At 40.9% G+C, this 282,710-nt stretch overlaps 7 protein-coding genes across 21 annotated transcripts; 4 read left to right on the top strand and 3 right to left on the bottom strand.

The window, feature by feature from the left end:
- Positions 1 to 3,643: 3,643 nt before the first annotated feature.
- On the top strand, positions 3,644 to 23,049 carry LOC146497739 (uncharacterized). The gene is made up of 2 exons (XM_085139498.1): positions 3,644 to 20,709; positions 20,946 to 23,049. Exons 1-2 carry the CDS (start codon positions 20,305 to 20,307, stop codon positions 21,711 to 21,713), a joined length of 1,173 nt encoding a protein of 390 aa, XP_084995624.1. The 5' UTR covers positions 3,644 to 20,304; the 3' UTR covers positions 21,714 to 23,049.
- On the bottom strand, positions 21,898 to 38,049 carry LOC146497738 (uncharacterized). Its single transcript, XM_085140427.1, has 3 exons — positions 22,762 to 38,049; positions 22,465 to 22,605; positions 21,898 to 22,316 (listed from the first exon to the last, which is right to left on the bottom strand). The coding sequence occupies exons 1-3, from the start codon at positions 23,159 to 23,161 to the stop codon at positions 21,898 to 21,900; spliced, it is 960 nt and encodes a 319-aa protein (XP_084996553.1). The 5' UTR covers positions 23,162 to 38,049.
- Positions 38,050 to 38,174: 125 nt separating this feature from the next.
- Positions 38,175 to 41,858, bottom strand: glula (glutamate-ammonia ligase (glutamine synthase) a). Its single transcript, XM_085139499.1, has 7 exons — positions 41,714 to 41,858; positions 40,907 to 41,094; positions 40,665 to 40,826; positions 39,836 to 39,982; positions 39,610 to 39,737; positions 39,301 to 39,500; positions 38,175 to 39,187 (listed from the first exon to the last, which is right to left on the bottom strand). The coding sequence occupies exons 2-7, from the start codon at positions 41,070 to 41,072 to the stop codon at positions 38,875 to 38,877; spliced, it is 1,116 nt and encodes a 371-aa protein (XP_084995625.1). The 5' UTR covers positions 41,073 to 41,094; positions 41,714 to 41,858; the 3' UTR covers positions 38,175 to 38,874.
- A 39,613-nt stretch (positions 41,859 to 81,471) lies between these two features.
- On the top strand, positions 81,472 to 132,095 carry pbx1a (pre-B-cell leukemia homeobox 1a). Of its 6 annotated transcripts, none has more exons than XM_085142042.1 (10): positions 81,472 to 81,601; positions 81,744 to 82,217; positions 83,041 to 83,114; positions 121,990 to 122,234; positions 123,803 to 123,993; positions 124,165 to 124,300; positions 125,526 to 125,685; positions 126,588 to 126,700; positions 127,833 to 127,922; positions 131,272 to 132,095. In XM_085142042.1, exons 2-10 carry the CDS (start codon positions 82,033 to 82,035, stop codon positions 131,362 to 131,364), a joined length of 1,287 nt encoding a protein of 428 aa, XP_084998168.1. In that variant the 5' UTR covers positions 81,472 to 81,601; positions 81,744 to 82,032; the 3' UTR covers positions 131,365 to 132,095. The 6 variants fall into 6 exon arrangements, 5 of the variants coding, with proteins under 5 accessions (XP_084998168.1, XP_084998166.1, XP_084998170.1 ...); XM_085142040.1 differs by having other exon boundaries at positions 127,833 to 127,931; XR_014870962.1 differs by lacking the exon at positions 126,588 to 126,700 and having other exon boundaries at positions 127,833 to 127,931.
- Positions 132,096 to 136,107: 4,012 nt separating this feature from the next.
- On the top strand, positions 136,108 to 145,489 carry prtfdc1b (phosphoribosyl transferase domain containing 1b). 4 transcript variants are annotated; one of them, XR_014870963.1, is made up of 9 exons: positions 136,109 to 136,403; positions 136,625 to 136,731; positions 137,997 to 138,180; positions 139,153 to 139,218; positions 142,004 to 142,021; positions 144,160 to 144,242; positions 144,454 to 144,531; positions 144,619 to 144,695; positions 144,795 to 145,489. XR_014870963.1 is itself a non-coding variant. In XM_085142046.1 (9 exons), the coding sequence occupies exons 1-9, from the start codon at positions 136,356 to 136,358 to the stop codon at positions 144,840 to 144,842; spliced, it is 678 nt and encodes a 225-aa protein (XP_084998172.1). In that variant the 5' UTR covers positions 136,111 to 136,355; the 3' UTR covers positions 144,843 to 145,489. The 4 variants fall into 4 exon arrangements, 2 of the variants coding, with proteins under 2 accessions (XP_084998173.1, XP_084998172.1); XM_085142046.1 differs by having other exon boundaries at positions 136,111 to 136,403; positions 144,454 to 144,500; XM_085142047.1 differs by lacking the exon at positions 142,004 to 142,021 and having other exon boundaries at positions 136,108 to 136,403; positions 144,454 to 144,500.
- Positions 145,490 to 147,365: 1,876 nt separating this feature from the next.
- arhgap21b (Rho GTPase activating protein 21b) lies at positions 147,366 to 184,886 on the top strand. 4 transcript variants are annotated; one of them, XM_085142032.1, is made up of 25 exons: positions 147,366 to 147,612; positions 148,545 to 148,740; positions 158,624 to 158,806; positions 158,965 to 158,986; positions 166,069 to 166,161; positions 166,665 to 166,743; positions 166,824 to 166,878; positions 169,599 to 169,625; positions 170,969 to 172,541; positions 174,444 to 174,584; positions 174,779 to 174,881; positions 175,024 to 175,069; positions 175,386 to 175,511; positions 175,610 to 175,909; positions 176,606 to 176,661; positions 176,802 to 176,890; positions 177,037 to 177,179; positions 177,405 to 177,563; positions 177,688 to 177,766; positions 177,874 to 177,947; positions 178,050 to 178,139; positions 178,270 to 178,437; positions 178,682 to 178,787; positions 182,441 to 182,472; positions 182,585 to 184,886. In XM_085142032.1, the coding sequence occupies exons 2-25, from the start codon at positions 148,669 to 148,671 to the stop codon at positions 184,133 to 184,135; spliced, it is 5,367 nt and encodes a 1,788-aa protein (XP_084998158.1). In that variant the 5' UTR covers positions 147,366 to 147,612; positions 148,545 to 148,668; the 3' UTR covers positions 184,136 to 184,886. The 4 variants fall into 4 exon arrangements, with proteins under 4 accessions (XP_084998158.1, XP_084998157.1, XP_084998160.1 ...); XM_085142031.1 differs by having other exon boundaries at positions 147,367 to 147,612; positions 166,066 to 166,161; XM_085142034.1 differs by lacking the exon at positions 169,599 to 169,625 and having other exon boundaries at positions 147,367 to 147,612.
- LOC146497733 (A-type potassium channel modulatory protein DPP6-like) lies at positions 184,827 to 282,359 on the bottom strand. Of its 4 annotated transcripts, XM_085142037.1 has the most exons (27): positions 237,039 to 237,641; positions 236,749 to 236,867; positions 222,831 to 222,945; positions 218,112 to 218,210; positions 209,666 to 209,760; positions 209,490 to 209,564; positions 209,361 to 209,413; positions 208,886 to 208,967; positions 203,788 to 203,908; positions 197,542 to 197,696; positions 196,873 to 196,970; positions 196,622 to 196,748; positions 194,522 to 194,560; positions 194,273 to 194,380; positions 194,099 to 194,190; positions 193,968 to 194,015; positions 193,770 to 193,882; positions 192,950 to 192,997; positions 192,748 to 192,846; positions 192,458 to 192,527; positions 190,348 to 190,542; positions 190,191 to 190,245; positions 189,967 to 190,069; positions 189,817 to 189,872; positions 189,621 to 189,693; positions 189,458 to 189,531; positions 184,827 to 188,210 (listed from the first exon to the last, which is right to left on the bottom strand). In XM_085142037.1, the coding sequence occupies exons 2-27, from the start codon at positions 236,812 to 236,814 to the stop codon at positions 188,064 to 188,066; spliced, it is 2,406 nt and encodes an 801-aa protein (XP_084998163.1). In that variant the 5' UTR covers positions 236,815 to 236,867; positions 237,039 to 237,641; the 3' UTR covers positions 184,827 to 188,063. The 4 variants fall into 4 exon arrangements, with proteins under 4 accessions (XP_084998163.1, XP_084998164.1, XP_084998165.1 ...); XM_085142038.1 differs by lacking the exons at positions 236,749 to 236,867; positions 237,039 to 237,641 and adding an exon at positions 281,839 to 282,359; XM_085142039.1 differs by lacking the exons at positions 236,749 to 236,867; positions 237,039 to 237,641 and adding an exon at positions 272,941 to 273,064.
- Between the last annotated feature and the right edge of the window lie 351 nt (positions 282,360 to 282,710).

The following is a 282,710-nucleotide window of genomic DNA, read 5'->3' as shown; positions in this document are numbered from 1 at the left end:
CGCTGTGTGTTGGTATGTCAGATATTACAGTTTTTTCTGAATGCTTAAACCCTAACTGTGATTCTTATAGCACATTTTCTAAAACTATTAATACTTATAGCAAAACCACTCACTGAGTTTGCAAAACTAAAAGCACAAACACTGCTTTGCGCTCAGTTTGCCATTTTGTAACACACACTTTGAAAACCTGTAGCTACAATCCACTGCACAGCACTCTTTTTGCAGAACTGTAAACACAACTCACTGCTTTACACTCAATTTCCAAATGATCAACACACTCCTAGCAAAACTATACACATTTATGGCTATTATTTACACTATTTTGCCAACTGTCTGGCACACTGTCACATGTAAAAACTTTTTTAGATAATTAGTTCACTTTGCAATCAGCCCAAGCACTATAATACAGGTAAGCTCTGTGTGTGGAGTACAATGGAGGGAGCAGGAAGAGTGAGAAGTAGAGGAGGCCGAGGAAGAGGACGTGGAGGTGAAGAAGTAGGATGAAGAGGACGACAAGGACAAGGAGGAACAAGAGGAGGACGAGGAGGGGGGAGAGGAGGACGAGGAGGGGGGAAGAGGACGAGGAGGGGGCAGAGGAAGGGTAAGAAGAGTAAGAAATAGAATTGCTGATGACATCAGAGCTACAATAGTGGACCATGTAATCAACCGTGGAATGACCCTGAGGGAAGCTGGTCGACGGGTTCAGCCTAACTCGAGCCGCTACACTGTAGCAAGCATCATAAGGACATTTTGAAATGAGAATCGGTTAGTACAGTCACTTTGCACTAAGATTTGTAGCACTGCCATATGCTAATGAGAAACACAACAATACCATAGATGTAAAAATACTGAAATTGTTACTTTACAGAATTGCTAGATGACCAGATGCTGGGGGCAGAGGAAGCCTGTTCACTGCAGACCAAGAAACCCATATAGTCAATATGGCGATTGCAAATAATCCTATACTTGGAAATAAACACTTGTGTTTGTTTTGATGTGTGTAAATAAACACCAGTACTTGAAGTTTGGATCCCTCCATGTTTACAGACCTATGACAAAAGTATGAGCTCAAACTGACATGGCCTAGCTTGTGCACAGAGAAAGCAAAAGCCAGATGTGTTTTGTATTCATACCATCAGTGTGCAGTTGGCGCATTGTGTGCTTAGTAGATGATGGCTTGTGTGTACTGTTTGATACGAAAACACCATTTTTACGAAGGTGTGAAGAGTTAATCTAGCTGTGTTCGCTTTTGCAAGAGAACTACAATGTTTTGATAATTGGGTGACAGGTTTTCTTATTTGTGTGTAGAGTTTTGCAAAAATAGCCAATAGTTACAAAAAATGTGCTTAAGCAATCAGAAAAAACTGTAAGAGTGCACAGTAAAAATGTAACTGTTTCCCCTCACAAACATCAACCAGACCAATATTGATTGTTAGTGATGCTAAAACGAAGCAGGACTGCTGAGCATACACAGCTGACCTCAGACGAAGCCTTCGTCTTCTTCCTCATCATGACAAGATGTGGCACAGCGACAAAACAGCTTTTGCACACACTCATGCTCACACCTGCAAAACACAAGCGTCCCATCCGCTCCAAACCGGAGCGTGGCGGATCCTGATGCACTGCTCATGCGCTCCCGCGTGGACGTGCTTGTGCATGGGAAGGCTCTCAGTTGAATGAATCGGCAGAGGAGAGGGAAAGGAGGGTGTAATCAAGCTGAAAAGATTAGGGGAAGACGAGCTGCTGAGGATCTATGAGAACAGACATCGGTTATATAACCCTAACCCAGTTCGCTCCGCTTCCAAAAGACAGACAGGGAGGGAGGAGAGGGAAGATGGAGGAGCTGGGTGAACCCTTGTGTTTAGACTAAAATGAACCAGGAGGGTGGTTATTTTCATAAGGATGAAAATGCATGTTGAATTCTTATTATTCTTCATGTCAATAATGATATCACAGACTGCTCTTTCAGAATATAAATCAGGTTTAATGCAGGAGAAAATGATGACTTTTGCTGCTGTGTAGCCACCTTCAAAGGTTCAGTTAGTCCTTTGCTGCACGTGTGAAAATACTTCAGGCCTTGTGCAACCTTGCAAGTCAAGTGTTTACTGAAGATTGTGCACAGAGTACCTTTCAACATGTGATTTAACGTGAAAACATATCAGTTGACTTTATTTGCAGTGCTGATAGGATAAGGTTGTTTTGGTTCTCCAAGTGCATTGTATGGGCGGGCCTCGTGACTGCCTGGCTGTTTCAGTTGGTCTCCAACAGGAATAGTCCGAGGGCGACACGGAGAAGAAAGCGCCTCACAGATCAGGGGGCAAAGATACAGCAGATTTTCATCAAAACTGACGAGGGTCCTAATAGTAATGCCGCAGTGTTCTGCATACCAATGACCCTGACAATGGCTCCCTTGCTGTTCTTAACTCCTCCATTCACCCCCAGTAAATGGCAGCATATTCAAGTGGCCGGGGCTGGCCAACCTGGCTTTTCACAAATCTACGTGGGCCCTGGCAAAAAGGAAACGTACACAGTAGTAGGAGCACGGCGCAGTACTGGGAAGAAGAACAAAACAAAGCACAGCAACTCTAGTGACGGGCAGAACGCGCGTGAAAAGCATCAGCGCAGAAGCAGTCAAATCAATCATTCTCTCCTATATCCAGCCATTAACAAAGCCAATCAATGCTGCTTTCACACACAAATTTGAATTTGAAATTTGATTTGCTTCAGTAATGCTGGGCTGCTATGCACACAGCGTGGACAGTGTCTCTTTACCTCCGGTATGGGTCTTTGAACTGTTCTGTGAATGTTATCCTTTAGCCTGCGATCGACTGTTTAACCAAGCAGATCAATAGACAAACTGAAAATAGAACAGTGCTGTGTGTGTATGCTGATATTTAAGGCTGATTACTCTGCAAATATTCAACTCATGGGTCATGCAAGTCAAAATAACACACTGTGGTGATATTCACGTGCTTTCTAGAGCTCTGCGAGCACTGCACCCCCGGTGTCTCGTGAGAATACAGTCTGTATTTAAGGATTATGTTTAATGAGACAGCTAACATGCTCTGGTTACAGAACAGAATGGGCCAAGTGAATACTGTATTGGGATGTCCTGGGGTGCAAAAAAAAATGGCTGGTAAACAACATGTGGTACCGCTTGATTCCAGCAGAGGCCCCTCTTTTTAAAAGAAATGCAGACGATGAAAAACACCACTCTCCCCAGCAGACTGCTTCAGACCGGTTTCTCTGCTCTACATTTGAGTGTCACTGTCAAACTCCGGAAATCAACATTAGACTGATGTCAGCTTATTTTTTCAGTGTTTGCCGCATCTAATTGTTTTATACGCAGCAGTTAAGGTTGCATAAAAGGGAACTGCCCTCATGGGTTTCTGCAGTACAGGCAATCTTCTGGCCTTAGAGTCAGTGCAAATTGCTACTTGTACATTGATCGCAGCATGTTGTTAGGTCTGTTTTGTGGCTTTGTAATGCTTTGTTAATGAGGGTCATTTCACCGGAGAAAGGATGAGAGGTATTTTTCTGATTACCTGTGCAATGTCTACTGTGCCACTTAATTATATATTGCATGAAATAATGATGACATGATTAGTGAGAGGACACTTTTTTTTTTTGGGGGGGGGGGGGGGGGGGAGACTCATGTTTTGGGTATCAGATATTCTCTTGATCATCTTTAAATAAATACTGACAAGCTGATCTTTGGAGCACATGGCACAGTACTGACCAACAACCACCACCTCAGCGAGTCAAAGGCACTTTCCTAGAGGAACAAAAGGCCTGATTTAGTAGCTTGCTGGTATATGTAGACACTGGCCACCTGTGGAGGAGTTGAAGCCATTTTCAGTGAGCGTCCGGCAGGCTGGTTTTTCTTGCAGAGAATCCGTTTGCCATGGCAGCGGCTATCGGCACACACGGCACTGTGGGGGTGGCCGATCTGTGTCAGCACTCATTACCATCCACCGCCTTAGTGGAAGCCTCTTCCAGGACTCCTTTAGAAAGAAATAAAAGAGAGATGCTTTACACTTTAATGACTTTCCCACAGTGGCTCTCCAAAACAACAGCTTCCCTTAAATTGCTGGGCACTGGCTGGAGGAGAGTCCACACTGCTCAACAGAGGGGAAAAAATATACAGAGTCCACTGTCTGTCCACTCTGCAAAGCCAGCCAAAAGGAGGGAATAATCAGATCTTTATGTGGTATGAGGGCTACAGGGGACAGCCTCAGTATTGTCCCTACTGCCCTCCCTCCATTCGGTTGTTCCTCTGGATCTATCACAAGATCTTGTTGAGATACCCTCACAACCCAGACTAAGGTTTGTTCATCTACTTGTTCCAACCAAGCAGCTGGTGGCCGGCAACTTTAAAGCAAATATTTGAGGCATCAGTGTGTTCTCAGTTTTAATTTAATTACAGTCTTTTACCAGGTACTTGGCCTCATTTGGATCTTTACTTGGCAAGTTTGTAAAAGTAAATATGATTTACGTGGCTTCCTTTGCTCATGCGACCACTCTGTCCTTCCAAAAAACGCTGTTCTGTTTTATTGGAACTGACTGTTCACAAAGCAACTGATTACCAAGAGCGTGATACTGATAGTATAACACTGCGAACAGACTATAAATATTGACTCTAAGTGGGAATGATAAACTAATGTCAACCATAGCTGCTTCAAAGTATTCACATGTCAGCTTCACAAGATCACAGTTGATTTCAAAGCCAGTTACGTAGCCACTGAGATGTGTGAAGTTATGCAGCCTTGGTTCATTTCTCCAGGGACTTAATGAAAATAGCATAAACAGGTATTTTTAAACTATTAAAACATGAGTCTGTCGACAGCGATTATGCTGATCTCGTCACATATTTCCCATAATTATGCAAAACCCTCCTGACACTCTGAAACACTGATATATTAGTATGAATACTGCATGCCCAGTTCCTACACTGTTGAGAAAAGATGTGGTTCACATGGTAACTAAGTGGCTGATAGAAATGTATATTACATTTTTTTCATCCATAAATGAGATGTTTTTGCTCTGAAATTAAAACTATAGGAGTTATAAGGTGTTGTAGATGCATAAAGGTTAAAAAACAGGCCATGTTACCCCATTGTTAGGTGGTTGCTAAGCAACGTGAAGCGATCAGTATGTGTCGTGCATAATTCAGCACTTGCTAATATAAATAAAATGCTACTGTCATGAAATCAAACACAATATGATGCTTTTATAAGGTGATACAAGTGGATAAATCCAAAGAATGTGTCCTTTTAGCTCACTGCTAGTTAGTTGTATAACATCTCAACATCTGATATAGACAAGAACCCTGCAGAGGCCTAAGATGTACCTAAGATTCCATCTTTGGGAGTTCAACTCCTTATCATTATTATCATTGTAATAAAAAGTCAGTAAGATCAGTCACTGGCTGATTAAAAGAACAGAGAGTAAGTGGTTGGAGAAAGAGAAGCTTTTCTGCTTCTGTTAAACTGTTTTACTTCTCGTTTGTTCATTCCCATAGTTACACTGTTGATGATTCAGCTTCAAAATCCACACGGTCATTTTTGTGTGGTCATAACTGACGCATGGGCTAAAGTTTAACAAGTTAACAATGTTCATTTTAGGCATGAGTTTGAGTGGATAGTTTCTGTCTTTCAGTTGCGTGCCCTATCTAAAGCATGTCAGCAAGCAAAGCCCTGTTAAAGTGGATTACAGCTAGTGATGGTATGTATAATAAAACATAATCTCCTCCCCTCCCCCCATAGCTGTAACTCCTTGGTCAGCTTGTGGTGTGTATCTGTGTGCACTACAATCTATTACATATGTGCTCTCTGGGCACTGTTCAGTGAAACAACCTACAGCTACAAAGCAACCTTACATCTGCCACATCATTAAGTAAGCTGCTGGTGAGTCACCTTTAAATCTGTCATCCAAAACAACCTATGATGGACAGCTGACGTGTCCAGGACATTGCAGGACAAGACATCTAACGCATACTGAAAAGAAGTCCAGCTCCGGCCTTGAACTTAGAGACGAAAAAGAAATAAGACAAAATGACGAACTACTTATTCTTTTTTTAAGTTCTTGATTTTTCTCTTGGATTTATTTACATTAGTTTAGCTTTTTTTCAGTGTTTTTTTTAAAATTGTGGAAAAGAATGAATATACTCAACTAAATTATCAATTAATACATTTCACTGTTTTAAATGACCATATTGTTAGGGTGGCCTACATTTTAGCCCAGGTTTAACAGCCAAATGCAGACCGCCCAGGAAGGCAGGATGAGATCAGTTAATTTTAAAATGGAAAAAGATGCTCTTGCCCACAAAAACAAAGGCTTAGAGAACGGATCAAGTTCAAGTTCAAACGTGGGTAAGAGGAAAGCAGCTGGTCCATTAATGGACTGATGCGATAATGAGAAGCAGGTGTGGATTATTAGAAAACTGGAACAGGTGATAAGATAAATGTGTCAGGTGACCATGCACCTGGTGGACAGGTGCTCAATGGCAGTGACTATGAAAGACCTTACAGCAGATATTTTGAGGCATTTATAGAGGGAAGCACAGGTGTCACTAATCACGTTAACAACGACTGTTCAATGCAGGTAATTCAGTGAAGCCTTGTCATTGAGCCACAATGAAAACACAGAAACACAAATGCTGCACACCCTAATTAAATAGCCATTATTTACACCTGTTTGTCCTGATTAAACAATTCATAAGATCTGCTCTAAAAGGCTGTTACACACTGAACACTTTGTGAATAAAATAACATTAAATTAAGAATTTTCTGGATGCAAACATAACGTGAAAAATATATTTACACCAAATGTGTTGCATTTATGCAGCAAATTCATCCTGAAAAAACGGACTGTGGGGAAAAAATGAAGTCAACATTAAGCCATGAGGTGCTGGTCACCATGTTTCTAAACAAGAAAAGGGAGATATGGATATTCTGGGTTCGGCGAGTTGTAGTTGTATCACGACCACACATACATATTTTAGGTCAGTGGGACAGTTTGAGCTGTTTTTGCCATTTTAGAGAGCCAACTGACGTGGAGCAGCGTGTCTGAGGTTAAATAAGATTGTTTTTATTATTATATGTACAATTCCAGTTAAGCGTTTTGAGTTATTAGTGTGCTTGTTGCCTAATGCAGTGATCTGATTGGTCAGCTCAATTTATTTGAATGCGAAAAATCGAGTTTGGTTGAAAAAAAAAAAAGTCCAGTGAAATGATGTGGCCATTGTGAAGAGCTGCATTAAAAATTGGCAAATCTGAAAAATATTTTTAACGCACGAAATATGATTAAGCACATCCTATAAAAGCCTTGAGACAGAAATCATAATCACCAGTATCTTAGCAAATACAACATAATGTTTATTTCGTAGATTATCATCCTTTTTTGAGTTAAAATAGATGATAAAGAAGAATATGAATTACTGTGAGACTTACAAGTTGCTAGTCAACGAGATTACAGGGGTCATGAATTGTAACCTGAAATTGTTAGTCCAGTCTGGTGCAACTTGCCTGTTTCATTAAGCCGCACATGCTAGGATTTGGTGTCCTCCTTCATCATCAAGGTTTTCCTCACTAATGGGCTAAAGAACTTACAAAAACTCCTCTACACACATGCTGGCTAAGTTGACTAGTAAATGGAAAATTATATTTTAGATGAAAATTAACACACATTGTTTACTTGCTAAAACTGCAAAGTTGCTGGCTTTTCAGCTTACCCAGATCCAGACCTCGTCAACAGGACGCAGGCACACGTTAAAAATGATACAAACTACAGATTTCAGAGGAAGTGGAGTCAAGCTTGCTTTCAGAGACAAAAGGCAACTGTGACAAAAAGATGGCAGCAATTTAAAGAATGAGCGCAAAACCATGAGAAGCTTAATGACAATTCTGTTGGACATACAAGGACAACTAGAGTTCTTTTAATTGATAACTATTTTTAGTTTTCTTTGGACAAGCACTGCCTGCACTGATTGCCCTCATAGAATGCTACTGGTTTATGAGTACAATATATGCCCAAGATAATAACATAGTCACCTTAAGCATATTAGTAGTTAATATTAGACTCTAGCTAAAATCATTGGCTGCCAAAATTCTCAGTTACCAAATGTTCTTTACCCGAATATTTTAAGTTTTGTATCCAGACACAATTAGAGCGACTGCTTTGCTAATGTTTTGCTCACACTAGTTGTTTTGTTAGTGCAGAGTTATGAATCTTAAAAGGAAGCACAAATTGGAACGATACTTTTTTTTGCATAGATTTTAATATCACAATCACAATGGAGCACAAATAACATGGAGTAGAAGGAGAAATGACCTTGATAGTTAATATGTTCAAAACTGAACAGCAGGCAATGAAATCAATGCTGTCCCTGTTCAAATATGCTTTCAGTGCAAGATAGTGGTAGATAGTCACGTAAAACAAACAAACAAAGCAACTTCCCTCTCTCTTCCGATTACCTGTGATTCACAAGCACGTGTATAAGATGCGGGAATGAAGGGATGAAGAAATCCCATGAAATTAGAAACCAGTCACTATAGGGTGTCCAAACAATGAACCAAAAAAAAAAATACTGTCATCAGAGTTCAAACCCAGCACTTTTTTTTCTGTCTTCATGAATTTATCTTCCTTGATGCCTCATATTTAATTTTGTGTCTGTATCTCATATCCTCATAGCACTTTATTTTATTGTTGGTTTATTCTGGTTGCACATTGTGTAAGGAAACAACATTTTGATCTTGCATTTGTCCAGCACATATTTCAGAACTGAAAAAAACAGTTGTCTTCTAAATAGTGCAGCTTGTGGTTTTCCATGTGTGAATGAAGTCAGTGCAGACGTCGAGTGCTTACAGCTTCACAAGACCAATAGATGGTGGTCAAATTTTCTGCTGCACAGTGGGGAAAAAAAAAGAACAGTCGGGTGACACAGGGAAGCAGCTGTTTCCTTCATTTGCCCTGACTCATGGCATCATCACAGCTGACTCATGAATTCAGGCTGCTTTCAACATGTGCACATAGTGCTTACTTAGAAGTCTGATGCTGTTAGGACAATGGAGGTGGCGGACTTTTGCCTCCCAAGTTTGTACTGTTAAAAATATATCAGCACGAGAAAGCCAGCTTCAAATGAGAGGATGACCTGGTAGACTATACCTTATGTCTTACAGGATAGGCATTCAAATGTTATTGTTAGCTAGGACTGACTCAGAGCAGTGGGTTTAGAATAGGGTTTAGTGTTATATTTACATTTAATTACAGAATGAGCAGCTTTTTCATGCTGCATATGCTCAATTTCTGCCATGGTCCACCTTTCTGCCCCTTTAGCGCTCATACTTGCTAATTTGTTAGCAAACAACAGCACACTCTTAATCTTTGCTGGTTTGGTTCCAACCAACAAACATCAAAAAAATTTTCTGTAGCAAGTGCTTGACATTCTAGGTTTGAAATCATTCTCTTTTTTCTGTTTACTATCAAAATGGGATCCTTGACTTGTTAGACGAATCTGTAAACCACTACACTATAGTTAGCTATCTTTTGATTACTTCCTGTTTTACATTAAAAGTTATTTTCTCTCATTTCAAGTTCTTTTTACTATTGGCCTTTGTATTCATTGATTATCTTAACCTGCTATTCATTGCTTTCACCTGTGTGTGCTTCCCACCTGTCTCTTATCACCAATCATTCTTGTGTGTGATCATGTTTCCCCGTCTAAGCGAATGCTTTCTTTTTGGATTTGTCTTTACTTATGAATTAATATTTGCAATGTAGCATGAAGGCAACATACCTCACTGACTGCTCAGGAAAAAAGTTTTAAAAATAAAAGATGCTCAATTCCACCTTAAAAAAGCACATTTCTTAAAGTTTACATTCTTAAACCTTCAGTCCACTGAAGGTTTAAGAACTTCTCTCACTGATTCAAGTGGAAAATTTAATGCAACGACTAGTGTCCCATACAATACCAAGATGTTTCCATGTAAAATTGATAGAAAAACAATTAAAAAAATCAATATTCATGCCAATATTTCACATAAAAATATATGTAAACAAGATGTTTCTCAAATAATAACAGCTGTACAGAAAAATCAGCTCCACAGTGCTAACAATACCATCCAGAAAATGATTGGATATCCCCTCCCTATCATGGAGACTTTTGGATTTTTTTATGACTGTTGTGAGTGATCTTGAGAGATGTTGAGATTGCACCTACTTTCGCTGTTTTGTTTTGCCTCAAGGTGCTTTATATTGTAAGGTAAAGACCCTACAATAATAAATATAAAACACAGGAAAACCCCAACAATCATTCCACTTTTAAATATTCTAGTAACCACAAGTAAGCCCACAGTCTGAAAGGGAGGAGCTCTAATGGGGTGATACGGTACTATAAAGTCATTAAGATAAGATGGGGCCTGATTATACAAGACGTGTGAGGAGCAGGATTTTGAATTTGATTCTGGATTTAACAGAGAGCCGATGAAGAGAAGCCAAAAGAGGTGAAATATCCTCTCTCTTTCTAGTCCCTGTCAGTATTCTTGCTGCAGTAGTTTGGATCAACTGAAGGCTTTTCAGGGAGTTAAAGGACATAATATAACAACGATAATAATGAATTACATTGTTGACAGTGTTGGGGAGTAACGGAATATAGCATCCACCTCCAACCTAAAGAAACATCTGAAAGTGAGTTCTTTTTAAAAAAACAAAAAACATCTGGGTTATGTGCCACTTCAGTATTTTAAATTTACTATTGCTGTGTGATTTATTACTATTACTGAAGGCTGCGTTACAACCTGCTAGCTGCAAATGATCATGTTCTTTCTGAAAGGAGACAGAAAGAAAACATATTACTGATACAGAAATAGTTTTCTGTACAAGATCACTGCAAAAAGTGCAGCATTACCTAATGTCCACCCTACTGTTACTCATATTATATTAAGATTTAAAAATCTAGTTGGTAAATCTTTCAGAACTGCACATGATTATTTGCAGCGAGCAGGTTGTTAATGCTATCCATCAAGTCTGCGGTCTATGAACTGACCTCAGCTAACGCCAGCTAACAATGCTAGCTCAGTAGGGAGTAACCTTCAGTAATAGTAATAAATCATGCAGCAATAGTACATTCATGTTGTAAAAAGCATGACAATATATCAAGTAACCCAGAGTATTTAGAATACGTTACTCTCATTGAGTAACTTAACAGAATATGTTACAAACTACATTTTGGTCCATGTATTCTGTAATCTGTGGTGGAATATATTTTAAAAGTAACCTACCCAACACTGATTATTAAATATATAATTTGAAATGAAGTGTTCAATATGATATAAAGCACAAATGCTGCGATAAAGACGTTTACATAAAAGCTTCGGTAAATAAGAATTGCAGTTTTACCTGCTTCTGATTACACAACAAAGTAAAGTGGCAACATTCTTATTTTTTTTAATGGAAGCTGCTCACTTATCCCCTAAAATTTCAAGCATCCTCCACGTCGATATTTCAAACCCATGTGACATTTCATTGATAAGAGGATGGATGATTTTTCCATTGCATCATCTCAGTTTAGATGGTAGGGCTCAGTAAAGGCTGAACCTTCACTGGCCTCCTGACGTATCTGTTCGCATGTGTAGAGAGCCACACAAATGAAAGCAGGGCAACATGAATGGAAACAACTGCTCTCTCCAATGCTCCAAAAAATGTTGAATACATCATAAACAACTGATGTGATGCTTTGTCATGCAGCAGGCAGGTTAGGACCTAAAAACAGGACTAATTCGAAAAAATCCCTCAGCTTCATTTGCTGACAGCTCATGGATTAAACAAAATGGACTGAAACCTAAGAAAAACACACTGACTGGGAGTACACTAACAGAGATGCAGACACATATGGGATAACAAGTATGGGAAGCAGGTTGAGAAACAGCTGGCAAGAATCAAGGAAGACAAGACAAGACAAGGGAAGCAAAACTAAACAAAACGCACATAAGACAAAGACTAAAAAAATAAAACAGGAATTGACAAAATACAAGACACAATGAAAAGGAGTTGACAAGACACAGGAGGGGCAGGATGAACAAAGCACTGAATGTAAACTGGAACCCTGTGCAGAGCTGCAGAGCCTAGATAGCTAAACTAAAACACCTGAAAATAGAAATACTAATCAAGAGAAAATCCAACCAGTGCAATCAATGTAATCATTGTGTTATAATTAAAAAAAATCAAAGTTAAGTTATGGATGAGATTTAAACTGTGACTTTGAAACAGAGTGTATAGGCGATTTACCGAATGTGTAGATAAATCCCCCTCAACATTTTCTTAACCTTGTGTGTGCCTCTCACATAACTTGGGGCTGAGCACTTTCCCTCTCAGCTGAGCTCAAAGGGCTTTGAGGGCTGCCAGGATTACTGTGCCCGGTGTCCGTGTCACTTACCCGGTGATTGGCATATGGCAAGCCATGTGACACAGCCAGCATGATGGTGAGATCAGCTTAATCAAGAAGCCGTAAAGAGACACTGCATTCACAGAAGCATGCAATGAATGGCCTCTGTCATTTCTCCCCTACGTCCGTGGCTCCTGTCATAGACCATAAGCTAAAACATTACAGTGTGACTTGATATACCAGCACATTTCAGCTTTGCCAGAGCTTCATTGTCGTTGTTGGTGCAAAGAAACCCTAATAATAAGAACAAAGTGATTGCAGAGCAGCTCATTGCATGAGGATTATGTTCTTTTCTGGCATGGCTGACTCTACTGGGAACCAGTATGATCTGCAGAGTAAAACAGGATGGAATTGGCCTTTTGGGAGAGCAGTGTGCTCAGGGAGTCAGGCCAGGGGAAGAGCACCTGTCCAATTTCCTCACCAAGATAATCCCCATCACCTTTCACGTCATCATTGGGGATGTGCATTAGCTTCTCATGCACAGCTTAACAATAAAACTTAAAATAAAATAGTATATTGAGCCTGTGCTGGAATGTGTACTGAACCTTTTCTGCAGGGTTTAAACCTGCAGTTTATTTACAGTGATGCTTGTACTCCACCTGGTTCACAGTCTGCCAGTGCAGAGAGTACAGTCAAAGAGGCTTATGGCCATACGCTCCCAAAGAGGCTTTGCACACTCTGGGCCCCCTCCATTCAGAACAATGACCCAGCTGTGTGTGTGGCCCTTTTCTCTTTGGAGTCATACAACACATGGAAGCTCTGCTAACAGGTCAGTGGAAATGAAACAAGTCCTCAGCCAGTTGTTTGTACATTTCTGTGGTGCTATGGCTGCAGATGAAACTATTTTTTGCCCTCACTGCACTAGGAACACAATGTGCTCATGTGTTCCCCAGGCTGATGATCAAATGTAAAGGAGAATAGAGCTTGCATAACACTGTGGGTTACAGTAATAGACAGCAGGGCTCATGTTATTCAAATTTCCTCACTGTTCCGCTTTAGCCTTTGCAGAATGATTACATTTCAGTTTCTGCAGATCATCGGGCCGGTTTGCCTGAGCGGGAGGCTCCTTATGTTTGAAGTTTGAAAGAGGTTTTAGCCACTCACACCATAATGAAGCCATTGAGATCTGATGGGGCTTTTGTACAAGCTGAACTCATGATGAATAAACAAGCCCCTCTTACATAAATAGCAAACAAGGCCAACCCCAATTATCATACAGTCTCAAACAATCGGCTTCCGAGCTGAATTTCATGGTGTCAGAACTGGTTGGGTCTTTGTCTTATGATGGCTTTGGACATTTATTGACAACATTTACTGGCTGCTTTGTGTAACAGTCATGAAATCAAAGATACATCTGAGAGGGAAACAAAGTGTGTATGGATTTGCATCCAGTGTTTCCGAGCAATAATATGATTACCAGGTATCGACTGATTTCAAAGCATTTTTGATAGAAGAACGTGTACCTCTCTGCACCACAAGCTCATTATAAATTCTGCAGGACATCTGTGTTCAGTGCTCCTGCAGGTAAAGCTTAGTCCGAAGCTCAAAGAGCAAAGTCGCTTATTTAATTTCCTGCGTGGCTGTTGGCACCTTTTCATGCTGTTTAATTAACCTCCCGTTGACCCTAGTAGAGTAGGGTGCACACCAGCAGTTAAGGTCCAAGTTAACTCAGGAGTCAAACTGCAGTGAAAGTTTGTGGGGGGTTTTATCTGAAATTTTAAAACAAGTTTAAAACAAAACTCCTCATATGCGCTCAGGCCTGAAATTATATTATATAGACTTAAATGATTAGATTTTAACTGGAAAAGTGTGATTGTTAAAAGAAAGAAAGAAAAAGTACATTTAACAGCAAAATTAAAACATCTCAGTTTTTAGTTTTTAAATGTGAGGATTTTGTGCTCTTTCCGTCTCTACTGTGACAAAGCAGATGCCTTCAGTTTTTAGGGTTGTCCCAAATTGTTTCACATCACATAGAAAAACAAATAAAAAAGATGGATTGTCACATTAAAAGCAGCATAGTAATTTTAAATTACTGTGTCATTTGTAATAATGTTGCAAAGGAACATTTTACTAACTTTTTTACAATTTTTTGATCTTTTGATTTTTTGAATTATTAATTCTCAAAGTGTCAAGTGCCTGTTGTATTGTGAGCCTTTTTCCTTTTCTTATACTTATATATACTGAAAAAGCAAAAAGCTGTATATAACAGCAAGCTACCTTTTCACTGACACACCTTTTCCTCTTCTTTTTTGTTACAACGTCTAAAAATTAATTACAATCACAACCTGCTAATAATGACAAGCAGTTCCAATAAAAGGAAAAGTTAAATTGAGCTTGACCCCATATATACATTATATAACATCCTGCTAAATGCATTCACAGAAAACAGGTGCCATTGTCAACGATTCAAGAGATTTCCACCCAATCTTGGAAACATAAAGAGGCTATTTGTTGTCTTTTGTGTCAGGCTTTAATTGAGATGACTCAGCTAAATGTCAGCATAGCAGAGAGGTTTGAATAATAGTGCCTTCAGTCTGTAGTTGCGGTTGCACCCCAGAGAGGAACAATCAGATGCTTCCATTCCAGCCCAGTTCAGGTCGAGACGGGTGATGTTACACGAACAGGACACTGTGTGTCAGCTAAATGAATTGGGTCCACGCCGAAGAACAGCTCCTGTTTTATCCCACTGTCCCTCTTGACAATTTCTTTGCCACAATGTAGTGCTCTCCACAGGGACAGTTCCCACGGTACGACAGGGAACCTGGGACACATTGTTCGGCTGGAGGGCAGCAGTGTGTGCTTACCTGAGTGTCTTTTAAGCAGCATTGCGTGGATGGAAAGTGATTAAATGACAAGTTTTAAGATAGAAAAGAATAAAAAGCAGACAATAAAACCTTTACAAAAATGCCACTATTAGAGTTCAAAAGGACTGGTGGAGCTTTAGTAATGACCTCTTTTTGGTATGCTATTGTGAAAACTGTCTTTAGGGATCCAGAAGAAGATGTGAAAACGCTGAAGAGGAAGAAAAGTGAATCTAAGTCAAGGTATTTGCTTTTCAGACGTACTGTATGATACCGGGGAAGAATGTGTCTTTTATTTTGTGTGGAGCTTTAAAGTCTTTGGTGACTTCTGGGTGACTTCTTTAATGTTTTCCCCCAATTCAGCCAGAGGAAATCCAGATGTGTGCAATGAGCCATACCACATTATTTATGTTTTCAATTACAGCAAACAAAAACCCAGAACTTCACTAACTTTTGTTGCCGTTGGGACACCAAACAAAACTGCACTGTTAAATATCTGATTAACAAAACTAATTTTTTAAAAATCTGTAAAGATAGTTTTATCATGCTCTTTGCTAAAACGGTGCAATTATATAATTATATTCTCTCTTGATGTATGAATACTTGCAGTAAGGTATGGATAATTGCTCTGCCCTATTTACTGAGAAACTCCCTCTCCTTTCACCACTGGAGGGCAATCCCTAGCTTCAGAGTTCAGAGTGGGTGTACTGGTCTTTATCCTTGACACTTCAAGTTGTGCTGCTCACGGTAAGAACTCAAATAGTGAACCATGTACACTAAACCTGAACATGTTTTTTCAGCCTGCTTTTGAGTAACTTTTTTATCTTGAGTGTTTTTTTTTCTTTTCTACTCATCTAATGGCACATAAAAATGTAATGGAAATTTAAAAATATATATATATAAAAAACTTGGTAAATTAAATGTAGTATGATGCAGCTGTTTGTATCAGTTTAATGAGCTTCACTGAATGCTATTATAATATTTAGCTTTTTCTATTCTATTTTCGCGTGTACAGAGATGCCACATGCTTGTTCAGCCGGTTGGCTTCCTGTACAAACTCAATACAAAGTTTTGTTCTCTACACTTTTTTTTTCTTACATATTTACTCACACAGCATTTATTGTTTGACTCTATAATTGATTTCTTTTCTGGACCTGTACTTGCCCTTGACTCAGGGAGTTTCTGTTTGCCTAAATTCAGCCAGAGCTGCTCCTCTGTGAGTCGGATGTCAGGTGTACTGTGACTTTTGGGCCACATCTGGTCTACAAAAACATTTGCTGTAACCCATGTCTCACTCTCCTCATGATTTTGGCCCAGTGTTCAGTCTTGTAACAGAGCTGTACCAAAAGTTGTCTGTAATCGGAGCAGGTGGGTTTGTAGTTTACTATAATGGACCCACCACACTGAGACCAATCACTTATAGTCTTGTCGACTTAAACAGTTTTTAGTTTTCTTCTCTAGCTGGAAGGAGAGATTGTGTAAAATGTGTGACCATTAGTTTGGATTCCAGTGGCAACAAGTGGCATTACACATACAAAAGTACCAATAACCCTGAGCAAACGTTACATCCTGTGCTGCATAACGCCTCCTCTAATATGCATGCAGTGAGCATGCATGGTGCTTCTCTTTGTGTCCTCTTGTGTAACCTCGTTTAGCGTGTGAGTGAAGCAATGTTCAGTCCAGCTTTACAAAACCCTTTCATTCATTTCTTTGAAATCAATCTGGTGGTGCGACCAGTCTCTAGTTCACAGTCCTCTGGGGAAAACATGCAGGGTCATTGAACAAAAAGGTTTAACTGGATTAAATTTTTCCACAATGCCATATGACGCCAACCGGCAACACGCTGCACTGGCCAATTAGGCCTGGTAGATTTCTTTGTAATGTGTAATGCCATCTGCTTCTGCTGTTTACCCTAGAACTGCTGTGTTTAGATTTGCTAATCTTTCATAATTAAAAAATCACATGTCCCCATTAATCCCATTAATTTAGTATCTGAGAAGCCTTGAAAGTTGAATTGGATTACCTGCATTGGCTGATTTTATCTAAGTGCATTGATTAGAAGTCATGCAACATGTAAAAGAGTTTTAATATCCATGAATGTTTTCTAAGTTTGACAATAGTGCTTCCAAAAAGTTGAGATGGCGTGTAAAATATAAATAAAACACAATGCAATGATCTGCAAACCTTAATCTAAGTGTTATTCACAATAGAGCATAGAAACTTATCAAATGTTACTACTTTCTTATTCTGTCTCTGAATTGAATTTCAAAATATCAAAGTTGAATTTCAGAACAATCTAAATCTAATCTAAATAATAAAATTGAATATCTCATAATCTAAAGTACATAGTATAGTACACGATAGATTTGGAAAATCTGGAGAAATCTCTGTGCGCAATGGATGAAGCCAAAAATCAATCCTGAATGCCCATGATCTTCAGGCATTAAAACAGACACATTTCTCTCTTGGAAATCACTGTTTCATCCAGAAATCTCTGTCTGTGACCACACTTCACTGTGCCATCCACCAATGGCATAGCAAACAGTAACAGACCTTTAAATGTGACATGGAAATTCTGCTGTTTTCTCTGGGCCAAAGCTTATTTTAAATGGACTGAGGTAAAGAAGAAAAACTGTCCCATGGTCAAATTGAAATTTAAAATTCAGTTTTGGAAACCATGGACACTGCGTCCTCTCTGGACTTAAAGGGAGAGGGAGGATTCATCCTATTATGAGCAATCGGGTCATAGGCCTGCCTCTCTGATGGTACGGTGGTGCATAAGTGCCTATGAAATTAACAGTTTGCATATCTGAAAAGGTGCATCAATACTGAAAACTGCTGTTCAGAGTTTGTGACATCAGTTGTTCTCAGATTTGTCCTTGTAAACTAACTTATAAATGTTTGAAGAAAGCCCCTCTGCAAGAACGTGCTGCAGTTTTTTTTTTGGTTTTTTTGGGGGTTTTTTTTGGAGGAAAACGTGGCTTGGAATGGTGAAATACCCATGTACTCATCCATCAGCTATTCAGCCATTCATCTCTCCTTATTGCCTCTCTAGCAGTTGTAGTCCAGCATACCCACATCATAACAGATTACCTCGCCTTGAGGGTTTCAGTGAGTGTTCTCGTGTTTTCTGTTTTGTTTGCCACCCAAATGCATATGCACGGTTTAACCTTTTTGATTTACGTTTCACACAGTATCCCAACTTTTTTGAAATTTCGGTTGTATGTGCAATCTCAGCATGTTTCTTTCCAATACTCTTCCAAAATACGAGCCTTTGTTTCTTAGTACAAAGAGAGTCTGTTTAGCAAAAGCTACGAAAATTTTCTGAAACTTCCTGATGAGAAAAGCAGAAACTAACAGGTGCAAAAAAAGAAAACAAAACCCCTGTACAGTATGTGAGGAAATGAACGATTCAACCTTCAGCCTTCTTTTTTAAGTCTGGAGCCTCTTGGTGGTTCTCACACTGAAAACCATTTTTGTTTGATGAAATGAATTTGGGAGTGGAGGCTGCTCTGGACTATTGAACTGCTTTGCTCTCATAGCTATTATGAATATTGTGTAAGCCATTTGACAGGTACTAACTACAAACAGTATTAAAGCAGAAAACATACATATTAAGGAACAGTTTGCATTAAAGAACTGATTAGATTTCTTTATCTTAAAGGTAGAGCAGTTCGTCCCCGTCTCTTGAGAGCACTGTTTGAAAAGCCAAATATTTCTGACACAGATTGTGGTCCGTCTACTGACCTTGTAATCTTAGTTGTTTCAATTCACTGTTGACGCAAGTTGTCTTGCAGAAAAACCTGCTCTACATGGCTGTTCACATTAGTGATTATCAATGTGATATGTACTTTCTTTATTTACTGTTTAAATACCAGCCCTGGATCGGTCCAGCACTCCCATCAAGGTTAGTGCTAAACTTTGAATTCAATCCCTTTAACTGGAATATAATGTAAATCCCCATTCACTCAGGCTGGCAGGTATCTGGCAACCAGAAAAACCTGCCAAATTTAATATGTTGCCAGGAGGTATTAGTTGCAAAGAACTGCACAAAAACCCTCCTTGTTAATTACTCGCTATCTGATTGCATCAATCACCACTAGCTCTCGTTGAAGGTACAACTTGTCTGCAACCGCTCCCTGACTAACCACTGAGCAGTAGTAAAACTTGAAGTTTTGCAATAACTCTGTGAGACCAACTTAGCATTTTTCCCACTGGCTGCCACTGGTTACTAGGGGTTCACTGCCTAGGCGGTTGCGGTTTTAGCAATTGATTACACAAAGACTTCCAGCAACCACTTGCCAGCTCGTTGGTAAATGCTCACTTGGCAGTTTACAGCTAATATAGAGTCATATTTGATTGGAGCCTAAATATATTTTTCAAATACTAATTTATGTACTGTTTTTATGGTGGTTAATGATGGTGACCCAATTCATCTACCAAAAACTTCCAATGCATCTAGAGCAGAAAAACGAGAAGCATGTCAAAACCTGCTGAGTGATATGTGGCCTGTATGCTGATCCATAGAAGCCTAAAGTGATTTTGCCACGAAAGAAATGAAACACAAGACATACAAACAGGTTTAGGATTCTTAAAACAATAAATGGCGAGGACTATCCACATCACATCAGGCCCATCCCAGTGACAATACTAAGGCTGTCGCAGATAGTATGCTTATATTGTTGAAGTTGTAGTCTGTCATGCTTTGTGGCTAAGGCACTGCAAACCTGTATGACACAGTTGTTGGCTAATATGACACAGTAACAACATCATCAGACAAAAATACCCAGATGATCAGATTAGCATAAAGGCAGATCAAACATATCACACCACCACTGACACACACTGGCTTTGTGTCCTCACTGAGAACGTGGGAGAACCCTGACTTGTGGCTTCTGGAAGTCGGTTGACTGAGCTGCTGTTCAGGACATAATTCCCTCCACCACATGATTTATAACTTTGTTAGCATAGCAAGATTGCCAGGTTAGCTTTTTCCCTACTCAAGTCTTTGTTCTGATTAACCTATAGGGCTTTGGAGTTGACGTCACGCCGCAATGCATTATGGGAGCGCAGCGCCATTTTCGGGGTCTACGAATCCAAAGCCCTATTCACTTTGCTGGAACGACGACGACAAGAATCATGCTTAAAAGCAGCTCAAAAGAAAACGGACGGTATAGAGACCGATTGCGTCCAGAGGCGAAGCAGCGTTACTTGAAAAAAATAGAGTGCATCGCAAATCTGGACCCGTACGAAATACGGCAGTGGAGTAAAGACCCAGACGACCTACCGCCACTGTCCTACCCCGATGTCTTCGCCTATCTTGTTTGTGGAGTAAGCGCCTACACATCGAACCAGTTCCGAAATTACAAGTCACTGGAGGCGCACATCCAATTTACCAACGGCTGGGTGCAAGATTTGGGTATTTTCAAGCCGCCAAACTCTGAGTACGTCGTCATTCATACCAAGGTAAGTCACCTGAAGCGCATCAAGTGTAATAGCCATTTTCCACCCCCCACCATAATTAATGTTATACATTTATCATCGAACTGCTAAAATATCGTTACCATATTATGTGCCCATAATTGTAAAGTAGATGCAAATTAACACATTGATAATCGGGCAAATTATTAACGCCAATTCGTGTCCTCCCTGTCTCATTTCATTTATTGTCTTTACATCAACCTTGTCCTTGTATGTTACAGGTACTGCACTCCCAAAGATTGAATGAACCTGCATTACGACCATGGGTAATTGTAAGCACCACGGGGAAGGTCGAAGCTGCACACTGCACCTGTATGGCCGGAGTTGCTGAGACCTGCACCCATGTCGCTGCACTTCTATTTAAAGTGGAGGCAACAGTGAGGATCCGTGGCACAAAGACTGTCACAGATGAACCAGCCTACTGGGTTTTGCCGGGGAACACAACCAAGATACAGCCAGAGGTTGGCCATAACATTGACTTTTCATCTTCAGCAGCACAAAAAAAGACTCTTGATGAAAATATAAACGGACCGTCTGTGGTGAAAGGCAGAAGAAGCCGTCCTTCAAAACGAAAGATTCCTTCTGCTACGTTTGAGGAGTTGTCACCAGTGTTAGACACACTTCATAAACACAATAAAGCAGCGTGTTTGTCTGGATTGGATAAATACTACACATCACACACTGTACAATCTTCCACATTACCAATGTCTCTGGCGTGTTTGCACAACACAGGTGCACAGTCCCTTGGTCTTACCGAGCTGCAACTGCACTGTGTAAAGTACATAATTGCAGCAAAAGTTACTGAAGAACAGGCAGAAGCTATCGAGGTACGCACAAGACTGCAACACAAGAGCCCAGAATGGTATGTGTGGCGTGCTGGGAGAATCACAGCTTCGATGATGCACGCTGTTTGCCACCACTGTAGACACTGTAGACACCACTGGTGTCTAGTTTTCTGTCAGAAGTGCATTGAAATATGTATAACTTGATTTCAAACCTGCAGCACTTACCATGTAACAATTGTCAAACTGTAAAATAAAGAGTGAAATACAGTTATTTGTTATCTTGCTTTTATTATAACGTCATTTTAGTGAAACAGGTACAGAAATGGTTACATAATGTAATGTCAGTGTGTTCATACAATAACACATAAAAAAAAAGGTTTTACTAGTACTATGTCTTCAGAGACATACTGAGAGACATAAAAATAGCAAAACAAGTAAAACCAGTGTAATATTTCACTTTTTCCGTATCACCCTTTAAAAAGTTTTCATTCAGCTCTGTCTTGTCCAACTTTGATTTAAGCTTTCTGTTCTCCTCCAGCAGCCGGTTTATTTCTGCTCTGCTCTGTACACAGCGCACACAATCATTTGTCAGTCTTTGATCTTCTGTCTGTTTCTCTCTGATATCACTGTTTTCTGCATCTGCACCCGTTACCTCTGCTTCTACTTGTCCAAGACAAATTTGGCCCTCAGCCAAATTAACAAGGTTGTTATGGAGTTGCTCTTCTGTGTTGTCCATCTCTGGCTGCTCTCCTGTGGTAACTTCTGCTGGGGCTTCACCTTCACATTCTGCAGCTCCATTGTGAAAGCCTGTCCAATAAAAAGAGTGCAAATACACAAGGGAATTTTAAAGTGGTTTATACATTAAGGCAGTATGAATACTCAAATGTTTGTGTTAATTGACTAAGATCAACTTTTAAAATAAGAGATTGTGGTTGGGGGTGCGGTTGTTGTTTACCTCCTACTAGTGCTTTTTTTTGTTGGCGTTGTGTTCGCCTCCTGTGACGGTCTGAATGTGATGTTCGGATTTCGGAGTGCCCCATGTGTAGCGTTGGTACCCAGTCTGGATTTGTTTGATCCATTTCATAGGCAGGCTTCCCTACAGTTGTGCAAAAGAATTAGCGAATCTTTACATAGCACATATGTCTGCAAAGTCACTCCATTCATGTTTGATCGCAATTTCTATAACTTCCGAGACCACCAACGATAATATTATTCAGCTATAAAGTGTGATATGAACATATCTAGCACTTACCGGAATGAAAATGTCTGGAGCACACCAAGTGATATGGGGAGATGGAACAGAACTTGATATCAGCTCGTCTCACGGCTGCTATCCAGGCTCGACGCCTTCGTTTGGTAACATCCGATACATGAGCTCCTTGATATTGCTTCCAGGTTGGGAAAGCATAAAAAGACAACCCAAGTTTATTCCCGTGCCGATCGTAAGATCGAACATTGCAGCCGACCACACAGCAAGTACGAACCATGGCTGTGCTTTCGCTCCTTCGTCGCTTGCTCTTAGACCCCGAAAATGGCGGATCAGGCCAAAATCCTTTCCACGCCCACCCCCGTGACATCACGCTCCAAAGCCCTATTAATAAAAAAAAAAACACTTCAAGGAAGGACACTGGAACATCTGCACCTTTAAACATTTGTCTGGTTGGAATATATAATTACAGGAACACCAAATTACAACACAGCAACACAGTAGTTTGCACAGTAAATTTGTTAGCTCACTATCCGGTTGGCAAATGCTTATTTTCCCCTGACAACTAGTAGTCACTAACTGGTCTATAGAGCTAAAGAGACACTTAGATGGGAAAAAAAGAGTCAGATGTTCAATGACAATTAACAGTTAAACTTTAAAAATATTTAATAAATACAATTAAGCAAAAAAAAAAAAAAAAAACCATCAGTGATGTTGGTATCAGACATTCACCAATTCATGTTGTTGTAAATAAATGCTTTAAGTCTAGAAGGTTTGTAGGTAGAAGTTTAACTCTTATCAAAACCACCCCCACATGTAAAAACGAACAACACTACAAACTAAACTTTATACAGCCTATCTGTATTCACACAGCTATAGATATGCATGCCTAACAATAATAATGGATAAAACTAATAACCAGATGATTAGAACAGAAACGGCAAACAACTTATTTACTAAGAGAGGTCCAATAAACAAACAGTGGTGACTGAGGGTCATGGGCATTCAAGGCTCCTTGAGTGAAGGTTGTGGGTAGTGAGGTTGGCCCTGTGGCTCGATCCAACAGACAAATAACTGTAGATCAGGCTGCCAAATACACAGTGTATTGTTGTTTGTTAGGTATGGGTCTGCATAGCTGTAGATCCATTAGGGTGTCCATGCTGACGACTGTCCACCACTGAAAGCGCCAACAACGGGCACATGAAGATCAGAAATGGATCAGGGAGTATATAACGTGGATGGCTGGGTGTGTTTGTGTCGTTTACCTGGGGAACACTAGGTACCTGGCACCAGGATACACTAGGGGAAGAAGGCAAGCTAGTGGAGGCAGTGTGATGCTTTGGGCAATGTATTGCTGGGACACATGTACTTTAACACATACCACCCACTTAGGCATTGTTGCAGACCATGTATACCCTTTCATGGGAAAAGTATTCCCTGATGACTATGGCTTCTTTCGTCGGAATAATTGGTCCTGGCACAAAGCAAAAATGATTCAGGAATTGTTTGAGATGCACAACAAGTTTGACATGATGACATGGCCTCCAGATTCCTCAGATATGTGGGATGTGTTGGACAAGCAAGTCACAAACAGATGTAGGTTTTTCGAACAATAAATGGCGGGGTAATCCACGTCACTTTGTACATTCTTGTTTCCAGTATTTCCAGTGACATCACCTAAGGCACTGCAAAACTGTATGTGATGTGTTGTTGGTTAATATAACACAGTCACTGCATCATCAGCCAGAAATAACTAGCTTATCAGATTAACATAAATACTGCAGATCAAACATATCACACCACCACTTATGACACATACTGGAGTTTTGCCCTCACTGTGAACTTAGGTCAACCCTGACTTGTGGCTTCAGGAAGTCAGTTGACTCAGCAGCTGCTCAGCACATAATTCCCTCCACCATATGGTTTATGACGTTGTTAGCATAGCAAAGATTGTCAGGTTAGCTGTTCCCAGGTTGATAGCTGATTAACAGACATTTTCGGAGGATTTCCATCAATAAAGGACACTAGAACCTCTGGGCCTTTAAACATTTGTCAGCTTGGAATACATTATCACCAAAACACCAAATTACAACACAGCGAAAATGCTGCTGGAATACAATTAAAGCTAGGTAAACCGCTGACATCAAATCATGCTGTCAGAATATTAAAACCAAGGAAAAAAATATCATATTTAGTTTGATTTTTAGCTTACTATTTTTTTTCTCAATTGCATTTTTTTTAAAGACTCCGCATAAAATAGGATGATGGGGCTTTCAAAGGTATTAAAAACTGTGATACGTCACTGAGGACATCTCGCCCCTTTCCCACCAACCGTGACCTGGAAAGTTTCATCATACTACGTTGCTGCTAACCTGCAGCAAAATACCTTCACAGTGAGATAGTCGGGTGCAAAACTGGCTTATTTGTAGTTTACCATGTGACTCACTTAAAAGAGTGGGCGCTTTACAAAATAATTCAATTCAATTCAGTTTTATTTATATAGCGCCAAATCACAACAACAGTTGCCTCAAGGCACTTTATATTGTAAGGTAGACCCTACAATAATACATACAGAGGAAAAACCCAACAATCATATGACCGCCTATGAGCAAGCACTTTGGCGACAGTGGGAAGGAAAAACTCCCTTTTAACAGGAAGAAACCTCCGACAGAACCAGGCTCAGGGAGGGGCGGCCATCTGCTGCGACCGGTTGGGGTGAGAGAAGGAAGACAGGATAGAAGATGTGCTGTGGAAGAGAGCCAGAGATTAATAACAAGTGTGATTCAATGCAGAGAAGTCTATTAACACATAGTGAGTGAGAAAGGTGACTGAAAAAGAAAAACTCAATGCATCAATGGAGTCCCCCAGCAGCCTATGCCTATTGCAGCATAACTAAAGGAGGATTCAGGGTCACCTGATTCAGCCCTAACTATATGCTTTAGCAAAAAGAAAAGTTTTTAACCTAATCTTAAAAGTAGAGATAGTGTCTGTCTCCCGAGTCCAAACTGGAAGCTGGTTCCACAGAAGAGGGGCCTGAAAACTGAAGGCTCTCCCTCCCATTCTACTTTTAAATACTCTAGGAACAACAAGTAAGCCTGCAGTGCGAGAGCGAAGTGCTCTAATAGGGTGATATGGTACTACAAGGCCATTAAATAAGACATATGAAAAAGGAGTTCAAGAGCTTTTGAACAGCCCAAATATGATAATAAGGAAGAATGTGAATTTCAAGTGAAGTTAAAAACATCCTTACGCAGTGCTGTAAAAGCAGAGATGATGTAACAGAGTTATAAACAGACTACTGCCCTAATTTTCAAATTCAGAATTTGTTCTGTTTTTTGTTTGTTTCTAAAGCACAAATATCTTGTTCTGGAAACAAGGTCATAAGCTGGGGAGAGGAAGTCTGTTAAAACCCACATCCCAACTTGATTATTTGCTATGAATAAATATTGATGCGAATTATGTTTAAGGTTAAAAAATGTTTTTGTGTCTCTGAAAATCTTCTTTTTTTGAAGTGTTTTAAGTTCTATAAGAAAGGTTATAAGTTTTATAGCTATAAAGTTTTTACTCATCATTTGACTTTAGTACCTAAAACCTGTTTAAATGAACTCAAACTGCACACATGATCCACATTCAGTCTTCTGTATCAGTTGTACACACTTGTTTCTGTTCTTGGCTTCACCGTTGAGAGACATGCATCTGTCTAAACAATGTTGTCTCAGCAGCCTGTTACACCCCCACTGTTGTGACCTCCCTAAAACCCCTGCCCTCCACTGCAGTGATCCTATTACTCTGAACAGGTTGCAGACGGACACCAAGAACACAGCCTCGTGGGCAAATGCGTCATTGTCGTCTGCTTTGATTACTGGCCGTGGATTAGAAGAAAATTGTTTCTCCGTGATGACAATCCTTTGAGCAGCGACACAGCAGTTTTCATTCCTTGGTCCTACTTCACTTATTTATCCTACTTGTTGTTGTGCCTCATTTAAGGCTGGCATTGTGCGTGTGTGTTGGATGTACTGGGGAAAATAAAGGATTTGCTGGGATTAGGCGTTTGCAGCAGACTAATGGCAGTAAGAAACTTGCTGTGGCACCATCAGATACATGATCAGCCTTTAATCTTACAGAAGCTAAATGGGGTACGGGGGGTTGGAGAGGGCACTACTTTTGTGCAATCATTTTTAAATCTCTGGGTTAGACACAAGCCTCAAGTGCTTAGTGAGCAATTTATCTACAGTTTCTGTCCTCATCTTTACATTTTCAAAGAGAATTGATACAGTTCTGTGAAGTAAACAGTGACGTAAAAGCAGCACGCAGAATGAAAGACATAGAAACAGCACGCCCCTGTGCTTGTGACATGTGTGTATTTATGCTGCCTATGTTATATCTTTTATTTACATAATCAAAATGCCTCTACGCTTGATGGAAAAAGCAGGTCATCGTTCTGTAAACCATTTCATTTTAAGATAAATGCTTAGTTTAAGGTTGGTTGGTTTTGGGTAAGTCTCCAGGAAATTACTGGAAAGCAATGTGAGGTCCTCTGAAGTGTGTGTGTGTGTGTGTGTGTGTGTGTGTGTGTGTGTGTGTGTGTGTGTGTGTGTGTGTGTGTGTGTGTGTGTGTGTGTGCGTGCTTGGATGAGATGACTTGCAGGCCCTGACACACTGCAGACAATTATGCAACACCACCAACTAATCTGTGTATGAGGACTTGATGGGGGACTGAGACAAGAGAATTATACTGAGACAGGTTTTCTTTCATGCCAACATCAATACATTTTATATCACTGACTGTATATATAGGTTTTTGGTATTACTGTTTTTAATCTTTGCTGCAGTTTTTAAAAAGTACAACATTGTAAGTCCAGCACTTTTTTTTTTATATGAAATTACATAACATCACATTGAATACTGTTTTATGCGACTATTTTTGGGTAATGAAGTCAGAGTTGTTAGATATTCCTTTTAAAGTATCTATATACTCATCTTTATTAGGAACACCTGTTCAACTGCTTGTTGATGCAAATATTTAACAAACCAATTGCATGGCAGCAACTCAAAGCATTTAAATAATGGAGACATGGTCAAGATGACCTGCTGAAGTTCAAACTAAACATCAGAATGACCAAAAATATATAAACGGTGGCCCTGAAAAGTCAAATACACTGCACCTTAAGAAAACACTTGCAAATAGAAAAATCATGTAAATGCACAGAAAACAAAAGTTGAATAAAGCATAAAGTCCATAAAGGTCCACAGGTTGAACTTTGGTTGTGTAATGTGTGCTTTTACAGCGTTTTTCTGTTTGCTGGTATTTCTTAAGTTACTGTGCATCTGACCTCTTAAGTGACTTTGAACATGGCAATGTTGGTGTGATTTGGGCTGGGCTGAGTAACTGAGAAACTGGTGATCGACTGGGATTTTCCCACAAAACCGTCTTTAGGGTTTACAAAAATGGTCCAAAAAAGAGAACATGAGCCACAGTGCTAATGTGTTTTGAGCTGATAGGACAGGAACATGAACTCAAATAACCACTTGTTCTAACTAAGGTACTGTCATACAGACGGACATCTCTGAAGGTACAACATGTCCAAACTTGACGCAGATAGGCTACAGCTGCAGAATACCACACCAGGTGCCACTCCTGTCAAAAACAGGAAACTGATGCTACGGTTCACACAGGCTTACCAAAATTGGACAATAGGGCATTAGAGAAACGATGTATGACCTGATGAGTCTGAATTTCTGCTGCAAAATTTGGATGGAAACTGGAAACTAAGTGAAACTAAATGGATTTAAAAACAAAATGTCAAAGTGAAATAAAAATAAAAATAAATAAGAGCACACAAGGCTCTAATAACTCTGTTATCACACATGTAATTTTATCATCAATGTTTAGACCTGTGCTGGTCTTGTTTCTTTGGTTAGGATGACTCAGAGTCAATACTCTGCCATAAATTATCCACCCCAGCATGACTAACTAGGGCGGTTCCCATAAGGTGTGATGCATTGGTTTTATTAATAATACCAACGCTGTGACCCATCACAATCAAAGAAAGAATGACTAACCAATGATGGGTTGTGCTACATGGAAGTTACTTGCAATAGGGCTCGTCTTTTCTCCTACTCAACATTGTTTTCAGCTTCTTTTAAATAGTGACTCAAGACGTTTTTTGGAAGTTTTGTCAGTTTTAGAGATTTCAAAGAATTTGGAGAAAAACTTGCATCAGATGGTTATAAAGAAAACTGGCTTGCCAACTGTTGCTACATTTAATCACAGATTTCGTGTGAATTCATGTTCAATCAGCCATGAAAGGAAGTTCAAAATTGAAGAACATTTAATCCTTTTAACACAACTCAGTCATTTATAAGTCATCTGTCACCACGTCATCTTATGTAACACAAACTGTGGTATCTGCCTTTTAAAAGCCAAGACAAACACAGTCAAGATTAAATAAATTAATATTTAATATTGTGTTTTCCATCTAACTGTGCACGTAATCAAAGCCTCAGGTCAGACATTTTGTACCGCGTTACTTAGCTATGAAGAAACAGTCTGACTCTGTGGTTTGATCTCCGCAGCCTGGAGCACCGTCACTGAGCTTACTTAATAAACACACCCCGGCTTTATGACGCCAGAGACATGCGTGCGCGTTGTGGTTGCATTGTGTATGTATGCTTAAAGGGAGGTGGAAAAAGATCAACTGAAATCCTTGAAGAATAAGCATAGACTTTGTAACACTTATGAACAAAGATGAGGATTCAATAGAGAAACGGACTTAGCTGCTCAGGTGAACACACAAAAAACATAGAGTAAAGCAGCTGGGTTTTACCTCTGTGTTCTTCCTTCAGGTCCTGCTCTGGGCCTCATTATAACCAACAACGGACTTTAACCAGGTTGTTTGTTTTATGCAAAATTCTGCCCAGTCTTAATATCCTTTATCATGTCCTGGGTGTGTGATGCAGGGGGAGAGGATGGAAAGGCAAAGGGCAGGACTAGAGTTAGAATCCCAATAACTTTGAATCTGAGAAAATATTTATTTCTTCTTAAAAACCTTTAACATTGGGTCTGTTGATATTCACCCAGTTTTGAGTATAGATTGTATATAAAAGATGGATGTAGCTTTGTGGTCTGAATTCTGGTTTCTGCATTCTGGTTTCAAAGAGAACTCTGATTATGTAGAAGTGTACGGGAAAATGGACCCTCAGCTTCCAGTAAACACAGTAATACCTTTCCTGATTACTTTATGGTCTTAATCGCTAGTTTCATGAGTTGCTGCATGCAACGTGTCATTCGGTTTCTAAGTCATGGTTCCCACAAGAGTCAAAAAGGACAGGTTTTAATGATTTGCTACTGTATGAGTGTCACAGTCATGTGTAAACCTAACGTCCATATTTAAGATGCTCACCTCAAGATTTCACAGTGGGCAATGCCACAGTATGTACATTCACCTTTTATAGACACCTCCTGAGGAATTGCCCTGCCGTGTTTTGTTTGTTTCAGCTCTGGAGTTTGCTGTTCAGAAAAATATTAAAACTTTGTAGAAGTTGAAGTCATATTTTATGACACAGCCCTGATCCAAAAAGTTCAAGGTAGTGCACTGTAAATATTCTTAAATATAGTCAACATTTTATTCCACCATAGAAGTTCTTTTGAACTCTTGTGCTTTAATTCACTGGACACATCTCTTCTCAAACTCCTGTAGTCCTACACTGCCCTTTACTTCCTGCAAAGTATTTACTGTAAAGTAAACTCGAATGATAAGTGTGAAGTTTTTAATTCTGTGTTGTTACCTTTGGAAAGAAAAATTAGTGATATTTGTTGTTAATGTTTTGCTCACTTTTTAAACCTTAAATATTCAAGTTCATAATGCAAACGCCCTTTTTACATGTTATTTGCTAAATGTCTGAATGCTCGAACTGCCGTTGTAGTCAGTTCATCTCATCAATCTTACTCCTTTGAGAAACCACATGTAAGTATCTCGATGCATGCTCAATCATCCAGGTAAGTAAATCCCCTAAAGTTGATTCTGTTCATCTGGATGTAGCGTTTTCAGTGGGAGAAACGTTTCGTCACTCATCCAAGTGACTTCTTCAGTCTCAGCTGACTGCAGGTTTCCCAACCTTATAAACAATCTTGGGAAAACGTTTCTCCCACTGAAAACGATACGTCCAGATGAGCAGAATCAACTTTTGGGGGGCACATGTAAATAGTTAAGACATCATGTCCCCTTTATTTAATTATTAAGCTTTTGGATAGTATTTTAATATTTGCTGAAGGGTTTTTTTTAAAAAAAAAAATAGTGTCCTGAAACTGTGACCTAAATTCTCTTAAGGCTTTGGTTTTGATGATTAAGAACTTGAATGAAACAAATCAGCTTTAAATAAATACAAGAAGTAAAGTAGTTAAACGATACTACAGATTTTCTTCTAGGTACTTTAGTTACTCCTATTGTTATCCATCTGATAAGCTGATAGCAATACTAGTGATGTTGCATAAACTCTGACTCTGTATCCAAGCTCCTGCTGTGTTGATTGAGGTTGTCGTCCTCTTAAAGTGTTCTAATACTTTGTCTTGTTTAATTTAAGCGTGTCTTTCAAAAAAACAGCCAAATCTGAACGAGACAATCTTAATCGTAAAAAGTGGAAACAGAAAATGAATGTACTCCCTTTGCTGGTATATAGCTTTATAGAGAACCGATTTTGCCAAGTATTTCTAGTTGCTTTCTTATTTCCTATATAAGAAAAAAAAAATAGTCCTTGAACAACACTCTCTCTTATGAGGGTGTATAATTTTTGCATTAGTCGTGACCTGATTATTGTTTGCACAAGAGCACATAGAGTTTGTCAGGCAGGATCAGCCAGCTTAGTGCAAACAAGTAAGCGCTATGGGAAAGGCCAGCATCACATAGAAGACATGTAGATGATTATGATAAGCTTATTTAAAGATTTTTCATAGGTTCGAGTTTCACATGCTTTTCAGGAAGTCTTATGAGTGTGCTCGGCTGTACAGGTCAACGCAGGACGCAGGCTGGTTTAAGTTTAACATCATGTGATGCGTCTAAAGGTCCGGGGCTGCTTACTATGGTGGAAATCTGTCTTCTCAAGACGTTTATGGTTTTATTGTTTGCTCTTACTACCTGAAAACATCTATACGCGTACAGTTTCACAAAGCTTTACATGTTAAGTGATGTCATCTGCCTCTCCGTCTCACCCAACCTTTAAAGCTCAAACCTGCTGACTCTAAGTGTCACTCTACAAATAGTAATTTGATCTTGCCCAGAAGGGACAAGTGAGTCTGTAAATTTACTTAAGTTGTTTACTTTTTTACAGTTTTGTACTTTGTATTTCAGGCTGCTTTGTGTTTCTGTTCCACCACATTTCACTGGGAGCATTTTTAAACTAATGTTAAACATTGAACCTCAGGCTCTGAACATTTTTGACTTTTGACCTCTTGCAAAAGAGCTGCACATTGTTTGGATTCTTCACCATTTCATGTGTATGTAATGTGTTAGGAGTTATATCATACATAAGTTTCCCCTGATGGTTTTATTTAACTATATGACCCATAAATGGGTTAAAAGTGCAATTCTGTTTTTAAGAAAAGAATAAAAACTGCAACCTTTGGAAGCACTGTTTTTATTTTGTCATCTATCCTTCCACAATAAGCCTTTCATGACCGTCAGAGTGATCTTACTAATCCCTGGACTTCCAGTGTGTAAGCAACTTTTCCCATGAACATGGTAAAAAGCTCAGCATGTGCTTCGGTGGACTGTAGGTGACAAGCAAAGCTTTGCAGACCCACGTCCTCCTGTTTTAGTTGTATACTGTCACCTGGGGGCAACATCAAAAATAAGTGGAACAACTGGTACTGTGGGCTATGCTCATTTATATTTGTGCTTGTGTTTTTTTCCCTTCCTGAGAAGACAAAGAATGTCTTTGTGTTGTGGTGGAGTAAACCGAGAGTTTAAAACTTCAGAACTGTCCATAGTCCTCTGATGTGCTGGTGTTCTTTCCAGATACTTGCTCATTATGAAAAACTCCTCTGGGAGAAACTTTCTCGATCAATTTTTTTAAATGGCCTGTATTTGCATTGTACTGTCAACACTGGGTGACATGCTTTTGGCTTTGGAGCACACATAAAGGAGTCTCTGTGGTTGAATCCGGCCCAACTCCAACAGCTACAGCAAATCATATGCTAGAATTAGAGAGTATTTTTTCTCAGCACACTGTGGTCAGTGCAGTTTGCATGTTCTCTCAGGATACTTTAGCTTCCTCCCACAGCCCAGTGACATGCACGATAGGTTAACTGGTGACCGAGTGTGAATGGTTGTCAGTCTCTCAGCATTAGCCCTGTGATGCAATACACCGCCTTTCATCCTGTGACAATCAGGATAAACTCCGACATCTATTCTTTAAGTTTTCTGTTCTTTTCCTGAGTTGAATCCTGTATACAGTTTTAAAGGACTATTTTTTTGCATTAACATTAATAATACTTTTACTCATCAGTAATAGTAAATGAATACGTCAAGAAATCTTTTATCTTTGATTCAGCTTGGTTTTAATACACACAATAGCTACAAATGTGTACAAGGAGAAAGGGTGTGAAGGAGGGTGTTTTTGGCTGAGCCATCCTGAAGTGTTGCTTTTCAATAAGCTTGTGTTTGGCTGATGTGAACGCAAGCACTTTTTTTTTTGTTAGTCAAATTTTTGAGCAAACAAGTTTGAGGTAGTGACTGCCACGCGACTGTCAGCTTGAAGATTACTTCCTTACACTCCTGGAAACCACAAAATGTGATGTACACATTGAAAGTTTTCTTTTAAATGAATTATTAAGTTGACTTTTAAAAAAGTAAACATGAGGGTTAGATCCCAGATCTGATGAGTGTCTTCTGTTAGTTTGCCAGCAAAATTCCTTAAAGGATGTCCAGGATCCCTTCAAATGTCTTTGAATCTTGTATAATATGCAGTGCAGGCTGTGGTGTGTGCTTTTTTGTTTTGAGCATTGTCATTTTAAAAAAACCTGTCCCTGTCCCCAAATTTAAGTAGCACATGGAAGCTTTTTTTCCTTGCGTGCCTTATTACTACATGGAAAATTACCAAGAAAAAGGATTTGTAGGGGTCTGCCGGCCATCCTTTGTTTTATATGTTAAAGAAGGGACAACCCCCTGTTGATAAATCAGCAGGGAGTCTTTGGGGGAGGGGAGCAACCCTTGTGAATTTTGAGGTGGAAGAGTACTGGCATTTGGCCATTCCTCAGCCCCCTTTTCAAGCCATGGAAGTGTGGACAGTTTGAACTCTGGTGAAACTGCACAGAACTGTTTGTGACAGGATGTTTAATTATGAATTCAACACGTTCCTGACACTTGAATGGATGAACAGTAATTTTTAGCAACAGCGAAGAAGAAAAGTTAAACAGATGCTGGATGACTGAGCAGAAGTACTCAAGTGCAGAATTAAAGTGCAGATATTTTACCCTGAAGTCCAACTAAATCTTACAAGTAGATTAATAAGCAAGAGTAGCAATAAACTGATGGACGTGCAAGCACTGTATATATATTTTTTTCTCTTTACTTTAAATGTGGACATTTATATGTTTGCCTTTGACACTTTTACCTACGAAAAGACTGCAAACACACCTCCCCATTCCTCTCTTATCATGCTTCCATCTATTCCATGTTTTTACCATCAACGAGAGACAAAAGCATACTGTGTTTCCTGCAGCAGAGCACAGCCAAAACTGTGTCACTGTGTCATATGTAATGGCGTGACCAATCACAGCACAGGTAAGTTTGAGTGGCTGGTGGGGATCTAACATAAGTCCAATCACACCAGAGTGCTCAGCCAATCAGGATCCTCGTAGCCAGTGCACAGAGCCCGTCTGTGGGAACATACGAAATTATGTGAGTATAAGTGCAGCTGGACAAAATATGCAGTTGCATGTTATCTATGCTCATGCAGACAGGGATGAGTTTGCATCTTTATTTCTGATAGTGCTTGTAAGCACAGCTTGTAAATGTATGTTAGTGAATGTGTGGGAGAAAGAGAAAGAAAAGATGGAGTTATTCCCTGCAAAGATATAAATTCTGATGATTTCTCACACTCAAAAGAATTTTCCTTGTTCTATATGTTTCTCTCTAAAATAGGATTATTCATGCTTCCTGCCAAGAAATGAGCCAGGAGGCACATGTGTCCTCCACTGACATCTCCTCTCTTGCACCTTTCTTAAGATGCATTTTGCATAAAACAAAAAGCTGCATTGGTTTCTTTCGGAGCTGTTTTGCAAATTTCATCACTCTCTCGTCCTTCTAGAGCCATGACTTTATGATGCAGGGAGCTCTCCATCCATTTCGCACTGACTACAAGAAGCGCCAGCGCTGGTTTGAACCAGTGTGATTTGTTACACAACACCACAGCAGAAATGAGTAGGATTGCACTGTGCATGCACTGACAACAGAGCAGTAACCTCTAACAATGACCGATTTTCCTGCAGATCCTCGTGCGTTGTTACATTAGACCTCAGAAACTGTCACTGTGAATATGGAATAAGAGTTATTTGCATTGATTGATGCCATACTGTGAGTGCTTGCTAGCTGACCAGCATCATAAAGCTGTGTTTGGCCAGGGGGCTATTGCGCAGCTCCATTTATGAGACCCCATTTGATGCTTTTCCCCCCCTACTTACATAACATGGATGTGTGGGGGTTTTTCTGGCACTCCACACAAGAACCGCCACGATCCAGCCTGTACATTCCGGTGGTTGCCATAGCAACAGGGCAGCATCCCTCTCCATCCTTTGTCCAGTGTCTCCCCATCGTTTGAGCTTCCCAGGCAGAAGGAGGTTTGGATTCTGCATGCAAATGGAAACACCCCTTATTGAGCTTCAAAGCCAGGAAGTAGAAGGGATTTACTCATTTAGATGGTGACTGAATGCCATTAGGTGGCTTTCACAGATTGTAGCGGTGCACTGAACTTCCCGCATCCTCTTACGACACGGCAACACTCACGTGTCGAGTAAGAGGAAAGGAACTGAACACAGTGTACTGATCAAGTTTTCTTTTTTGTCACATATGCAAATGGAAACACAGCTAAGGGAGGGACTGGTGCTAAATGACGTGCTTTAATTATATGGGATTTAAGTCTGGGTAGGAGAACATGGTGTCACTGTGTGGTTCTGGGAAAGCATGAAGTTTTACTGGGAGAACTGGACTGTTGCAGTGTGTGTGCCAGTCAGGGAATGTTTGTTTGCTTTTGTCAACAAGTCCCTCAGCTTTGGAACAAGCTGCCTGAGGAGATAAGGTTTGCTGAGTCAGTGATTGCCTTTTAATTCTGAGATCACATTTTTTATAGGCAAGCTTTTATATAGCAAAGCTTTTGTCATATTTTTATTGACTGTCTTGCTTGTGTTTTTTTTTTTTATATTGATATGCAGTGTTTTTCATTTTTGCACCCTTCTTTCTGTGTTTTACTGGGCGTTTGTTCATATCTGCCTTCTTTTGCTTGTCTATTAAAACTGTAAACTGAATGCTCTTTGTTTTGGTGTTTTGGTTCTCCTTTTGCTTAAATGGCAAGAATAAATTCGTGACCCCCCCACCCCCCCCCCCCCCCCCCACACACACACACTTTTAGCTGTAGTGCACAACAGTCTCTAAATAAACTCACAATAAAAGATACAGTTCAATGCCCAATTAGCAACTTAGTGATTGCTGATGGAAGGTTTTATCTTCTAAAGTTTTAAAGCACAGTTTATACTTGTTTTTCCCTTCAAACTTTACATCCTGCACATGTTTTCCTTATTGGTTTTCTGTTACGAACTCAGTGAACTCAGAAAAGTCTTCTACAAAACAAAGTTTAAAAGGGTGGAGAGGTTTCGTGTTTTCCCAGAAAAGACAAAAACAAAACAAAGCACATGTCTTGGCTTCAAGCCATTCACCGTCTTCTGAAATATGAGTAAACCTGCTTTCGGCATTATGATTGGCTAACCTGCACCATGCAAAGCCAATCAGGGATCTGACTAGCATTGTGTTGTAAGGGCAGCTGGGATGTAGGGGAAAGGTCTCAAAGCCCTGCCCCCAAGAAAGGAGAGGACAGCAGAAGTAAATGTTCTGTCACGTGAAATGAACATGTGTGCTTTTTTAGGAAATTGGGTCACTCTTTTGTCTCATTATATTAACGCAAAAAAAAAAGGATTTATTTTCCATCCTGTTATTTTCTCTGTATAGTGCAGATTCCCAACTCTTTCCTGACATCATGTTGGATTTGAACACAGCTGAATTTATACGTGTTCTCTACAGATCGCAATGCTTAAGGGTAAACAATATATGTAAACACCAGAAATATGCTGAATTTACTACTTTGCATCAACTGGCAGCACCTAGAAATTTGCTGCTAGTGGAAATTTACCCCAAACCTGCCACCCTCTAAACTCAACAAGGGAAAGACTTGTTTTTCTAGTTTGTTTCTTAAGTTAATAACATTGTGCAGACAAAGTACATTCAAGCCACAACAATCTGCGGTGCTGTGTGACTGTTAAATGACACAGCACTTCTGGGAAGACTGGCCTCTGGCTGTTCCACTGAAGGAGTTTAATAACTGTCTCATGAGTGCACCAGTTTTCAGTTACTTCTCATTCCATCCTAAAACGAGCCCAAACAAAGCTGCTGTTGAGCTCCTGCCAAGACTGCCAGACTGAAACATCAGAAGTTTTGGTGAAAGAAAGCACACCCAAAGAGCCTTTACTAGTGTTTCCTCTAGGTGTATTTCCTTTTAACACTCACAGTAACAACACAGCAGTGCCAGCTGTTTTAACAGCTTGCACAAATGTGTGAAGAGCAGCCCGAGCTCCTCCTGCAGCTAGAAACCTTTGGATCAATCATGATTTTCACACTGTAACGATAGCTTGATGAATGCTCCAGTCTAAACTAAGTTTATCCATGAAAACTTGATGCTTTGCTGTCCATAGCTGGACAACTTTGATTATTCAATATTTTGGCAAGCACACTATTCTTAAAAGTTAGATGAGAAGATAGAAGCTGCCACTGGGCCTGCCATGCAAGCTTAAGCTGTATAAACAATGTTTGCATCTGCATATAGAACCTGTAGGCAAAAAGCAATATATTTTTTGGCACTTGAGTCCTCCGGTCTCCATTTATACTCCTAACACTTTGGAATTTCCCATCAGTCTCACAACACTTGGCAAGCTCATAGCTTTTTATACAATTTTCTGGGTTAATAGTTGGGCTGTGAACAACGACTAGCACCCATATTATTTAGATTGTTACACCTTGGTCTAGATATGTACCTGTTAAACCGGAAGTCCTAAAATGTTAGTCCCCCCCCTTAAAGTCTAAGGTAGACAATAACAGATGAGGTTAACCAGCTATAATACATCACTACCTGTCTGAGCTTTTACAAGGAAGCAAGTCGGTTGGAAGTGTGGGAAGTCAAAGAGTCACACAGCAGTGTTGTGATAAAAATAAAAGTTTTAAATGTTTCAATAAAAATCACCACGTTCAGTAAATGTAATGTTTTACCAAATCAGGTGCATTATAATATCGCAGTTAACAAAAGGATAAAACTCCTTGAGGAAATCTACAAATGGCATTATGGACAGATCCACCACATTTGCACAACTTACATCTGGGTACAGACCTCTACAAAGTGTACGATACAAAGATGACCCAGTGTGTCAAAACTCTGAAGACAAATGTTGCCATTTAAAAGTAGACACTTGATAAAACGACAGAATTAGTAACAATGAAGACTGGATAGTTGAAAGGCAGTTCAACATATTAACAGTACACTAACTAGTCAGATTTATTCAATTACAAATGCTGTCCAGTCTTAGCAGCGCTACTCTGCAGTGTCCATGTGCTTTAGTTTGTTTTAGTCACTGACAAAACAGGGAATGATATGACATGGGTTACAAAACAGTGTTACAAAAGCCAATCCCTGCTAAAGATGAGGGGAAAGGCATACCCTGCCATGACCAGCTCACAACTACCAAGGATCTAACACCTTGTCATGTTTTCAGTTGACCAGTCAACTTTAAGCCATTAAAAATGTGGGTTAAAAATCATCTCAGAGGGAGAAAGGGAGGAAAAAAAAATACAGTACTAGTTTAAAAGAAATTAGGGGGGAGAACAGTCGGAGTCAGTTGTGGATTTAGTAATCCACGGGTTCATCTCCTTCCTCGTTCAGCAGACAGGTGCGGATCAGGGCCTCGGTCACACTGTACGGGTCACAGTTGGCTGATGGGCGGCGGTCTTCGAAGTAGCCCTTCTTCTCCTGACCAACATTACGAGGAATGCGAATGCTGGCACCACGGTTGGCCACACCTGCAGAGAATTCATGGATGTTTGATGTTTCGTGGCGGCCAGTGAGACGGCGGGCGTTGTCGAGCCCCCCTTTGGGGTCGTAGGCACGAATGTGGTAGCTGTGCCTCTTTGCGAGCCTCTCAATGGAATCCTCAATAGCTCTGAAAGCAGGAATGACAAGTGTCGCATCAGAAATGCAAAAAATGACTTTTTAAAAAAATAAAATAAAACTAGACGTGAACTTAAACAAGTTCATGAAGCTTTTGCCACTCACTTCAATCCACCGTCTTCCCTCATCTCTTTCGTGCTGAAGTTCGTATGGCAGCCAGCACCGTTCCAGTTTCCAGGGATTGGCTTGGGATCAAATGAGGCGACAACGCCAAAATCCTCACAGACACGGTGCAGGATGAAGCGCGCTACCCACAAATGATCGCCCATGTCAATGCCTTCGCAAGGTCCGACCTGGAACTCCCACTGCACACGGAGAGACAGCTCAGCATTACAAGTGATACTTTTAACTGTCTCTTAAGAACCAGAAAAACCAGGTTTCAAATCCAAATTCATGTTTGGCTTCTTTAATTACCTGAGCAGGCATCACTTCAGCATTTGTGCCACAAATCTGGACTCCAGCGTACAAACAAGCTCTGTAATGGGCCTCGACTATGTCTCTGCCATAAGCTTTGTCAGCTCCAACACCACAGTAGTACGGCCCTGCAAACATTGAAAGTGTTACATCATCCAGGCAAGGATCCGTGTATCCGTGCACGCTAATTCATCAAGGGAAAAAAAAAAAAAAAAAGGTTTCTCACCCTGTGGTCCGGGGAAACCATTAGATGGCCAGCCAAATGGATGCCCGTCCGTTCCAAGGATGGTGTACTCCTGTTCCATGCCAAACCAAGGATGCTGATCCGCCACCATATCCATCACTTTATTACAGGTGACCCGAAGGTTGGTTTCTGCAGAGACCAACATGGCAAATTACACACAATGTTCTAAAACACTTTGGCCACCAACAGTGCACATTTTTAGGGTCTCTGATTTGTAATTGTGAGCTTCACTCATCTCAAATAAAATGAGTGTAAATCTACAGAACAATTCTTCAGTTATGTTTTAATTCCACATTTATTCCCATTCATTTGCCATAATCACCAATGCTGTATCTCCGGTATGTACACACCTCAAATTTTGGCTCATGAGACGTAATGAGTGGGTGTTATATTCCAACCATGACTGCAATAATCATTAAATTGATAAGAACTACTAATTGTGCTTTCATACCAAGAACCATTAGGTCAAAGCATATCTAATTTTATGTCATGTCACAACTTTATCAAAATAGTTGCTTAGCGACGCTGACAAACAGTTTGCTGGGCTCCTTTCCCCTCTTCTCTTTAAAGGTATGCCCCGCCCATTTTACACCTTTAGACCAATCAAATCACCGACCGTCTGGCGTTAGCTTATCAGTTTTAATATTCAGCTATCAGATTTTCAAATAATTTTATAGCCATCATCTCGTTGAAGTGGTCACATTTATGATGCACTCTTACATGCACATCACCATCCATCACCCAAAATTGTTTTTTTTTTTTAATTAAAGAAATTAATAAATAAAAACAAAAACAGAGGAGTTCCGTTTACCTGTAGGTTTACGGTTGTACTTCAGGACTTCACACAGCACCAGCTTGTTGGGGTCTTTGCGGAATGGATCGCGGAACATGGCTCCGGGGATCAGATACATGTCGCTGTTGGACCCTTCGGACTGGTAGGTACTGGATCCGTCAAAGTTCCATTCAGGAAGATCTACAAGAGGAGCAGAGCAGTGTGATAGCCTGCAGAACATCTCTGGCTTTCTGAGACTGCGTCAGGAAGATGCTGCTTACCTTCGATGCTTTTGGGCTCAGAATCAAGCGTCCGGGTTTTGCATCGGAGCCCCTCTCCGGTTCCGTCGATCCAGATGTACATGGCCTGGACTTTGTCCCCCTGAGGGAGCTTCATGTACTGCTGCTTGACAGCTTTACTCAAACTGGCGCTGGCGGACGTAGCCATCTTATTTGCTACTATAATACACCTGAGGATGAAGAGAGGGAGATGAGAGCAGGTATGAGACTGCGCTGCGCTCTGGATCACATGTTGCATAACCAGGTTCGGGGGCGCAAAAAAAACAAACCCCACACACACAAAAGCAGCCCCATTGTTTTGTTTTTTCTTCCAGAAAGGGGGGGGGGGGGGGAGCGAAAAAAAAAACACACCGAGGATGTGTTTTCTAAAAAAAAAAAAAACATTTCCAGCGTTTTCCTAGAAAAGGCGACTTTACACCATCCGAGTTTACTGATATGATTACATTTAACGCCACCTCACACCGTGGAAAACACAAGGAAACAAACGGCTTCCGCTAAACACACCGCATCCATCCACGCAGTAGCTGATCGCCGAAAACAGGTGAGGCAATGTTACATCATTTGCTTCCTGTTTCATACACATTACCTTCTGATCTACACCTAAATCCGACAAACACACCTAGGAAAAATAAACTGAAGCATCCATACAAAGCAATCAAAGAAAGGCAGAAACTCGGGTTAAGAAAGAAGTTACTGCACAAAGTCTGGAACAATGGCAAGTCTCACGCAAAGAGCTGCCTGACCTGCAGGTAAACTAATACAAAGGTAGGAAAAATAAAGACAAATTACCTGGAGAAACGAGAAAATTGAAATAAAAACTAAAGGACTGGCAGGTCCAATGTGTTGTTGAATGATGTCTCACTAGTGGCTCTCTCATTCTCCGGTACTGAGATCCCGGATCCAGGAGAATTTATAAGAGCGGGATCTGGCCTTTGATTGGTCGGAGGGGGAGGGCTGAAAGAAGAGCCGCAACGCCCTCTACCCGGAGCTGAGCCGCGTGTTACTATGCGTGAGTCTCCCCCTCGTGAGGGCATCCTCATCTACGCGCTTAATCTGAAGCTGAAGCGAGACAAAAAGAAAGAAGGAGCCTGACATGGAGGCTGGCAAACTCTTTGAAAACACGCTGCAGTGACGGTCAGAATGTGCAGTTCAGCTCCGCTCACACCGCCAGGTGCGTCTCCGGTCCAAGACGCCACCGAGTGGTGGAAATCAGTGCCATGAACGAACTGGTTTTAGTGGGAGGTTATGCAATCCCGCAACCAGACATCTGATGGTGCAGCGAGGTTTTCAGCTGGATTTTCAAGTTTCTTCATGATACACTCATGTGCAGATGTATATCATGCGCCTCTTTACCAGTTGTTTTTATTAGTTTAGTTTTCATTCTACAGTTGGATAAAACAGCCACAGCTGGCAAAGCATCAGATAGAAGCTGTATATTAAAAGCCCCTCTGGGCAGATTATTTTAAAAGATCTTAATGCCACAGTTACTGCAAATACTCTCTGACCTCCTGGCAGCCATGTCCTGAGGCTGTAGTTGCATACATTTTCATAGTCATCACACCATTCAGTGGTCCCTCGGCTCCTTTGAAAAGGAGGTATTGTCCAGACGGAGACTGCTCCCAACAGGATAGAAATGTTTCATCACAAGATAAAGGTGATCGCTCAGAGCAACCTTGTATTGATTTGCAGTGACCTTTCCCTCCAAGGGGGACGATCAGGACTGAACCAATGCATGCAAACTGCTTCCTGCAGCATAACAAAGTCACCTCACTGTAGGTGTTAACAGCCGGTGTTTCATTTTAATTTCTCACCCATCTGAATTTGCAGTGCCTTTGTCAGCAGTATTATGCAGAAACTACCAAAGAGGTAACCTGTTTACCTTTACATTCTCTTGAATTAGAAGATGAACGACTGGCCTTGGCATGCCTTTCTAACTGAATGCATGTTTTGGCTCAGGAGGGAAGCTGCTAAAAACAAGCTCTTTGACGTGTAAATTCTACTTCAAAGCACTTTTCACAAAAGATTTTTGCACATTTGGTGATTTCTGTGGTGGTCTACGTGATCAGTGGTGAGAAATCTAGTTAATTTTTTGACATTTTAAGTCATTTTGATAGTGAAAATAATGGAAAAGTTGGGACATTTGCATCATGTCCAAATATCTAATAATATATCATATCAGTAAATGATTATATCAGCAAATCATCACATTCAAAGAAGCTGCAGACTTTTCTTTATCAAAATACTTTATTTTCTCTTGGCCACTATTTAAACAGCGAATAATTTCATCTTTAATTATTTTTTGAGGTGAATAATGTATCATTCAACGCTCTAATAAGATGCCAATCCTGTGATAGCAAAAGAGTCACCAACAATCAAAAAAAATAACCATTCTCCCTTAAGGGGAAAAAACACGAAGATGTAACCTTAGAACTAAATCCTTGAGAGACCCTTCCGCCTCGCGGCATTAAGCTCACTTTGAACTTTTAAGTAAAGGTGGCGCTGTATGAATAGGTCAGCTGTTGTGGTTAATGTGGGTGAGCACAAGGATACTGTGTACAGCCAAAGAGCGCAAAAATTGTTATCAGGAAATTGATGTTTTTTCATCTGTTGTCCATCATTGTCCATCCCTTCTGCCTCTGTGCCCAGACCAGACTTTGTCCTGGCAGATGATGAAAGTTCTTATGAGAACTTCCTGAGAACCTGGGGCTGAAATACCAACCTGCACCACCTGGGACTGTGGACTGAGAGGAGGAAATGCCCCGCAGCTATTTCTGACACCAGAAATCCTGCTAACCTCTTGGGAACGTTGTGTCCCTTATCCAAAGTGTTGAATTGACCACATTAACCACCAGACATCTTTACCCTTTCGTACACCCTTCAGACTTTTGTTCTGGTTCAAAAGCGTCTAGCTCCTTAAACAAGAACAACAGTTTTCTTACATAACTACAATTTAAAATCTTCATCAGAAGCAGATTCTCTTGTTCTGCTCCATTTAGTTGGTGTACAGCACCACCTGCTGGAGCTTCAGAGGAGTGAAGATGATGAGTGAGACTGATGGAGGCTTCCTGAAGCCTGACTTACTCTGACTCTCCTGAGACCTGCAATGTTGAAGATTGCTGAACCTGACAAGAAGAAGTTCTCCTTACCTTTGCTCGACCAGAAGGTTGCTGGAAAACTTCGGTTTTCCTTTGGAGTCTCTAAAGTTTCTGAAGCATCTTTGTGATTTTTATGAATACACCTGATGCACAAGTTGAAAATCATTAACGTTAGACTGATGAGAATATTTTACACAATCCCGTCTGCAATGATAAACAAAGTCATAGCAAAAACACCTGTGAATACTGTGAGATGGAAGCGAAAGCTCAGGAATATAATATTTTTGGTCAAGTGTACTGTGTCAAAGGAAAAAAGCTTCATTCTGTATTTTTTTAAAAGTCTCAGTTATTATTTTGGTTAAAAGACTTCTGCAAAACATTGGCACAGTGTGTTTGAAATACAAAGTCACAGCGTGAGTCCTCAGTTCTGAATCGAATTTTTCTTAATAGTATCAGCTCATTTTGGAAACTAGGTCAGAAGTACTCCAACAGTGCTGTAAAGCTTGCAGCCCATGTTCAGCAGATCTCAGCACCCAAACAGACAGAACACTTTGAGTTTTCACAGATTCATCGTTGTCACATTTGCCCGGAGGCACAATGCAAGCTGCTCCACCAGTCTGTTGTGAGTTTTCTGTGAACTCAGCTCTAATATTTAAAGAGGATAACCCTCATGAACAGAGACACATTATTCCCCATGTAGAATAAATTCAGTTTTACTTAACGAGAAAAGATTGATTAAAAATGGACCTTTGCTGTCACTAAAGCCTTTTTAGGGGATCAATTAACTGTAGACTGCTCAAAAAATGAAGAAACAGTTAATCATTACAGGATAACACAATTGAGACTGAGGCATATTAGTCTGTCCGGTTAGGAAGGATAACCCAGTGAATCCATCATCTCTCCTCTTCATCCCTCCTGATGGATTTTTCTCTAGTTCTCCTTTTTGCTACTGCCCTTGTTACTAGTGGTACAGGTAAACCAGCTCCTCCAGCATGGCACATTCATATGTGCAGACACAAGGTCTGCAGACTTCAAGCACACCTCAGGAGTGCAGAGGAGGTAGCAGGAGATGGCCCAGGCATCAGGAGAAGGGCATCGGACCAGCAGCAGGAACGTTATGTGGACAGGAGGAGCAATGCCAGTGCATTACATAATAACATCCAGTGCCCTGAGGGTGGCAGGGGAGTATAACATCATTTAGAGGAATCTCTGGTCACAGTACAGCAAAATGCAGCTCATTTGGCGGTCACCGGACAACACCATAATTAGCAGGTCCACCACCTTCACCCTGTTTTCCTCACAGATGAGAGCAGGTTCGTGTGATTAAAAGGAGTCTGGAGCATGAATCCCACATGAGTGATTCAGCAGAGGGTCAGCGATGGTCCGGGGTGGCATATCTTTGGAACGTCGCACAGAACTCCATGTGTTAGCCAACAGTATCCTGACTGCTTTTGGTGCAAAACAATGCCTGGCCCTGTGTGTGCAGAGAGTTCCTGGATGATGGAGATACTGATGTCGCTGACTGGCCCTCAGGTCCCCCAGACCTGACTCCAACTCTGAGAACCTCTGGGTAGTATTTTAGTATCAGCAGAACCACAGACTATCCAGCAGGTCATCTCTGCCTTGAACCAGGTCTGTGAGATCTCCTGGGAACATGCCCACCCGGACATGTCAGGAGTACATTACCGATACATGGGGGCCACATTATAATGCATGTTGGATCATCTTGTGATCTAAAAACTTTACTTTGAGTTTTGAATCCAGCCCTCAAAGGGTTCATGATTTTACTCCAGTGGCTGCTGTTACATCATGTTGTTTTCAACACATTACACGATGTATATCAGTAAACAATATCCAGCTTTAATATTTCATTCTTCGAGCCTCAGTGTGTGATGTAAGAGCTTCCTTAATCCCTTGGAGAATGTATTTGGTGGTGTATATGACTTTTTAAAATAAATATTGAAAAAACAAGCCAGCTGCACTAAAATGGTGAGGGAGTGAGGATGATTAGATAAGAGGAGAGAAGAAGAACGTAGCAGTAGTACTATCCCTATGACACAGTTCTTTTCCTCATTTTCCCAACTGGTTTTCTCATGCTAACTTATAGGATGTGATACAACACAACACAAGAAAATATTACTTTATTACCTCCCAAAGGAGGAAAATCATTCTGCAACAGGCAATCCCAAAAAACAGACAACAAAAACCATAAATGGGCTACATTTAGTAAATAGAAACCTCAGAATAAATAATCAGTAGATAATAATTTAATAGAAAAGAGCATTTTTTTTAAGTTAATAGATGTATTATTGGTGACCATTTTTCTCTTTTTGTCTGTTTTGGGGAAGGAGGTGGGGCTAAAACTTTAACTGTCTCTGCGTCATAACAGAAAGCAGATCTATAGAAAATCAAATATGGCATATGGTATAAATTATAAATTGAATAACAAAATTAGGCAGCTAATGCAATTTTTAGAAAACAGAACACAGATAGAAGCTCTCCCCAAAATCCCCCTTGATCCTCAGAGCAAAGTGTGGATTTAAATAGAGCGCTATATGCTTAGTGGTATTATTTCTTGTGCCAAAGTTTTTGTTTTTAATGGTGAGATCATTTGTTTTTTTAGAGTTTTAGTTATTTATTGGGAGGGGGGGCACAGAAGTCTCTCTTCTAATTTGTTTTAAGGGAAAAAAATATGATGTATTCTATTATTTGAAAGTGTCTGTTTAACACGTTTCATAAAAGTGCCTAAATACCAAATTTCACATAATAAAAATGAATTCTTTGCAATAAATACTTTCAGTCACTTAGCTACACCTGTTCAAATGTGTGTTAACAGAAATATCTAATCATCCAATCACATGGCAGCAAATTAATACATTTATGGATAGACACGTGGTTAAGTGAATGTGGACAAAAGGTGATATTAGTGACTTATTAGGGACTTTTAACATGGTGTGTTTGTTGGTGACAAGCAGGCTCGACTGAGAATTTCAGAAACTGCTAATGTACTGGGATTTTCCCACGCAGCCATCTCTAGAGTTTACAAAGAAAATATCCAGTTCTCTAAGTGAAAAAGTCTTGTTGTTCTCAGAGTAGAATGGCCAGACCGCTTTGGGCTGATAGGAATGCAACTGTAACCCAAATAACCTCTCGTTACAACCACAGTATCCAAAACATCTTGAATCTTGAGCAGCAGGAGCAGAAGGCCAGACTGGGTGCCATTACTGTCAGCTAAGAACCATCCATGTCAATTATGATTCATATGGTTATGGTTCAGGCTGCAGTTGGTGTATAATGGTGCTGGAAATATTTTTTTTCACACACACTGGGCCCCTTAGCTTTGTTTAAACATCAGAGCCTACCTGAATATTGTTGTTAACGTTCAATTTTTGACCTCCAATGGAGCACTTTTGGGATATGATGAGATGGGAGATTCACATCATGGGTGTATGATGCTAAAATATAATTATGGACCTCAAATTCTGAGCTTTCCAGCACCTTACTGAATCTGAGTCATGAAGAATTAAGCAGCTTTGAATTCAAAGGGGAAGGGGGGTCCATATTAGCAAGGTGTACCTAATGAAGTGCCCAGTTAGTGTAACTGGCATTTCATAATGTTGGTACTAGTAATGTTTTTAATCTTTTTTTGTGTGTTGTGTTTATAAGATATCTCATGGTGTACAGCCACTTTTTTTCTCAGTAACAGTTTCCTGAATAATAATAATGCACTTGAACGCACCGCCCTTTGGTTGGTCCGTTCAAGTGCAAAGAATTACTCAGTTCCCGCCAGCATCAAAATAGATTTCAAATTATAAAAAGTAATCCTTAAAAAGGTTGATGGTTAAAAGTTTTACCAAAAAGTTTTACCTCATTTACCTTAACTGGATTAGTAGCAGTACAATAAGACCGGCCCTGATTATTCAAGACCTTGTATGTGTGGAGAAGGGTTTTAAATTTGATGTGTCAATGCACACCTCTCATACTACAGTCTTTTCTAAACCAAGACTTTACCTTCAAAGTATTTAAATTCTCCTTTATATTTAACAAACAAATGGCAGTGACTGAAATGTGCATAGAAAGAATTAATGCTTGTTCACAAAATTCACCCGATATTCCAGCAGAGGGCAGTAGCTACCAGTCTAAAACGTCCTTTAGCAACTCTTGAGTCCAGAGCTGCTTATTTAAATCAGTCAGTAACTAAGATTGCACTTGATGCTAAATGTATTTAACAAGAAAACATACAAACCAAAGCACTTGCAATATCTTTTTACACAGTGCAATTCGCAATTCATTTGATGGACTGTATGTCAGATCTCGCATGATGAAATTCAGACTGGCCTGTTGCAATATAACCGAAGGACACCGAAGACTGAACTTACATTAGGTTCATTATAGCTAATAGAGTTTCTATACTGATAGTAAATGCAAGAAGATTTATGGACTAAAACAAGGTGTGTTCACCTTCTTGTTTGCAGCTCCGTCATTCAGCACTGAGGTTGATGAATAACTCCCCTCCACCCTCCTTGCACCTTCACCCCACTCAACCTTTTAACAATTAGGCCTAGCCCTCGCGCTCCCTCTATCGCCATATATCACCATGTCCTCCGCTAACCACAGGACAACACTCTACTTTAAAAATTAATAAGGCTCACAACATACTTGTCACTATTTCAATGCCCAGCGTGTCCTCTGTGACTCATCAGTTCAGCTGTAAATCAGGCCAGGAGTAGCCTCGAGGGATTGCGTTTCTCTAAAGCTTCTTCAAAACACTTTATATGGAACATCAATAACCAAACACTTTGCAATCGCAGTTATTGGCACGGCAGCACGGAGATCTTCTGACTGCTCAGGAGCACGGCTGCTGTTGGGATTTTTGCCTCCGCCAGATCTTTGTCCACGCTCTCTCTCCTCTGGTGAGGATGAAGGCAGAAATGTGAGCGGTATCATGGGTTATATTTAATCCACCCTTGCTGTTCTTTGGGATAATAACTTTTTTGCTCCATTCCAGCACTTGTCTGTCATTTTGACACGGCAATATCTCCCAACTCCACTGTTTCATAGTCAGTTTCATTTATTTCCAAATACCATTTCACACCCTGCTGGCTTTAACTAGGTATTATACAGCGTGTGGGGAGTGTGCTGCAGATTGAATCGTGACAGAGACAACAACATTTCTGGTGAAAAATAAGTGAATACTGTTCATGGCAGACTATATAAAATGATTTCTTTTGCTCCATTTTCATGCCTTTTTGTCATCTTCATTCCTCAAAATGACACGGCATGTTTGCTTTGTTCTGTTTTTTTAAATATTTTATAAAATATGCGACAGAGACTTGTAATGTTACTTGCTTTATTTCTAAGATGTCCACAGCACTTGGCTTTCATGTCAAATTCAGTTTTCTAACTTTGTACCGAATCAAGGCTAAAAGTTTAAATGCTTTATCTGATTAATTATTTTAGAAAAACTATATTTCTGTAAAGAGATACTTTAGATTCACTAGCTGTGATGATCATTTTTACTTGTAAGAACAAAACACAAAGTTAAATGTTGCCTTCAGTGGCAACAAAAAGTATTATTATTTGTGTAATACTGTAGAAAAAAACACGAAGGCATTATGTGTAAGCTCACCATGTAACATGTACTACATCTTTAATCTAATGTTAGAGAATTTCTTTGAATAAAAAGATGTTTGGTGGGTTCTGTGATCTGTAACCAGCTGCTACTTTATATTTCTATTTACAAAAGACATGTAATTGGTATAATATGTGGCATAATTTACATTTCAAAATGTACATTCTGTCACATGTAGATTTTTAAATTTCCAGAACGGTATATACAAAAGATTTCATTTACCTACATTGGTTTATTTTCTATAAATTCTTATATTGAATAAGTCAAACTCTGCGTAATCTTTGAATTACTGCCATTTAGTAATGATGCAGAAAACTAAAGGTTTAACTAAAGGTTCCCAGAAACCATTGGTTTCAAGCAGTGTTATGCACAGCCGGGATTCTCTGCCTTTTTCTTTCTTCAGCTTTTTCCCCATGCTGAGTCACATATATGTTAATCTTAATTGTTTAGTACTTAAGTCCTAGAAATCCCAGGGTAAAAACAAGCAGCACCAAATAGCTAGCATTCTTTATTCTGAGCTAAGCTAAACATTTCCATTGTCCGGTGATATTTTCTGATCTAATGATAGGAACAAAGTGTAAAGCACTTTGTGTTATCCCCTATTCGAATTAAATTCTTTGATACTCTGTAGTTCTTTAGCGTGAACATTTCAACATTGCATACATATATTAACTGGGATTAACGTAGATTTCAACTGCTTACGGATCATTTCAAGGTGCCTAGCAGCGCAAGAGCATCAGGAAGTTGCTGCATCGAGCTAATGCCCAGTTTCTTCTTGCCAGGAGTGAAGCAGTTGGCCTCTTACTTGTACCTGCTCTAAACAGAGAAAAACCTGTTGCTGTTTCCTATGCACGAAGCTTAAAACCGTCAACAAATACCACTCGTTCCAGTCTCCATGACACAACAATGATATTAATGTTTTGTCATTTATTTATTCTTCTCAACAAATTGCTCTGCTAATTCCCTCAGAGGCCTCCCATCTGGAGGTACCGCTACCGTCTCTCACCAGATCTGGAGTGAGAGTGCTGTGATGCCAGTGGGTGGTCCTGCCTCGTGGCTTGGTGGGTGAGCTTGGTATAGTCCCTGCTGCCACTGCCGCTGACATATCAGAGCTGTTTATTAAGAGGATGACAACTCTATCAAGCCCCATAAGCGGGCCCTCGTGCACAGGAGTTCTTTTGTTACTTTCGGGGAGGGTGTCATCAATCTTGCTGCCATGCTACTCTCTTGAGCTGTTGATGGCAAACACGATTCCTCCCTTTCTGCCTGGCCTCTCCCGCCTCGCAGTCTGGAATCAGGCGTGGCGAGGGGGATCGGGGAGATAGGAGGACTTTCCCCGAGAGTGCCTTTCCTTGACAGGCGACAGAGAGGACTGTTTGGACACCAGGGGTGGATATATGGGGCCGTGTAATGAAAAGACGTTGACAGGACCTGCTTGTTCTGTAATGAAGGTCTTCTGGAGCTGTGAATGGATGCGCACATCTTTCAAGCTTTTGTCTCCCCGCCTTTCCCACAGAATCTCTCTCATCCATTTTAACCAAAGAGGAAGGTGTAAGAGAAGCAACTGAGACAACAGCTCACAGTGTTTAACATTTACATGCAACAACGTGGTGTGAATTTGTAATGAAACAGCAACACGATTGATTTACACCCACGATTTGTAGCTAAACCTACCCCCCTGCTCCTTGCATTAGCCCATGAAGGTGCAGTTGAGTTTTCACCCTCTTTCTTCTTTCTGTCAGTGCTACTTGAGAGTCGGTGTAGCTCACAGAGATGGACTATGATGTATGTACTCCACTTTAGCATTGGCTGAGGTCATAGACTCTATAAATGTCTTAGACAAGTCTGATATTTTAATCTCTTTTTAGTGAGAGGATGTTGGGCCTTTGCCCAATCAATACACAGGGCAATAGCCTTGCCAAGATTTCTCATGGTAACTTTTCATTGTTCTGTCTGGAAGCTGAAATGTCAACCAGGATAGGACTGCTCAAAGTGAAGCTGAAATATGTCTGTCTGTAGTCAAAAACACTGTTGTTATGACCTGGAAGCTTCTGGCAATAATGAAAACACTGATCGCAGTCTAAAAAGCACTCTAATGTGAGGACGAGCAGGAGGGTTGACACCTGAAATTTCCTTTATTGCTCTCAAATCAAATCCACCCTGTTTAATTCATCAGTCAACAATAGCCCAGAATTGGTAGCACGCAGGGTGGGTGGGTGGGGGTGTCCTCTGCTTCTGCTTTTGTGCATGCACGCAGTCAAAAATATCAAGTCTCTCTCTCACATTAACATTGCTAATTTGTTTGCCGATGGTTTCCAGGGCGCTGAATAATTGGGTGTGAGATATTGTTTGTTCAGGTGTTCCACATAATTGAATTCTACATTGAAAATACTGCTGGATGAATGTTTAAAGATTGCGGAGAAGAAATTATGTACTCTGCCATACATTTTCTTTGAAATGGAGCGATTGCCGTCCATTAATTCTCGTCCCAATGGCGACTTGTGACGACCGCGTCACATTAATTATCTGGCTAATGTATAAAGCACACACGTTTTGAATTTTAAAACAACTCGTGTTCATCCGTTTTCAATTAATGTCCCGTTGTTGAGGCTCTTTTTGTGCAGATGATAGGGCTTCCTTTGCACATGATGACCTTTTGAAACTCGCAGATTGATTTCACGCATCCATTATTCCGCCAAAATGCTGCTTTTGTCAGCGCTCCGCTGTGAGCTGTGTGCTGATAAGCCTGTTACTGTGTGTTGCTGCGTAGCCGGGTCCATATGCACATGTGGAAGCAATATCGCGTCCAGCTGGACACATGTGTTGACAAAGCTGCATGATGTATTTGATCATAGTTAGTTGCGAGGAGGGTCTTGGTTGGGTTTCATTCAGCTGCCTGATGGTGACCTAACGCCTCGACTCAATCAGTCACCTTGTCCTCCCCTTGACTCCTCACCCTGTGATCCTCATCTCGCACCCCAAAAGCCTCAAGAAAAACAGTCCAAACGCTTAGGGTCCCCCCTTTGCTTGAACCATGTCTGGATAGAGAAATAAATTAGATATGAAGTCGGTGTTGGGGTCGGGTTACTAAAACACTTTCCAGATTTCAGTTACCGGCAGCTACTTAGCCTAATATGCCTGAATTAGCAGGAATTAGGGCTGGCGTTTTGACAAAAAAGAATAAAAATAAAAAGATTATATCTCTACTTCTGCTGCATTAGAGCTTTCTAAATCCGTCCATTCTTCACAGCCACTTAAGCCATCAAAATGCTCAAATTTACAACAGAAATAAAAAAGTTTAAAAACTAGTGCAAAAAAAAGCTTTTTAACTATTTCCCCCCATTCATAAGTAATTCACTTGTTTAAGGCCTCAGTCACACCAGTCAGAAACCCGCTGGCAACCTCTGGTTGCTGGGGGGAAAAAGCATATTTTCAGATCAGCTGGGGAGAGGTTGCTGGCTTTTAGTATGTGAAATCATTTGCAAAGAGGTTGCTGCACCAAAAACCTCCCTGTGGGGTGGGGTTGCCTCTAGTTTGCACAGAAGATACTGGCCTGTCTGCAAATAGCCGTCATTTACTCTCAGAGCAGTAGCAAAACTTGAAGAAGTTTGATGCAAATCAGAATGAGAATGTTTCTTTCATGCCGAAATTTGTGCTTTATTGCTGCAACTGCTTTGAAAGTGACTGGCCCGATTAGTTGACGAGCATTTGCAGAGAAGTCTGCATTTTCCGTTCAAACTACTGGTGACCATGGTAACCTGCTAGCTACCAAAGCAATAACAAGGATGTTTTCGAGGTGCAACACAGTATACCTCTTTTCAACCAATATTATCCTAGTGCCGTCAAGTAACCTCCAGCGACCATTCGTCAACCAGTTGTAGAATACACTTTTTTCTCTAGCAACCAGTAGTAACCAGGGCGTCACTGGCCTGTCACTGGTCATCTGTGTGAATTGGCCTTTAGCAATAAGTTTCACAAAAACTGCCAGCAACCACTCAGAGAGTACACTTTTTTTCTCATGATTGATGGTTGCCAGATTGTTGCCAACTGGTCTCTAGGCCCCTGGTGATGGGTTAGTTACCGTTACCAGGGGCGTGGTCACTTTGACTAACAGATGAATGCCTAAATGAGAAGCTGTAGCTGTTAGCTCCATGTTAGCATTCAGCTCAGCTAATTCCAATCACTGAGCTGAACTCTTGATCTGCATGTGAAGCATTTTTATTACAATTATCTAGCAAATAATTCAGGACCTCTGTGCTCTAGTTGTGTGAGTGAAATTATGGTCATTTTTTTTCTTTTTTCCATATGTTAGACTATAAATGCACAACACGTATAATAATTAGCAATTATCTGTAGCTGCACCCATACAGTCTATGGATGCATCTGCTAAGCAGTCTTGCTACAACTATTTACTCTGAGTTTTGGAGAGTGGGGCTTTGGCTGCTTATACTTCCTCTCCTCTTCCTCCTGTAATGCTGTGCGTTCCTTCCCTTTTTTTAGAGCTCATCATACGCTTCTGTTTACGAGGCCGGCATTTTGTGTGTGGGAGAGAGTGTGAGTTTGAATCTCCGGTCTGATAATCAGTGACAGAGATGTTACAGGAGTGTGACAGAGTTCTATTTGCCATAACTGACATCTTTATCCCATCACTTTCCTTGTTTTTTTTTTCTATGAAACTTACCAAATGCTGGCATCTGTGGTGTTTCCAGCCGGATACGCTGCAGTGGACTGGGAATTCAGAGGATTCAGACAAGGCCACAGCAGCTCAGGCAGGTGGAGAGAAGGAAGAGCTATTTACACAAGCAGCACAGGAGGAAAGGAGAGGAAAAGGCGCTGTTAGAAAGAAAGAGAGAAATGAGCTCCTTCTCCGAGCCTTATAGTAAAAGTGTTTAGTAGACATGCTGTCAGATTCGGAGGTTAGAGGGGATGATTGTATCGACAGGTTTTATTCGCTGGTTGTAAGTGAAAAAGAGTCAGAAAGCAGGCTTGAGCAGCTAGAGCTCGTGATGCAGAAATACACTATAAATCACCACATACGGTCTGCCCTGAATGAAAACTGAAAGCAAGAAACGTCGGCGGAATATGAGGCAAATTTCAAGCATGTTTGACTTCTCAGTGTAGCTTAATTAATTTGGCCTACACAGTTTTGAATATTCTAAACACAAAACCTCAACTCTTCATGCATGTTTGTAACAAACCAGCGAGAAAATATAATCACTCAAGGTACAAAGGACCTAAAATTCAGCAATTAGAAAAAATACATTGTCATGATCAATTATCCATTGATAGACTTTAATTATGTGTACTTTCGTTTGTTAAAACGTGAATGTGTAGTGCTCAAATCAACCTCCTCATTACAACTTTGTAAGTTAATACATACAGACTTTTTAATAGCACAAGTTTGAGCTACACTGTCTTCACCACACTCATTTGCAGTTTCACAGTTTATGCACACAAATAGAAACATTGTAGCAGTCTACGCTGAAATGAATGTGTGGTTTAACAAAGTCGGAGGAGTTGGAAACTTGAAGGATAGATGCTGCATCCAGGTCTGAAAAGCAAAGCCAATGCAAAAGTGCCCCAAACCTGCATTTTGCCCAACGACCAACAGGAGGCGACTCTTGTGGTGGTGAAAAAAACTCTGTAGAAATCCCACCCTCAGATCTCTTCCTCTGTGACCTCAGTAAACACCTCCCTGACGACGCTAGTTTTAAGTCATACTCAATACAACATCATGTTCGTGTAGTGAGTTATGTTCCTGTTAGTGTCTGAAAGGATGACAATGATTTCTGTACTTATTTTGACGCAGCTAAATAAGTTTACACACCGACCTCCACTGCTTATACTTAGCTTAATGTCTGAATAGTTCAGCAGAGAACTGGGGATCCGGTCACCTACGCTTTGCACCTCCAGGAGCTGGTCAGCCATGAAAACTCATAATACGAAGCTCCCAGTACACAGGTTTTGTGCTGATGTTAATACCAGAGGAGTTTTGCAGCTCTGCAGTTGACTGAGTCAGCAGACCATTAGGTATGCTCATGCACCATGCACCTTTACATAATCCGACACTTTGTGGCTGAGTTGCCAAGCTTTGCAATAATATCATTCACAGCTGATCACGGAATTTCACAAAGTGACAGTGTCATCCAGTTACTGCCCCGCTGTTCTTGTCAGTCCTCATCAGAGCGACTCAATGTTTTACCAATGTGTGTGAAGGTAGACTGCAGGTCAGTGGTATATATGGTTTTATATACCTGTGGCACCTGAGTTCAGAGGTTTAAAGGCGTGGTCCAACATTGTGTATAGTGACCCAATGTACATATAGTGTATCATTATATTCTAGTGGTCTATGTGACCAAAAGCTCAGACATTTTAAGCCCTTTTGTTGAAGAGAATAAAAAAAAAAACTTAGCAGGCTCTGGAAACGGCTGGCCGTGGCCCATTCTCCACACTCTGCCGCGCTGCCAACACGCACCACCTTCTGCAGCCACACTGAATTACTACCCTCACAACCTTTCACACATATAAAAGCACTCTTTCATGAGAATACTTTTCAACTTACTAGCTAACCTTTCAGTTTATGTGAAAATATAAAATATGGGCATTTTTAAAAAAATAAAATTTCCAGTGCGTTGTTCAGGTGTTTGAATGATACTCTGAGAGTCAAAATATGCACATATGTTTGGTTTTTACAAATAACTGCTAAAGTGTCTAAATCCCTTTGTCTGTCAGGTTCACAGCAGATCTGCAGTGCATTATGTGTTTTAACCTCCTGAGCATTGTCCCATGTTGATCTGAGGATTCACTGGCATTTTTGTGATATGGTGTAAAGACTGAAATGTGCACAATATCTACCTGCTCATGAAAACCAAGAGATCCCACTCTCATTACCAAACACCCTTCATTATAGCAGATAATTCTGCAGCTGACTTGTTGGCACAGTGATTCCTCAGAGTGTCGGTGAATGGAGCTTTCACAATGTTTGCGACCCAAAGTAAAAAAAAAAAAAAAAGGGTGTTGTGTTTCACTTTGCAGAGGCTTTTCAGCTGGCAGCGGCCCATCACGCCTGACCCCTCCTTCTCTTTGTCACCACTTGCACTGCACTCTGTTTTCTCGCATCTCCCTGGTAACCAGCGCTGTATGCTTTTGTGTTGATGTTTGTCCACAGCTAAGGTGTCGCCTCTGTGCTTAATGGACCTCACAGTCCGCTTCAGTGTCCGCTTCAGACTGAGTGCCCCGGCAAAGCTGGGCGGCTGGGCCCTGCTGCTGTTTGTCCCCGGGTGTCATTGAGTTGAGGCAGGGTGGAGATGAGATACAGCTGATAATGGCCTCTTTGTTCTTTTGCTAGATGTGTTGAAGCTGTGCTCCTGTGGACCAGGAGACGCCTGGTCAAACAGAGAGACACAAAGGCTCTGGAAACGGCTGGCCGTGGCCCATTCTCCACACTCTGCCGCGCTGCCAACACGCACCACCTTCTGCAGCCACACTGAATTACTACCCTCACAACCTTTCACACATATAAAAGCACTCTTTCACACAGTGGGAACACTGACATTTGCCTTTTGTTGGTTACAATGGATTTTTTTAATGCTAAGTTTTTTTCAGGTGATTACTCAGAGGTCACATACGCCATTAGGATCAGTATGGGGCCTTCTCTTTTGAGGGGCATTCGATTTATTCACTCGTAAAACGCTGCACAGGCATTACTTGATTCAGCCGAGCTTAAGTCAAGAGCGACGCTTTTGAGCGGTGTATTTTGCTTGCGAGTTATCTTTTTTACTTTTTTTTTTTTTTTGCTTGATTGATTGGCGAAGGAGGCGCAGAGCAGCCCTCAAATCCTATCTGGTGTTAGAAACCAGGGAGGAATCACTCTCAATTATTGCACTTTTTAACATTTACAGATAGGATACACGGCTGCACAGAGAATAGTCACGCTGTGCAATTCTGTGGAGATAATGGTGTATTTAACAATCAATAACTGTGTAAACCTTTGAAATGCCAGGAAATAATCTCTCGAGCAAATGCGCCACACATTCTCATCTACCGGCTCGTTGTTTTAACCTCTTTAGCATAGCCCCTCGAGGACACGGGGGATATGATTAGGAATTCGTTAGCGGGCTTCTATTTTTATGCTGATGACATACTTTCTTCTCCGGGGCTCTCGATGTTGCTGGCTCTTGACTTTCTCACTGTCTTTTTCGAAACTAGATCAGCTGTTTACCACCATGTAGGAGCGTGACATGAAGTTCACTGACTAAAGCAGCTGCGAGCGGAGAGGACCGATATCAGTCAGAGAGAAAACTCCCCTGTCATCTGAAATCCTGTCACATGCCCTGACACCATTCGCAAGCCCCTTTACATCCCTTCTTCTGTTTCAAAAAGAGGATCCTGCAGCTAAAAAAGATGCTTTAAAAAAAAATAGCTGCTTCAGTTATGTTCAACCAGTCGGACCTGAAGCTGCGCCAAAAGCCTCAACTATTGACTGTGAGATACAAAAAGGATGTAGACAACCAGTGAAGGATGCCACAGTTTTGTTGAAATCCACTGTTTTTGTTCATCCCATCATGTTTGGAGCAGATTACAGTGTGTCCGCACATCCGTGCTCCCCTGGGTGCCTCCTCTTGTGGTTCAGGTATTGTGACCAGGCGGGCGGGCTTGTGGCCCTGGGCCCTGGGCGCTTTTGCAGAAGAGAGGACAGTAGCTGCATTTGTTTCCCATTGAAAAGGATTACAGGTCCTGACGGCCATGATTAATCACCAGGAGGCAGACATCTGAATACAGCCAGGGAAAGGTTCAACTTTTTAATTCATCCCACACACAATCTATTCAAACCAGCTGTTTGGCGCTCCTCTCCCTCATCTCCTTGCTCTTTCTTCACAGTGACCATTGCCTTCTACTGTCTTTCTCTACCCCTCCATTTACAGCGCACATAATTATCTGGGGACGCAGTTGTTGTAATTGTGGGGGTGCCCGGACGACGCTGCACGCTCTATTTTTATTGGAGATGGGCTTCTTTCTTCTTTGTGGGAGAATAGTTAATTGACTTTGTTAATGCATTTGGGGATCAGTGATTTCTCCACAACAAATGACCTTTATGGAGCTCGGCGTCACATATTGTTTACTGTGTGTGCTCGTGCGTGCTCCGTTGGTGCGCGCGCGCATGCGTGTGAGCGTGCACTGATCCGTTGTGACCTTTTCTTGTGTCAGGTGTGTTTGTGCAGAAGCAGAGAAATATTTCCCTCAAAGCTTCTTTTTTTCCAAAACACTTCAGCTTCATAAACATTTCCGCGCCGCCTCTGCGCTGACAGACAGCTGAAATCCTGCGTTTTGAATAAATTTCACATCTCGCCATGTTCATATCCACTCATATGAGCAGGCCTTCTCATTAAGACTCAGCAGGTTATATGATGGTATTGCTGGAATCCCTGGAGCAAAATGAACAGGGACAGCTACACTGCTTAATGCAAGGTAGCCTAGCAACAGATAGTGGGATGGCAGTGGAAACATACCCTCATATTTATGTTTACATGAGAGAATGATTTGTCTGTCAGGCTGATGGATCCTAATGTTCTCCTCTCCCCGGGGCTTTTCTTGTGCCGCACACAGGCCTGACACTTACCCTGAAGGACAGGCACCACCTTCCCCAACACGCATGAATACTTAATACTGTTAGACTGCATTTATGCAAAGAATGGAAATGGCACCAGACTAGAGGAGAGGGGGGCTAAAATGCATCAAAACATGACACAGAATGCATGACGAACATAGAGGGGGGGCAGAGAGAGTGACAGCAGACATAAGGTAAGACAGTTTTAACACTGTTAGAGGAAGCGTGGGTTGATATATGTAAGAACAGTGGCAGAGCCAGGCAGTTTTTATCAGCGTGGTCAGGGTAGGGTTGTTATTTAACAGTGAGATGGCTCGCAAACACATGTCTCCCCTTTATTTTATGTTATTATTGTTGCTTTTTTATTTTATTTTTGCATGGCAAGCCTCCGCGGGCCAAACAGTTCATTTTTTTTGCTCACTCCCTTTTACAATCTACTCATAAAGCCACTCAAAAATATGACTCTCATGACCTCACGTGGATAAATCTAATAAGACAATTGCAATTTAAAAGTGCTGGTCCGCTGATAAATTGAATCCTTGTCGGAACAACAGCTGCAGAGAAAAAAAAAAAGAGTAGTTTCTGAATGTAAATACACTTCTGTGAGTGTGTTTGTAACTCTCTAGCAATGTTTACTATGCTTATGTGCGGTGGGTGGGTTTGCAGACTCTCTGGTGGTCTCTAGGCCTCCCCAGGACCACCTCTTCACTTGTGCCCTTGGCAAACAACCATCCCGAACCGAAGTGGAGAAAATCCTGCTGGAAAAGTTTTTCCTGTTGCACCAGCTCGGAAAAACAGCTAGTGTAATCATATAAATGCCTTTTGATATTATATTTTTGTGACAGCTATGTCATTAGTTACTTTTAACAGGACACATAAAAGGTTATAGAGAGTATTTCTTGTTACAGTTACAGTCCGTGTTGATGTGCTGCATCTTAGTCGGTTGCCTGTAAGGCCTGATTTAGACTTCTGCAGGGAACCTTTGGAGAGCCTATGATGTAACCTAAGGGGCTGATGCTGTTGCCCACATTTATGCTTGCGTGTGGTATATTACGAGTTAATTACTGTGTGGTGGTGTCCCAATGTTTCATATGCGACGCCAACCAGTTTAAAAAAATAAAATGCTTCAATTGTTTTCCTTCCTGGGCCCCAGCTCTTTGTTGTGGTCAGTTTTTTTTTTTCTCGTTTTTTTCTGGAGGCATGTATTCGTCCCTTGGGTTTTTCCACTTGTTTATAGATTCCCTCACATCCATTCAGATAGTTTCAGCAATCTCCCTCCAGGAATCTCCTGACATATGTGTCCTTATTTAGAAAATAAAAAATTTTGATACTTCTTACCCCTCTATACCCACCCAGCAAGTTGCCACTGCTATTAAGCTCTCAATAGGTTGCTAATGGAGGCATCTATAAAACATGGAGACTTTGTAAAACCTAAATGCAGCAACATGAACATAACACAAACAAAGCAGAAGGATTATGTGACAGCCATGGCAGATGAACTGTAAATCAGGATTATTTTAGGCTGTTTAGCGTTTCTCTTTCTCTCTTGTCCTCAGTGTCTTGTCTCCATTTGGGTCCACATTCAGTTCCACACAATCTGCAGCTTAGAGATCTTGACATAAACAGAGGATATCATGATTGCGATTAACTGTAGAGACATTAGCAGCCAAGCTTTGTGGTAAAAGACAGTTTTATTCTTATTTTTATTAAAAGAAGCTGCCTACATCTAGCATGAATTATAGTGGTGCAGAAATTGCTCATGCTAGTTAGGCCCAAGTCACACAGGTTTCAAGATTCAAGATTCTTTATTCGTCACAAGCATAGTTATACAAGTATAACACACAGTGAAATGTAGCCTGACACGCTCCTCAACTTGTGCAAAAGGGGGGAGAGTGGAAAGAACCTTATTGTGTATGTTAATATATGTATATTATATACATTAGGTGAATGTGCAGTAGTAGCATGTATGCAGCAAGCAGGTGAATTCTGTACATTAAGTGAATTAAATAAGAATAGACAATCTGAACATTTTACAAAATAGACAATATGAACATATTTAAAATTAAAAGAATTTAAAATGTACATTGTGCCTGTGAGTTTAGAGTGTCTAGAAGAGAGTCCTGTCCCAGTCACTTATGAATGATGTGAGAGGGCGGGTGTGTACAGATCACTCTCTGAAGAGCTTTTTGGTCCTTAACACAGCTTTTCCCAAACCAGGATGTGATGTTCTGTGTGAGGATGCTCTCCACGGCACCTGCATAAACCATAGGTCCTGAGGATCCCTGGCAAGAACCTGAACTTCCTCAGTTGTCAGAGGTAATACAGGCGTTGCCTAGCCTTTTTGGTCTGGACCTGAATTTGGGCAGACCATATCAGGTCTGAGGAGATGTGGACACCGAAATACTTGAAGGACTGCACCCTCTCCACTGGAGCTCCATTGATGGTAATGGGCTTGTAGTCTCTGTGCAGACTCCTTCTGAAGTCCAGCTACAGCTCCTTGGTCTTGCCAACGTTCAGCTGGAGATGGTTATCCTGGCACCATGATGCCAGATTCTTCACTTCATCCATGTAGGCCACCTCATCATTGTTGGAGATGGCGCCCAACACCACTGTGTCATCAGCAAACTTCACAATGGTGTTGGAACCGTGGGTGGCCACACAGTCTGAAGTGTAGAGGGAGTAGAGCAGTGGCGAGAGGACACATCCCTGTGGTGCTCCTGTGTTGATGGTGATGCTGTTAGAGACGCATCTACTCACCACCTGAGTTCTGCCAGCGAGGAAGTCCAACACCCATGCACACAGACAGCTGTTGAGTCCTAGATCCCTCAGCTTTGTGAACAGTCTGCTGGGCACTATTGTGTTAAACGTTGAACTGTAATCAACAGGTTTAGAGACTGCTCGGTGACTCTCCGGCAACCACTGGTTGTTAGGGAAAAATGAGCTCTCCTCCACTGGTTGCGAGTGTTTGCTTGAAGTTGCTGTCTTCAAACCAGCAAATTTTGATTTTGTTTTAGTCATAGTCAAATCAATTGCTTATCCTCAGTCACAAAGACCTAAAGGCACTCATGGTTCCACTGCTAGACCATAAACATTGCTAGAGAACAATGTATATACCAGACCTGTTGGCAAGTGGCTGTGGGAAGTTGCTTGCTGTTGCTAGGTAAAACTGGTCGGAAGTGCTATATTAATAATCTGCTTTCAGTGGCTTTGGTTACTCGCAGACAGCGCCTGTAGTTTATATAAAAGATAACAACTTGTTTGGAAGCACTTTCTGATTATTAGTCAAGCTGTTGTGAAACGAAAATTGTTCACTATGAAAGTAAAAGTTGTGCCTTTTGTGCACCACTGTTTCTCTGTCTCTGTAGCACTTTTTCAAGTTTCATTTTTCCCTGGTTAGTGGAGGTTGTCAGTGAATTGCCAAGTGGTCTCTAGGCCTGTGTGAGTGAGCCATGTGGAGATGCTTTATGTAACAATGAAATGAAAATACATGATAAAAAATATATTTTTTCCCCCTAAACAATGTCTAAAACCTCAAGGTGTGAACCAAACTGTTTGGATTTGGAGACTCGTGACACTCCTAGTGACAATATAAAAGCAAGACATGTCTAATAAGTACAATACGTGAACTATATGACTTGATAGAGTCTGTCTTTACAGTATGACCAGCTCCTAGAAGGACAGACTACATCAACTCAATTAGCCTGGCACAGCCTGAGTATCAGCACCATAGATTAGATTTCACGCAGCCTTGTTTACCAGAGAGCGGCCGCAGAATAATATCTAAACAATTTGTGCTTTCAGAAAAATGATGACAGTATCATAGTGAGGGAGCACCAGATATAAGCTTCTCTTGTGCTGTGGCATGGGGTAACTGGCTGGGAGAGACATAAAGAAGCCTTTTGTCAGTAGATAGACATATCCCTGTTCATCCTGAGAACTTGTTTCCATAGTTACATCAATGTTGTTGAAGTGAGAAGATCAGGTATTCCAGTGAGTGATCTTTTACATGAGCTCTGCTCCTTTACTATTGATTTTCATCCCACGTTGAAAAAAACCCAGCACACTGTCTCGGAGATATTGTGGAAGTAATGAAAGGGTGAAATGTGTCGGAAATGCACTGGACAAGAAAAGAAAGGAAAATGAAAGCCTCTCAAAAAGCATTGAGAGATTTTTGAGATGTCACGTCCAGCTCCTCCAGAGGGGGGGTCGATCAAGTAATGCTGTCAGAAACACAAACCACAGAACATAACAGGGGCTGAGACTAAAAACTAATTGCTGTCTCCAACAGGCGATGATCGCTGTGCTGTTAGCCGTGCGCCTATGTGTTCATGTGAAATCTCCCCAACAGTGTGCTGCTTGCTGTAATGGTAATGGCTCTGAAAAGAGAGTTAATCACTACTGCGCGGTTAGCCACATGCTTGCCTCTTGCAGTGTGCTTGGTGTGTTCCAGGGGTTAGCAAAACACTGGCGTAACACATGATTGCTCTTTATGAGGCTGGGGCCTGCAAGAGAGAGAGGGGGCCCACAGACGATGCTAAAAAGACGGTAATGACAGCCATTCACCGCAATCCAATTATGCAAAAGGGAGTCTAAACAATTCCATCATCCCCTAAATTAGATTGTCCTAACGAGATAAAGGCACCAATTAATCCTGAATTAATTTCTACAGCTCATTTTCCCCAGAAAACACTCTAATATGCAAATGCCAGTGAGAGACAGAGAGGCATCCTTCTGCAGGAGTTTACACCAGCCCTGCTTGTTGGCTTTTCTTTCTGAGTGAACTTATGAACCTGGACACATATTGTGAGGATTAAATGAAGGATTATAACATATGTTACAGCTCAGGTGTTGTGCTGAAGATAAACAGTTTAAGAGCAAATGCAAATTTCTCTGGATTTCATGTTTAGAGTTCAATGAATGCAATTGTTTTATTGACACGAGGCAGCACAGTTCAATAAGCTCCTTATACTGCTGCTACAAGTGTAGCAGAAAACGAACTGAGGCCTAAACGAAATCAATATATCTAAATTTGACAGCTAGCTCTGGGTTATTAGGTGTTAAGGAGCTCAAGAAATTCAACTATTTAAGATATGACCTTATGGTATGTACGGTTTCTGGACAGAGTAATAAAAACATGAGTATTTTTGGTCTCTTTTGTTTTTTCCTACAGCCCCGCTTTACAGTGTGTGATGATTGTGGCTGGTTTATAAGACAATGGGTCCGTAGCTGCAGGAGGCCAGCAATGCCTCCTACATACTAGGTGCAAGACACCCACACTGAAAGAGGCACAGAGCAGCCCTGTCTTTTGTAATCATTTTTGTTTCTGTTCATGGTTGTTTTGTCTCCCTGTGTAGGCATTTTGCGTCTCTTGGTGATCATTTTTGCATCATGTTGCAGTCTGTGCACAGCAAGCCTACTTGTGAATCCACCTTTAAATTTTTAAAGTTGACCTATTATTTCCAGTGCTATTTTTTATTCTTTTTGCTGAAGTTTGAGAGTAAAAATTCAAATATATCTTCTTTTTTTTTGTTTTGTACAGCCAATCAGTCCACTCTGCCTGAAAAATGCCATTTCAGCTCCTCTCCCTTTAACTCCTCAACCATCTGCAACCAGTCTGCAACCTCCTGGCAACCTCTGCTAGGGAAAAATATGTTTTCTCTGACTGGTTGCAAGTAGTTGCTGTGAAACTGATTGCTAAAGGCCCATACACAGAGGTCTAGAAACAGACCAGCAACCCTCAGCTAACAACCACCACTAGAGCAAATTGTGTACTCCAAAAATGTTGTGCAAATGGTTGCTGTTTGTCCCTAGATGAAATTAGTCTTAAAGAGGGGGGTACACCAACCTGCTTGTGAGTGTTTTGGTTGCTGGCTCGTGCTTTGCGTGTAAATGCCAACCTGTTTGCTTTACTGCCATTACCAACACATTTCAAAAGGTGCAGCTTGTAATTTGAAAGTGAGTAGTTGGGAAGTGTGTGCAGACAAGTCAGAATATTCCATGCAAACTAAACAAACTGTGGTATTCTGTCACTGACTTAAGCAACTGAAAAGAAGTTTCTGGTGCAGCACCTTATACCTCTTTGCAACCCATTTTATGCTAGCAACTACCACTCGCAATGGGTCAAGAAATACATACATTTTCCGCATGACTGGTGGTTACCAGATGGACCTTCACAGTCCTGTGTAACAAAAGGCCTACACACTCACTTTTTAAGGCAGCTTTCTTCTGATTGGCCGCCCCTCATAAATTTCTCGACTAGTAGATCTCTCCAAGACCTCTCCAAGCAGATCCAAGGGTTGAAAAAAAATGCCAGAAATGAAGAGTTTGAACTGAAGCCTCAGCTGACCTCATCAGTTGAAACTTTAAAGATGTTTAATGTTGACCACTTTAACGGTATATACACTTAGCACAAAAAGTGAGGAAAATTGAGTTTGAGTAACTATTTCTTGTATTTTTGTTGCAACAATGCTTCTTGGTAATAAATCTTAAACCACTGGAAAGCCTATTTATTTCCTCTTGGTGCCACATATGTGAGGAAAATGGATTTGTGGGTTGACCAGCAGAGTCGAGTAGTTGAGAGTTGGAATTTAATTTAATAATTTATTCATTTGACAAGCCGGAGGCCTCAGTAGCATGTGGAAGGATCACACACAGCCACAACAGCCTGGCATCTCCTCCTCATGCTGGTCACCAGCTTGGTCACATACTGCTGTGGGATGGCATCCCATTCTTCAAGTCAATGTGGTTGTGTTGGCTGACTTGCGACAAATGCTTGTTGGTTCCATGACAAATTATTTGGTTGGTAAATGTAACCTAATATGTTTCCCTCAGCCTTTAAAGGAACATGCTCTGTGATTATTTAGTAGAATAAAAGATTTAGAGATGTATAGTTTTTGGTGGAGAATAATAGGAGGGTAATTATTAGATTTACTTTAAGCCAACAGTTGAAGCAATGCTGAAATTCATATCAGTTGTAGCTACAAACTCAGGGTTGCACATAATGCCCGTAAAGCTCTTCCTGCTTTGAAAACAAAGCAATTTAAAAAAAAATCTCCATCATAATCATCATTATCATTTTCACACTCTTAATTGTCTTGCTGCCAGCTGTCTTGAGCAGTTATAATTGAGTGATCTGACACATTTTCTCAATAGTGCCTTGGATACAGAAATGTACGTTTGCAGAAACATTAATTTAAACCTGTAATTTTCATTGGTGTTATTTGTGTCTCATAACTAAATGTCTTTGACTCTTTGGCCATAAATCTGGACCCTCCTTTATATCGAAATGAAAATTTGGAACCGCCTCTAAACACCATATTTTATCACAGTAGATGTCTTTATGAAGCTGGTTTGGGCCTTGAAGCACAGTATTTTATTGATTGACTGTGAGCTGCCACCACCTGTGCACCCCCCAAGTGATGACAGAAACAACCAGGCTGTCAGTTGCCAGGCAATATTCACAACCACTGGCCCACATCGGCTAATTACCAGCAGAAATCACGTATTGACAGATGGGCCCATGCATATTGATCGGCCAGCGCTGCCACGTTCTAAATCACCAAACGCTAATGAATCATTTCCTGTTTGTGAGAAAGAAGGAAAAAAGCATTAGTCTCTAGCCTGACATCATACCTGTGCGGCACATAGCACATAACGCGTGTTATACGTGGGTGATCGTGGCTCAAGAGTTGGGAGTTTGCCTTGTAACTGGAAGGTTGCCGGTTCGAGCCCCGGCTTGGACAGTCTCGGTCGTTGTGTCCTTGGGCAAGACACTTCACCCGTTGCCTACTGGTGGTGGTCAGAGGGCCCGGTGGCGCCAGTGTCCGGCAGCCTCGCCTCTGTCAGTGCGCCCCAGGGTGGCTGTGGCTACAATGTAGCTTGCCATCACCAGTGTGTGAATGTGTGTGTGAATGGGTGGATGACTGGATATGTAAAGCGCTTTGGGGTCCTTAGGGACTAGTAAAGCGCTATATAAATACAGGCCATTTACCATTTATACATTTATTGCAGCTACCAACATTTAAGCTGCTTATACAAACACCACCAGGCTCCCTGCCTGTCTGTCTCCCTCTCTCACCTCAGCCATCCCTCTCTGTGCTGAGTGGCAGTTATTTTTCATAGCGGCGAGCTGGCCGAGGCAGTAAATACCTCTCTCCTCAGACTGCGGACCAAGAGTGACCCTGCAACCTTTGTGTCTCTGATGTCTCTCCCAAGGTCTCTCATTCCAAGGTCCCTGTGATGCAGCGCTGTGGTTGCAGCATAGACCCTGTAATTCACCAGCCTGCTAGATCGCCTGCCAGGAGCTATTGATTTTTGTTTCCCCAATCTCCAGGAGAGAGGGAAAGAAAAGATTAAAAACACTTTGTCAGTTTGGTAGGGAATAAGAATTCTGCGCAGAGGGATGCCTAGGAGGGCATGGGGTCAGGGCTGAGGTACTGTACGTCTTTATGGCTTTAACTATTTCCACACTGCGGACATCTTTTTCTGGCTCTCACCCTCTCTTTGTCTTTTCTTTCTGTGCCAGGAGAATTCAAGGGTAGAAGGGGAAGCAGAGATTCTGCAGGTGTTGTTACTCAGCGATGACCTCCACTGCTCCTCTCGGTATACACCGTGCACGCTCTGACATTTGTGTCAGCGACTGCGTCTAAATGCAAACACGCACTAAAAAATGATTGAAGGCAGGATGTTGGGCAAAGCGTCTGCATGCTCTTGTCGCTCTAAAACTCTGCTGCTCCTGTACCACACACTCCAACCTTCTATGTTAAGACGATGGTGACTACATGTCTTATTGTAGTTGGGGTTATCTCACATGTATGACTCATATGAATGTCTCATTTAGTGTGACACTGTCAGTCATTGTTGTTATTACATCAGTTTTTATTCTACTTTGCTGTCTATTAAATGTAACCAAAATGATGGATAGTGAATATATAACTGGTTATGATAATGAATCTAATTAGCATAGTAATTATTGTCTATTGTTTACTGTTTATTTAAGTCATATGTACATTATATTGCCAAAAGTATTCATCATTGGTCTTTACATGCATATAAACTTGAGTTCTTAATCCATAGGGTTTAATATGATGTCAGCCCACCTTTTGCAGCTATAATAGCTTCAGCTCTTCTGGGAAGTCTTTCCACAGGTTTAGGAGTGTTTATGGAAATTTTTGACTGTTCTTCCATAAGGACATTTGTGATGTCAGACCTTACTTTGTGCACTGGTGCACAGTCATGTTGCAACAGGAAGGAGTCATCTTCAAACTGTCCCCACAAAGTAGGAAGCATGAAATAATCCAAAGTATCTTCATATGTTAAAGAAGACCTTCCGAAAGTGTGGGGCCCGCCCCTTGGGGGGGGGGGGGGGGGGTATGAATGAAAAAAAAACAAAACAACAACAACGCTTGGACACTGCTAGCACGGGCACCCACACAAATGCAAAGCAGGAGATGAAGCATCGCTGAATATGTTTCCAAACCAACTTCATTCTAAGCCAAAGACTAGAAAATATGGTGAAGCATATCTTCCCTTTGGTTTCACCTGCACAAGTGCCAAAGTAGGTCTCCCCTGCATAATTGCTCTCCACGGCATCCCACATTCTTGATTTTTAGTTCACACACACACTTGTGGTAATGACTAACTACTCCTGACATTTTGGAGATGTTAGCTCTTTATACAGTAAAGTTACAGCGGGATACAAATAATATCAGGCTGATCCTGCCACAATTTGTTCCCCCTGTCTAAATCACGGACAAACGGTATCCCACAGTTTTCAAAGGAGCTTGAAAAGAAAAGCATCTGGACTTCTTTAAGTTGCTTGAAGACGTTTCACCTCTCATCCGAGAAGCTTCTTCAGTTCTAAGATCAAATGGTGGAGAGTCCCAGATTTAAACCCAGTGGGAGTATCCCCCCAAAGAGGGACAAAAGGACCCCCTGATGATCCTCTAATCACCTGGTCCCAATCAGCCAGGGTTTCAGGTGAGCTCATTGTGAAACCTGGCCCCACCTTATCATGCGATTTCCTGAGTGGACGTTATGGCATCTGGGGAGGGAACTCAAAACTGGATTATAGATGGCAGACAGTTTGTGTCGTAAACTACCACCTCTGTTCAAAGATGGTCGCTCACAGTGGACATAGATGGCTTCTTTCACTCCTCTTTCAAACCATCTGTCCTCTCTGTCCAAAATGTGAACATTGGCATCCTCTAAAGAGTGTCCTTTATCCTTAAGATGCAGATGGACTGCTGAGTCTTGTCCTGTTGAGGTGGCTCTTCTATGTTGTGCCATACGTATGTTGTGCCATACGTATGGCATTTTTGTTTACTAAATGTTTGAGGTGTGAAATAAACTGCAATGGAGAAAAATATGGGTGTGTGTGGTTGGAGGATGTGTGCGTGTGTGTGCGCGTGTGCGCGTGTGCGCATGTGCGCGCGCAAGGGGACAACATTTTCTTGTAAAACAAAGGGGGGCCTAGCGAAAAAAGTTTGGGAACCGCTGTGTTAAAGCATTAAGAGTTCTTTCCCTGTAACTAAGGGGCTGAGCCCAACTCCTGAGAAACATCCCCACACCATAATTCCCCTCCACCAAACTTTACACCAGGCTCAAAGCAGTCAGACAAGTACCATTCTCCTGGCTACTGCTAAATGCAGATTCATCATTACCAGACAGAGAAGAGGGACTTGTCCTTCCACAGATTATGGCTCCAATGCTTTAGAGTCCAGTGGCGGCATACTTTACACCACTGCATCCAACGCTTTGCATTCTACTTGGTGATGTAAGGCTTGGATCCAGCCGATCGGCCATGGAAGCCCATTCCATGAAGCTCTCTGCGAACTGTTCTTGAGCTAATCTGAAGGCCACATGACGTCTGGGGTTGTCTGCACACTCTGCTGACCCCTCTCTGTGATTTTGTGGCTGTGTTGCTGTTATTCCCAATCACTTCTACTTTTTTAGAACGCCACTAACAGCTGGCTTTGGAATATTGCACAGGTGACATCCTATCACAGTACCATGCTGAAAGTCACTAAGAGGAACACATACTTGCACAAATGTTTGTAATAGCAGTCTGCATGCCTAGGTGCTTAATTTTATACACCTGTGGCCATTGAAGTGCTTGGAACATCTTAATTCAATTATTTGGATGGGTGACTGAATATTTTTGGCAATGCAGTGTAGCTTGCTGTACACATGAAATATGTTTGTGATGAGTTGCTGTGTGACTTCCTAAAGGTTCTCTTTTTCCTCCAGTTTCCCTTCACTTAAATGTAGTCATAAAAGGGCAAAACAGTGTCCAGTTTTCCCTCACAATTGAATCCTACTGTATGCAGCTGCACCACCACTTAATTTCGATTCCGTCTGAGCACTGAACACTGGTTTGCTTAGGTAGTGTATTCCATTATAATGCATAATTTATAAGGTGATTGTTTGTTTTCTATGTAAACTTTAAACAACCCTCAGCCAAGGAGTTAGTAAATAATGCTGTTAAATAAATGTAATGGAAGAGAGTTAAGTGGTACGGGTAGCATCCAGTGGAAAGGAAATTCAAGCTCCTTCAGCAGGAGTGTGCAAACCTCTTTCCAAAATAAAGTATATGTAAAATATGTGTTAGAACAAAATGCAATTATTTGCTAATGATTTAAACCAAAGTGAAAGTGTCAAATACTGAAATTGAGAAATGATAGTTTAATAGCCCCACGTGATTTTATTGCAACCCACGTACACACGTTTATTCTTCTTTTTTTCTTTTCTTTTTTTTAGTTCAGATGGCGTACACAAAAGACGGGAAGACTTGTGAAGTTCTTAAAAACAGCACAGCTATACATGCTAACTGGGAACAGCTGGGTAACATGCTTGGTGGCATAGTGGTTAAAATGGTCACCTCACAGCAAGTTGCTTCCCGGTTTGAACCCCAGCTGAATCGCACAGGATCAGCTTCCTTCCCATAAACACGCATGTTAGACTAATTGGTGTTTGGTTGTGTGTGGTCACGGAAGGGATGCAAACAAAAGAATAATGTGCTGTATCTGTATGTTTAAAAATGTGACTCTGACGTTGTGAAAAGAATTACATAAATACAGTGCTATACATGAGGTGGTATAAATAGGTGGAAGTGGAAGGTGCATGGTCAAATACTTCAACAATTTCAGCACAACATTGCTTAAAAGAATGCTGCAGGACTTGTTATTAGTAAAAGATAGTGAATGTGGAGAATTGAACTGTGTACAATTAAAGAAGACCGACACAAACAAGCTGCAGGAATGCCACCGCTTTCTCCACACTTAAACTCAGCGAAGATGAATTGAAAGCAGAAAACATTCCTGTGGTCTCACCACTCAGGATTTAAAATTGTTTTTTAACTTCATGTCCTCGGAGAGAGGGCAGAGTGGACCTACAATCCAGCAAAAAGAAAAAAGATAAGATAAGATAAGATAAGACTTTATTGATCCCATAACGGGGAAATTTTTGCGTCAAAAAAGATCAGCATCCATTTGCATTTGCATAAGTGCACATAGAAAGCACAGCTATGAAGATAAATCAGTGCTGAATGATATGTACAGGGCTTAACAAATTTATTAGATAACCTGTCATAAAAACAAGGAAAACAAATAGTTTAGAAATCTGTCAAAAACAAGTTTATAACCAAATAGTTTAAAATGATATTTAACCAAATTCATGTTTTTATAACCAAATTTGAGCACACTGGACTTGTCTGAGAAGACATAAATTACTAAAGCTTAATATTTAACCAATAAAATTATTTTTTCGGTTCAGGAATGCAAGTAAAAAAAATTAATTTGGCATCTTAATCAAAAATAATTTTCTACAGTTAGTTTCTCCTTCTTTGTAAAACTGTGAATTAGAAAATTGATGGATAGTAATAATTATATTTTAGTATTAAAACTATCATCTTGATTAAATAGCTTGCACAGACTGTAACATAAAAAAATTATTTTGAAAATCAGCAAATTGCCAGTACTGTTAATTTAGGACATAAACCTCACACTGGGTGGTGGTTTATTAAATTTGTTAAGCACTGTCATCCTTACACCATCTTCTTCAGGTAGGATATTGCTTAATCCAACATGGCTTTGCTGAACCATACTCTGCACATATTACTCTAGGGGCAGTAGAGCCTGGAGCAGACACAGGGTGAAAGGCAGGGTACACCCTGGACAGGTCATCACAAGGCCAATCTTAAACCCGCTAACCTCTCCACAACTGTGCTGCCCATAGTTCAAACATATTGCATGCTTTTTTTCTTCAAAATTAGATTACTGCCCCAAAGTGTCAAACGACAGCTCTAACTGCATGTGAGGTGAGTTTTAAACATCTTTGACTTTTGTTTCTTCTTACTAAATGAGGAAGATGATAAATTGAAAAGCCATGTGATTTGAGTTCTCCAGTTTCTCATTTTAGTCATTTGGGAAAACCTACACACACACACACACACACGCACAAACACACACACACGCACACACACACACAGAGTCATTCAGTCAAATACAGTCATGCTAATGTGATGCCAATGCATTACCCCATCAGATTGTGTTATGCATGGACGGCTCTTATCATTTCACCCTAACTTTCAGCTAAACGTGGAGAATGTTTTCCCCTGACATTAGAGTTTGGTAATGGTGCCTCTCAGGGCCACTTTATTTTCTGAAATGAAATATTCATTCATTGGCAGGGACAGTCTTAGAGGAAGTCTGTCTGAAGTCTGTTCCAGCAGACATTTCTTCAATATTTGATGGGTCATCAGAGCTCTGTGTCTAATACTGTGCACTTCTTCCAAATATTCATTTTCTCTGTTTTGCTTCTCTGTCTGCAGCTGGTTGAATCTACTTACAGTTAACTGAATCAGACATAAAAAACTATGGCCAAAAAACATATGGGCAAAAGTATTTTTTTAACCACTTTTGGTGACATTTTAAGCACAAATCAACCTTTTTCTTGACATTTTTTTTTTCTTTCTCAACAGGTTATGTACTTTATAAGGCCAATCTGTTGTGTAAAGCCATCAGCAAGTGCACACTAAATCAGCTTGATTGCATGCCAACAAGAAGATAAAAGGCTTGGAGGTGGGTACAGTAATCCAAAGAGAGCGGGTGGTCTGCTTCAAGGCATATCATTTCATTCTCTCATGCATATTCACTTCTAAGCCTCTGAGTATGCAGATTAGTCTTGCCTGAACAGTGGACTCTCCAATCACATCCTACTTTTTTTCTTTCGCTCTAACTGCACCCTGCTGTGCATGAGTGCTGGCACAATGAAGGTGTATGGGTGTGTATGTGTGTGTGTGTGTCTGTGTGTGGGGGGGATTTTTTATTATTTTTTTGCTTGTTTGCAAGTTCGGGGGCAGGCAGATTTGAGTGTGCATGCATGAATGAATGTTTGGGTCTGTGTGCATGTGTGTTTGTGTTCCCTGTGTGTGTGTAGGTATATGATTGCCAGACACATGGCTTTGTCTTGTCCTGGCACCGTGCTCTGCTCACCAGATGTTCTCCTTTTTTATCATCCTCCACTTGCACCGTGTTCTTTGAGGGTTTTTGAGAATCTGTGCTGCTCACATTCAACTTGCTCTGTTGTTTTCGGCTGTTTTGTGGGTAAAAACAAAATGCTCTTCAAAGCCTTTTTATTTTCTGTCGTTGAAGGAGGAAGGTTATTACAAACAACAACTCGGCAAATTACATTTAGACAGTAAATTATGTGCTAATAATTGAGACCTTTAAATCACAATTACAGCAAATTCTATTTAGTTTTATATTTAGAAAAAACCTAAACAGTAAAAATATTAATAAAAAATGTACAATTAAGCACTTGTGGTATTGTGGCTTCGGAAAAACTGACTAATATAAACTGCTGGTCTTTGATCACTGAGGTCCAAACACATGACATCAGCAGGGCTGTCTGTAGTCTTCAGGTTTACTGGCTGATCATGTCCTTTTGTCCAACTCATACTTTCACAAGCAGAAGAGATTTACAGTATTAATCTTCCAAGATTAATGCATACGTTTTGGCAGGGAAACAACAAACCACACTTCTTAATCCATGTTTTAAGAACTTTGAACTGGCCTAACATAACATAGACCCATAGCTCCAGCTCATGTTGACTGAATATTCACTTTGAGTTGGATCCAAACTAACTTACGACACGTTGAACAGTATAATTAAGGGTAATCCTTGCAGGAGTTTGCAGCTGAACAAGCTATGTGGCATATAATCTAAAAGCAGCAAGCTAGCTCGCCCGTATTCAAACTGTAAAGCAGGTCCTCTTCATTACCTATGCAAACAGCACATATTTACACACATGTGTATAAAAGAATACACTCAAACAAAGAGCTTTGTGATGTTTTAAAGGCTGGTGTTTTCTTTAGGTGTTGCCTTGGTGATACTGGTGAAAGTCTGTCCTTTGGTTAGGCCAACAGAAAATAAGACTGTGTAGGAAAACAAGTTCATATCCTAATAAGTGTTTTCTCCCCAAGGGTGTTCAGGCCAAAAGAGCCCCCCCCCCCCAGGCATCTTGAGTGCCCTTTAGAGGCCCCTGGTAGCACTGAGTGCAATTGAGGAAGAGTCAGATTATGGGTAATAGGCCAAGTGGACCACCTGCCACCTGTGGGCAACATCATTTTATTTTGTTTTCCTATGTTTTCTGTACTCCTAAATGTTGGTCTGGTTGGTCTGCACCTTATCGCTGTCTCAATGGGCGGATCGATCCAAATATTGATAGTATCGATACCAACGTTGGCACTGCTATTGTGTCAACACTAGCATGATATGATCGATGCTTCTACCCTCGAAGTTCAGAATGTAGCTCACTGAATTGTGTGTAAATTAATTATGTTTTTGGAAATGAAAAAATACACCACAGACATGCACTATGAAAAATGTCTGACCCTTTTTGTGGTTATATCTTTATATCCTATAACACATTTAAACAACAGAGGTTGACCCAAAGTGCTTAAGAAACAGGCACATTTATATCCCAGGTATCCATAAAACCCAGATTCACCAAACATAAAAAGCCAAAAGGTGTGTTAACTCATTATTGTGCATAGTAAAAATCACAGTAATTCAGTGGTCAATAAAATGTGTTGACCACATTTTATTGACCACATCGTCAACTTACAGAATTTGTAAGTTGACGATGATTTATCTCATAAGTCATGACACACTGCTCTTCCCTTCCCTACATAAGCTGCCTTAATAAGTTGAAACTGTCAGAAATACTGGCCCTGTATTTATTTGGTATTTGATCGATATAACAATTTGCATATTTCAAAAAATATGCACCAATCAGCTACAATCAGCAGGTGAAGCCATCTGGTAACAGTACACCTCGAGTCCTTGTGTTCATGTGGAAGATGTAGATGTCGACCACCCATCTAAATGCTGTAGCAGATTAAGACCTCAAAGAACTCCTTGATGGCAGCCTCCCCTATTCTTTTTTGTCTGCCTCAACATGGCGTGAAAAGAAACATGGCAAGGCCTACTCACTAATTAGATGATCATGCACCTCATTCTGATTGTGACTTTTCTCTTTGATTGACCCCAACTTAAGTGCTCGATGCTGGTGATGTCAATGGTGGTGATGGCTTTATGAAACAGCTGGAAACACACAAAAGGTCCACCAGGATTCATTTATCAAAGAACGGGGAAACCAGGCCTGAGAATTCCTTATGAGGATCCTGCCCTTTGTCCACAAGAGGTCAGAGTGCAGGGTTGCATACAGAACAACTTTTCAAACGGTGCAACATTTTGCTCACGGCAGAGCAGGTGAGGGGAGGGAAATGCTGCGATGACTAGCATGTTTACACCCAGCTGCAGTTCTAGGTGACTGGTGCTAAACACAGGAAAGCAAGAGTCACACTACACAATGCAATGCAGTCGTGTCCATGTAAAAATGAGATCAAGCTGTCACCTGGTCGGTGCCACCACCCACCAAACGCACAAACAAGCACACTCCCATCAGCAAACGCATAGAGCTGTCAAATAAAGCAACGCTTGTAATTACGGGAGGGGCCGAAATTCAGATTTATTCATTATAAAATGAAGCCTGCCAATCGACGGAAGGACAGCTCTCCTCCATCTGTCATCGTCGAAGCCGCACGCGTCTGACAGAGGGATTCATTCGTCTTGTCGTCTTTGACAGTCGGATTTTCCCGGTGCACTCCCACCAAGAGTCGCACGGGATTTTTTGGAGGCATTCTAAAAAAGAAAACACTCTGTGACAAGGAGTAGGCTCTTTATGAATGCAAATGAGTCTGGGAAAATTCACAGAGTAGCTAGCGGGCTCCGAGGCTCCGGCATCCGTCACATCTCCCCCCACCAGGCACAACCCACGCTTTGCCAAGAGGTCTAAGGGCTTACAGGGGCCCTACAGCAAGAACAGACACACTCAGGGAAAAAAAAAGGGCATGGAAATCCTGTGGCTGACATGTACTGCGAGCGCCACCGGTGACTATTATTTTCATGAAAATGATAATCTTACTGTTTTTACATGTCATCCACAGAATCACTGATGGGTTTTGGGGCTTTTTTATTATAAACCATTCATCTCCAAATCCCTCTCTGTGTGCAGATATGTGCGTTTGAGGATGCGTCACTTGTATCACTTGACATTTGGCTCCCCTTTTATCTTGTTCCAAGGATAGTAAGTCAAATGCTATGTGACAGGTCAACCCCTTCATATCAGTCATTCTTCACCCTGACCCAGCCTCAGCTGCACAAAAACACATCCGGCTTTTTCCACAGTAAAAATGATCACTGACTCAAAGATGCAAGAGATTGCTGCAGGGTTCAAAAGCATCTCCATCCTTACGCATCTAGTTTTTTTTTTTTCTTCTTCTTCGTCTGCAGTGGAAATCCAAGAAACAGAAGCTGTTTATTCAGAGGATTTATGTATAATATTACATTAACCATGCGCAGCTTTTGTTGTCGACTCCTGGTTTAAGTATTTAATTTCCTTAATCGTTAATCTGAGGTGCAAAGAAACTGGAACGGGTGGGTATTTAATTTAGTAGGAGTTCAGAGGAGGATGGTCAACTGAAGCAGAGCAGGGGCTTGGAAATGCTGACTCGGCTCCTGTCGCTTAATCTATTTGAGGCGTGATTAAAGTTTAATTCGTGCCCATCTCCTAATGCTAGCCGAGTGTGTGTGTGTGCTCCTCAGCAGTGGGTCGGTGAGTAGTTTCAAGCTGAGCCCAGGTCTTTTCTCTCTGTCTGGGCCTCACTTTATTCATGCCTGAGGGACGCCAGGAGCAGCAAACAACTGAATTTTTCATCAAGGTTACTTCCTGTGCCATGCAGTTGCTGCTTTCCCGCGCTGTGTTCCTACCTCATACATAACTTACCCTGCCCTGACCCGCAGCTCTCTCTCCAGGAGGAGCTGTTTGACCCTCGTCCAGATAAGAGAATATGTGCTGTGGAGTCAGCATTGGTTTGTTATGAAGCTCAAAATATTGTGATTTGGTTCACCTGGTTTGGTAAACCAGGCGAATATATCTGGAAGCGTGTAATCCACTAAATTACCCATGTTATACATGGTTTATTACACATTATCAGGCTTTTAAAGTACATAAAGTTTTGTGGGGGGGTTTGGACGCTTCAAGAGGTAACGGGAGTTTCTAAAATGTTACGCCACTGTTTATTTTTATTTATAGTTCATGCCGTAGTTAAGTTCCAGTCCCGGATGCATTATAATCTTTGGTACAATCTGTCTTCTTCCATTCATCAGAGCAGCTTCGCCAACAAATTCAACTAGTTTACATTTCTGTTGGGAATATCGAACTCCTTAGCATTTTTAGTCTCCGAAAAACAACTCTGCAACTTCTGCAGAAAAACATCGACTGTTTATAAGAACATTTTTACATCAAAATTCATCTGCAATTATAATCAAACTCTACTTTTTATGAGAATATTAATGCTGCAACAACACATTTGGTTTTAATGGAGGGAAAATATGCAGTGTCAGATGATTTTTTTCCCCCTTCTTCTTCTCTTTCATTAAGGCTGAAAATGCTGCTTTATCTCAATACAGCAATCAGAGCCACAAATGAGGTCTTATTTATTCTATTCAGAGTTTACTTTCCTAACGGCATCCGAGCAGTAAGGTCATTTTTGTCTATTGGCTTACAGTGGAATAAATTTGAATTTAGAGTGAACAGAATGAGCTCTTTCGATCATATTTCACGCTAATCAATGCTGCCTTGATTTGTAAATCAGAACTTAGGAGACTGATGAGTGGGGGGTTGACACAGATTGGGATTTGAAGAACCAACCTGACACTGTGGTTTTATATTAGCTGAATGATGGAGTAAAAAATATAAGGAAAAGAAAATTAATTGTCTTGACTCCTAAATGTTTTTTTTCTCTCACTTTAAAGCATGCAGCTTTAAAGTGAGCGCAGTGAGTGCAGCTGAACCACCATCTCCCTTCAGAAGATTTACAAGATAAATATGAGGCCCTCTCCAACGTTATGACACAGTTAAATAGGGAATAAAATAAAGCCGAATGGCTGCTGGACTGGAGACTTCCATTTCAAGGCTGTGCTGTGCAGTCTTTGCAGCTCCTGAGTGTCAGACATTATCACCACCACTACCCTCAACCTCACCCTGCCCCTTGTGACAATTACTACTCTACCTCCCTATTCAGCACGTAATGAGAAAACTGACTGATCGATTTCTGTCCGGCCAGTAAAAAAAAGAAGAAGAACAGACCACACTCCGAGGCACAGAACTGCAGTTTATCCACGTTACAATTTCAATTTTTCAGCCGTTAATGGGAGAAATACTATTGCAAGGCAGCAACTAAATTATTTTGATGATGTATTAATCATCTGATTCATTTTTTGATGAATCATTTGGTCTATGACATGTCAGAAAATAGCTGTCACAGTCAAAAAGTAAATACGACAAAGTAGATACAGTGCCCTTTTTTAATTGCATCTGCTCTTCTTCATTCTTACTGTACCGGCTCCCAATGTTGAGCTTGTTACTCAAGAAAAGTATGTATTACACATTAAATTACTCACCAGAGTAATTTGTTACACTACTCATTACATTACTTTCTCGTCACTCCGTAAAATTACTTGAAATAATGTCTCATTTAGGTATGGACACAAAGCTGACAACACAAAACAAAGATGAAAAAGCCAAGTTGATTCTACTTTAGAAGCATGCTCGGATAGAAATGGAGGCTTACAAACATGACTGCTCTTTACTGCTTTTGTTACCTGTTGAAGTTCAGGCTCTGGCTGCGGGGCTGGAGTCGGCATACACTCAGCTTTAAAATCCCTCTCGGTTCTTGACTACTTTAGTGTTAGCATGCTATCTATGCAGTAGCCTTGCAAAGAGCCAAAGTTCTCTCAGCAGCAGATATTCGTCTTAAATTTTGCGAGGTTTCGTGTGTGATGCCGCTAAAAACAAAATGAAGCCAATGCGTTGGTGCCAAAAAAAAGTGCAGTTCACCAAATGGCCACTTGAGGCTCACTTCAAAGGTGAATCTATCCACACAGGCTTCAAATGGCAAAGCTGAACTGGAAGAGGTACAAAAAAAATTATATTGATAGTTTCCTTTGCTGTGTCAACTTCATAGTGATTTTTTAAACCCTCTTCTTTAATTGCTAAATAAAAAAATAATAAATAACAAACTATCAGTAATTTTCCACCTGAGACCAGGAATGTCAGTTAAGTTTAGTAACAAATACAGATGGCAGGCAAAATAATAGTAATAGTTTTGCAACACATTTACCACAAGAAGTGCTGCAAAAGTCAAAGTGTGCAAATTTGTGAATTTGTGACTTGAGGGGGCACGTTTGAGTAGCTGAGTTGTGGTTGTAAACAGTAAATAAATAAATAGGAGTAAAATGATAGGTTTTCAGCTCTCAGTGCATTTGTGTAAGTATTAGTCTACATATTTGTATTTTTTCCCACGTGTAAAACATTTTATTCTACATTTTGACATTTTATTCAACAAGCCCTCGCATTTTTCAAAACACAAAGTTACAAAGTGTTTGGATGAAGACACATCCAAACACCCAACCTACAAACATGGTCAGACATAAGGGCATTTGTTGATACACGACCGACATGCACACATTTTGTGTGAACTTTTGAGGTTTTGAGAAAGCTAAGGTATTAAACTAAGTTTTTGGCAGCTGTTTAAAACAAACTACAGATTCAGTGTCCTGATGGGCTGTTTGGATGCTACATCCTCTGGACTGTGTGTGCAACACAGATGGACCCTGATCAGATGATAAGAGACTTCAACTGCTGGAATAACGACTCAGCAGGGAGCTCCCCATGCAGGGCTTTATTTTTAATTAATACGATTTTTAATTGGATTTAAAATGGAAATCTAATGACAGAAAGCTGGGCTAGTTTATTTGGTAGCAGCCTACGTTCTGGACTAACAAAATAACCTTTAGCAATATGAAGTGTGCAGGTACCAAGTTAAACTAGTCATAACAGCAGGTGGGTGAAGCAGCTACCAGTAGGAATGAAGGATACCACTGACCAACACAGGAAAGGGTGGGAAATACTGAACTGCCTACATAGCAAAAGCCCAAAAGTCCATCTCAATAAACTGAGGCGGTTTTAGATTATTAAAAAAAATAATTTTGGCCAGCAGTATTACTCCCCAACAGCTGTAAACTGATGTGAAAAATGATCACATTTCTTTTTAATCAATTATCCAGATATTTTATGAGATTTATTTTCTGTTACTGGGTAACTGATGGTTGGAGTAATCTTTATTATATATTATATTATTAAATAGCATTAGCTCTTATTGCTCTCACAAGTAGGCTGCTGTGTTGGATTCCAAAGAAGGAAGGCTGCTAGTTAGACCGCTTTCTGTTACGACTCTTGTGGTCCAATATTCCAACTCAAGACTTGTAAAACGCTTTCCACAAACTGCTCTATGCTCTAATAAATTCATCTTGATTTATTGTTCCTTTGACTGATTACACGGGTGTAAATATTCAGCAGGAAAATATATAGTCCGGATGACAGAGTGTCTTTTCCGAGCACCACCATGCTGTCCTGTTGGGTCAGAGCTCCACTGCCACTCACAATTATTTATTAGGCTACATATGCACCCTCGATCCATCACTGTATTGCCACCCGGTCCGGTCACATCTCTTTATGTTTATTACAGTGTCCCACCTTCCCGAGGAAGATGATTGACGTTTTCGGAGAGGACCGAGGTGGGACTTGCGCGCTTCTTCTTCTCCAATCGTGGCTCGAGGGGCGGAGGCTTTTCATCCACACTCTGATTATGAGTCAGTTACCAGACATAAGCGAAACAATAACAGTTGGTGGTACTTTGTATCCAAAACCTTCAAAGGCAAGTTGAGTCTTTAGCGCGTTTTGGCGCATCAAGCTCCTGACTATATCGGAGGTTTCATAAGAGGAGCACAACGCTCTCCACTTTTAATCACATTAGGAGCCTTTAATGTTCAATCCTGTTTTTTTTTCCTTCCCTACAGTAGCGGTGCAGGAGTGGCCAAAGCCTAAAGCAGCGATTCAGATCAGATTTCACCTAAACCAGCTGGGAGAGAGACCGAGAGAAAGCGAGAGAGAGGGTTTGTCAGTCTCCCTCCTCCCAAATCCAGAAAAGCTTACCAAGGAAAAAGGAGGAGTGGGCTGGGAGAGAGACACCGAGGAATCCAGAGGAATTTCCGAGGATATTTTCTCTTCTTTATTTTCCCCCCCTTCCCCCCCTTGATATTAAAATTTTAAAAGTTGGAGTGGAGGCAGCAGGGACCGTGGTCAAGGATGGACGAGCAGCCTCGGCTGATGCACTCCCACGGGGTAGGCATGGCCGGACACCCTGGCCTGGCGCAGCATATGCAGGATGGCACGGCAGGGACGGACGGAGAGGGAAGAAAGCAGGACATCGGAGACATATTACAGCAAATAATGACCATCACAGACCAAAGCTTAGACGAAGCACAGGCGAGGTGAGGCTTCACAAAACACTTTATTTATTCACGTGAAAATGGAAATATTTGGGATGGAGAGGGGGGGGGGAGGGGGGGGGGGAGAGAGAGAGATCATAACATTGTGGTTCGGATCAAGACTGCCTGTAAATGAAAGCAATTACGCCCACCGAAGTGCCGTGACTGCGTGAAAGCGAAAGAAAGACCCTAAAAACTTGTCACGATTCCTGGTAAATTCTTTGCAAAAACTTTTCTGTCATTTTTTAAAGGTAATATATCGAAACTATAAATGATTGCGTGGCTATATGAGATTGACACAGGGGTGTGTTTTAGCTGTGGAGCACTGAGGCACCTCAGTCAAAGTGAGAGTCTTCTGCCTTGTTACAAAGGAGCTTACATTGTAATCCTATGCTGTAATAACATGTTGCAGATCCCCTTCTATAGTCTGCACTAGCAATAAAATATACATATAGCAAACATTTGAGGCAAGTTGTAGTACCTGAGTGAATTTTATTGGATGCTGCATAGGATAAATCTGTGTTTTCCAAAGATTTGAAGTCATGCATTGTGCATTTAAATTATTTTCAAAATAATTATACCCACAAAGTATGGATTGATTTTTTTTTAACAAATATATATTTTTCCATGCTTTGGCTCCTGTAAGTTTTATATTTTTGCATGCTTGGAAGTACAATCAGCTGAGATATGTTGGGAAAATGTAACCTTTCGGGGATTTCAGCAAGTTCAGTTGTGTTGCCACTTGTTTGAATACTGATTTGGAAAGTGGTGTCCTGTCCCCCCATACCTCCTTTGTTTTTTGTTTTTTTGTTTGTTTGTTTTTTAGAAAACATGCACTCAACTGCCACAGAATGAAACCGGCTCTCTTCAACGTCTTATGTGAAATAAAGGAGAAAACAGGTAAGGTCACTTTTATGGCCAGTTCCTTGTGTGTCAGCATCACTTGTTTTCTTTTCTCTCTTTTTTTGGTGTCTTCTTTTGATCGTTGAAGCATTTTTAAAGAAAAGCAGAGGTCACGGTTATCTAGACTTGACTCTCCCAAACCAGTAATTATGTATTTACATCATGTTTTCTTTCACAAACCTCACTGACACTGGATAGCTCGCTCTCATTGGACATTTGGGCCTCTTTGGGACCGTCTTTCTTTCTTTCTTTCTTTCTTTCTTTCTTTCTTTCTTTCTTTCTTTCTCGCTCCTCTCTTCTCTGTTTTCCTTGGCCGAGTTTGATGGTGTTTGCTGAAGTGAGCTGTTTTGCATGCAGAGACAGGTCAAGGGGATTTTCTGTTTATGTTTGCAGCCTGGGTCAAAGTCATGAAAAGGAATGTGTGAATTATTACTCTCTTAACAGCAGATTAAAAGGAGAGCTCCTCACATGATGAAAGCCTGTGACTATTCTCTGAGGGATGTGGCAGAGCGCTGCTTTTGAAGAGGAGGAAATAAAACAAAAGATCCAATATAACCTTATCTGTGAACACAACTTTGAAGCTGTCTGAGATTATTGAGAGAGCCTTGTCACTTTGGCTGCTCGGTTGTCGCGTCGCAGCCATGCAGACAGCTGAGAATAAACACGGGGCTTGTGCTGTATGGAGGCAATGTCGTTTTCATTAATTTAACATGAACTGTTGTTCACTGAAGCTTCACTCTTATGAGTCAGAGTTTGGCACAGTCCCCCCCCCCCCCCCCCCCCCTCCAAAAAAAACAAAAAAAAAAGAAAATGAAGAGAGAACATGCAGACACTTGATTTTCGTCACATTTAAAACGTGAAGCCCATGAGGAAGAAGCTATAGCAGGCTGGGGCCCTGTTTCTAAATTGCAAGGCTTGGAAAAGTCAGAGAGTAATGCCTGGCTCTTTGTAAACTGTCTGGCGTCTCCCCGGGTTCAACCAGAGTTCGTTTCCAAAAAGAAGAACAAAGTGACTTGGACCTTTTCCTGGCTTTTCCCCCCTGCCTCTCCTCTCTTCCCACCGTTCTTGGCAACCAGGATTTCACAGGGCTTCTGACGAGAGAGGCTCCCCCCAGACTGCAAATTGCCCTCCCCTCCGCTTAGCACCAAGTTTGGAAAAGGAACATAATTCAATTCAATGTGGATTACATTTTCTCTCTCTCGCTCTCTCTTTTTTTTTAATGCATCGGATCAGTTATTTTTACTTAAAATGTGGCTGAGGAACATTTCTCCCAAACCACAAATCAGCGAGCTCTAAATAGCTACATTGTTTTGATGGCGACAGAACGACGTATAAAAAGTTAAGAATAACCCAAGCAATTTGTGAGAGAATCAAGAGTGAATGGCTGCCTCTCTGTGTCCTCCCTGTCTGCGTTTGAAGAGCTGAGCCGCGGCTCATCTTCGCCCATAGGAGGTTTGTGCAGACGAAACTGAAAATCCTTTCACTGCAGTGACAGAGAAAATGACTCAAACCTTCACCATGGCATTTACAGCCAAATGTGCTGAGTGCAGTGTATGCGAGCGGAGTACAGCCTGTAATTTGTCAGCCTTTTTTATATTCTTTATAAAGAGTCAGCTTCTCCCTGCTTTTTACACTGTTGCAGTGAGAGTGTCTGCGAGAAGAAGAGCGAGCAGGGGGCGATGAGTACAGCAGGGCAGATTTGAAGCAACGCGTTCTCCTCGACCTTTAACTGAAGAGAGGAAGTGTTTTTTTTCCTTCTTCTTTACGTCATCTATAGGTGCTGCATGTTCACGTGTCTGTGTGTGTGTGTGTCTTGTACGCGCCTCTTCTTTGTGGTGCGAGTGTTGACAGCAGCAATATGGGACATTAGAGCAGTGAGGTGTCCATTGGCAAGCAGCTGACAAACAAGGCGGGAGCACATGCCAATAGCAGGCCTTAACTGATGACCTCACACACCCCCACTCCCTGTTTATTTGCGCAGGGGTCGTTCCTGTGTCACAGATTTAGAGTATTTAGCAAGCTTAAACAAGCTCAGGTTCACACGCTGGCCGATGGAAAAGCAGCGACAGAGACTCGTGTTACAACTTACAGTCGTACCTTTCGACGCCGGGGTTGTTTGACCCGTCTTCTGGCCCCTCTCGACTTTTTTCTTTTTTTAAACTATCATCATTGTTTCTGCAGTTCCTGAGAGCACTTAGAATTTGTTTTCCTGTGCTTGCTTCACATCCTGTGAAGAGAACTGGAGAGCGTCTTTGTTTGTGTGTAACCATTACGGCGAGACAAGCTGGCACGTACAGGTTGACTAAGTAAGAGAAGCCAGACACCAAGTCAGTGTTTCTGGGTGTCAGATTTCAGGCCTACGCTCTCCCTCTCTGTCTATCTGTGGGCCTGCGACCGTTTCGTCAGGCCACTCTTGTCAGCAGCCTCACATTACTCCAATGCAGGCTCGGGTCAGATGGCGAGCTCCTGCATGACTAATGTGATCAGACGGATAATGCATTACACCGCTTGAACTTATCAAAGCTGGAGACCTGCTGAATCAGTCCATCCCGCTAAGTGCCACGCTCCGCTCCCACCCACCCCCCCCCACCCCCCCCAATGTGCGCGCCGCTAATTGGACGTGTACACACAATTTAGATATTCACAGTGGTGTTGTTCTGGTCACTTTGGAGGTGTCATGAACTCTTGGGCAAATGTTGTTCTTTCAGTGTCAAGAAGACGGCTTTTGTTTTGATGGCTCAAGAGTACTCTTTGATAGTAGAGATGCACAGATCAAGCAGCCAGGCACAGATTTTCAGTGTTCTCAGCCCAGACCTGATTCGTTGCATGTAAAACTTGGGCACAGTGGCACAGGCAAAAAGTGGCGTGTACACTTTGGGGGGACAATCAGAAAAAACTTTAGTGAGAACAAACTTTAATCAGACACTTAAATCCCCCCTTCACCCAGCTGAACATGGTTATTTTAAAGAAGCTAACAAAGGTAAAGTGGTTAAAGCTAATGAGCCTCGGTATGGGCAAAGGATAGTTACACTGGAGATGAGTAATAAATAAAAAAGGGTTCAAGTCCTGTTATCTGCTGAATTTATAAACTTATTACAAAATGATGTAAGGACTTGATTTTTGTCTTGCTATATAAATGTGTTGCACCTGCTTTTGTAAAATATGTCAGGTAAAGGTGGGTGCACAGCGACTTACTGTCAGGTTATTATTTGCACCTCATTTTTGTAGCATAACACTTTGTTTTCAGAGTAGTTTATTAAGCGAGAGAAAATCTGTAACTTACTGCAGTTTGAGGTAAACTTTGGCAGTTTACTAATTTGTTTTATTATGAAAATAATGTTTTACATTGTAGAAAAGCTGATTTTTTGGTTGTACATGTTGTCAGTTATAGTTCTTGGAAACTATATGATAGTTTAACCAATAATACCGTCTGGACCAAATGGTCTCTAACAACCCAACAACTGGTGACTGCCAATGTGTAATTCAGATTATATGGGATTGTTTTTGTTTTAACCTTAAAAAAAAGACAAGGACAGTCTAATGGATTGAAACAAAACAGCAAAACGAGGACACACTGCAGCCTGTAAATGACCAGGTGAGATGAGTAGCAACTGGTAGCATACTTAGCATTAGCTTGGTAATCATATCAATGAGAATCTCCATCAGCATCTCTTTGCAGGAAAGGGGAGGCACCAACTTGTGTTTACCAAACTTTTAATTAAGGAAGCAGAGCACTGAAAAAAAAAGTGTAATATTGAGCAGTAGACTTAGTCAGTCCATAAATGGATGACATATTTGTCCAATGCCATCACTGCAAAATCCAGATAGGATAAAGCAGCATATCCAGATGTTTTGTTTTGTTTGATCAGCAGTTGAAAATATGTATTATTTACCATGAAAAACAGCAAAGCTTCTTAATGCAGTAGGTGAAGCCAACAAGAGTTGGCATTTTGCTTAAATAAATGAGTGAAACGAATAAGTGATCATATTCAGTAACATCAGTATAGCAGTAAATAGCAGTATTGAGCATCATGGATCATGACTTTGACTGTTCACTAATTACTAATCAAATAAGTGGTGTCAGAGCTGCTTTGCTTGACTGAAATAAACCCAAAGGTGCACGGCAATAATGTCAAATTACCGTTTTCTGTAACATTAGCGTTAAACACTTGCAGAGGTACTGGTTGGGCTCAATTCAGCTGTGGATAAACTGGTCACTATGGCTCCCAGTCCTGCAGTTTTTCAGTATTTAATTGACATGGCTGTCCATGATGAGTTCAGGGGTTAGTGTTGCCTCTCTTTGTTACCCTCCTCTCATCTCCAGTGACAGATGGAGGCATTAGTCTCCAATGTGGCGCTGTCCTGAAACTAATGGCTATGTCCTTGGTTTCCCCGCGCTAGCTGGGAGACTGTATATCTGTCCCCGGCTTGGAAGTGCCGAAGCAGCAGTTTATCCCCCTATGTTTTAGTTTCCACGGAAATAAGGCTGAACAGGACTCTGCCTGTTCTCTCATAAATAACTTCAAATAAATAACTTCAAAATGTGTGCGAAGTTTTCCCGAGAAAAATATTGCCTGGCTTTGATTTATGCATTTATCGGAAAACTCTTCCTCTACTTACCAGAAATGTTCGTCTAAGTGAATAATAATAAACATGTAGTATATTTTTATAAGTATAGTCGGAGAGGGGATGTGCTGACTGTCAGTTTATCTTTGCTTTTGAAGTGAGTTATGACATACGTAAATAGACCGGACTCCCTTTTATTCACTGGCATTTCCTCTATATTCATATTTATGCTCACTACATATTCACTTCAGGGGCAACAGCAAGTATTTTTGCTGTTTTCCAGTCCTCTGATATAAACTCACTTGCAATTAGGACAGCTAATATATTATGCAAATGTTGACTGGCTTAATTGAGACATGTTAATCATGTTTTAAGAGGCTAATTACAGCCCTGTATATGTGAGGTGGGAGTTGTAATTAGCCGTGATAACAGATCTGGCTGTAGAATGGTCATATTCTGTGTGTCGATGTATGGGAAGGGTGTGTGTCTGTGTGTGAGATATAGGTATGTTGCTGGGCTTGTTCTATGTTTGCTTTCACTCCTTATTTTTATAGACCTCTCGCCCTCTTTAGCACACAAAAACAATGATAATGTGTGTTTACCTTTCCACTGCTTTTGTCCTCTTTACGTAGTCACAAGTTAAACTGCCGTCCACGTCTGTTTGCTTCACCTTCGCTGAAAGGACAAGAGGGACAGAAAGACGGAGCTATCGGCTCACCTATCCAAGAGAAATATGAATTCATTGCGTCTCTTTCTATAGTTTGTTTCCTGCACTTTTCAGTCTGGTTATCTGATGCAGCAGCGCTGACCATTCTGCACGCCGGGCTTTTATTCGAGACTGTGTTCTTAGTTTTCTGACAGAGATCATATTCAGATCCATTACGCTAAGAATGCCTTCCCACTTATCGAATATAAAATTGCTTTAGAGAGGAAATTTGCTCTATGGCAGAGTGGAGTTTCTTTTTTATCAGATGTTTGTCTCTAGAGCAGCTTTTAGTGTCTACAAAACAGCTCTGGTGACATTATTGCAACTGCAATTGCCTCACCCATTGTTTTTCTTATTGGTGCTGTTTGGATTTGATTGGATTTTCCACAGTCTCATGGAATTGCTTCACGCAGCGTGACTGGCAAACGCATATATCCTCATACTGTTGGCGTTGAAACACCTGCAGATCTTATTATTGATATGTTCATGGGGCTCTAACCATACACTCCTACCTTTGAATTATACTGGGTGTTTTTTTGGGCCTTTTTTAAATAACTTTCACATATTTTATTGCCAAAAAATGTAAGTTATAACATATTCAGATTTTCTTGATGGAGGTGTGTTTTCCTGGCACCCTGCCACTAAAATGTAAGTGGCGTGTTGGCAGCATGCTGGGGTCGTACAAAGGACCCCCTGACTTCGATGAACAGTCAAACATAAAATGGCAAGCACTCTTCCCTGGCTGACTTAGTAAAAATGACACAAATTAATACATGCTGCTTAAACAGGACCAAGATTAATGGTTGCCTTTCGCAGCGGCTTAGATCCACTGTCAGTTGCTGCTCGCTGCCCAGATGGAATCAACACCAATCAATGAGGCTGCCTGGCTCTCACTAGATATCTGCTTAGGATGCTGAGTGGTTCACACACACACACACACACACACACACACACACACATTTAAATATGTACTGTACATCCACACACAGCTATTCGATGCGGTACTCTTGTGTCTCTCCTCAACATTTCTTCGGATAAACTCGTGGGCATATATTGTGTTACTTCCCATACAGTGTGACGTTCAATCAGGTGCCACAAAGTCAGATGGGGGAGAGCAGTGAGGCTGATGGCTCAGTAGTGATTGGATGTTTCAATTACTGATAGTAATGCCATGGTGTAGTGAGTCATGCAGTGCAGATAGCACCATTTATTTTAATCAGGACAGGGGAGAGATGGGTGTGGATGTGTCTCCCTCATTTCAGAGTTTCACATTTAGATGCAGGGGAGTGTGTGCTCTCTTTCTCTCGCTCTATCTTTCTCTCTCTTTATGTCACACACAAACACTCACACACAACCATGCACACACGCACATGCTCAGGTGGATTGAGAGTGGAGGAGAGGTTGCCGTGGGTAACGCATAGCGACAAGGTACTCTCTCGGTGAGCTATTCTAATTTATGTTAATAAACCTCGCCTGTGCCGTGAGAGACAAAAGGGGCCACAGATGAGCCTTGGTAACCTCGGCACCTTCGCTGGAAGGAAAGGCACAGACAAAGAACAATACAGACACACACACGCACACACACAGAAAAGCAGAGAAGAGATATTGAACTGTAGAGAAAGACACAAATACTGTGGCGGAGAGCGATGATAAATTTAGCCACACAAAGAGTTGTTTTTGTGGCTGCAAAATCAAACAGTCTCTTGCTGGCAATCTTCAGTGTGGTGTGCAGTATGTACTATTTCTGCGCGCGTGTCACAGTGTGTGTTGCAGGGGCAGAAACAGGCAGGCAGGCTGTCTCTGGGGATTGTTGCTGCTAATTCCGTGGGGCCTATAGAGACGCGGGGTTCCTGCAGTTTTTGGATCACTTCCCTTGGCAAATGTGACACCACAGGTAGCATTTAGCACAGTGGGGCGAGAGCACGGATGTTAGCACAGGTCAGCACTTGCCCTAGCCACCTGGCAGTGTAAATACCATCTCTGAGAGTAAGATAAGGGCCCTTAAGCCTGCTTCTGATGGAGGCAGGCAAAAAAGGGAAACCTCAACATGCAGGAATATTTTCAAAAAAGGGTGTTAGAGTGAAAGATTTTTTTTTTTTGTTAGAAAGGAATACATTAATGCCACTCGTGTCATATAAATTCTCGTTAAACTCAAATTACATTAGAAGCAGCGCCGATTTTCTCAATCGTCAGCAGGTTTGACTCAAAGTTTTATGTTAATCTGTTTTGTGTAGATATCCGTTGCCTCGTTACTATTATATGTTTTCAATGTGAAAACTAACCAAACCAATTTCTGTTTGGTTAAATACGTACCCAATTTTCGCAGTAACAGCCATGAGGATTGATAATGCCGTGATGCCTCCTTGCTGCTTCCCTGTACAGTAAAAAATCTGTATCCCCTACCCAAAGAGTGAAAGCTGTGGATTTCCACTGTGCCTTCTGTCTGCCAGCTTGCCTTTGGCGATGTTAGTTCTGGACAGTTAACTCCTACTGAAATTATGTTAATTGCTGTCATTTTCTTTTTTCTACTTGAGCATAATCAGCAAATTATATACTTCTGTTCATTTATTACCAAGCCGCTCCTAACGGAGTTTTTACCCTTCAAAAGATTAAAAGTTAGGATGTAGTTTGCTCTTATGATTTGTGTATATTCATGCGGGTTTATGGGTATTTTTATGCTATTAGCAATTTGTTATTTTCTGTATCAGTTTGTAATTGCATCAGCTGTTCTGGGCCATAAAAGTCGTCTTAATGCTCCGAATGTCAGGCTATCTAACGCTGCATAAGGTGTGAACGCTGTGCTAGTGACACCTGAGAAGTGCTTGTGCTGGAGCCTATCGAAACATAACTTGTGTAAGGTTTATATAGTTTTAATCTTTGTTTGACAGTTTGCCAGTGTGATGCTTTTGTGTTGTTTTGGCAATACTGCCACCCTGGATGCCATCATGCCGCAAGGTTGTTTTTGGCATTGTTACAAAAGTTTCAGGTGTTCACGCACTTAGTATGGAGGAACAAACATAAACATCTTATTCCTGCAGCTGGTGCAGGACTCCTAACTGGTACCAGAAAAAGAGAAAAGAATCACACCTGCACTGTCTTCTCTGCACCGTCTACCTGTTAAATACAGAACTGATTTGAAGATCCTTTTATTTGAATAGGTTGACACCTGGGTACATTTCAAATCTTCCCTGTCTCTACTCTCCTTCTGGGTCTCTCATATCCTCAGAAGAACTGTCTTTTAACTGTTCCACCATCATGGTTCGTGGGTAAGGCTGAGTTTAAGTTGGAGCAGCAGTCTAAAATTGCTGGACAAGCTTTCCAATTACAATCAAAGGGTGCTCTTTGTTGGTGCTTTTAAGATGAAGACTTGCTGGCTTTCAATGGTCTTTTGTAGTTTTTATCGGCCTTTAGTGGTTTTAGTATTTTAGCACTGATGATCACAGTGTATGTATGTTCCCTAACTCTTCCTAGATGCAATTATTCTGGATAAAACGAAGGATATAAACTATATACTTATAGTTTACGACATACAATATATATATATATGTATATATATATATATATATATATATATATATATATATATATATATATATATATATATATATATATATATATTATTTAGGAAATATTTAAAATCATAAACATTCAAATCCTTACAAATATATTAGGTGTAATAGCTAATCTCAAAATGAAAGGTGACATAACGTGTACTTTAAATTTATGAAACTTAGTATATAAACTACCTTGGTTACTAGGATTATTGACATTTGTATAACTTCTGGGAGACATTTAAAATGCTTTTTTAAACATTCAAATCCTTACAAATTATATATGCAGTAGCTGATCTCAAAATGAAAGGTGACATGGGATGTACACCCCCATTTAACTGGTACAATTGTACATTGTACCTGCCTGAAACAGGCATCTCTTGTAACGAGTCTCAACGGGAATACCTGTTTAAATAAAAGCTAAATAAAAATTTTGAAAGAAATTACAGGAACATTACATATACGTGTACTTTATTGATATTGCATGTACATTACGTGTACATATTTAATATTGTGGGTACTTTACATGTGCACGCTGTTGACATTACATGAGCTTGTTGACTTTGTGTGTATGCGTATGTGTATTATGTTGACGTTACACTACGTTGTTGGCGTTACGTGTACGTTACATGTATGCTCTTTGTATTTTGCTCAACATTTTTCAGTGCAGGGGCACTTTGGGGTCACCGGAATATGTTGTTATGAATATGTGTAAATAAGTGTTCATCAAACACTGAAACTGTGCATCTCATACAATAAAAAGTGTAGCTTGCAAAAAGAAAAATACCTGTATGTATTTATTATTCATTTGTTTGGTGTTCGTGAACAGCCGTTTGTTGCTGTCTCTCTATGAAGATAAAAAGAATGACATGATAAATTAACTTGCACATCTGTGTTTTCACATATCTGTGTGAATAAACGTCACAGGCCGTAAAGCTAGCAAAAGCCTCCAGTATAAGTCTAATTACCACTTAAGTTACCTTATAGGTACGGGTAGGCCTGAAGGTTAGGGGTAGATGCTCTGATGTCACTCTCTGGGCGTAGTCAGCTTGACTTCATTTGAAGAATTACAGGAATCTTCCCATTGCGTGCATTATTAATTACTCTTATTTTCATGTCTAGGTTTATGGACTACCTTTTCGAAATCCCTCACTTTCTAAGTGCACACATACACACAGGCATGGCCTGCTGTTACAGGAAGGCAAACTGTGTTAGTTTAACCTAACAAGACCTCTCGTTTTTACATTAAACTAGGTCACGTGACACAAAGACAAGTAATATTAGACATGCATTTATTACCACTTCATTGAATAAGTTTCAGCGAGTGAGCATACATAGATAATTTATTTTCAGACTTCCCCGAGGCAGACCGCATGACAGTATGTGCAGGTTCCCCCACGCCATGTTGTAAAAGGAGGATTTTAGTGCTTTCTCGCCGATGCTTTCACGAGTCGTTCACAAGATATGAAGCGACGACCCTGTGACTCCACGCATGCCTCTCACGCCTTGAGGGGAGCAGCTCTTCTTCTATTATTTTTTATTTGGCTTTGCCGCCACCACCTTGCAGCCTGTTTTATTGGATTTTATTGATGTCCTTCAGCACCATGTTTAGCAGTCTCCTCCCCTAAACACATAAAATTCCTTTATGTTCCTATTACTTGAGTTTATGAAGAGCGTCTTCTCCCACCTCCCTCCCGATAAGATCATATTGATAGATTGATATTGGGAGAGCTGTAGTGTGATAAAGGCGTGGGGGTTAAGAGCTTCTTGGATAGTTTAACCTTGATAAAACAGTTGTTTCAGTGAGGCTGATTTTGCCCCATCCGTCTTCATCCGTCAGGGCCCCGCTGAAGTATGCAAATGAAGGCAGTAGAGGGAAGCGCCGTGTGCGGTTAAATGGGGCGTTGCGAATGTGCGGTGTACCGCGCAGACGGGGTGATACTACTTACTGTCCAAATTTAGTGTGTCTCTTCTGAAACACCCCACCCCCTTCCTTTTTTTTGGTCTGCCTTTCGAGAATATATACACCCTGAGAGCTACTGTGGCCTCTCGTAAAATGATTGCAGCTGTGACAGAAGCAAATCACTTGGCCCTTTTTTTAAACGTTTTTTAAAATATATGTTATTATAGAGTTTAGTGTTTTTGAGCAGCGCGTTAGCCCTTTATTTGTGACTCGTACCTGCATTTACATGTTGCAGCGGGTTTTACTGCATGCTCCAGCCATACATTTTTAGAGTATGGCTGTTTACCGTGGTAATTAGTGAGTCTGGAGGTGTAAGGGTAATGATCTTTGTGATAATAACTGTTTATGCCTTAACACTGCTCTCCATTCACAGTTTATGTTGCTCAGGCAGCTTCATTTGCCTGATTAGTTTTGTACCTACTCAGCAGCATTAGGGATGGGGTTTTTTTCTGTGTGTGTGCGTGTGTTTGATTCTCTCATTTATCTCGCGTGTCGGCATATTGATCGATTCCCCTGCTCACTCATTATTTTGTTCTGTTCTTCACAACTCATTTTCAGAAAGGGGGGCCAGCGCCGAGGCCACAAACAGATACCGTGTCTCCTCGTTGCTGTCTGACTAGCCACCACACGCATAAAGCTGTCAATCAGGAGCTCTCCTGCCTGCCCTTTGTTATGGAACGCCAGCTCTGTGGGTGGGTCCTCTGGGTGATAGATGGCTTTGAGAGCCTATCGGACTGCAAGAAGCATCCATCTCTGTCTGGAGCCTGTTAAACAAGCTTGGGAAAGCAGCCATGTAGTCCTAACCACCACTGGCCTCCACTAAAAACCCCCATTAACATTAATGAAGGATAGCTTTAAAAGTTCTCTAGTAATAGGCTTGAATTGGATTTATGAGTCAGATAGTTTGCCAGAGAGTACGTCATGAAAAATGTCGCTGCTAGATAAATGGAAATGAGTGTTTGAAAGGTCTCGGGACACTGTTTCAGCGAGGATTTCAGCTCAGCTTTGAAACTTTTTTTATCCCTCTCACCCCTCAATCATTTCCCCCTCCAGCTCTAAAATCAAGCTGCAGTTTCGGTGGCTGTGAGGGAAAGCGAGGTGTTTGATGTTTTAAGTCACTGCAGAGATAAAGCTGCTCGTCTTACACTCAGTGCCTCTGCTTCTAGTGGGGGGAAAAAATAAGTTCTTAATACTTTTTTTAAAGGCCTTTCATCCCAGGTGGCACTGGCCATTTCAATATCTTGCAACTACCACTTTACCTGTCTGCAAGGTCCCTATAGATGGCTGATGTGAAACTGCCATTAGCCAGCCAATTCCTCAGCCACAGATTACTGTGCCAGTACGTGGTAATCACAATGTTGAAAAGGTCTGATTGCACTCCATCCAACCTACAAAGTGTGGCGTAAATGGGTTTTTCGAAGGTCTGCAGTCGGTTGTTGGTATGTCATCATAGTGCATTAGGACTGTCAGAGGCAAAATAACAGTTTTTGAAACCTCTTTCATTTCATGTGAATGTTAACAGGATGCAGAAATACACTCAGAAGCAACCAGGCAAACAGGGTCCTCAGTGAGATGGTTCAGTGCAAGCGCCCGATGTACGAGCTGAACCATGAACTTGTTCCACTGGAAATAGATGTATTTGAGGTCTTTCTAATTTTCCGGAGCTCCCCACTCTCTCGGTTTCTCCCTCTTTCTGTCTTTGTTTCTCCTCCCATCTTCTGGCTGGTGTGCTCCCTGCTAACCTCGGATATCATTACCGTCAGAGGGAGGTTGAGGGGAGAGACAGGTTGCTATTCTTAATGAATTCCGCTATGTCTTTGCACTCCCCCACCTAGTTAACCCTGCCCACCGCCCCATCGTCATCGCCCCCGCCCTCTCCCAGCTCAAGGTGTCAAATTAGAGCAGCTGGAAAAGGGGAGAACAAGGAGATGAGCAAGGTACATCTTACCCCAGCTCATTTCCTCACTCTCCTTCAAATCACCTCATACAACATGATATTCATGAAAAGTATCCGTGTAACAACTGGGGAAGTGGTTGGATACACTACACATGTTCTCTTTAATTATTAATAAGCTGGTGTTGGGATTGATGCTACTCATGCACTGGTGTGCAGTTAAAGTAAAATAAGTAAAATAACACAAAAGTATGAAATTACATTTTTGTAAAAGCAGGCGAGTGTTTAAAAAGTCGAAAACTAATACATTCGGCAAAATGACCTGATGAAGAGGTGGTCAAAAGAAGTATCCAATAAGCTTGGATATTTACTTTATAAATACATCACACTAGTGACTTGTTGATTGGGGCTTCGATGCTGTTAGGAGGTCCCTGAGGGCTGACTTTAAACTACTAATGGACAATTGGCTTTGACGTCTCAGTAGCACAAAAAAGGGCGGCCATGTGTTTGCAGGGTGGTGAGTGTTTAGGGGTTGGAGGCATTTACATGAGCAATAAAAGGTCTTTCCAGAATGTGAGCTTGTTATCCAGTTGCAGTAATTATTATTGTTAATTGATATTTGCTGCTCAAGTATCCTCTCATTTGTGTATGCGTGCAATCATTTATTATTTTTGTATAAACGTTTCTGATGTTTGATGATTGGATAAGGTCTGCCCTTCAAACATTTGAATAAGTTACGTTATGGGATCATTAGCATTAGTGTAATTTCAGTGCTGTTTCTGGTCAAGGTGCAGGTGATTTCATTTTTTTATGAGGCCTGTAATGAAGAAGCGTGTCCTTGTTGCATATTTCAGTGACTTGTGAATATTTTTATCTTTTTATCTTTATCTCAGATTGCTTCATGGCAGTTTTTTTTTCTGAGTGGCAAAACTTGAAGGACATGTGTTGCACAGTATTTGTGGTGTAAATACTTAAATTTCTAAATTCCTGAATACAGAGTAAACAGTGAAGGTGTCAAATTGCTGACATGCAGTGCAGCAAGAGCATGGTTTCAAAACTCAAGTGACATACAGTAGATGTGCCAGCAATCCATCCATCTATCCATCTATTTCCTTTCCTGCTTATCCAATTCAGAGGCGTGGGAAGGGGGGATGGGTGGGCTGCAGCCTGTCTCGGATGTCACTGGGAGAGAGGCAGTACACTGCAGACAGGTTTCCATTTAAAGAAAGAATTCAGTGATTGTCTAATATTATTTATGACCGGTAAATACAACATCTCAAATGCTGAAATTGAGCCATTTTATGTCATTTATTTAATTAGCGTTCAGTTTGAATTTTACATAAGCACCACAGTTTAAAAGTGAACATCCGTGGTGATGATAACACAAGTGCATTAGTGCAGATGGTGAAGGCATTATTAATTCTGACTTACATAAATATGGGTTTGGAGCAGGGAAGGTGTTGCTTATATCATCAAGACAATGCCAATTCACATAGTCCACAGTGGTAAACATGTATACTGTCCTGTGTTGTGGGGCATTCCCAGTGTTTTGGGAATGGGGTTGTATCTCAGAGTAGTAATTTAATATTCTCTTTGCTATGCATCCAAACACTGTTCCAACTCACACCTTTAAATTTGGTTCAAGATCTTAAAGTTTCTAAAAAATGCAAAGAAAAAAAAATCCCTGAAAAACTACGTCATGATGATAAAATTCAGACTTTGACGTAGCCGTAAAAAAGAGGGCCTCGGTAAGGAGCTGAAACAAAATCAAAGAGTAACATAAGATTGTTCACCGGCGCTGAAAGGCTGTTATTTGTTTAAGCCGTACTTTCAGCAGATGTAAGTACATGAAGTTGTAGCATATAGCAACCAAAGAGCTCTGCTGAAGTGCATCAGTTTGATGTTACAGCTGCTGCGTTTGGCCAGTTATGCTCAGGATTGAGAAGATCACACGCCAGCTGTTAAAAAAGAAAAGCACACAGATGTAAGCTCCGTCACCGGTAGCAGTTTTTAATGATGTCAGACTGTTTCAGGGTGGATTTCTTTCCTGTGAGCCCAAGCAGAGCTGTTGTCTACTTCACCCCGGCATTAGTGTTTGATAGTCCTGACTCAACAGAGACTCAGCATCCCCCCGTGGCTGTGCTTACTCACTCCTGAGCCCAGTGTTTAGTTTTCCTTGGCAGACCCGGGCCACAGCTCATTAGACTAAGAGAATGTGCTTGCCTTAATTAATGACATGTAAATATCCTTGAATTGGCCACATTTGCATATTAAGAGAGATTTGTGGAATCTGTGGAGTAATATATTTTAATTAGGGATTAATTAAAAATAATGGGAATTTCATTTCGCCTGGCAGGTTGTGTTTGGTGCGTCGGGGCCCAATCTTTGAACGCAGAGGCAGCTACCAACATGTGAAGGAAGCTCTCTGCTCTTTCACCCGCTATCTGTGCTGCATACAAAAAATTTTCTCTAACACACACACACACACACACACACACTGGCATCACATTCCTTGAGATGCCAGAGTCTTCCCAGGGGGTCTCCACAAAGCGCTGTAGCTTTGAAAAGCGGGTGAGGAGGAGGCGATTCCAGCTTGAACACCCACAATATGTTTTTGGGGATGGTCCCAGTTTGGCTCAATTTCATCTCCTCTCATCTTTCCGTATCTGTATTCTTTTTCCCCCCGTATAGTTGGGGAACGGCTCTCAGACACGGAACACTAGTTATGTTGGCAATTATGTTAATGGATGCCATTAGGCCATGATTGTGTATGAGCGAATGGGGAGAGAGGGCACGTTTTCGAGACCGACCTCAACTTCAGCTTTGATCCATTTTTAAGAGACTCTTTGCTATAACACTTTCTAACATATACTCCAGTTTTTATCCCCCCCCCCCCACAGATCAGCAGACATTTTGACCGTCATATCAGGGATTGTTTCATTTCAGGCTATTTGCTCTGGGTAATGATGTACTCAGTGTGTTTCTTCTTTCCTCTGACAGCTGTGAAAATAAATCTGAATAGAGACAAAGAAACCATCTGTCATCAGCATTACTAATGGCATTGATAGCACGGCCACTATCAACCGCATCTCCTAGGTGGAAATCATCCCCATTACCAAGCATCAAAGCTGCTTCCTGTTTCCTGATGCTCCTTGCAGCAGTATCGCGCACAAACACACACTTCACGACTTTGGCTCGTTTTTAAAAGAGGGGTTTTCAACGATTTCCGACGCTCTCGGTCATTTTTGCGAAGAAGAAGAAGAGGCACGCAGTAAACGTCTGTTTTTCTTCAGGCGCCGCTTGAAGCGGACGGCTCCTTTGGCATTTGTGATGTGTCGTCAGCGTGCTGATGTTATTGATCCAGGACCTTCCGAATTCATTAGGAGATCCAGCCCTACAGTGCCGCATCTTTATTTATGTTGCTGCCCCCTCCCTGGCCTGCCTCTCTCTCTCTTTCTCTCTCTGCCTCACTCCCTGTCTGCCTTCCTCTTTCATCCTCCATGCATTATTCTTTTATTATTCTTTTACAGCTGCCTTATCGCCCGCATTTTGGTGAGGATAAGACCTGTCATCTTTGGGTCTTGTCTGGGGAGATGATGGGAGACTTCAAGGGGAAGGGGGAGGTGGACTGGGGGCAGGAGGAGGAGGAGGAGGCGGAGGGTGGGTGTAAAGAATGCTCTCTGTCCCCTTTTTTCATCATCCGACGTGGACCTCTCTCTCTCTCTCTCTCTCTTTTTTTATTTCTCCTCTCCCTCTCTCTCTCCCTCTCTCTCACTTTCGCCGTCTCTCTTTGTAATGAGAATCTCTCTCTAATTGAGGTAGCTGCAGCGAGCTGGCCGAGGGTTAGATTGTGATACTGGCTACGTGACCGTTATGCTGATAGAGGTGGCAGATCAATAATTTAGGCCCTGACCTTAATGGTGGTGTTAAAATGCTCATTCCTCTGGAGTCTGGAGGCCTTAAAGGTGCAGGAGTTGGATAAAGGCGCAAGAGCTCGTTGGATGTGGAGGTGGGAGCGGGGGGATGGTGGGAAAAGCAGATAAGAGGAGAGGTGGAGAAAGACAGAGAGGGAGAGTGCATTTGCAGTCAGCCCCTCAGTCTGTGAAAGGAAGGGATCATGAGTGATGTTTCTCCTGCCTTTACATTCAGACACTTACATTGTCACCAACATTCATCCTCTTAGTATCCATATGAATGCCATAAGCTTTTTTTTCTCTTCTCCTCTCTCTGTTTTTCTATCTCTCGCATGTATTTGGTATCCGGTTGTAATCCGTTTTCATAAGAAATCCTCCACCCATTCTCACTGATGCACTGAATGCATCACCAGACACCAGAAGTGAACAAAGACTGCGGTAACGAGTGGGTTTAATCTGGTTCTGGGCTTGTCTTGTGCTTCGTAGCTTAAGGCCATGCTCATTGAGGATTCGGACAGCCATCGATTTGATTCTGAGGGACATTAACGTCACAGCCTCATGCATCTCTCTCTCTCTCCCTCTTTCTCTCTCTGAATCTCTAAGACTCGTTCCCTGCTGGCAGGATGCGACCATCCCCAGCTCTCCCCTGCTCTTCCTCACCCTCCCAGTCACCCTTAGGGGATGATATATTAGATATAACCAATTCAATTTTATGCAGCCAGGACAGACGCCCCGGGGACATAAACACACACATTTTTAATACACTCCTCACCAGGAAGCCCAATGCGCCAGAGCCTGCGGCTGCCCTGGGTCTCCTCTCACACTCAATTATTAATGTAATGGCCGTAGTGGCTTAATTAAATAATAAAGACAAGCTCGCTGCAAAGGAATGGGCCAAGGACGGCGGGAGAAGAGGCAGATTCTGTAAATGTGCGTTATTGACATGTGTGAGATTGTGTTGCTTTGATGGCAGATGTGCTTTATTATCATCAAGTGCACATTTTTGGTTAAGACCCGTTGTCTCGTCGACGGGCCGCGTGCCATCCGAAATGACTTGTGACGGTGGTTGGTTTTGTAATATTTTCTCCAGAAAGCCTTGTCTTCAAAATAAATCATTTGAGCGAGAGAGAGGGGGAGAGGTGTAGACTTTTGATTCAAGTATCCGATCCGCTCATAAATCAATTGTCGCGAGAGTCAGGTCAAATAGGGGCTCGTGATACCTCAACTACATAAAAGACTGATTTCCTCAGATTATGGATTCCTGCCACCTCAAGGGCAAGCCAGAGGAAGCTCTCTGTCTCCAATGTGATGAAATGTGGCGTTATCTTTTACTTTGTTTCATTAGATTCACTGGAGATTACACACTCTATCCTCAAACACGCGATTTTCCAGCTTTCTAAGATGAGACATCTCCTGGCCTCGGGGCAAGAAATATATTTCCGAGCTGCCGTCCCCCCCAGCCCGTTTCTTGGGGTTCGTGGGCTGTTTTAACTTGCAATTAATTATTCAAATTCATTTTGAAATGCAGGGTTACATTTTGAGTGGCTTGTTCAAAAGGCAAAAGCAGTTTTTTTTTCCTCCCCCCCCCCCCCCCCAACTAATGGCAAGTAAGCCCCCGCCATTAGATTGAAAAATAGGCCCATTGTGTGTGTTGACTTGGTGGCGTACTGCGATGAAGGATTGCGACAAACTGGAGTGTTTAAATCGGCGAATTGAAATTAATGCCCTCTCAAAGCCAGGCTTGCTGACGATACATTAAAGCTAATACTCCAGTGAGGTCGAGCAAATGTTTGTTTATATACATGAAATACGCTTGGAGAGAATGAAATGATTGGATTTTGCCCAAGTAAACACTTATATTAAAGAGAGAGACAAAAGAAACAAATTGTAATGCAATGAGGTGTGGGTGCCTTCTATGTTTATTGTTTCTCCTCTGTTTTTGAGTAGACTAATCTCTTCTGACGTGTTTCATTTATGGCTGGTGTTTTTTTCCCCCCCCAGTTGTTCCCTTTCCTTCTTCCCTTCCTTGCTTCCTTCTTTTTCTTTTCTTTAAACCTCATCCTTAAAGCACCTCCCTCTATTTTGGTCTGCTGACACATTGAGACACTTTCAAAGGTCATGCCTGGAGTTTTGTCTTGTCGCATCACTTATTCAGGCTGCTTTTTATTTATTCATGCCACTTTTTGATTTTAATAATTAAAGCAGCGAGATGTTTATTTCATACGCCGATAAAGTGCTCGCGAAGAGCGTCCACGTCTCGGAAAACGTGGTTTTATGTGGCTTCTTTGTGCGACGCCGACGATCTTCCATGCAAAAAAGCGCGAGCTGTTGCTGTCAGTGGGAGCTGTAATGTCTATCGACTGAAATTACCCCCTCGCTTCCACTGCGGCCAGAAGACCTCTTAGATGGCGAGTGAAGAGGCCGAGTGTATAAGAGCCTCTTTTTTTGTACTTTTCCTTTTCCTTTAGAATTTACTGCCAGCGGCTGAGAGTGGTATTTATTTTCCTCAGACTCTGCTCTGCTATCCTGGAGTTGGCAGAGTGATTTTGTAGAATAGAAACATTATAGACTGTTAGTGTCAAAGTGTTAAATGTGATGTATAGAGCTGGGGGTTTCAGTGGGAGGAGGAGGGGGGGGGACGGGGTTGAGGAGGAGGCGGTAAGGAGGTGAGCACTGCCAGCCATGACTGGAGCAAGGTGCTCATGGGAGAGAGGAGCCATCCACCATGTGAGGGATGGCAGGGTAATGTGGCGGGAGGTAATGGCTTTTCTCAGTCCGCTGAAACAGAGGGGAGATCATTAGGGGTTGCTGTGCCGCACAGCGCAGTCCGTTTACCCCGACTCTGCCAGCGCCTCCTGTCAGAGCAGGGGTGTGGAGATACTCATTGTATTTGTCTGTCTGCTTTTGTGTGGCACTGGCAGCGTTGCTCCGAAGAGGCTCGAGTGTTTGATTATTATTTTGGGCCTTTTCTACCAGGATGGATAGACGCTGACACTTTGGCTTACAGCTGCACTCAGATATTTTCTTACCAAATGATTCTGCAGCTGTGAAATCGAATCGGCGAGCTAGCCCAGACCTGATGACAAAAACAAAACTCTTTTTCTCCTTCGCTTAAATGAGTATTACTTTACCGAATGTCATTCAGTTATTAGGAGAAAGCAGGATTGAAAAAACCTTTGGGTTCATAAGATTTATTTGTTCAAGGAGCCATTTCAAAATATCAAAAGAGGAAGCCGCTGATTTTATTTGTTACGAGCCGCAACACATGTTTTTGTTGTTAAAAAGCTAAAGTCACAGTCAAAAGAAAGAAAAAAGACTTCAGACAGAGATGGTCTGAAAGGCTCATAGACAAAAAAAAGGCCTTCAGATCTCAGAATGATTGTCTGTGGCAAATGAAGGTAACCCCTTCTGTTTTCTTTGAGCTCATCATCCTCTTTGGACTGTGTTTGTTTACAGTGGTTGACATTTATGTCTCACCAGGTATGTTGAAACAAGCGAAACTGCCTCCAGACTGAGCATCTTATTTTATAAGAGCCAGCATTTCAAGCTGTGCCGCTGAATATTTGTGAATGTGTCTGCCCAACTTTCGATCTGTGATCGCCCGACTTTAATTGTGGGAAAAGAAAGCGATGACATACAGCCGCGTTTGAAATAAAGGTGTGCTTTGCGAATCAGCGAGAAGTTCTCAAAACCGGTTAACAGCACTTGGAACTGTCGGTCGATTTTTGCCCCGGTGAGCCTTCAGCCCGGCGTGACAGAGAAGATTGGACGTCATTAAGGTCTACACTCTTCCCTCTGTCTGGGGGTGTGTGAAATGGGCTCTGCTGCTGCCAAAAGCGTGCACCGTTATTGTGTATCTCCATCATTCATGGTGAAATCTCACAAAAGAGGAGGGCTTGCAGCGCAGGCGACCGGAGCTGCAGATGGTGTCATTTACCTGCCCTGCATCGGTTTTCCAGATGGTTTTTTTGTGTCGCTGTTTATACGCCCTTCTGTGCTGGCTGAAGGTTGGTGGATAAGTCACATTCCTAACGAGAAGATTCTCCTCGTGTCGAGACTCATTTGCGCACTATGAGGAAAAAAAAGAAGCCTCAAAGAAATATGATCGCTCCTGTAAAATGGACCAATTACTCCCCATTGACAACCTTCAAAGCTCACTTTTATTGGCCGATTCAGCCAAATAAAAGTTTATTGCACGAGCTGAACGGGACGCCATCATTTTTGCATAGCTTTTCCAAGCCCAGCTTTTATATGATCCCCATTATTATACCTCTGTGACATTTAAACTTTATTGAACAAGACTTTAAAATCTGTAGGCAGTATATAAAAGAATGAGGAATTTATCTCTTTCAGATGGGAAGAACCCCCCCCCCCCCCCCCTTCAAACTGCTAAACGCTGACTGAAACAGACACACAATTTTTTTGCATGTTTTTGAATTGATAGCTTTATTTTTATTCTAATATCTAAACTACTGCAACAAGCTGTTATTTTACCTTCAAAATATTTTCTCGATTTTAAGAATTTAATTTTACACAATAGTTAAAAGTCTCCATCATAGCTGCTTTGATCAATCACCCAAGGTGCCATCATCATATTACTATTGTCTGTTAGTCATTTGAATCTTTTCAGCTATACAATATGGACAAAGGATGAAAAGTGAAAAAAAGCATAAAATGACATATTTAAATACATTTTTAAGATCACTTCATTGTTGATGAGCATTTGGTTGATTGATACTTTGCAGAGAGACAAGACATATGTAGCAAATGGCCCAGACAGACAGGAACTGAACCAGGAACTCACTGTTGAGGTGTGTTTGCATATGTTCTTATGTTTTGTTTGGTTTTTTTTGCCCAAAAAACAGCTGAAATCCCAAAGATAGTATACAATTCCAAAAAAAATGAATTATCACTGTTTGTCACAGTCATCTAATAGATTAATCTACCAGCTGTCTAATCTAAAATACCTAAAACGTTGAGGCAATTTAAACTCTCTAAGGTTCATTTGTAGGCTCTTTTTTTATGACAAATGCAATCTTACATCTGAGAATAAATATATTTCCAAGACAGCCAGACGGAGAGAAAGTAAAGCGGAGAAGGGAAAAGCACTGGAAGAAAGGTCCTGCCCCCCTCCTCTGTGTAATTAAAAGGGGGTGTCTGTCAGGGGCTGCTGCTGCTTTGTGTGGCCCCATATGTTTGGGCGCTGATACAGGGAGGATTATTCTGTTTGGAAGCCTGATAACAGCCTGTTTATAACCTTGGCACAGGCTGTAGCCTAATCTGGCAGCACCCCCTCCCCTCTCCTCTCCTCCCCACCTCCACCTCCCTCCCACCCCCAAATATTCACAGAAAAACCATACTGGCTGTTTTTTCTTTTCTTTTTTTTCTTCTTCCACCTGGGGGAAACAGTCATGACCCAAAAATCTTTCATATGCACGTTCGGCTCTCCTCAGCCTGAATATTATGTGAGATGTTGATATTTAACAATTTCAGAATGGCTCCATTAATCCAGCCTGTTTTGATATTTCGACTGATCATCTATCACCGCACGCTCAACGTGGAGGATAAATAATATTTCCTCTCCTGAATTTTTACTTCCCTTCTTCTTTCAAGGTTTTATTTAATTGAGCCGTACCGATTTTTTGGTTCGTCTTTCCTTTTCCAGGCGTCAGAGCTGCTATTGTTGGAAACTTTCTTTCTTTCTTTTTTTTAAATCTGCAGGCTGATTAGTCCAGTCTTTTGTTCTCAGACTATATTGTCATCGCGCTGCCTTTCACATGTCTGAGTTTGTCATGATTTCAATTCTGCTTCTGAAAACTGCTTTGTGATTTTTTAAAGTCCTTTGTGCTTTCAGAATAACAGCCCCAAATTGTTTCTTTTGCGTGCCTATTATGCCTTTCCTTGACTAATTGCTACATGATTGACTTTATGAAATTAAATGAACGCTCCTGTAGTCGCCCAGTATGGAGGCCATATTCTTACAGTAAGAAATAATTTCTGCTAGTGTGCGCTTTAATATAATTTTATTAATATGACTTTAGGCAGTGGCTTTTTCTTAATGTGAGATGACACTGGTGGAAAGAAACCAAAGTACTCCACTAATGTCCTTACATTTCACACCTAAAATACGACAAGTAGGGTTGTCAAGATAACTGCAACGACATTAATAGTGATATTCAAAAACTAAATGTCAATCCCATTTCAATCATGAGGATTAGAGCGCATGAAAAAAACAAAAATAGGTCGTGACTTTTTTTAGAATGCTGAGACAAAGAATCAGAATTCTGATTTTATTGTCAGCAGTCGGAGATTTTTAATACTAATGGAAAAAGTTAGAAATGTAACTTCAGTTTTGGAATTTTGATGACAAAACAGAGTAAGTTAGAATAAATTCTGATTTATTCAAAATCTGAATTCTGACTTCAGCTTTAGAACGCTGAGAAAAGAAGTTGTCCTGAAACAAATCGTAGGATTCTGAGAAAAAGTAAGTCAGAATGTCCAAATCCTGACACCAGGTGTACAATTCCGAAGTTACTCTGACACAAATGTCAGAATTCTGAGATTCTGACTGTAGCCTTGAAATTAACATTAAACTTCATTGAATTCTGACATTAAATGATAACAATAAAATGGGAATTTAGAGGGGAAAATGAGAATTCTGACTTAACTGTCCAAACGCCAAAGTTATTCTGAAACAGATTTTGGAATTCTGAGGTTAAGGTCAGAATTATTTCTGTAATATTGCACATAAGATTAGTCTGAGCACCTCCTTGCATTTGTTAAATTAATTTGCCACAACAACCTGCAGGAAAAACAGTTGGTTTGGTTAGTTTTATTATTCCAATTTTTTATAATGATAATCATAAAGTGACAGCCTGGGTGATATGTATTAACATGTGACCCAGATCAAGTATTTTCAGGGCTATAGCCAGTATTTGTTATACTTTAAATAGTACCACCTATATTTCCATAGAGATATTAAGTATTGTTTTTCTTCGTTGTTTTATTTGTAACGAACTGCTTTTTAGACTTTTGCTTAGGTGCATAAGCGAATGACGTGACTACTTCCCGTGTATTACATCGTGTATCGACTTCTTTGCTCTTTTTAGACAAAATAGAAAAAAATAGCTCGGCGCGTCACCTCCTGAATCGCATATTTCCGTGCAAATCTCACTTTAAGTGTTCGCGTTAATAAGAGGGTTCCAACCTAGCTGATGAGTTTCCAGGGCGCTGAATAATAGTCGCTCCTGTAATGCACTGTTCTATAGCGAGGACACTTAACCAGCACACTGCGGGGAGAGGGGAGTGCTCAGAGTGGCAGGCAAAGAGAACTGTCAACCTGTCACATTTCTCCCTCCTCTTCCCCCTGATAAATTAAAGTTACACAGTGTGCGTGTTGTAGCAGCGGAAGGCTGTGCAGAAAGCCTGGCTCCTCAGGTCTCAGGAGATAGCTGGCAACTAGGTCAGACTGATAATGTAATCCGCTGACTGGATCCTCAGCCCACTACATCCAGAGTAGAAAAGCATGACAGGAAAAAAACAGAAATGTAGGAGGAAAAATAGCAACTTTAAGGTGTTGTTGCATATCACCTAGCTGGTTCTGCTTAATCAAGTTTTTAAAAAGAGTAGTGTCCATGCAGGATGTTGTGAGGGAATGTGCCGATATAATATCAAGCTGCTCTGTGTGTGTGTGTGCGTGTTATTGCAAACACCTGATTATTCAAAGTGTAATCCATGTCAATACACCTCACGCTACTCACGGGGGAATCGTATTTACACGCATTGCTTTTTTTGCGTTATCTTTGCACCACATACTGCACCGCATAAGCACAACAAAATAGTGCCGTGCGAGTCTGCAGGGAGAGAGTGACAAGAATAAGTTCCTGCATCAGCAAGGTGCATTTTCATTCCCGTGCAGTACTCCAGAGAGCCTCTGTGGGCCCACTGTGACAACTCTGCCCCCCTGCAGGTGTGGAAATGAAACAAGGCCTATAAATAGCCCAGGCAGCTGGGAGTAGAGCGCTGTGGAGCTTGGGCGGAGGGGGAGGGAGTTTGAGGTCCAGCTGGGGATGCAGGTGTGTAGAGGCTGACCGACAGTATATGACTGCTGTCTCACCCAGGGGGCCGGGAAGGGCGGGTGAAGCTGCAGCATGATCCAGTTTAAAAAGTGGAACTTCAGCACAATATTAATTTTTTAATTCTGAGTGAATGAAAAGATGGAAAACTAGAAAAAAAAAATCACCTTGTGTTACCCAATCTTAAATAATCATGTGGTAACATCATCACCTAAATAAATGGATCCAAATCAATTTGCTGTTTTTTTTAAAGGCTTCAGGAAAACTGTCAGTGTACTTCCACGTAACAAAGACTGAGAAACAAGCAGAGCAGACCTTTGACCTCCATCCAGGGTCCATGAACTCTGTTATGCTGTTACAGCATTTTTGCTGGCATGCTTTGAGTCTGCTTGTCTGCACTTAGAGGGAATGGTTACTACACATCAGGACACTTTGATCTTGATCCTACGATGAAGCATTTCTATTCTCTTGGGAATAGTCTCTTGGGCTCATTGGCCTTGCTGAATGTTTTAAATATGAAAATGATGTGAGTCACATGCTGGCCTTCGCAGTCATAAGATTTCAACCTATTTGAATGCATAAGGGAGATTTTGAGCCCACATGTTTGCGCTCCACACCACCACCGTCACCATCCAACACGGTGTTTCATTGCTCCTTTTTCCCATTTCATGAAGGGGTGTCAGCTAATGGTGTGCCTCTGAAAAACCCGTTTCTACCCTCCTTTTTGTCCTGTTTTGCTGTTCTGCTGTTTTAATGATCTTAGCGTTGTCGTCATGTGCTGAAGTAAATCACAAAAACACAATAAGGACAGAAACTCGGACATCAGCAGAGGATAACATTTCATCACTTAAAAAACAAAAAACTGTGAATTGAGTGTGAGAAGAAATCAGACACCTTAAATTTAGTCAAATAATGGTGGTGTTTGGTGGATTATTCATTTTCGTTAGTGATTTCGCTTTCAGCTGGGCATCTGTAAGCTTGATAAAATGTTTGACATTGTTTCCATGGTTACAGCGATCTGAGCGAGTTTCTGCGGAGGGCTCTTAGCAGTGCTTCTTCGTGCCATCTGCACAGGTTCAACCCCTGAAGGAAGCACGTGGAATTTCAGCTTGCAGAACAAATTGAGTGAAAATATTCAGAGTGTCTATTTAAATCTGTGAGCAGTAACACAAGATATGTGGGTCAATGGAGAGAGAGAAAAAACAAGTAGAACTGCAGTAATTGTGACAGATATGGACTCAGTTTCATTTTAGTAATAATGATCTTATTAGAGGCTGTCATTAATTTTAAGAATGCACGGTATATTTTATTAATCCCTCAGTTTACTAGGAAAGATACGACCTCACGTTTACATTTTGTGCCCCCTGCGAAACAGACACAGCTGAACACAGCGTGAGCAGAGGGTCTGCATGACGTAAGAGTAAACTGAGTACAGCGTGTCAGGGTAGATAACCAAACAAGCTGCATAGAGCGGAGACTATAAAAGTATGCTGCCTATCTGCACTTCTCATCTACAGTGAGCCGGTCGGTGGAGCTCAGTGCGTTTCACCGGCTTTAGATTCTTCTCTTATCACCTCACCAGCCCAGCATCATGACCCATGTTAAGGCCACGCTGGTTTTCTGCCAATGCAAGTGTTTCCACGCCATGATGACTCTGAATTAGCCTATGAAAGCACCGTGAAAAAAAAAATGGGCTAAACACTGGTTGAACCTGCATTCGGCAGTCCCTCGATGAACACATTTCTCATATCTGAGCGGGATATCATTGTTTCCAGCGTGCAGTCTTAGTGCCACAGGGCTGTCTGCACCGTACATCAGTTTGCTCCTTGTTCTTCTTCTTCTTCTTTAAAAAAAATAAAAATAGAGCAGTGTTGTCTCTATTTTTTAAAATCAAGTTTCAGCTTTTAGGGAAGAAAAGGCTGCTTTAAATCCCAACGGATGACTTGATGTGCTTTTCATGTAAATGACGTCTAGCACTTGCACGCCAGTGTTTGCATTAATGCATTAATTTCTCAGTACTGTATCCTTTTTGTAGCTGCAGGCTGAAAATGACACGTTCCTATCTAAAGCACATTTCTCCGCTTACAGTCCCACTCCACTTAGACTCTCACGCACGTTTTTTAGTGCTGATTGACAGCAGGAGCTCCCCCTGACCTAGTATTCTGCTACAGTGGGACGATCCCACAGGCCAGTGATTAATGACTAGGGTTTATCCGCTAGTGGTGTGGTAGGCCTGCCAGCCGGGCCACTTAGACTGCTTGGACCGCTACCTCTGCTGTAAACACACTTGTGTCTCACTCTCTCTGCCTACAGCCATTGTACTGTCATATTCACTATTACAGCTCTAAACTGGTGTCCCAAGTTGACCTCGCTCTAACCCTTACTCAGTGAGAATGCTGCAGCTTCCCTTAGCAGTCATTAGCCAAATGTATTTGCATTATTTTGAAATTAAGGCAGCTCTAGTAGTGTCTAGTGAGGTTCACCATGTAAAAAAAAGTGCATGCATTTTCCTTCTAAGTATTCTGTTTTGTTTATGCAAAGTGTCTGGTGCTATTTTTTTTAAGTCAAAGGCAAACAGTCGCACATATGGTCGCACATGCTATAAGCAGATCTTAACAAACATTTTAAGCCAAGAAAAATGAGTGAATGCAGCGGAGGTGGTCTCACTCGTGGACAGTGATTGCTTACATTGTTTTTCTCTCCTTACAGCTCAGGGCACACTGAGCATTACTAGTCTGCGTTTGAACATCAGGCCTGGCAAAACAGCAAACCTCACAGGGATTTCTGTAGTTGTGACAGCACCCTAACAAACTGCACACGCAGCAGGAACAAAGCCACTATGACTTATTTTCTCTTGGTGTGAAGCTTGCCTGATAAATGCGGGGAAAGATGATATTTCCTGCTCGGGCATATCTCCCAAGTGTTGCAGCATTATTGGCAACTTGTAGCCCATCAAACATTCGGGCATGAATGTGAGCCTCGGTGCACTCTTTACTTTTGTTTTGATGACGAGCATGAGATAAGCGAATCCCTTCTGCTTTCAAAGGATCTATTAGTGTGCAAATATTGAGTGCAGCATAATGTGTTTCAATCAAGTATTATACTTCATGGTGATTAATTGGTTGATTAAATTAGTTGATCGCACATATTGTATTACAAACATTTACTCCAGTTTTTCAAATGTGAGTGTTTTTGTTTTTCGGCTTTGAATCACAAACAGAATGGCTTCATGCAACAAAATGCTCAGTTGCAGATTTCTGACATTTACAAACAAATTATTTTATTCGGCGATAAGATCGTAAGATCTTTGCCAGTGATGCAGATGCTGCAGTCTGATTTGGTCGATTCACCGGTCAACCTGCATTCCTACCCTCACCTATGGCCACGAGCTGGGGGTAGTGACCAGAAAACCAGAAGTTAGCTTCCTCCAGAGCGTGTCGGGCCTTAGAGATTGGACAAGGAGTTCATTCATCCAGGAGGAGCTCGGAGTAGAGTTGAAACTTGATACTACTCCAATACTACATTGAAAGCAGCTAGTTGAGGTGTTCTGGGCATGTCCTACTGGGAGGAGACCCCTGGGCAGATCACAGACTCGCTGGAGGAATTACATCTCTCAGCTGGTTTGGGAGCACCTCGTTGGCCTACCAGGAGAGCTGGAGGAGGTGGCTGGATACACGGTGGTGTGGGTATCTGTGATTAGACTGCCCCTTATAAGCTTTTTGATGCGGCCCTCCACAACAGTCCCAGTTTCTCATAAGATCCCTTGGGAAAACGAATGGCCCACCTCAGGATTTTATAAAGAAGAGTCATTTTTATCTTTTAGATAAACATTTGTCCTCTCTTTTTATTAAAGAACAGACAGACTGTTACTTGTTTCACCTTTTCATGTTTATGTGCAATACTTGAATAGATCAGATAAAACAAATTCAAATACAGTTAATTGTTAAAGTTGTTAATTTTTTTGCTAATTACAGTTTTTCCTCAATTGCTTTGGTGCAGTTCTCACATCAGAAAAATCATTGTCAGCACTCTTAATGCAGTTCTCTTTTTCACACATAATAAAACATGAGAAATCAGTCAAGCACTTCAACTCTGATGAATGAAAAAAAAAAACATTTCACCACTGTTTTGAAACTTAGACATCAAATTCTTTTAAAAACATTTTTTATTAAAAATCTTACTGACAGAGAGTAGAGCAAAAATGAAAGCCTAATGTACATTAAAAAAGTGTCCAGAAACAAAAATAAAATGTGATGGATTTATTTAAAACTTTGCAAAATTGCTGAAATCTCCAAAAGCTAAATACTCGTGAAACTGTATGCAGCAGAAAACAGGCAAAGAAAATAAATACAATCTGATCACAGCACCATCTATTGTGTAATCCAGTAAATTCATGCTACATACATTAAGAAACCACTTTATTAGGTACACCTGTTCAGCTGCTCCTTGATGCAAATAAGTAATCAGCCAATCACAGGTCAACAACTTAAAGCATTTAGGCATGCAGACATGGTCAAGACAGCCTGCTAAAGTTCAGAATGTGAAAGAAAAGTGACTGAACGTTGCATTATTGTTCGTGTCGGACAGATTGGTCTGAGTATCTCAGACACTGTTGATCGACCGGGATTTTCCCCACACAACTTGGGTTTACAGAGAACGGTCTAAAAATATCTGCGAGCGGCAGTTCTCTGGATGAAAATACCTTATATTTCGTAATCAGAGGTCAGAGGAGAATGGCCAGACTACTTCAAGCTGATACGAAGGCAAGAAAAAAACTCACTCAGCCGCTCATTGCCAACAAGGTGTGCAGAAGAGCATCTGCGAACACGCAGCACATCGAACGTGGCACAGATGGGCTGCACTTGGACCACACTTGGACGAGCAGCTGACAAATCTGAAGCAACTGTGTGATGCTATGATGTAAGCATGGAGCAAATTCTCTGTTTCCAGCACCTTGTTGTGCTGAGCAGCACAGCAACAAAGCAAAAGGGAGTCCCACCGCGTACTAGCAAGGTATACCTAATAAAGTGGCCAATGAGTGCATACGTATAGTACAAGCCCGTGTGTCATTGCCATGTCACAGGTGCCATGACACAAGACTAAGAGTCTGTGTTTATGTTTGCTTCTAACTGAAGGGCAGTTTTAGTGCTGTTACTGGCCCAGTGTTCCTGGCCTTGCTCTTTATTAGTTTATACAAGTTTGAAGTAATTTGGCTGAAAACACCAGTGCAGTCCAACACAGCATGTCCCTTGGAAAATTAATGGCCCACTTCGGGACTACATCATATAAATTAGAGTTGTGAGATTCAAGTGAGAAGTGTATCACTTCTAATGTGGCTGCGTTACTGATTTGAGAACTGCAAGAGTAGTGAGAATGTCTTTTCTGATGTGAGAATTTCACCAAAGCGATCGAGAAAAGCTGTAAAGTTAAACTCTGTTGTTATTAGCAGAGATACGTTGAAGCCCACACACTAACTAATAAAGCTTCTGTGATAGTTATTTGAATTCAATCAAATACTTTAAGTAACAAAAGTAATAAAAATGTGCTGATTAAACAGATGTTCACATTACTAATATGAACATAATTTTTGTTGCAGTCATTTAAACTAATTACTCTTTAACTGATATTCATTTAAGATATGCTTTCTTTGTAAATCTGCCATTTGCAAAACAATGACTGTCATGAAAATGTTGTGGAGTAAAAAGTAAAGTTGCCTCTGAAATGTAGTTCAGAAGCATAAAATAGCATTGCAGGTCCAAAATTCCTCCACGTTGTGCTTAATTGCAGCAGCTCGAGTGAAGAAAAGTAGTTGTTCTTGCGGCTATAGCTTAAATCCCGGAAATTCATCCTCCAGGAAAGTGTGCTGATATTTTTAGCTTTGCTGTGACTTATCATGTGGCAACAAAAGTGTCTTTTATGGATTTGCTGGAGTGTGATCTAAACTTGTGGAAAGCTTCAGGGATTTTGCTGTATGGTACAAATGAGGGAAACTGAACAGCTACCAGTGATTTGATCCATGAAATATACAAATGTTGTCTCTAAAACAGAACAAATGAACTACTGACCAGTCAAGAAGCACACAACACTAGCACTTATCTCATTTGGATCATCCTATATTATATATTTTGGCTCTGATGTCACTTTTCCTTGATGCACAGATAATGTATACGCTGTAGGTTATCTATATATAGAAAAGACAAAAGGATCTATTTGCAGAAGGCATATGGCTAACATCATTATCATGCCATTCAAAGCACTCAGTGACCACTTGTACTTTATGGAGGGACGCATTGTCATCATTGGAGATATTGCTCCCAGTGGGCATGAAATGTATCATGGGATAATCTAAGTAACCACTCAGAATCTTTTTTAATATTATAGGATAGCGCAGACTGAGCCATGTGACTGTGAATAGGCTCCGTGCACATGTTAGTAATAAAATGTCCCGGTGGCATCTCTGTGTTTCTGTTCTCTCTATATTTTCCCCTGTAAAAAAAGAAAGTGGGTGTAGTTTTTTTTCCTTTTCCTTCTTCCACAGACTGTGAGCCAGGTTTGCTTTGCGGTGACGGTTGTGTAAAAATTCATGTTCACATGTTGTCGAGTGAAGCCGAGCACAGCGAAGCAGAACCACAAGCACTACTGTCTATGAGCGGCCATATGGTGGGTGTCCTTGCATGGTAACTTAAGGGAGCCTTTCTCCCTGAGATGAAACAATTTTGTTCAGCAATGAACCTCGTCTCTCAGCCTTTCGTGTTCATCAGACCCTGCCCCATCATCCACCTCTGAGATCACACAGTGTATCACAGCTCCCGTCAAACTGCCTTGAGCAGGGATGGCAACCCTGGGCATCCCAGGTAGACCTAAACAATCTCGGTCACGTGGGTTCTGCCTCCCCCCGCTAGTCAAAATCCACCCCTACTCGTCTCGCCCTGCTCCGTGCCTCCAGATGTGGCTTAATTTACTGCGACTCTGCTAATTGCTGTAATTAAGGATTAATTACTGTTAATTACCGTCGCATAAACTCATCACCAGTCAAAGAGCGAGGCCTTATGAAATGTGCCATGCACAGGAACACACACCGCGGGGACTCGAGGAGGATTGTTTTGGTGGACCTCTTGTTTCGTGTCTCGTCCTGGTGCGTTGGGAGGGCTTGTAGGGCAGCAGTTAGGGCAAGACGCTAACTATCACGGACAACCTCCTCCTGGCTCCGAACACTTCACACATCACCTCCTCACCAACTGTTGCCCAGGACAGCGTCAGTGCGCTGGCATTTGATTAGAGGCTGAAAAAAAGGGGTTTGTTTAGCTACTTAAACAGCAGGGGAAAAAAAATATTGACAGCTTGCCTAAAAAATGGGGCTTCATGGATCAAATATCTCATCAGTGCTGAAACTCATTTTACTTTGCCAGTAGTTTTGAGACATTGTTTGATGCGTTGGCCCACCCTTTTATGAGGCTAAAATTTTTCTGCCAGTACTGAAGCCCATGAAGGATTGACGCCAATGTTTCACACGCCCGGCCACTCTCTTTAAAGTCTATGAATATCAGATTCAAAAAATGGGCGGATGATAAATTCAGCATGTATGGTTAAAATTCTGGCACCTGTATATTCGTCCCTCTTCTTCTCTTCTTCTTGTCACCTGTCTTATTGTGAAAAAAATCTTACGAAACATCTAAAAATAAATAGATTTTTAAAAAAAAGCCAAACCCTGCCTGACGTTTATCCAAAAATGAATACGACCAGTCTTTGTGTACTTTGTGGTATCCTATGGACTGTCCTCTCTCCACAGAGACATCTTTGTCTCTCTGCTTGCAGGCCGGCTGTGCAGCTCGCTGGTCCACAAGCTTGTGACTTCTCAGCTATTCAGTCGCTGTGGTTTCCTACGCAGCCTCGAGCAGTTGGAACTGCATGGGCTGAGCATGAGTTTGATTCAATCAAGGAGATATATATTTTTTAAGACACCTTAAGAGAGACAGACACCCAGGGGCTAATGTATTGCCTATTTTGAATAATGAATTATTTTAATGAAGGCTTTTAAATGGGAGTGCTCTGCGTTGGTGGCAGGGCGGTGCACTGAATGGTCTTCTCCTCTGGCGCTGGCTGCCTCATTATCAGGCCAGCCCCTCAGGCCTCAAACTGGCCTGCTTAAGCCTCAGATGATGACGATAATTACCGTTATTAGGAGTAGCTGCAGGGGGAACTTGTTCTGAAAAACACCAAGCTGAGTTCTTGCCGCCACCGCTGCTGCTGCCGCCGAATGAGAAACTGCCGGTCGCTAGTGGAGAAAGCCGGAGAAGGGGAGAGACAGAGGGGAAGAAAAAAAAGCAAGGGATGAGGGGAGCGGCCACCAAATCCGCCTAATGTGACGCCTGTCAGCTCGTCTCCCACCAGCTGTCACCTCCCAAATGCACTGGGGTTCATTTTTTTAATTGACACCTCGCTTTCCTATTCCATTTCTATTTTTCGCCTCTCATTCTCTCTCCATCACTCCTTGCCAGCACCATCCACATCTCCTCATCTCTGTCTGTCTCTCCAGTATTTCTCTGGTGTTTTTCCTTGTCCTTTTGTGTCCCCATCCCCCCACCCAGTGACAGATACAACACTTCAGCTCTGCCCCTTTTCTGCACATGATACTCGAGATGGCTGATAAAACATAAAGCTGTTTTTAGCGGTACTTTATGACTATGCCCTTGTGTACTGAGGCTGTACAGCTTCCCATTATCTGGTGATGGAGAGAACATTTTGGGCCTGAGAAAGTTTCCCATGAGTTCATGGATAGCCACAAATCTCGCTTTGAGCTTGGAGTGGAAAACATTTTAGGACTCCTTAAAGCGGCACCGGACAAGCACGCCCCTACTCACTGATAATAATAAATATGTACAATAATTAGCTGTATAACAAAAAAAAATGGATAATTAATTTTCCCATGGGCCAACAGTAAGTAACTGGGACCAGTAAGCTAAACTCAATTCTGCTCAGTATTAATTTTTATCTCTTTATAAGCTCACTGGTGTCCCAGTTACTCTATATGGCCCCTTGGGAAATTTAATGGTCCACCCCTGCCGTACTTAATAAAGAAAAAACACGAATACGGATAAAATTCAACTAAAAAGGAATTTAAAAGCTAAAATGAAATGAGCTGGAAACTAATTGGCAGTAAATGGAAAATTTTAAACCGAATAAAAAAAACAAATACACTGAAAAAATGCTGAACTTTCAGTTTCTTTCACTCTCCTTTTATTTTTTTGCTTTCCTCCAACAAACATGGGTGTTTTTCACTTGTCAGCCAGTTTCCATATTTGCTTCCATATTGGTTTCCATACTTGTTCCATGTCCATCATTATATCCTCTTCCTGCTTTGGTTACGCAATCGAGCCTTAATTACTTCATGACAATAAGTGACAATCAGAAAAAAAGAACCCCAACTCGTCTCTTGCCCCTGTAAACAGCTCAGTGTTAAAGAGTTTTCATGGCGCAGGCTGTGAGCTATGATTAGTAATTTCATAATGATTGTCCTTTCTTTATTAAAGCCCAGATTCAATTCAATAGAAATGACCACATATACAGTAAATTGGATTTAATGTAACATAATATTCATTCAGTGTTCTCGGTAATGATAATTGCATTGCTCAGTAGTTTACCTCAACTCTGTGGGGTCAGTTTGAAAAATGTCACAATACCGCGTTTTATGATGATTGCTTTCCCGCTACCAAGTGAAATGTGTTTGTAACTGTGAGTATTGAAAAGTGTCGAGCTTGAAAGCCGAGATCAGTGCCGTCGGACTCATCTGTACAGATGAAACAGTGATTACCTGATCGGCGAGTTGACAGAAAATTCAATCACAGAGTATTGTGACGAATGCAGGGGTCAAAAAGTGACCGGCATCGCCTGCTGCAGCTCCCTGTCGTGAGGATTCCAGTTTTTGCAGTCGATTTAGTAACCTAATATCTTTGAGCTTGGTGCTGTAATTCACACAACAACGACAGGGCTTTGGAAATTACAGATCGATGCTGAAATACGTACTCTTTCTAAAATTGTGAGCTCCTCACCCCGCTTTGAGAGGAATTACCCTTTGAACTGCCGCGATATTAATCAAATTTAAAATAGTTTCAGTGCATCGGAAATAAACCAAAAGCAAAAAGTTCAATGAAACAATGCATGCTGGAGAGGAGAATTATCTCTGGGTCACGTTTAAAGAGAGCTCCACATCACAGTGTGATTGCAGGTCTTAAGGAGCACTAGAAACACATGTCGCCATCTCTGCTATTATGCAGTATTATTTTGAGCCGTTGAATTGTGGGTAATGTAGGTGCCATATTTTGACACTAAGGAAGAATGAATGGAATTTAAAATGTGTCCATTTAACTGTCCATTGTGAGTCAGACAGTGTTATAGGTGCGCGGCGCTAAATCGGCGCAGTAATCTTTAAACAGCTTTCCATTATCTCATTGACAGAACGTACGGAGCCGGAGAAAGTTCGCGCATAAATCACACATCCTGCAGAAACATGGCAAAAAAGGACTTTAAGGATGAAGAATCTAAATGTTTTCACGGCTGATATTTTGTCGAGATGTCTGATTGGCGAATTCGTAACGATTGTCCTTTTCTTTATTAAAGCCCAAATCGAATTCGGGAGGAATGATCGCACAGCGCATACCGTAAATTGGACGTAATGTAACGCAATATTCATTTAGTGCTCTCGCTGATGATAATAGCATTGTGTAGAAATGTAGTTCACCTCTACGTCGTGTCTGCATGAGATATGGCTCAGTGCTGCCTCTTATGAAGACTGCGTTATTGGGCTTGTATCAGATGCAGATGAGGGCAGGATGGTGAACTCCTTGAAGGAGCGGGGAGGGGAGGATTTGTATTAGTGATACTTGTCATGTCTGCTGTAAATCACGCTGCTTTTTTCAGGTTCCTAGGTTGTTGTTGTTTTGTCTCAGAATGCTGTGTGGCAGGGATGAATGGTGGTGATGTTACATTATCATGTGGCTGTCGCTTTCACTCCTGCTGACTGGTCTGTGACAGGCCCACACACACGCACACACACACACACACACACACACACACGTTTGTGTCAGGAGCAGGCCTGATTTATTAACTGCTGAAACCCAAGATGACGTTTGCCCACACAATCAATACAGAGCACAGCCACTGCCTGGTCCTCTCTGGGGTCATGTGATGTGTACAAGAGCTAGGCAAGAGAGAGGACGCACACATACATACACACTACGGGGCTGTGAGTGTATTGCATTACTGTATTGATGGGAAATGGATCCAGTCCAGTGTTGGCTGCTAGCTGCCAGTCAGAGGCAAGAGGGCTAAACTTTCATCGTGGCTGTCAGGGACATCACTGCTGCCTTGTTTGATTGTAAATCTTCCTAATTGTGACAGAATACTTTGACGTCATTAATTAAACATGTTTTCATTTAAAAAAGCTCGCAGGGCGCCAGGCTGGGTGCTCGGGGTAGTCCGGCAATGTGTGTAGCTGTGTATTTTTTTTGTTTTTTTACTGTGTGCTTCCTCATTATTAAGAGTGCTTACATTTGTTCATCCAGTGTGTTTGCATGTGTGTTTGTGTGCGTTCCTTGTACCTTGAGTCTCCCTGTATGAGTGGGTGGCTTATTCGTCATGTTTATTTACACTCCTGTTGTCTGCAAACAGCAGGCAGTGCGGCGATGGGCATGAGCCAGCTCTTAAGGAAGTAAAACGGCATAAATTAATTCTGTCAATAAGCAAAACAAAGGCTTATTCTTAGAAGTCCATTCATCATATAGGAAGTGGCTCGAGAATAGTTTGCGATGCACATTTATTTTTGCCCTTTTTTTGGTGGTTGTGGGGTTGGTGGCCCAAATCTCGGGAAAGAAATGACACAAGAACGTGCAAACAAAGGGAAGGAGAGACGACAGGAGGAAGGATGGAGGGAGGGAGGGAAGGAGGAAGCGACAGAGAGGGGAATTGCGTCCTCTCATTGTTCAATTAAGTCTGTCGGTAATGATCAAGATGAGATGATGGCCATCTTCCTTTTATAGATACTAATCTGTGACTGTCCGTGGAATAAGAGAATCGCAGAGTGGGGCGGTTTCCGCTCCTTTGTCGCCACCAGAGAAAGTCAAAAGTGTGCTTTAAAGAGTTTTTCTTTTCTTTTTTGCTGCCATTGTTGTTGTTGTGCAACTGTTGGGAGCGGGTGACTTATTTTAATAGAGGGCACTCGCCTTTGTCAGGTGATTACGTTAATGTATAGTCCGCGGTCACAGAGTTCACGACGAGCGCTTTGACTGGCATTGAGGTCTAATCGATTTCATTGCTATTACTGAACAGAAATAAATAAAGCTGATGGCTGTGGTTGGGGTAATTATGCCACAGCACAGTGAATTGTTTGATTTTCCTTATTAATTGTATTTATTTAATCCATTTCATGCTTTTAGTTGTGCACTCGGGGACTTGGAGGGAATGAATAAATCACTCTTAGGCTCATTAGATTCCCCCTCTGGTAGGGATGTGCCACTATTTTGTCAGAATCAAATTGGCGAGTGTTATAATTTCCCGCTGGTGAGATTCACATGAAAAATATCCACATATTCATCTACCAGCACATGTGCACATGCGCCCACACACACACTCGCGCACATGCGCCCACTCCCCCCCATCTGAACTCCTGACCTTTTCCAGCCGTCTGATAGCCATTGACATTTGCCTCCTGAGCTGCGCTTGCTCACGTGTTGGAGCTGATGGGAATGGATGATGTTATTGCTGGAGGAGAAAAAGGGAGGGAAGGGGAAAAAAAGGTGGAGGGGGTGGATGTGGTGGTCGGGGTGGTGGCGGGGGGCAGTTGAAAAGAGGTGGACTGTGGTAGACAAGCTCCCCACGCGGCTCCTGGAATCCATCTGGACCCCCTGCTCCCCGGAAAGGTCACAGGGCGTCTCAGCCTTACATCCTCATTACAAAGGAGCCGTCGCTGTGACCTGAGACTGTTTAGCTACAATATGGCTTTCTCTGTCACACAGCCTGTCACATCCCCTCACTGCCTACAGCCATCACGGAAGGGACGCACAGTATGTAATGTAAGACCGTCCTCTTTAAGCATTTTGATAGATGTGTGGATTAAAGTGTGCATGACAAATGTCGTGGCAGCTTTGTCTTTGTCCTTGAAGACAGGGGATGGAACGGAGGGGCTGCACCTGGTCGGCTGTTTTCAGCTGCTCGCTGAAAAGCAGGACGCTCCGCTTCTTTACCGAGGGAGCCTTCTGGTGGCAGAAAGAGGCAGGGCAGTAAAAAAAAAACCTCGTTCTCTGTTTGAAAGTGAGGGTGAACCACTTGTGCACAGTTAAAATAGTGTTAGAAGAGCCACCGGCGGAGAGTTTTCGTGCGAGCTGAGCCTGCACTTGTGCATGTTGTGGTGTGGTATGTCATTTGTGCTTGTCCACCTCAGCAGGCCTGTCTTTGCTGTGTTTACACTTCACTCTCCACACCATGGGAGATGAGTGTCAGCCGAGAGTTGAGCGCCTGTAGGTATGAGAAGCTTCAGTTTAGCTTCTAAACAGTGGCTGTGGCACCAGCGTCCGAGGCGTGCTGTTATTAGGCCGTGTACAGAGGGGAGAGATATGGATACAGTTTGAAGCAAATGTTAGATTTATTCCTACTGAAAGAATATTTTCTTTGTTAAGTGATGAATTTTGAACTCTTAGTTATGATTAATGTTACTATATTTCTTTAATGTACTCATCATTTTTCATTTCTGTGTGTAAATATGGCACTGGGACTATTTTATTTAACTCAAACTCTGGCAGGACTCATAATTGTTTTGTTTTTCTGTTTAGACATTAACAGGATAATAAAGCCCTCAGCTAGAAACTGAACCTCAGCTAGAGACATGAAACATGAACTCTGGTAGGAGTCTGTGTCGTTTTTCTTTTTTTCTTTTTTTTGCATGAAATGATAGTCAAAAATAATGAAATGATAGTTTTATGCTCTCGCTCAGCTGCCAGCCTGTGTAAGGCCGCAGGTTTTTATGGCGTGGACTTGAACTCTTTTAATGACGCCTGTATTTCAGGGTGTCTACTCAGTAAAATGGAAGAACACTTAAGACTCCTTTCTCAGGCGCTGTAAAATTTTTATACCCACAGTCATTTTGAACACCCATGCAGATCGGCCCATATTACATCATTGCTCTCGTGACCTCTTCTTCTGTCCTCCACAGTGCTCAGTATTCGAGGTGCCCAGGAGGAGGAGCCTCCAGACCCCCAGCTGATGAGACTGGACAACATGCTGCTGGCGGAGGGCGTGGCCGGACCGGAGAAAGGTGGTGGGTCGGCGGCTGCGGCCGCCGCAGCGGCAGCCACCGGCGGCATCGGCGCCGACAACTCAGCAGAACACTCTGACTATCGGGCCAAGCTGTCTCAGATCCGGCAAATTTACCACACGGAGCTGGAGAAGTACGAGCAGGTGGGGGAAAAGGAAGCTCATTCTTTATTACATGTTGCTTCAAGACACATTCAACACTTCCTCAGCTATCATAGATCACGGATTTAGCTCAGGTCCTCTGTCTGCACAAGTTATTTATGTTGCTGTTTTAGTATAATGCGAGAGCATACATAAGCTGTATGTAAGTGAGGCTTTTTTCCTGAAAACTGAGCCCTTTGCTCAACGAAAGACACATAAATTTAACCCCCCTTTAAAAGGATGATCTCCCGTATTGATGTGCCCATGAGCCAGTCAATGGTACGAAACTCCCTTTTTTCTTGGATTGTATATATGGATATATGTAACAAGGAATCCTGTGTGTAAATTCATTATTTTATTAGAGAAAACCTTTTGTCAGCAAAAATGTGATTTTTCTATTCTTTGGTGTTAAGTGTTTGAAAAAGGGCAAAACGTTGCACTTTCATGTTGATGGATAAAGAAAAAAGTGCATTTTGTGAGAATTGTTGGCATAAATTTCCGCAGTTCCAAAAATCAATGTGGACGGAAGATCTTGCCGTTCTGTCATTATGATCTCACTGTTTTTGTAATGTTGAGGATCTGGCTTTTCGTTTTAGCTCTCTAACGTCCCGTCCAGACCAGATCTTCTTGCCCTTTGCATGCTGGGAGAGGCTCCACGCTGCCAGCCTAAATAGGAATAAGTTGGTAAAGGACAGACGAGATATTTTCCTGAGGATGTTTAAGTCATTTTGTCAGTCTAAGAGTATAATGTTCTTGAAATCAGCACTCGCAGGACAGGCAAGCCGAGCCTTTCAGAGATGCTATCTTCAGCAGGCAAGCAGCCATTATATCAGTCACACACCAGCTCTTTTCCAAAGACTGTAACATCTTGTCATTCCCGTGGAAGTCAAAGCGTTCTGGGTTTGTCATCTTCTCCGAGGAAGGCTAGTCATCGCTAACTGTCAAAGCCAATATACACCTGAGCATTTTTGTGTCACCACGCTATGTACACCTCACGTGGTATGAGTGAGTAGTGTCTAGCGTGTGTGTGTGCAAGCAGAACGGCTGCTCAGTGCATCACTTTGACTGACGTAACCCTGGTGTTGACAAGCAACAGACACCTTGACTCTGAATGCAGTCATATCCAGTGACTGATTCAGACAGAGAGAGAACGAGGTAGACGGAAAGATGGAGTGAAAAGAGAGAGAGACAGTTTAAACCTCTTGAACATGAACGGGACTGAAAGCCTGCTGTCATTTTAGATTTCTCTTCACTTGTCACATTCTCTCTGCTATTGAAGAGAAGTCTTTTTAATATTCAGAGCACTGCAAGTGCTCGCTGCCTCCGCTGTATGACTCCGCTGCCACATTTGTTTGGCTTGAAACATCGCTGCGTGTCTGCCGCTTTAATTCAGACTATTCTTATTACCTCTAACACTACTGCTGTTACACTGTCAGCACTGCTCGTGCCAAAGCTTACCAGTGAAGGTGCAGGCTCACCAGAATCCAATTTCATCCTTTTGTTCTGTCTGAAGCTGTCGAGCCTCTGCGATAGTTATTCTTTTTATGAATCCTGCCTGTCTGTGCATCCAGGCGTGCAATGAGTTCACCACCCATGTGATGAACCTGCTGAGGGAGCAGTCTCGAACACGACCCATCTCGCCCAAAGAGATTGAGCGCATGGTCAGCATCATCCACCGCAAGTTCAGCTCCATTCAGATGCAGCTGAAGCAGAGCACCTGTGAAGCTGTTATGATCCTGCGCTCACGCTTTCTTGATGCCAGGTGTGTGTCTGTGCGCCCCCAACTAAATCTTATTCATATGTACTTATATTTCTATTTGACTCTAAGCTGCTTTTTTTTGTTATCACTCCATTTGATTTTGTTATTACAGTTATTGATTATTGATGGTGCAAGGGAGGAGTCATTTTTCTCTTCTGTGTTTTTTCTGATCAGACGAAAAAGGAGGAACTTCAACAAACAGGCGACAGAGATCCTAAACGAGTATTTTTACTCCCATCTCAGTAACCCCTATCCCAGCGAGGAGGCCAAAGAAGAACTGGCTAAAAAATGTGGCATCACAGTGTCACAGGTAAGATCCTAGGCAAATTGAGAAAATTAGGCTCTGTGGTAAGTGTGTTGCTCAAAAACAATTCAATTATTCTAAATCAGCAGGGCTCTGTGCTTCAGCGGTCAGGAGCCCTGTCAGCCTGGGGTTACCATTAGAAACACTCACATTAAAAACAGTTGGTTTTCTTACCAAGTTGTCAGTAGTTTCCAAAGCTACCAATACCTTTCCAGGAGCATTTGACAGTCAGTTGATGCAAAAATGATTCACAGTTTTTTCATGGAAAGACTGGATAGTTACAAAGACTTTAACTATAAAAGCTTCTTTTTTGCATGCATTTTCTTTTTGTACTGTAACATTTTTGCTTTATCATGGATCCTCGTTTTTCTTTTTGGGTTGTTTCATTGTTTTTCGTTTTGTTTTTTTACTCAGTTGGTACGCTGGCTATAATTTTCCATCACTTCTTAAATAAATACCAGTAATAAAGGCGACCACCCAAAAATCTAATTTGAATAGTGCTAAAAAAAACCTCACAAGGAATAGCAACCAAATTCAAACATGTAGAGCGTGGCAAGAGCTGAATATGGAAAGTTGATCATTTACCTGCTTGAAGTGCAGAGCCACTTCTGCCTTGGGCTGTTTTGTTGGAGAGCCAGTCAGCCAGCCAGTGTAACTATGCAGCATAAATTAGTATCATTTCTATGACAGTAAATTTCAGAGAATCTGCATATAAGAGGCATTAGTGAATTTCTTGTGATTGCTTCAACTTTGGACTCAGCAGCTTTGCAGCGTCATGCATCTGCCATTTTTTTTGTTTTACACCAATACAAGATTATTTTTCTGTAGAAATACGTGAAATGGGTTCTAGGTTAGGTGGTAACAGTCATTTGCAGTTCAGCTGCAGGAAAAAGTTAAATCTGGTCCATGAAGTCCTCAAAACAAGAAGAGTGCTACTGGAATACTGCTGTTATATTTCTGTAGTGCTGAGAAGGCCTCAGTTTTCCCCCAGATAAGGTGGCTGGGGAGAGGGAGGTCTGGGTGTCTGTATAAGCAGAAGAAAGCGGATGGAGGGCTTTCCATATTGCTCTGTTCCATGAGAATTAAAGTATTCACAAGCAACATGAAATGTCGTGCAAAGAAGAGAAGAGGTTATTGTGCTAACTGGTGTACATGGCATGACTCAGACTTTTTAGGTGTGCAGAGTATCATCTTATATTTGCTTTTATTTATCTTGCTGCCATCTCGACAGGTATCAAACTGGTTTGGGAACAAGAGGATCCGATACAAGAAAAACATCAGCAAGTTCCAAGAAGAGGCCAACATGTATGCAGCGAGGACTGCAGTCAATGCAACCAGCGTGTCCGCTCACGGCAGCCAGGCCAACTCCCCATCTACTCCCAATTCAGCAGGTGAGCTTCGGGCTCTGATTAAAGGCCGCTGGGCTATAGTGAAACAAGTTCCATCAATAGAGGCGTTATCAATATTTGTTGTTCACCAGAGCAGATAGAAGCGTAAGATGGAGCGTATTGACGTTCTCATACCAAAGCCACAACTCAAGAATTCAGTCTCTGGTGATGTTTCTTATAGACTAACAGAACGCTCTCCTTAATTAACCCAGTAATACACTTTGGCTTTCTTGCCGTTCTTCTTCCATTTTTCTTCCTTTCTTCTCTGCCGTCGTTATCTTCCTCCCTCACTCATTCGCTCTCTCTCACTCTCTCTCTCTGTTATTGACCTCTTGGTCTTGTGGACGTTAATTTTTCCTGCCTCTTGTCCGGTTGACCTCATGTATGCCATTAAGCTGCTCAGAGGGCAAGCGGAGTCTTTTGTCATATAGAGACTTTGCGACTGTATTGGATTAGGACCGGGTGTTGAAATCAAGTTACGCGATGGTCTCTTTACATCTGGGGAGCTGGGGTCCATTAAAGGACGAATACGATTCTTTGGGTCTTCCTGCAGATCAATTATTACTTCCTTAATGAAACACTAGCAGCACGGACATGTAACAGTAATATGATCCATGAGGCTCGTTTTAATTGGATCTTAAACAGTTTTACGATGAGAACCTGTCGGATTGTTCTTGCTGGTTGATTCAGTGCGTCTATTGTGTGCAACTTTGTAGAAAAAGTCTTTTTCATAATGCCTGCCACGCTCTCAAACTAACCCATTCAATGCCTTTGTGCTTATGCATGATTTCATTTTAACTCCTTTTTCTGTCCCCCTCTTCTTCCCTGTTACTATCCCCTTTCTTCTGATCCTTCTCCTCCTGTCTGCGCGTCTTTCTTTTTCTTCTGCCTCTGTGTATTCTCAGGTTCTGCTGGCTCTTTTAACATGTCAAACTCCGGAGACTTGTTCATGAGTGTGCAGTCCCTCAATGGGGACTCGTACCAAGGGGGGCAGGTTGGGGCCAACATACAATCCCAGGTAGGCGCCTCTCCAAGTTTAGCATCCCATGTGGCCGTAAACTGGCAAATTCCTGAGCTCGTTTGTGATGTGGTTTAACCGCTGACCAGTCTGGGAGTTTAGATCCCCACAATAACTTGACCTACATTGTGAAACGGAGGTTATACTTAGCCTGAAGCACTACATTAATGTAGAAACCATTGTCAAGCCACAGTTGAGTAGACGACTGCGGACAGTTTTGGAAACGGTGCAACACTCATCAGCACCTCTGACAAGAGTTCACATAGCCACTGGTGCACTTTGTAGCTCCCTGACCTTGCCCCAGCGGACAGTCATGACCAACGCAGTGTTACAACTCTCACCACGGATTAAAGAATCACCACCCGTAGTGAAGGTCTCATTTGGTTTCAGTGCTTTCGGCATCACTTCCTTCTCCCTCCATTCCTCCTCTTCTGTTCTGATCAGCACGCCAATCGCTTTAGGTCGTTCATGAATATGCAAAAGGGACGGCCCTTATCGTAGATAAAAAGGTCTTCGGGGTTTGCCCTTAATTATTGAACCCGAAAGGGTTTCTTTTTCTGATCACGAATGAATGACCTCAATCTCAAAGATTTGCAAGTATAAAAAAGGCACAAAGTACAAATTCATATATGTTTGTCTAGTTGGTAGAGCAGTCAGATTTGTTGTGAAATCCATATGGAAAGTGTGTTTCTGGGGAAAACAAATATAAAGAAATCCGAATTGGACTGGGGAAACTGGAAAGAGCGTGACAAAATGTTAATAGTAGAACAAATCCTGCATCACACCATGGTTTTATTGGCAGCAGGTGATACTGTGGCACTTCATCAGAGTGTTTGCTCGACTTTAAATAGTTTAAAGAAAAGACACAAGTCTGGACATAAGAATATACAACAAGAACAACAAATACATTGATAATTAGCTATCCTATATTTACTCCTGTGTTTTTGTCCTTTTGTGGCATCTGTTATCAAGCTTGTAATAGAGGCCAAATCATTCTGATTCGCTGTTTGTAACCTTTTCCTGTTTATGATACCCTTTTACTATCAGACTGACCTTTCCTTGTGCATTACTGTCTTTGTTATCCAGAGCTTTTGTCTTACTGGTCCTTTTGTCTGTGTCCCCGCTGTTCCAGGTGGATACCCTTCGCCATGTTATCAGCCAGACCGGAGGATACAGTGACAGCCTCGCAGCCAGCCAGATGTACAGTCCACAGGGCATCAACGTAAGACCTGTAAACAATCTCATTCTGTCCTTCTCAGTGCTTCTTTGCTCTTTTACTTTGCAGTGATTCCCCAGCTGCACAATGTTGGTGATATTGCCTAAATCTGTATGCACACTAAAATGCCACTTAGCAGACTTTGCCGGGGTTGGGCTGTTGCCCAGCCATTTGCCCCCAACCCCCCTCTGTCTTCTGCCCCAGTCGTGCCCTATGGTGGCAGGCAACGAGGCAGCTACCAGGCTGAGTAGCTGGACATGCTCCTAGCCTGTCGGAGGATATTAGCGTTAGCGAGGCACCTGCAGTCGACAGAAACAAGGACACAGGTGTCATCGTCGCACCAGACGCTGCTCTGTCATTGCCACTGTAGGACGACTCATATTTATTTCCCCTTCCAAGACTGGCTTGGAAAAAAAAGAAGTTCAGAGTTGCTGCTAATCCTTAAAATAACTCGTTAAGCAGCCTGTCAAAGCCTCAGCCAGTCTCCTTGCTGGGCCGGGCGGGGCGGGACAGGCAGCACTCGAGGCAGTGTGTTAGCATGTAGATCCACAGCGACAGGCCGAGCGGGACTGAACAGAATCAATACGACAGTCACAGGGACAGAAAGAGCGAGGCTTTGGGCTAACAGTCCAAGCACATTGGCCAGATCATTCATCCACAGGAACAGCAGCACTGACAGCCAAGCCTGCAACACCCCTCGTGCTAAAATAAGAATGAGAACGCGTCCAGCGCACTGCAGCATGCAACAGGCTCGTTTTACATCTGTAATTTAGACTAATAACAACACACCAAATTATGAATCTCTGACCTCAGTCGCACAGCTAATTTGGCTTCTTTCTTTTTCTTATTAATTTTGCTTTTTGTTCATTAAAAAAACGCTTTTTATATGTGGAGGTAGTAGAGGATTATAAAAAACTTTGTTCTGCTCTAAATCCTTTTTTCTTTTATCTTCATTAGTCGTTGAGGATTTTTTTAAACATCAAATATCAAATGATTTAGTAATTCCGAGAAACGTAGCGTATCATGACTGCAGTGTAATTGTCATACATAAATGAGTGGTTAAACTGCAGCTACCATAAATGGCTTCATTAATAAATTGGAACTGGACGCTCAACGACGCATTCGGTTTTTAAGTGCTTTTATTGTCAAGGCAAGCCCTCCCCCCCCAAAACTTAAATGAGCCACCCTGCAAAATTCAAATTGCTGTAATCGATATATTAAAAATAATTAAAACTAATTGTGACTGTTTGTTGTGAAATAGATCGCAGATCCAGCCTGAGTAGAAACACTTACTTTGAAAGCTTTAGAAAAGAATAGAAATAACTATTTTGGACATTCTTAACAATATGAGGCTCTTTTACAGTTTTACTAACAAAAATTGCAGTGTTTTACTGAAGCTTATGAATGAAGTCGTGCATTTAGCCCAAATGATTTTTTTTTTTTATTCTTTCTAAGATTTACTGACTGAACTCTCGTGGTTCACCTCTCCTTCTTTATCCTTGAACAGCAATTACAGCCCCTCAAATTGCTGGTGGGTGTCGACTTTCTCTGAGACTGGAAATGCATTTTTTTCCCCTCCTCATTCTTTCTTTTTTCCCTCTTCTTGCTTCTGAATAAGATGACAGACGGTCTTTACACAAAATAACAGGGTTTGGAAATAAGAGGCTGCCAAAGCACATTCCCAGCACTCACTAATAGCGTTGAAATTGCAATTAATGGTCTTTAGCCAACCTTTTATGATGATTTGAGAAGGCTTCCATTTTAAAGAGCTTTTTTTTTTATTGTGATAATTTATTCTTTTATCATCCATCTCAGGGGTATATTCTGAGATATATGAAAGGTCTGCGTATTCGCTGTTTTATCTTTGCTGTTTATCTCACATTATGTTGGCCATGTGGAGGTCCAAGTGAAAGAAGTGGCATGATAATTTATTTCTTTTTCTGAAAGCATCGTTTGACAGTTTTTAGTGCTTTCATTTAGAGGTTTTAGGAGCGACATCACTGCTTTTGAGGAAGTCTTTTATATTTGCTTTTACGTTTAGGGTTTACCTGGTATTCTTCATATATATTTAACAACAAAACCTGCTAAGCAAAACCTTCTGCTGTGAATATTTTTCGAAGGCGTTACCTACAGCATACTCCTTTTTATTGGCAGGTGTAGTTCCACATTTATTATCTTCAATCAATACACTAAAGATGTAAATATTAAGTAGTGTGGTTTATATTACACTGATGTCATATAGAAGGCAAAGAGTGCTTTTGTTGGGCTCAATATTTGGCTCTATTTGAACATATCTGGGGGGACGGGTGAGTCTGTACAGCACACTGTAAAAAGGTTTATGTATATTTTAAAGTAAAATTGTAATTTTCAAAGAAATCTTCACTATTCATCAGTTTTTCCAAGCAACCTTACCTCTGTAAGTTACAGTAGAGACCCAGCATACTAACACATATGCACACACCTATTATAGTGTCTTCCTGTAGATATTAGAGTATAATCAGTTACAGTGCAGCTGTACGGCGTATGGGTACTTTATAAAACTAGGGTGTAGTGCACCGGTAGTCCCTTGTAATGAAAGCATATGATGAAGTTTCATTTTTACAGCAAAAAGCTCTATAAATCGTCTTATTGTCTCCCTGTTTAAGAGTCCAATGAGCAGATTAATACCACTGTCCTGTGTGGTCATTTGGCTCAACATAAAGAAAATATTCCAGCCTCGCTCTGACAGGAGTCAGATTAATTAACGCATTATAACGTATTAATTTACTCTGCACAAAAACCGAAGTGTACAAGTTGCGACCAGCGTCATCCCTGGCATATTTTGATTTTAAAGAAAACAGGACATAATGTGTTAGTGAGTAGCAATATGCCAACGTGCAGATTGTTTTTATTATATCTGATCAGAACCAGCTGAGTTAAACACCTCCAGGCTCCAGCCTCATGGTTTGCGTGAACCTGTGAGGTTAACTCCTCACCTAACTCTTGTTCACAACACAAACCGGAGGAGGAGGAGAGTTTTTACTAAGAATATTTTATTTTGGGGTAAAAAACATGTTTTTTTTCCTTCTATTTACTCTTTTCTTATAAATCTAGAACCACTCTTTTTATTTTATTTCATATTAACTGTAGTTTGTGTTTATTTGTTTTAATTTTAGTGATTTGGTTTGGAGAACACTAAAGAAGAAAAGAGCTCTGTAAATGCACGATGACTCCAAAGTCAGTTAAATAACAGCCCTGAATAATAACCAAGCTAATCGTGTTTGAGATTTTTGACACAATTTAGCAGCCCATCCTTAATATAAAGAATGATGACATTTCATATTCACGCTAACTTTGTCTTCTTGTGTCTTTACAGACAAACGGTGGCTGGCAAGATGCTCCGACTCCTTCGTCAGTGACATCGCCCACAGAAGGACCCGGAAGCGTTCATTCAGATACTTCCAACTGAATATATCCATCTCTACACTCCATCCACGAAAAACAAACAAAAAATGTAAAAAACATGAACTGACGTTGCTATTCGCAGTATTAAAAAAAAGAAGAAGAAAAAAAAAAGGAATTCACTGCCCCACCGTACGGCGAGGTACCACGAAATCCTAACCAGAAAAATTCAATAATATTTCCTCTGCTTATAACGATGGACTTTTGGGATACAAACAAAAAGTTTCACAATAAAAAATATTTCAAAAAATTTAACGATATTGCAATCAATAGAGATGTTTGTACAGATTTCACATTATAATCGGAGGGCTGGGGTTCCTTATTCACTCGTAATGTTTTCGCTCATTATGACGATAAGATAAAGCAAAGAAATAAAATCATTGGTTTTAACTGAAAATACTTCATTCTACCTCTCAGCCACTTAAAAAAAAACAACAAAAAAAGTAGAAAAATGTCAGTGACCATTATTTGTTTTGTAAAAATGAAACTTTTGTCTTTGCGAGCAAGAGGCACATCTTCTTACTTACATTTTGTTGTCTCTCACCTATTCTATGGTACGCCATTTAGACTTAAATATTGCTCAGTTGTTTACAATGTGTGCTTGACAAAAAGTATGTTCATCTTCCCCTCGCTGTCTCCGACGAGTCAAAACCAAGTTCTGTCAGGAGATTTTTACCTCTAAGGTAACCCTGTGAAGTATGTTATCTGTAAAACAATAAATAAATACCTGTCATCAAATCAGACAAGCTTGACATTATTCATTAAGAATCATTAACCTAGACGATTTTACACAATGTTGGTTTTGGTTCTGCAGATACACGAATGACAGATTTAATAGGAAAAGTAGGAATTGTGTTTTTCTGAGTTCTTCTTTATCGCAGCAGATTCTGATCACGCCAAAACAAAAAAAGCATTTCTTTTCCTGCTCAGTTTACTCGCCGTGTTTGGTTACTTTGTTACTAATCCCAATCCTTTCTCAGAGAAATATGAAAAGAAATATTGCTTTCATCGCAGACAAAAGTTTGTCAAAGACGCATGTAACTCAGTTTGTTGCAATCCACTTAAACAGGGAAGTCATTATGCTAATAGAGTTTTACATGCTCGCACAGTGGATCTTTGCTCCTGAAGCTGCGGCGCAGGCCCACAGATGCTCGTAGCATGAAGCCAATGATCACCGTCACGACGGAAGGAGCAGGTGGATGAACTGCAGCTCAGCTGAGGACAGTTTTTGACGTGTTTACGCATTTTTTGTTGAATTGTGTCCTTGTTAGGATGTTCATTTGCATATAAATCAGTGCATTATTCTGCTGGAAGTGCTTTAGTAACTCTAGAACTGACACCAAAACAAATATAGATGTTTAAAGTCATGCTTGCCTCCGTACCTATCAGGCTGATTCTTCTCAGTATCAAAGATTTACAAGGAAGCGTTAACGATGAAGTACTTAAAGAAGGGACGAGTCATTCTGTCAAATAATGTGTTTTCTGAGCAGTCTAACCTTGTTTATAGACACTTTTTATGTTGTGTGGCCTATTTGTTTGTATTTGTATTTTTTTTTATGGTATGCTTAACGTAGGCTCCTATTTTTTATTTTATTTTTTTGTTGTTGTTGTTTGTTTGTTTTCCTATTCTTGTGAATTAGCTCATGGGTTTTCAACATGTGTTAATGTGCACCACTGTGCTTGACTTGCTTTGTTGGAAAAGGGTTTTCAACACATTAAAATGATATGTAATGCAGAGCGATCATACATCCAGCATTTTTTATTATTGTGGCTTTACGAGGCAGCAACGACTCTACGTTTTTGCTCACACGGAGGCGTCAATGGCGCGATGGTAATCACTGCTGTGATAACTGAAAGTCAGCCAAGGTTAGTGAGCCCCCACCCCTTAATGGCTCCACATCTTCCTACCATTCATGATTGCTCTTGTCCAAACATATTCAACATATTTGGACACATGCACTCAGATAAATGCACACTGAACCAAAGCATTTACAGTGAACGAAGGGTTTTGTGTGTACTGAGGATGTAACACACATGTGTTTATGTAGCATTTTTAACTTCAGGTTGTACCTTAGCCATACACTCATAGAGCAATTTATTGTGTTCACTTAAAGCACTTTATCTACCTCACAAGCAAGTCCAATTTAGAATCACCAGTTAACCTGACAGCTGTGTGTTTGGACTGAGGGAGGAAGCTGGAGCACCTCCACACAGAGAGGTCCCAGTTGTGGATCAAACTGGGAATCTTCTTGTTGTGACTTGTGGTGCTACACCACTGTGCCACCCAGAAACTTAGAGTGTATTGACTGTGAGCCACAAAAGCTTCTGTATATACTCATCAGCACCTCTCACTGGCTGACACTGACAGGCTCTTTCTTAATTGGTAGTATTTTTTCAGCAGTTGTTACAGACTGAAGTAGATTTGGTCTTGTTAATATAATTTTGTGTCATGTTTGCTGATATCGTGGGAGCCCGGTCAACACCTTGAGCTCCTTGTCATGTTGCTCGAGCAGTTTTTCATGATGACAAATTGTCGTGCTGGGGGAGGCCGCTGCTGATGGGGGTTGTTGCTGCTGTGGGGGTTGTGCTTAGTATGTCTGCATAGTATTCACATGAATGTCAGGACCCAGGGGTTTAGATTGTTGCACAATAGGTTATTGCATTAATCAATGTGATTCACGTCATGTCCTGACAAATCCAAAGACCAAGACAAAAAAAAAAATCTCTTACTCTGTCATACTCTCCAAGCTCCAAGCTCTTTGTGTCCTACTGAGGAAGGAGGCCTTTAAAGGGGACCTATTTTGGTGTCTTCCAGCTCGATATATTTATTCTTGGACCAAAGTAGCTTTGTATGATTCACAGCTTGGTGCGACTCCTCTGTTCGTCTACACTTGCCAGTTACCTTCCTCCTCCTTAAAACCCAATTTTTTCTGATTGGATTCCCCTCATCAACCCAAAATTCAAACAAAGCAGTCTCACCTTACACCTTACATACATTTTTATGGTCTATTGAGTTTTTCTGTAAGCTTAAAATTCAGTTCTTAGTGTGGCTCATGATGTGTCTTAGTAGGATAACAATGGAGGACGTTGCTCAAACAAAATCACTTGAAGTCGGGATTTGGCTCAAAATCTGATAGAAAATGAGAAAATGATCAGATTCTTCAAATACAAACAACACTGCTGACAATATCTGAATGGACAGTTGCATGTCTGACAGAATTACATTCATAGCAAGTGAATATTCATAATTGGCCAAACAACAGGGCCGAGGGTATGTGGGAGCAGTTGGTGGTATAGTCTGCGGACGGTCAGAGGCCTTGACTGCTGAGCGAGTGTGAAGTGCCAAAGCCTGACTGCTCCCCTGCACCCCGAGGGCAGCGAAGGAGCCGGGTTGTGCTCACCAGCAGAGAGGGCCTCAAAAACAATCTGACAAGACTTCTCATCTCCTGGCCTCTGCAGTGCTGCAGTAGATGCTCATGAGTGAGATTATTCCAGTGTCAAGCCTGCAGCTTTGTCATCTGAAACAATAACATCAAGTGAGATAACTCAGTTTTACTTAATTTTTGAGGGATTTTTTTTGTCATGCAGCGTAATTCTCACACCGACGAGGTGGTGACACTGCACAAGCCGACTGAAATATAATGCTGCTGTTGACATCTGTTTTCCAGCTGTCAGTGAAGCACTGTTTAAATTGCAGCTGCTGTGGAAGGGGCATGGATGAGTGGCTCAGACACCTTGTGTCTCCCTCTTCTCAACAGAGCCCATACTGCTTGAATATGCAGTGAAACTACCACTCACACATTGCCTGGATGCTTCATCTTAAATTCACTCATTTACACACTGCAACCCACAGATTATATCACGCACAGGAGACAGGGTGTGGCCCCTGAATTTTTCTGTATTACAGTCTGTTACTCATCTCTTATTTTTATAATGGTACAAGGCAACATTTTAATGAATGTTTAAGAGGGGTCATGTATCCAGGCTGTTTAAAGATTCAGTTACATGAAGACAAAACGATTGATCAGAAGAAAAGCTGTGTACTGAAGAGCCAGAAGTGTTTGTCTTCTTCCACTAGATGGCGACTTTAACACATTTGGTCAAAACTTTCACATCCTCCACACTGTGATATGGAACAGTAAAGATTGCTTTCAGTATTTCCCAGTGGGAATGTTTTGACTGAAGTAAAACCCTACCCTATCAGTAATCAGCCTTTCAGTTTTGGGTTTTCCCCCCCCCCCCCCCCCCCCCCCCCAGTTACTCTTACACAACACTAAAAACTTTTGTTATATCCCCAGAGTGATGACGCCTCTTCTGTTTTCTTTGCAGCAGATCCATCTCTTTCACTCTTTTCTCTCAGAAAACCACTCAGATTCAGTCTTTGTGTATTTTCCTGTCATGGAAAAACAGTGACAGCAGAATGATATGCATATGTGAAAAACATGGCAATTCAAAATCAACAAATATCAAGCCTTCCGGTGAATACTGATGATTTCATTTCAGAGCTGATCTCCTTTTTACAGAATAAGTTTTCAGCTGAAAGACTTGTAACTTTGTAAAAATGATGCATGGTTAGGAAAAGGCAGATTTCATGAAACGATCTCCATGGCACTGCCTGTTCTGAATAATAAAAACATTTAATAAATATATATATTTTTTGCTGCATGATTTTCCTCATGATTGTATGCTGTAGTATACTGTTAGTTTTGGGTATTCTCTCCAACACTGCCCGGTGTTGTGCCAAAAAGTGATCACTTCATTACTAGCCTTTGAACAGGTACACACAGAAAGGTGGGGCCCCATGAAAAGCAGCAGTACATGTAAATCTAATGTTAGAGCGCCCCTGCTGGATGGTTGCTGTTTGACAGCGAGAAATGCAAAGTGTTCGGTTTCCTAACATTCCTTCACCCCCATGCTCCTCCTCTCTCCTGTTGGTGCCAACTCCCTCTATCAACTTTCCTGAGACAAAAGCTCCTTTTGTGGCGGTGGAAAAACAACATGGCAGAATTTGCCGTCCAGTCCGAAGGAAGAAGCGAGGGGATTGTGGTAATTAAATTAGGGGGCTGACGGGGAAGGGACAAGTGTCGAAGAAAAGCGTCGCTCGTGTATGGATGCACAATTTGCGCAGGGAGACAACTTTGCGCGCCTTGCAGATTGCTTAAAGTCACATGTGCTTCTGGTGCAAGCAAGATAAAACTCGTACCCGCTGTTTTTCTCCTTGTAGTACAGCAGAAACATGATGTTTGCGTTTATCTCCCCCCCTGCAGATTAAAGATGACTGGCCAGGCTACAGTTTAGATCTCTTCAGCTATCCAGCACACTACTCCGGAGATTTAGACTGTGTCATCATCCCGCATGGCGTGATTATGGACAGGTACATGACTACAACTGGGAAGTCGCTTTCTTTGTTCTTTGATAAAATCGTGCATGGAGGAAGTATTGGGAAGCCTTTGTACACTTTCTGGGGAAATCCAGGGGATATCATGCACAGATTATGCGATATGAACTTGACGGAAGTTTTGGCATGCTTTTATTGAAATGAATCCTGGTAAAGCTTAGAAATTCCCCAAAGAAACAAACAAAACAAAGAAAAAACCACAGCTCCCCAATGAAAGCTCAAATCCCACAGTAACTCCCCACGTGTATTCATACTTCTTTGGTAAAAAAGAGAAAAGTCAGCAGTTCAATCATACTTTGTTTTAAATAGTACTTATTGTAGACTGTATGTCTAGAAAAGAAAGAAAAGAAAGAAATCAGAAAATGAATTTTGAATTAAATAATTGGGGTTTTTGTCATGTGACACAAAGCTTTTTATCTTACTGTAAAACACAAAAGCTCTATGTGTGGGTTTGTTTATGTTTCTGCTACCTGCCATTACACGATCAGGAGCCGAATAACCAAACTTGGCACACAGGTACATTTTATGTGCTTGAAGTTTTTAATCTATTACCGATATCATGACATCATGATGTTTCCCAGCAATCGTCTAACAAAGGTCTAAAATGATCTGTTCTTAATACTCGTGCACTTTTATTTAATAACAAAACTATGTCAGTTTTATGTAATAACAGTAGTTATAATTTATATCTACAAAAGAGGTTCTCTGGCAACCACCTAGCAATGGGCTCAAATCAACCATTTTTAGAATTTACGCATGTGGAACACCTTATGATTATCATTTCATGTCAAACAGCACGAGCAGGCTGAACAGTACTGAAGCATGGACATGTACTACTATGTATAGTTGTGGTCAGAGGTTTAAACAAGTTGCTTAGGCATAGAATAAAAAGTGCAGTAGGAATGTGTGTGCGACTGGCTGAATAAGCGCTTTAGGTGCTCAATTAGTGTCAAAAAGTGCTTTGCAAGTACCGGTCAGTTTAAATCACATGTGAGCCATCTGTTTTTCTTTCTTATAAAATATTTAAAACATTTACTTAAATGTAGTAAACGGTTAATCAATCAGTTTACCTGTCTTTGCATATTTAACCATAATTATTCATTATGGTGAAATAGGAACACAAAGCTAAACAAATTTAAACATCACATATGGTTGTGGACCGACAGGGGTTTCAAAACCGTCTTAATTGACGAGACCAGAGATCTTTTAGAGGTAATTCACCTTTTCTTCATTGTACACAGAACAGAATGTCTCGCTAGAAACATCATGGATGACCTGGGGAACCACGCCATTGTGGTCCTGTGCGTGTTGAAAGGAGGTTACCAGTTTTGTGCCGACCTGGTGGACAGGATCAAGGACCTTAGCCACAACTCCAACCGCACAATCCCCATGACGGTACACTTCATCCGTCTCAAGAGTTACTTGGTGAGCTGTTGCCCACTCCAGCAAAGAAAGCTGACAGTTTATCTTGAGTGGCATTTGTGTGAGAAGTGGAAAGCATTTTCACGCTCAAAAGTATCACCTGTGAGTTTAGCGTTAGTCACAAGATGTGTATTATTTTTCATGCATTAGAACATTGGTGTCTTCCTCTAACTTTGCCTTGAAAGTGCTGTTATGATTTGATGTGATTGCTGACAATTTTTTTTAGCTGTGAAGTACTGCTGGTGAGATACCCTTGCTGGCCACTTTATTGGGTACACCTTCAAGCTACACAGGGTTAAACTTCTCTGTGGAGAATTATTCCCTGTTCTTAGATGACGAAGGGGGCATCCGGTGTGGTCTTCTGCTGCGACAGCCACCCTGCTCCAGGGTTCAATGTGATGTGCATACAGATATATCTGAGTTACTGTTGCTTTTCTATCAGATCAATGAAGTCTCTCCTCTGACCTCTGGCGTCAACAACGCATCTTCACGCAGAGAACTGGCACTTACTGAATATTTTCTCTTTTGTGGACAATTCTCTATGAACCCTAGAGATGGTTCTGTGGGAAAATCCAAGTAGATCAGCAGTTTCTGAAATACTCAGGCCGGTCTGGCACAGTAACAGCCAAGCTATGCTCAGAGTCACTTAATTCCTCCTTTATCCTTATTCTGAAACTCGATTTGAACTTCAGCGGGTCATTTTAACCATGTCTACATACATAAAAGCTTTGAGTTGCTGTCATGTGATTAGCTGATTATATTTGAGTTAATGAGGAACTGAACAGATATACCTCATTAAACAAGTAGTTCGGGCATTGGACTTGCATGCCTCCGGGGTGAGGTGTTTTTTCAGGCATGTCCAAATGAGATGAAGCTCCAGGATAGACTCAGTGCATTCTTGAGAGATCATATCTCTTATAGATAGATGAATGGATAATTGAAAAAAACAATTTCTCCTGTATTTTATGTCCACAGAATGACGAATCAACAGAGGATCTTCACATCCTCGGAGGAGAGGACTTGTCTTTTTTAGCTGGAAAGGTAAGATTTTCATCATCATTGAGACGTCTGAGCCTTATGATGGGCCGTGCTTTTGTAAAAAATAGGTAGCATGGAGATGGTGATTATTGATAGACAGCAGCCTCAAGAGGGCACCCTTCCCTCTAATGTGCTGTTTGCCTCACTTCAGTGAATGAGATCAAAGATGGCAGTTTCTGACACACCTAGCGCTGATCACATGCCAGCTATGACGAAAGGTTTATTCCATTTTATCTCAAGTGAAGCAAAATGTACGGTGTAAATTGGAGGCCATACTGAGTGCATACCTCGGTAGATCAAGGGGATGACAGATTTACTTAACACAGTCCCTCTTCTACGGCTCGTCGTGTTATCCTGTAATCAGAGATGGTAGCTCACAGAACTCGAGTGTGTGTGCAGGCTGTTGCCAGCCTTTGATAGTGCATGCCACCTAACAAAGGGTCTCAGTGAAACAGTGCAGACTTGTGGTGATGACAGTCACCTTATTATAAAGAGTTGTAAAATCATTTCCAGGATTGGAGCAAAATAAGAAAAGCAAAACTTTTAGATGCTTTCATCCTGTTTTCTGGTAAAATACATATATACATAATAGTATTTTTTTGTCTCTCGGAAAAAAATGACAAACAAAACATTTTATTTGTTTGTTTACAGCAGGTTAGGAAGGACTCAATCTAACAAGGCCCTGATTACATGACATGTAACTAGTTTGATTTAGAAAGAATAATCAATCAGCACTGATTACAGCATGATGGGGTTCTGTGATGGCAGCAGATCATTTATAGTGCTGAGTTACCACTAGAGGTATTATTAAAGTGAAATTAAACCAAACTAAAAACGAAAACATTTTAGTCAACTAAAACAAAAATAAAAGCAACAAATTAAAAAAATATTAAAACTATCTGAAACAATATTGTGAACTTTGAAAACTAACTGAAATAAAATTAAAAGTATAGAGGAAATACCCTTAGTTTTAGTTTGGTAAAAATGTAGTTACAACATGCTTGATGAGGCTTTGATGGATGTCTTTAGATGTCCATGAGACAGTGAGTCAACTGCTTTCAAATGGTTTTGTGTTTTTATTGTAACACCTCTGCTGATTTGCCCAAATCTTGCCTTGGACATGTGCCCGCCATACAATGGTAAATACAAAGACTGAAACTAATTCAGACTAAAGTAAAACTAAACATTTTATACAATAAAAACTAAACTGAAACAAGAAACTAACTGAAAATAAGCAGAATTCAAAACAAAAAATTGAAATAAAAACTAATGAGAAAATCTCTGATCATATTTGTGTGCTTATATTCAATCTGGAAAGTCCTAAAGGGTTCAAAGACTATTCAGCAGGGAAAGTAGCCTAAATTACACAATTAAATAAAGAAAGAAAGAAAAGAAAAAGACAGACAAGATGAGCCTATAGAGAGCACACAGCACTCCTCTTAGCATTAAGTAAATGTGTTTGGCATAACAGAGCATTCAAACCACATTTCTGCTTACTAAATCTGGTTTATTAGAAAAAAATAAATAAATAAAACCGGCCTAAATTCCAATTTTCACCAGAGATTTGAACCATCTCACAATTATGTGAGCTCTGCTGTTCATACCCATTTATTTCTTATAAAAAGATCTGTGTACAACCTTTTTGCCAAGTAAGCAGCTTTAACTCCCACTCACACACACACGTGCACATATCTATGTAAGCATACAGAGGGATGAATCATTAACCATTACTATGGGAGTTACAAGTCAGCAGTGGTATTTTTAGATAATTAAAGTCAGCTGATATGAACATTCACAGTCATACGCATACCTCAGCAGTACATGCACACAGTAGCCAGGTGCCTAAAACTTGAATAGGATATGAGGTAGTAGGCTTGACTCACTGCTTTCCTCACAGAATGTTTAGTGTGCTTGTGAAATCCCTGAGCTCACTGTGACGTGCTGCTAATTTTTGTCCCAGGTCCTAACAGAATGAGGTGATGCTTTCCAGGAAGAGGTTACCTAATTGTTTAACAGTGTACACATTACTGTTCATTTGCTTTTTGGCCTCCCTGAAATGTAGTTTTCAGACAGTGAGCTTTACATATCTTGTATAGCTCATTGCTTTTGCATTTCTCCAGGGTTTAGTGTGCTCTAAATAAATCTGTATGAATAATGAGTCCTAAACAAAGCACGACTGCACCCTCGGATGAACCCTTTGTTTAAAAAAGTGGAGTAAACTCTGGCAGTTAGAGAGTTTCACTTTTCATCGTGTCCTAGCTAAGTTGAAGCGAAGCCCAGACAGCAGCTCTTAATAAAGACACTGCCCAGTCGTCTTCAGTTTATTAGACAGACATTCGCAGAATTTCAGCTATTTCTGTGCGACATTCAGGGCAGCACTGCAGGAACATAGCTTTCCAATCTGGATTAGGATCATTCGTTTAGCTGAATCACTGATATCATAAATGCAAAGAGTCTCGCGGATGTAGTGTATGAAAAAATGTGGTTGGTTTAGCTGATATTGGCCATATTTCAGTACTTCTGCTTTTATTTCAGCTGCAGCCTGATCATTTCCTGAAAAAATTATTCGTCAGTTGGTTTTGTGTTGCACTTCAGAACTCAACAAAGTGTATTTCTCTGTTTATAATTTATTGCTTCTTAAATCACCTCTAAGCGGCTTTTGTGTTTCTTTTTTTTTTAAACGTGTGAGTGTTAGTCTTGTAAGTGTGGAGCAGATTATCTGTTTTCAATCAAGAGTAATTGTTTGTTCCTGCCCTCTCTTTTCTCCCCGACATGCTCGCTCCATAAGAATGTTCTGGTTGTGGAGGTGAGTCAGCCATGTTTTTGCTACTCTGCTTTTCCCCGTGTTCACCAAATGGACCTTATTGTGTTCCTTGTTGTTGTTGTTGTTGTTGATGATGTTTTCCAGGTCAGGAAAACTCATTTAAAGTTTTTATCTTCTTCTTGAAGGTCCTGAATTCAACATGAGGACACTTTTTAATTGCCTGACCCATATTTGAGAAACCAAATAGATTTATTGCTTTGTGTGTGTGTGTGTGTGTGTGTGTGTGTTTTTAACTAACATCATTGAAAATCTTGCCTTGCCCTACATACTGGAATAGGTGCACTGCAAAAAAATAAAAAGGAAATGTAGGCCTGCAGTCATCATCGTGGGCATTCATGATAAGTACTTACTGTAAAAAGATTGTAGGAGTAAACATTTTGAAACAGCTCCCTTTAGTCAGTGCACAACTGTGTGTGACAGGGAACTCGCAATCTGTGGCCGCTTCAGCTTTAAGTAATATTAAAATCTTTGTGTGTCAACGTCATCGGGATAAAGCAAGATGGAAAGACTTAGCGTCTCACAAAAACCAATACATTACATCAGGTGCGTCACATTGTACAGGAAGTAACAGAGTTAAAAGGAAATAAAAAGTCAAAATCAGGAAAGGCTCTGAGGAGGTCGATGACTCAGCCGACAGGATTTCCACAGGCAGAATTTTCCATATTTATAAGACATAGATACCGCTGTGTACTTGTTATGCAATTGCATAACAACCTTGTCTTAGTTTTGACTTGTGCAGTGGGTTGGTCAGTAAAAAACCCTTTTTGCTATCAGTATTGTAAAATGGCAGTCATCGCTCAATGGTATTTACAAGGGGTAAAATACAAGCACTGATAGATAGTAATGACTTTAATACTAAAGCACTGAAACACACAAGGTTACAAAATGTTTCACTAGATACGAGAGAGATAGGAGAATACTTTATAGAAGTGTACATATCCTAACAAACAGTACCTACAAATACACACAGGTACCGATTTTCAGTGATATCAACTTTAATATTAGGAAATTAACTAAGCGTATATATATTTTCTTCCTCTCTTTTTTGCCATATTTTTCAAGTAACCTGTGTTTGACGACAGCATAATAAAACTGGAAGTTCTGTTTTTTGTGCCCCCCCCCACCCCCCATATGGCCACCCCTATGAAAAAATTCTGGAGGCGCCCCTGCGTGGGGCAGTTAAAAGGCCCGGATCAGGTGATCAGAGATCAGGTGATATAACACCTCAGCAGGCCACCAGGGCTTTGTGATTGATAAAAATCTGCAGTGTGGTCTGAATTTCACTGGGAGCCAGTGAAGGGAAGCAAGTGTGTAGTTCGGGGCTCACAGCAAAGGATTTTAGCGATATTTCTTAGATGACTGGATGAGCTTAGAGACATGAGATTCAAAACTCAAACACCTGTCAAAAGTAATACCAACATTTTGAGCACAGGATTTATTGGCAAGTGCAGCCAATGTAGTGACTGACCTCTGTACAGAAACCCCACTTTTACCAGGACTGTGATAATAAAGTATTTATAAAGCATTCACTGTGGTAGTGAGAGGCTCTTGAGCTGACTTAACAGAAAACAGATCATACTACATCATAATAGCTATTTTGTGTAAGGAATTTAAATATGGGTCATTTAACTTAAATGAAATGAGAGAAGGATACAAGCAAAGTGCATTTAAAAATAAGTAAAATAGGTTTTAAAATCTTAAATTCCTGCAGTGTTATAATTAGGCTAAAGCTGTTAGTCTGTTCTGGCCAATTCAGTGACAGCTGAAAAATGTGTGAGGACAGTCACACACACTGACATGATCGAGCGTACTGTTGTGGCTTTGGTTCGCCTCAGCGTTTGCCTACATCCTAGAGTAAGAGGTCAGATGATGTTTTTTTTTTGATTGAATATCACATGTTTGTGTTTAAATTCCTCTTTTGAGTGAATTCAAGTAATTCCTAGTGAATGCTTGTAAACAGTTGCGTAATTTGAGTACAGTGTGACACTGACTGCACTTAGTTTCTGTATCACTTCTAGTCCAGAGAAAGAAGAATTGAGTTTTTGTTCTTTTTTTTTCCTCACTGCCATGTTATTACTTTCTCAGTCCAGTTTCTACATCTTCCACCCCCACCCTCACAGGGCATTGTAGGCACCGGAAAGACGATGAAGACTCTCCTGAAGCACGTCGAAGCCTTCGGGCCCAAAATGATCAAAGTAGCAGGGTAAAGCCGCCAAACAAAACCAGCTCAATTTCCTGCTTTGCGAATCACTGTTTCCCCCTTTCAGTCGAGACACACACACAGACACACAGAGAGGCAAAGACTAACATTGTGATGCAGATTTCAGGTACCGCAGTTTTTTTTGAAGTGACGCTGTCTCCTGAGACGGTTTGAGTCGGCTGTTGTAAATAATGTGTGCTTTTGTTTCCCTCAGATTGCTGGTGAAGAGAGTGCCGCATAGCTCAGCATGTGTTCCTGACTGTACGTACCTGACCAACCCTTTTATGGCTCAGTGAGTCATTCACACTTAAAAAAATTGTTGCATTTGCCGAGTCCCAAACTATTGGAAATATTTGCCTTTGTCGTTTTGTGCTTTCAGATGTCGGCTTTGAGATACCCAATCGTTTTGTGGTTGGATATGCTTTAGACTACAATGAGTATTTTAGAGATCTCAGTGTAAGTCAGTGTCTGGCTTCTTTCTTTCTTCTTTTTTTTGACGACTGTATTGGGAATCCAGTAACACAATAAAGACCTGTGCTTTGGTGCTTCTTTTAGCACATTTGCGTGATCAGCGACACCGGGAAGATGAAATATAAGATTTAAAGAGAGGGCCGGCGATAGAGGCGACTGTCGAGCAGATGTCATCGGACGGCCAGCCCAGACACTTCCTGTGAGATGCCATTGACTTACAGCTGCTATGGTGACATCTGATCCCAATCATGCCTGCGTTGTTATAACATTCCTGGTTCCAAACATGTTAACGTTTTAACAACACACACTGCAACATTTAACTGGAGATTTGAACACAAAAAGCGCATGCTTGAGGATAAGTCGGAGCTTTGTTGCTTTGACACAGGTGATTCAGGTTTAAAACGTGTAGTGTTAAGTGGAGGGAATGCTGTTCTAACTCTATATCTAAAGCATCCAATCATCCCAGGTGTACTGCTTCTTTTATAAAATGTAAAGCATTCAATAACCACTGCATGTGAGGAATACCAACAAAACCTAAAATGAAAGGAAGTTGTTGTTTTTTTTAAATTCGTTCTCCACCTGTGCGATGCCTTTTTAAAGTTTCATCTGATTTTCCGTCACTTTTAACACACAAGGGAGAAACAGTTCAAGTCTTGTCAACACTAAGTGCCATTACTACCTCCTTTGTGTGTGCGTTTGCATGTTTTTTCACTTGCTGTACTTTTGTCATTTCTCTGTATCAGTTTATGTTCTAACATACAATAAAATGTTTTTTTTTTAAGATTTCTGCATTCTACTATTAATGTTCCCACGTGATTTTAGGAATGAATGTTTTTAGTACTAATTGATTTACAATGGTTCCTTGGCTGAGCTATGAATATAAAGAAGACCTTGTGTAATATGTTTCTTAGGCTGATGATATGCAAAAGGGGCTTGGAGTCTTTTTCTTTTTTTCATACGTCTTTTTAATGGTGTTGAGCTTCTCTTAATTTTATGGAAAACTGGCACCCATATAGGCCCCGAAGTAGCAAAGCTTTAAACCAAAAGCATCCTGAAACATCAGGTTGCCATTGTTTTGTTTTAAAAAGGGGGTTTTAACTGTAAGTGAACTTACAAAATGAACAAAAGAGAGCTCGTTGTGCTGAGCTGCTGTGCTCTTTGTATGCACTTGACATGTGACTCCCTTTGCTTAAGCACTGAGCACAACGTGCTATAAAGAAAACCATCTCTTGGGACAGTGAATAGACTTTGCCTTTTTGACTCACCAGACCTCCAACAGTGATAAAGTAAGAGCTGCAATTGAATTACATTATTGCAACCCCTAAATTTGTAGTCAGTACTTTTACCAGTAGTGGAAGAAGTACTCTAATCTTTTTCAGAAGCAAAAGCAGCAATGCACCACTGTAAATATTCACAATTACAGAAAAAGTTCATGTATAATATGTTACAGTTGGATGTCAATAGCACTTCTCAGTTTACTATGGACCAAACTTCAATATAGTTGTAATATTTTAAAGCGGGGGTGTCAAAGTACCTTTAATTAACAAGTCACATTCAGCCCAATATAATCTCAAGTGAGCTGTGTAGTCCAGCTAAACAAATGCACAAAAACCTTTTAATATAAATGTGTGTGACATAAATATGTGTTTATATCTGCATTGCATGTCTGAAAAAATTAGTGCAATTTCAGCACTATGGGTGCATGGGTGCTACATGTGCATTACACATCACATTGTAATAAAAAATGTTTTTGGATCTAAATAACTACAGGCTTTAGTGCAGCTGACTTTAATGGAGGCTGAAATGACTGATTTCTCCAGAATTACAAAGTCATACAAACGGAAACTAAAATAATAATAAAAAAACAACAACCAACATTTACAATTCGCAATAATAAACAATATAGTTATTTAAAAAACAAAATTAAAATGAAGTTAATAACAGTACAATACTGGTACTGTGTAAGAGAAATATGTACACCATAAATCTAAGAAAAACAGCTGCTTGAAGATATAATGCTAAGTATTTAGGTTTTATATCAATTTTCAGAGCTGATATATCCCACTTGGACCCACTGAAAGTAGAACCGGCTGGACAGGACAGCTTTGTGAAATTCTCCTCCCTAACTGACCTCTGTAACAAAAGCTGCCAGTCCCAGGAACAGGTGGCTCCTTATGTTGGAGAGGCATAAAAGGGGCATTTGTCAGGGGTCTGAGAATCCGAGCACTTATTTCAGTCTGCAGCTAAAGTGCAGCGAAGGAGTGTCCATTTATTGTTAACTATCTGCTTCGTGGATAAGATGAAAGAAAAGATTTTATGCTGTGTGGTATGTGTGAAATCACCACTGCCCTCCACATTACTAGCTCAGCTCGACCTCACTTTGAACCGGGGCATGTGACTCCTCGTTCACCCTTGCTGTGCGTACGAAACCAAAAGCACGACGAGTTTTTGAACGGCTTGAATTGCGGATTTGTTACACGATGCATCTTTTCATCTTCTCCCCTGTTCTCCCGGGAATACTGTTCCGATAGTTCACGGGAACGGTTAAAAAAACGCCACCGTTTACAAGCGCAGATACAAGCTTATTGTAAACTCGCGCCTCATTGGCCCGGTCAAATACAACCCCGCTCTTGATTGGCTGATAGTGTCCTGTTGACCGAAGGTGGACTCCTAGAGAGTCGGGAACAGTGGAGGCAAAAAAAAATTCCAAACTGCACCATGCGCCTCCACTGAGTAGGTTTGGATTAATCACCGGAAAGTCGTTTGTACTCAGACTCTATTAAATTATGACAACGCCCTCCGCACTGGACCATACACGATATGTTTGTACTTTTTCTGCGGGTTTTTATGGATAAGCATCGCCGTCGTTGACAGCCTATAATGACGCTTCTCAACTACACAGGTAACTTTGTTTTAACTCCAACCGTTAGCATGGAGGCTAACTGTTAGCAGCCTGTTGCCGCAGTTTGCTTGGTTGTCGCTTTTGCCCACTTTGCTAGTTTTACAGGGAGCTTCCATAAACACGCAAAAGGGGCAGCAGTGCCTCGTGTGGACGTTTGGACCGCTTTTATTGTGGTATTTTATGTAAAGTAACAAAGGGAAAAGCTTCTTTTGTTGAGCGCTCGGGAACAACAGCTCGGCATGCTCCTTTCGTGTCTCATTTAAACATCGATTTCAATCATGAAATCCATCCTCTGAAAAGCACAAACGTCGGCTTTGTCGTGAAACAAACGGCAAATAAAGCTCGTGTGTTTTTATTGTTTAAGAAATAGTTTCTGTGGGGTTTCGTGTCTCAATTTTGAATGCGACGGACATATTTCGCCCAGCCTCCCGACAGTCCCCAGTCCACTTGTTGCTGGCTATTCAGTTAATGCACCGCTGGCTCTCCACGTTGTTGTGCTTTACGCTGGTTATAGTCCTGGTGTTGGCTACTACAACATTTTTAGACTTCATTAAGTTAGTTAAAATGAATTATTATTACAGTTGACTATCAAATTCCGTTTGTTCTAACTTTTTATGATGTGCCGTCACATAGTATTACCCTGAATCAGCCCGTTTTCAAGCACCTGAGTGTGAAGCTCTCCAAGGATGAGACACAAAAGCAGCATTTAGAAGTAGCGTTTGGTTAGGACCCTGTTGCATAATGCTGATTGTCTAGAATTAATCACGAGTGGTCTGCTATTATAAACAACCAAGGTATTCATTCATGTTGTTTGTACAGACTCTTGGAGTAGTGTGAGATGTAATTGCTGTGCAGCTGATTCCTAAATCTGCCTTTGAATTCATTTTTTTAAATGCACTAAACACATATGTCATCTCATATCTCTCAAACAGATGGATTAAGAAATCCAGCAAGTATGGAGGTGTGAATCGGATTGGAGCATTTTTTTTAACATCCTGGTGGAGCTACACTTTTCATGTGGTGGTTTACAGACATCAGCATTTTAACTGAAGCTAAATGATGGCATCACGGTGGGTTCCTTCTTGTGAAGACGATGAGAGGCAACGAGCAAGATCTTCTTTCTGTGAGGTGAGTATGAGCCAGACTGCTTTAAAGTCCTGAAATGTGTTAAATGCTGATGACAAAAGGGATTTCCGTGGCCAACTGATTGCAGTTTCAGTGTTATCCCACCTTCTTCAGTTTGGTTTTGGGTGGGGGTGGGATTTGTTTGACACCAAGGACCAGCTGTTTGTGTTTGTAGCAACCCCTGCTGAATTCTTTTGCTCTTTATGTCAACAACATGCCTCTTATCTATTCTTGTCATAAATATGCCCATCAGATTTTTGTTTCTTTTGAGTGCTTCAGATTTTTCTCAACTAAGATTGGCCGCGGTAGTTGAACAGATCAAAAGAACAGGTTTTGGTTACAACATTTAATCAGTTTTGAAATTATAATCAAACTCAAACGATGATGTTTATCCAAGACCCGTCTTTCAGATTTTTAAGTTGTGACCCCTGTACCAGACAGGACACCATCTGCTCTTCTGAAAGCTTGCAGCCTGAATGAAGACCTTTATACCGTAATAAAGTAGGTAGCAACTGGGACTCTTTGAAATGAAAGGGCACCTATTTATAGTCTATAGTTTTCTTTGATTTGCTCCATTGCCTTTAATCTAATATTCAGCTTGTCATTTAAGCCTCCCAAGTTTGCATGATCACGATCCCTAAATGAGGGACATACAGGTGATTATGTTGTTACTTTAAACTAGCTGAATTTGATTTTTGTATCTCAGACCCAGGGGAGCAGATAATGCCTAAAAAATTATAGTTAATCAATTACAGAGTAATAGAGTTGGTTTTCCTGGGTTTCTTTTTCTAATTTATTCACAGGGATGAGTTTTTGTTTGTTTGTTTGTTCTTTCCTAAGAGGCCTGAAATTAAAATTTCTGGATCAACCAGCACACCACATACCAGCACATTCACTGTTGAAGCTCATTCAACAGACACAGTCTTAGCTGCATCTCACTGTCACAGCTAAGAAAACAAACTTAGATGATGTGCTTACCTTTTGTTATTTCAGCCATCTGGATACATGCTTGCCACTACTACATTCATTTAATGAATGAATTAACAACACTTATGGTGTAGAAAATCTTTATATATCCCCAGAAGATGACACGGGCAGTATGCTGGTGTCAGTAGACTGAAACATGTTAAGTTGCATAACACAGCATGAGAGAAAATAGACAGTTCTTTTGCATAGAATCCCAGAAACCTGTTTGTGAATACTTTAGTAAGTGTTGATGTGCCATGGGGGAAAGCCACAGCATAGTGCCGTGAGAGGAAATCCTCCTTTTTAGCACTCCCTCTAATAAGACTACCACACAAACCAATTCATGTGCTAATTTTGAGCCGGAAACCCCCTGGAGTCTCTGGTTCAGGGATTTTCTGGAAATGATGACACTGGATTTAATTAATGACCTAATAATTTTCCTAGGTGGATTTTCACTTTCTCTTACTATCTTAAAAGAGCGTGCAATGGCTGCAGTCGTTGGGAATCAGGAAAATCATTTTGATACAAGACTTGTATATTAATTTAGAGAAAGCATGTCACTGTTGGTGTTCTTGGGATTACATCAGGGGGACGGGAGCTGGATCTGGGGGTGGGGGAAAAGTCTTTCTCACCCACCCTTGCTTAATTCTTTACTAGTCAGTCCTGTTCTTTTAAAGTTTTCTCGTCCTTTATTACTATTAGACATGTGGAAAGTGTTTATAGTGAATACTGTGAAGCAGATGCTTAAAAATGGAGGAAAAATATCTGTTATTTGAATCAAAAGTTTGATTGGTGGCATTATCCTCCTCCACACTGGAGTGTCTGTCTGCTTTATCAGCTGAATAGTGCGTGGTATTCAGACATTGCAGCTGAATCCAAATAGCAGACAGCCCTTCCTCTGCTTGGATTTCAGACATTCATTTAGCGGCTTAGTGCTGATGAGTGTGCTGTTGTGTGATTATGTGTGTTTTAGGAATTTCTATATTGGCCTATGGTGTTTACTAAATCAAACTCTATTGTATGGGTTTCCCCCCCCTACAGCTTCTGTATGATGAATGCCTTTTTCACGATGGATAATTCCAGCTTTTCATTCTCTAATAGAACAACAGAAATGAGAGTGGTTGGAACTGGATTATTGTTTTGGATGATGAAGCATGATCCATATTTAGCACCGTAGGAGACCATTGACAAACAGACTTCCCCTGTCACCACAACCCTGGCTTCATTAAAGCTCAGTGTTTATCTGATTTAGGCTTGCTGCCTTTTTACAGAACCGTCTGCGCAGGCATCGTATGGTTAACTGATGGCAATCGGAAGGGAAAATTGACCTTCAATTGGATAGAAGTCGTCTGTTACTTCCTGTTGCGTTATGATTGTGTCTGCAGCGTCTCACGAGAGAACATAAGAGATGGGCTGTGTGATTCAGTTTTTCCTCACTGTGTTGTAAAACATCTATGTCTACACATGGAAAACTGTGTGACATGCTCTGTGTCTTGTTCAAACAACTAAGAAAGATTACAGATGGTTACAGACAAATCCAATAAGAGGGGATATTTTCCTTTTTCCTTTTTAACAACTGCTCACTAAATCAGTTTTCTTGAAAGCAAAATACCCGTTACACATGTCCCAGTGTTTTTGGTCCAAAACCTAAAATATAGGCAGTTCTATCAAATATGTTAACATGTTATTTGTTTTCAGCAGCTTGTATTTCTAGTAAAATTTGTGAGATAATGCCAGTGTTTTTGACATGTCTGCTCAGAAAACAAGTGGCATCAGTAATTTCACCCATTGAGGAGAATGAAAAATGAAAGCAAATGATCCTGCAGAGAACTGAAGTATCACTACAACACCTTGGTGCTGAGCTTTTTTGAATTTTTTTTTTTTTTTTTTTAATAATTCACTGCTAGTTTTTCGTGTATGCAAAGAGGCTTCTCCGTGCCCTCTGGGGTTTCAGTAACGATCAACAGAAAGTATGTTCAAAATTACAACCAAGGGGTGGGCTTACAGCTGCTGAGCAAGACTGTTTATTTACCAGCTTTAATGTTTATAACAGCAGCATTGTATGACAAACTCATAAAGGATGTCTTTCAGAAAAGTTGTTAACCCTGGCACATTCGACCAGCACAGTGTGGACTAATGAGGATATTAAGCTTTATAAGACAACGAGATAAGACAATGGATGTGCCGTGATTTTTTTTTTTCTCCCTTTTTTTGAGTGGGGGGTATATTTTTTATTTTTAATTATCACTCAAAGAGAAACCAACAGTATGTCTTGTTTATTTATTTATTTTTTTGTTTGTTTTTTTTTTTGGGGGGGGGGGGTTCTCTCTCTCTCCCCCTTTTCACATTGTGCAAAGCTTCTATGTGGTTCCAAAAAAACCCCTCTTTCACAGGTGGTGCTCTCTGCTGCTGACTGAGCAGAGTAGATTCAGATAGACGTGTTCTTGCAACAGGCGAGTAGAATCTCTGACAGCGGTACAGGAGATGGCTTGTCCCAAAAGTTGATCGTTTGGTTTTTAGTTGTTTTTGTTTATAAAAGATTTCTAGAGAGATTTATATGAGAGGTGACTAATTATACTGATAAAGTAGCTAAGCTGACAACAGTGAGAGGTGACGGAAAGATGATGATCACTGCTGTGAGTGAGAGGGGGTATCAGGTGCCAAGGTGAGATGGCATTTCCACATTTTAAAACAACGGAGATCAAATTACTGCTCAACAAACCAGAAGTCAAATGTGTGCTAGTAATGGAGTACACCTCGGCCTGAAGGAATGCCATTTGGGTTTTATGTGACACTAAGACCACATCCACACTAGCCCGGATAGATGTGAAAACGGCGTTTTTGTCTGAAAACGCTCCGCGTCCACACTAGCGTTTTCAGTCGTTGTCATAGAGTTGTGCGTCCACATTGAAACGGCCAAAAACGCTTACGTTCCAGTCCTGCGCTTTCGCAAAAGCGAGTGAGAATTAAAGAATTTGAAGAAAAGCTATCTGGAGCATGTACAAACTGATATTAATCTTTTTTAGGGCTGTCAAAATTGAGAGCAGTCAAAACAACTGCTGTATAATGCACTCCACTATCTTTGTTTAATTGGTCACATGACTGCATCACATGACTAAAATGCGTCATCGTTTTAGAAAGTCTGCGTTTTCGAGTGTCCGCATTGCAACGGGACAGCTCCGTTTTGAAATGTATGCGTTTTCAAGAGCGTTTTCAAAACGCTGCGTTTTTCCTTGGGGAAAGCGCCGTCTCCGTGTGGACGGGAGGCTAAAACGGAGAGAAAACGATGCGTTTTCAAACAAAAATGCATTAGTGAGGACGTAGCCTAAGGCAGTACAGAGAATGGTTTCACTGATGATTTGCACCTCTGTTTAAGTAAAATTCAGTGTAGATCTTTTCTTTTATTGTCAGTAATTGATTTAAAACTGTGAGATGTGGGCTGCAAACTTGTTTTTTGTTTGTTTTTTTACTTTAAACTTTTTTGGGGAAATACTGTATTGAACGAAGCTTCAAAAAGGTAATTTTTTTCAAACCACATCTGATCTGTGTCAGCATACAGAAAAAAAATCCCACATAAATGGCATTCAGTCATTTCCTTCTCATCCATATGTTACAAGTAGAAGTGTGGCATGCAGAAAATGCACCACGTGTCTGTGTAGACTGTAGACTGAGTAATGATACTTCTCCTAACCTTGTCCTGCAGTACAAGGCTGGAACGCCCAGTGCTCACCAGTGGCTCTCTGTATCATTATCTTAGGCTTTTCACAGCTAAGTGCTTGGTTTGGATGGGATGTGGTGTAGAATTTAGCAGCCCACAGAGAACTGTTTCCTCACATTTTAAGGTTATGTGATTGTACAGTGTTTTAAAGCTGATGTCATGTGGTGCATGTAATGTCTGATTTGGTGATGTCAGCAGAGGCTTGCAGACATACAGGCCTCGTAGTGTGGTTTCATAAGATTTGTTAACAAAGGACAAGTTGGAATTCCACTTGTTATGTTGTTGTATATCAGTTTTTTATATGGCACCAATGGTGTAGTCACCATAAAAACTCCTGGGGGATAACCACCTGTTCTTTGGATTCAGCATACTTGAAACAGTGTATGTACCCCTGTGTCATTTGTCAAAGAACATTTACTTCTGAAGACACTTATTTTGTCTGTGCATTAAGACAAGGTATGGTTTTTGATATGTTAAGGCATCTCAGTGCTCTTGTATGGTGCGATCCATACTTAATATTAGGGCTGCAACTAAAGATTCTCAATGTATTCGACTAATCTGCCAGTTTGTCTTTGATTATTTGATTAGTCAATAATTTTTTCAAAAACTCTTATCTTCGCTTCCTCGGGGCAAACCTCCTGTTTTAGGCTCCAGTACCTCACCTGCTCAATTCTGCCCACTTGTGAATATCACCCTGTTGACCCAGGAAACAAATGAATTTGAAAATAATCACATGTGTATTTTTATCAATACTCAATACGGCCGTCAGAATAAAAATGAAGTAAATAAAAAAATTACGTAATAAAAATTAAAGTGGTAGTAGTATTTTTTTTATTTTAAAGTGTGTAATTAGGAAACTAAAAATGGCTTCTGTCGATAAGTTAAAATAAAGCTTCAAATTCAATAAAAAAACTTTTTTTTTTCAGTCCAAAATAACAAGTTTGCAAAGTTTACAGATGATTCAGTTCAGTTCATGAATTCACAATTGCAGTGTACATGCTGTGGAGTGAGATGATGTTCCCAGCTGGTAATAACCATGCTAAAGGTGCGCTCTGTTATGACTTCAGCCATTTGACAGAGTGGCTGAAGTCATGTGGCTGAGTTTGTCTTTACAGGACAAACTCAGCTACACGCCTTTGATTAATACAAGTAAAACAGAACAAAACAGAATTAAAAAACAAACAAAAAAACGTTACTAATCACAAATTTGGTTGCATGTCATAGTTTCGCTATATGGTTTAGTGTTCAATGCCAATTGTGCTGTTTAACTGACAGTGTATTGGTTTACTATTGCATTTCACTCATTAGCTAGCAGAACTAAAAAGGTGTTCCCTTTTGCAAGCGTGATCCTGAGAAATTTCCGACAGGTAAGCTAACACAAACGTTACAGTACAAACGTTCACATAAACAAGGTATCAATGTGATGCACTAACTGAACTCCTTACAACCGACCCATTCAGAGTCAACGTCACAGGGTGCTGGTGTTTTAAATGCTCGTGCACTGCAGTAGTGTTACTGTTGCCACTGTCACATTATTTAATTATGTGGCCATTCTTTACCCAGGGAAGCATTTAAATGGTAGGACTCAACAGCGTACAGATGCAAGGAACATGGAGAAAGCAGAAGAGTGATGGTGGGTCTGTCTTCTTGTAGATGCATTGTATCTACTGTAATCTTATCTGTGTCAGTCTTTCTTACCCCTCTTTTTTTTAATTGATAATTTTAGTGGTTCTTACTAAAGATTTAGTCAACATTTGGGATCAATATATGGAACTGGGTTAGGTTTTACTTTATAGAGCAGTAATAGTAATATTTCCCTTAGTATAAAAACAAAAGCATCTGAGGAAAAAAATGAGTTTTTACAAAGGATGAGGAACACGGATGTCAGATACTGATTAGTCATGCTTACCTTTGTTCTTCTTGTTCTGTTGCAAATGTGGATTTGTTGTATTCAGGTATAGCAGGAATTTCAATGGCATGTTTAGGTAGGAAGACTTTTTAAAAAATCCATATAAGGCAGTCTCTAGATTGACTGACTGCCATATAAATGGTTAGTGTTTGTAAATTAACCTTGGTTTATACTGAAATAGTAATAATCTAAGCTGACCACTGTGCACCTGCCCATGATGATTATTTATTTATTAGTTTTGGTTTCGATGAGCAACAAGTCTTCACATTTAGCTTGGTCTGCGTGCAGATGGTGTTGCTGGATCAAGCAGTTATTAGCTCAAACATATTGAAAAACTACCATTAAAAACTCAAATACTGCATTTGTCTTAGCTTCCCAGGCTGTCTTTGACTTTTAGACCCTTCATTCAGAATAAAAAAGGAACTCTTTAAAATTACTTGGTAATTTTCTAAAACCTCTAAATATTTGATATTTGCTGCTCTGGTGATTATTTACCGCAGCAAAATTTCAATGTTCACTAGAGACACCACAGGAAGCTTTATTGTTGTTCTGTATCATAGAGTAAAAGACGCTGTGTTGCTAAAATCCCAAATTAGTTGACAGTTAGCTTTGTTTGTTGGGACCTGGGATTGAAATCTGTGCTCCTTGAGATGCTCCTTGAGATGCGGGGCTGGTCACTTTTAATTTCCAACAGACGTCCACCAGATTAGCTAATGCCTTCTCAAACCTTCTCCAAACTGCCTCACCCAGTGCAAACAGTCTGGCATTCTAGTGATTCATAAATAGGTGAGAGGCATTCATTTGTGGGCAAGAAAGAGAGGTGTGTCATATTTTGATGTGGACGTTCCTTTCATGTGCTTTTCTTTGTAGCCCCTTTTTCACAAGTCATGATTTTCTTTTATGTTGCTTCCCCTTCGACCTCTTCTCACAGTTGTTTAAAAGTGGTATCAACCTGGTCTGCCAGGTTGATACAACTCCTCCCCAACAATACCCATTTTTGTTGTTTGTTGTTTTGTATTTTTAAATTAAGTGAGGGAAATGCCCATCTAGAATTTACTGGAATGTCACATCATTAATAACTATGCGAGTGGCAATGATAACACTGCATGGCCAGACCATGTCTAAAGATCAAAGGTTGGGGAATTGTTATCTGGACTGGTTGCTAAATCTGATCCAGTAAACTGAGGCTGACTTGCCCTGGAGACACAAGGGCAGCAGTGCAGGCATTTCAAACATCCAGTCCTATCACCAGAAACAGTCTTCTGTGTACACATTTAATACAACCAGAGCTCATACAGACACAGACTTTAATGTGGAAGTGCTGGTATCACAGTACAGCCAAAGCTCATTCAAAGGAAAACCTGTTCTGCTGGTTTAATCAAAACACATGGGTGTCAGCTGCACCTGTAGCTCTGTTTCCCAGCCAGCTATTAGTGCTCTGGTTTCTTATCCTGTGTACATTTGAAACCTTTATGTGCCCTGGAGAGCTTGTGATGTTACTTGAAGTAAAATGTATTTCAAACAGTTTGTCCCTTTCAGCAATATATTGGTCAAAGTGGCCAAATAAGACTGTTAAGAAGGCTGTAGAGAGCACAGTGTAACATGCCTTAACTTGGTATACACCTTCAGGCATGCATAACATTTGAGAAGAGTCAATGAGTGTGAGACAGTCTGTTCAGTCTGCGAAGTACTCGAGCAGTTGGGTGGAAAGTTGGAAAGTTTTAGGTCTGTGCTGACAAACTGTTTTTTGAAACGTTTGTTTTGTCCGTTCATCACTGTGTGCAACAACTGTTTGGTTTTGCTTAAAACAAACAAAAACAAATTTTGTTTGTTTGTTTTTTTTAATGTGTACAAGCAAATTCTTTCAAATTCTTTTCATGGGTTGTTCGAAAATGGATGTAATTCCTCCCAGTTTTCTGACATTTTGTTTAACATTTCTGCCCAAGCAGAGATGGCCTGAATGCAAGCTCATCAAATTCTTCACATTGTTGGGGAAAGTCTGTGCTTCAGTGGGGAGGGGGAGGGTTTGTTTGAGACAGGATGAGGACATTTGATTTATTTATTTATGTTTATTGAGACTTTTCAAGGCTGATTGGATAGAGGTGTTCTGAAAGTTATAGTGGAGAATGACAGGATTGATATAAACACTGGCTTGAGATCAGTTTTAAAAAAAAAAGGAAAAAAAGAGGTTATGTTGGACAGATTTATAAGCTGTTATGTTAAATGTTAAGCTTTTTTTGTGCTTTTAAAATCATTATTGTCGAAGTGTTTTATTTATATTTGCTATATATTTGATATGTTATATTTATATCTGATGTACTTTTTTATGTTTGTATTTATTCTTTAAGACAATTTCAAGGAAAAAGTCCAATGTATTTTGCATATACATTCTCAAAACAGTGAGAATAAAAGCACATGCTTCTTGTGTTTGTGCATCCTGTCTTCACAGTTTGACAAATATGAGGAAAATAAGTGATTACAAAACCATTTAAGGCTTGCATTAACTGGGGGATGACTTATTAGGCAAGATACTTGATAATATACCATTGAAAGTGAAAGCCACAAAGACATTTGTGGACTTGCTGAACAAACTAATAAATAATTTATCCGTATTTACATTGTGTTTTACGCAGCAGATGCTGCCTTTATTGCAAACACAAACAGTAAAACGTGCAGTGATGTGAAAGTAACAGGCTTGCGTCATTTAATGACACTGTAGATTTTAATTGTATTTATTTTTTTGGGCCATCCTTCAAAAACTAATGAGAGATGGCCCAAAAAGTGTTTGCAAACTGAAATAGTAGTGCATATTTGAAAGGAGGAGTTCTGTGTAAAGGAGGCGTTGCTACAAACACGATACCACAGAGGTGTGAAGCTATAAATAGTCAGTAAACACAGGAGTGATGTCTAAAGCCTGACATGCTCTACTCCAGCTGTGTAAATGGGATACTCTGAAATGACTTGATGGTAAACACTGGGCAACCACTAATGTTTTTCATAAGCCCATTCTCCTCTACACTATGTTAAGCTGAAATGAATGACCCTGTGCTAATGCACAGTAATTCCTCTGAAAAGGATGTTTGTTGATGTGGGAATTTGTGGTGGCTTTTACATATGATGTAGTTCTGTTTTTGTTTCTTTTTTTGTTTTTTTTAAACTTTATCTTTTTATTTGTGCCCATTCCTAGATTATGTAGCTACATTTTTTTTATCAGAACTATTTTAAATCTTCTTTAGAAAAAGATGCTTCCTTTTTTTTTTTTTTAATTGCTTCTTAAAACTTTCTTTGTTCAGAGTGACACTCCAGAGTGGAGGAGCTTGGCTGATTCGGCCGCAGCGCCGTACCCAACAGATGACGAGCCATTCTCATGGCCGAGGCCGAAAACTGTGCGTTTGCATCGCACATCCCAAGGCTTCGGCTTCACCCTTCGACACTTCATTGTGTACCCGCCGGAGTCAACGCTGCACTACTTTCCGGTAGATTTCACATTTCAGAAACTTTCATGAGTTTTATTGACCTGAGTATTGTTTGTCTCTTATCACATAAGATAGCATTAAGTCAGCAAAAAGCCTAGTACTGAAAAGACTCTGACCATGAGCAGCAAAGTCACTTGAGGATTTCTGTGCTTTTACAGGAGGAAGATCATGGCCGCAGAGGTAAGCAGAAAAATTCAGCTGTTTCTTCTTATTCCTACCTTTCAGTACTGCTGAATCAGAGCAGTTCATCTGAATTGCATCCACCCTTCAGCTCTTTTTTTTTTTTTTTTTTTTCTCTCTAATGTAGTGAGTAGACAGACTATTTAATTCCACACTGTGGAAATTCACTTGTTACTGCAGCACAAGGGACAAAAGGAAGAGGTGAATTAGAGATGTATTAGAAAACAATACAAAAGTAGAAAAAAATAAATAAGAAGAACAGACTGGTAATTTTTTTAAAAAAATCCAAAATACTATATTATGTAAAGATAGTTACTATATGCAGTAAAATACACCAAGATTTTCCTTTTTTATGTGTACATAGAGTGCAGTGGGTACAATGTAGTTCCTGTGAAAGGTTTGTTTAGCACCACCTCTTTCTGTCCTGCTCTGACCCTCCTCACTACACATTTTGTTCTGGCTGCTTTTCAGCCTTTTTCATGCCCTTAGAAAGAGATGGTCTCAATTTTCAACAAGCTGTGTTTGACAGTGAGTTTTATGGTTTGGTTTCTTCGTTCTAAATATTCACACCCTGTCTATGGCAGACATATGTCAATCCATTACTGTTTTTTACCTTTTCGGTATGTGACCGGAGTAACCGGAGTAGCCTGAAGTTACCAATACGTCACATGCTTTGTTTAAAGTGTGATATAGTGAAACAGAAAGTAGAGAAGAAGAGAAATTAGAAAAGTGCCTGTAAGGTTTATTTGTTTGTAAGTATTTTTTTGGGATTTAGGCCAGTGTTGAGGAAATGCACTGTCCTTGAGTTTTCTTCAAGTGAGACTGAAAATGTCTAGATTCAATTACGGAAACTGCAGGGAAGTATTTTCAGATCTTTCAAACAATGTTATGTTGTCATTCTTCAATGGACACCGAGCATGTACTTGTACCTGTTGGGCTAGAATGGATTTCATTTAAATTTTGCTCCCATGATTTTGAATAGGAACGTTGGTCCATCTGCTCAACTTATTTTTGTGGGTGTCAGTAAATCTATGAGACACTTATAATCACGGCAGAGCAAAAAATGTGCTGGAAAGTAGCCATGTAAATTTGCTTGCACATGTTGAAGTTATTTATTAAATGTACAAGTAATCGTTTTGTTTTCTTACAAAATGGAAAGCCCCATAAAGTCCTTGGAAAATCATGATCTAAAGTTGTTAAGTGTTAGTGTGTAGTGGTTAATATGAACAAAGTCTAATATTTTTCTACATTTCTGAAGAATGTCTTTAGTGGCCATCTTTAAGAGTGTTGGTCTTTTTAAAAAGGAAAATCACCTCTGGGTATTTTTTTCCCTTCACAGTTCAACAAGTTAGGCCAAATAGAAATTTCAAGCTGTAACACTTTACTATTAAAATCAGACCTGTCTTTCCAAGCTAATCTCTTAGGTGTTTATTCTAATAAAACTATTATGAACACTTTCTGATACTTTATACAGAAGATATTGAGCTTGCTTATTGTTCAGATGTAAAACCTCATTACAGGAAAGCAAGGTGCCATTAAAGTATATTATTTTTGTTTCACCCCAAGAAATTGAAACACTTTAGAAGCCCAGCGCTCTGCCCAGGGCTTTGCTGCTTTGGATCAGGTAAGCCGGAGAATATTAAAGAATCCCGGTAGTTTTATAATGCTCCTCACAGGGGCTCACAGGCAGCAAGAAAAAAGCGAACCTGAGGGCTTTTCAGTCCAGTCTGAGTCAGCAAGCAAACAAACATGCTGCCTCCCCAAAACGTGGAGGATAAAGCTGCACTGTCGTACCTCTTTTTTGTTGTTGTTATGAATCAGTTTTTGACGTGTACTTCTCTATTCAGAATAAAAATACTCCAAAGCAGTATTCTATAGGTTTATTTACAGTGCAACTCGGTTTTATTATTGTGCAAATGGTCCCATCAGTTTTGTGTATTTTTGCAAAAAAATCTGTCGGGGCAACAGTAGAAAGCAAATTGATGTGGGAAGAATTGGATGAAGTAGAATTACTTACAGAAAGAGCTTCATTGCATAGATGACCTTCACATGAAAAGGTGATGGAAACACTAATAATGTAAAAGGAATCATAAAGAGTTTTCTCAAAAGTTTTTAAGTCATTTAAGGAACTTGACCTTAATGGATATGGATGAAAACAGCAAATTACAGCAACAGACTCATGTTTAAGGGTGGCTGTCTTATTGCTGCTAGCCTTCACCACATCCAGGTTAAATGTTAAAGTTAATAGAAACTCATACAAGGATGTTAAAAAACAAACAAGAGAATTGGTATATGTGAACTATCCGAAAAAGAAAATGACCTTTAGGACAGTCCCCAATGTGTCTAAACAGTTTAATAAACATAGTTTTGTGCGTCAAAATCGGGTTTCGGGTTATTTGGTAATTAGACCTCAGTGAGTCTTAAAAACACTGCATCCACCCTAATTTGCTGTTGACATAACTGGTCATTCAGATGAAGGCTGGTTGTCATTCTGAAGACAGAAATGTGAATTTACTTAAAACCAACAAGCCCCCCCCCCCCCCCCCCCCCAAAAAAAAAAAAAAAAAAGAAAAAAAAAAAGAAAAAGAACAAAAAGAAGAATCAGTGTTATGGATGTGCTGTGGTTATGGTGTGCACAGTGCCACATCACCATCCATTCACAAATTGTACAAGAGTCCGCTTCTTCCCAAGACAAAGATGCTCTGTCATGACTCGGGTCACGTTTGGGTTCACCAGTGATCTGATAATTGCTGCCTTTTACCTCATTCACAGCTCCGTCTTTTTAAAAACTGCTTATGGGGGGGACAGGCATTAATATTTGTTTTTAACCATGAAGCTAATTTATGGTGGGTTATTCAGTTTTTGCCTAGAAATTATTTTGCACTATATTTTAATAGTCTTCATTAACATAACGGTGAAGTCTACATAGATAAATATGAGTCAGCTGTAGGCACAAACTTCTCTTGAGTTTTCCTGGAGCAATCCAAACCTGTTCCTATTTTTCCATTTTCTTGGAAAGGTTTTTAAAGGAACACTCAAACTTTTTTGGCATGTGCATTTGTTTTTGTGTATCTGTGCCGAACATTGAGAAATGAATTTAATCTTTATCTGCACGTCCACGTTTGGATAAAGCAAACAAACGCGTATTTCTCAAAATGCTGGTTATGTACAGGAAATGGTTTGGCGCCAATGGGATTAGTGAGGTGCTAAGCTTATGTGTGAGCTATTATACCTTGGTGACATTAATACTGCCATTTGTTTTAGTCTGTCTCTTATTCAGTGCAACTCCCAACATGCATCTAGATGTTCTTAGTGGCATTTCTAGATGGCTTCATTGAAGAAATTAGGACTTGCAACTTCTCAGAATACCACCAGATGGAGCATCTCTTTTTGGTGTAGCAGTATGGGACTCTTGTACTATATTACATAATGTCCCCAGGATGTGATTCTGCATGAGTAATTACGGGTGTGTGGAAAGGAGGGGGAGAAAAAATAAATAAATAAATTTTGAGGTTGGCCTGGTGTAAAAATAATTAGCTTTATCGGCCTGTCAGTGGCATGATCGTTAGGTGTCTTACAAGATCATGTCTGAATTTCTAAACAACAACAAATGTGGAGTATTTTAATACTATCACGCCTGCTCTCATGCTGGCTTTTCTGTCTGCTCTAGTTTGGGATGACTCACTAGCAGAATGTTAACGATTGGGCCACTCTTTGGCTGTGCCCGGAGCTTTTGCTCAGTTTATAAGGAAAGAGTGGGTGTTGAGGCAGCTGAACACACTGTCACTCTACCTCGTCTTAGTTTTAGTATCACCCCCCCCCCCCCCCTTTTTTTTCTTCCTCTTTTCTATGGCTCTGCAGCTGCTAGGAGACAGGAGCTGCATGACCAAACGGTTTTCTTTCTCTTTTATCAATGTCCCTAAAATCACAAAGCTCCCCTTCCCTGTTTAATTTTTTTTTCTCCCTCTTTCAATCAGTTAATGACCATGTCTATTTAAAACTGAGAAAGAATTGGACAGACCACACGGTGTACATTTTAGGACATCGTCAGGTCTCAGGAAAAAAGTTGTCAGGTATCAGACTCACACGAAAAAATGTCAGGTCTCAGACTCACACGAAAAAATGTCAGGTCTCAGACTCACATGAAAAAATGTCAGGTATCAGTCTCACATGAAAAAATGTCAGGTCTCAGTCTCGCATGAAAAAATGTCAGGTCTCAGACTCGCATGAAAAAATGTCAGGTCTCAGAACACGAGCTATCAGACAGAGAGAAAATCTTCCTGCAGGTGGCGCTGTTGTCACGTCCCACCAATGACTGTAGTGACAGCTGCAGTCACGGAGAAACTTGCGTATCTCTGTTCGGGAATAGCAGCTAGAGCGTAGGTTCCTGACGGAGGGCCAGCGTTTACGCTTCGAAAACAAGACCGAGTGTTTTAACCTGACAGCCGGAGGTGTTCTTCAGTAAACTGGACTACCCGACAGAAGGACCCGAGGCCCCGCTGCACTGTTTCGGTAAATTAAATGTGTTTGTAAGCTACTCCGTAACTACCGTCCTTAGCTAGGTCCTGAGAACTAGCTAGCTAAAATGTCAGGGTTCGTTTAGCTAATCTGTGCAGGTGAATGCATTTACTAAAGAAATCAAGAGAAACGCCCCGGGCTGCTCAGTCACTAATTACTGTTACTGTACTTTTATTACAAGTATTATACTGTAAAAGCAACAGGCTGCACCCTGCTTCAGCTCCTGTGCAGAGCTGAATATTAAATATGTGCAAACAACAGCATGTTTTCAGTCTCTTGCCACATCTGTAAAGACAGTAACAATTTTTTTAAAAGCTTGTACTTCAGTAACTCCTCATTAATCAGTAACTATGGATTAAAGTACTGTAGTGTACTGTAATACTGAAAAAAATGTAAGAGAACAACTTCAGATCCTGAGTGTGTGAGGACAGAAGAATCAGCTTTATTTCAATTTTGAGGGATAAAATTTATATCTGAGTTTGATGATTCTGTTGTCTTTGTGATTACAGGAGCTGCCCTCATCGAGTGACAGCAGACAGATCATCCAACATGTTCATATGTTAACTGTAAAATGAACTGATGAAAACAGTACAAAGATTAGAGTACCACATGTGCTGTAGTGAAAGCTTCAGCTTTATTGATAAAGTTAAAGACAAAAAAACAAAAGGATTAATCACTCATGTAACTGTGTCACTATATATCAGCATTAACAGGACCTCAGTTTGGTGTTTCAGAAAGCTGCTGATCTCAGACCTGCACAGCTTCCGTTTTAAACACTTGATGTACTCAGCTGTATGAAGAGCATATGAGATTTTCTCTAACACAATTAAATAAAACCTGATGAAGGTCAAAGGTCATCACTTGTATGTTGCACTACAAACTTGTCATCTGGAATTCATTCACAGTTAAAGTGATTCAGAGTTATTCATACCAGAGTAACCAGAGAGGATCACATATTTTTAAATATATAACTTTCTACAGGACTGAATATCATATATTTATATAAAAGTCTGGAGCCTTTGGGGAGTATCCGAGTATTTATAACATTACACAAAGCAAAGGTCTCATCACAGTGTTCATGAAATGCTGGGTTTATCCATCTCCTGGGGCGGGCCTACGGAGGGGTGCTGAAGATTTCCCTGTGAGGGAGCTTCAGTCTTCCTGGTGTTTCTTAAATGATGCCTTTTTGAGTGGGTCAACAGAACTTCTGGCACAGGACAGCTGTGATGAAAGAAATGGATGGACCCAGGAAACCCAGCTTGGTCCTGATGGTCTCCCTCACTAGTTTCTCCCGGGTGAATGTAGCTGTTGATATAATATGGACTCTATTATTAAATGATAAGAACAAATTAGACTACATTACTGAGACGTTCTGCTGATGTTTTTAAAGTCTCCATGTTACCAGGATGTAGAGATTTAAACAGTTTTAGATCCATTACACTCACAGTCTTATGTTAAAATCTCAAAGGACAGCATTATATTTTTGATATTAACAGAAACTCTGGGCTTCTGTAGAGTGTGCAGATGATCTTATCGCTGTCTAAAAAGGTATAACAAAGCCTAAGGAGTGCTGAATTCTTCAATAACACAGACTATTAGAGTAGCAGGTGTGTAGCGTCGGTAACTAGCTAGCAACAAGCCTCCAACACAGTGCGTATGCTAGCGGCTAATCTAGCAAACGAATTAACAACAGAGTGATTTTAGAACTATAAGATGATAAACTGTGTCTTTTTTATAACAGTGACATGGTTGTATTTACCTTAATTAAACCAGTCGTCAGTCGCGGTAAACCAGCAAACAAAACTCGAGCAGCCGGGCTACTAAAAAGTGTAGGGGGGCGTGTTTGCGGTCATGTCCAGCGGGTGTGTGGGCGGGAGCGTTACACAGTCTCTCCACCTCAAGTCACTACTCCAAATTTGCAAGATGGCAGCCTCCATGTGAGACTGAGACCTGACTTTTTTTCGTGTGAGCCTGATACCTGACATTTTTTCATGTGAGTCTGAGACCTGACATTTTTTCATGTGAGACTGAGACCTGACATTTTTTCATGTGAGACTGAGACCTGACATTTTTTCATGTGAGACTGAGACCTGACAACTTTTTTCCTGAGACCTGACGATGTCCTAAAATGTACACCGTAATCCAGGCATAATGTTGGTTTGCATCCTTCCAAAGCTTGCGACAAACCTCTCTGTTTTTCTCATACGTGACAATTTATAAAGCAATTTTACGTCTTGGGGTCAGCTTGTTTTTTGTTTTTTTTTGTTTTTCCAAATTTTTAGATTTAGTTGTGAAAAAAGGGCAAAGGTTAAAAAATGAATCTACATCATAGGTCTGCTTGTACTTTGGTAAGAAATTGTTGTCATTTTTACTAAACATTTAGGATTTTCTTCTCTGAAGGTTTTATAAATCTTTTCTTTGTCAGGATTTTCTCTGTTATGAAGTTGGAAACCTCATTAAGAGTAAATTTTTGGAACTACCCTGTAATACATTTGATATGTTTTCATGTGTTTGTATTGCATATGGTTTATAAATAAGTGTACTCTGTTCTCTACTATCAGCAGGAAGGCAGCGAAATAGACTGGAACCAATGGACACTATTTTTGTGAAGCAGGTCAAGGAAGGTGGCCCTGCTCATGGCGCTGGACTTTGCACAGGTAATGATCTGTCAAATGTCAGCCAGTCATCATTATTTATCAAAAACTACCAAAAAGAGGTTGTTCATGGGGGTGTAATTTCGTGGAAGTCACAGCATTACAACAGAAGAGGCATATTACAGTAACACAGAGTCTGCAACTTCCTCTATGATATTGTCCTACTGAAAGCATAGGGGCAAAAATGCAAGGAGTGCAGTTTTAAGTTGTCTTGACATTCCTTTTGCTGTTATGCACAACATAAGCCAGGCCTGCTGCTTTCTGCCAGGTACCCTAATGATTTTAAGGATTTTAGTCAATACGGAACCCTTCAACCACACTTATTGAAAACTTTCATTATGTTACTATGTTATTTTTTTTCTTACTAAGAAGTCATAGTCATGTGCTCAAGTCTTTACTTTCTGTCATGAGCACATGTTTCCCTCACACAAAGAGCTTGAAGTTTTCCTAGGATTCTGTCACTGAGGTCACTCAAGCCTTTTCTTTTTGCTTTTGTTTTCTATCAGGTGATCGAATAGTGAAGGTGAATGGAGCAAGCATCATTGGGAAAGCTTATTGCGAGGTTATATCTTTGATCCAAGACAGGTAAGACTGAGTATGAATTTGTGTGCTTCATGCTTGTTGATTTACTTGCACTGTTTAAAACTTCTTTTGTTCCCCTGCAGTGGTGACTTCCTTGAACTTTGTGTGATGCCAAAAGATGAGGATGTACTGCAACTGGTAAGTTTTCCTTTGCAATCCTGTTTTGAAAATTAGCTTTAAAATTTTTTTTTGAAAGAGTGCTCTCTTTTCTCTAGCCTTGTAATAACTTCTATTCAGTGACAGAGCTGCTCTAGTTTAAGGTGTTCATGTCGGGACAGCAGTTATGAGATGTAGGCAAGCTAGCTTATCCCATCAGAGTTTCTATCTAGGCCTCCTAATCAGGCCAGAGCACCCTTTCTGTCCTCCAGAAGTGCTGCTTACAGAACTGCTGAAATGGCCCAAAAGGAGCGGTAAAGGAAGCTTTATTAAAAACTACAAATCCACGACAGTAACCTGTGCATGTTGTGCAATACTGTTACTTCTCAGAAAATGCAATGTTAAAAAGGACTGATTTTAGCTGGAAGCTAGATGGGAACTGAGATCAAATATTATGGAAAGAAATATGAAACCATTAAAATTAGGTTACTGATAGTTTGGTTCAATTTTGGATCCAGTTCCTAAAATAATAGTAGTAGTAATAATAACTTTTAAAAAAACCCAAAATGCATGCATCAGTTGTAGATTTTTATTTATTTATTTTTTTAAATATTGCTATAGAAAGTATTTTGTCGGTGTTAGAATAGTTTGCATTTATAGGTAGCACAGGCAATGCATTTTTGCTGGTTAAAAGGGCCGACATCACATTTGAATTATATCAGCTGTAGTTAAACAGTGCTTATCATGTTACCAGTGTCAATGAAGCGGCACTGGTAACAGGAAGCTAATGTCCTCCCTCAAAGCTGCTTGTGAGCTAAAAACCACCTTTAGTTGTGGCAACACTTTGTGATTAAGAGTCAGGAAAATGAGAAGGTTTAAACACAGGAGAGTCCCAGTTAAAATGTAAACAAATACAGTAATTTGAAGTTTATATTTTGGAATCAGTTGCTGTATGACTTGGTAATGTTATTGCTGTTATTTTAGTTTGTGAGAATGATTAACATTAATTAGCAATCAATCCAGCTTTTTCTTTTTTTTTGGTTGTCTCTTTTTACGGTTTTTGATTGGAGGAAAAATTGATTAGTAATGATCTAGGTATTACAAAAATGGTGGTAGTTCCAGCTTTTCACCCAAAAACGTGTGAACCCTGTGTGCTAATCACACAGCTCAATATTTAGGGTTCATATACTATTGCCTTTGTCTTTGTTCTTTGTGAGTATTGCATGTCCCCAAAACAATTTAACGTGCAGAGATAAGTCCTCATACCTATGAACACTTGAGATCTCATCATTAATCTTTCATGCATGCTGCAGGCAGCTCTTTGAAGCTACTATGCATTTTGCACAGTCAGACAAAAGTGAAAGTGTACTCATCTGTTTCATATCTATAGCAAATTACTGTAAGTGCTTTGTCAAATAGCTAAAGAATACTCTCCCTAGGGGTTGTTGTTATCTGACATCCTGTTCATTAGTTAGATAATAAACGAGCTGGGCTCGCTGTGTTACCTAGAAAAACTCCTTAGGGGTCATTTATGGCTAGATTAAATTCTCATAATAAACTTGATGGTTAATTCAATGAATCATTTATTCTGGCATCCACCTTTGCAATATCAAAATCCTGTTTAGCAAATGGTCATCTCTCTGCAAGCTTCACATTTCTCCCAGAACAGGCAAGTTATGTAAAACGTTACATTGTATGTATAGCATTTTAATGAGTCAACTAGAATTAACAAATCATCTAAATATCAGAGAGAAATAAATTATTGGTCACATTCCCTTGACTACTCCCACAGTTCTTTTCTAGTAACCAATTGACTGTCACTCCACCCCTTCTCCCTGATAGGTTCTCCTTCCCCCCTGCCTCCATTTTTCCCATCTGTAATCATTCACACAGTTCAGCCTCAAACACGTGTGTTGTTAAATCCATGGTTGCAGTGTTGCAAATGGCAAACATGCGCACAAACGCGCGCGCAAAAATATATTGATGTAGGCACGAATAGGAACTGTCCATAAGAACAAGAGGATTATTGGAGGTGCTGGCAGCAAGACGTTACACTTTAGGAGGCAGCACACTCAGTGCTTGGAGACAGGCAGCAGTTGCTTAGCAAAGAGATGGATTGAAAATTGTAGGAGCAGAAAAGGGAAGAGGACGGCACACCGTGAAAGCAGAGAAAATACAGCGGAGGGGGAAATAAAAGGAACACGATGAATGATGAGCTGAAACCAGAAGATAAAATCAGCTGACTGCCCTGTGTTTTGAACAGGTTGATGCTAAGGGAGAGGGAGAGAGGAGGATGGAGTGGGAGGGGAGCTGTACCATCACAGCTGAATGTATAATCAGCAGCTGCTGCTTCTGTCATGTGAGCAGTACCAAAGGGAAGGAGAGGGAGACATAGACTGGAGGCACCTTGTTCAGTTAGCGTAATATTCTGGCTGAATATGGATAAAACCGTGAAGACATGAGAGCAGCATGAGAGGCAAGCTTCTGCTCTTGTCACCTCACCCAGGACAGACTGGCATAGGCAGGTCGTAACGTGGCAACCCCCTGCTTCATCTTTCCTTCTTCATCCCTCTCTACTGCCACTGCAGCTCTAGTATATTTTTAGCATGTCAAGCCCAGCTATGGCTGATTCATGTTTTCTCCCCGATGAATCTGTTTTGTTTCTCCCAACATATGCATTTTCTTCTGCTGGCATCTTTTTCTCTTCCACCCTCTCTCCCATGATTTCTTAACGCTCTCGTTTTCTCACGCTGTGATGGCAGCCTATTTCTCTGGAGACTACTAATCTGGTAAGGAAACTGAACACTGGGTAGCCTCTTGATGTTGACGTGTTGTGCTTGCTGTATCATTTTGCATATGTCATGCGTGTGTGTCATTGTTACTGCTGGATGTTGACTTCAGGTTTTACATGATTGCTTTTCAGTTGGCTCGCATGAGTGTTTAATACTCAGCTCCGTGCTCATGATTGAAATGTGTAGACTGTAGAAATGGGCGATGCACTGTGCCTGCAGTACCTGTTAGATTGAACACTTCAGTAGGCATCCAGCTGGCATCTCAGCAAGGCCTCGCCCCTTCTTCATTCTCCATGTCAGATGTCATTAGTTTGATAAAGGCCATTGACCTCTGAACGGTAAAGGGAAGAACTGAGTCTGTCAGTGATTTTTGTGAAACACACAGCTTTATGAAAGGTTGTAAGGCTGTTGGGATCAAAGTCCTCATACCTTTACAGGTCTCATGCTTTGCTGTATGTACAGTATGCTGAGTTACCAGATAAACAGCACATAGTTTAATGTGCTAGAAGTTTTATGTTTAGGTTTGTATTTATTAGAAATGACTTTATTAGCATCTGTATGGAGCATGGTTTTCCGAACGTTGGATAATAACCAGGGGGGATAAATATAGCAGTTTCTCTGTGAGTGATAGGAACCGGTTGTCAGTCTGAGGCTGTAATCTGTCAGTCTGAGGTGGGTAAATGGAAACATTGGTTATCTTTCTGCATTTCTGTCCATTTATGACAGTTTTTATGTTATCGATTTTGTTCCCATAAACCAGTCGGTTAGCTTATTAATATACTGGTGTTACAGAAAGTGTCACTGTTGGGGCTAAATAAGTTCAGTAGGCTTGTGCACCATTTGCCAATTATCTTTTGGTGTTAGCGTTTGTGGTAAATGTTTGTTTCTTGGATGGGCGAGACATTTTTCCTTATACTAAAAATAACAGCTGTTGTGTAACCACAAGCTTGGAGAACACAGGCTGTAATGTTGTAGAAGCACCAGTACACCACACTGTACCATTTAAAAATAAAATAATGTGTTGGAAACATTAAGTTTCTTTTAGTTAAAAATGATTTTCTTCTTTGGTTTATATACTGTACTAGCCTACGTTATTACCATGAGAATTCTAAATAAGGACCAGATGAAGAGCATTGACACAGCTGAACTGCCTGAAACGCCTCCGCATTCACTCACACTGCAACATGCACTGCCCACACACATACATGCAGTAACATTTGTAATATCACGCTTGACTTCTCTGTAAGTAGCTAGTATCAAACTGACGTGTGTTATGCACACTTTGCAATTGCTACTTGTTCTCATCTGTTATAAGCATTTCTCTGTTGCTGTGTTTCTAGGCCTACTCCCAGGATGCCTACCTCCGTGGCCACAGTAGCTACAGCGGAAATGCCTGTCACATTCCTGATCCACCTTCAGTATGCTACCCCAGAGTAGACTGTAAGCCTACGGGCATGGCCCAGCCGACAGACTCAGTGGGGCAGGTCTGCCGAGCGCCAACAGCACCTCCAGACCATGGGTACCGTAAGGAGATTACTGTGCCCCCAACACCACCTCTGGCATCGTATCCTAAGAGCCAAACAGCAGTGTGCATGCGCAATGACAGTGTGAGGACAGTGGTAGTTCCTCATAATACAGCCCATATGGGGCGCATGGTTCCAGCACACAGGATGGAATTTATGGAACCTGCCTTTGTTAGGGGGAGGCCTGGGTCACTGGCCCAGTATCCTCAACCTCGAAAGGCAGATGTCTATCCCGGTGGTCCTGGAATGGTTCCATATGGAGCTCAGGTGTCAAACTACCCAGGAAACCACCAGAGCATTGATTGGCGCACTTACCAGACATACAGGGAGTACATTGACAACAAAGGGATCCATTCTCATGGTAGTCGGACTATCCAGGAAAGGCTGGACAGTTTACGAGCTGCTGGTCAGGCCAGCTTTGGCCCTACTCATCACGTTATGCGGGGAGACTGGGGTCCTAAGGTGATACGGCGAAGGAGTACTTCCCATGACCGGTCATACCAAGGACCTCCACCCCACCTTCAAGTTGCCCCTCGCAGTGCCTCACAGGATCGCATGAGCAGTGCAGAGAGGATTAGTAATGCAAGGAACTGGCCCCCTCGAAGTGTGTCCCAAGATGGCCTAGTTCAGAAATCCCGGGCCCGATCCACAGACTATGTGGACCCTGCAGAGCTGGCCCGGCCCAGTGACAGGAGAGGGGGATATGGAAGGGCAGACCAAGGTACGAGGCTCAGTAGGCAAGCCATTCCCAGGCAGGCCATGGTCTACAGGCCTTCTGTGGGATACAGTGGCGGTATGAGGGGGCCCCCAGTCCCTTCTCTGTATACTAAAGGACATGATTCTCTTCAAACTCGCTCTTCACCCATGCTCTCTGACAGACCCTTACATTTTGCAAAGAGTTCAAGTGTTGAACATTCTTTTGCTGACCAAAGAGTTTCAGGCAAAGTTAGCCCTGCAGGCCAAGCTCTCCAGCAACTTCAAAGCAGGGTGCGGGCTGAAACCATGCAACCTGTTGAGGTAGGCAGAGATGCAGCATTGGTAGGACCCAGATCTTCTTCATGCTCTGCTGACAAAGAGATGCCCCAAAGGCCTAGCATCCTCAAGCCACCTCACTTAGATTCCCAGAGTCAAGTAAATGGGCAAAGCCCCTCCGAGAGTATCGTGGTTCTAAGGGAGAAGCCTCCATCTGGAAAGAACCCCAGCCCCCTCCGGCAACCCTCCTACATCCTGGCTGTCAATGATGATGGAGGTGACTCCACAGCCGATGTGGTGGCGTGTTGGCTTCCTAACGATGCACGTCGAGAGATCCAAATGCGCCGCCTTGGGGAACGGTGTAACACCTCCTGCTCCAGCAACCTGGACGAGTCTCTGGACTCCATTCCATTCATCGGTAAGAGAATCCGTAGTAAGCCCTGCTGCTGTGCTGCTGCTCGTTGTCATGGCAACAACAGCAGGCCGTAGTAACATTGTTCAGACCAGTAGTACCAATACTGTAGATGGTTGAATAGCATTAGCACTATAGGCACTAATAAAAATCAGTTCACAAGTGGTGGATGGATGGAAAGCTGACTCCGATGCTTGCAGGTTAACTGACACCTATGGTTTCACTGTTAATCTGATTCGGTGTGTGTAAATATAGCGGTGGGGAGATGCAGGCTGTGTTTACAGATAAACTAATCTCCCTGGGAAGATGATATTAATCAGTTTTTGTGGCTTTTAGTGTGTGTTTGTGGGATGTTTGATTTAACCAGGGCAGAGTGAAGGATGGTTTAAGCCTTTTAGATTATATTGAATTTCTCTGATACATTGTTTTCTTGGATGTTCTCTCTTCAAAACAGATACATTACACTTAAATAGTCACAAAATTGATTTTGTGATGATTAAATTGTTGTTATCTCTAAAGTAACTATCTTACTATGAACATGTCAAGTGTATGTCAGGTTTCTTGTAGTGTTTTGCTTTTGCCTATGTGTGTCTACCATTTTAAAAAGGGCATTTAAGTCTGATGAGAATTAAAACGGTCAAAATATAATTGTTTGCATTAATATAATAATAATAAATAAAGGGAACAATCACTCTGTTTAATGTTGTGGAATAATGTGGATATTGCTATTATTACATTTCTAGAGACAATACTGATGAAATGCAGATGGATGACCTTTTGATTTTTAAGAGGACCCGTCCCAAATTTTTGAGGGATGGTTATTACAATGTTTTTTTTCTCTTTGTTTCTTTTCTGCATTCTGGGTCCTTTTGTGTGTCCTCCATCTGTCTCTCTTTACGTATGTATTATGTATTATGATCTGTCTGTCCATCTGTCTGCCTCTTCGTGTGTCTCTCTAAAAATCACAGAAAATGGTAGAAAGGCGATCGGTGAGAGGGGATAAGCTAACGGGGATAAATTCACTTTACTTAAATAATATAGTTTCTTATTTTGACTTTAGACAGTAGTAGCTGGTACTTTCTATTCTGTTTTGTTACCTCTTGTATCAGTCTGCTAAAAATGTGAATTTTATTGAATAACTATCAGATTTGTTCCATCTATTTAAAACGATGACTTTTTAAATAGACAGAATTTATCATGGAAACAGTAACTTTCCATCATGGAGGTCCTGCAGATTATTTTGGGTCTCTGGGAAAATTGCTTAGGATTAGCTAGAACCACCCTCTTCTTGTCTGTCAGGAGTATGAGCTGTTGCATGCAAAGTGCTGTTTATTTGAAGGGTTACTTCCTCCTATATTGACCTTATCAGATGTTTGAAAAGGATGGAAGACTTTAAATTTAGTGATGGAAACAACTTTAGCAAAGTAGCTGAAGTAATCTTTTTAAGGGGATGGTGACATCCTTTTTTCATTGCCCCGTTTCAAAGTTGGGCTCAGGCTTTAACTAGAACAGTTGCTTTTAAATTTAGCTCCAAAAGCCCCATGGCTGCCGAGAGCAGCTTTGTACTCTGAGTAGTTTCAGACTTGATGTGCCAAGAGTGGGTGGTACTTGAGAATTAAAAACTTCCTTCTCTTTCTTGCTGCTAAAAAGGAAAAGGCATTAGATGACGATGTGTTGCTGCACGTTAGCTATTGGATTCACAAAAAGTGTGATTCTTTTCCTCGTTTTTTTCCCCCCACTTTCTAAATTCCACAGATCATAGTTATTGAAATACAGATCAGTGAGTCATAGCGCAGCAGTCCTACATTCTTGCAGACAGATACTGAAGTTGGAAACGCATCATATTATAGAATATATATGATGTTTATCTGCATCTGTGTCTTCACACTAAATGCTTTGTGTTCATAGATGAGCCAGTCAGCCCCAGCGTTGACCGGGAAGCTGCTCCTATTCCACCCTCTGCTGTTATATCTGTTGCGCCATCCACAGCTCCCTCTGGTCAAGGCTCACCATGTCCTCCCATTCGACGCCAGCTGTCACATGACCAAGGTAAAAGCCACAAATAATCAAAATCTGCCCCCCCCCCCCCCCCCCCCCAAAAAAAAAAAAAAGATTAATTAACTAATAATGTAAATACTTTTTTTTATCCCATTGGTCATTTATCTGAGGGCCTAATGTAGCTCTTACTAACAGTGATTTGGATTCTAAATAAGTTGCATACATATTTCACCGTTACTGTGTAGAGTCCTTGCGAAGTGCTTTGCTGGAGTCTGACTCAACAAGCAAAACTGAGCGGTCCAAGTCCTATGATGAGGGTCTGGATATCTATCAGGAGGAAAGCAGGGCGTGAGTGCATCTTGAACAAAATCACTGCTCTTAGTTTTTATATATATATATATATGTATATATATATATTTGGCTAAGGAACAGTCTTTTTTTTTTTTTTTTTGCCTTTCTTTATTTTGTCTCTTTTGTGCCACTTCTTTAGGAGATCTTCCAGTAAGCATTTGCCCAGCTTCAGGGGGCTGAGAAAGGTGAGGAAATTTAGGATCAGTTGCATCATTTTATGCTGTGTCAAGGTATTGAATCAGGATGGTCAGATGATACCAGTCTTTGTTTCTTTTAATTTGAGAACTTAGAATATTCTTCACAATGTGGCTTCCATAGAAGTTTATTTTTTCATATATTGTCCTGTAAACTTCCCCAGTTTTGCAAAATCCCCAGTCTAAATCCACTCTGAGATCTTGGCTGCATGTCATTCTACCCTCAGACTCTTGCCACAGTTCATGTCACCGTCTTCTTTCAGCTAATAATCCCAGGAAAAAAAATGTCATATATTCACACTTGCAGGCTCTGGATGGGCATAAATCATCTGGGGATTCTGGCTCTCGAAGGGACTCCTCTTCAGTGATCTTCTCTGATTCTTCCAGAGAAGGGTTGCTTAACTTTAGGCAGTTCAGTACAGATAAAAATAAGGTATTTCTTTACATTCATGTCTTCATCTAACACTGTAACTATCACTAACGTTATGATTTCTAAGCATTTCTCTCTCTATCTCCTTTCTTTTCTTATAGCGTGTTGGTGGGGGAATGAGATCATGGAAGCAAATGTATGCTGTTTTACAAGGTCACACCCTGACCCTGTACAAAGACAGGAAAGATGCACTGTCTCGCTCTTCAGGGCAATCCGAGGAGGAACCACTGCGAATTAGCATCGAGGCCTGTCTGATTGACATCTCCTATAGCGATACAAGACGCAAGAATGTGCTGCGACTAACCACCTCAGACTGCGAGTACTTGTTTCAGGCAGAAGGGAGAGATGACATGCTGTCTTGGATCAAAGACATTCAGAAAAACAGTAACCCAGATGAAGAGGTTCGTGTGTGTGTAGTAAGACCAAATGTTGTGTGCTTAACTGCAGAGCCAAGTGATGGTTATGACCACATGATGAGTTGATCTCTCACAGCCTGTCTGCCAGCTTAAGTGGTTTGATTATATTTCCCCCAAACTTCCTAAAGTGCACCAACTCCTGGCTGGCCTCATGCTTTTCTGTCCTATAATTAAAAAATTGTTATCAAGTCAGAACATAATACTGTAGTACTCATTATTTTTTTTAGCACACTAGCATGTGCTAGTTTAGACTACAGCACGCTGTAGTTTTGAAAATAACAACCGGCACACCCATCAGGTTAACAACAAAGAGACCCAGAGTTTGTCTTTGAATAAAATACAATGAACATGTCAGTGAGATGGAGAGGATTACAGCCGTTATTTACAAAATGGTTAACAAAAGCAAAAATAAGGTGTCACTTGAAACCTGTTCTACCTGGGCAGAACAAAAAAAAAAAAAAACCCACGGATGGCACTTGGTTAGAGTGTGAGGGGAAATTTCCATTTCAGACTGAGAGGAAGTCAGTAAGGTTCCTTTCTGATCTGTACAATAAATAAATACATGATCATATATATTTATTTACAAAAATATTGCAAAACCTCAATAATTAAATTGTATTGTATTACGAAACAATGTATTTTTATTTTAAAGTCTTCCGTTTATGTCTGTTCTCGCTACAGAACGCAGCTGTGAGTCGGGACCTGATCAGCCGAAGGATCAAAGAATACAACATGAGGTATGAGGGACTACATTGACCCCTGAGGGGGATCCAAAATACTGGACTACCAGTTTTAAGTGTATGGCCACCTAATGTTAATACTTATTTAGACTGTGTATTTATTTACTTTTTTTTATATATATTTTGCTGTTGAACAGTGCACCCAGCAGCAGGTCTGAACCTTCACCCAAGCCTGCCCGACATTCGCTGAGCATCAAAACGCCATTCCTTGGAGGCAAAACAGATGGTAAGAACCATAGCCCCCATTTGCCCAAAACTGGAGAGGAGCAGAGGGCAATGAAGAGTAAAGCTGCCAGTTCTTAATGTTAAGGTGTGTCATTAAGTGTCGTTAGAGTGCATGTAACCTCAATTTGTATACGTTTGACCTGTCAGATGAGTCCAGTCCACCACGGGACAGAGGTACTTGGAAAATTGCCATTCCAGGGATCATAAGGAAGCCATTTGAGAAAAAGACTCCAGCTGGCATCACTTTTGGTGTCCGACTTGATGATTGTCCATCTGCACAAAGTAACGAGGTGGGTCTGCTGTGTTTCTACAGGTTTTTTTGTTTTGTTTTTTTAAAGATGGGCTCATTATCATTCAGATGAAGATGAAATGTGTTTCTTCCAGACAAATAAAATGCATCTTTACATCCACTTTGAATCACTCATTCACTGGAGCTAACAGTGTGTGGTGTGATTGACGATATGGTTCACGATGTTGATTTTTTTCCCCTTCTTCTTCTTATGTAATTTGTGCAGAATGTTCCTCTCATCGTGGAGGTCTGCTGCAAGGTTGTGGAGGAGCGAGGTCTGGAGTACACAGGAATCTACAGGGTCCCTGGGAACAACGCTGCCATCTCCAGCATGCAGGAGGAGCTCAACAGCAAAGGCATGAATGACATCGACATCCAGGAAGACGTGAGTGACTGACAGTCAGGTTGCACAGTACAGCACACCACTTCCCTGACAACATCTTTGCACTGTGATTGATTCGTACTGCAAGAACTGCATTAACCTGAAGCTGCCTTGATCTACTCTGCAGAAATGGCGGGACCTTAACGTCATCAGTAGTTTATTGAAGTCCTTTTTCAGAAAACTTCCAGAACCTCTGTTTACAAATGGTAAGACTAAAGTCATAAAGAATACATTGCAAAATCTCTGGGATAATGTCGTTTTTCCTGTGCGGTTATTCTTTTTGCAAGTTGAGGTTTTCTGGATCTGTTCACAGAAAAGTATGCAGATTTTATAGAAGCCAGCAGAATAGAAGACTCAGTGGAGAGATTAAAGGAGCTCAAGAGGCTGGTGAGTGAAAGATCAAATATGAGGGACCTATTTGAACAGTTATTACCATAAAGCATTCTCCTCATCCTGAGCACTGGGCCCCTGTTTGGTCTTTTCCTCCAGATCCGTGAGTTGCCAATTCATCACTATGAAACTCTGAAATTCCTTTGTGCTCACCTCAAAAGAGTTTCTGACAACTGTGAAAAGAACAAGGTATGAGCATCAACAGGATCTCTGTGTTAATGCCGTTAGTTAACACCATGCAGTGCATTCAATCCTGTGCTAATCCAGTGTCTCTGAGGATTATGTCATTAAATGTGACTTTTACCTTGTATCTATTTAGATGGAGCCTCGTAATCTAGCTATCGTGTTTGGCCCTACCCTGGTCAGAACCTCTGAGGACAACATGACTAACATGGTTAACCACATGCCAGACCAGTGCAAGATAGTCGAGAACCTTATTCAGCAGTTTGACTGGTTCTTCGCTGATGATGGTGACGAGGACCCTGTTGTATGTAGCATTTCTTTTTCCTTATTTTATTTGATGGAAATTAAATGAAAGGATCAGTTTAGTTGTTGATTTTGAAGACCTGCAGCTACAGTGTTTATGAATTACCTTTAAAATGTAAAAACAGAATTGAACAACTTGCAAATGTCATAAACCCAGATTTTATTTTACAATAGAAGATAGAAACCCTATTTTTTGCATTGTGTTAAGTTACTTTTTACTCTTTTCCTTCCGTATGTTGCTCCAGACCACAGCAGAGCAGGAAAGTACAGTGCAGTCTCAGCCTGTGCCCAATATCGACCACCTGCTCTCCAACATTGGGCGGACTGCACCCTCTCCTGGCGAAGTCTCAGGTAACTTAGCAGCAGTGTTTTTTCACACTTCAGCATCAGCACAGCAAATTTCTGCCATAGCAGCATTAATATTTTTGCTTAAGATTATAGTAGATTAAAAGAGTTGTGTGGTAAAGACCTATTTAAGATTAAATGCTGGTAGAGTGTCAATTGCAAATGCTAAAAGTACGAGCACCATCCCTTGTTTTTCAGTTCATATGCTTTAAGCGAATACTAAACAGCCAAGTTTTATTTGTTTCTGTTAAAGCAAGTTTTGTTTTTGTTTTTTCAGTAACTTTTCAGTGGATGCAGTGTTGCCCTTCAGCCACTGGGAAATTGTTGAAAAATGCCTTGCAATCATTTAGTTTATTTTTTGGGATAAAAGTCTGTTTTGTTTGGATGTTGATGTTTATTTGCCCAAAATTAAACTGTCCTCAAGTTTTGTTTTTGTTCGTTTCTTTGCTTTACTCTTCTTTTTTCTTTTCTTGCTCAAGTCATTTTTTTCTCCCTGTGCTTTACCTGTGTTGAGACGACGACTCCTTTTCTTTCAGTTCTTTTCTTCCCCTCCTCCTCGTCTCTCACATAATCCTGGCATGTTCTTTCCCAAAGAAAATCTAACAAACAAAACGAAACAATGGAAGTTTTAACCCTTCTGACCTGTGCCCTTCTGTGTGTAGTGTGTTGTTTTTCTCCCTTATCCCTGTCCAGCACTCACACATTACCCAATCTTGACACAGGCCAAGTGGGCGGCGTCTATCACTCGATGATGTCACTGATGGACTCTGTTTTGTCAGTGATGGACAGCTGGGACTGTAGGAAGAAGGACGAGTGTTGTGCCCAGTGTAGCTGCCTAGTCTGCAGAAACCCGCAGCTCTTTTAAATTTGGGCGAAAGGAGGAAAAAAGATAAAAAAGAAAGAAAGAGAAGTCGATGTTTGTCATTTTTCCTGTGGTGTGCACGTCTCATATTTAAACCAATACCCTAAAATGAGGGGATACAGAGCGATGCTGCTGTTCTCTCTCTGAAAGTCCTTCTGCTGTCTCTTGTTGTTTCTTAAGCTGATCGCAAGGACAAGTAGCATGGTACGGTCAACCTCAGGTTCTCTCCCGGTCATGTGGCATAATCTGTCATGATGTCTGAGGGTGGGGGTCGTGGTGTTGGGACTGAGCTGGATGTTCCCCAGCACACATGCGTTTACACACAAATAAAAAACACACACAGCCACCTACCAGGTGGAGTAGTAGTTAGCAACTTACTGAAGCACAGGCACTCGGGCTTTCAGCTAGCACTGGATGGAGTTCCCGTTAGGAAGATGTAGTGTTTTTTTTTGTTTTTGTCTTTTATTTGTTGTCTGTGATGTCATTCTTTCAAAATCTTCAGTATTTTAAAATGTCACATCGTCAACTACAGACCAACATTTTCTCATATCCTGTAACATAATGTCACAGCCGCATGTCTCTCTCGCAGTCTTTCTACCAACCATGTTCTGCGCACACACAGACACACCCACAAATACACACCAAAATTTTAACCTAACTTAAAACAGCATTATCATAGTGGTAGTCTCGTTACAACATGGGAACTTTTAGGAGTCGTAGGAATCGATTATTTAGTCATATGATAAAGGTTTTTATTGGACTCTGTGCAGTCATATGAAAAACTAAGTACAGCCCATAATTCAGTAGCTGTTAGAACCACCTATAACAGCAATAACTTGGAGTAAAAAATTTTTTCTCAGACTAAATTAATCTCTGACATAACCGTGGCGGAATTTTGTCTCACTCCTTTGTGCAGCATAGCTTTATTCAGTTTGTGTGTTTATTTATGTACAGCTCTCTTAAGGACCTGATTTGCTGCTGGATCATTGTCCAGTAGTTTTAGCTCATCTTTAGCTATCAAGACAAAGGGCCTCACATTTGAGTTTAGAATACTTTGATATTCAGAGGAGTTCATTGTCTGCTCAATGACTGCAAGGTGCACAGTCTGTAAAACAAGCTGAGATCATCATCCCTCCACCACTGTGCATGACAGTTGGTTTACAGTGTTTGCGCTGATATACTGCCTTTTGGTTTTCACCAAATGCATTGTGTCCAAACATCTCCACTTTGGGCCTGTCTGTCTAAATAACATTGTTTCAGAAATCTTGTGGTTTGTTCATATGCAGCACTCCTACCTTAAAAGCCATACCCATTTAGTCTTTTTCTGTTTTTTTGTTTTTTTACTCTCAGGTACATTAAAACTTTATGAGACCTGTAAAGTCTTAGATGTAGCTCTTGGGGTTTTTGCAGATTCTCAGAGCATTGCACGGTCTGGCCTTGGGATGAGTTTGTTGGGAAGTCTGCTCCTAAGAAGATTGTCTGTTTTGAGATTTATTAACAAACACCTGAATGTTCCAGGGTAGCAAATTACCAAACTTCTACTTTCATACAGATGCTCACCACATATTGATATTTTAAAAAGTGCAATCGGTTAGCACCACCTAGCTGCTTCTGTTCATTTTTATTCCATTTGAAGCAGTAAGGGTGTACTTGGTTATTCACTGGACTGCAGAGAGTCAACACGTTTTTACATGCCTGTAGGAATATTAGAAAACAGTGAGTTTCAGGCCAGTGACAAAATGTATTTCAGTTCAGCTTTATTTATTCTGCAGTTTAAAGAATACACAGCGAGGAACAGTTTAATGTGTAATAAAATCTATAAATGGGTAAACCTGATTTAAAAACCCCTCAACATCAGAAATATATGGTCATTAAGTTCTGAGCAAATCTTCCTCTTTTTTTTTTTTTTTTTTTTTTTAAACAAGTAGTTGACAAATTTAAGTCTTGCACTCAAAGACACCTCACAGTGCCTCCTGTTTTTAAAAAACGTATTATTGAACCAAGATACAGCGTTAACTCACACAGGATTCATTGGAAGTTTTGTTTTGGTTTCTTTTGTTCCTGCATTTAGTTCCTGTGGCCGCATTATTTCTGTAAAAAAGCCTGCTTATCTTGCAGTATGCATGATTTGAGTCAGAGAAAGTCTTGCAAATGTTTTTGGCTTTTTATGTCTTTTATAGTGACAGGCTACTTGTTGAGGGCAATGTAGAATTTCATGCAGCTTGGAGTAAGAGCAAGTTAGACTAAAGTTTGCCCGCGGCAAGTTGTGTCAACCACAAAACACACTCACTGATCTGTTCAGCTCAGGCCCCTTAAGTCTCTCAGTCAGAGCAAACTCATCACTCCCTCTCCTCTGTGACGTCTTTGAGTTGGGAAAGAATGCCCACAGCTGGTTGGTGGCTATATGTGATGCTCTGTGACTGGCGTGTTTGTCCGTGATGTGCCGTCGATCCATCGATACTCGAGCATGAGCTGCTTTTCTGTGTCTTGGTTTACCGCCAGGTTCTCACTTCCTCGCCCTTCATTATTCATCTCAGGCCTCTTCTGCTGCCGTCTCCACTTTTTCATATACCGCTTAGCTTAGCTACACCTTAGCGCTCTCTCTCGCTCTCTCTCTCTCGCTCTCTCAAATTGTATCATCTGCTTTCATGTAACTGCTCTCATTAAATCCATTGTATCTTGTCACTTTCACTCTGAGCAAACTTTGAATCTGCCTCTTCTTTCTGTATATTGTCTGCTTTGAGGCTGTCCTTAAGATGTGAGACTTTTACTAATGAATCTCTTGTTTTTAATGCAGACTCAGCATGTAGTGAAACCTCCAAATCAAAGGTAATGTGCTCCTTTGTGTTTCTGTTTTCTCATTCATGTGTCTGAGCTAGTTTTATGGTCTGAAGTCCAGTTTTAATGATGTTTTAATGCCATTTTTAATGTGTGTCATCAGGGCTTGTGGGGATCAGGGAAGGATCAGTGTAGCAAAGAGTTGATTCGCTCCTCCTTCTTCGTTAACCGCAAACGCAAGAAGCCCAAGGAAAAAGTTCAGCCTAGCAGTTCAGATGATGACCTGGACCCTGTGTTTACAAAGAAGGAGCTACCAAAGGAGAGCCAACAGCAGCCTCTGTGGTCCCCGCACAGTCGGACCAAAGAGGAGGAGGAGGAGCAGACAGATGAAACCAGCGAGAAGGAGAAGGAAAAGAACAGTTCTGAGGAGCAGCTGGACAAAACCAACAGGAAAGAATATCTTTCTAACAGCTCAGTGTCACAGCCCTCTCCCTCCCTGCCTCCAAAACGCATTTCCTCCAACCTTCAGACTGGATCCCCCTACCCCTCTCCTACACATTCCCCAGACCTAAGCTACCGCATGCCGATGGTTCACCAGTCCTCTCTCACAGACCCGCCATCAAACTATGATGACACGGTTTCTGACCTCGGAACGATGAACAGCACCAGCTCTCAAGCATCAGTCCCCAGAATGAGGCGTGGCAAGACAGTGGGTGCCCTGGGAGCAGAGATGTGTCCCAGCGGGCTGGGAGCGGAGGTTTGCTCCATTACCTCAGACTACTCCACCACATCCTCCATGACTTTCCTGACTGGAGCTGAGCTCAGCACCCTCAGTCCCGAAGTGCAGTCTGTGTCTGAGAGCAGGGGTGGAGAAGATGCTGATGATGAGAGAAGCGAGCTCATCAGCGAAGGAAGGGCAATGGAGACGGACAGCGAGAGTGACCTGTCAGTGTTCACTGTGGGTAAAGCCGACCAGCGAGAACCACAGGAAGTCCTTCGACCCCTCCCCTCACACAGACTCATCGAATGCGACACACTCTCAAGAAAGAAAGCCGCCCAACAGAAAACCAACAGCGAGTCTTCTCTGGACGGCGCGCGTAGCGATAAAGATTCCACTGGACCATCACGCTCTTCGGGGTCAGTTAAGGGTCGTGCCACTGCAAGCCTCAGCACTGCATCCCGGAGTGAGCTGGACAAAGGAGAGCCCACGTGGAAGTTGAAGATCACAGACAGACTGAAGGTACGCATGCGAATGTCTGTGGATGACATGTTCGGTGTGGGCAGCCAGAGGATTCAGTCCTCAGAGGGCCGCAGTAAGAAGAAGAACATCAGACGCAGACACACGATGGGCGGGCAGAGAGACTTTGCTGAGCTGTCAGTCTTGGGAGACTGGCCGCAGCAGGTTCACATCGGCTCACGGTCGGAGCTCTCAGCTGTGGACCGGCTGAAACCTAAGTGCAGCTCTCAGGACTTCTCAATCGGGGACTGGATCGCCCGCGAGCGCCACCGATCCAGCAATCCCGAGGTCAGTCTGGACTTCTCTGAACAGCAGAACCCCGGAGCCTTGTCCTCTTCTGAACCCCCACATCATCCTGCTGAGGCGCTAAACGGGGACTTCCCCCAGAGCAAAAATCTGAGCCTCTCGGCCACCGCTCACCCACATAAACTCACCAGTTCCCAGGTGGTCCATTCGCGCTTCTATCAGTACCTGTGAGAGCTGTGTGTGCGTGTGGCTGTGTGTGTTTTTGGTCTGTCAGGTGTGTCTCTGTATATGGGAGTCTGTCAGTGTAGTGTCTATTGTGTGACCAATGTCTAGTGAATGAGCATGTTGTACAAAAATGTCTGGCGTGGGTGTCTAAGTGGTGTGTGTGTGCTTGTGAAAAGAGAATTACTGCACACAGGAATTGTTGAGCTTGCTCATGTTTAAGGCATGGAACAAAATGTTATCTTTTTTTCCATTTTGTTTTTGTTTGTTTTTTCTTTTTTATATTAAAAATGACTTTGGGATGGCCCAAGAGGAGGCTTTCAACCCTCCTTGTACAAGTCCCAGATGTGCTAAAGATTGAAAGGACCTGTTGCCCGTGAAACGAGTCTGAAGTACGTTCAAGGAAGTGTGAACACTCAATTTAAGATTGTTTAAAGGTTTAGCTAAGTGGCTTTAAGGATGAACTGACTTAGGATGAATAGGAAGTAGTGGAAAAGTGCAGATTTTTAGTATTGCAGAGTAACTATTTTTGCGTAAAGAAAGTTACAGTGTTCAAAGTCAGTGAGTCTGTCGGTAACCAAATGAAGAATGTACAGACATGCTTGCTGTAATACTGACTAAAAGCTTTAGATGCTTGTGTTTCATTCTAAAGTGTACATATCCCTATTTTTCTGTGTACTTGAATTGTGTTTTTTGGTACTGTGTGTGTGTGTGTGTGTGTGTGTGTGTGTGTGTGTGTGTGTGTGTGTGTGTGTGTGTGTGTGTGTGTGTGTGTGTGTGAGACTGACTGCGTACAAGCCGTCTGCTGTCAAAGGGGCCTTTCCAAAGGTACAAAGGTGACAAGGAGACACTGGTCTTATGCAAATGGAAAATATAGTTCATACTCATCCCTGCTGTGTGGTTTAAAGAGCAGTGAACAACAGCCCTCTGATGCAAGCTATGTTTTAGTGTTTCGGAGTTCACACGTCTGTCAGCGACTGCAACGAAGAGAGAGTTGGGCAAAGAAGAAAATGGGTAATCGAACCAGAAAGATCAAGTTTTCTTCACTAAAGAAAGTGCCTCACAATGAAATGTTAAGGGTGCCATATTGTCTTTGTTGAGATACACGAAGATGTTACTGTGAATGACATTTTTACTGTTGACTCTCAGTCATTCTACAGGTTAAGAAAATGCCGAGCTTCCATTCCTTAGGCATTCCACTCTGGTCTTAATGTTTTATACATACTTTATCCTGTTTTTTTTCATTTGTCGTTTTGTTTTTTTAATTTTAACAGAACTTGAATTTTAAATATTCATTGTAAAATAAGTAACTTAAATGTACATATAAATGCCATGTTTTAGCTGCTTTATTTTTCATTTCCATCAGATTGCAAGTTTAAGTACAATATTGAGAAATGACAACAATGGCGATGATGAGGATGATTATCTCGAGGCCTGTGTGGGTGTTGTGGGCAGTTTGGTACTTCTCTGTGATGAGAGGTTCCCTGCAGGAGGAGGGCACTTCATTGAGCTGGATTGTTTGTATCAGTGCAGTGTTCCTCTTGATTGTAAGGGGGTGTGCACAGACTCCTGAAACACTGGAAATAAAATTTTGTCAATGGCAAATATCGATTTTCGCTTTCTTACCCCCTCTTCACCACTTTGTATGATGGAAGCTAGATTGGTCCAAAGCACTGAAATCTTTTAAAAAGGGGGAAATGCAACTTAAATAGTTGTGAATATGTTTAAGCTCTCAAATTATTTTAAGTATGAATCAATATTAATGATTACATTTAATCCTAATCATGTAGCGTTAAAACATTTGTCTGAAATGTGCCTTTTAATTGGGCTGCTCACTACAAACTCACCATGTTTTCCTTCTGCTGCTGTTTAGCTGTCTGCATTGTTTTAGTGCAAGTTATCCAGTTTTGCAGATATTGGCTGTAGAAATGTCCACCTTCTCTAGAATGCAATGGATGTAAAGGGCACATGCTCTGCTGTGCACAGAGCTTCCGAAAATAATGAACAATGTTTAAGCAGGAACTGTGTTCATTTTACTGCATTTATCAGGCAGATCAGTGCATGAAGAAGCTCTCATTTTCAGTAGTTTGTAGGGAAAATGTTTCCTACAAAAAGAATTGGTACCCCCCTTTAAAAAAAACAAAACAAAACAGACATTGCATATTTTTTTTCTTCTTTTTTTGCATTAGTTCCATTATATCTCTGAAAGCCGACAACTCCTACCACATCAACCAGATTGAATGTACATTTAGCATTGAGGCAACAAGTAAAATCATTGATGGCTGAATTCCCCTCAATGTGCATTCTGCTTCACTGTAAACTTGTACAAATGCATTCAGTTGTCAAACTTAATAGAGCTTTTTTTTTAAGATGGTGATTTAGCATGGAGCTTGGTTGGTATTTGTTTGCTTATACAGCTATTTCCTGGGTTAGCACACTAACCCAAGTAAAATACACTTACTGGCCACTTCAATAAGTATGTGTTCGACTGTTTAATCCAAATATTAAACAATCACATGACACAACTCAGGCATGTGGACAGGAATAGAAAACGGGAACTCAAAGATGTGCAGAAGAGCATCTCTGCATGCACAACATGGCCAACCTTGAAGCAGACTGGGTCCAGCAGCAGAAGACCACACTGGTTACCACTCTCATAAGCAAAAAACTGTGATGCTGTCATGTCCGTGTGGATCAAAAGGGCCAACAGGTAGTAATGTAGTGGCCAGTAAGTTTATTTCGTACCCAACCTGGTTGTCAACGTTTGCCTTTGTGCTTGTAGTTGTCAAGGTAAGGTCATGAATTAAGCCAAAGAAAATATAAGTTTCAAAATGCTTTATATACAAGTTGCACATACAACATAAAGACTCAAGATGTTTTATACACTTTGTACATCAGCTGACTAGAAACCACTGACAACAGAAGTGATATGAGGAGAGAGAACACACAAAGTCGTCAAAGTAAACCACAAAATAATAATAATAATAATAATAATCAGTATAGCTAACTCACCACTACGCCAGTTTGGATGGCAAATATCAAGAAACTGCAAACTAAATATCGTTGGTTTTGCGTTAGTGTAACACCTTCTCCCCAGCAGTCGTACGGTTGTCTTCTATTCAGCTCTTCCTAAGTTTTAAATGTGCCCCTTGATTCACACAACGCTTTTTTCCATATTTACTCATTTTCAGTGTCATGTGGGCTCCTAACATGAACACGTCACCCACAGTAAGGCACAGTGACTAAAAGAAAAAAGAAAAGGGTTCATTCGGAAATATGAAGAGGAAAATTTCACACCATTTTTGTACAGATACATTTTTTTGGAGTACAACACAAGTTAAACATTGTGCCTTTGTTTCGTAAAGCAACTAAAGACTGACGCAGCCAGACAGCCACTCCGACACGGTACAACTGTAAGACACTGAACAGAGAAATTCTGAGAAACAAGTACCAATAATCATACTCATGAACACAATAATCAGTAAGTTAGTTGGCAAGGTTATGAGAAACTGGCAGCCTTTTAAAAGTTAAATCTCAACATGATGAGCTTATCGTCGTAGGTGGGGGAGATTTGGTGCCGCGAAGCACTGAATTTAATGTGCCTGTTTTGTAATGGAGACGCAATGCCGAATGGATGTTTTGTTGATCCTCTATTAGTCCACCAGAGGGAGCACTAGTCCGTTAATCAGAGAGAGACATGACTGTTCGCATCTGAGATTTATTCAGCCTCTATCTGACTGGTTTCCCTGTCAGCAGCCAGCACGAGATGAGGAGAAGGGGTGTAGGCAGAGGCCCTTTTTGCACATGCAGGTGCTGCACTTCATTGGAGCTAAAATCAGATTTGACAGCAGGTGGTGCAGATTTACTGGGATGGAACGAAAAATCTGTTGCATATTGTGCTGTAGTGTCTGGCCGGGGCTGCTGAGAGGATCAAAGTTTAACTGTTGTCCTCGTTCTCTTCCTGCTGGTCGTCTGTCAGAATCTCTGGTAGCCGGAAACACTCCTCGAAGAAGTTGACCAAGGACTGGCTCAGGTGCTGCTGTGTCCCCTCACCGTGTAGGAAGTGTCCTTCATCTGGATAGATCTGCAGATAAAGATGGAGAAATTGACAGATACAGTACGGTGAGGCTGATTTGATGTCGTTCACTCAAAATCATATTATTATTACTTTTTTTAATAATGTTTTTTCACTGGATAATGAAAATGTGAAGATAGACAGGAGTGTGGGGGCACTGTAGCATTTCTGAGAAATAAAATACTAAAGCATAGCGCTGAAGTGTAAAAGAGTGACAAATGCACATAAAAGTGGATGAAAAGAGGTTTTTCTTGGACATTTCAATCATTTTCAATGCAGTCTTTGTACCTGATCATTTTCAGAGTAATGTTGTTTAGTTTGATAAGTCACTTAACGCTGAACCGTGAATCATTCAAGCATAAAAAAGACACCGAACTCAAGGGATGAACCCGTGTTTACAGAAAGTCAACACCCTAACAAAGAATAAAATGGTATCTTTATGCACTTTGTTAATAGCAGCCTGTCACAAAATTCCATAATTTGTTTGCATTTCTTTATTAGAATCTATGAAAAATATCAAAGACAACACAGTTTGACTGTCAGAGCTGTTAGATAAATACTTGGCATATCTTAGTGTTGTGTGCTGTGTGAAGCGGAGGACAAAAGAAGACGTGGTAGGCTTTTAAAAAAACAAACAAAAAAAGAGGTCTACAGCAGACAAACAGTATCTGAAAGTCATGTCCTAAGAAATACATGGGAAAAAAAATCCAGCAAAGACCCGGCACAGGACCTGAGCGACACATCTGACCCTTTAGCTGATCCATCTACTGTTCTATCTATTCTTCAAAGTCTCATCCAGAAATGGTCTCAGTGAAACGGTGGCTTGTCAAGAAGCTATTACTAAAAATTACAGGAGGATTTTATTATTTATTTTATCCTTATACACTGTATTTATTAAAAAGCCTTTCTGGCACGTATACAGGCAACAACAACAACAACAACACTAATTATGATATTGTGGGGAAAAAACAGCAAAACAGCAATATCCGACTGTGCACTGGAACACTTTGCATAAACATAAACTGCATGTAAATAACTGAACAGTTCTTCAATCTGCAAAACTAAGAAAAAGTTATTTGTCAAGCTCAAATGGGAAAAATTAGAAAGAATAATACACAAATGAATCTGAAATGAAAATAACTGTTAGTTACTTCTCTCAAGCCATTTTGAGAGCATTCTTCACACAACATCAGCCCATTTACACACACACACGCACACTTTTAGTCACACCAGTGATTTCAGACACCGTGGCTCACCTGCAGAGTGTAATTGGCCTTTTCGCTGATTAAATGGTTGATGAATTTGGCTGTGTGCTGGAAGTGAACTTTTTCTGTGGTGGCGAAGATAATATTGCAGTTAGACTCTGAGCACGCACATATTTACTGTGGTATTTAGAAAAAAGAAAGCACTGAGTCCTACCATCAGCAGTCGGGTGAATTATTAAGTACTGTTTCTCCAGCAGCTGACCCGCTCTGTGTGCTAAATTTGCCATCTGGAGGAAAGAGACAGCGGGAAATCCACCATGTCATTAACACGTTCTTTCATAAAGACCCCCCAACTCATTCTCTGAGCTCAGCATTCTGAAGCAGAGGAGAAAAAAGGGTGGATACTTTACTGTGTAAACTCGGGAGTCTGTCTTGGCGCCGAGGTATCGCTCCGAAAATGCAGATGCTGCATTTTGCAATAAAGAAAACCAGGGTTAGAAAGATTGGGTACATTTTAGATCTAAGACTCACTTAGCAGAAGATTTACTGTAAAGTTTTACCATAAAGCTCGAAATCTGTGATGGGGGAAACTGCTGTTCCACATTTAAGTTGGCTAAATTCTTCTGAGCTCAAAAGCAAAGTTGCTAAATAACCACCATAGGCCTGGAGAAGAGGGAGACACAGATACAGTATGTGAAAATAATTTCATGGCGGGCTGTATTTTTATAAAGGCACAGAGGTGAGTAAAGGTTTAACAGTGCATCTGACTGTTATGTCTTCTTACCTTTCCATAAACTCCCATTCGATTCTTATCGATGTAAGACTGTTCGGATATCAGCCTGAAAATGAAAAAAACAACAAACCCCCCCAACAATAATGAAAGTGACAAAAGCCAAATGACCAAATAGTTTTTAAGCTGTGCTCATTTTTCTAACTCTGACCTGAGTGCCTCCAGCTGGTCCCTCTCCTCCAGTTTCCCCAGTTTCCTGCGGACCTTGTGGAGGAGGTTGGTGCCCTGAAATCCGCTGCCGTGGCCGTCAAAGCGGACAACAATTGTGCTGAAGCTGCTGACCAGGACGGTGGCCCAGTCCACCTGGAACTGCTCCGTCACCATCTGCCCGCCGGGGGTCCCATCCCTGTGGAAGAAGCACACAGCGTGATGGAAAACGTGATGGATAAGTTCAACTAATATCTCAGAACCTGGTGTAGTAGTAGTATTATTATTGGTTGGCACGAAAAGGGAACTTTGAATAATCAGATCTTTTACAAAGAGAATAAAAGGGACACTGTTGAATTTAACAAGTCCAATACAACACCATAACCCCTTAAATATGACCACAAATATTTAAATATTGCAGTTTTTAGACATGTGGAATATAGTGCACAACATTCACGTTATTTTATTCTGGAGCTATAACATTTGATTTAGTGATAGAAAATCAATAGGGATTATTTCAGCCTTAGGTAAACTGTTTCCCACTCCAGCTGCTTCTCTTCACCATTAAATGTCAGTAGATTGCAGTCAACTGTATTCTGTTATTGTACCTCTCCCAATTCAAGTGCATATAATCCTAGCTAGCTAGCATGGCCAGAGTAGGACAAACAACAATGGCTGCTGTTCATTTGTAGTGAGTGTAGGCTGTAAGTCCACTGTAACTTCTGTTGATACTGAGGTGAGTTGTTGAGGATATCCTTAACTTTTCTTAGTAAGTGCTGCTGTTAGCCAGTTTTAGCTGCTGTTAGCTGCTGTTAGCCAGTGTTAGTGAAATTTTCTTTGAAGGATATCTAACATTGTTGGACCGAGACACTTAAAAAATGAAACTCTCATATGATTTGAGAATTTAATAAAACTGGTTAGTGCAGAGAAAGTTTTTAGGACAGTTGAGTCTAACATTAGCTGGTGTAATGTTAGCTTATAAGCAGCTGCTGTTATTGCTCAGCTGTTGTAAGCTGTAATTGTCAGACATGAGAGAGAGATGATGAAAATATACAGGTAAAGCAATTAATACATAGTTATACATAGTTATTTACAGTAAGGAACTAATTTGTAATCTTTAAATTAAATGTCACTTATAAAGTGTACTACATATGAGGCTAGTCTTTAGCAGCATACATAAAATGCGATTAGACGGAACGTATATGTCCATCCTGTCAACTGGATGTCCACTGGATTCAAGATGACGGGCAACATGGCGACGTCCACAAACCCACTGCTATGTATTTTAATGTACTGCTGAGCTTAGTTTTCTTGCTTCTTACACGCTAATCATTGCATAGTTATGAGTTAAATATTCCTTTTAAAATGACATACTGTACCTTTAAGGAATAAAGACTCCTGTTAAAAACTGATGGCAAGAGTTTGAAAAGGTAAATATTTATCAGCTTGAAATGCAAACACACACACACACACACACACACACACACAAAAGAACAACTTGCAAAGTCGGGGATACTTTTGACATATCCAAAACGTCTTTTTACTGACATGAAGGCTGAAAAATGGTGGAATGGTGGTACAAAGAAACTTTTGAGCTGAGGTGAAAAAAATGACCTAGCTTATGTAGAAAGGTTATTTATTATCCTATAACAAGTCAGACATTTGAAATAGTTATCAGTGTTTTGTTCATTCATGTTGTTCCCAGTCTGATTTAAAAGCTTACAGCTAGATTGAAGCCTGAAGAATCACTTCCAAACTAGGGAAATGGGATCGTTTGGGCAGAATTTAAATGAATACTGGCCTCGTAAAACAAAACAGTGACGTGCATGGCCGGCCTAGGATCTGGTGTTTTGGGGTTTAATACAGTACTAAAGGTGCAGTACTAAAATGATGCACTAAAGTTCTCCTTTGAACATTAAGTAAAGTCAGTTTTAACTGCAGAACTTATGCTCACCAGACACTTCATTAGGTACTAGTACTGGGTTGGTCTCGATTTCGAGACCTAGTTTCCTGACATCTGATGTCAACAAGGCATTTTGATCCAGTGAACTGCTACTCACTGGGTATTTTCTCTTTTTCTAACCATCCTGACCACACATAATATTTATACTCACACAAGCAGCAGTAATGGATAGGTAGCTGTTTCTACAAATCCAGCTGGCTTCAGAATCTGCATCGTCAGAGCTAGAACAGAAAAGACAGGATCAATGGGAATCTTATAACACAGACTTCCTATTCCTTATCTAATTACCGTGTACAATTGTGGTCAAGACTTTACAACCACTCATAACCACTTCTTTGAACTGCTCTTTCTCGAGGGATGAATAATTGTACATCATACATCTTTAGTGACTTTAGAAAACAATAATTAGGTGCACGTTGGGTTACGCAGAGGCACACTTACTGTAGCCTTCTATGTCAATGGTTTTGTACTCCACTCTGGGCATCTGCATGTTGTTGTGTGTGTTGTTCAGTCTTTTATTTGTCTCCACGTCAAACACCTCTGCAGTTCAAGAGAAAAACCTGTTACAAATTCTCAAGTCCAAATGTATTTATCATTAAACATATTTGTAGACGTGTTGTAGACGATGCAGGCGTACACTTACTCTCTTTGTCCTCAGTTCTATAGACAGCCACACTCGGTATATCTGGTCCTACAAAGAACAATGCAGGGAAAAATGATCAGCTAACGGAAATGTAATAATAGAAGTTATTGGATAAGCATGATAAAATATCACATAACAAGATGCTGATAAAAGGCTCAAATGCCTCCAGGAAGGCAATAATAAAGCCACTGAAACCCAACCCCCTGTAGCAGAATAATCTTAAAACAGCACTCTCAGTCAGCTCTGCAGTTAATAATCTACTTCTGTCCCATGAGGAAGTATCTTATTATTTCACAATGGAGCTACTCTCCAAAGATCCAATTAATGAAGGAAGCCACTGGCACTTTTCCTCTCCGATGTGATCCCCTTAAACAAATCAGCTTCCATAGAAACCTTGATGATGTTGTCCAGTGTTGAAGCCAAATAATGTAATTGTATTTTTCTGCCAGAGTGTCTCTAAGGAACACAAGAGACTTCTACTACTAAACAACAGCTAATCACTGAGCTTTCTTCGCATAATAAACGCTACAAACGCCGAAAGCCACACAGCCTCTGTTAGTACTCACGTGACTGTTTGCAGTCAGTCAGACGAGCTGTTTATTCTTACTGCTAATCAGGAGGATCCTGCAGTGGTTTGAGGTTATCTGCTAACATCCAGTTCGATATAAGCTCTCTACGTGACATGGAGCACTAATTCAATTACACTTTCTACTGAACACGCTCTCTGAGTCTCCCAGGAGGCCTTCGCTGTCAGGAGTGTTGTTATGTAAAACCCTTCAGTCCAAGATTTCTCAAGTGATTCAAAGTAAAGGATGCTCACCTTTACAGTTGAGCAAGAAGTACTGCATGTCGTGGCTGAATGAAACATCCATATAGCCGCACTTGAACTCACAGGACAAGCAACAGCGGTTGAATGGAGCGATTGTGTCAGCACTGCAGGATGGCACAGAGTAAATAATGTACACTTAAAGCAGCACTTAAAAAAAAATCACCAAGATGACTTTAACTAAAGCGCTACCTGTACAAGTGCCGCCGTTTGGGGTCATCCTCCGTGCTCAGGAAGTAACTGTGAATCATCCGAACACTGCTGTCAGATAACAAGAGAGCCAGGACTGCATTTAAAAATGTGAAAGCATCTTAAGGTCTTACATGAGGTTTCTTTCATGATTGTAGGCCAAGATCCTGGTCACATCCCAGTCTCCAGAAGTTAGGGACTGAAGTATGTCTGTGCTAGTGTTGGGCTAAAGGGGAGTAACACAAATTAGACACTCACGCAACAGGATGAAGGAAAAATATTACAAGCAAAGGTTTAACATTACGTACCAGAGATGTGGACATGGAGATGTGGAAAAACTTTCCTCTGCCACCCTGAGGGATCGCCCTGGTGAAGAAGAACTTGTATCCATCTTTGGAAAAGAGCGGCGGCTCGTTCTGAAGAGAGGAGAGAAGTTACAAAAACGTGCCTGCAGGGCTTTTTATATCTTTGTCTGTTTACTTGTTCATGCACACACGGAATAAAAAAAAAGAGTCTGTTTTTTAGCCAACTAGACTTCTCCATCTTTCATCACATACCTGTCGGTGCAACCAACTCTCACTCTCATCCTCATGTTTCTGAAAAGAATAAGAGGATCTGAGCTGAAAGCTTAATTCAGCAAATAGGAGGGAAATGAAAAGATACATCTCAAAAGGTTTTACATTTATGTAAAAAAGAAAGCTTTCACAGGATTGCACAGTCCTGTGAAAGCTTTCTTTGTGCCGATATGTCGTGTTTGGTTTTCGTCAAACATTATGGCCACTTTGGTCTTGACTGTGCAGAGGACATTATCCCAGAGGTTTTGTAGTTTGTTAAGATACAACTTTGCAAGCCTAGCTGTGCAGCCGTATTCTTTTTAGAGAGAAGAGATTTTCTTCTGGCAACCTTGCAGAAAAGCTATACTTGTTCATCTTTTTCTAATTGTACCATTTTGAAATTTAACATAGCTCTTGGATTTTTTGACATTTCTCTGTGACCTTGCGATCCATTTGCAGGGACATCCTCACTAGAGAAGACTGGTGACTATCTTGAATGTTTTCCATTTGTGAATAATCTTTCCTACTCTAGATTGATGGACTTTAAATGGTTTGCAAATGGTCTCATAGCTCTTCCCAGATTGATGAGCAACAAGAATTACTTCTCTAAAATCACTGCTGATGTTGGTCCTCCTTGGCACTCTGTTAATACACAACTGAACGCTTCAGACCAGCAAACTGCCAAAACCTCTGCTTTTATAGAGGAGCTGATGATCAATTAGTCATCTGTATTTGAGCGGTGGCACTTGACTGCTCGTTTCCATCTCAATTCCTAAGGAAGCAATAAGGGTGTACTTAATTTGTGTAAAAGAAAGCTTTAAGAAGACTGTGCAGTCTTGTGAACAATTTCTATTTCACGTCACTGTATATTCTTGCCAAAAAATTAGACAAACAAACCCAGTCTCTCTCTACTTGATGCTGTTGGCTATATATAACTATAGCATATATGACAGTGCCAGACAAGACTCTCAATACCAATCTCATACATGTGTGTGGCCAAAAAAACAAAACCAAACACCTGACAGATCACAGCTGGGATTTAAACTGATGAGCTAAAGCAAGAACAATGTGACGTTGTGATGCGTGATATGAAAGTTATGGTTTGTGCACATCAGCTGTGGTCTAGAAGAAGCTTCTCTTTCAGTTTTATGTAATAGATTGGACAGGAATAATTAAAACAGTGATACACGACTTAAAGAAACCAGCATCTTTGCATAAATATCAGCCAAATGCTGGAAACTGTTGTCTCCATCCACAGTGTTTCTGAAGATCACTAACTATAACTATCAGTCTACATCAGGTGTATCATACATAAGGCCCGTGGACCAAGACTACAGTCTAGCCAGGTGGAAGCTTCTGGATAATGTTTTTTGGACTTTAAATAGTATTCTCACAATATTTTCTTAATGAAGACTGCCACCATTGGCATTCAAGCTACATCAAAGTAATTAGATAAGCAATAACAGAAAACATCCTTTTTTCAGTATGGGAAATAATGTGAATTACTATCAATGAGCTACCAGAACTTTTTCTGTAATTTTCTGTAAAAAACTGAGCCATATTGTTGAAATTGCCTTTCTTTTTATTCTATTAAATGGTATTAAATGTACAGTTAAACGTCTTCAGACTGACAAAGAGGGGATTTTCACTTAAGATTAAAATGGGTTGTATGAAGCCCACCATATGAAATGTTTGACATGCCTGCTTTCTATATTGCTTATTGTGTAAAGTGAAAAAAAAAAGACTTTTATGGGGATTTAAATAAGCGACTGTTTCACAAGAACACAAGCTCCTTGTCTCACGCTACAGTGAAAGATATTCACCACGATGAATGCTTGTTAAAAAAACAGCTGGACAATGTGTTATACATAGCAACCTTACTCTTGTAGGCCCTTGTCAGGACCTATTTTTCTCTAATGAGTATCTGCAGCAGCAGTTTGATGTTTGATTCAAAATAAACGACAGTGTTTGTGTTTATCGACATGAAAAACATGTAAGCCGGGGTTATTTCCAGTCTTCTCCCAGGAAAACACTAAATGTTACAAGTGGAATACTTTAACACAACGGGGAAAGTGTGGCAGCTAATTTCACACTTTGTTTCACCTTAATGCAGACTCCAGTGGTCGCCTCACACAGTGTCAAGATGGAGTTGTTCTGGGCTCTGTTCAGCCAGTTGACAGCCAGTTTGGTGTTGGTTGCCCATTTCACCATGGTGATGTAATATTCCCTCCTGGAAAAGCAGAAGGTGAGAACACATGACACCTCTGACAAGCAGCACTGTCTCCTTTACGAAAATATATCTCGGTGCTTGTTACTCTATACACAGCGAGGCACCTTCAGATTCAGTCACTCACCCTATCCGGGGGTCATCAGGTTTCTTCATCGCTACCGTGTGCAGAGGACCGTGGAGGCTCACCACTGACAGGTGCACTACAGGGTTTTCTTCTCCAGCCTGCAAGGAAATTAGATACCGAAGGTCAGAAGCTTCAATAACTGATCTTTTTGTCCTCTTGAGGGAAGTTCACTGGCATCTCTCATAATTTTGATGCGACAAGCTTGTTAGTCACAGGCTTCTTATTTGCACACTGAATAGTCTCGGTTTGTGCCTTTCAGTACTGTTTCAGCACGTTTAGGTCACACAGTTTATTATCAGTTTCTTTAAAACAACAGCTCATTTTAATCACAAGCTCTTTTTGGACAACGGGGCTTAAATGAAAGATTGCATGAATGTTCTCCCTGAACTGCATATTAAGCATCGTAATTAACTTCTTCCTCTAAATCTGTCATGGACACAGGCTTGAAACATTGACTCCTTCTCAAAGGACCAAAATATTTTGTACATAGTTTATTAATCAGATCACTGATGAGCAGAGAGAAATGAGTCTGAATAGACCTGCTACTTCTACTGTAGATGCCTCGCCCACTTACACCTGGCTCTGAGCTTTATCGTTACTCACTCATTACATTTTCATTGTAAAAACTATGAATTCGTTAAGCTGTAAGATTTGCTGGTCGAGACTTGCCTTTGGGTAATGATAGTCAAGACTCGCGGGATATGGCGCTCCAGTAAAAAACGGCACTTCCATTTTTGGCACCAGCGTGTCATTGATGGTCATGTAGGCCAAACGCAGTCCATCTGGAGACCACCAGTGAGCTATGTGGGTCTGCAGGATCTCTTCTGTAAAACAAATCGACAATATATTATTAATATACATTTCTAAACATGTGGCAAAATACTGTAGTTCAGTCTATTACTGGCGTATTCTCCTTGAAACTGGTTAATATGGCCAATTATTCAGGCAGTGGGGTGAACATCTTTTCTTAACAAGAAAAACATGATTATTAGAAAAGGGCTCCATACTCGCTCTGCTTGTATTTCAGTCCAAGAGTTTCCTTTTACCTGTGGGTGGCATTTAACCCAGCAGGGGGCAGAAGAACTCTGTGAAAAGCATGTTGCAACACAGACTGATCAGTCCAGCCTTGATGAGGACATTTTGATTTTGTTTTCCAACTAGCCAATCTTGTTTTTTTTGCTGTCACAGCTGGCAAAGGAAGCCATTCACACAGAATTTGATTGAATTTTCACTCTATGGCAGAGGGTAATTTGTTGCAGTGCAGCTTGATTTTTCGAGGTCAGCGCCCGAATAAAACCAGCAGAGACTCTAAAAAAGCACAATTCAATTAATCTATTTGTGCCAAAGCACTAAAAAGACCTTTGTTATGAAGCTCTGCATAGATGCTATAATTTGTTCCCACATAAAGATGGGATAGTTATCCATTTCTCACATATTCTCTGTGACAAATCAGTGGAGAGGTTGACTGTGCAGCTGATGTTTCCCTCTCTTTTGGTTGCGGCTGGCTAACCCTCCAGTCACAAAAGAGACGCCACATTTCTGACCAAATTCCACAGATCTGCAGACGTTAATGACACGAGAAAAGACAAACCCACGCGCTGTACTCATACGAGAGCTCATCTATTCCACCTCCCCAAACCTGCAGCTCGACAATTCATTGTTAAAGTCTTTCCAGCATCTCATGACTTCACTATCTTTAATCTCCTGATCAAAGGTAGAGCTCGTGTTGGTTGATGCTCTCTTATGACAAGTGTGAAATTATTCCTACCACTATTGATCAGCATCAAAGGCCCTCACATAATTATTCCTGTCTGAGAACTGTTTAAGCCCACAAAACTACGTCTGAAAATCAAAAGAGAATTGTGATGCTTTAGCAAAAATGTGAATCATTAAATATTCCACTTGATATGATAGTTCGTACATAGAAATTGCATGTTTTCTTCAGCGTGATGCTGTGTGTAAGGCTCATTTCTCAGCCCCTCATTTCTTTGCATTTTGGCGTGATCACCATTATTCTTTCGCACAGCCTAAACTCTCTATATTTGTCCATTTATATCTCTCGTTCTACACTTAATTTTATATGATTGCTTTGTAGTCTACTGTATATACGCTGCTATGACAATACAATTCCCCTTTGGGATTAACATTGTTTCAATAATGTTGAGATCCAGGCCATGATGAGGCCAATCCATGACTGATAGTGTTCAAATGTGTTTGCTTTTGCTTTTTTTTTAATGCAATCAAAGAACTGGGAATATTTTTACTGCTCTGGCCGTGTGTTTAGGGTCATTGTCATGCTGGCAAATGAAGCTGTTGCTATTGACATGCCTCCCAGATTATGTTGGTGAATCTATAATTTGATGGCACTTTTCTGTGTCCATCATTTAATCAGTTTTGATAAGATCCACAGTAGTGAGTGTCTGCTGGCTGTAGACACTAACTGTTGGGAATCTCTCATCATGATTTGAACTAAAAATGTAACATTTGCATGAATGGCTCCATAAGACCCGTTGCTATTGATTTTGTCCAGTTCTTGTGTGACTTGATATACCTCAGCCTTTTCTCCATGTTATCCCCCCTTCGCGACAGCCGTCTTTCCGCTGAGAACCGATGAGGCTTCTGATTATACTGATCATCTGTTTTATGGTGTTTTTTTTTATATACTCCTTCTTTGTTCCTGCACTTTTTAAGGACATGTTGCACACCATGCTGAGATATCCCAAGTTTCCAGCTAACAGCTCTTTGGGAATCACCTTGCTGGTGGGAAAAAATACTACTTTATAATAATAATAATAATAATGGATTGCATTTATAGGGCTTTTCAGGGCCCTCAAAGCGCTTTACAATTCCACTATTCATTCACTCTCACATTCACACACTGGTGGATGGCTGTCAAACTGTGTTATCTTTGGCATTTTCATAGATGCAACTAAAGACATGGGAAACAAAAAATGTGTTTTGCAACAAGCTGCTAGTAACAAAGATATCATTTAAAATTGGTTTGTAGAAATGTTGTCGGTATGTGTAGACACAACACTCATCCCTTGAGTTAGCTGCTTTTTTATTACTGAATAATTCATAGATCAGTGTTAAGTGATTTATCAAGCAAAAAACATATTCATCTGAAAACAGTAAGGTAAAAGGAGTGGACTGAAAATGCAAACCTTTGAAGAACCTTCAGAAAGGCTGAAGATTTGTCCCTCAAGACCAATTTTTTTAAAAAAATGACAAAAAAGTCTGATTCCTTGGAAGTAAAATATAAAGAAATGAGGGAAGGCTCAAGACTTTTGCACAGTACTGTAAGATTGAAAATGTATATATATTTAAACACCTTAATAGATGTGTAAAATGAGTAGCATTTCCTTGAGCCCTTTTAAGTAAATTTACTGAAAAAACAGCAAAAAAACCCAGCATTTTAAAGTTGAATGTACAGCCTTCCAGAAATGAGGCAACCTCACCTTGAACCACATTCATGCAACTTCTGCCAAATCCTTCTGACCTGAAGAGCACAGTGTGCACTGTGAACACTCCAAGAAATGCGTGGGAAATATACATAAGCTGCATCGTCTCTGTTTTTGTGAGACAGTGTGTTATCCGCAGATAAATCCTTACAACACAGCAGGAAAACACAGCAGGCAAATCTTGCTTCGGCACTGGTAATGGATTACTTCTTTCATGTCATGTTCTATGTCTCCAACAAAGAAATAATCCCATTAATGAAAAACCGATTAGAGCCGACCCTGAAGCAGTTCATGCACTGTAACAGAATTTCTCTCGTGATAATTGGCATTTTGCAATTATATTTGCCCTGCATTATTATCCTGGCCCCTCCTCCCCCGCGATAAATCCACAATTAATAGAAATAACAATGCAGAAGTCTAAATAAAATTACCTTAAAACTTCAAAAGATTATTCTCAAACATGACAATGCATCTGTAAACAAACCCGTAATCAAGAGGTATGTAATTACAATGTCTGTCCCACATATGCTGTAATCGGGAAATGTCTCATATTAAATCGCAAGTATGTTGGCTTTTGAACATCTGCTGAGTGAGATTGCAGCGCTGCAGACATGAATTAATTAAAATTGCCAGAATGCAAACGCAAGCTATGCAAAGACTAAAGGAGGAGGTGCGCTGAGATGTAGCCAGCTGCGTGCTTTCAAATGGAATCACGCACACAAATACACAACACGCCGTAGGGAGAGGCAGGTGTCGAAAGACTGGATTAAAATGGTTTTCAAGTGTAGCCGTTGAAATCCAGTACATATTAAAAAGTTTTTTGAAGCCGCTGACCTAAAGTTTACTTTCATTCTTGTGTTGTTCAGGCGGCAGGCTGCTATTCTCAGTGGGAAAATACACAAAACAACCTCACAAACTAACACCCAGCACCAAACAGCAGGTAGATGAAGTTAGTGACTACCTGGTGAACATAATGAGTGCATACCCAGATGCGGCAAGCAGCTGTTGGGAGCGAGAAAAGCTCTATAAATCTTCCGTGGGCAACACTACCTGTAGCACCAAACAGAAGACACAGCTGGCAACTGAATTAGCTGGTGAACCCAACAGAGCACGTAGATGCTAAAAAGAAAGATATTTGGATTTCAGTAAAGAAAACCCCCCCAAAAACAAGTGAATAATAAACTTGCCTTCACCGGCTGGATAGAAACACAACCTGAAGTAAATGCACATGTTGTTATTATGACTTCAACGTGCTAACACTGGAGGTGGAAGTATTTATGGCTTATTTCTACTGTATCCAACTGGCCAAAAAACAACTAAAGAAGATTTAAGAGGAAATCTAGATGCTACAATTCAATTCACTTCAATTTTATTCATACAGCACCAAATCACAACAACAGTTGCCTCAATGTGCTTTATATTGTAAAGTAAAGATCCTGCAATAATACAAAGAAATGGAGGAAACACCGACAATCATACGATTGACTTGAGCAAGTACTTTGGTGACAGTGGTGACAGAAAAACTCCCAACAGGAAGAAAGTACTAGTAGTACTACTGTACTACTAGTACATGCATACCCTACAGTAGTACAGTAGGGTGCAGACTATTAACATGACAATCTTTAAAGCAAAAATAAACATGTTTAAAGGCTGTTAAATGGTCTCTATCGCTACTTGAATTAAGTACATCCATACTACCTCTACGGGAAATATGAGGGTAAGTAGCAGCTAGATGCTGCTAATCAAATGAACTTGATTAAATGATCAGCAGCAACTCTCAACACAATGCCACAATCTTCCCAGCAGTGGAATTTTAAGCAAATTGACGCCAAAGTCACGCTGTACCAAGCTCAGAGAAACTGCAAAAAACCAAGAGCTAAATCTCAGATTCTAAGGGCCTTAGCTAGCATGTTAAAACTCAAAGTTTCTGACAGTACAAATAGATAAAGATTGAATGGTTATCTTCGGAAAGGTCAAAGCCTCTTCTCTTTAAAAAGAACATGGCAGACAAGCTTAGGTTTGCAAAAGTGCATCTGAGCAAAACCCCCAGATTTCTGGAACAATGTCCTTTTGACAGATGAGACCAAAGTGCAGATGTATGGCCATAATGCACAGCACCGTGTACTGCAAAAACCAAACACAGCATATCAGCACAAACACCTCATACTAACTGTCAACTGCAGCCACAGGGCATCTTGCAGTCACTGAGTTGACCACAAGCCTCTCAGTATAGCAAAATGTTGTCAAATCTGAAGATATCTGTCCAACAGCTGAAACTTGGCCAGAATTGGGTCATGCAACATAACAAGCACGAGCAGTAAATCTGCAACAAAACGGCTGATTAAGAAAAAAAAACCCAAGGTGCTGCAATGGTCGAATCAAAGTCAAGACCTCAGCCTGATCGAAATGCTGTGGCAGGGCTGTAAGAGAGCTGTGCATAAACTAATACCAGCAAACCTCAGCGAACTGAAACAACCTAATATTGCACAACATTGCAAGAAAATGATAAATTTAAAGAAAACAATTAATTCAACTTATTGGGGCTAAAGCTCTTTCTTCAAGCTATTGAATCATGGGCTGTGCTTACGTTTCAAGACAATTTTACAGAGGGTGCTTCATTTTCTTAAACATGTGTAATATTACATGTTTGGCCACTGTGAGTGACAGCTAGTTGGTATTTTGTTTTGTTCACCATTCGGCTCTTTTTAGACACAGAGCCGGATGATTTTTCTAGTAAGTAGGTTTTGTATTAGACTTATTTGCTAGCGGGTGACCACATTTTATGTCACTAATGGACCTTGCTGAACAAGCTAATTGGGCAACACTTGCATTAGTTAAAAATGTCCTTATGCTACCCTATCAACTGAATATGTCCATGTCTGATTTTTAAAAATCCAAATCGCACTGAAGACAGAATTTCTCAGACATTTTAAAAATAATCCAGAAATCAGGGGACGACATTACAGTGACTATGTCCATCTTTTCTATTCAGTCTATGCTCTTGGCGCAACAAATCCTCAATGTGAGAAAGAGAAAAAGCTGGACAGACCTCTACAGACTCCTCACCTAAACCCCATGCAACAACACTGGGCTGTTAAAATCAATTCAAATGAAGTCAACATCACAGTCCAACCTCACTAAAGCCCCTGTGGCTCACTGGGACAAAATCCTCATACCCAGCATCTGAAATGTTGTAGAAAACCTTCCTGAAAAGCAGAGACTTTATAATAACATATTAGCTGGCCTGGTTTCGAAATGAGATGTGCACTGAGCCCTTGCAATTCATTCTCAGAATCCATAATTGAGTTCAACTTCAACCACTCGTTAAAGATGAAAGAAATCCGTCTTTGATCTGAACTCTGAAGAAAATTCCAGCATTTGCAACATAAAGGACTCAATATTATTTCAAGCGTTGTTGTATTTCGGTACGACCTTTCTTTTTAAGTCATCTTACCTTCATACAGCCAGTCAGTGAGGCCATTGAAGACAACTCCTTCTTTGCCAGTGGACACCAGGCGGATCGCTCGACTCTCTACAGTCGTTCTGTAGTAGATGTTGTTTTCGAATATGAAGACCTGAACAAAAAAAGGTGAAAGAGTAGCCATCATCATTAATATTTCTTGTACTTTTGCATTAAAAAAAATGAAATCTTTAAGCCAAAAATGTAAGAGTTTTTTTTTTGTAATAACAACACAACATTATCTTAATCCAAGCCGAAACACTCTCAGTCAACACCTGCTTAATGCACGAGTGTTAAAAGAAATCTCCCTCATTATAGTTCACATTGGGTTCCTCTTCAGCTCAGCATGAAACCATTTCTGTTGCTAATCAAGGCGCTGGAATCGGCTTCGGCCCTGCAGGCACACATACATTGCTAAAAACATATGTAGATGCCAGCTGATGATTCCCCTCCCGCCTTGCTCATTGAGAACTCTGCGCTGTCTGCAGGGGGTCGCCCGTGCTAAATTGCTGGTTATACTGCTGATTTAAGCCTGATTTAAGGCACCCACAGAGGCATCGCCTGAAGGAATTTAGACGCATCGCTGTCAGATGAGCGTGGGACACTTAAAAACCTCTGTCTATAAACTCCAGTGATTTCACCGCTTCAACAGGTGCCAGTATGAAGCAGATGAATGCAAGACTGTCTGATGTCTGTAGTTCAGGCCGTGATGGTGTGACTAGCCTGTCAGCTGTACCCTCTTCAGTGAAATTTAAGCCTCACATCACTTGTAATATGGAGAAAAACAGAAAGACAGAAGTCCTTTTAGCTCTGATCTTTGGATGCTATTGAGCAAATCAAAGTTTTATATTGTGGGATCAACATCTGAGGAAAACAGATCAATGCAGGGCAGTGTAAAAAGGAGGGAAGCTGGCAGTTGGCGAGTGTTACAAAGCAGCCGTGGGACAGCAGCCGTGGGACAGGATTCAAAGAGTTACATAAAAAAAACCCCCAAAACCTCAGCCAACCAAATGATTAAAAGACATGCATTAAGTTTCAGGGTTGAGATTTACTTTCAGAACAAAACTGATACAGTCATAAATAATACTGAATGGACTCTCAGAGCTACAATTGTAAGGCATCCGTATCTGGATTCACACTCACTTGCTTGGTGATTTTTAATGTTCAAGGGAATTAGATGAGAGAAAAGAGTGAAAGTGCAAAAAGCCAAAAGATAGCCATTTCAAAAGGGCAGAGATGAAAGCAGCAACATCAAAGCTACCTGAGCAGGGCGAGCAGCATGGTTGCTCATTTGTGTTGTTGAAGTTGCGTCCTGGGATGTGTGCTGGTGAGCGAGAAGTTGCGAGACGTCTAATTTTGTCAAATAAAACTTTCACTGGTCATTTTCCCTTAAATCCATCGTCTTATTTGTGTCAATACAATCTCTTTTCCCGCTGTGTGTGTGTGTGTGTGTGCGCGCGCATTGACCCAGCCTCACTGATTGCAGTGTCATGGTGGAGTAATTGCTTGTGGTTTAATGAGGGGAGCGTCACAGGATTCATCTCCTGGCTCCTCTCACTGTACATCTGATGCTCGGCTGCACGCAGGCACAGGCACAAACACACACGGCACATTTTTCTGTGCTGATGAAACACTTGATGATAAATTGCTCCACTTCTGATAAACTTAATGGGAAATCATTATATTCATAAACTGTTATGGGAAAAAAAGAAAAAAAAGAAAAAAAGAAAACGCACCACCGGGTCACAGAGAGACAAAAGACGAGAGCTCATCTCATTTTTTTTCCTTTCCTGCACAACCTTGGTGGTTCATTAAATCAAACGCAGAGCTACAGTAACAGCTATGCGAGAGGAACAATCAGGTACATTATTACCATATGCAAATTCACCTGCTTTCTTCCCTCGGCAAAAGGCAAACTCTCATCACACACTTGAAATGTTAATATTTTCTCACAGCCATGTATCTGTAATTTAAGCAAATGATACGATAAGAGCAATTACAGCACAAAGGAAAAGCTTTGAAGTAAAAGCCGATGAAACGCGGGGCCGTAACTCGTTTAAGGAACACAATCTAAACAGAAAAATAATTTAAAGTCAACAAGGGAAAAATGGAGTAAGTGAGAGAATGAAACAAAACACCATCAGGTGCTGGATTGATGAAACTTTTAAGCTCAGTAAAGGATGGGCTAGCATTTTTCATACAACGAAACCAATATTGTGTCAACACAATCTAAATATACAGTTTTGTATAACATAAAAAGGCTAAATGAAGAGCTGTGAGAGCACAGAGCTGTTTAAGATGTCTCTCAAACAAGTGTTGACAAAACATGTCGCCCAGCACAGCACTGTTGCTTGCTAACTTGTTTTTAATAGTTTTTAAACAATAAAAAAGCTCAGTAAGGAATAAGCCATAATGGGCTTCAGCTACGCAGGTAAATTGCACGACAGATTCAGCGTTCCACGTTTTTCTTTCAGGATATATAATGACAATAAGCAGTTGCAGGTAAGCATAATCATTACCAAGAATAAAAAGATACACAAGTTAATGAGGAAACTGTGCCACTAATGATCGAGAACCAGATTTTTTTTTAGTGATTTTTGATGCTTTATAAACTTGGACGTGTAAAATAGTCGCTTACTGCAGCCATTCCTGGATGGCAGATCACTAAGAATCTACTAGGATCCTTGACAGGAACTCTTAATGCTTCAGTATACCAAGACATTTTGGACAATTGTATGCTCCCAGTTTTGTGGGAACCGTTTGGGGATAGCCACTTCCTGTTCCAACATGGCTGCACACCAGTGTACAGTGCAAGGTCATTAAAGACATGGATGTAGAAGAACTTGACTGGCCTGCACAGAGTCCTGACCTCAACCTGACAGAACATCTTTGAGATGAATTAGAGCAGAGACTGCAAGTCAGGCCTTCTTGTCCAACATCAGCGTCTTACCTCAAAGCTGTGTTTCTGGAAGAATGGTCAAAAATTACCATAAACACCTCTAGACCTTGTGGAAAGCTTTCCCAGAAGAGGTGAAGCCGTTATAGCTGAAAAGGGTGGACCGACATCATATTAAACCCTATGGATTAAGAATGGGACGACACTCAAGTTCATGTGAGTGTGCAGCTAGACTTTTGGCAGTATGGTGTATGTTAGATATGGTTTCCTAAAATAGCTGATTTTCCATAAAAAATTATAGAACAGTCTTGGCAGCCGGGGATCAGTCCGCCAGGGCCTCCGCTCCTGGCCGCCACCCGGCACACAATGCACCTGACCCCTATGGTGCCTCCTGCGGGTGGTGGGCCTGCGGGAGGATGGGCCCATGTCTCCTCTTTGGGCTGTGCCCGGCCGGGCCCCATGGACTAAGGCCTGGCCACCAGACGCTCGCCCTCGGGCACCCTCCCCGGGCCTGGCTCCAGGGCAGGGCCCCGGTAACCCTATCCCAGGCAGGGTAAACTGTTCCCTCAATGTTCTCTTCATAAGGGTCTTCTGAATCTCTCTTTGTCTGGTCCCTCACCCAGGACCAATTTGCCATGGGAGACCCTACCAGGGGGCAAAAGCTCCCAGACAGCATAGCCCCTGGGATCCTTGGGACACACAAACCCCTCCACCACGATAAGGTAGCGATTCACAGATCGCAGATACAAGCGGCAGAAATGAGCTTCCTCCGAAGGGTGGCTGGCCTCTCCCTTAGAGATAGGGTGAGAAGTTCGGCCATCCGGGAGGGGCTCAGAGTAGAGCCGCTGCTGCTCCACATCGAAAGGAGCCAGCTGAGGTGGTTCGGACATCTGACAAGGATGCCTCCTGGGCGCCTCCTGGGTGAGGTGTTCTGGGCATGTCCCACCGGGAGGAGGCCCCGGGGCAGACCCAGGACACGCTGGAGAGATTATATCTCTCGGCTGGCCTGTGAACGCCTTGGTGTTCCCCCGGATAAGCTGGAGGAGGTGGCTGGGGAGAGGGAGGTCTGGGCCTCTCTGCTTAGGCTGCTGCCCCCGCGACCCGGCCTCGGATAAAGCGGATGAAGATGGATGGAATTATAGAACAGCTAAACAAATCTCTTGCTTCTAAGATCTGAGTCACAGCTCAGAGTTTTCATTATAAAAAAAGTTACAGATTGACCAACAGTATTTGACCTCTACTGAAGTCCATTAAAAACAGACAACTATTTTAATATTTGAGTGTTTCACTGACAAAATAGTTTTAGTGATTCACAATAGCTGGATACTTTTTTTTTTCTCAGTAGAGCTCATTTTAAATCCTTTTGTGTATAGAGAGACACATCTTTTAACTATGCTAAATCCAAGGACTTCTGTTTGAACATTATCATGGAACGATTTCTGTACTCTTCATGTTTTAAAAGGTAAAAGCAGCAAAACATGTTTTTCTTTTGTAAAAAAAAAAGAAAAAGAAAAAGAAAAAAGCAATTTTCTGTCAGTAGACTGAAATCGTGAAACTAAATTGAAGATTCAGAATTTGTTTCCATAATCATACAGACTGTCTCCAAGCAACGGAATCCTTGTACATGAGCTGTCCCCAAACGTGGCAGACATCACAGACCAACACGTGTGGAAACACGTGCCTGCTGACCTTTGTGACGACACTGGTGCAATGCAACCCTTTGCTCATTGCCGTAACCTTGATGCTTATCTCCAGTCCTACACCCTCAAACATTTGAAGATGTGTCAGAAAGCCAACATATCCTCACCATGCTGTGGTCTAAAATGAAAACAGGCACATGCACACACATCATTGCTGTGTGTCTACTGCTCCTCTCCCAGCAACCTCATACTGCCCAAGCCAAGGGTTGTGCCACCAAGACGCCATCTGCCACTGTGTCTCTCACCGGCTCGCGAGCTGTCACAAAGCAAAAATCTTCTTGGCTGACATTGATGGAGGTCAAAGCAAAGGACGTTCACCTAAGAGGTCTAAATGTGGTCATTACAGAGTGCATAAACCGTATTACCACAAGGTTTGGCTGTGCCACTGTGACAAGCCACTGCTGTGCCTCCTCTGCGAGGGCAGACTGATACTGACAGATCTCTACCTGCGAGCTAGAACTCAGGGAGTGTAATCCCAAGGGTACAGGCTTCTTACCAGCTGCTGGCCTTGGGGCCCCCATCCGGCAAACTGCAGGAAAGCTTCATGCACCTCAGGGGGATTTAAAGGCCACGTTTCCCTGTGAAGACAACACATCATGAGAACATACTTGCTGGTTTGTATACTGCATGCACATCACATGTGTTATATGCCAATATAAATGCACAGTCAGACAAAGAAGTTATGTGTTTTTCAGCCTTGTTCCCTCACTGTAGGCTTCATCAATCAACCATGTCCTTTTTTTTAGCACAAGCTGACTTTGCTTAGCTCGCTACAAATACAGAACAGTAGAGAACTAAGCAGACATAGATGGATGAAAGGCTAAAAAACAGGCCAAAAAGCTTCACCCCAAACTAAAGTGAATTAAAAAGCATTCCCATAAGATTTTAGAGTACGCAGGTAAATGGCGCTGATGTCAGTGCCAGGCTACATATGGTCATAGTAAAGCCGTGTCGAGGAAGAGGACACTTACTGTGTCACGAGACTGTAAATGATGTACTTCGCCTCATAGGAGTGTTGGTATTTCTGTGGAAGAGAACAAAGTTGCGGTCAGGAAAGGACAAAGTCTGAGAAAACAAAATATTCCAGCTAGATTTCTCACCGGTTTTACTTCAAAGGCAAACAGCACATGTTGCATGTCTGGAGACACTTGGTACTTGGCAGCTCTGGATCTATCCTGGATGGGATACAGACAAAAATACAGACACACTCACATTAGGAACACACAGCAGCAGCAGCAGATAGTAAAGTTACTGTTCTTGGAGAAAATGTACTCACAAACAGCTGGTTTGGAACGACAACCCTTTGCTCCAAGGTGTCAATGTTAAGCTGGACAACATCCCCTTCCGCTGTACGATACAGCAGCTCATTGTCTTTGAATGAAAAACAAACACCAGAGGGTGAGATGATATTTTATACAGTTCCTGTTCTCAGATACAGACAACGAAAGTGCAGCAAGTATGGTTTTCCTGTTGTGTAATAATTACTGCAACAGGTCCCACCACAAGGGCATTTCTCAGTATATACACTACAGGGGTAAAAGTATAAATCCACACCTTTAATCCAGTGTTAATATTCCAAAGGGCTAGCCCCCTTGGGAAAAACTGGGAAACTGGGACTGTTGTGGAGGGTCCACGTCATCTCAGTCTTTGTATTCCGGTGTTTTCAGTCCTCTTGCCACAGGTGTATACGATCAAATATCTAGCCATGAAGCCTGCCTTTACAAACATCTGTGAAGGAATGGCTCTTTATGAATTCAAGTGTCGTACTGTAATAGAAGGGACACCGTTTGTGAAATTTCTTCCATCCTAGAGACTTCACAATCAGCTGTAATTGGTATTATTGCAAAGCGGCATTAACATCAGCACAAAAACTGCATGCTGGGAGCTTCGTGCCATTGGTTTCCATGGTTAAGCAGCTCCAGTAGGTGTAATATTTAGGTAGCCTGGTAGTACATGACTACCTGTAGACAGAAGTTGTCAACACAATAACAGTTTAAATAAAAGCACAATTTGAAGATGGGTTTAATATGACTACTAATTAGAAATAATGTAGTAATGACCACCTTATTACACCACTCCACTTTAGTATCCAGTTTAACCTACAATTTGCCAAATGTTTTAAAATTTTTCTTGGATGATTTTTTGAGCACTTTGGGAACATAGAGGTGAAGCGCAAAGACTGAAACTCAACATCATTACTGTTTAAGTTGATCTGACAACATTACTCATCATTTATTTATGCATCCAACAGTTGCAGGGCAATATAAATAACTTGGGGTTCATGGGAATATCTCTTTTTAGCCATCAAAGGCTCAACCAAGTTCACCAGCTAGTTGCTTGTATAAATTATGGTTCCGGGCAGGTTATGTACAGCTAAGTGTTTTTAATGAAGCCAGTTGTAATTTAAAGCAGCAGTAAGCTGCCACACAGGCCTTTCATCTGTTTTATATGAAAACTACAAGGTTTATCTTATGATCTAACAGTAATGAATTACGTATCTCCCGCTGGTCAGTGTTAGAAAGGCTCTGAGTGTTCAATGGGCCAGCGACCTTAGCTTAGCACTAAGAGAGAGATTCATGTCTTCTTTCCTCTAAAGGGAAGTGTCTGCTATACTAACTGTATTTTCTTCATCAGCCTGAATATTACAATTCACAGGCTTGCATATCAATATCCTAAAGCTGATAATATCTGATTATAAAGATATAATAATAATAAAAAAAAAATGTTACAATGAAAGCGTCTCAGCTCAGGCTGAAACAGGTAAGCAAAATACATTTTGCTACCATCTGTTTGTGTCACTCAAAAGCACTTGTCTCACATCCCATCATTGACAATTTTCAGGAACTACAGATGCATATAAAATGTGTCATTTTCAGCCAAATTTAATTAATTAATTTTATGAGAAACATTTCAGCTGGAAGCCAGAAAGTTTGTTTAGGCCATTCAGTCGATGCTTTTTTCCTGTAGTTTCACAGGCTTTTTAAATTATCATAAATAATATTAATAATATATAACTACTGATCCCCCACACAGTATCACATATATGCTTCAGTGATTCTTAATTATTTTAATTTGTACTGCTAGCATTTTTTTTACCATGATAAAACCCTGATTTACAAAAACTTGAAATATTAACGACTAATTGCAGCCCATCAAGGCGCCACTGTTTCAGTTATCTGGTACATCGGGCAAAGCCGTCATTGCTTTGTGTACTTCTCTCATATGTATGACCTGTGATATGAATTTTAATTAATTGAAAAGTTTTATTTTAAAAGGTTCAAGTATTTGATTTTATTCATTACTAAAAAAAACAACAACACAAAACTGTCTTTTATCCTGTCTTCCTTCTCTCACCCCAACCGGTCGCAGCAGATGGCCCCGCCCCTCCCTGAGGCTGGTTCTGCTGGAGGTTTCTTCCTGTTAAAAGGGAGTTTTTCCTGCCCACTGTCGCCAAAGTGCTTGCTCATAGGGGGTCATATGATTGTTGTGTTTTTCTCTGTACGTATTATTGTAGGGTCTGCCTTGCAATATAAAGCTCCTTGAGGCGACTGTTGTTGTGATTTGGTGCTGTATAAATAAAATTGAATTGAATTGAATAGACTATCTTGCAAAGAAAGACCTCAAAATACAACCTCAGTGCAATAAAAGTCAGTTCATCTGTGACTACGGCAACAAAAGTAATTATACATTTTAAATAAAATGTATTATTAGTTCTAATTAAAGCTAACTGCATGGACATATTTATGGAAGCCTGAGAAAACCACTGCTTTCTCACTCCACCTGGTAAGGACTCACCTGAACAAAGCAGAGCAAACTAGAGGACTGACCTTAAGCTGAGACATTGCTGTAGCAGTGGTTAGGAGGGACTGTGAAAGGCTTTTCTTTTCAGAGCAGGCCCCTCCATTTTGTAAGGACTTAGAGGTCACGATGACCCAGCAGTCTCTAACAAGAGTCTCTCAAAATCTGTGCCTAGGATGCTCTCTCCTATCTAATATTAGAAACTCAGACAGTGATCTTTCCTAAATAACATTTCCACTCCTTCTAGAGTAAAGGTGAAGGAGTTCTGTTAGCCTTTTCTGGATGATTGAGTAGATGTGGACAAATTGTAGGAGTGTAGAATGAATGCACCCTGTTGGGAAGTGACCTTCAAACTGTGTTGCAGTGTGTCATATCAACCTTTGTGGACATTTTTGCGCTCCCTTGTTTCTGCTGAGGTATGGGAGGAGCCGGATTGCCAAAAGGATTTGGGCAAAACGCATAATTTTGCAGTTTATGCGAGTTTGCATTGAGACAGGTTTCTGTGACAACAAGACAAGAAGAAGGACGTCGCGTGAAGCTGTCCTCTCGTCAAGAGAAGTGTTTTTCATATTTGTCACACATCATGAAAAAGAAAAGAAAAACATTATTAGTGGATCTAACACTGATGACACAGCAAAGACCAGTGACCTGTGTTACCGATCACAAAACACTGATGAAGGAGGTATTTTCAAACATGAAAACATGATGCCTAACACACACACAAAGTTTTTAAAGAAGACAAGAACTGAAAACATGGGAAGGGATGTTTGCTGAATTTTTGTTGTTGTTGCCGTTGGTTGCGAAAGGGCTCTGTTTAAAGTTGCCTTCACTCTTCTAGGGCTTTCTAGGGTAAAACTGGATTAAATGGATTGAATTTAATGAGGATGGAGTGAGTTTTGTTATATACCGTACGCTCTGTTCTCTGTGTGTATTTCAAAAATACGAGCACTTCAGACAGACAGTGGGAGCTCTTTGTTTTAGAGATCAATCCGAAGGTCGAATACTTTGCCTTTGAATCGGAGTCTGTGAGAAACTCATAGGTGAGTCCAAAGACTACCGATGCGAGCGGTGATCAAAGAGCAGTGGGGATCAATTACGCACTGCTGTGAATGTAGCCCACAAAATATTGATGAGGACTGCTCAAGTGTGAGCTTGTCCCATCGGGTTTCTTATCAGAAGGTCATTAGCGCCAAATGGGGGTTGATTGCATTAATGTAGCTGACAAGATGCAATGTCACATAATTGATTCCTGGAGTTTTGTCAGGTGCCGAGGACGTTTTCATCAGGGCTGTGAGCGAAGGGCACAGAAACACGCGAACTTAACTAATTATATGTTAATAAGCCTGTAATGTAAGTAATCAGTCGAACAATCTGCACAGTGGAACAAAAGGACAGATGTAAGGTCGTTTTGTGCTTGTGCGCTACATGAAAAGTAACAGCTGCATTTAAAAGTACACATGCGAGTCTTCAGGTGTTTTTACGCAGTGTGTGTCAAGCTAATAACCGCAGTACGACTTTTACAAAGAGGTTGAACGCAGCACTTTCACTTCTCAAAGAAGATCTGAACACTGTTTACTAATTAAGGCAGCCTTTCTGTATGACTGTAAGAACCATAAAGCAGAACTCAGATTTGCAAACATTTCAGAAAATATAAATGTTTTATGACATTTTATGACTAGATTTGATTTTATATCTGACCAAATATGCTTTTTCTCCCCCCTAATCAATCGCCTTCTTCTCATCTCTCGGCAAACAGAAATGTAAAAAGTAGTGGATACACAGAGGGGAGCATAAAAACAAACTACAAGCAATTTTTTTTTTTTGTTTTAGACTCTGTGTGTGTTTTTCATTGAGATACTTGATGAGTTAAAAATTGATTGAAATCTGAATCAGAACTTTATTTTGAAGGTATAAGAGCCCAAACCTCCACCAAGGCAGCGCCTTCTCTGTGCTTTTATGCGAACAGTATTGCATCAGCATTCATTTTGCTTTATTTACTTTATTCATTTTTACTTTACATAAGTTTGTTGAGCAACAAAAACAAGTGTGACGTAATATGCCGTTATGTAAAGTTATTCATATTTAATTACACTACAACCATTGTAGCCGCTACAGCAGGAACGTGAAACATATTTTACATCGTCCCACTTTTATTTTAATTGGGTTGGATCAGTGAGGCGACATGATAAATGTGTAAAATTGTGTAGAAACCATTCTAGCAGTTCATTGCCCAGACTATCCTGTAATTATAAAATATAGTTTTTGTTAATTCACAGAAAAATCTGGGGTGGTTTTTTTTTTCGTTTTGTTTTTTAAAAACAGAAATTTCTAAAAGAAAAAAAACCAGGAACTTTTCTGTCATTTAATTGTGGATCTATCACTTAATTAGTTTGGTTTAATATGTATGGAAAACACTCAACATTTTCCAAATGTCCAGTGGACCAGATTGTAGTGATTGCCGGGTTGTTTCTTGCCCCCAGGCCTTATGTTTGACACCCCTGCCCTACCCAAGTGAAAGTACCCAAGTACCCAATGAAACTGAGAATGAAGTTCAGATGGAAAAACAATTTAGATGAGCTATTGAAATCAGAGACATTTGTACTGAGTAAGCTGAAGCCAGAAGCCAAAAGGGTAGAAAATACTGCTTTAATGTTTAACTTTGTTGTGCTTTTAAAAACTTCTTATACTATTCTTTCTGTATGATATTAATCTGAAAAAGAAGTAACTACTGGTAACTTCTGTGGTCTGTGGCAACGAGTGCCATTTGTTTTGCTGTTGTTTACTGGGAGGGCATCATCAGTGCCACACATGCCAGCAGGATCAACAAGACTGGAATCATTATTGCCATCACTGGAGGCACTGAGTCAGTGAGAGACAGGGGGTCACTGAACATGGACAACCCATCGCACCCACTCCATTGCACACTACAGAGGCAGCAGGGCTGACATGAAGAACGCTTCAGGAAAAATCATTCCTTTGTGAAAAAAAAAAAAAGTACAACAGCTCTCTTTTATTTGTGACAGGTGAACACGCCTGTCAGGACATAAAGACATCTCTGTATCAAACCTTCTTGCTGCTGTTTCTTATATTTATACTGTTCGTGTTATTTATTACAGGAGGCAGAACTGCAGGTGGCACAGTTGAAGGGGGACGAGATTAGAAATGAGTACATCAGAGGGACAACTCAGGTCGTGCAGTTTGGAGACAAAGTTAGAGAAGCAAGGCTGAGATGGTTTGGACATGTGCAGAGGAGGGATGGTGGATATATTAGTAACAGTATGATGAATATGGAGCTGCCAGGCAGGAGGAAAAGAGGAAAACCTCAAAGAGTCAAAGATGTGGTGAAGGAGGACATGCAGAGGGTTGGTGTGGGTGTGACAGAGGATGGTAGGGATAGAGGAGATGGAGGCAGAAGATCCTATCTCTCTATCTCTCTATCCATCTATCCATCTATCTATCAATCATCATATCTATCATGATGCAATGTTATTATAAAGTTACCACCACAGGAACAAAGTAGTGCTGATTCAACAACATAAAGCACTTCTCCTGCTGAACACCAGGGGGCACAGACTTAGCTGATCCAGCTTTTATGAGCTCAGCTGGCAGCTTCCTATTCTCTACCTTATTAAGGCAAAAGAGGACACAGGGACGCTGATTAAGTGTGCATCTTTTCACTTTGACTGGCACACAGCATGCTCCGTTTGTATTGAATGGCTTAAAGGAAGACTCCAAGGATGTAACGTGTGTTAAAGGTGAATAATCAGAGTAATTGTTCGTTGAACTAATTGTAATGTTTATTTGAGGTAGTGTGGAACTTTAGAAACAAGAAGGTTTAAAAATATTTCATATTTTATTTGCTCAGTTATATCAGTTTATTTGTGCTGTTGCACCTCGCTCAGCAACTTAATCAAAACCGATCCTCATTTGTATCTTATAAGGACAGGACAGTTCAATAAATGCAAAACTTTAGATATAGAAACACTGCACTCGTTAGCGTCAGATATTTTGCACCGTTTCTTTCTTTTTCCTTCATTTTGCTTTTCTTTGTTCTTTATGAATCATTTCCATGCCTCCCTTTATTGCTGGGTGCACTTAAAAAAATGAAATTGGGTGACATGACATGATACAATCTAGTAAGAGTGGTTAGTTGCTTGGATTCACAAAATTCACAAGATCACACAAGAGTTCAAACCACAGGAAAATCACTGGGGTTAGAAGAGACAGACAACCATACACACACTACGTATATGCCTCAGCTATTTATTGTGGTTTTTAAAATTCTATATAAAGCCTTTTAATCATAGTTTCCCTATTTTTTTGAAGTCTAGATTGACAGCTCGGTGGCACAGTGGTTAGCACTGTTGCTTCGCAGCAAGAAGGTCTTGGGTTCAAATCTGCAATCTGGCCAAGTTTGCAGTGGGTTCTCTCTGGGTACTCTGGTTTCCTGCCGCAATAATTAGGGTTAAGTTAATTGGTGTTTCTAAAATATCTGTGAACATGAGGGCAAATGGTTGTCTGTCTCTCTGTGATAGACTGTTGACCTTTCCAGTATTCTGACTCCCACCCTATCACATGTGGGATAGGTCCCAGCCTCACTGCAACCCTGGTAAAGATAAGAGGATGGATGGAGTGCAAGTTATTATAAATCCATTAACATTTTATGTTAACCAGACTCTAGACTTTGTTGAACACTCCAAAAAAATAACTCTTTAAATGAACTTAAAATAAATGGATTAATAAATTGATTTCTATTACGAATAAGCATGTTTTGTTGCACTAACGTAATTTGCATGGGTTGGATCAAATCAATTAAATTAAGTTGGACTCAACTGTAGTAAAACAGTTGATTCATCATTAATTAATCAAGTTAGTCCAACTCAAGTACATTAAGTTGGAATACCAGAATTGCATAATGCTAAAATAAAGCAATTTAATTACGTGGAAATTCTTTCCATGATTTTTTTATGTTCATTCAAAGAGTTATTTTTTTGAGTGTGTCTGGCTTTGGGCTTGCTCTAGCACGTTGGCTGTGTGTGACTTGACTATCAATGTTTTTTTTTATGAGAAAATATAATCACTCTATTGTACTATACTGTATGGACAAACCAAGAAAATATGTTACCAATCAAAGTTTTTACAACATCTGAACAAATAGAGTTTTATTTTATCTCTAGAAATCTTCAAATCCTAAATGAAAACTGTATACTTCTCATCCAGCAGCCAAACTGATTTCATGATTTGAATTCTTTCTGCGATGAATATAAATCAGTGGTTTTGAAAAGGTCAGCACAAAAATGTGGTGTATCATTTGCAGCCTTTTTTTCTTTCACCCCTGCATTAATTTCATCCCAAACCAGCTTGAGCTGGACTTTCCATGTAATGAAGGTGTTTTGCTGCGGGATGAACCCTCGGGCTCCCTGCGTTACTAAGCTTTTCCCCATAATTTCAATGCCAATAGGGTCTATTCTTCCTTCTGCACCACTGTAGTCCTAATGATGTATCACGGGTTTAGAAACACAGGGTGTTCCAACACCTTCTTTGTACCGACAGAGTGTTTTGTAAGTATTCAACAAAAAGTTTGGACACTTTTGCAACAACTTTTCAAGGCTTCCTCTAAATTCAATGCTGCAGGAAATATGTTAGTTATCCAACTTGTTAATTGCTGGAAGAAGGCCGGACTCCTTTTAGAATTTATACGATGATACTTACATTTTTATTTATTTTTTTATTTTTTAAACCTTGAACAGTTTACAGTTATCAAATGAAGTTGAACTGCCTGAACTTGAATAATAGGTGGAAAAACCAGGCTGCTGCATGTACGTGTACGCCTGATTTTGATGCCGATGTTATGTTCTGTGTGACGGCTGTGTTTTGACACAAGAGACGGATTTTAAACGTGAAACACGCGTTCGCTCACTCACCGCTCAGCCATTTAGCGTCCGGGTCATGGATGTGAAGGTCTGCACCAAAAATATCTTCTACGGTTACTTTCTTCTTGAGGGCCAGGCTGTCATCTTCACCTGTCAGAGCATTTCACAAAAGGATAAACATGCATAAATTGAACATGACACACAGAAGCCCACATATTTACGGTCATAAATTATTTTGCGGTATAGCTGTCTTTCAGTCTTGCTTTTATTTATAGCAAACACTGAAGGAAATATTTTGAATTTTTTATCAACACGTTTGCTTTACTGTACATTCCTCTTCTGTTTCTGGAGGTGGTGGAATCCAGCAACTATTCCTCTGCTACAGGTGGGTCAATTTAGCGCAAAGAACAAACATTTAAAGAGGCCCCTGGTATTGCTCTGTTGGTCTAAGAGCATCAGTTCCCATCTTCCTGCTGAGTTTCTCAGCAGCGACTCAAAACCCAAAATGAGATCTGAAGCCGACAGCTGAACTGCAGATGGAGCAGACAACAGGGGGGCAACAAGCGAGTGAGTCTTGATGTGAGGAAGGAAAAATGGTGAACATTTGAACCCTTTTGGCATCTTATAGAACACCTTTACTTAGAAAAGCACCGTTAAGACAGGAGTTGTCACGACAGCTGACAGCCCGGTCTTACTGTACAAAATGGGAAGTTGACAGATTCTTCGGCACTCTTCACGCTGTGACTGAGCGGCGAGATGTGCGCGTGTAAATACCACATCGAGTGCTGTCGAGTGTTTACTGACTTGAAACATCATAGAAACTCTCCTGCCTGGTAAGAATCTGCAGAGTGAGGGGAGAAAGCTAATTTCCGGCACGAGGCAAACAGTGTTCTGATGCTTTGCCAATCTGACAAATGGCTGGAGTTCTTACAGCATAATGATCTCCATTAAACGGGCCTGAATGGAATTGCGCATTAAAAGGGCCATTACCTAGTGAGAAGATGACTGGTAGAACTGGTGTAAAATCACAAGCAGAGAAACAATGCCCTCTGTAAAACCTTTCCCCGTGGAAAAAAGGTTGTCAAATCAAGACAACTGCGATTTCATGTGAGGCGTTTCTGCAATGGGGAAATTCAGCAAATGCCTCTTTCAGTGCTACGTGTTCATGTAGATTGTTTTGGAGATATTGGCTATACTAATTAAAGTAGGCAGCACATGGCTTGTGGTTCACAAACTGCAAAATGGACTTGATTTTAGTTCTTTCTGCAAAGCTTCTGTTTATAACAGCCATAAAAAATGTTGTGAATCATTTGAATGTTTTGATTAAGCCAGAAGATTCAGCTGGACCCCAGGCTTCCCATGTTTCCTGTCTTTTAGTCCTAATGATGCATCAGAAGATCCATCACTTTTGTTCAAAAGGTCATCCACTCAGTAGCTTCATTACAGGTTCACATCCATATGAAAGTCTGTAGTTGGATACAAAGAATTACGCTTAACAATCATGAAGATGCGTCCGCACTCTGGACCAATCAGGACACTCGACTCATCTTTTAATTCACCAAAGCAGAAAGCGTTTTAGTCCGAACTGTTTCAGAGAACTGTCCACAGTTCAGGAATACTTAGTTACCGTTTGGACTTTTTGTCTTTCGGGACTTTATTACTTGCGTACGTACATTAAAATTTTAGTATTTAGCTGTTGTCCTGTTAGTTCTGTGATCACACCAGTGTTCATTAGTTGTGTATTGCCATACATTATATATAGAGATATATATTTTGCTCCCATAGTATAATGAACACATTAAGGGACCGTCAGACATTTCTCAAGCTCGCGTCATGTGTGCAGTGCCTCAGTACTAAGCACACATACATTTTCCTAAGCAAGGGCGCTGCTCTTTATTGATAATCCTTACATTTAAAAGATCTCCAAAGTATTCTTCTTCTCTTTTGTTTTCATTTATGCATTCTATATTGGTTAATTCACACCATCCTGTTTGCTTTTCTATGAAAGACATGCAAAGACATGCACATAATGCACTCACATACACACCTACAGAGAGATGTTTCTGAAGTGAATTTGTTGTCATCGCAGTCTTTAGGAAGCTTGTGCATAATCATTACTCATCATTACATCATCTTTCCGCCTGCCTTCTTTGAGCCAATCAGCCTCAACTCTGTGTGGTTTAAATCTGCGCTCTCTGTCATTTTCTCTTTCAGACTCTCTGTCGTGCAACCCACGTCCTCCCCATCTCCACCTCACACACACACCTCAGTCAGAGACCCATCCAAGCCTCAGTCTTCACATTCACCACCACCAGGGTCTAGACTCTGGAGGGTTTCTGTTCTAAATCTTATCACCACTGAGATTCCAATAAGCCATGATGGGTCATCGGGGTCTAATCGTCAGATAGATTAATTCATTTCTCTATCTCAAAAACCATGGTCCGTTTTCCCAAGTGATCTCTCCTTATTTAAGCAACAACTGAAGTCAACATCAACTTTCAAGGCTTCCTTTAAATCCACTGCTGAAGGAAATATATCAGTAATCCGAACCCTTAATCCCTGAAAAAGGCCTGGTTTTGTTCAGAATTTATACAATGTTACCTAAAATGTTTACCTAGTGAAATGATGACGGGTAAAACTGGTGTAAAATCACAAGCAGAGAAACAATGTCCTCTGCAAAACCTTAAAGAGAGAAGCATGTCAATTCAAGACAGCTGTCTAAGAAGCGAGAAAAAAGCAGGAAATTAAAGCAATTTCATCCAAGGTGTGTTTGAATTGGGGAAATTAGCTGCTCATGAGAATCCAAGGCTTTTGGAGGTATTTTCAATAACTTCTGCAACTGTATTGCAATTATTTTAGCATTTATTATTTTGTAGAATCAGTTGAGGTGACTGTGTAGCTTTGTCAGAGCCTTGCCCTCTCAGGGCTTCGTCTCACTTGTCTAATGCTTTTTGCTATTCAAGTTCAAATTCAAGGTTCTTTAATCAGTACCCTTATGTAGATTTATTTTGCAGTGAAAAGAGCTGACACCCTTCTCAAACACAGACACTAGACAGTGTTAGTTAGTTATTTAAAAAAAAAAAGCTGCATGCTTCACTGAGACCACAGTTTCAATCCCTCCCCCACTACCTATAGTATACTAATAGATACATTTGAAAAAGGAAAAAATAGCTACTGTTATAAATACATAAATAAAAATATAGAAATATAAATAAATTAGTGCTGTCAACGTTAATCTCGTTAACATGACGTTAATGCGGCAAATCTCCGTTAGCGAGTTAACACGGATCGCCCTGTGCATGGGGCTGCACGGCGCTAGCGTGTTAACGAGCTAACCGAGCTAACGCGTTAACGAGCTAACGGCGTTAACGAGCTAACAGCGTTAATGCTGTTATGCCGTTAACGTCATTTTAACGAGATTAACACTGACAGCATTAAAATACATATAAGTAAATATATGTTTAGAAATGGGAATATTGTGTGTACTGGTACCTCAGCCAGAGAGCTCCTGATTTATAGCTCATCTGTCTGAATGCTGAATATCAACATGTCAGAGACATTCAGAGTTGGCAAAACTACAGATACTTCAAAACTGTGTTCAAAACTACTCCAGTAAGAGTTCTGATGTATCTTATTTACTTTACATGCTCTGAAATGAACTCAAAGTCCAACAGTAAAAAGCAGCTTTTCTAGAGCTCTTGTTGTGCAAAGCTAACTGAACTTAATGCTATTTTAATACAATAACAGATTAATTTTAGTACATGGAAATACAAACTTTATTTCTGATTACGCTTCCACAACTAAACCAAAAAATACAAGGGTTGAAGTGGGATTCAGCAACACAACAAATTATCTTAGGAACACTAAGTTATTGTATTGGCTCAGTGTTGGAGAAAAGAAACCCATTCATTTTTGTTGTGAGATCCAGGAGATTTTCTCTGTGTACAGGCTGAGATCAGCTGATCTGCTGCTCTTGGTGGATTTACACAACTGAACTCAGCAACAGGCAAGCAGATGTTTTGATTTTTGTTTACTTCCTTGGCAGATTTCCATCAACTACACTGACAGTATAGTATTTATTCTGTCTTTATACTAGACCCTATGCAGCTGGTCTAAATACTGAATTCAGTTACTGAATTCACCACAGTACAACAAGCTAACCTGTTTATCCTGCACCAAACTGCAGAGCACTTGAACAACACAAAGTTAGTATAAAAATTAGATTGGTTTGCTGGACGTTTTACAATATGAAAAAATAACTTTATTTCATATACAGATCCAATATAAGATTAAAAAATGTGGACACTACATGTAAGCTTTATATTTCCAGTTTATCAGATACCACTGAGAACTCCTTATCTTTAAATCTATCCTCTCATCTTCCTGTCCTGTTCTGAAAATGTAAGGATTAACAAGTGCAGATACTTGTGTAAAAATGTAGGAAATAAAAGTAAAAATATGTCAAATAAATAAAACTCAAGTACAGATACTTGAAAATACTACTTCAGTACAGTATCTGGAAATATTAAAGAGAAGACTGTAATTTTTGCATAAGTTTAAATCGTTGGCATAGTCAGTTATGAATGCACATAATTCCTAGGAAACTGGACGGGTAACGTGATGCAAATTACTCATTTTGTTTGAATAAATATAATAACCTAAGAGGATTAAGCATCCTCGGCATCCTTGGAAATACACATCCACTGAGTTTTAGCATATTTGCATGCAGGTTTGTGTATTTGTGTGCATTTCCTAGAGGGCTATACACACCAGGGCTGAGCAGGATAACAGAGGTGACAATCAGAGAACAGATGATCAGGATGACCAGCAGGGCTATGGCTATTCCCTTCCAGTTCCTCTGAGGTGGGGCGCTGCCAACAAGGTCCTGAAAAACATAAATATTACATTACAATGAGGCAAAAACAAACAGAAGCGAAAAAATACCACCTATCAAGCACCCATAGGCAGCAAATAAAGTACTTCCAGTGCTACAATTCTACTTCACCATAGAAGATGTTGTGCAACAACATTCAGGTGATTGTATTTTTTGTACAATGGTTTAGAGTTCACCTCATCATAAATAAAAAAAGAACTATTTTGTACTGTCACAGTTGGAGGTAGAGATTGGCCGGAGGACAGCTCATTCTGTCAGACAGATGCTGATAACTCAGCCACTTGTGCGCAGCAACAGCGCATCATCCAGTTGCTCCCCGCTGCTCGTATACGAAGAGTCCCCGCAGCTTCGCCTGATAGCTGGAGCGGCGCTACGGCTTCAACACAGACACAACAGGCAGAATAATGAGCTGCTCTCCTCACGGAGCCCAGCAGATGGTAGATGGCTAATCAACACTGTTTGAAACGCACGTACTGCAAAAATCCACAGGACACACAAAACACTTTAAGTGCAAAAGTGCAGCATGCAGCAGTGAGGAGACTGACCAACAATCAAAAACACATCTTCAAGTATTTCAATGTAAAAGCCCTTGAGTGGCTTTACTGTGTGATTTGTCGGCACAAGCACGCGCCATCAACTGCCTCTTGACACACTGCGTCCATTAGAAAGCAACAGGAACAGACAGTTTTCTGGAATAACTGCAGATGAGTGCTAACCTCCTGAACTCGGAGCTGTCTTTCACTCACTCTGCCTTTAAGATTGGGGGCTTATAACTTCGCTTGGCGGGCACACATGTCAAATATTTGCATTTTCAAGACCGATTAGACTATTTAGAAATGTCATCATCTGACACATAGATCCTTTTAGAAATTAGTGTCCAACTTTGGTTGTTTTTTGCACTTTAGTATGCTGTATATTTAAGACTCTATTTTTCAGTTTATTGAAACTCAAAAACTGAAATTTGTAATTTAAAATAAGCCTTTTACTGACTTGCACACCATCTTTAGGTCTCCCCACAAGGCTTAAAGCTCAGGCTAGGCCCTTCTGGATAGTCATGACTTTGCATTGTCCTGGCAGTATGTCTTGGGTCAGTGTTGTGCCAAAGGTGAATTAGTGTTACAGTTGCAGGTCTGTGTAAGCAGAAAAAAGAGACCAGCGACTTTCTAAAAGAGTTTGCTGTTTTCAGTTCAGTGGCACACTGTGTGACTTTTACAGAAATGGAAACAGTCAATAAAATAACTACCACAGCATGCCCATCTCCTCACCAACCTTCTCACTCTCGTACAGGGCAGAGTTTCCACAGCTGCTCCAGTTATTTGACCATTTACCATTTAAGCACAGAGGAAGATATTATGGAAAACAAAGGCACTATCACCATTTTTTTCCTTCAGCAGACGGTGACAGAGAGAAATGAACTGTGAGAGTGAGGTTTTACAGGTGCACACATGCAGTCCTCTGAATAACCATCTTTAGCAGCAGTAACTTGAAGTAATCATTTTCTGTATGACTTGTTTCTCATAATATTGTGGAGGAAGTGTGCCCCTTCGCCCTTACAGCATCGCTTCAGTTCATTGAGGTATGTGGGCATTTGTTGATGCCATTCAGATCAGATTGAGGTCTGGACCAAAGCAACATTCTTTTCTTTTTCAGTCATTCTGTTGTGGATTTGCTGCTGTGTTTAGGCTCATTGTACTGTTGCATGACCCGGTTTTGGACAAGCTTTTGACTCTGGAGCAGAGGAGTTTATGGTCAACTCAATGATCAACAATATGCTTGACAGGTGGTATGAGGGCCTTACACTGATTTGGTTTACAGAGGTCAAGTAGTTCCGGAGGTCTTGAGATTTATTCAGATGCAGCTTTGCAAACTGCCAGGTTCTTTTTAGAGAGAAGCAGCTTTCTCCTGGAAACCCTTCCAAACAAGACATACTTAGTCAGTCTTTTTCTAATTGTGCTGTCATGAACTTTAACATTAAACATGCTAACTGAGGCCTGCAGATTCTGAGATGTAGCTCCTGGTTATTTTGCAGTTTCTCTGAGCACTGAGCAGTCTGACCAGACACGTGCTGGTGACCAATTAACCGCTAGAATTTCTAAATTCTGTGCAAAAACATGCTTTAACGCTATAATTATGGGTTATTGCTAATATCCTGGTGTGCAAAGTTATATTAATTTAATTGTAATTAAAGTGTGTAAAGTGAAGGCTCTGAAGCGACCCATTAGGGTATCGCTCTACACTATTGCATCCAGCGTGTAGAAGAGTCGAGGTTATAAATTGCAGCCAGATGTGATTTCCGTGCATCATGCTTGCCAGCTATGTGGCCGCACAAACAGACACGCACATTTGCACATTAATGCCTCTGGTCACAGTCAGTGAGACAAGTGAGCAGCTTCAGCCACCCGTATCAGTCCAGCTGCTCATAACCATGTTACCAATTAGCCCTGGTCTCTCTCTGCCTGTAGTCAGGAGAGTGGTTATACGGTACGGAGGGGCTCAGTGAACCACTCGCGAGTTAATGAGGGGTGCGTGTACACGGGAGAGAGAAGCAGACAGCTCAACTGGTGAGCAGAGACAGCGCTTCTTATATATTTGAAGACTTTAAATGGTAAATGGCCTGTATTTGTATAGCGCTTTTCTAGTCCCTAAGGACCCCAAAGCGCTTTACACAACCAGTCATCCACCCAGTCACACACTTTAGCAAGTTACGATACAGTAAATGTTTAAAATGATCCTGTGTGTATGGCACCTGTGTGTATTTACTTTGCTTGCGCACCTACTGTCTCTGCACAGTTTGTCTCACAGCAAAGCAAATCAATAGCGAAGGCAGTGAGTACATATAGAAAAACAGCAGGCACGTCAATAAGCTGATGCATTGCTGCAGAGGTAAGGATTTTCACAACAGCGTGTATGGAGTCGTATGCTGGGTTCATAAGATATTAATCTCCCTGTGTTATCTCGCCCGAATAGGAAAGACACGATATCTGCAATCGCTTCAGACTTCTGACCGAGCCAGAAATAAAAGGCTCTGATGCTCCGACCAGCTTTGCTGATAATGACCTCCTTTCAGCAACTGCTAACTTTTCACTTCATAGAGTTGTCTGTGTATCTGTGCGAAAAATGTAACAGGACCCAGTCCAGCGTAACACATCAATCAATACACGTGGCATTTGGAAATAATCAACATAACAAAGTAAGGAAAAAAAAAATCTCCCGTCACAATATTTCAAAACACTGTGACATTTAGTTACAGCAATTCTTCCACCTATGACAAATGCAGCTATAATGACAGCAGAGCGCTATTTCTATCACAAATACATCTCTCACAGGTCCTGTGGGCTAGTGCAATTGCAGAATATATATGATTTGACAAACAGGAGCAGCAGCTTCCTTCCAGGATGGCAGTTTCTGTAAACAGACAGTCGAACATTCAATTACGAGTCAAAGAGCTTTTCCGCAATCCTGATCAATAGACAATCAAAGACTGCTGGACGTTTGCCTTCTTCACCGTAAAAATATATAAATTAAAAATTAAAAAATTAAAACAGCTCAGGTTGAAACGGTTGCCACCATTAAAGTGGTATGTCAATATTTCTGGATGCATAACACCGCCCTGACTAAGATCAGATCGATGTTTATTGTGCTACACGGTGGACAACAGAACCGTCAAAACAGCTGTCACAGCTGTTTAAAACGCCCATTCAACAAAGCCACTGCAACAAGGTGAGCATTAGTGCACTTACTGAGGGGGAGCCTCAAAGCTACTTGTGATGGATCGAGTTGAAAAACAGGAGGAGTCCCAGGAATTATTAGAAAAATATAGTTTCCATTTATTTAACCCCCCAAAATTATATTTACAAGAGTAATAAATGTTGAGCTCATAAAAGAGGTCAAAGAAACAAAACTAAACTCAGGCAAAGCCTGCAACCTTAACAAGCCAAATGACTGCTACAAACAAACATAACTGACCTAAACATGAAATGACATACAAGGGTATATATAATGGCTGATCAGACCATTGTGACACATGAGGGGTAACAAACAAACACAATCATAAATTACAAACGATGCAGTACAATCTAGTTTGTTAATAAACTAAACACCAAAGAAGAAAATCAAAAACCCATTAAACCCTAAACTCAAATATTTTATTAAATACAAATACCTTGTTTTTAAATGAAAGAAAACACACATTCTCCCCTTCAGCAGGAAGTGGTGGTGTGGTCCAATTATCTCTCTTTGTATTTAAAGGTTTCAAACCCTGGCTACCATCTTTTGTCCAGCAACTCCCAGGGATGATGGCAGGTACGAAATAAAAAGACAAAGGTTAGTCAAAAATCAAAGAAATGAAGTGGTATGAATACATAAGTAAACTAAATGTGCGCGCTTACAAATAGCACAAATGTATCCGAACCAATCAATAAAGTTATTGGTAACTAAAATGTATTACTATGTTCAAATGAAGAATGAAAATACAAAAGTTACCGACTTTAGAGTGTGGCCACGGGTTTGGCCATCACACTACTCAACGCTGTAAGAAGCTGTACTGAACATTTACCAATACGAGATTGCCCTTATCTGTCTGAATTTATTAGATGAATGCATTTCCACCTCAGAGTTGTGAAACTTATGTACTGTATTACATAAAGTACATATTTATTCAATGCTGTGGTTTGTAAAAACTTAAACATAACTCACTACAGAACAGGTTTTACCAACTTTTATCGTTTTTTTCTGTCTTATAGTAGTAAGTCTGAGTATGTCTTGTTTAAAATGAATGGGTCTTTTGATTTAGTGATTATAAAAGTGTTTCATAAAGACCTATATGGTAAAAAGTAGAAAGGTTCACATTCAGAGGTAGGCAGGCTACAGAAACACATCAACATTCGACCTGGACGAAGGAGTTCATGGTACAACATTTGCTTAGGTTTAGCTTTAGAAAAAGCTCAAAGCTCCCAGTCTAAAGACGATATTACCAGTGCACTTTGTGGGGACTGTGAAGGCCATTTGAGTACAGTGAATTCATTGCCATGTTGAAGAAACTTGTTTGAGATGATTTGAGCTTCGTGACATGGTGCACTTTCCTGCTGGAAGCAGCCATCAGAAGATGAGTACACTGTCCTCATAAAGAGATGGAGGTGGTGAGCAACAATTTTTTAGACAGGCTGTGATTTTTAAATGATGCTTAGTTGCTGATAGTACTGTAATCTGATGTGATCTGCTGCTGCTGCTGTAGACCAACCCAGTATAATGGCAAAGCATGTAATAGACACGCCAGTCCATTGTGTCCATTTCATGCTTTGCCTCGCCAAAGCATGAAATAGACACCGATGCAGAAATTGCATTACCAGCAGGAGGAGAAAATATATTTAAAGCCAAGAAGTCGCTTGTGGGCAAGGAAGGTATGATGTCCTTTCCAGGATCCTTAATCGCCAGACACGATTAAGCAATATGACTAACATGTTTTTACATGTACAGTTGTATTAATAATGTCTGTTTAAATGCTTTGCCGTGATTATTTTCATGAAAGTTGCTCGTACTGCAGCCTTTGTCCTGACACTGGATTGGTTAGATGATCTTGTTATAGCTGCACGATCTCAAGGTTTAACATATTGTACATTCTGAGATACTTTTCTGCATACCTTAGTTGTAATGGAGTCTTTTTTTTTAGTTGCTGTAGCTTTCCTATCAGCTCCAAGCAGTTTGGCCATTTTTCTTTAACCTCTGACCTCTGACTAGGCATTTCCACACAGAGATTTACCGCTCACTGGACATTTTCCCTTTTTCAGACCGGTCTCTGTAAACCCTAGAGATGACTTTGTGGGAAAAATCTCAGCAGATCAGCAGTTTCTGAAATAAATAAACCATAAAACGTTCAAAATCACCTTTTTTCCTTATTTTCAGGCTCAATTTGAACCTCAACAGGTCTTTTTGACCTTGTCTACATGACTAAATGCATTGAATTGCTGCCATGTGAATGACTGGTTAGATATTTGATATACGACCAGTAGAATATGTATATATAATAAAGTGAGGGTATAAAACAGTAAGGATTTGTTTCAGAATAACTAAGTTATTGTCATTTCTGTTAGGATCATCAGCATGAGCTTCTATGTTGTATACATTTATTTAGTTAAGAGCATTAAGAGCGTATATTTTAAAATAGAGCTGCTCTCTCATACAGCCCACTGTTATTAAAGTGTCTCAGCTCTGATTGCTTTAACTGTGCAGAGTGCTTTATCCCTGTTTAAAACGCTCAACGCTTCACCCACCTACTCAACCACAGAACAGAGAGCTCCACTCTAATTCACTTACATAAAAATGCATGACAATTATCACCACAGCTTCCAGAAAACAAACCCTACAGAGATATATAGAATCTAACCTTAGATGCATGGTTTCTTTTCCCGGGTGTTCAACGTGTTTAAGAATATAGCAAACTGTAGGAGTTTGCAGGAGATGTTGAGTTTTCTGGAAAGCTCTTAACAAGTGAAAAACTGCATCTGTGTATAAGTGGAAATGTTGACCTTTAGCAGCATTTCAGATGCAGGCTGGCTCTCTGCATCAGGCCATCTCCTTCTGTCAGTCTGTGTGTGAAGAGCACGCTTGCATGCGTTACAGCTGATACAATAAAAGCTGCATCAATAAATTAGAACCGGAGCCATTTCCACCCTCTTCTCTACAGACACACATCTAAATAAACCCATACCGGCATCTCTAAAAAGACAGAAAACCCCAAGAGAGAGGACGCAACAAGAATTTTTCCCGATCTATTTGTTGCTATTTCCATTCTGTTTCAAGACAAAGGGGCTGTAAAAAGAAGGCATCTTTTAAGGTCAAGCTCCCTTTACCCCCCTACCGCTCTCTCTCTCGCTAATCCTCTCTCCCTCCCACTTTCCCTTTGTCTAAGCATCTCTTTGTCTCTCTGCTTGCTGCTGAAGTGTGAAATGGATCTTTCCTGATCTTTGAGCACCTGGTTTCCAAGGGAACCAAGAGAGCTGTTTGAGTCAGATTTGCAGTGAAGATGGTGCTCGCTGGTACAGTGCAGCAGGGACTAATATTACCGCTGACTGCCATGTGGGAAACAAGGGGCTTGAGAAATTAACCTAGGATTTAGGGGGGAAAAAGAAACAAGGGAATGTAGATGTTTGAAACTCAATGTATCCTTTCACTGTAATGTAGTCGCTGTCTCAGGACAGTAAAACTTCAGAGTGAAGCAGTAGCCTTTGGACATAGGGGGAAACTTTTCCTCTGGAACAGCATCAATAAATCATGGCCATTCATGAGTGAGATTAAGAATTCATGCCAGCTGGCTTTTGACTCATGAATAGTAGGACACCAGCCTCAATGTGCCCGTCCAGCCTTTGTCCTTTTTGAACTGCAACTCAACTGAAACAAAGGAAAACAACAGGCTGTTTAGATGACATACAGTAACCTGGCTGTGGATGTGATAAGAGAACAGGAGTCAGGCCACTTCTTTAGTATTTAGAACCGGGGCACATAAGTCAGCACACGTAATCAAAACATTAAGAAGAAGCGCGCTCAGTCATGGCCAAAGATAACCAGAGAACTTATACTTTTTATACCTCTGAAAACATGATAGAAGTTTTGAGGTAAAGTAGGAAGTTGCAAAAAATTACAATCATATAATCAGACTAGATACTCATTTGCAACAGTATTAATACCAACAGTGGCATCTTTGCCTCCTCCAGCTGACACAAAACTTCACACAGCGTGCTCTTCCCCTCGCTGCCAGCCGAACAATAGCACAAAAAACCTGCTGAAGCATCTTAAAAAACCCAAATCCCTGTCCTCATCAATAAAGCTCCTGTTTCAACAGCAGTACTGAAGTATTAATCAGTCTGTAACGTCAATAAACCGTGTTAACTTAACAGCACACCACAATTATTTGTGTCTAAACTGTTTTTCTAAAGCCCCAGATTGAAGCTGACAAAAGTCTACCCACAAGTAGACAGACAGCAGCAGCCAAAATTAACAACTCTATTTGATCAGCAACAATAATATGCTGCCAAGTCACCAGAAGCAAATGAAATAAACAGGGCTGTAGCCAAATACATTTGCACCAACCAGTATGGTTATCGGAATCCAGTTTGAAATTCTGGCATTGTGACAATCCTACTCACGAGAATCAAACTGTGGGAGCTATTCTATATAACACAGACAATCAAAGTAGGTGAATTAAAGTAAAAAGGAAGCATGAACTTACATTGAGAGTAAAGATACTGTATAGAAAAGGAGTGAAGCAAGAGTCTTGGGCCGCAATACTCTGAAAACATCTCTCTGTTTGTGCATGACTTTGTGATCCAAAACACCGAAAACATGGAAAATTCTCCTAATTTAACTTTGTTTTTAACCACAGCCACCTTTGGCTTTCTTTATTATTTGATGTTTATAAAGACAGCAGAGCTGATTAGAGTCCTGGTGTGAAACAGGCCTGCGCAGTCAAAGAATTAATGTCAAATTAATTACTAGCAACTATAATAGCAACTGGAAAAGCTTTTGAATAGTAATAAATTGGTCCTTAGATGTGAAATTAATGATAAGTACGGCTACGTTTCATCTCTGTTAGGAAAATTCTTTGCAACAAAGTCTTTGGGTCGTTTCTCTCACAGCCACAATTTAACATGTTAAAACTTTTGTATCGTTTCGGTCGCCTTTTGTCAGCACTACAGAAGAATAAAGAAACTTGGCTGGTTAAACTGACAAGCTCTGCTGCACCTTATTCTCTTTTCAGCTTTGTAGACAGCTTTAGCGTTTGTGCTTCTTCACTGATGAGAATCTAATAATATGACTAAGCTACTGTAGCAGAGCTGCAAAAACTTAGCAAACGTCTCCATCTGTAAGATGACCCTCAGCTCGCAAGGCGCTCCAATCCCCAGAGAATGTTTTCAGCAAACGTCCCTAGCTGCTTCACTGATTAATGTTCACCATCTCAGTGCTAACTTTGTCTTTCTACCATTTGGTGCTGATGAGCTGATGGTGTACAGCTGGGTGCAGCTGCAGCGTAACTCGAAAGTGGGGGGAGAGTATAACAAACCATAAAATTACAGAATTTAAAACTGCAAAAAAACAACATAAAAAGGTTAAATGCCTTTATAGAGATGAGGGAAAAGATCATTGGAGCCATTCTTACTATAAAAACTTGGACCTGTACAGCTCTGAACCAAAAACTTTTGACCTACTTATTTTCTGTGAGTGGCAGCGGTCGTAGTTGCGATGGCATGGCAGTAGTATTAGCGACACCAATGATATACTGCAGTGGTAAGTGAGAAGAAGACAAGTGCACTGAGTGGTTCTTTCACAACAAGTCAAAACTATATTAAATGATTTATGCTGCTGGCTTTTATGCCATTATCTGTGTTCACCTGGGGATAAATTATTCAGTAACCGATGAGGTACTTATATTCTTCCGTGGTCTAGACACTTCAGTCTTTGCAGGCAACAGCACTGTGTATGTTGACCGTCTTAAATTATATTACACCCAGCCAGCCACTCATTTAGAAGTAACGTAAGGGCCGCACTCATCTTATTATGAGTGGCAGTCCAGCTAAGCGATTCTTATCTTTAAGACTCTTTATCTTGCACACAAAGTCAGAAACATGGCTTAAAACACACATGTTCTGAGATGAAATGCTGTGCAACTATACTCCAAGTTAAACCCCCCAAAAGGCAAATTACGCATCCATCGACTCATCTACAGCTTACAGTAGGCACTAAACAGCAACATCACAGAGAAGTCTTCTTTACTTGACAATCAAAACTGTTGCAGAGATTCAGCAAAAATTACGTAAACAGTGCAAAGTGTGCCAAACAATTTAAAAATAAGGTTCCAGCATTTCTGCTTCTTGTATTTTGGCATGAGAACAACATGTTTACCTCATTATTTTGCTCATTTGTGCACTAGTTCTCTCTCCAGGTGGATTTTCTTTCTTGTGAAAATAGAAATGAGACTGAGAAACTTCACCATCTATGAATGTGACAGTTAATGTGAAGGGAGGCCACAAAGTCAAGTTCATCCTACAGTCCTGGCAGACCCCACATCAGGCCTTCTACACATCCTAGTGTGTGTTATTTAAGACCCCAGGCACACTGGCCTAGAGACCAGCCAAAGATCATTTGGTAAACACCAGTCACAAAGGAAAAGTTGCTCCTTTCTAACTGGCAGTTGTTTGAAGTTGGACGCAGTCGTGAAACTGGTAGCAGATTGCTGCGGTCACCAATAGTCTGCACGGAAGACACGATTTACCTACAAACACTCGCAAACTACTCAGCAAGCAGCAGAGAAACTGAAAAGTGCAAACCAAACTGGATACACAGACAGTTCCCCTTCAAAGTAAAAGTTGTGCTTTAGCTCTGCAACCAAAACAGTTCAAATGGCCCAATTTTGAAAGCCGTCTCCGTTTCTGATTTGCGTCACACTTTTTCACACTACCACTCAGTGTTTAGTTTACCACCAACCATTTGCCATCCGGTCATCGACAGGTGCCTAAACCAGTGCTACTCAGGCCTAAACTGCTTTAGCATGTTGCTGCTTTGTAGTCTCGCATTTTGCTGCTTTTGATTTACTTGAAGTCACTGAAGCCTTCTGTGGCCTTTATAAAGACCTTGTTACTACACTGCCAGCTTCTTTCTCACTACATGCACACTAGAGATCCCAAAAATGAGCCAAATATTGAAAAATGATTGCAGGCAATGATTTAATTCAATTTTATTATAGCACCAAATCACAACAACAGTCGCCTCAAAGCACTTTTATTGTAAGGTAATACAACATTACAGAGAAAACACCAACAATCATCGGACCCCTTATGAACAAACACTTGGCGACAGTGGGGAGAAAAAACCCTCCTTTTTAACAGGAAGAAACATCCAGCAGAACCAGGCTCAGCGACAGGTGGCCATCTGCTGTGACTGGTTGGGAGTGAGTGGGAAACTTTAATGTTTCCCCAGAACTAAAAACTACATCAAGGTAAAGAGGCTTACAGTGTTGCTATGATTGAAGGTTCACTGATTTCCTGGGTGACCCATCCTCATGTTAATAGTCTGGAAAAAAAATCACAAGACAGATGGGGAGGAAATCCAGTCTGCGAAGAATAAATAATTTCTGTACGCCTCAACGATAAGAAGAAGCCTCGGGACAAAGTGGGAAATGGGCGTTGTTTTCAGGCGCACAGAAAAAAAAACAAAAGCAGAGATATAAAAAAGTATATTCTCGTCTGCGTGCGCCTCTTCATTTGTTTTTGTAGGAATGGATAACAGAAGCTGGGGAGGAGATGAGAAAAGTAAAAATGATAAAGCATTAAAACTCCCTGACTCTATTCACTAGGGACGAGGGAAAGATGGAGGTTAAGATGGTTTTTTTGAGAAGACTCAAATCGCTGCCTGCCTCTGAACAAAACTGGCTCGGCTATCTTTCAATCATCAGAAGAACTGTTGCACACAACAGCGTGACTGAAGTGGAATCACTGGAGAATAGATCAGCTGGAAGTGCCCCTTGCTGTTTTTAAAATCCCCCTTTTTCAAATTGAATGCTTTCTCTTTAAATATGCTCCTAAAAATTAAATCCATTTTCAGTTAAGAGGAAAAAGAGGACAGCTTGTCTTCTTTCAGAATAATTACCTGCAGAAAAATAAGGACCTAATATGATAAGGGATCAGGAAAAAAAAATCTGCAGCATTGAAATTTCATTTAATGACGTTTGTGTACTCATTTAATTCACCTGGTAACGGGTTCTCTTTTTTCCCCTGCACATCACCTTTGATTCCCCCCCCCCCCCCCCCCCCCCCCGTCTGGATGGGTACTTATGGTTTAAATGACAGCCCTGCTACCTTGAACAAGACAATAACCAATAGCATTGAACAACAGCAACTACAGTAATGGAGGAGGCATGAAACAAAAAAAATATTGTGCAGTGGCAAATTTGTGCGGCGCCTTCAAACCATCATGATAATCAATGATGCTAGAGTGTTGCAGTGGTGCTCAACAAAAGAGAGCAATAATCATGGCGTGTCAGATAAAGAGCATGTAGGTACATTTCCTGGGCGTGTAACGACTTTCCTAATGAAGGCAGCTTTTGTTTTTTTTGTTTTTTTTAAAGAGAGAGAAAAAGTTTCCACCTGTTCCCCTATACAAGTTTTATTAAGGCTCTATGGATGAAGTGCACAGCCTGCATTACAGACAGTGTTCAAATCTCAGATGTGTTTGCTCCCTGCACGCTACTTCCTCTGCTATGATATCTTTATCTCTCTGCCTCTGTCTCCGCACCATTAAAGAGCAGACACACAGGCGGGCATTCGCATTTGAAGCTGATATTTCCAACGAGCAAGGTCACTGTTGGAGCTACACAGTCAGCGTTATATTTTCCAAGCTTCCCATCCAAGCAGGAAGCATGCTGCCTGCTGTTGTCTCATGCAAAGTGTTTTGCACAGAGAAACAAAGTAAGTCGAGGCCGGTCGCATATAGAAATCGCTGGATGGGAATAAAGACATACTGCTCCTTTCTTCAACAAAAGTGAAACGTTTGCCGCTTGTGCGTGTGATAGCTGTGTATTATGTGAGTTGCAGTGATGTGCAGATGAGCCCATGTGCCTTTAGCTTTCCGAGCTCTCCTTTTTTCATGTTTGACGCCCGACTTCCTCTCAACCTTCAAAAGAGCTCACATGCTCTCTCTGTCTCTTTCTTCTTTAAAAAAAAATTGATCTGATTTCACGGTTAAAGATCTGCTGTACCGCTGTCGACTCCGCACTCTCGCTTTTATAAATGTATGAATGCGACGCAAAAATAAACACTTTACACCTAAAATATTCAAAGGTGCTGTGACTGCACTGGAGAGACGAGAAAGAAAACTTCATGCAAGTTGAGGCACAGGAAGCAGTCAGATGAGTTCCACTTTTACAGATGCTACACTTCATTACGCGCTGACCAATCAGCAGTCACAGTGAATAACCCTCATCACCTCAGTGAAATTAACCTTTATTATGAGTCTTGTGTATTCAGTGCTGCATTTGAGCCAAAAAAAAAAAACAATGAACAGCTGTTATGCAACTAGTTTTATTTTCGACATGTTTCTGCTCCATACGCCAAACGAGCTGATTTTGGTGAAGCACTTTTCAACCTAAATTATGCCATCAATGCCAGAAGCTCAGTTATGTAAACTCACAAGTAGTGTGTGTGTGTGTGTGTGCCATTACATCACCTCACAGTGTTCCCTATAGCCTCATACTGAGCACAATTTAAACTGAATTAGTTAACAGAACACAGAGCAATTAACACCCACTCTCTCGCATTCTGTTTCTTTCCATTTTTTTCTCTGGCACACACAGTTGCTCACATGCAAAATGCATGATTTTGTCAACTGAACACCCCCCTCTACAGACACACACACACACACAACCAAACATTCCTAAAAACTCTGTGCTGTCACCAGAAGCTGTCAAATTGTTAATGAAAACAGGACACCAACAGGTTCCATTATAGAAGCTACACATGTGGGCTGAGGTTTCAATAGGAGCTCATTCAATATTTAGGCAGAAGTTTAGAAGGAGGCAGCATACATTCAACCTGCAGCACTCAAAATCTTTTCCAGCTGCTGATTTGTGAGTCAAACACACAGAAACACACATACACGCAGACAGATAACATGCAATCTAATAGAAAGCCAGGCTGTTTCGAATATGTTTCTTTGATTTTCGTGAAGAAGAAAAAACTGTTTGCGCCTCCGCTGCTTCCGAAAGATAAGGAGCGGAACAATTAGGAGTCAGCTCCCCTGAAGACCTACCTGATCCTGCTGCTGATGCTGAGCCACTTTCCCCGGCCCGTTAGCGGCGTCTTTTGCCGAAGTCATGACGCCAAATCAAGAAGAAAAAGAGGAGAGAAGAGCCGCGCACACGTCCGCTGCTGACAGGTGCAGAAAAAATGAAGCGGAGAAAAGAGGGGGAGCACACCGAGAGAGAGAGAGAGAGAGGCAGAGAGAGAGAGAGAGAGGCAGAGGGAGAGGAAGAGAGTGAGAATGCGCGTAAAGTGTTCGAGGCTATCCACGAGTGATTTGCTAGAATAACGCAGAGATACCGTGGGTGCAGACGGCGCAAAGTTCAGCAGCTGACGTGCAGAAATCTGCGGACCGCTGCCATGTGGGAGGTTCGGTTTACCTCGGAGCGGGAGTGGTGTAATCCACGACAGCTGGATGTGCTTAAAAAATGTCAAAAAAACAACAACAACAAAAAACCCTACATGATTCTTTTCAGTTAATTAGATTCGGTGCTACTTGCGGGTCTCTTATTTGAAGAAATTGTCAATTTAGAGGAAGTTTCAGGTTCTAAGTTTAACGAAAATGAAAACCGAAAAAGGTCAAATTGACTTCTTTGCAGAACTTAGCACCACCAGGCTGGACCTCTCTGCAGTGGAAACGGAAACAACCGAGCTATGCCGCCAGCTGCTGTGCCAAAAAGTGATTTCCGGTATTTGCCAACATATAATTGTCGGTATTTAACGTGATGTAAATGATTAATTGGATTAAAATCTGTGAAACGTTTCAAAAAAATATCTCTCGTGAATGATATCAAGTCATTTTAAAGCAGAAAGAACATTTCTGTCAGAGGTAGAAGCTGCAATCATTTTTTTTTATATCTTTTATGTATGCATGTAAAACTCTCGGTGACATTTTGCAAAAGAGATCGGGCCAAGAGGGCAGCAGAAATTGCAACATATATATATATATATATATATATATATATATATATATATATATATATATGAAGATATTTTAAGTGACCAAAAAGGGCTGAATTTTTTAAAATGTGGACATCAATAACATAACCCCCCCTCCCCCTGCAAAACAGGTCATTTCTGTATTTTATATATAACCCCTTTGTGAATCCGGTTGACTGCAGACTATTTATCCGTATAAGGAAATGTATTAGACAAGACACACAAAAACACTGCACTGCTCCTTTTCGTTCCTTGCAGAATGTAGAGGGGAGCTCAAGGTTTTGTCCTTCCACCTGGGCCTATATTTAGTCTTACCAGACTCCTCTCTGCTCAGCTCTGAGCTTGCAGCAACTGATAATATGGAGACCTGTCAGCTTGTATCACATCACTGCGGGCACTCATTATTACTGGCAAGTCCATTATACAGGAAATGGAAACAAGAATCAATGCGAGAAGAACAAAATACTTTCAGTTATAAGCGTGGACTCTTTTCAGATGGGATTGGTGCTCCTATCTTACTAAAGTTTGAATACACTCATGGCTGTTAATGCTATCTACATCGCAGTTTGGGGAATGGATTTGCATAGAGCGTCTATAGCCATAAAAATCATATTCGCTCCAGTGTACTGCCACCGCTGCTGTACTGTATGCCAATAAAACAAAGGCTTGCTGCTGGCCTCGCTCTTGAGAAGCAGTGTTATATCGTCCTCCCACATCGAGCAGAAATAGTCTCGGTTCCTGACAAAACATTGTTTATACTGTAACTTTCTCACCGTGCGCCACATCTCTGCGAGCACACACAATCCACATTCTTGTTAGCACAGCTTGCCTGCCTATTTGTGCCACACACACAGCCGCGCACACGCATGCACGCAGGGTGCTCTCATGCTGGAGAGACAGTTTCTTCTGAAGTCATGTACAGTCTGTGCAGGCCTCTTGGCCTTTTGAACCGATCATCTGCTGGGGAGAAAGGAACTGAACAATCCCAGAAAAAGAGAAACACACCAAAAAAAGTCAGTGATGCGAGTCACTGACACAGCCTGCGTATGAGAATGAGGGAAAGATTCTCTAGTTGCAATAATGATTTCATCAGCGGTCTTGTTGCAGCCCTAAGGGCTAATTATTGCTTGTTTACAAGCGAGGTGATGGCATGTTATCTTTCTGCAATCTGTGCATCAATACATTAATAAGAATAAGCAGAGCAGACTCTAAAGATCAAGGTAAACATGCAAAGTTTCAAAAGCATATAAAATCATAATATTAATACTTATTGTTGACTGCTTTTGCTAAGGTAACCATTAAGAAATACACCATGCATTCAAGGATATTCTACACTTAGATCTGTTTTACTTACTTGGAAATTTGGGGAATTTGGGAATTTGTGTGTTGGCTGTGAGATCAGGAAAAAAATGCAACAGTACTGATTACACTTGAAGGAGTCTCGTGCTCAGCTGGAGAATTTCTTCAGATCTTTGGACTAAAATCTTTAAGGATTCACTTCAATCCAAATATCTGGGCCCTGAGAATCATCATATTCACTGTTAAAAATCATGCTGTGTATGCAGTACCACAACAGAAATAACTATGAGGTTTAATACTTCACAAATAATTATTTCTGCATGCCAAATGATGGCACTGAGCGCACTGGGCATTCTTCTTCTTCTTCACTCACTATGCATTTACACGCCACTCTGCATTTAATCATTAGTTATTATTAATGTCGTGTGCTCTTCCACAGCGTGTCTTTTATCCTGCCTTGGCAGATGGCTGCCCCTCCCTGAGACTGGTTCTTGAGAGATTTCTTCCTGTTTAAAGGGAGTTTTTCCTTCCCACTGTCGCCAAGTGTTTGCTCAAAGGGGGTTGTTTGATTATTGGGGTTTTTTTCTCTGTTATTTTCTCTGTTATTAGGTCTTTATCTTACCTTAAAGCATCTTAAAGGGAATGTTGTTGTGATATCTTACATCTGTCTGCTGGTCACAGTTTACTCCTCTGTGTATTTCAAGAGTTTCGACTATAAGCTGGGATCACCGATAAGTATTGTATTTATCAACAAAATTTAATCCTTGGTCATGTTTACTTAAAGCTGTTACACAGTGAGGGTTTTTTTTTTTTTTGAGTAAGCTCAGATCTGTGCATCACTGTGTCAGTAAAAACCATCCAGTCTGCAGCAACAGAAAAATTTAAAGCAGATAAATGGACCAGCTCTAGAGAATGTAAAATGCTACCTGCCCAAAGTGAAGATGGAAAAATGGAAGAAATGAAACACGCTGAAGCAAGTGTAGAGACAAAGTGGTTGGACACAATGATAAATTTTCACAGTGCTGCAAAATGAAGCTCATATCTTTCTGGCTGGATGATGGGACTAAACACAGATAGTACCAAACACAGCATTTTGGTCCTGCTGTCATTGCACAGCGCCTCACACGGCCCGAGGGAACCGCACAACCAGCTCACTGCCAAGAATGGTTTCAGCACCACGGCCGTGGACAGCTCCACTGACACAAGAGCGGAAAGCCTGTTTACGATTTAATCCTCAGTGTGTGACCGTCTCTGTCCTGCCTTTATTATCTGTTTTCACTCACAGGCTTTCCACAGCTGCTCAGTGAAAAGATCAGGAGGAAGAGGAAGGGGAAGCAATTTCCTAACAATTAGCTGCACTAAATTTTTTAAAAGTTTTTAGCAGACGCGAGAAGCAACAGGAAACAATTTACAAGATAAACAGCGTTAAACGCAGCGTGCTTATTCAACCAGCAGATCTAACCAGCTCTAACAAACAAGAGATGAGACTCAAACGCGGTGAGGGCTATGGCGATTGATCACAACACATTCGATGAAACAACACAGGATCAGGTTTAATTGGAGAAACAAAACAAAGTGGAGCCATTTAGGGTCAGAGCACGCCAGCAGACCCTGTTTCTTTTTTAAAAACAAGGCTCACCTATTAGTCAGTTTCTATTAGTTAACTGGCATTAAATCCATTCATGTTTTACTCATTTAGCAGTTACTCATATAGGCTGCACTTTGTCTGCAATAGCCCTTCGAAAAGCTTCAAGCAGTAAATGCATCTTTGCTTATATTACTGGCAGATCTTTCCTTTTCTTTCCACAAGACCCACAAAGTGACATTCATTTAACAGTCAATAAACGCTGTGAAAGCCTTCAACTGCATGCTAGTGCCCCCCAGTGATCACTACTTGTCCGACACCATGAAGACTAATTAATATTGAGGATTTTTTCACAGAAATTGTGCTTATTATATTAAAAAACTGTAGTTTAGAGTGGAAGAAAATATGTTGCAGGGGATTTTGGAGAGTTAATAAAGTGCTTGTCCACGTCTGCCAATGAGCACAGCCATCAGCCTGTCACTTAAGACCGAAGAGAACAGGAAGAAGAGCAAGAGATGAGGCCGCCTAACAAAGGCCAGGGCAGTTTTGTTGGATAAACGATCATTATCAGCTGAACTCTCTCCGCAGGCCAAGCAGCACAGCAGAAACTCTGAAAAGGCCACAGCCATAGAAAAAAAGGCAGAAAACCATTACCTACCATGTGTTTGCATAAATGCATCCCCCAGGGGTTTTTGTTCTAGTGCAAAGAAAGCACAGCAGCACTATGTTGATGAACAGGGGACACACACAATAACATGAACATCTGCGTAATGTAACGCAAAACAACACAACAGCTTTGCAACAAAATACACCCTCTGCAAATCTAAACATTTAGTGTAAAGTGTGTCAGAGAGGAGCAAACTCAGAGGCTGATGTACGTTTTCTAGCTGCTGTAGTGTTATTAATGTTTTATACTCATATTTTACCAGCTTGATATTGTAACCGACATTGTTTTCATCCAGAGAGCTTGCACCTGTCATCACTACAAAATGTGCTCCTGGAGATTCTTAGCGTACCTGGAACCTCCACAAATTGAGTTTTGGCAGGTGTATCTCAGCCTATCTGTCTGTATTCAGATGTTGCCAACATTATAACATGGAAACTGTGCAAGATGAACTCCTGAAACTTTACAGCTGAGATCAAAAAATCTTCATTTGAATCTCAGCGAGTTGCAGCGTGAGCATATTTTCTGTATACGATGATGGAAATTTTTAGGATTCTGCTCTTTGTCTATGTTAAGCTGACAGTGTTGGGGAGTAACGGAATACATGTACCGCCGTTACGTATTTAAAATACAAAATATGAGTAACTGTATTCTGTTACAGTTACCGTTTAAAAAGGTGGTGTTCAGAGTACAGTTACTTTGTTGAAATAAATGGATTACACGGCGGTACTTCCTGTTTCATATTGTCGGGGGTCAGGACTCTTTGGGTTTTGTTTGACAGCTACGTTCTGTTGTTCCAGGCGGGAGCGTTACAGTTGCCATGGTTACAGGGTGACGCTCTCTCTCTGCGTGTTTCCTGGGTGAGAGAGGCCTTTTTGTTGTTGTTGTGCTAAGCTAATAGGCAGAATGCTACCGGTATAGCTCTAAAGAATGTAGCATCATAGGCAGCGTAGTCCGTGCTGCAGGAAGAATGGACTGCCATACACGTTATGTGTCTGTGAGCGAGGGAGGGAGAAAAAGGAAAAGTACGAGCTGTCATCGAGCAGAAACGGGAGCTGGAAGCATGTAAATATAATAATAACCACTGCAGCCAAAAAGAGTGCCTGACGAGCCAAGTTGTAAGTAAGCTATTAAGACTCGACTGTACGCTGTGTTCGTGTTTTCCTCCGAAATAATAAGTTCGGTTGGAGCAGCCTTTCAACGCCTCTCTCTGTCTCTCGCAAGCAGAGTTGACCCAGACAACAAAGTAAAGCTAGTTTTCGGCTACGAGCCCGACACGAACCCGACGTATTAGCCAGAGGTCCCTTTACTACGGTTCGGAGCCGCAGACCTTCAGTAACAGTAATAAATCACAGCAATAGTACATTCATGTAGTTGTAAACAGCATGATAATATATTAAGTAATCCAAAGTATTCAGAATACGTTACTCTCATTGAGTAACGTAACGGAATACGTTACAGAATACATTTTGGGGCATGTATTCTGTAATCTGTAGTGGAATACATTTTAAAAGTAACCTTCCCAACACTGTAAGCTGACCTGGTTGACTGGAAGGCTCCATCACATCATGCTTTGTCTTTATGCTATCTTCTATTACAAGATATTACACTTGTCTGCACACTTTTACGTGTAATGTTCTGATTATATCCTGTGACCACGGGAGGTAGATAAGATGTTTCTGGTTATTATTTCAAGCAGACTGCTGTTGCAAAATGAATTAAATCTTTTTTTTAAGAAAATGTTGTGGAAATTTGAAATAAACTGATGTACACAAACAGGCTGTAAAACTACAATACAGAGCGCAACAGCAGGCTGCAGGGCTTTTTGCAAAGAATAATAACAGAATAAGAATAAGTTATCTGTGTGCCATTCTCACAGGATACAATAATCACAGGAGCATAAAATGCAAAAGATAACATTTTGAGATCTGTTTGTCTTGTGAAAGAGGATTATAGAAAGACAAAGCATGTCACTGTGGCCAAGATGTAAAATTTCCATCAAAACTTGTATTACAAAGAAAAATGTTATTGTCTGACAAACATGTTTCAGCTTGTGGCCCGTGCACACGTCCAGAACTCACGCATCTTGCAGCCTTTTACTTGTGTACTTGTGCTGAATATAGTAAAAGTATTTAGCCTATTTTAGACTTAATAGGAGAGACCTCTCAGCAGAGTTATACCCGCCACTTTTTTTCCTGAGACAATTCAGGGATTTTAAAAATCACAGAACGATAAATGAAACAGAAATTCCACAATGAGCTTGTTCTGAGCAGGCATTTGTTTGTGTGCCATAAACACAGAATATACTTGAATAATTTTGTTGTACATGTAGAATGACAATAAAGTGCTTTTTTATTCTATATTTTTAAGCACTTTAGATAAAACCTATCTAAAAAGAAGACATTTATCTTCAACCTCTGCCCTGCTATGACATGTCAGCCGGTGTCCCAGCCTGCCTGGTATTTGCAGAGCTTGCATTGGCTTGTTTCTATATTAAACTGTTTACTGTTACAATCTTTTTTCTCCTCTGGGACAATAAAGGCTTTCTAAATCTAGTTAACACATGAAAAACAGAAAGATTATAATGTAGTTTTTGTGAGTACATTTACAAAGCGACTCACTTTAAAACAAAAAACTGTAGACGAGAATTTATAGGAGTCGTTATAATCAAAACCAACGAGGAGCATAAAAAAAATAACAATGAAATAAGATAGAGAGCTTCTTTTTACTTCATGGAAAGCCTTCAGGAAAGCAAAGACAGGCTGAAAAATCCGGGGCACCTAAGGTAAAGACCTGAGTGATTTGAACAGCAAGGAGAGCGCAGATATCAAACTGCGGCTCACAATATATCAGCAATCTTACTCTGTGTGATTATAAAAAGCCTTAAAAGCAAAAGTTTTAAATCGAGTGTAGAACTTTGAGTGCAATGATGCACAAATGGGAATGGTAGGATCTGATTCCCAACTGCGTGTTTAAATCCCTGAGACAGCTGGAGCTGAAGGCAAGTAATTTACTTATAGTTAATGGAGATGAGGAGAATTACAGCGTCCCAAACGAGAAGAAATAAAGACATGGTGTATCTTATCAAGCGTAAGCTGTTCTCCTTAACTAAAGGAAAATATCGAACAAATCAAATAAATTGGCTTGATTTTGGGTATCTTGTCTGAAGGGGAGAGGAGTGTCTAAAGGGGACTTCAGGAATATATAAAAAAAAATAAATTATTGTTTGCCACCATCTACTTCAATGTAAACAAAACTTTTTGAACCGTATGTTTTAATCTGCTCATTATGCGCGTTTCCAGTAAAACCCCATCAATCAATGAGGGCGGCTGATTTAGGAACAAGCTGTTTCCACTCAGCTGACCTGCCAGCTGCCAGCATGCCCGGCTCAATCATCAGTCATGCCCCTAATGCCCTCCGGCCTGCCGTGACTCCTTCAGCTGTCCAACTGGCAGCACACCTGCCTCGCTTACTGTAAATACTGCTGTCCGCATCCCGGTTCCTGCCTGCCATGCAGCGGCCACAAATCACAGGTTAAGGATAGAGATGCCGTGCGGGCAGCAGTTCATCACGGATCGTTACTGTACTTAAGGGTCATCAATTCAGTCCTGAGAAAACACGCCTCCATATGGAGTGATGAAAGGCACAGAAGTTTTCAGACTGTAGGCACAGGCAGTTTTTCACTGTCTGGACATTACAGAGTGGTAATTAACAAGTCTTCAGGTCTTTAATCAGATTCATTATTGGTCTTTTACCAAGAGAGGGCTTTCTGGGGGAAACAATTAATCTACTATTGTCTTGTCTTGAATTGGTTGGAGACATTAAAACACAGGGAGAAAAAAAATTACATTAACTTTGAATGATTCCTTAGCCTCTGGACCTAATTCTTTGACCCTCATCAATACTTGAGTGTTTTTCTGAGAAGGCTACACCTCCAATAAACTCACTTGTTAACTTATGACAACAGCATCATTTGGTTCGCATTACTCCCTGACACTGAGCCTGTGGTGGTTTTTTTAAACAAATATATTACGTGTTTAGCATTTTTAAAGCTGGAAACTTTCAAAGTTTTCATAATGTGCAGTCCTCTGCAGCAAGTCAAATTTGAAATGGCTATATTATAAGTAGTATTAGTTTATTACCTATTACTTGCATTTGCTTTTGCAAGCTGACCTCTTGATTTTTCCCCCTTATTGGCTGCTGGCATTTACACCAAATCCAATAAAACATTAACGAGGTCAGCGCATCCTCCCACTACCTTGCTGATTCCTGTTGAATGCTGAAAATGTCAAGATTTAGATTATGCAGAGAGCGCCTCCAAGACAGTTTCAGGTGAGACAATACTGGCAAAAACAACCACTCGGGTCAATTTTGAGAAGCTTCCAGGCCATGTTTCTCGTAAGAAGTGTCTTTTTGACATGAATTAAAACAGGCGAGTGTTTAATGAGTGGTTGTATCATTTGCATATGTGATGTTAAAATTTCAGAAAACTTGTTATACAATAAATAATTGTCTTAATGTAAACAGTTGCCAGGAAAAACTAGGAAGAAACTCAGATATTACAAAACTATGAAACACTGAATGGCCAGAACACACAGCCAGAGGATGAGGGAGATCGTGAGAATGACAGAAGGAGACACAGACATATATACAGAATAGGGAATCAGGGCAGAGAGGAAACACCCGGGAACACAGCTGAACACAGTCTGACTAATGGGGCAGGGGAAGCAGAAGAGAACATAATGCAGACGGGATGAGGGACTGACAAAATAAGACAGAAAGCACAAGAGACACACACTGAGACTCAAGCTGACTACATACAGAGCGCAAGGGCAAGAGCACAGAGGAATCAGATAGACACATAGAGACATGACTGGGAAACAAAGCCAAATAAACATTGAGACACGACTCACTGCACAGGGAGACACCTATAACTAACACAGGAAACTAAACACAAGAGGACAGAGAAAACAGGAGAAGATGACAGAAACCTAACAGCTGGATAACAAAACTAAGAATACAAATATTAAACAGAGGGATCACAAGTATAGAAACTAGGAACAGAATCTTACCCTCAGAATATTACATAAACCAGAATCAAAGGTCAAAACAAGACCAGAGTCACAGACCCAGGGCCATGAAAAGAAACATCTCTTTAGTTCAAGCTGAACCATCCAGTTTTATTCCAGTCTCTGCTCTGAAGGTTATATAAGGGTTTGTTCATTTAACATCGAAATGTTAAATGATATATAGAACATTTTATTCCTAAACTTTTCACAGTGCAATGTCATAAAAAGGAATCAGAGCCTGGCTTTATTATACACTGTTGTACTCTGTTTAGATGTCTTCCTAATAAAGTATTTGTATGTATTTTTAATATATTTTTCATGCACAGCAAACCAAAGTATTTTGCTTTTGTGAACCTAAACAGCTGACAGCGCTCTGCTAGCTGCACATCAAAACTTTAAACCCATGAATTTCTCCTGAGGAAAAAAGATTAGTGTGTCTCTGCAACACACCGCCGGGCAGTGTGGAGCAAGCTTCTCAGGAAATGGCTCCTAAATCCAAACAGGAAAAAAAGAAGATCTTTACACATCACTTTCTGACAAAAAGTAACTGCCTTAACGACTAAAACTGGACTCTTCCAGGAGAAAATTGCAACCCTGGAGAGAATTGAGGGAAACAGTTTTACAGCACTAAGGTTGCCAATAATGGAGGCGCACGATGCAATGCTAATTGAGTTCTCACACTAGATCTCAGTGGTCCATTTATAAGACACCCAGTGATGCTTTTTCCTGCAATACATATTTCTTATTATTACCATAAGAAATATCTCAAAAACTCCAAGAATATCCAAGTACTCTTAAAATTCGGTGTTTCTCCATTTAACTCCGCAGTTAAAATCTGAATACAGCCTTCCAGTGTTAAAGTCTGTAGACTGAAGGTCACGCATTCAAACAAAGCACAACTGTGCAAAACAAAATTCTGATTGAAGCAAAAAGAGTTTTGATTTTTGCTTTATGCGCATCCATTTCTAGGCCCGAGCCTGCAAGTTATGCAGTAATAATGATGCATAATTCAAAACCATAGTTTGCCATTATTACATTTGTTTTTAGGTATCTTAGACACATCTAACTGGAGCATTGTCATCAGTGTCTTAACCCGATATGTGAAAAGAGATCACAAGCGTTTCCCCTTTTATCACAGAGGCTTTTAAAGATTGTTCTAATTGGGGGGAAAAAGGGAAAAAAAGATGCATATATAGAAGTTGAGATCTGTTAGGTGGATATGAGTCAAGTCATAAAACAAAAATGCAAGAAAACAACGTTAACGAGGAAATAGCAGAGCTGTTCATTAAGAGCAGCACAGAGGCATCTGGCATCTATAAAAGAAAGAGAGAGACGAGCGGGGTGAGTCAGCATGCATTTACAAAGCATTAACCCATCTGCTGATCCAGTCTTCGTAAAACAGACTTACGAGCCTCGTGAACTTTATGTGTTCTCATCAATGACTTACAAGAGGGTCGTAAAATTAAGAGACAAAAAAAAAAGTTCCAAGTTAATGTTGCATTTTGGCAAGTTGTTATAGAAATTTGCTGATGATAAAGCGCTGCAGCAAGGGCAGTAACGAAGGGAGTAGTAGCAATGTGTTTGGATAAGGGAGTTACAAATCATCGGATAAACAAAAGCCGCAGGTGTAAAATAGCCTCTTTGTTGGGGCCAAAAGGAAATGATAATGACGCTCGCATGCAGCGTGGGATGAATTATATATCAGTGCTGTTCTGTTTGTCTTGAGAAAGGAATCCTAGAGAGCAAATTAGGAGTATGTGCATGAGTAGTGCTTAATCTTTATCCATTCAAAGTTTTTATTACTTTCACAGAGACTGAAATCAAAGAAAGAAGATGACCACTATGAATAAGCAGAAAGCTTAACCAACTGAACAGTAGCCAATTCATTTGCAAATTTTTGCCTCCACATCTTTGGCAATAACATTTATTCCATTCACTTCCACTTCCATCATTGTGGCAAGAGGCATTTTATTCTGAAATGTGCAGAAACATGCACACACTGACTGGCTTACCTTTCGATGTTAGTAGGCAGAAATTTGCAGTAAAAAAGCACCAGATTCTAAGTGCAGACAATGTGATGACAGTATTACTACTGCATGTATTCTGCCTTAAACCAAAAGTACTGCAGTTTGTGTATCTGAGGTTCGGATGTGAGTGTGAATGGTCTTAAGAGCTTGAAAAAAGAAGGTGACTGGACTTCTTTGAGTTTGCAAATGGTCTTTTCACTTTTCATCCAAGACACCTCTGCGGATACGGAGAGATCCAGGTATTTAACCCCTATGGGGGTTGTCCTCTTTGGAGGTGGTCGCTGATCCACCATTGATCATGCACATCGTTACATTATGGTGTGTGATTTACTATTAATCTAATACTTTGCCCCACCCTATCGTGTGACCTATTAAGGTCACCTGACGCAAGTTGTGAGAGGGGTTGAACTGCATGCAAAGGGATTTCAAGACTGCATTGCAGGTGGCTGAGAGCTGGTGCTACCTCTGTTCAATGACGGTTGTTCACAGTGGAACAGTTGCCCTCTTTTACTCCTCTTTCAAACCATCTGTCTGCTCAGTCCAAAGTTTGAAGAATCTCATCTTCGAAAGAGTGACCTTTGTCCTTTAGATGCAGATGTACACCTGAGTCTCGTCTCATCAGTGTAGTGTGAAAGGGCGTAACCCGTCTCTCTCAATGTCAGCTTAAATCCAGCCAGCCTGCAGCTCTACATCTAAAGTTATATCAATCGCAAATCTCCCTACAGTGCATCCTACACGAGGCGTGAATTTAACGCTAAACGACCAAGGTTATCTTCACTGTGCCCCTAGAAGAAAAGTCGAGGGACTCGCAGAGTAATAAGATTCAGCTGCTGTGATACTTCTGGGACACTGAATGACAAGCGCAGTGATGAGGGCAAAAACCCATGGGTAGTGTTTGCAAGAGTTTATCTGATAGTAGCAGTAGCATCTATAAAACAGAGAAAACGCAAAAATATTGTGACAGCCTACACACTGTCAGCTCTCTATCGAGCTCAGCCTCTCCAGGGACCAAAACCATTTGTGCCAAACTCGAAATCCTGTCAAAGCAAATGCACGTATAAGGCAACAAGGTAGTGACAAGGACAACACCCAAGGATGCCCGGCAAAATAAAGAGACGACAGACAGACTGTGACTCTGTTGTTACCTCCTGCTTCCTGTGCCATGGCTTGAAAATGAAACATATTGCACTGTTGAGCCCACACCTGTATGACGGTGTCATTAATGAATGCTGAACTGTTTCATGTGTCTGTTGAGGTCAGTAAGCATGTGATTAAAACTTTAATAGAAAAAAAAGGGACAGTTTTTCTTTTCTATTAAAGGAAGGATGTTGTAAAGTTGAGCGGACGCTTAATCAAGAGCGAGGACACAGCGAAACGTTCAGCTTTTCTCACTGTGCCCACAGTTGATTGCTACTAAAGGACACCATCGAGGTGGGGGTATAGCAAAAATGCTTCTTAGCAAAAAAGCTGATACTGCATGATGGGACTGAGGAAGCACTCTGTGCATTACAGTGCATCTTTTGCTTAACCACAATTAATGCCTATACACAGAGTGCCTTAAGAGATTTATTTGCTGGACCCTGTGTGTCTGGTACTTCAGCTCACTTCATGTAAAGTATGGCATCACGGGAAAAAAATATGTTGATCCGATAGAGTAATAAAAATGCCATAAACAGCAGTAACACTGACGTTGAAGTAACTAAAACAAAGTATGCTTAGTATAACTTTAAATAAACTGCAATGTGGCGCAGATTAATCTGTACTTATCACAAAAAGTTGCCCTTCAGCCCTTCAGTGCTTAAATTTACAATACCAGACATTATCAGATGTGATGACTGTGATTTTTCTCCAAACTCATCCGATCTCAATAGCCACAACGTGGGCTATCATCTCAAGTGCTCATTATATCATCAGAATGGTTTAAAGCAAAATAAATACATTTCTAAAAAGCACTGACACGTCTTCAAACAGTTCCTCAACACTTTGTAATTTTCTTTGAACATGCCCATCGAGTGTTCCATAACTGACTGATTAAAAGCATAATTATAAATAAGAAACAAGACGTTAAACAAATTGAGCACTCACCCTCCACAGTCTCTCCACCCGCGACAACTTGCGTGTTTTCATCGTGGCAGAGAGGCGGAATATGAAGTGCCGGCGAGAGAAAGCAAGGACTGATGTGGATTTAAAGAGAGGCAGGGAATGATAACCTCATCATCAAAAAGACACACCTCACTTCTCATTGGGAATAAACCCACAGTCAGCATCTCTGGACTTTCACAATCCACGCATTAAGTTAAAGTGCGTGTGCACACAGTCGTTTAATGCCTGCGTGTGTGTGTGTTTGGGGGGGAGTGGGTGTGTTTTGGCACAGACTTTTTCCACCTGAAACACTGTCCTGCTTTCTCAAGTACAGATCACGTCATCAAGGAAACCCCAGGAAGGCAACGAGAACCTGACACCTCTGCAGACACGCCACAGGAGGTCCTGTCAGATTACTAGGGTGCTGCCGATGGCCGCGATGAACCCTGGAACACAACCTCTTCAAAAGAGTGAAGGATGAAGCCAGAGAGCTCTGCCCCTTCGCAACAATCAGCACTGAACCACTTACCTGGGCCATTAGCTACATTTTGCTGTTCAGCACAGATCAGCATTACACACCACATGCGGAGCTGAGCCACATTATGGTGCTTTTTACCCAGGGTTGTTTATCCTGTCTCCCCTCTGCTTTTCTCCCAGGAGCACTTTACCCGAAATACAGCCTTTCTCAATTGATAAAAGGGCAGCTCATACAGCTGAAGGCTGGTGCAGACTCCAATTTCTTGCAGTTTTGGGAGCTTACATGAACTAATAATGTCTCAGTGAAGCTAATATGTGGTATGGTATTCAGGCTATCTGTGCTCTCTGTCTAATGTGACACTGTCTCCTGTTTAAGAAAGATTAAACAAATAATCAGGCAGAAAGTGTTTCTATAAAAGAAATACTCAAGAACTACAAATTTCTATGGAAATCATACGGAAATCAAAAGAGGTTTTAAAAGACAAGATTACCTTTAAATATGGATTCTTTTTTAACTGTAAAAATAAGATATGTGAGCTGGATTTAACAAAAATATACATCACTTTTACTTTTAAATCTACAGTTTTCAAGTTGAAAACATCACTTAGCGACTTCCATTAAGCCTTAATCACTCAGACATGAAGACCAGTCTGCAAATCCTTACCAACCTCCAGTCTGGCTGGCGAGTGGTTGCTGGCTGTTGCTACTATAGGTGAAATCTGTCACAAAAGAGGGTTTTGCACCATAAAACTACTTGTGGTTGTTTTGGTTGCTATCAGACGCTAATTTGTCTGCAAATACCTGCTAACAAGCCACTGAGCGGCAGTTAAACTTGTAAAAGTTCAGCACAAACCAGAAATAGAGAAGGTTCATCTTTAAAGTTGTGCCTACACTGCAGGAACAAACACATTTCAAGAGACGCATCTTTTACCTTGAAGGCAAACATGCGCCATTTCTGGTGTGAGTTGCACACCTTACAATTTCATTGCTGCTTAAGGAGTAGTTGACAAGTCTTTGTAGACAAGTCAGCAACTTCCATACAAACTATAGCAATATGCTAAGGACTTCATTAAATTGATGTAATTGGAGATTATGGAATTTCAGGAGCAGGACCATGCCTCCAAACACGCTCCTTCCGGTTGTCATCTATATAGGTTCCCCCAGTTCTGCAAGCTGTTCATGTCCAAGCATTCACCTTTATCTACTAAAATGCTGTCAGACCTAAAATGAGGACGTGGGTCCAGCTAGTGAATGATCAATTTAACGTAAGACAAACAAGAAATCTCCACTGGTTAGAAACCACTCACCAGTCATTTGAGGAAAGATCATTTTTCCACAGCAACGAGTAGTTGCCAGGATATCACCAACCAGTCTCTGAAACGTGACAGGACAGCGTTGTTCCAAACCAAACAACACAAGCTGTACATGTACTTGAAATGAAGCTGGCAACTTTTCAGTAGAACTGTAGCGCTTTGTCGCAAAGCTTCTAACTACACAGAGCGCTAAATTCTTACACGGTGAAGATTAAACACATTTAACATCGTTGCTGTCTCTAAAAACTAGAAACTGTTTGATGGTTACTCTACATGTACCAAAGATGGGAGCTATTAACTTTCTGACCAGTCTCAGCATAATACATAAGCAGCTGAAAGATACAGTAAAGACAGACCGAGTCTCTTCAGTGAAGCTGATCATGTGGTATGTTTGTCTGAACATGTCAGCGCATCATGGTGTCTTCCTGAACATGTTCAGCAATAAAAACTCTGTAATCCCACGATGCAACAGGCAATCTGGTGAGGGGAGGAACATCAATCATCCCGGTTCGGCTTTCCCGTCTTTGGTGAGGTACGATTTGACAGGCTGCCAGCTCCAAAATAGCGAATCACTCAATAGCGCTCCCCGTTCTTTCCACCTCCGCTATACCAAACAATCATTATCTCCCCCATCTCTGTTCAGCTCCACATGAGCTCCACACTGAACATCATCACATAAGTCAGAGCCCAACTCCCAGCTCAGGGAAAAAAACACAATCTTCTCCCTTATCCCTGGAGCACCAGGCCTCATTCAGACTGCTGGCTTTGAGGAACAGGAGGGAAATATTGACCGGAGATGCTGATGTGCGGCCAAAGCTCCGCCATACAGAATGTAGCTGACAGAGAAAAAGCTCCCGACGGTGACAATGACCTACATATGCCTGTAGGCAAGGGGTAAGTTAGCAGGTAGACACACTCGCACAACAAGCTACGGCTTCAGAAGATGCAGCAAACAACTCTGTGCTGAAACTGACCTGCAGCTTCCACGCTGAGATTTTCTAGCCAAAGTAATGAGGTATAAAACCCACCTTCATGGCAGGAGGGACAAAACTTTTCTCCCCTGTTGCTCGGCTCAAGAACAGAATGCACACAAAGGTCTGGCGAGGATGCGACATGGAAACCCTCATGTGTTATTCATCAGAAGACTAAACCAGAGCCCGGAGGCAGGAGAGAGCCCGCTTAGCTGCAGCATCATTTTGTGACTGAGCCAAGAGACTTTTATCACAGCAGACAGTTGGACCTGTTAAACAGGTGTGACTAACCAGATTCATAATAACAGGGTTTTTTTTTTTAAATTTAGATGTCTCCATGCCAGGGTCCGGGCATTGTGGGTGCTGATTCAATAACTGGCATGTCTGAATGCACATTAGCGCTTGCTGATGCTATTAGTTACACATCTGCTTTTCAAGCGGTGACAGTCAAAGTGTTTGAGGTGAAAAGGGGTCTGTTACCCACACGGGGCACCGGAGGGGTATAGCAGCATTTAGTGAGTAATTAACCATCACAAAAAAATACACGAGCAGAGCTGATTCACAGAAATAGTTTACATAAATTAATATTTTAAACACACAGAAAGAAAGACATTTTTTTAAGTGCTTCGAAATTTTTACCATTTATCAGTTTTATCTGTCTCTTTACCAAACATCATTGTACAAACACAAGAGCAGGGGCATCAAACATAAGGCCTGGGGGCCAAAATAGGCCTGGCGAAGACTCTAATTGGGTCCACCGCACAGCTTTGGAACAAGTGAAGGACAGCATGGACTTTACAGTTTATAGTTTTACAGCTTTTCTTATTGATGAAGATCTCCCCCACAGCTATTTATACTACGCCAAGGCAAGTAATAGATAAAACAATTAAATGGCAGAAAAGTTTGTTTGTTTGTTTTTTACAATGTGACCACAGTAGGAAAACATAAAAAGGAAATTTTGGAATAATTAACAAAAATTTTCAGTTTTAAAATTAGAGGAAAGTCTGTGTGATTATCCAACACAACTTTCCCTAATTTTGCACATTTATTTCTTACAATTTAAGCCCAAAGACTTACATTTTTAGGTAAATTAAACTGATCTAGCTCATTTAATACCAAAGTGGGCTAAATGTGGTCCAAAGTGTGAAATGAGATTGCCACCCCTGCACAAGAGCTTTCAGTTTGAAGAAATAATGAACAATTTATAGAAAACTGCATTTCATCCAATAGATGGAAACAATCCAAAACAAAATGACGTATGTCTTGTGGTCCTGTTGGTTTTCCCCTGTCTCTGTCATCATGCTGTCTTCGTGTCTCGGTGCTAGTCATAAATCTTTTGTTACTCTCTGCTTTGCTTTGAAGGTTAGTTTTCTCATGAGTCTTGCTCTAGTTTTGCTTCCTGCTCTTTTCCCTCCTGCGTGATTGTCTGTCCCGACCCCATTAGGTTCACCACTGTCTTGTTTCCGCCTGTGTCGAAGCACCTGTCACCACTGCGTGGATACAGCTGGGTCCATAAGGATTTAAGGACAATGACATTTTTGTAATTTTGCATCTGTGCACCACCAGAGTGGATTCTAAATCAAACGGTCAACGTGTGAGGGAAGAGCTTTAACAAACTGGAATTACATCTTTATACATATCCTCATACATTTCCAGTGGCTCGTGATTAAATGCACAATTGACTGACAAGCGGTTTTATGACCAGGTGAAGCCTGTTCCCTCATTATTTTATCACAAATTAAGGAAATAAAACTGTTGAAATTGCCTTTGGCAGCTACAGTTTTGACTAAACCTCTCAATATGAGGTCCAAAGAGATGTTGATGCAAGTAATATGTGCCATGTATTGGTTGGAAAATGGATGATCCCAGAATCTTTCTTTGATTTAGAAAAGCTAAACTATGTAACAACAAGTCATGAGCACTCTCGAGGAGTAAGGAGTGTCATTGTCAAAGTCTGCAATCAAGAGATATCTTCATGAAAGCAAACTCAGAGGGTTTACAACAAAGTGCAAACCACAACATTGCCAACAAACATCTAAAAAACATCCGCAACAATTCTTTGGACAGATGAAACCAGGATCAACTCGTACCACAACAATGTGAAAATGCACTGTGGTGGCGCACTGAGGCAAAATGAGAAAAACTGTGCCACTATCCAAACACTTAATTGTTCATGCTGCTCTCTTCTCCTTTCTCTTTGTCTGTTTATCCTCTCTTGTTTGCCAACCTGCTTTGCTTGCCTGTGTCCTGCTTTCCTCTTGTTTGCTTCCACTCGTCTCTGTTATTTCTTTGAGTTTAGTTGAATTTTTTCCTCCCCCTGTGGATTTGCGGAGTCTCCTGTCAGCTTTGTGCAGCTGTTTTTGTTAGCAAATCATTTTTCTTTCTGTATGCTGACACTCCACACACCGTATTTGAGCAGGCATTCCATTACGGTGCAGAAACATTTTATAGACGTCTGTCTTTATGACAACTGTAATTTTATTTCTTTGTTCTTACTTAATAACTTCACCCATACAAACTGTGTAAGTTGTGCATTATTCGGAGTGTTGTGGCTGTGGTGATTGGCAGGTTTGGGGGCTGTGTTCTGCTGTACTGTAAATCTCTCTAAGGAGGCGATTGCTTGGTTTCCTCACTAAGTACATTTTGTTTTGATCCTGTTTCTTTGTTGCTAGCCACAGTGATAATGGATGTACCTTACTAACCGAGCTACGGTGCCACTCTGTGGGTTTTTGTCACTCGTGACATAAACAACAAACAAACAAAGACACAAGAAAGGCTCAACTAATGATTTGTTCTCTTCGTGTATCTTTTGATGACCGATACTTTTGCTATGATGTTGCTTATTGCTATAACTTGGCTTCAGTTTGGAATACTAATACATATTTCATGACGCTGTAGTAAATGTGACGAAGCCTGTGAGCTCATTCAGCAGGTGATTGTAGCTGCAGTGCGTTATACACCCTAACATCCTAGCCTCATATCCTGAACATACACTCTCAACTTGGCAGCCTTTTTTAACCCATTAAAACTTAGACTAGTTTCTACTTTCATGAAAATTATGGGAGATGTAAATAATACAAAATGGACCATGAGTTTGCATGGGTTAAACTGGAGAATTTCCCATTTTTCCCTGTGACATTGGTGTGACTGCTTCCCTCCATGTCTGCCAACCTGCTGTTTTAACCCACTCCATCAACCCAGCAAACACCTGGAGGGGGAAGGTGCTGCCTAGTCACCACTCCTCAGTTTCTGTGTGATCACATTTGAGCTAGATGCGACACTCTGACTCTCTTTCGCTGCTGCAGTAAAATGTATTACTTCAAGCATAAAGTTGTTTGACTGAATGAAACTTTGGTGCCTGCCATCTTTACAGCAATCTTCCGTTTCTCACACAGGCTGTCAGGCAGCAGCGATGCTACAAAGCCACAAAGTGATCATGGAGACAGCTAATGAAGTCGCAGCATCGGCAGACAGACCTAAACATCAACAGGAATCATATTAGCGTCGCTATTTCTATTTCTCCACAGTGACACAGCTACTACAGATGCATTAGGTCCAACTCGTGTCTGCTGCTGGATATCTGTAGGATTTATCACGCTGTGATGTGACCTTGTAAACTTTGCTTTTATTCTCAAATGCCCTGCGCATGTGTGTGTGTGTGTGCTTGTGTCTGTATGACAGTTAAATTAAGTGCTTGTACCCCTGTGTGTGTGCTTGCTTGTGTGCATGTCTCTCAGGAGTGTGTCGCTGCTGTATCATGGCAGGGTCGATAAGAGAATCTGCCCGTGTGACACAACAGATTACTGCTGCCTGGTCTCAGCCTGGAAAACGACTGCGAGAGGACTCGGGAGAAATGGCAGCGGGGCTTCGTCGCTTTGATTCGAACTGACTGAAGTGCTGTAGGAGAAATCTCCTCCACATAGTTCATATTTATGTGCACATTGCTGTTAGATTTATACCTCTGATTTGTTCTTGTTTTGTCTGAATCAAACAATTTTAAGCATAAAGCGCTGCTGCAGAGGCACAGATGAGTTTCAGTTAAATAAAGGAGGGCTGTTTTCAAAAATACATAAATGGAGCATGTTGCTACTGCAAAACATACCCACACAGAAGCACCTGTCAGCCTCTGATTTAACTCCAGAGAGGATATGGCAATTTGATCTTTCACGGCCTTGAATTAAATGTCGCAATCAAGTGAATCCACTGATAACTGGCAGAAAAAGTCTTAATCTGTGTCTTAGCAATTTCGTAATGTGAAGTGATGACCGTACAACCTTTTCAAACCTTACGAGAGGTGACATTTTCACCCTCTTCTCAGATGAGACACCATCAGGTGTGCCAGCTTTTTGATAACATTTATAGAAGCAGTGCAAGGTAAAATAAAAATTGCCTTTGGTGGTACATAAATGATCTACTACTCACTACACTGGCTATTAAATCTTTGAGTTTGTGTTAACTACAACCAAAGCCTCACTTATCCACTGCACTGTCTGTTGATGCCTTCGCCATAGCGTAGAGCTGGTGCATTGATTGGAACACAACAGTCTCTAGTGGCAAAACAGACACAGTGCAAGGAAAAAGCCATAAAAATGGTCTCCAGCATCTAAAATGTCAGTGAAATGACACTGCCTACTGCACATGACCTTTATTTTTTCAATAAACTGTGAAAAATAGAGTAAAGCAAAGCAGGAGGAAGGAAATTGACTGTTTTAAAAGGAGTTACTCTGGTGATTATCAGCTGCACACCTTATAAAGCTCATCCTCAAAACAAATCAGTGAGAATGCTGCCTCCATTTATAAATATGAAGCACAGGAGAAAAGAAAATGGGACGCGAGACGGGTTAAGAGACGGTTATATTTAGCTGCATTCTCGTGTAATTCTTAAAAACTGCAGGAATCTTTAAGATCCAGAGTGAAGTTGCATCTAAAGAGTGAGATAATCTCCTGTGACGTGAAGGAAGTGGATGTGACCGCCATTATTAAGCTGACGATCGCAAATGAAGGTAGACAGATGGAGTGATTTTCTTTTTTCTGCATCTGCATCGATATTTAATCGGCTTCGGTAAATTTCAGCTACGCAGACTGTAATTAAAGAAAGCGACAAAACGGTGTTCGAACACCACTGATTACAAAATACCCACGTGGAGGCCTAATGACAGCTGATGATGTGTTTACTTCATGTGATCTTCAGAGCAGAAAATCTACCACGAGAGACTGAAGCTCAGCATCATCACGGCGTAATAAGGCCTCTCTCTCTGTTTAAACACTGACTAATACTCGCTGTCAGCTTTTGTAATAATATAGTAAATCATCAGGAGGAAGAGGGACAGTCAAACAGCGAGGCAGCAGTCAGCTGATGTGCCGCTGACAGGTCTGTAGAGGTGGTGCTGGGGGAGGGCAGGGCGCGAAGGGATGATCGATGGGGTGTCAACAGAGCGTTGAGGTGCCGGGGAGAGGAATGGATGACCCGTTGAGATGCCCTCTGGGAACAGAGGAGCTAAAAAAGCAAACAACAACAGCAACAAAAAAAAGGCTGATGTCGAATATGTCTGTCAATGGCGACCTGGTGCAGAAACCAGAGTGGAGGCTTGTATTCGTTGAGCGGGAATTCATATTTTTTTAACAAAAAGGAAAATTAACATCATGGTGATTATGATGGACACGGTATGCTGCATGGTATCAGCGGAGGATATTCAGGGTGCGATGTGAGAGCTGCGTCATCTCCAGATGGCAGTCAGAGCCACCAGCGAGCAGCAGCGTGTGTGTTCCCAGAGCTTACAGCCTCACCCTCTCCACCTTTGCAACCATGGCAACATCGAGCATGAGGTCCTGCCGCGGCTGCTTTGTTGTCCTGAGGGGAGGAGCTGCGCTGGGTGACAGCATGTCTGCCTTCTGTGCTCTGCACTGCACACTGGTTTAAACGTACAGAAGCCATGCACTGGCTTGTTTTTTTCCACATGTGATATTTACTTTCATGTTGTTTTACCTGATTTTATACTTAACTATTAATTACTATAATTCAACAGTACAAGCCACTTCATTAGGTACGCCTTGCTGGTACTGGGTTGGATCACCTTTTGTCTTTAGAACTACCTTAATTCTAGAAGATTTTTTGATTTTGACCCACGTTTGGTATTATGAGGCTCAAAGCATGCCGTGAAAATATCCCCCACACACCACCAGCCTAAGCTGTTGATATAAGGCAAGATTGATCTTATCTTCTTGTTTATGACAAATTCTGATTCCACCATCTGATTGTCACAGCAAAAGTTGACTCATCGGTACAGGAAACACTTTTGCCAATTTAGGTGAACCTGTGTGAATTTTAGTTTCAGTTTCCTGTTCTTAGCTGACAGAAGTAGCACCCAGTGTGGTTCAGACCATTCTTGAGCGTGAAAATCGGCAATTTCTGACCAGCCAGTCTGGCACCAGCAACCACGATCTGTTCAAAAGTACTTAAATCACCATTTGAATGCTTGGTGTCTGCTTTTCTACATGCATCGAGTTAGTGCCATGTGATTAGCTGAATGGATAAGGAGCAGGTGAACAGGTGTACCTAATAAAGTAGCTGGTGACTGTACAATCTTATTGTTATTTAATTGCATCTCAGCACAAATTTCTTCACCTTTTCGACAGTATTTTCAGCATCCCTTGGGACACAGGGTGTTTTGGGGGCCACAGGTTTAGGGATTTTAAGTCATTTTTTACTCGTCTGTGTTTTTGTTTTTATTTAATATTTAGTATTTAGTATTTTATTGTTATTTTAGGATAGGATCAGACTTAGCTGTACACCACATCCCTGATTCTAACTGTACTTATTACATAGATAGTGGCTAAAGTGCCAGAAACATCCCTCACAGAACAATGGAGACCAAAAACAGCTAAAAGAGAAAAATATGATGACAAATATATTTCTGAAAAATAATGTAAAGACAAAATATTTTTCACATAAGCTAATAAAACAAACCAGGTTACATCAAGTTACTGTGTTTATCTTTGTGGTATTAGAGTGAAACTGTCACGGGTGAAATGCGACTGTAATATCGCTTGATCAATACACAACTATAACGCCATCTTCTGTCCACCCAGGTGGGAAAGAAACTGAAAAATTGTCTTAATGTTTTCACAGTAGCTTTAATTTCAATTAAGTTCTAATTCTGCATCACCGGCTCACAAAATATTGAACTCCAGCTGCTTCATTAAAAGCTCTACAAGCTTATAAAGACAAAACTAAGCAACCTACAATCCTCTATGAACGCACACAGGGCAACACTTCATGTTTTCCCGCACTTATATGTCTCATGCAATGATTTGCACATTAAAGTGGCTTCCTTCACATTTTTCCCCTCATACAGCATAATTATGATTACAGGAATAATCACATAATTATTAAAAATTAGAGCGTGTGCTTGTGTCTTGATTGTTTCCTTTGAAGCCTAATGTGGTGGCATCCAGACAAGAGAATTTCCTGGCATAGCTCCTCATATAAAACATAAATATTTGTTCGTGGAAGTAATGGGAAGTCGATTTTTTTCCGTTTTCCATCCTTAACATTCACATCTGGCTTTCTGCACTGATGAAAAGGGAGTTTGCCTCAGGATTCGTGATCATTTTGGATTAGCATGCCAAGTAACAAATCCGGTGGCATCCTTCAGTGAGCAGTCGTCATCTGAAGCACACAGTTAGCCTTTCCTCAAAGATAATGAGGACAGCCTAACGCATCTCATTGCTCTCTTTCTTTTATCTGGCTGCTCTTCTTGAGCTCCGTCTGGCTGATTTATCTGAGCTCTGGACCTCAAAGGAAGCACAGAGCTAAACGAAGACTTGGGAACCGGGCCAAACTGTCTTACTCAGATCTGGAGTATGTCTAAGCAGAAGGCACAGTTAAGGGGACGCATGAGGACAGGCTGCGAGTTTGCGTGCGTGTTCATGTACGTATAAGCCCTGGGCAGTCTATCCAACATGAATTCAATTTTAAGTCACACAGCAAAGGTGATTTATGATTCATTCCTTTTGAACATCAATTTCCTTCTGATTCAAAACAGAATCTGAAATTTTAGTGCTCAGGGAATTTTTCCTCAGATAAAACGTTCCGAAAGGAAACTTAATTAAATTAATTAAAAGAGGATATGTAGTGTAATGATGCTTTCAATACTGAAGAGCTGGCAGTGTCCTGAAATACAATGGGTTCACTACAAACAAAGTCCTGTAATTACTAAAGGGAAATCAGAGAGCTCAGAGCTCTTTGTGCTTGTCCCCAGAGATACAGCCTGCCCACTTTGCCATTTCAAAAATGCTTCTTTGGCCCTCAGGGACGCCATCACACCATCTCTTTGTCATAAGGGCATATTACATATGTGTAAAAAGAGCTAATTAAAAGTAAAATGAAACCACATTTTCAGCATACTTCGGTTGATTTTAAAAGCGGAAGCCCAGGCTGAGATCGAAATATTAATGCATTATAGAGCAGCGTGCTATTCTGAGATTAAGGTGGCCCTGTGGGAAATGAGCTTTTCACTAATGACTAGTACTTATAGTCAGACATGAATACAGCTGTCATTGTAATTAGCAACAGAGGGTCTGTTTTTAGCTATTTTGGGGATAGAAACTATGGGAATCAGTAGGACTTTGTGGCTTTTATTCAGTAAAATGTTCAACTTATTTAGAAAACTGACAGCCTTCATCACCAAATCATAAAATCTAGATTAGAGCTCCATAAAAGGATCATGAGAAATTAAGCCCTGGTATAAATGGAGGTTGACTTTGTCCTTCGTTTGTAGTTATACATTTTTAAGGCTTACTCATTACATCAGATGATGCTTATTACAGCTGAAAATGAACCATAAGCATGGCCTCTAGTAAATCATTGATCACAAGAATTTAGATTTGATGTCTTTTTTAAAGGAAATGAGAAGGAAATGTTAAAGAGAGCAATATTTTTATAATATTTATAAATCTGGGCTACTTTAATTCACAATGATTCTTTTTCATATTTGTTCTTATAAGGTTTTGTCACTTGTCTTCTCTCTATAAAAAAGGGTAATTCAACCACCCCCTATTTATTTGTCAAAGAAAAACAGCGTGAATAATGTTTTTATTACTCGATATGTTGACTGTGAGTCACGTGTCATTATTCCAGATCACAGGGCGAGACACAAGCAAAAGGGGATGTGGGTTTTTTTTTCAGTTATGTAACCTATAAAGAAAATGTCAATACAGGCCGAGTCATGAATGTGTCTCCAGGCTCCAGCCTTAAGGCAAAATGCTACCCTTTTTCACCTTTATATCCAACAGTTAATTAAGATGTTCACGGGCCTCTATTTACAGTAAAGGGTAATGAGGAGGAGAACGAACTACTGCTGATATCTCCCTAGGTGACGTAAACTCTACCATGAAACACTGACACACAGTGCAAAGCGGGAATTAATCTCATCACACACACACACACACACAGCTCTCCAACAAACAAAGATGCAGTGCCTGCATTTCGCGAACCCAAGAGCTCAGAACAACACAGCAGCAAACAAATGAAACTGTTGTTTACAAAAAATGTAATTCTTTCTGCTTTTCATTAACTCAGAGTAAACCCTCAGACGCACGAGTGTTCACTGGTAAATATTTGGATGAATGAAATTAAATTCACGAATGTCCGATTCAGTTGTTTGCTTCTTCCGTCTGCAAAATAAAGGAGAACAACAACAGCGCGAGCAAACTTTTGCCAAGGAGGGAGGGATTGGCAATTGTACTTCTTGAAATGGTCTCCCCATCTCTTGAGGCAAAAGGCAATTTCATGCTCCAGCACGACTCAGTGAGACATTGGGACTAAAGGTGACCTCAAGGTTAATAGTGCAAATGTAATAAATTGGAAATCTTGCAGTACAATAACAACTTCTGACTTAACGGGTAAAATGATGTCTGTTTGTTAAGAAAATCGTGACTGTCAAGTCGCCAGTACAGAATTATCCATAAAAATGAGGTAATAAGTTTAAAGGAAGCAATGGTAGGTTATTTCTTTTTGTCCAGAGGTGTATAGGGCACAGCCAGAGGACTATACCTCTATTTCCTGCAGAAAACAAGCAACACATTTCCTAACAACTCTGTCTTTGTGCAGACAGAATGTGAGATTCCAGCCAATCTCAAGCCTTCTGTGAGTTTTCGCTATTTGGTGGATGTATGGCTGATGCTACATAGTTAGATGGATATGAGTCTTCTTAGGTTGAAAAAAAAAAAAAGAGAAACCAGTAACACAAATGTCAGAAATGTTTAGGGGACAAAATTGTCTGAGAGCTCTGCACTTCATGTTGTGTTTGTTTTCAGAAATGGAAACAGAATGACACACACACTTTGTGTTTTCGCCATAAATGAACCAGGGATCTTTTGCTTGTTAGGTGATTGCATAAACCACTACAGTTTGGAGGCACTGGCTGCTGTCGTCTCTAACAGGCACAAAGTCCAAATAGCCATCTTCTAATCTAATAGAGAAAGGCTGAAGTAAAGCATTTTGGTTTTTGTATGAGAAGCAATTTCACGTCATGGTTACAAGCAGACAAACAGTGAACTAATAAAAAGCATCGCGATGATGTACCTGTCATTAAATCTAAAAAGCACAGAACAAAGTCAAACACAATCCAGCAGGACTGAGCAGAAAAGCCATTCCAACAATGTTCCATAAACTGAGCCTTCTTACTATTTTTTCTCATATAGTACCACCTATCCAGGACTGGTTCTTGCTACTGCAGTGCCTTAGGAAACATTTGAACTCAACCTTGGATTAGCTGGTGTGTAACAAATGATTTAACTGCAAAAAGTGTGTGAGTGTGACAGGTCATCTGACTAATGTGTAAAAAAAAATACAGACTGTGATTTAATTCTATCCGCATTGAGAATATTTAATGATTAAATTAAACCCTCCTGATGATTCTGCAGCTGTAAGTGACCCCATGAAGCTGCGATGGGTGAAAGTTGGATGAACTTTAAGGAAAGAATCCAATAAACAGCTGTAAACAGCAAGCACCGCCTTCAGATTCCCCTGGGTTACATTAAATATTCGTCAAACTCATTAATAACCTTTTAAGACAGTTCTGGCTGTGCACCCGTCTGTGTGTCTAGATCACTGCAGCCTGACAGTAATATTTTGTTCAACTTTTAGATCCTAGTTCCCCGCTACAGCCTCTCTTTTGTAAAACCAACAATCCAACTTCTACAGGCAATCTGAGGAGTCGTCTGCACCCACACTGCAATTTATCACATGTGGCTCCAATTTATAATGCTGCAGGGAACATCTGTATGCGTAGCTTCCTTTTAGATCATCTGTTTACTGTGACCGGTGTCTTTAAAGTGCTTGGGGCACATTAGTGGCATATTTTTATGGTGGAACTATAAATTTTACAAAATATTTCTTCCTCTCCTTTGCGTCCCTTGCGCTGTTGAGGCTCCAGGCAGCTGCCTCGTTGAGCTGGCCCTCAACTTATCCATCAAAATCCACAGTGAGAAATTTGAGCTGTTATGCTAAAGGCTTGTGTGTGTGTTTGTGTGTTGGGAGGGGGTTTAGGGTCATGGTTGGGCCAAACACCCTCTTCATGAACCTCTCAAAAATGAGTCAGACGCTTATGTTTTGTCACTTTCTATAACCACAACACTGCTGTGGTGCTGTTTGCAGTTTCAGCACCACGGTCAGCACCATGCAACCCATCAGCGGCTCTCTGCAGACAGATATGAAACATATGGAGCAGAAAGTGTTGATTTTTAAGTCAAATCATCATCACGGTCACCTGAAGCACGTCGAGTTTTAATGCTACTATTGCTGACATCCACTAGTAGTGGAACAGATGAATGTTTTTTTTTTAAAAACACTGCAACACAAGCAGAAGCAACATAATAATGGAAGACTGCAGCTGCCACAGAATATAAACCGAGCTTTTGAAAGTTTCTTCAACATCTTTTAAAAGTGAAAGCAGTGTGAGAGCTTCAGGGAGGCCTGTTGGGGTCTGAATGAGTGTGTTTGAAGAATTACTGTCTAAAATGTGCATAATTGTGGTTTTACGCATGCAAACAACAAAGAAAAAACTAATTTCTTACGTCCTCATCCTCCCGCAGGCATTTTTTGCGGTACTGGACGTGAGGTCTCCCATCGAGGAGTTGCTGGGGGGTCTTCGCTGCGTTTTCTTCGTCTGCAACCTGTCCACCAAGAAGGTGGCTGGCCTCAGGTGGGTGCGGAAAGGAATTGGTGGTATTGATCTTTCCGGTGAATCTCTGGTACAGCGAAGCCATAATACTGGTCCGGTTCAGATAAAAAAAAAAAAAACAACAAAAACAACTTACAGCATGTCAGAGTCACAAGCAGGTCTCGTCTGATTGTGTGGCTTGGACAGTCTGTTTGGTTTATTTGCGCTTCGAAGAGAACCGATGGCAGGCAGCCAGCTTTCACCTCCGGGATGGAGCAAAAAAAAAAAAAGACGAGGTGAAGACACTTGGCTAGTAAATAAGCATCTGTGGATAGTGTGGATGACTCACGGCGTTGGAGTGATAGACCAATATAAAGCCGGATCATTCGCAGCCGTGTCCTTTTAGCTTTGCCCAGGCGCACGGCAGACTGGTGGGCTGTAGGTGTCAATAGTTGCTCTCTTCTGTATTCACGACACGTTGTCTCCCCTCTTCAGTTTCCTGATGCCTCCTTTCAGAGAGATGGCAGGCGGATGCGCTGAGTTTCCATCAGATATTCGATCATCCAGATGATTCCGAGTGATTGTCCACCTCCCCCCGTCCAAAAACAAACAAAAACAAACGAGCAACAGATACTGATTCGACTCTTCCGACTATGTGTATACCGGACTGACCTCACATATGAAAAGTGTGAAGGACGCAGAGAGCCCGACGGTACTCACCGCAGACGCGCTCTGCATGTGAAGTGACCAACGCTGTGAGAGCAGCTTTACTGTAGCACTACTGTCACTGCACTTCTTTGTACACTGCTTTGCGCGCAGAAATGCGCCAGCGATGCACAGATTCGCTTGTATAGACTTCGATGTGAAAGCGCAGAATAAGAAGCCTCTCTCATTTATGATTTTATGAGCGAGGTTGTAAAATTGCCTCTCATGTGACTGCGTATGGTCCCAGGACGGAGCTCTAGTGCCTCTCTGTGGCGCTCTGGATTAGGACAGGCTGACCAAACGCCTCTTAAGATGTATACTCCACATGTGACACAACAAAGAGGGAAGTTCTTTCTTTAAAGATAGAAAACAGAAAACACTCTGAAGCACAGCATATATTTGAGTCACACAACTGGATAAAATAAAAGGAATATATATTTAAAATGTGTACAAACATGGTTAAACGTATCCTTTGCAGCTTCTTAGAGCCTGATGAAAACCTTTCTTGAAAGCCCATCTACATGCAGTGCTATAAACCATAAAAATGCCCCTTCCCTACTTCAGCCCAATATTTTCATTCAGTTCACAACCACAAGTGTTATTCAGCTCATAACACTGCAAGTGATTTCATGCTTGAAATGCTCACAGAGGCCACAGCAATGCAGCTCTGGTAAATGCAGAATATTGGCTTATATGCGATGGAGGGAGGGAAAGGCTCTTGGGTCAAAGTGTTCAAATCTCTGCCATTCCTGTCAAGAATGCCACAGGCCAACACGCCATGGCCTCTCACTCAAACTATCACCCAACTGGCGCTGAGCTGTATTTCTGGGAAATAGGTCATCTTCAGAGGGGTACAACTTCAAAGCAGCACTAAAGCGCAGCTCCAAACAGCTCTGCACACACTCTGCTGAATACTGCCGTTTTGCTTCTCTCATTAAGTAAAATCAAGTTCATTTGGCAATCATTTGCAAAGTGTTATCAAGGTGAACTGACTAGAGTAGTAGAAATGTAAAAGGTCTATCTTGAACTCTGAATAAAGAGTGAGTTTCAATTAAATTTCTTTTATAAATGGTGAGTTATCTCGAGTCCTGAAAGAACTGCTGAAGGCTCATTGATTCGTGGCTTGAATTATGAATATAACCCAAATAATAGTACATCTATCTGGAATACAGAATTTTCATTTCAAATGTTTGGCTATTTACAAAACAAAACAAAATAAGGATAGTGGACATTACTCCCTATTCTCCCCTTCCTCATGAGTTTGAGTCATTTTCTTCCTTTGACTCCAAGTATGATTCAAAAAGTAATGAACTTTGTTTGATGCTTTGTCTACCTCGTAATTGGAGTTTCAGCAGAAACTTGTGCTTTGGACTGAACATCTCTGGGCTTCCAGCAATCTCTCGCCTTCCATGGTGGCTTGCCTCGGTCCTTGTCATTTGTTTCCCTACTTCATAAATGCCTTTTCCTGGGTCTGCGCACCCCTTGGGAAATAGGCCTGAGTCACTTGACATCAATCCCAGCCTCTCTGATAGATGTCTTCCAATCTCCCTCACCTTGTTGGGGAGCTATTGTGAACTGCCTCACTGCTTTAAAGCTCCCCTCAGGGCAGCGCCGGGGAGCCTGGGCTCAGCTTGACTCCCCTATCGCCTCCACACAGACACAGCAGATGACTGGAGCTACGCCTTTCCCTGCTCCCACAAACACCACTGCAGTCAAGCTCTGCATTATAGGTGGTAAAAATTTGAAGAAGCATGTAATAACCAGGTATAATGACAATGATAGCTGCAGTAAAACCTCTGTGGGTAGCTAATGGTACTGTTGGAGACAGTGCAAGCTAAAGCTTACCTCGCTTGTGATATGTAACATTGTAATTATATTTCAAACACGTCACAGATGCATTTTATTTCAAATGATACGATGCACTTTGGTGCACTTTATGACGCTGTGAGTGATGGCTTTATGAAGCTCCGCTATGCAGTAAACTCCCCTCAGTGAGTTTATTTTTTAATTCCAGTGAGGGACTGACACACTAACTTTGCCAGAAATTTTACTAACTGAATGCACAGATGTTATTTTATTATATGAGGACCAGAGGGAAATCATTATTTTTCTCCTCCTGGAATGAAATGAAACAACGCCAAAAACTGGTGATCATGTTCTCCGCAGAGAGGTGGAAAACTCTGAGGCAGCCTGGAGGTAAAAAAAAATCCCACAATAGCATTAAACATTATTAGCAAGAAAGACTAGAGGGAAACCAAGAAATCTGAGAGAGAAAAAGGAAAGTAAATCTTTTTATAATTGCACACACACACAAAATCATTTTAATGTTTGCTCTTTTCAGTTTTAGATCTCCTGCCTTAGAAATTTTTAAGAATTAAGTGTGTTTGATGCTGCAAGCTGCACAGCAACACTATCACGCATACTGTTATTTCTATTACCATAAACATGATACCATACAGTACATACTGTAGTGTGGTGCCTATATAAATTTAGTTAATCACTCACAATGCAAATATTAATGTATTTGTATGAAGTGAAATGCCACTGCAGCCCAACATCTTTCCATTAGCATTCCACACAGCACAACAAAATGACACAAATTAATTGGATGGAAGAGGAGACCGATCAATCAATCGATGTTTTGTGGGTGTGCAGTAATATCTAATTTCCTCTGAACATCAGCTGAACAAGGAAATTGCTGAACCCTTCTACATGCATGTAAGAGAGAACAAATTCAGTTACAGCCCATCATAATCACATTTTTCCACCGTTCTCCATTCTGCATTAGCTGGACACTAGTGATTTCTCTCGATGCTGTGCTGGGACAACCATGACAACAAGTTTCTTTATCACCCCGCTGCCAGTGTCGGATTACATGCCCCGTTTCGCTGTGGCCTGGGCACATACATTTTATCTTGAAGCTTTTCTCGAGACAGTCCATTACCGAGCTGTAAATAGCTTGCTCTCACATCGATTAAAAATCATCACAAATACACTTGTGTACATCAAATTTGTCCAATTATCAGAAGCAGTCTTCAAGAAGGAATTACACACCGTAACTCATTAAAATGCCTCCAGATCAAATGTTTTCAGGCTGCAAGGCGCGTCTCCTCGGGGGGAGCACAGAAAGGGAATAGATGTCGGTGAAGATGCTGCATGAGGTGAAAGGGGCAGATTTGTGGCATCACTGTAACAACAACAGCAGGTCAGCCACAGTTTGGTGCGCACTTAGCAGCATTGTCAACAGTTAGGACAGAACATCCACACAGCAATATATCGTATAAAAGCATTAACTCGCATTGTATGTATAAACTCTGGCCTCAAACGTGCATATTTTTATTAAAACACCTTAAACACATTTCCTTCACAGCATGGATTACCCCAGTCACGTGACTTCCAGAGGCAAAGCTTATCAAATGAATGAAGGAAAAGCAGATGCCTGTTCACTCACTTGCAATGTAATTCACAGATGAAAAAATGGTGGGAAAGAAATCAGAGAGTTAATTACTCAAACGGACGTATTGGAACGATTATTATAATACACACACTGATGCTGCGATGCACTGCACATCTTGGTATTTGTTTAGACAGGGATCATGATTTTTGTAGCTTATTGTCATGCAAAGTGTGAGGTTTTTCAGCAGTTCTGTATTGTGATACCACAAGAGACAGACAGATACAGTGGGGCAAAAAAGTATTTAGTCAGCCACCGATTGTGCAAGTTCCCCCACTTAAAATGATGACAGAGGTCAGTAATTTGCACCAGAGGTACACTTCAACTGTGAGAGACAGAATGTGAAAAAAAAATCCATGAATTCACATGGTAGGATTTGTAAAGAATTTATTGGTAAATCAGGGTCGAAAATAAGTATTTGGTCACCTCAAACAAGGAAAATCCCTGGCTCTCACAGACCTGTAACGTCTTCTGTAAGAAGCTTTTCTGTCCCCCACTCGTTACCTGTATGAATGGCACCTGTTTGACCTCATCATCTGTATAAAAGACACCTGTCCACAGCCTCAACCAGTCAGACTCCAAACTCCGCCATGGCCAAGACCAAAGAGCTTTCGAAGGACACCAGGAAAAGAATTGTAGACCTGCACCAGACTGGGAAGAGTGAATCTACAATAGGCAAGCAGCTTGGTGTGAAAAAATCAACTGTGGGAGCAATCATCAGAAAATGGAAGACATACAAGACCACTGATAATCTCCATCGATCTGGGGCTCCACGCAAGATCTCATCCCGTGGGGTCAAAATGATCATGAGAACGGTGAGCAAAGATCCCAGAACCACACGGGGGGACCTGGTGAATGACCTGCAGAGAGCTGGGACCAAAGTAACAAAGGTCACCATCAGTAACACACTACAACGGCAGGGAATCAAATCCCGCAGTGCCAGACGTGTTCCGCTGCTGAAGCCAGTGCATGTCCAGGCCCGTCTGAAGTTTGCCAGAGAGCACATGGATGATACAGCAGAGGATTGGGAGAATGTCATGTGGTCAGATGAAACCAAAGTAGAACTGTTTGGTATAAACCCAACTCGTCGTGTTTGGAGGAAGAAGAATACTGAGTTGCATCCCAAGAACACCATACCTACTGTGAAGCATGGGGGTGGAAACATCATGCTATGGGGCTGTTTTTCTGCCAAGGGGACAGGACGACTGATCCGTGTTAAGGACAGAATGAATGGGGCCAAGTATCGTGAGATTTTGAGCCAAAACCTCCTTTCATCAGTGAGAACTTTGAAGATGAAACGAGGCTGGGTCTTCCAACATGACAATGATCCAAAACACACCGCCCGGGCAACAAAGGAGTGGCTCTGTAAGAAGCATTTGAAAGTCCTGGAGTGGCCTAGCCAGTCTCCAGACCTCAACCCCATAGAAAATCTGTGGCGGGAGTTGAAAGTCCGTGTTGCTCGGCGACAGCCCCAAAACATCACTGCTCTTGAGAAGATCTGCATGGAGGAATGGGCCAAAATACCAGCTACTGTGTGTGCAAACCTGGTAAAGACCTATAGTAAACGTTTGACCTCTGTTATTGCCAACAAAGGTTATGTTACAAAGTATTGAGTTGTATTTTTGTTATTGACCAAATACTTATTTTCCACCCTGATTTATGAATAAATTCTTTACAAATCCTACCATGTGAATTCATGGATTTTTTTTTCACATTCTGTCTCTCACAGTTGAAGTGTACCTCTGGTGCAAATTACTGACCTCTGTCATCATTTTAAGTGGGGGAACTTGCACAATCGGTGGCTGACTAAATACTTTTTTGCCCCACTGTAGATAGACAGACAGACAGACAGATAGATCGATAGATCGATCAGCCATTACTCACAGGGTAGAAACATCTTTCTCCATCAGTGTTTATCAAAATTGAATAGTGTGTCACTGAAAGCCAAAGTCTGTGAGACTGCAGAGTCTCACAGTCCTTATCATTGAATTACACCCTAAGACTACATTACAACACTTGGCTCATTTCGGGCCATGTAACAATGGTCACTTCAATTACTCTTGGCTGCAAGTACTGTATTCATTACACTTCTGGTCCGCTGCAAAGAAGAAGGAAGCTGCCACAAATCACTGGCACATATTTAGTCTCATATAGGTAACACTTTATGTGTGAATCATTTGATGACCTTCCTACTGTAAATTCACATAAATGTAAATATTGCCATTTCTAACCTGTTCTAAGCCCTTATTTGCCTGCATAAAATCCATTCCCTGAGTGAAACTAGTTGAGGATGTGTCCCATTGGAAGGGGAATATTATCTTTTATGGAGAGCTGAATCTCCCAGTGTATTACAAGTGAAGGGAAGCTATGCACTGAGCCCAAATTGAAATGGCAGCAGATAAGTCACTGAGGAAATGGAGTTTAATGCTGGCTGATGCTGTAGAATAGACCGTGGTTTGAGGGGGAGCAGCAGACTACAGCTGTGGATTGTGGCAGCGGCAGATGATGGGGAGAAGAAAGAGGAAGGAATCGAAGGGGAGATAGGAAACAGAGAAACCAAACTAGAGCATGTCACTATAAATTTACTGTCAAATGTGTGTTTGGGTGCGGATAGAAAGATAGTGTGCACAGCAAAACGAGAGCTGAAAATGGATTATGACAAATGAATTGAAGGAGTTTATGGTATGAGACATGCAAGGCTTAATGCAAACCGCCCTGCACAAGTTATTGATTGGTATGACCCTTCTGGTCATTTATTATTCCACGTGGCACAAAATGTAAGTGTATTTGTGATCTGGAGTGCTGCACAAATCTAAACGCTGCTCTGCAGGAGAGAGTTTTAGAGCTACGGGCGTTCCTTTCTCTAACTTCCAGAAAGCTACAATTTACATAATTTTAATTGCTCAAGAACACCAAAGTCGCACAGCAACTTCTGCTCGTCATCAATCTCCCTTGTAGCCCATTTGCATGCAAACGTGAGAGCAGTAAACTGTCAGCATTTAATCTAATGAGTTGACCTCAAAGTCAAGTCTGGAGGATTTTCACATAAGCAAAGATTAAGCAAAGAAAAGGCAATGCAAAGCAGTCGTTTTAAAACATCTAACACGGCACTGCAATCATACTTTCATACCTAACTTTTCCTCATAGTGAGCAGCTGAACTGAAGTCATTATGTGGTAACATCACAAAGATTAACAATGAGGCGCAAGGTATTCTCCACAGCGTATGCAGCCAGCCATTCATTAGAAGTCGCCTCTCGAAAGAAAATTAAAAGTGGTAAGCATTTGGCCATCAAGATCCTGGCAGAGGGGAGATGAGGACCCGCCGCTCTCTTCCTGCCTGTCCAGTTGTTATCAAAAACAGCCAGCAGCCTGTTCTGTCAGTAGCAGGAGGCTCACCCACAAACACAGACATTCCCCCACAGCGTGTCATGCATGCTAAAAGGGCCCCTTACCCTTCTGGAAGGAGTGCTGGTGTCTATCTTCAGCTGGGTGGCTATGAGGACAGACATGGTGAGAAGTGCCACTTGCCTTCCCCTCTCGCTGTGCTCACACCTTTGTGCTGTGAAGTTGGGGTTGCTGGAGGTGTCTGAGAATTCCTCCCCCCCACCCCGCCAACCTCCTCCCCTTCCCCTCCCTTCCCCTACAGCTAAGAGAAAGGATGACCTGGGGGTCCGGGAGCCCAGCGAGAACGCCTCCCTCTCTACTCGCCGGGTGAATCAATCACAGACACTGGCATCGTCTCCAAAGGGGGGGGTGCGGGAGAGGTGGTGGTACAGGCTCCTCCAAACGTTACTTATCTCTGCCGCCCTTACTCCCTCCCTCCCTGGCTCGCTCGCTGCCTCAACTCCTGCACACAAATATGCTTAAACTCTCTCGACAAGACTTTACTCAGCAAAGGTGGAGTTGAATAGTGTAAGTAAATCTCTCTCTCTCTCTCTCACACACACACACACACACACACACACACACACACACACACACACACACACACACACACACACACACAAATATACTGTAGCATATAAATAATAACATGTTCCTCAACATATTAGTAACAATATTGCCCGCTAGGCTTTTTTCTCTTTGAGAGTATGTGTGTCTAAGTGGGTGTGTGTGTGTGTGTGTGTGTGTCCAATCTGTGTAAATATTACCAAGAAATTGATCATTTTACTCAGCATTGCAGCTGGGTTGTGATTAAGCACAAGTAATATTTATGCTTCCTGTCTTCTCTATCATAAAATACAACTCCGCCCACCTGCCCAAACACACATGCACACACACACACACCCATCAAGCTACACTGACAGGACAGAATCCTGGCACAGGCAACACTACTGCAGATTTATTTATGTAGCATTTGTACCTCCCGTAATGAATTCCAGGGCTGAGACTGAGTAACCAGCTTATTTAACCGAACCGTAGCACTAAGCCACAAGACAGTAGCGACGAAATGGCTTTTATAAAACTAGAAGAGGTGATATTTCTAAGTGAAAAGCCAAACTGCCCTCTTCTTCTGCATCTAACCCGCTCAGCTGAATATGACAAAAGCCAGAGGCAAGACGCCCTAAGAGGACCGTCACGGACAGCATGAATGGCAAAGTGTTCATAACTCATTCATTTAAAATGGCACACAGCAGGATCCAAGCGTAGTAAATCACAAGGCCACCTCTCACACCCAGGCTTGATATGGACTCAGGGTTTGAATTATATCCTCGTGTCGATGCTGTCCAGCTTTTTGCTTGTGTGTGAACTCAGGATGCTGAAGTTGTGTGAACATCAAAATTGTAAACAGCGCAACGTCACTAAAGCGTTAACGCTGCCCCAACTTTTACACTTCACAGATGAAAGAACATATTAACTAATTCGACATTTGTGAGCAGAAGGTGACCTTGACAGTTTGTCAGTGGGCAAGTGACTAACATAAAGTTGAGCCGCCTGCGTTCTTATTTCATGGATGGTGGCATGTATTACACCCTGTGGTAAGACCTGGTTTGAGGTTTCACGGTGGTCCATAAATACTTAAATACATTAAAAGTCAGCTACATTTCTTTTTGACCGTGACTCATGAGCCTGTTTGAAGCCAGAGTCTTCCCCCGCAGCTGCAGCAGTTTATCTCTAATGGCCGCCGGGTTTCGGCTCATATTTTACATGTTTGATTTGCACACAGACAACAACTCCGCAGCAGCAGCTGATGAATTGCAGCGCTTATTTAAATGTAGGCAGCATAATCACTGCACGCAAGACGATCAACTTTTAAATTAAACCACAACAACACAAAAGAAGAACAGCTGCGCTTATTTAGGTTTTTTTTCTTCTTCGTGTTAACAGGACCCGCATTTAAGGCCGCTCTACACTGAGGATAAAGATGAACTGTAGTTCACACGCGCCACAGGAGATGAGGTTTCATCAAAGAGAGTAATTGCTCTGGTGACTTTACCAAAGGATAATAAAGTCTTTCAAGTTCATAGAAGAAATGGCGGTTGTAGTTATAGCTATTTCTGTTAACAAGCTCATTTTATGCCATGACATTTCCCCAGGGTCCTTTAAACAAGCCCCTGATTGGTCATCTTCTGCATTCATTTTTCTCACATTTACAGCTACGACATACACTCCTATGATTATGAATAATGCTGGCTCACAATAAGTCACTGTAATTGCAATTAGTATAAAAGGTCAACGTGGTTATCGCTGTAGAGCACAGAGGTGACGTAGTGTTTTATCACACCGACAGAGCATTAACCATGCACAGCTTGAAAACTTATAGCACTGCTTATATTTACTTACAGAGTCCGTCCATTTATCAGCGTCTGCTGATTTTGCAGAACATGAGCAACCATCAACACATTTTAAGAGCTGATGTCAAAACACAATCATTAATAACGTCTACAATTGATAGCACGCAATAATATTCAGGAGACATTAGTTTATTGCGTATAAATCGCAATGACAGTTTGCATTTCTGTGTTTTTAAATCACATATATCAGCATGGTGAAGGGACTTCTGTGAGACACATATGGGCCTCCAGATCCAGTGAGAAAACAAGATTTAGCATTCAGCCCAGTGGAGATAATGAAATCATCAGTTTATGTTTTGGTTTGTGTGGAAGTGTCTGCTGCAATGGTGTATCCAGCTTCTTAATTGAATTTTTATACCATAATTTGTCTGGTAATACCGAAACAGCTCCACAGTTGTGGTCAGAAGGACATAACAGCTTGATGATGTCATCAGACACAGTTACAGAGGGGAGGACACATACAGAGTCAAATATGCATGCTCATACAAACCTTATCATACCTGAGTGTTTTAGCATTGCACACAGAATTTTCTGGTAATTGTTTGATTTTTCTTTCTTTTTTTTTAAATCTCTGCAGCAGTGTGAAAATGTTTCTCCTTTCAACCCACGTACAGTTGTGGTCAGAAGTTTAGATATAGACATCATGGCCATGAATGTCATTGAAATTTGATGCTTTTAACAAATTCTTTGAGCTGTTATTTTTACAGGATGGAAAGTTTCTACTTCTCAGCATAAAAAGGATTTTTTACAGCACTCATTGGACTGACCAATACTCTCCAAATAAGAGAGTTGTAGATTTCCACAAGTGACGAAAGTATCCTGGAGCCATTTCTAGATAACTCCAGATTGCAAGATCAGGTCAAACAATTGTACATAAGTTGAAGTTATTTGGATGGGTGACAATGATCTGGGAGAAGATCCAATTCCCTCTCACTCAAATGAGAGGGAATTGGTTTGCAGTTTTATGATAAACAAAGGAACAACCAACAATGAAGCCTGCCATGAACTGGAAACTGCAGGAACATTAGTGTCACTGTCCACAATAAAAGAAGTTTCACCTGACCGTGGACTGAGAGGGTGCCGAAGCTGAAATTTCCAGTTGTCAACACAGACAAGCCAAATTCATCTGGAGAAAGGTTTTGTGGTCAGACAAGACAAAGATTAATCTATTTGGCTACAATGTGGCTTTCAAAACCTAAGAACACTGTACCAGCTGTCAAGCATGGTGGTGGTAGCATAATGCTCTGGGGCTGTATTGCTGCCAGTGGTGGTGCTGGTACACTGCACAAAGTGGAAGAAATAATGAAGGAGGACTACCTCAAATCTTTAACTTCACCTCAAGTCAACAGCTAGATGTTTGAAACTTGGACATGGTTGGGTGTTCCAACAGGACAATGATCCCAAACAAATATCAAAACTGGATTTAGAATGGATAAAACAGGCGAACATTACATTTCCGGAACAGCCTTCCCAATGCCCTGATCTCAACCCTGGACATTAAGCTATATTTTAGTGAAGATGTATGTATATACTTGAGCCGGTATATATACTTTTAATATGAATATGGTGTGGATTCGAGAGAATCAAAAATAATTTCAAACTTCTGCACCCAATTCTTGTTTTTTAAAGTCATTGAAGATGTTTTCTGTTCAATCATTCCACCCTAAAAGAGGAACACTTAAAGAAATCCTTAAAAGCCCAAATATTAAAAGGACATTCATGCCCATGATATGTAAACTTCTGACCACAACTGTACATGGACTGAAAGAAGTAATGTTTTCAACACGGCTGCAGAGATAGTATTTCACAACTACAGGATAAAATTCTGTGTGAAATCCTAAAACGCTAAAATTCAGGTGTGAAAAGGTGCGCATAAGCATGCATGTTTGCCTCTGTACGTGTCCTTCACTTCACAACTTGGTGTCTGATAACAGCATCAAGCCGTTACGTCCTGAGTCCAGCTCTGATTTTGACCTTCAGCCAGACCACGGTAACGATCCCTGACACTCCCTGTGGATCCTAAAGATTCATGCTGCTGTCCTTGGTATGCACTTCGTACACGCTTCACTTTGAGTTCAGGCTACAACACCAGTGCAAAGATATGAATAGAGAAAACATCATTATTCGTCAGAATAGGAATGAATCTGGGAATATCTGTGTGTCACGCTATGATGTGTCTTTATCAGCAAGTGGCTTCACTACAGGCAGAGTACTATCAGGTCATCTGTCACAGGTGACAGGAACAGATGAACCCTGCACCCCAGGGAGCAATGCAAGTGCAAGATTGTGTCCAGGATGAAGAGCTTTAGGTGCTCAAAGGTGGCCGGGAGCTGCAAAACCTGGACAGCTTTTATAAACATGGTTCTCATCTACAGCAAGCCTTCCCTGGGGAGCCTAATCGCAGCATAGCAGTTAGTGGTGAAAAATGACTGCTGCTGAATGGTGTCTGTTGCTTCTGGGCATCCCTGGTTGTTTCTGTCTCCGAATTTCATTTCATTGAACAATGTGCTATTGTTTGCTACAGCATTATCACTTTCAAAGCGGTCATTGGATAAAATAAACAGATGGTATCAAAATGTGCACGGAAAATGTGTGTGTGTGAGCATATCAGGAAAATGAAAGTCATTTTATAATGGTTACGACTGGCTGCAGGCAGCAATACAAACATTTTAAGCAGGCGATTCAAAGTGCAATGGTTCAATGCAGAAATACTGAGGGCTCACTAGATGAATACAGAATGCTTTTGAAAGGCATTTCATCCTTATTCCTGCTGCATACAAATCATTTCAGTGAAAGTTTGTCTGTACAATTTTACTCCAGGGAACCTTAACATTCAGCTCAGGGTGCCAGTGTATCCTTGACACACACACACACACTTTCAAACAGCGCTGATACAAGCTCACTCAAAACTAACACGATCAAACAGATGAAAGGTACAATCGTGTTGCTTACTAACACACAAAACTACACTTGAGTGGTAACATGCTGTATGACCCCCGCAGACAAATTTATAATGCCGTCTTACAAACTCTTTTAAACTCTCTGCTAAACCTCAGAGTGAAACAACAGAAATTTTATCTGGGAAAGAGAAAGCAATGCCAGCTGACTGTCTGACTGCCTCTCTTAGTTAATGCAAATAAAGGAAGTCTAGACTCAGGGGAAAGCCACCGGCCTCAAAAACGTCAGTCAGCGAGCAGCACCAGAGGCAGACGGCACCACAGATGAGACAAGATACGGTGAGGCAAAAAAAGAAATATATTTTCTGCTCTGTGGTGTAAAGTTAAAAAAAAAATACCAATCATTCAACTGGCTGCATGTCTAAGCATAAATACATGATGCTGAGTAACCATTCCATCAGATGTAAATGATTCAAAAATGATGAATGAAAAGGTTTTCGCTCCAAATTTGCGACAGAGCACCGATATGTGCGACAAGAATAGAGTCCTAAAATAATTCAGGAAATTTAAATTAAGCAGGTTCGTGTGACAGCCTTGTTTCCACAATGCTCTGTGGGATTTGTGCATCCTCGTGGGGGAATGTTTCATTATGAAGCCAGTAATGGATGTGATCTCTACAAGTATCAAACATCAACAGCAGCTGAAGCAGCATTCAGACTGACAACAAACACTGCAGAAGCTTAATATAGTCATGAATATAAGTATAGAACTCCCTAATGTGGTGACACTTTGTGACATTTTACAACATTAGATAATCCTGAAAGAGAATGATGCATTTTGGTAATACCCACAAATCGAAGCCTTGTGTGTGTGTGTGTGTGTGTGTGTGTGTGTGTGTGTGTGTGTGTGTGTGTGTGTGTGTGTGTGTGTGTGTGTGTGTGTTAGAGTCCATTTCAGACCAACAACTACAGCTTCTTTCTTATATAAACAGCAAAATTTCTTGTTAATATTTTATTTTAAACAAAATCATAACCAACTGCACCTCAGTTATTTTCAAGAGGGATTTTGAAAGATAGCGTAACATTAGTCTTTTATATTAGAATTTTGTCATAGATACAGTATTGCACAAAAGGTGTGAGCCATCCCAATTCTCTTGATATTTTGCTACAATAATGGGAAGTAGGAGAAGCGATTTGTTGAAGCTTGTGTAAACATAAAGGAAAACACAGAATTTGAGGTTAAATCAGAGTTTATACTATTCTGAAAAACTTGAAAGTCGGTATTTCTTATGACCACTTTTATTGTTCAGCATAAACTCTCTTAGGCAAACTTTCCCTTCACTTCTTTAAGTAGTCTTTAGGAATAATTCCTGTCCTCCATGAATGACATTCAAAGCTCTTCTTTGTTCTGTTCTCTGTCAAGATGATGTCAAGGTGTCAAGATAAAAATCAAGCAAATGAAAAAAAGAGTTGTCTGAAGATGATCAGGTGCAAGGTCTAAAAAAGGTTGAAAAAGCAGCCAGTGCCCAAATAAAAATGTTTAAAGACCTTCAGAAAACCAGGCGCACTATTGCTCAAGACCACTTAAAAAAATGACAACAAAGGTCTCCTCGAGACAAGACTCCTTGGTAGCAAAATATTAAAAAATTAGGAGTAGATCAAGACTTTTGCACAGTAGTGTTTTAAAACCACAATAATCATGTAGAGTAACATTTCATATTGTTACAGTCCTCATGCTTCCTGATTGGATGGGAGTGTAAGGTTAAAATATAGTAGCAGATGACCTTTGACTCTGACACTAACATAATTGCATTAGTTGAATTTTTTTATTATATTTTTATTAGGTTCATAAATACCCTTAAAAAGCTAGTTAGTAATTAATAGCATTATGAAATAAAAGGAGGAGGAGGAAAGGGAAAAGAAGATGAGAGCAAAAGGGGGAATGAGAATAATAATGTAGATTCTGACAGTAAGTCACTGTTGATATGAGCTCTCTTATTCTCGGGGCAGAATCACACCAACCAAATCAGGTTTAATGAATTTTAGTGCAGACACGTCTGCATTTTCTCAAAATTATTCTGTCCTCAGAGAAGGGTAGGCGGCTTGGATTGCCAAGGCCAGACTTAATGATTTCCCTTTCTATGCAAATTGCCAACAGATTATGGTAGAATTTAATAGGTTGTGTCTGGGAATCCTTAATAAGTAAAATACTGGTCACAGAAGCTTCAAGGCTTTGGGGCTTTCACGGCACTGAGCTGTAAGCGGAGCTGTCAGCAGAAATATGAGAAATATGGAGTGTACAAAAGGTATAGCCTCTCTTCACAGTGGAGAAATTTGTTTAAGTAAAAGTGACTGGAGTCCAGCAAAGCCTAAGTAATGAGAGAAAAGTCTGTCAACATGCCAGCAGACTGCTGAAGCTTGGCAGAGAAGCCTCATGTTGACTGAGTATGTGACTGTGCTTCCAGCAGGTGGCAAACTAACTCCAGCGTGAACCAACGTGAGCACAAGGGAACGATATCAAGACTCGGTCTAATCTATGACTAAAAGATGAGTGAATCCACACAGAAACTGGGAAATAATCCAGATTTATTAGGATTAAATTACACACTATTGTATCAAAGAAAACATGCACAGCAATGTGGCACAAATGTGATTAAATTAATGACAGAGAGCCGATTAGGCAAAGACACCACCAAGCTTCCCACAAACAACACACATGAACAATCTTTAATCTAAAACTTAAAAGAGCATTTTTAAACGAGTGTACTTTGCTTGTAGCACTGTGGGTAACATTCATCTATAAATAGTCTACTACAGCCTGTGATCTTTAAACCTTTTTGGGGATGACATGCCCCCTAGAGACAGACAAATTTGTCACAATTTAAATATTTCACAGCTCCTCTCCAGAAAATCACAGGACAGGGAAACACATTTTGTCCTCACTGAGACCACAATCAATGCACCCCGAGGTGTAATGCAAGTTAACTTTGGCTCCAATATGCGGCTGCTGCTTGGAAGTCATGTTAGGCGAGTGCTGTTGCTGCGGAATTACAGGACAGGACAAGTCACAAGAGATGTATTTTTATTGTCTGTTGATTTCATGTGTTTCCTTGTTTGAACTCTGAGGGTGTAAGCCACTGAGCTATAAAGGAAGATGGAGTGAAAACATATGAAATTAGAGTTGAATATAAAATCATAAACAGTCTTCTCATGGAGAAGATTAATCTTAACTTCTAAAGGTCTGTGACTTTGCAAGCTCCTTTGACTTAACTTCTAAAGTGAGGCAACATTTTGTGAGCGTCTTTGGCTCCCTACAATCAGATGTATATTCTTTATGACACCTACTGTTTCCAGAACAATCCTCGTGAGCTGAGTAATTCTATACTTAAATAAACAGGTGGAAAACTACCGAAAGGGAATCAAGATACTGCACCCAGAAGACAGCTACACCTCTGCATCTCAACAACATGTAATAGGAACCCGATCGTCTTCTTTTACAGTTCGGTCCACAGGACTTAAAGAGGAGGAGGGGGTCACCTCTTTGCGCATCGGTGGGCTTTAAAAAAAAAATGCTCAAACAATTCTGCACAATCTGGTAGATTTTAATAGTTAAGGGACGTAATGTTTCTTTAAATAACGAGATTTAAAATATAAGTTACCTTGTTTGCCTTGATGGAGCCTCTGCGATAGTTTCCTGCACCTGCAGATGAGTTCATGGTCCCATAAATAGAGATAGTCTGCAATACAAATTATTCACCTGAAGTCGCCTGAACAACCAACTTTCATCTCTCTCTCTCTCTCTCAGCTGGTAATCACGAGGATCTCCGTGCTTGTTGTCTAAAATCGTAGAGCCAAAGGTGCCCAATGTGCCTTTTCGCCGATAAGTGCATGCGTCTGTGCTACAGCTGTTCCAACAATGTGCTCCAGATTAAGCGTCACCCACCTGTAGTAAGGCTATTTAAAAGTGCTGTCCAATGGTAAATCAAAGCTCTTTGTGCGCAGCCTCTCTTCGGAGATAGTGAATCCTCGGGGGTGTACAGTGTGCGCTTTTCTCCTGCGCGTCGACCTGAACGACACAGATGAGTCGCAGAAAAGCAGAAAGTTTCTAAAGGATGACGATTCACAAAGGTTTCCAGTCAGTAAATGGAGTTTCTTTGATAGATTTGTACAGTTCCTGCAGAATAAACTAAGTTTGTTTATAATAGGCTGTGCATTTACAAAGAAAAAGGCGAAAGAGATGTAAAGCAGACTGTTTATCGGCAAACTGCACATGCGGGTTTTTTGGCCATCTTATCTGCGCTTTTCTGAAAGTTACGCCCCACGAAAGCGAGCATTTCAAGGATGGGTCGTTTCTGAGAACTAATTTCACAGCAGTATCTAGCTCATGACTACACTGGGAACTTTAGACTTAGCTCTCACTACCTTTTTATGAGTTGCCGGGCGACTCTGAAGCGGTTATTAGTTGGACAAAGGTGCGTAATTTGACCTCCGCCGGTAAACTTCCGCATCGAGCTGCAATTAGAAGCTTTTA

This window comes from Neolamprologus multifasciatus, chromosome 18 (assembly GCF_963576455.1).
Source record: "Neolamprologus multifasciatus chromosome 18, fNeoMul1.2, whole genome shotgun sequence".
NCBI lineage: Eukaryota > Metazoa > Chordata > Actinopteri > Cichliformes > Cichlidae > Neolamprologus > Neolamprologus multifasciatus.
This window is presented reverse-complemented; position numbering and strand designations above follow the sequence as displayed.

Bases quoted from the DNA above. Each gene is read 5' to 3' on its own strand.
- LOC146497739 (XM_085139498.1), top strand. From the start codon at position 20,305: ATGGGAGCGCAGCGCCATTTTCGGGGTCTACGAATCCAAAGCCCTATT. The intron at 20,710-20,945 runs GTAAGTCACCTG...TGTATGTTACAG, and splicing joins ACGTCGTCATTCATACCAAG to GTACTGCACTCCCAAAGATT.
- LOC146497738 (XM_085140427.1), bottom strand. From the start codon at position 23,161: ATGTTTAAAGGTGCAGATGTTCCAGTGTCCTTCCTTGAAGTGTTTTTT. The intron at 22,606-22,761 runs GTAAGTGCTAGA...GCACAACTGTAG, and splicing joins CTCCAGACATTTTCATTCCG to GGAAGCCTGCCTATGAAATG. The intron at 22,317-22,464 runs GTAAACAACAAC...TTTATTGGACAG, and splicing joins AAAAAAAGCACTAGTAGGAG to GCTTTCACAATGGAGCTGCA.
- glula (XM_085139499.1), bottom strand. From the start codon at position 41,072: ATGGCTACGTCCGCCAGCGCCAGTTTGAGTAAAGCTGTCAAGCAGCAG. The intron at 39,983-40,664 runs GTAAACGGAACT...TGGTCTCTGCAG, and splicing joins GTACAACCGTAAACCTACAG to AAACCAACCTTCGGGTCACC. The intron at 39,738-39,835 runs GTGAGAAACCTT...CAATGTTTGCAG, and splicing joins TGGTTTCCCCGGACCACAGG to GGCCGTACTACTGTGGTGTT.
- pbx1a (XM_085142040.1), top strand. From the start codon at position 82,033: ATGGACGAGCAGCCTCGGCTGATGCACTCCCACGGGGTAGGCATGGCC. The intron at 83,115-121,989 runs GTAAGGTCACTT...TGTCCTCCACAG, and splicing joins TGAAATAAAGGAGAAAACAG to TGCTCAGTATTCGAGGTGCC. The intron at 126,701-127,832 runs GTAGGCGCCTCT...CCGCTGTTCCAG, and splicing joins GGGCCAACATACAATCCCAG to GTGGATACCCTTCGCCATGT.
- prtfdc1b (XM_085142046.1), top strand. From the start codon at position 136,356: ATGGCAGAATTTGCCGTCCAGTCCGAAGGAAGAAGCGAGGGGATTGTG. The intron at 138,181-139,152 runs GTGAGCTGTTGC...TTATGTCCACAG, and splicing joins TCCGTCTCAAGAGTTACTTG to AATGACGAATCAACAGAGGA. The intron at 144,696-144,794 runs GTAAGTCAGTGT...TGCTTCTTTTAG, and splicing joins AGTATTTTAGAGATCTCAGT to CACATTTGCGTGATCAGCGA.
- arhgap21b (XM_085142031.1), top strand. From the start codon at position 148,669: ATGATGGCATCACGGTGGGTTCCTTCTTGTGAAGACGATGAGAGGCAA. The intron at 174,585-174,778 runs GTAAAAGCCACA...GTTACTGTGTAG, and splicing joins CCAGCTGTCACATGACCAAG to AGTCCTTGCGAAGTGCTTTG. The intron at 177,564-177,687 runs GTGAGTGACTGA...TCTACTCTGCAG, and splicing joins ACATCGACATCCAGGAAGAC to AAATGGCGGGACCTTAACGT.
- LOC146497733 (XM_085142036.1), bottom strand. From the start codon at position 265,434: ATGGCTTCGCTGTACCAGAGATTCACCGGAAAGATCAATACCACCAAT. The intron at 203,909-208,885 runs GTAAGAAGCCTG...TTTTTTGTTCAG, and splicing joins GGCCCCAAGGCCAGCAGCTG to GTCTTCATATTCGAAAACAA. The intron at 190,543-192,457 runs GTGAGTATAAAT...CTTCTTCCACAG, and splicing joins TATCCATTACTGCTGCTTGT to GGATGGGACCCCCGGCGGGC.